The sequence below is a fragment of the Neovison vison genome, chromosome 6 (assembly GCF_020171115.1).
Source record: "Neovison vison isolate M4711 chromosome 6, ASM_NN_V1, whole genome shotgun sequence".
Taxonomy (NCBI): domain Eukaryota; kingdom Metazoa; phylum Chordata; class Mammalia; order Carnivora; family Mustelidae; genus Neogale; species Neogale vison.
In genome coordinates this window covers 183,684,990-183,973,347 of record NC_058096.1, presented here as the reverse complement: position 1 = coordinate 183,973,347, position 288,358 = coordinate 183,684,990, and the positions used below count along the sequence as shown (strand labels likewise).

At 44.4% G+C, this 288,358-nt stretch overlaps 1 protein-coding gene across 5 annotated transcripts; it reads right to left on the bottom strand.

The window, feature by feature from the left end:
- Positions 1–45,642: 45,642 nt before the first annotated feature.
- PDZRN3 (PDZ domain containing ring finger 3) lies at positions 45,643–287,517 on the bottom strand. Of its 5 annotated transcripts, XM_044253146.1 has the most exons (10): positions 286,735–287,517; positions 272,040–272,126; positions 265,986–266,093; positions 66,950–67,197; positions 63,346–63,433; positions 53,070–53,168; positions 51,676–51,738; positions 49,982–50,083; positions 48,678–48,794; positions 45,643–48,099 (listed from the first exon to the last, which is right to left on the bottom strand). In XM_044253146.1, exons 1-10 carry the CDS (start codon positions 287,455–287,457, stop codon positions 46,531–46,533), a joined length of 3,204 nt encoding a protein of 1,067 aa, XP_044109081.1. In that variant the 5' UTR covers positions 287,458–287,517; the 3' UTR covers positions 45,643–46,530. The 5 variants fall into 5 exon arrangements, with proteins under 5 accessions (XP_044109081.1, XP_044109082.1, XP_044109084.1 ...); XM_044253147.1 differs by lacking the exon at positions 272,040–272,126; XM_044253149.1 differs by lacking the exons at positions 265,986–266,093; positions 272,040–272,126; positions 286,735–287,517 and adding an exon at positions 246,608–246,772.
- Positions 287,518–288,358: the final 841 nt, after the last annotated feature.

Genomic DNA, 288,358 nt, shown 5'->3' with positions numbered 1-288,358 from the left:
CAACACTTGTTTCCTGTCTTATTAATTTTGGCCATTTTAACTGGTATAAGATGTTATCTCAATGTGATTTTTATTTGAATCTCCCTGATGGCTGATGACGATGAACATTTTTTCATGTGTCTGTTAGCCATTTGTATGTCTTCTTTGGAGAAGTGTCTGTTCATATCTTCTGCCCATTTTTTGACATGATTATCTGTTTTTTGAGTGTTGAGTTTGAGGAGTTCTTTATAGATCTTGGATATCAGCCCTTTGTCTGTAGTGTCATTTGCGAATATCTTCTCTCATTCCGTGGGTTGCCTCTTTGTTTTATTGACTCTTTTCTTTGCTGTGCAGAAGATTTTTATTTATTTTTTTTTTTAAGATTTATTTATTTGACAGAGCGAGATCACAAGCAGACAGAGAGGCAGGCAGAGAGAGAGGAGGAAGCAGGCTCCCTGCTGAGCAGAGAGCCCGATGCGGGCCTCGATCCCAGGACCCTGAGATCATGACCTGAGTCAAAGGCAGCGGCTTAACCCACTGAGCCACCCAGGCGCCCCAGAAGATTTTTATCTTGATGAAGTCCCAGAAGTTCATTTTCGCTTTTCCTTCTTTTGCCTTTGGAGACGTGTGTTGAAAGAAGTTGCTGTGGCTAATGTTGAAGAGGTTACTGCCTATATTCTCCTCTAGAATTTTGATGGATTCCTATCTCATGTTGAGGTTTTTCATCCATTTTGAGTTTATCTTTGTATGCGTTATAAGAGAATGGTCTAGTTTCATTCTTCTGTACATAGCTGTCCAATTTTCCCAGCCCCACTTATTGAAGAGACTGTCTTTTTTCCACTGTTTATTTTTTCCTACTTTGTCGAAGATTATTTGACCATAGAGTTGAGGGTCCATATCTGGGCTGTCTACTCTGTTCCGTTGGTTTATGTGTCTGTTTTTGTGCCAGTCCCATGCTGTCTTGGTGATCACAGCCTTGTAATAAAGCTTGAAATCAGGCAACATGATGCCCACAGCTTTGTTTTTCTTTTTTGACATTTCCTTAGTGATTTGGGTTTTTTCTGGTTCCATACAAATTTTAGGATTGTTTGTTCTAGCACTTTGAAAAATGCCGGTGGAATTTTGATCAGGATGGTATTGAAAGTATGGATTGCTCTGGGCAGTTTAGACATTTTAACAAGGACTAACCACACTTTTAACTATGCTCCGAGGAGTCCAGTTGGAGTTAGGGGACAGAGCAGGGAGGAAGGAGGGGAGAGCCATGATAATGGCATAACCCAGCGTTTCTCTAACTTGAATGTGCATGCAAATAAATTGTAAGCTAACCCCGGGAATCTGCATTTCCAACCAACCTCCTGGCTATGCCACAGGAGCTAATCCCAAACCACACTGCACTAAGCAAGGGTGTAGAAGACCCTAGCAACCTCAGATCTTATCACAAAGCTTTGGAGATCAGGTTTCTTGGAACAGTAAGTGCCGACAGAGCTTTAAAAGAAAGGACGCTCTCGGGAGCTTTGCATCATTTTGGAAGCAGTTAGCCAGTTAATTTGGTTTAATCATCACAGGAAAATGCAAACAGAAAGGAGAGGGCATGCAGCCCTCATCTGCCACATCGCGTTTCAGGCCCTCAGACCTCTGGACTCCAGGCTTTCGCTGATACTACACAGAGGATTTATATGTGGAATAAATACTCTTAAATCTTTATAAGGTGCCTAAAATATTTATGGTTGTTTTAGTTTGGTTTACATGCCATATTGGGTGCTTACATTAAGCAGTTTTTACACCATCAAGCTTTTCCATTAATCATTTCGGCCTGTTCCCAGCAATCTTAACTGAGGGGAGATCTATTACATTCAGCGACCAGAGCCAAATGATCTAATTTCTCCTTTGGCTGTTTCATCGAATGGTTCATAAACCTATGGCTATTATTGTATTAGGAAGACACATTGTGGTCCCCGAGTGTCATGTTGACATGTGTATGTTTCTTTTTCTTAAGAGAAATCATTATTAAAATGGAATATTCTTTCACAGGAGGACATTTTATAACAATTTCGGCCTGATGAAATTAAAATAGGGGAACATTCAGTCTCTCACAAATGCTGAATTGGTTGAATCAACATTGTCGAAAGATCAAGATCATCTTGCTCCTGTCTTCTTAGGACAAGGAACTATTTCAGTGGAGCTTTAAAGATGAGAGAGATTTGCTGAGTGAGAATATTGTCCTGGGGAGACAAAAAAATGGTGGTGGTATTTTTAGGAGGAGAATTTGGGGTTTGGAATGGGGGCTCCTGGTGGTGTTGCGGCTTTCCTTTTGATGGAGCGTGTCCACAATCTTGAGAAATAATTTTTGGGGTCTCTCAGAGTCCAATTTGACCCTGGAGAAGATGACGGATACCATTTTAAATACAGTTGGCCTTCGAGTGACATGGGTTTGAACTGCATGAGTCCATTCTTACGCAGGAATTTTTCAATAAATACCGTTCCGTCCTGTACATGTCTTTTCTCCTGCTTATGACCTACTTATTGGCTATTTTCTCTTCTCTCATTTACTTGATTGTAAGAATACAGTTTGTTGGGGCACCTGGGTGGCTCAGTCGGTTAAGTGATTGCATTTGGCTCAGGTCATGATTCCGGAGTTTGAATCTGTGTTGGGCTCCCTGCTCACTGGGGAGTCTGTTTCTCCCTCTGACCCTCCCCCCTCTCATGCTCTCTCTCTCACTTACTCTCACTCTCTCTCAAATGAATAAATAAAATATTTTTAAAAAAGAATATAGTCCTAATACACATAATAAACAAAATACATGTTAATTGACTATTGATGTATTAGTAAGGCTTCCGGTCAATAGCATTTGCTATCAGTAGTTAAGTTTTGGGGAAGTCAGAAGTTACACATGGATTTTTGACTGTATGGGGAGTCAGCACCCCCGCCTCTGCGTTGTTCAAGGGGCAATTGTAATGTTAAAGACTAGAAAAAGAGCACAATTGGCCCAAGGGTTGGTTGGTTTCTTTCTTTCTTTCTTTTTTTGGGGGGGATTGTTGGATTGTGTGTATGTGTTTCAACTGGAGGAAAAATGATCACACCCCCCCTCACACCCAAGCCATATTTAGAATTTTCTGTGTACTAACTAATGTTAAGTAGCAACCACCACAAAAACAAACCAGCAGCCTCACTTCTTCAGTCATGGGGTGGTTTGGCTGTTAGGAGAAAGCAAAGCCCTCAGTCTATTTAATTTATAAGATCACCTTAACTTTTGAAAGTTACCTTTGACAATCTACACATCCGAAGTTCATGTACTCCGGAAGGAAATATGTTATTCTTTGCTTCTCCAGCAAGAGAATTTGTAGATAAAATCTCATTAAGTTCAGAAGTCATTTTTGCAAACAATCGCTTCCATTCCCTAAGTCATCGCCAACCGAATGTTGACTAATACACACCCGTGCCATATTATTTTGGAAGCCACACAGCCTTCAGCATTTTTTACAAGAATCCCTCTTTGCTTTTGGCTGTCATTTTGCAGATATGAACTACCTGTTCCACTGTCTGCTGCATAAACCTGGTTAATTCGCCATGGTATCCAAAACTATACATAGCAACTGGGGAGGGCAATTTACATGTAATCAAAACCAGCCCAAATCAAGTCCAGTGGACTGAAACAGAAACCCTGGAGACTCTCCCACATCAATCCATCGCCACAGCTGCTTTTGTGAATGCACGACATAGGATACAACGTTTCTCTTGTTTTGCTCACAACTATAATTCTTAAAATAATTCTTGCTGGAGTACTCAGCAGGTGAGGAGCCCTGACGAAGGGCCAAAATTCAATATTCTTGACCAGGATTCAAAACCGAACCCAAGTTTTGTTTGCAGGTTGACAGCCTGGAATGGTCCATTAAAAATACATGAATGCAGATGGCTGTGTGCAAGAAAGTCACAGCTGTCCAACCTGGTCAGATTTACACGCACATGTGCTCAGCCGAGTTATCTAAAGCTTTAAGCAAAAAAGACACAATAAGGGGTGTCCTTGTTTGGATATAATTATTGCTTACCTCTGCCCTTTCTCGTTCCCCTCCTTGCTCCAGCATTATGAGGCATGAAGCATGGGCCAGGCTCCCTAAGTCCCACAGGGCCATGATTATTTCATGATAACAATGCTCCCTGGAGTGGTCTTATTGGTATTATAAAAAGTGTTTATTGTGGAGAAAGGCTGTATTTTTGGTGCTGGCAGTAAAGCCTGTTGAGAGGCAAGCACAGCTGTGGTTATGGTTTGAATCGACTAATCTTGTGCTTCAGACATCTCATTAGCCAATCAAAGTAATCCTAAATTAAGAAGGAAATTTGTAGAGAGGAGCAGAGCACATTCAGAATGAGGCTGTTACTTGCTTCCTGCTACGAACAGCAGGGAAGCTTCTCCCGGGTTCTGTTTGCTCCCATGGCAGGAGAAAATGATTTTTGCAAACCCTTCCCTCTCACGGTCAAATTTAGGGATCTGATTGGTCCTCTCAGTATTTTCCAAGCCATGAAGTAGCTCAGTTGTATCTGCAGAGACAAGATGAAGAGCTGAACATGGGAGGCAGCCAAAAATTAAGGGAAGATCGCCATAATTAAGGGAAGATTGCCTTGGGGTTATTTGCAACATGATGGCTGGGAGTGAGGGCTAGTGGCAGTTCGCATGCTTTCTGGAGGCACAGAGCATGTCACATGTGTCCGGCCATTTCCCCCAGGATCCCTACCCAGGGTGTGGTCCTCAGTGTTGTTTGCAGTGAGGAACACAACTGCATATCCCTAACACAGACATCAAAACATATCTTTTTTTGTTTTGTTTTAAGATTTTATTTATTAGAGAGGTAATGAATGCCTGTGTGTTGGGGAGGGGCAGAGGTGGTGGGAGAGGGACAAGAAGACTCCACATTGAGCATGGAGCCTGATGTGGGACTTGACCCCATGACCCCAGCATCACTACCCTGGCAAAATCAAGAGTCTGATACTCGACCGACTGAACCACCCAGGTGCCCCTTAATGAGTCTTGTTAATGGAGGAAGAGCAGATACTGCCAGACACACCAAAGTGGGCACAGCGTGGGCACAGATGAGCAATTTGGGATGAGCTTGGGGCCGCAAAGTGGGGAAAGAGGTCACAGAAGTGGTTCATTCTTTCAGGCACAGACATAACTGAAAAAACCCAGTTAGAGCCCTCTGTCTCTAAAATGTAGCCTTTCTCCTGTGACTCAGTAGTGAAAACCTCATTCTATGCCATTAGTGGAGAGATGGTGAGCATTTTATCAGGAACTCTTTTCTTTTTTTTTTTTTTAAGATTTTATTTGTTTATTTGACAGACAGAGATCACAAGTAGGCAGAGAGGCAGGCAGAGAGAGAGGAGGAAGCAGGCTCCCCACTGAGCAAAGAGCCTGATGCGGGGCTTGATCCCAGGACCCTGTGATCCTGACCTGAGCCGAAGGCAGAGGCTTTAACCCACTGAGCCACTCAGGCGCCCCTTCAATGAAAAAAAATTTTTTTTTTTTGTATTCAATTTTTTTTTCCAATTTATTTATTTTCAGAAAAACAGTATTCATTATTTTTTCATCACACCCAGTGCTCCATGCAAGCCGTGCCCTCTATAATACCCACCATCTGGTACCCCAACCTCCCACCCCACCGCCACTTCAAACCCTTCAGATTGTTTTTCAGAGTCCATAGTCTCTCATGGTTCATCTCCCCTTCCAATTTACCCAAAAGCACATACCCTCCCCAATGTCCATAACCCTACCCCCCTTCTCCCAACCCCCCTCCCCCCAGCAACCCACAGTTTGTTTAGTGAGATTAAGAGTCACTTATGGTTTGTCTCCCTCCCTATCCCGTCTTGTTTCATGGATTCTTCTCCTACCCACTTAAGCCCCCATGTTGCATCACCACTTCCTCATATCAGGGAGATCATATAAAGATATCAGGAACTCTTTATTGAGCATCTGTTACGTGCATTGTGCTGAGTGCAAGAGGGTGGGGTTCAAAAGTGGGTGAGGTCTGGGCTTTGCCCTGGAGGCAAGGCCCTTACAGTCTGGAGCATCGATAGATGATTCTTACTGTAGTGAACGCTGTGGACCCCATTAGCCATCTGGTGAAGCTTTAGACTCCCTTCTCAAAGTATATTTTAGAATTATTAAATAGATATCATAGGATCACAAAAGAAACCAGTAGTACTGACAGTTATCAAAAGCTAAAAAAAACAAACCTGTGATATAGTAGTAAATGTAGTTCTTTATAATTATATTAAATAACCATGATTAGTAGTGGGTCTAGCAAATTAGGAATTTATATAAATAATATTTGATATATCTGTAATAAGTATGACATGATATGAAAATATTTTCCATTTCTATGAATGGCAAAATGCCAGGTGATTACTACCTTTATTTATAATTGAAGGATACGTCCAATTTTAATTAGATGTCCATGAAAGTGGGGATGTAGGTTTTTTTTTTTTTTTCATATCTAAGTTCAGGTTGGCATTGGCTATTTGAAATTTTCTTAAGTCTGTGGGACCACGTCTGTGTTTAGAATGCCTTAGAATTCTCACCTTGACTTCTCTCCCTGGAGTACAGGTTAAAATCAAGGTCAAGGGGGAAAGATAGAAAGTTATCCACTGTCGTTTCCAGTCCCTGGGACCTAGGTGACGGAGGCTGAGATGAAGGAATTTTCCTTTCAGACTCAGGAAACTAGGTGGGGATGTGACATTTGGGCTGAAGGACAAAACTCCCCAAGAATTGGGCAGGGAATTGATAAAGAGGTTTGGTAGGTCTGGGCTCCTCCTTATTGGTCAGTCTTTGGCTTCCCCTACTGTGAGCTGGGACATGACACTCCTCTCATCAGGCTGCAGGTACCAAGCCCAGGGGTGCCCCTCCCTGACCCCAAGCCCATGGCAGAAGATGTAGTCCCACCAAACTTCTTAAGAAGAGTTTCAGAGAGCCGATGCCCATCCATGGGTATTCAGAAATCAAATGTATTTGCCATTTCCACCCTAAGTGCAAAAGTGCCCCCACAGTGTTGTGTGGGATAATTTTTTTTTAAAAGAGTTTATTTATTTGACACATAGAGAGAGATCACAAATAGGCAGAGAAGCAGGCAGAGAGAGAGGAGGAAGCAGGCTCCCTGCTGAGCAGAGAGCCTGATGCGGGGCTCTATCCCAGGACCCTGAGATCATGACCTGAACCAAAGGCAGACACTTAACACACTGAGCCACCCAGACACCCCTGTATGGGATAATTTATAAGTTAAACTGAATACCTAGCTCCAGCTCTGCTGAGTTCATGGGCGGTGAAGATTGCTTGGTCTTATTGTGACTTCCTCCATCCATGATCCTGTACAACCAAATGAATTCAGCTTGCACTGGGCAGAGGCACTGGTGCGGGTTGTGAACTGACTGAGTGTATTAGGTCTGAGGACAGGTGGGGCTGAACTTCCCATCTGGTGCTGACCTGAGTTTACCTGCTGAGGTCGTTTCATGCCTTTCCATTTTCTCCAAAGTACCTGGTATTCAGTAGGAATTTTAAGTCTTGATCTAAATTCTTTCTTAATTCTTTGAAAAGAGTGCACGTTTCTAGTTCTATCCTCCACCTCTGCCTGGGCCCAACTAAAAACCTCCTCCTTGGTCCCTGAGGAACTTAGAAGCCTTCAGGCTGGAGGAGGAGGCCACTTAAACCCTCCTTAAAAAATCCTGCTTTTGCCCTCTTTACAGAAGATCCCACACACGCTCCTTCAAACCTGAGTCATTCCTATTTCATTTGTTTTTTTTTCTCATATTCCCTTGCTAGCTATGCTATTATTTCTTTAATATTTTAAAAATAAAAAGCCCCTTTAAAACCTAAATGAGCATACATAGTAAGAAAACTCCAATTTGAAACTATTAATGAAAAATAGGAATTAATTGCCATAAAGAAGCAGTAACTGTGAGAGTAGGTGCCATGCTATGAAAATCAAATATTGGGGTACCTGGGTAGCTCAGTTGTTAAGCATCTGCCTTGGGCTCAGGTCATGATCCCAGGGTCCTGCAATCGAGCCCCCCATCGGGCTCTCTACCCATCGAGAAGCCTGCTTCCCCCCCCCCAATTCCCCTTGCCTGTGTTCCATTTCTTGCTCTCTCTTTCTCTCCTCAAATAAATTAACAAAATCTTTAAAAAATCAAATATTGACTTTCAATTGTACTTAACTACTTTTATCTGAACACTGAGTTCAAGGCCTGCCATCTATTAGAGCAAAGAATTATAAGCATTATTGAAAGGTTAAGGACCCATTTGTGCCAATCTGAGTGTTTTTCTTCAGAAAAACAGAAAGAAAATTGAGGAAACAGCGTTCTCTGTGTGTGTATCTATGTTTTATTCGATAGAGTTGACACACAGTGCTACGTTGGTGTCAGATATAAAGCACAGAGATTCAACATCTCTAAGTTCTACTAAGTTCACTGCAGGTCTAGCTACCCTCTGTCACCTTACAATGCTATTATCATATCATTGATTCTATTCTCTGTGCTTTTACTATTACATATGTATTCGTGTGTGTGTGTGTGTCTGTGTCTGTGTGTGTGTGATTTACTCATTCAATAACCGGAAGCCTGTGTCTCCTACTCCCCTTCACACGTTTTGTCCATCCCCTCCCCACTCTCCTCTCTGGTAGCCATCACTTTGTTCTCTGTATTTATCAGTCTGATTCTGTTTCTTGTTTGTTTCTTCATTCGTTTTGTTTTTTAGATTCCACATGTGAGTGAACTCCTACGGTATTTGTCTTTCTCAGTCCGACTTACTTCACTTAGCAGGTACCCTCTAGGTCAATCTGTGTTGTCACGAACGGCAACACCTCATCTTCTTTTTTTTTTTTTTTTTTTTTAATGTTATTTATTTATTTGACAGACAGAGATCACAAGCAGGGAGAGAGGCAGGCAGAGAGAGAGGGAGAAGCAGGCTCCCTGCCGAGCAGAGAGCCCGATGTGGGGCTCGATCCCAGGACCCTGGGATCAGGACCTGAGCCGAAGGCAGAGACTTTAACCCACTGAGCCACCCAGGCGCCCCAACCTCATCTTCTTTTAATGAACGTGCAGCATCCCATTGTACATGTACCATGTCATCTTGATCCACGCATCTGGGGTTGGACTCTTGGGTCACTTCCATACCTTGGTTATCGTAAATAATACTGCAGTACACAGGGGTACGTATATCTTTTTGAATTAGCATTTTTGTTTCTTTGGGTCAAGTGCCCACTAGTAGAATTATTGCATCATACAGAATTTCTATTTTTAATTTTTTTGAGGAAAGTCTGTACTGTTTCTGCTGTGGCCCTACCAGTTTACATTACCACTAACAGTGCACAGGGGTTCTTTTTTCTCTACATCCTCACCAACACCTCCTTCTTTTTTTATTTTAGTTATTCTGACAAGTGAGGAGTAGTATTTCATTGTGATTTCAATTTGCATTTCCCTGTGTGCCTTCTTTGGAAAAATATCCTCCATTCTTCTGCCCATTATTTTAGGATTTATTTGTTTAATTCTTTAAAAAAGATTTATTTATTTATTACAGAGGTGGGTGGGGAGAGGGCAGGGTAGAGGGAAAGAGAGTATCGGGCAGATTCCAAGCAGAGCACGGAGCAGGATGTGGGGTTCAATCTCACGGTCCTGAGATCACGATCTGAGCCCAAACCAAGAGTTGGACATTAACTATGTCACCGAAGCACCCCAACATTTATTTATTTTAGAGAGGGCAGGGTAGGGGCAGAGGGAGAGGCAGAGAATCTCAAGCAGAATCTGCCAGAGCCCACGGAGGTCTCGATCTCATGACCCTGAGATCATGACCTGAGCCAAAATCAAGGGTCAGACTGAGCTTAACCGACTAAGCGACCCAGGTGGTTCTCTGCTTACAGTTTGTTTCTTCCTTTCTTCCTTCTCTCTCTCTCTCTCATGGTGTCTGTGTCTGGTTTTGGTATCAAGGTAGTGCTGGCTTCATTTAATGTATTTGGAAGGTTTCCTTTTTCTCTCATGTTTTGGAATGGTTTTAGGAGAATAGGTATTAACTCTTCTTTATATGTCAAGTAGAACTTACCTGTGAATCTCTCTGGGCCTAGACTTTTATTTTGTGGTAATATTTTGATTACTGATTCAGTTTTGTTACTAGTAATGGGTCTGCTCAGATTTTCTATTTCTTCCTGACTAGTTTTGGAAGATTGTATGATTCCAGGAATTTATGCATTGGTTCTACAGTTGGTTGTCATATAATTTTACATCATATACTGTTATAATCCTTTGTCATTCTGTGCTGTCAGTTGTTACTTCCATTTTTCTTCTGATTTTATTTATTTGGTTCCTTTCTCTCTGTCTGATGAGTCTGGCTAGAAGTTTATCAATTATCGTTTCCTTTTTCAAAGAACCAGCTCTTGGTTTCATTGTTTATCTATATATGTTTATAAACTGAATCTCTATGCCATTTCTTTCTGTTCTTATTTTTATTATTTCCTGACTTTGATACCCACTTTGATCTTTATTTGTTCTTTCTCTAGTCCCTTTTGGTGTAAGTTTAAATTGTTTGTTATTTTTTGTTTCTTGAGGAAGGCCTGCATTACTACATATTTCCCTCAGAATTGTCTTTGCTTCATCCCAAAGATTTGGGACCATTGTGCTTTTATTTTCATTTGTCTCCATGTATTCTTTGATTTTTTTTTCATTGACCCATTGGTTATTTAATAGCGTGTGGTTTAACCTCCACATATTTGTGTTTTTTCTTTTTTTCCTTGTGATTAATTTCTAGTTTCTTACTGTTACAGTTGAAAAAGTTGCATAGTATGATTTCAGTCTTCTTAAACTTATTGAGACTTGTTTTGTGGCTTAACATGTGATCTCTTCTGAACAACACTGTGTGTGTGTGTGTGTGTGTGAGAAAATATGTATTCTGTTGTTTTGTGATGAAATGTTCTGTATTTATCTGTTACGTCCATCTGGCCTAATGTGTTGTTTAAAGGCACTGTTTGCTTGCTCATTTTCTGCCTGGATGATATATCCATTGATGTAATTGGGGTGTTAAAGTCCCCTACTATTACTGGGTTACCATACATTTTTCCTTTTATGTCTGTTAGTATTTGCTTTATGTATTTAGGTGCTCTGATGCTGGGAGCATAGATATTTATAATTATTATATCCTCTTATTGGATTGATCTCTATCATTATGTAATGACTTTTTTTTTTTTTGTCTTTTGTTAGTCTTTGATTTTTTTTTTTAAGATTTTATGTTTTTATTTGAGAGAGAGAGATTGAGAGAATGACTGGGAGGAAGGACAGAGGGAGAAGCCAACTCCCTGCTGAGCAGGGAACCTGATGGGGGACTCAGTCCCAGGACCCTGGGATCATGACCTGAGACGAAGGAAGCTACTTAACTGACTGAGCCACACAGGTGCCCTCGTTAGTCTTTGCTCTAAAATACATTTTGTCTGATGTAAGTATTGCTAACCTGGCTTTTTTTCCACTTTTGTTTGCATGGTAAATGTTTTTCCAACCCCTTTCTTTTGGTTGTATATGTCTTTAGGTCTTAGGTGAGTCTCTTGTAAACAGCATACAGATGGGTTTTTTAATCTGTCACTCTATGTCTTTGGCTGCAGCAGTTAGACCATTTGCATTTAAAATATTTATTAGGTATGCATTTATTGCCATTTTGTTAATTGTTTTCTGTTGTTGTTGTTGTTGTTTTTCCAATTTATTTATTTTCAGAAAAACAGTATTCATTATTTTTTCACCACACCCAGTGCTCCATGCAAGCTGTGCCCTCTATAATACCCACCACCTGGTACCCCAACCTCCCACCCCCCCGCCACTTCAAACCCCTCAGATTGTTTTTCAGAGTCCATAGTGTCTCATGGTTCATCTCCTCTTCCAATTTACCCAAAAGCACATACCCTCCCCAATGTCCATACCCTACCCCCCTTCTCCCAACCCCCCTCCCCCCAGCAACCCACAGTTTGTTTCGTGAGATTAAGAGTCACTTATGGTTTGTCTCCCTCCCTATCCCGTCTTGTTTCATGGATTCTTCTCCTACCCACTTAAGCCCCCATGTTGCATCACCACTTCCTCATATCAGGGAGATCATATGATATTTGTCTTTCTCCGCCTGACTTATTTCGCTAAGCATGATACGCTCTAGTTCCATCCATGTTGTCGCAAATGGCAAGATTTCGTTTCTTTTGATGGCTGCATAGTATTCCATTGTGTATATATACCACATCTTCTTGATCCATTCATCTGTTGATGGACATCTAGGTTCTTTCCATAGTTTGGCTATTGTGGACATTGCTGCTATAAACATTCGGGTGCACGTGCCCCTTTGGATCACTACGTTTGTATCTTTAGGGTTGTTGTTGTTTTTTTAAATAGTTCTCTGTTCTCCTTGCTTTCTTTCTTTGTGAGCCTTAAGTTTCCTTGGTGTTATTTGGGTTTCTTTTTATTTTTCGTATCTCTTTTATAGGTTTTGGGTTTGTGATTTTCATGAAGTTCATATTTTACTTCCTAAATATATAGCAGTCTATATTCTATATTAAGTTGTTGGTCACTTAAGTTCAAACACATACTAAAATAACTTCTTTTTTACTCCTTTCCCCATACTTTATGTATATACTGGCATACTTTATATTTTTTTGTGTATAATTTTCTTATAACTAATTATGACCATTTCATTTCCACTTAAAGAGGTTCCTTTAACATTTCTTGTAAGGCTGGTTCAGTGGTCATAAATTCCTTTATCTTCTCTTTGTCTGGGAGATTCTTTCTCTCTCCTTCCAGCCTGAATGATGACTTTGCTGGGGAGCGTAGTCTTCCTTTCAGCACTTTGAATATAGCATGCTAGCCCCTTCTGGCCTGCAAAGTCTGCTGAGAAATCAGTTGATACCTTTATAGAGTTTTGCTTGTATATAACATTTTACTTATCTTGTTGCTTTTAGAATTCTCTCTTTATCTTTAATCTCTGACATTTTAATGATCATGTGTTTTGACGTGGACTTCCCTCGGTTCATTTTGTTTGGACCGTTTTATGCTTCTTGAAGCTGGATGTCTATTTACATCTCTTGATTAGGTGAGTTTTCAGCTATTACTTCCTCAATTAATTTTTCTGCTGCCTTAGCAAGCCATCTGAAGCTGAAGTAGTATGACCCTGCAATGTTTGGGGGTGCTTGGCACCTGTGTCACCTTGACATGAAGGCTTGTGGCTGTCATAAGTGCTAACCGTGGGTGTCCTATGGCTGCCTTGGTGGCATGGCTGGGGCTGGTATGGGCTAGTGACCTAGGGCTCACTGAGACAATTGGCCAGTTACGGTGACTGAACCCTGTGCCAGTCTGTGCGTTGGAGAAGGGAGCATGGACCATGTCAGCTAGGCCCTTCCTCCCAGATAGACTTCCAGCAGCATCTGTCAGAGTTCTAGCGGTGGCCTTTTTATATGCTAGTTTCTCTTTAAATTGCAACATTTTTCTATGCCCGGTTGCAGCCAAAGCAATAAGCGGGTGGTGAGGTCTGGACACTGCTTTGGTCCGCGCTTGCAAGGTACAAGTGGGGCTGGGGGAGCATCCGCCATATTGCTGGCCAGTCCCTCTGACCTTGGGGGGGGGGGGTTCCAGCAACTCCTCTGCCATTTGGCTGAGTTCTAGTGTTGTCTCTTTGATATGTTAGTTGCTCTTCTAAACCACAGCTTTTTTTTTTTTTTAATGTGCCCAGGGACAGAAGAATTTGTCCCTCATCCCTCAGCATTATTCTTTTCTACTGCAGTTTGCAACATTGGGACTGAGGGTTCCTTTTGTCTCTCCATCTCTCTTACTGTTCTTTTTTGTCATCCTGTCCTTTGTTAGGCAGAAGCTGTTCTTTTTTTAAGATTTTATTTATTTAGTTGACAGAGAGAAAGAGAACAAGAACAAGCAGGGGGAGCTGCAGAGGGAGAAGCAGGCTCTCCATTGAGCAGGAAGTCCAGTAGGGGCTCCCAGCAGGGAACCATGGGATCCTGACCTGAGCCACAGGCAGGGTTTAACTGACTGAGCCACCCAGGTGCCCTGCAGAAGCTGTTCAATTAGCCCTCAGTTCTTCCTTCAGGAAGACTTGCTCTTTAAATAGGTTTAATTTGGTGTGATCTGTGGAGAAGGTAAATTCAGGGTCTTCCTAGGTTGCCATCTTGGACCAGAACATCTTTGTTGTGTTTTTAAATTTAATACTATTTTATCTCCTAACCAGAAGGACCATGTTCCGCACAACAGGAAATGGTACATTAATGCAACCTACCTTGTCCTATAAAGGAGATCAGAGGGTGGAGGTATCTACTTTCATGGAATTAAAGAATGATCTCATTTTACAAGATATGAAAAAATGGTTTATGCCTGCCAGCTCATTTCCAACTAAACATGGATTAGCACTTTCTAGATTTTGTCACTTCAATCCGCTTCCAAGTCCCCCAAGAAAAGTCGTTTGCTGAGGAAACATCATGACATATAATTCTGGTAGATTATGGGATATGTTTCCATGTTTTTTTCACCACAATCTCCCTGGGAATAAATTTAAACAAGAAGGTTAAAAAAATCTATATACTAAAAACAAAGATATTGATGAAAGAAATTGAAGGAGCTACAAATAAATGGAAAGATAGACTATGTTCATGGATCTGAAGAATTATTATTATTAAAATGGTCATACTACATTTACAGATTTATAGATTTGTGGAGTTATAGATTGAATGCAGTTTTCTACCATAATTTCAATGGCATTTCTCACAAATATAGAAAAAGCAATTTCAAAATTCACATAGAATACAAAGACCCTGAATAGCTAAAGCAGTCTTGAGAAAAAAAAAAAAAAGCTGGAATTTGCACACTTTCTGATTTGAAAGTGTACTACAATGTTGTAGTAATCAAAACAATATGGCACTGGCATAAAAATGGACACATTGACCAAAGAACAGAATCAAGAGCCTAGAAATAAACCAAATTATACTCTTAGGATTACATTTTTGAAAAGGGAGTTTTTAAAGAGTTTTGGAATAAGTGTGAGGTGGATTGGTGTTCCAAGAAATGGCTCTTCTAATAGACCAAGGATAAGAAGGTGGATTCAAGTTATGATATGGTCATCAGTTATTTTGGATCAGGCAATGTGATATATTTTTACATTCTTTCTTCCATTTGATAACCCTGACAGCTTTACTGGGCAGGTGTTGTTCCCACCATCTTCTAGACAAGAACACTGAGGGTTGATAGGGTAAGTAACTTGCGCAAAGTCCTACAGGTCAATTCTCCATCACCAAGGATCTGTGACTTTTAGAAGGCCATGCCACTTTCTATTCCTCATTTTCCTCATTTCTAAAATCCTCATTTCTAGAATCTCATTTCCTCATTTCTAGGACCTTGACCAGAAGTTCTGAGCTTGAAATTCTACCACAAACTGGGTGGTTTAAAACAGAAGAAATATATTCTTTCACAGTTCTGGAGGCTGGAAGTCCAAAATCAAGGTGTCCTCAGGGCCACACCCTCTCTAAAGTGTCTCAGGGAGAAACTTGCCTTGCTTCTCCCTCCTTCTGGTGGCTCCAGACAGTCCTTGTCTTAGGATAGCGTCCCTCCAATGTGTGCCTCCATCTTCTCACAGCCTTTTTGTCTTCTGTGTCTTCGCTCTGTCTCTTATAAGGATGCTTACTAGATTTAGGTCCCACCCAGATAATCTCTGATGATCTCATCCTGAGACCCTTAATTCTAGCTTCAAAGGCTCTCTTCAAACGCAGTCACATTCACACGTTTGAGAGCAAAGACATGGACGTAACATTTGGGGACTACCATTCAACCCACTACACTAGGTCTCTGTTTTCCCATTAGAAAAGGGAAGAAACTCATTAACACTAACACTTCTAACACTTCTAGCCATTCCTAAAAATATTACAACTCTCTACCCTGCATTAGTAGGACAGTGGCATTGAAAAATGTGAGAGAGACATAAATGAAACAATGAAATGAAATAAATGAACCATGATGGAGGAAAGGAGCTGTCTCAGTCATGGCTTTCAGAGTCCCTAGTTTCACTGACTGCCTTATAGTGCCAGTCCCCAGGCTGAGTCCCGGGACTGCCTACCTGCCCTTCTGTGACCACGGCATATAAGTTTCTTAGAAAAGCCACCCAAGAACTTCTTTGATACATAGTTCACCCCAGGTCTTCAGAATTCTCCCCAGTCTTCAGCTGTGTTTCCCAATGCGCTGTTCCCTCTAAAATAAACCAAGTTATCATCCAGAAAGGGCCTGCTGATCTCCTCAAATTTACATATCCAGATGAGCCTGCAAAGCCATTTATCTCTTGAGAGCAGCCTGCTGTGGTCCCTTTTATTTTTTTTTTATGGGATTGTCCTTAAATGGGTGATTAGTTTGGGGTGATTTATAAATGCTTCAAGCTTGGCAATTTCCTCCTTAATGAGTGGACAGATTTGTGCTTGGCTTTAAGCAGCCTTGGTTTTTGTTGTTTTAGCATGTTCTCCCCCCTCCCCGTCCCCACGCAGCTCCTACTCTGAGTTGGCTTCAGTCTCCATCAGCTAGATCTTTCCCCACATTTCCCAACATTTTAAAATTTGCCTGTCTTTGGCCATTTGCTTATTTACTTATTTTGGAAAGATAGAAAAGGAGATACACATGGCTTCTCCTCATTCCTCTCTCATTCAGACACAAGAGGGAATCGCATCGGGCCTTGGATCCCTTATTTATCCTTTCTGGGTCTTGGTTTACTCATTGGAAAGTAGAAAAATGAGAGAACCTTGTTCTGTCTTAGGGTTCTTTGAGAATGGAATTCGCTAATGTTAGAAAACTGCTTAACACCATCGTCTTCTCCCGGGTAGCCCTTGATGGGTGTGACCTGCTGTTTTTCCTGTTTTGATGATATGGCAAGAGACAAGCATGATAAGTGAGGACATGAAGTTTTATTCACTTAAACCCCATTTTATTTACTTACATTTCTTCATTCTTGGCCTCCTCACAGGGAAGCTTGTCTGTGGTGGGTCCAGCTCTCTACCCCACAGTGATGATATGCTTTCCCTTGCTAGGCCTCCTTCATATTTTGGTTTGTTCTTTTTTTTAATTTAATTTTTAATATTATTGAAGTAGTAAGTGTACAGCAGAAGTCACTTTCCTGTTCCTGGGTTTCCTTTTCTGGAGGCAAAGTACTTTGGTCCTTTCTAGCCGTTTTTCATGACGGCTACTTCTCATTTTTAAGAAATAGAGTTACATTGTTTTTTTTTTTTTTTCTTGGCTTATATATTTTAGACTATTTACAGGCTTCCAGAAATGGGAGATGATAGATTTATTTTCTTAAATATTCTCCCACACAGACACAAACCCACACATAAGCTTCCCGTTTCCTTATCCTTCGATCTTTCTTACATCATAATTTTTGATCCAATTACTGTTTTGTACTCTTACTATTCTTATTATGCAGATATCATTGACTGCTGAGTCAGGGAGTGAATGATACAGTCAACGCTTGCTTTCCTGTACACCCTGGAGATAGTAATTACTTTGGTTATTTATTGTTAATTGTTCAGCTTTCTGGGTACTTGTTGATAAGTTTCTCTCAAGCACGCTGATAAAACCCCAAGACCATTTTCAGTATAGATCAGCCCATGAGATAAACCATCAGTTTTATTTCCTGAGAGCCCCTGCTCTGTACCAAGCCGAGCTGGTTGGCCTGGCAGCCCCCTGCCCAATGCTCTTCCATGGATTTCTTTTTCTCTTGTGATTGGTATTCTCCTTCCTGGATCCGTTGGAAGTTATTCTTGGTTTACTCGCTCATCTCAGTGTCGTCCATCCCCTAGTATCCTGCCATATGGAACACAAACAATATGAATACTTTACATTGCCAAAAATATAGGCCCTTTATTGTTACATTTGATTAACACTGGGTTTGGGTGTGTCATGCTGGGTTGGATGTTATTATTTCTCAGAGAATTTGAGGTCTTGTTCTATTGCCTTTTAACTTTCAAGTTTGCTGTTGAGAAGTCTAATGCTGATTTTTGATCTTTTGCAGGTGGTATGCATATGTTTGTATGCATATACGTATACATTTGTGTATGAGAAAGTCCTTAGCTGTGTGCGTGTGCGTGTGCGCTTGTGTGTGTGTGTGTGTGTGTGTGTGTGCAGATGAATCTCAGGAAGTCCTTTGCCCTCTTCATTTGTAGTGCTCAGCTGTTTCTTCCATTTCCTGAACTGACTTTTTTGTATTCTATTTTAAGTTCCTAGATATTCTTTACTATTCTCAAAATGTTTCTTTCTATAGAATTCTGTTTTTGTTTCATGAATATAATATCCTTTCTATCTCTCTAACTCTCTAAGTACTGTGATTATGGCATTTGGAAATTTAATTCTGCTTTCTGCACTTTGTTTCTTCTGAGTTCTTCCTCCCACTCCCGGCTCCCAGCCCCATACCCGCTCTATTTGTTTTGGTACTTGTTTTATTTTTAAAGACTTATTCAAGAAGCTGGTCGTCTTTGATTGCTCATTCATATTTTAAGAAATGGAAATAGCTGCTCTTACGCTAAGTGGGTGTGTTTGGGGCGTTTGTATCGATGTGCTTGAGATACATATGTGTGTTGAGGTAAGTGTTTCGTATTTCTCTCTGTGTTCACATGATACGTGTGTATGTTTGGTGTATGTGTGTTGAGGATGTGTGTGTGTGTATATATGTTTTTGCGATATGTGTGGGGGGGTAGGGATGTATTTGCGTATTTGGGGAGTGTGTGTATCTGGAGTGTGCGACTCATGGGGATGTGCATGTGTGTTTAGAGTGTGTGTTTGGTGGGAAGAGATTGGTGGCTTCACTGCAAGGAAACGAGGTCATAGCAATTTTGTCTCAACAGTCCTAAGATGGCAGTGTCTGGAAGTTTTCGTTCTCTTGGGTCAGTCAGTTTCTCAACTCAGGAACCCTGTGGTCTCCTATCTTGGGAAATGTAAACTCAGTTCCCAGGCTGATTCTAGGAGCCACAGCGGACAGAAAGGACAGGGGTCTCATTATTGGTGTGCAGACTTTTACTGCATTCCTATTTTCTGTTCAGTGCCATACTAAAGTCTTTGTTGTGCCTTGAGATTTCTTGATTAGAAAACATGTCTGTTTGATATCTCTGATATAAAATCCCATTAACTCTTGGGGGTCAGAACAGGTCCTAGCCTAGCAGTGAGATGTTGAGGGTGGTTCCCTAGAAGTCTCACTGTCCTTTTCATGATTTTTTGAGCCTCCTCCCTGGCTCCTTCCTTTGGAGATAACTGGTGCCTCAGTTCCTAAATCTTTCTGGGGCTCAGAGTTACAAACTGGCATCCTTGTTGCCTCTCCCATAAGACATACACTTTTAGGTCCAAGCTTTCTGTGTTGAAAGTAATTGTGTGTTTTCTTTCAACTATTGACATCTTATATTCTGTTGTTTTTGTCCTTGTGAGTTCATAGCTTTTCATACCTGTCTAGTATTTTAATGAGATTTTGGAATAAGTGCATGAGTTTCATCAGTGCTTTCCAGAAGTCTCACTGACTCTTTGTTAATTTATCATAAGGTCCCTAGATCTCCAAGGAATATGACAGAAAAGTGGGAGTGACATGTATTTCTAGAGATAGAGAGATTGATTGACTAGGTAAATATTTTCATTAGGCTCTGTGTATTTTGATGAGGCATTGTATAAATTCATTTTTTCTCTCTCTATATGTTATATATATATATTTATTTTTATACTTATATATTATATATATTTATGTATATTTTATATTTATATATATTTCTCTATATATTTAAGATTATATTTATTTGAGAGAAGGAGGGGGGGAAGGGAGAAAGAATCTGAAGCAGACTCCACGCTGAGCTCAGAGCCCAGTGTGGGGCTCAATCCCAAGACTGCGAGGTCATGACCTGAGCCCGAAACAAACAGAGTCGGATACTTAACCAACTGTTGAAGGTGCCCTTCAACATGTATTTATTAAACACATACCATACGGCCAGGCGTTGTTTTAAAAAGTGGTAGGGAGATGCAGAGACTAACAGATATCTCTGCTTTGGGGGAAATCACAAGACAGTGGAGGGAGACAGAATAGAAACCTTGTAAGGTGGTCTTAAGTGCTCTGTGGAAAATAATATAGATGAGTGCTGGAAAGTTATGAGGGGACAGTTTAGGTTGGGCGGTCGGGGTAAGCCTCTGTGAAAAGAGGACATTTCGTCCAATCTCTGATTGATCACGGGGACCAGCAGTGCCAAGGGATAGGGCAACACAAGGAGCAGAGGCAGTTAGAGCACAGGCCTGGAGGTGGAAACTGATGGGTCGAGAAACTTCAGAAGGATGGGCGGTTGGGCTCAGCAAGCTGTCATCGGTGAATGGAGAGTAGGGGCTGTGGCGTGATTCGGTTATAGCTTCTGTCTGCTCACTCTGGCTGCTCCATCTGGAGCAGGATGGAAGATGGGGGCTAGGATGGACTCCACAAGGCCTGTGAGAAACTGTAACTCGGGGAGGGGTGCTGACGGCCTGAGCGGGTGGCGAGGCCGGGCTAAGTTGTTTTGACCGCAGAGTGCAGGACTTACCGTTGGACTGGATATGGACAGACAATGATCAAGAATAATGTTGGGATTTGGGGTTTCTTTGGGAGAGTATGAGGAACACGTTTACATAAAAAAGCAATTGAGAGAATGGTTCTGGAATGTGAATTAAGAAAAATACCTTTTTTATTATAGTATAAACGATAGACGGAAAAGCACAACCATCATCAGTGATGAATTTTTGTCAAGTGAATACACACACGTAAGCGCTGGGCAGGTCAAGACCTAGAGCCTTAACCAGTCCCCAGGGTGTGCTGATTTTGAGATTCGGGTGTCTTCCATAGTCACATGGGGACATTAAGTGTCGAGAGGTAAAATTTGGGAGCCAGTGGCCTGTTGGTGATGTTTAAAATTGTGTGAACTAGTTGAAACTGACTAGACAGAGATCATGAGGGAACCCCGATTTTCTGCTGCCATCCTGTGGGTGGTGTGGATAGATTGGAAGTCCAGGGGGCAGAACCACATTAGGACCCTGAGCGGCAGCTCTCAGATCAGAGAGACCGGAGACCACGGTGGGCTGCAAGTCAAGAGAGGGTTTTGAGGAGAGCACGACCAGGTACTGTGAAAGGTGCCAAGAGACTGGGAATAATGAGGTCAGGGATGGGTTCTCTGGCCTGGTTAGCATGAGGGTCCCAGGTCATGCTGAGGTGTGGCTTCACTTTAGGGGACAACTGTCCAGTCAAGTCTGTGAAAAAGGGAACCGGTTTTGAGGAAGTGGAAACATTGTGACAGAGAATGAGACCACTGGTGAGAAAAGGAGCAGAGGAATGCTCTGGTGTCTGTTGTGGGTCCTGGGGTTAAGCAGGAGGGTTTTTTTGTTTTGTTTTGTTTTACAGGATGAGAGCTGCTCTCCAAGTGTGTCTGCTTTTGGGAATGATCCAGTAGCAGGGTGCTATTGACATGGGAAGGAACGGGCCTGAGCAGCAAGGAAGGGGAAGCATCCAGAGGACACGTTTATTTTCAGGAATAACAACATTTCCCTGACTAGAACAGAAATCATGAGTAGAGATGGGGGTCTGCACCCAGATCAGCTGATGGGCGTGGTGGTGAAGTTCTCAACTTAACTGTTTCCAGCTTCTTCCTGAAGTACCAGCAAGGACCTTGGTTCAGGGCACACAGGGCGAAAACAAGAGAGGTGTGTGTGTTTGGGGGACGGGTGGGGGTGGAGAAGGAGGAGAAGGTGTGAAAGAGCCAGGGAAATACTGGGGAACGAAACATACCAGAGAGTTGCCGTCGGCTTAGGAGTTCGTTAAAGGTGGTCATCCTTTGTTTGTCTCCCATCGCAAAGCGACCGCTTGCCAAGTACGTCCTAGCATGATTTGTGGGTTATTCAACATGCTGCATTATCTCCCTGTGCTATCTTCTTGATTGATGGGAACAGTGATGAATTCAGTCCATCAGGTTAGCAGGGAACTCTGGTCCCCAAATCACATCCCCTTAACCTGCTTCCGGTTGCAGACAAAGCCATGAGGGCTGTTCCATGGAAGTTCAGGTTCACCTTGAGCCACACACTCCACCCCGAGTGTACCCATCTCTGTATTGTGCCCCAGGGCCTTCCCATGGGGGCCCATTCGGCTGGCATACCCAGCACCCGGCAGCGTCTGTAAGTATGCACGCACATGGCGTGCCCCTGGAGGTTCGTGCCTCCCTTAAACCAAAGGGAGGTGGGAGTGGAATGTCCTAGCCCTCCCACTTTTCCAGATGCTTCTGGGAGGCATGCCATCTGCTCAGGAGGTCTCAGGAGCTCAGAGCCTCCAGTGCTCATAAGAGTACCAGTGGCAGATTCTCCCTTACCCTGGCCTTCTCTTCCCCTGTGCCTCACTCTCCCTGCCCAGTCTCTCCTGTTTTCTGAGATCACTTCCTAAATAAACCCCCTGTCCCCAAGGCCTTTTCTCAGGTTCTTCTTTCCAGGAAACACAAGATAATCATTCACCTGGGCCATGATTCTTTTAAGGTGACTCCCACAAAACTGAGCACATTTCAGGATGCTGTTGGTGACTGTGACAAGGGACAGGCTGAGCAGAAATAAAAATGCAAGCTGCTGTAGAGCCAGGGGTGAAGAACTCGAGCTTTGGGGTCGGACAGAGCTGGGACCCAGGGGACTCCACCCCATCTAGATTTGACATTAGACAGATGACACAACACCTCCAAGCCTCCCTCTTCACATTTTTGAAGTGGGGGTGATGAGAACGGGTTTCCCAGTGGAGACGCACACATGCAGTCTGGGGTTCTTGTTACAGGCCCAGGTCCCCCAGCCTTGCCGTCACAGGAGTCCAAGCGGCTCAGTCCGTCGCCTCATCTTGTGTCACCGGCGATCAGACACCACCGGTGTCTGCTGACCGCACTCAGAGCAATGCTGTCGTGGGAGCCTGTTCGGTCATGTAGTATATGTGGAGCCCTGGGCATGGGGAGAAGGGGGATAGCCTGCTTCCCGCCTGCCAGAGCCTTGATAAATGTTAGCGGTGAGAACGAGAACCATGGTTCATCCTAATGGGCTTACCGCGCCACCTGAATTACCACGCGGAGCTGATCACTGGCATCCTTCCTTCTCCAGAAGAGAAGCAGGAGTTGGAAGAGTAGAGGGTATCTGTGGCAACTGCTCAAGGAAGAAGCAGAGGATGGGGCCACCGGCAAGGGGGAGGGCACATCCAGACCTCAGGGCCTGCTGGGCGAGCAAGAATATCTGTGTTTGCACAAGGGAAAGGAGCCTCTGCTGGGGCGGGGTTGGTGGGGGGTACATTCCTAACCAGCCCAAGTGGGGCAACGGCTCTATCCCCGAGATGGGCTGGGAGTTGCTCTTAGCACAATATTTATCTCATCATGTAAAGCAATCTAGCTGGTTAGAAAAACAAGTTTTATTGCAGTGCACTTAGCTGGCTGGTCTCCTATAAAGCCATCTGTGTCTGATGGTAGAAATAAGTTATCAGTATAAAGCCTGGGTAAATTGGATTAAGAAATCACCGTGTGCTGAGAAAGTGGACAGACTACATTTACAAATGGAAAAGAGGAGACCCCCCCCCCAAAAAAAAGAAAAAGAATCAGGGAGGGAGAAGGGAGTGGTGGCTGAGCTCTGCTGTAAATCCCAGCTCCTCTACTTGACAAGCTGTGTGACTGAGGGCAGGTTACTTCACTTCTCTGGGCCTCCACTGAAACATGCAATGGGGAATTCAATGAGAGAATACACGTATTAATAGAGTCTTTAGAATAGTGGTTGTAAACAGTAAGAGTAATAACAAGTTCTGGGAAAACTGTAGACAGGTTGGGAGGTGAGCTTTGAAGGGCTGGGACCAGGATAAAGTAGTACGAGATACTCACTTGGGGTGAATTTAAGGGGGTGCCAAGAGCTCAGTAATCAAGATAAATAGTACTTTGATATTTTTAAAACATCAAAATCCATGATGAACAAAATACTGAATTCTCCAATAAAGCCAGGATGTGACCCTGTAATTATACCACCCCGCCTTACTTGCTTTATCCTAATCCTGGCCCTGAGCTTCCAATAAAACTTTATTTACAAAAGCAGGTGACCAACACCAGGACTGTAGTTTGGTGCTTCTGTTTTTGTTTGTTTGTTTTTAAGATTTTATTTATTTATTTGACAGAGAGAGACACTGCAAGAGAGGGAATATAGGCAGGGGCAGTGGGAGAGGGAGAAGCAAGCTTCCCGCCGAGCAGGGAGCCTGATGCTGGGCTGGATCTCAGGACCCTGGGGTCATGACCTGAGCCAAAGGCAGATGCTTAATGACTGAGCCACCCAGGCACCCCTGATGCTTCTAATGTTTAAAAAAGATTGCATTAAAATGTTATTTATTCTTGTTACTGGTTTTTCACTACCCCCTTCTATTTTGCACCCCGGGTGTGTGTTTCCTTTGTCTCTTCATCCCAGTGCTGGATATTTTCTCTGAGAATCTCAGGAAAATTCTAAATTATATGCTCACTTCGGAGCTCTCAGGGCCCAACAGGGCTTTCCCCTTTAGCTAAAGGAGCAGACTATTATTGGAGGACATGTGGGTAGCACTTGGGGGGGGTGGGCAGTGTCTGGACTCAGGACTGGCTCCAAGGTCACCTCAGAGCAAAACTCCCAGCCCGGAAAGAGAAAGATCTGCTCTTGCACATTCTCCTTCCACACCCGTGGCGTATTTTTGAAGTTAAACTGAATGTAGGGGGAGAAACGGGCAGGGGCAGGGAGAAAGCTGGGTGCGAAGCTCAGGACCAAGAGCTGTTGCCTTTTTCTTTGTTGTTTTAACCTTCCTGGTGCTCTTCCAAAGGAGGCATTTGTCAGTGCTGCTATCAACTTTAGTGCCTTGTGTTTATAGCTCTGGATTTAATAGGAAGGACATAAACATATACTTTTCATCCATTTTCACTGTTACTTGCTCAGCTCAGACAACAGTTAGGATTATCATAACCCTTCGGAGGGAGCTATTATGGGGCCCGTGGTTTATCCTTGCCCTAGCAGGGCCATAAAGAGTGCGCCTCGGTGTGCAGAGACACACCATCAATGCGTTCCCGTCATTATCCAAAGCCCCCGCCTCACCCCATTTGTTAGGATTAATCCCCTCTCCTCGAGGCTTAAAGTCAACCAGTTTTTACCTCTCCCCTGACAGTTGTTCAGACATCACAAGAGCTGTGTACGAGACGCAGGCTGTGGGCTGACCTTTCTGGAGGGCATGTAAGTTATGGCTTGGAATTGTCACTCATGTGGCCCTTCGGTTAGAGCCAGGGCACTTCTGTGTCATTTGGGCCCCAGAATGCTGCCAACACAGCCTTTCACTGCCGGGGAGCAAACGAGCCTTCTCGCTGACTTCCCCACCGGCAGCCAGTGTGATGGGAGCCAGGCCACTCAGCCAGCCTGCGCCTCCTGTGGGTCCTGTGGTGGGAGATACAGGCCAAGGTCGCCTCCAGCCTGGGAAGACTAGGAGAAAGGTCACGCCTTCGGGAGGCAGCAGGGTGACCCCCAATCCCAAATTGGGGACTGTCACGCAGTGGGGTGACTGCAGATTCTCTAGCCTCCCAGAGTATCCAGCAAGGCGTATTGTCCTGCTCATTAGACTGACGTGAGGCAAGTGCGTAAGAAAGGATGCAAATGAAAAGGAAAACACACACACACATACACACGCGCGTGCACATACACACTCCAAGCAACCATCTGATTTTAAGGAGGAGATTCTGACACAGCAAAACAAGAGTTTCCTATTATTTCTGTGCTGATCTTTGGGCTTAGGGAGTTCGTTTCTTTGCAATAATGTGAGTTTTATGATATCCTGAAGGGCCTAGAAACTATTCGGTATGCTCAATTTATTAAAATTACGCTTTAACTTTTCCTCACACTTTTTAATTCCAAATTCTAAATCTCATTATCCTATTTATAAATCTCACATTTTAGCAAGCTCATTAAAGGAGATTTTGTTTACTATTTGAGCTCCTATATTAAACTTAATTAAACCTTTTTAAACATTTTAAACTTAATTTATTAGCTGACTGTATTCAATTTCCTTTTTAAGAATTTCATTTTATTCAGTTGTATGAGTTTTCTTTTCTTTTTTTTTTTTTGGCTCTTTTCGAGTGTTTGGTTCTTTTTATTTTATTTTATTTAAATTCAATTAATTAACATACAATATCTTATTAGTTTCAGAGGTAGAGTATACTGATTCATCAGTTGTTTATAACACCCAGAGCTCATTGCATCACATACCTTTTTAATGCCCATCACCTAATTACCCCATCGCTGCACTCCCCTTGCCTCTAGCAACCCTAAGTTTGTTTCCTATGGTTAAGAGTCTCTTACATTTTGTCTCCCTTTCTGATTTTATCTTGTCTTATTTTTCCCTCCCTTCCTCTATGATACTGTTTTTTTTTCTTAAATTCTGTGTATGAGTTAAATCACAAGATAATTGTCTTTCTCTAATTGACTTTTATTTTGCTTAGCACAATACCCTCTAGTTCCATCCACGTTGTTGCAAGTGGCAAGATTTCATTTTTTTGATGGCTGAGTAATATTCCATCGTCTGTATATACCACATCTTTACCCATTCATCCATCGATGGACATCTGGGCTCTTTCCATATATTGGCTATTGTGGACATTGTATGAATTTTCAAAACTTTCTAAGTACTCAGGAAATTCTTGTAACTCTCATAAATTAAGCTTATGTCAATATGGTGAGTCTTCAAATCTCTGAACTCTTACAGTCCTATTTTGAAAGTAGTTCACAATTGCAAGCTTGCATTAATCAAGTGTGTATCTTAGACAGGAGTTTCTAAGGGTGTTTGATTAACTCAAACTTATTTCTCTCAAAAAATTCTGTAAGAAAATAAGCACAGATTTTCTAATGTTAAAAAAAACAACAACATATGGGTTTGTTGCTCACAGACATTCCTTTACTTAATTCTAAATCTTTATTTAAAAGATGCTTACCCAGGTAACAGATGCTATTTCAAAAATTGGGGGTCTGTCTTTCTCCAACCAAATGTGAACTCATTTCTCAGGTTCCTGAACTTTCCCAGTAACCAGAATACCAGCTGGAATGGGGGTTAGATTCATATCCATGTACCTGATTAGCACAATCTGTATGTTTGTTAGTCTATACCAAGGTGTCCATAACTCAGGCTACTGATCCTACACATCCACTCAGACTCTGTTGGAGTTTACACTTCTCTGACCTTTAAAATTCTTGAACTTGATTGACCCCTGCACTTACAATTATACATATTCTTATTGATATTAAAATTATATCTGGTTGGCTTCTCTACATCACAAGGTCATATTTGACTCATGAATACTGTTATGAGCTGAATTATGTCCCCCAGGAAACCAATACCTCAAAATAGGACCTTATTTAGAGAGCTGGTCTTTACAGAGGTAATTCAATTAAAGTGGGATTCCCAGGGTGGGCCCTAATCCCGTAGGACGGGTGTCCTTATAAACAGGAAGCTTGGACACAGAGACAGACATGTACATAGGGAAGACAAGGGGAAGTTGGTCCTATGCTGTTGGACTCGAGACTGGTTGGTTTGTCTATGAGCCAAGGAGCTCATGAGCCTCAGCATCTGAGAGAGACCCATGAAGCAGACCCATCCTTAGCACCTGCCGAGGGAGCATGGCCCTGCCAACACCTTGATTGAAAACTTTTGGCTTCCAAAACTATAAGACAAAAATTTACTGTGGGTTTAAGCCACTCTATTTCTTGTATAAGAAACTGTAAAATTTGCTCTCATTCAGCCATGAGAAAAAGAAAGGAACTGTTTGGGGGATGGTGTATGTGGTCTCTTGCTGAGACCCAGGGCTAAGGCAAAGTGACCTCATGAGGTGACTCTCATGCTGTTGGTTTTAGGACTATCCTTAAAGGGGAAGGGCGATCCTAAAAGGCGTTTACTGGTTTATTTCAAGTGGTGCCCTCAAGGTCATGAGGGCTCAGCAGGCCATGTAGATAGAGAGTGACAAAGAATGTTGGTTCTGCAGTGAGCCCTGAGGGTGCACCCCAGCTCTGAGTGGGACTTGAATGTGTCATTGAGCCTTGGTGAAGGTTGATATCCTTGCCAGCGCAAAGGCACATATCTCAGAGGGTAGTGTAAGAGCCAGCTGAGATTCAAATTTTAGCTCAATACCTGGTACATCTTAGGCATTCAGTAAATGTTGAAAAATTGTTATTTCTATTCTCTTGGTATGTACCTGCTACCAGACATCTGACATGTTCTCCTTGAACTTAATTGACTTTTACACCCTTGGGGACCACAATCAAGAAAAGATAGTGGAGAGGTAAAAGCACTGGGGTGTAAGTAAAAGGCCAGGCTCTTTCGAAATCTTGGTTGCCCATGAACCTTCTGTGCGACCTTCAGTACCACTGAGCTCCACTAGGCTGCATTTCTTTAACTTTAGAGACAAGATTAGGCTGAGCCCACTTCCTTCTCTGTAAATCTTAGACTGCGTGACCTAAGTCCCTGATAAAACCCATGTGACTGTCTTGTTGAGACTTCCAGGTAGAGACCCTTATCTCTGTGCCCCAGGCTAGAAGGGATCTTTAGTGAACTAATAAGAAAGAGTTCTGTTTCCATTTGCTTTCTGACCCTGTTGCACCAACTGATACACCTACTTAATGCTGTTATCAACAATTTATGGTCACCTCAATGCCACGCTCTTATCAGCAAAGCTAATCACATTTTAAGCTTTTTTGAGTTTTTCTCCTTCAAATAATTGCTTGGCTTTACTGTCTAACAATTCTTTAAATGATAGTTTGATTCTTGGGTGCAGGAGAGCTGGAAGGTGGTTCTAGTAAATTCCAGCGACTTCTATCCCAAAGAGAGACTGACTTATTAAAAGAAAATGACAGTGACACCTTTTTTCTTTCTTTGCAAGGTGCTATGAGCCTTGGCTCTGGCCAACTCAATATTGGCCGGCTGACCACTTTCTCTTCTGTGGGTATCTCTAAAATTATCCATAAGTCAAAGTTTATTACTAGCAGTTCCCAATTATGTTTCTTAGTGAGTTGTTCTCAGAAATGTGATTGATTGGGTATTGTGAAAGGAGATATAAGAAGAGAAAGAAAAGATTGCAGTGAAATAAAACTGGAGACTTTGTAGATTGTATTTCTTTCTGGTTTTGGAGGCTTATAAAGTTCCCTGTCATATCAAAGTCATTAAAACGTCCTGTAGTCAACAAACTGTTTCCACAGAGTTTAAACCAAACCACCACTTTTGTGAAGAACTTTTTTTTTTTGGCAAATGACTGTGTTATAACACTTCTTAGCATCTGTCCCTGGAAAATATTCTAGATTGTGCTGTTGACCCTTTGAGCAGAATTGAACCCTAATTGTAGCTTCTATTTGTAAGAAAAGCATTTGACATTTACCACCAATTACCTAGCCAAGGGGTGACTGCATGAGTTCTCTTTGTGGAGGTTCACTGGCTCTCCCTCCTTCCTTACCACATTGCATGCACCCTTTGGGGTTCTGTGAGACGTCTTCTCAGCCTAGCTTCTTAGGCCTTTTTGTAGTGAACTTAGGCTTCCAGGATCAGCAGTGAGGGGAGCATAACCTCCTCTTGCTTCAGTCCCCTACCTTTCTAGGAGCTCCAGGGGCAGGCTGGAAGTCAAGTGGCTCTTCTGGCTCCTGAAATCTAGGATCTCCTGTGCCTTCTTGTTCTTCGGTCATTGGGAATCTGTCTTTGCCTCCTCTTCCTCCCACTTGCTGACCCGGGGTAGTGCTGTACTTGCCTCTTTTGAGACTGGGTCTGATTTTATTTTTGTAACAGCTACTCAGAAAAAAGCAGGCAGTGATCCTATTTGAAAGAAACCAAGAGTGTTAGGAAACTCTCTGATGAAGTGAAACCCAGGTAGGCATTTTGCCCCTGTTGTATGCTTGAGTGTCCTAGTTCACTAGGGCTGGTATGACAAAGTGCTATAGCCTCAGTGGTTTAAAGAACGGATATTTATTCTCTCACTGTTTAGGCTAACTCTTCAAAGATCAAGATGTAGGTAGATTTGGCTGCTTCTGAGAGCTGTGGGAGAAAGTCTATCCCATGCCCATTTCCTCGCTTCTGGTGGCTGGCTGGCCATCTTTGGCATTCTTTGACTTGTAAATGTGTTGGTTTTCTCTCTGCCTTCATCTTCACAAGGTGTTCTCCTGTGTTTGTGTATGACTCCAGATTTCTCCTTTTCATGAGGACATCAGTCAGACTGCATTAGAGCCTGCCTCACTATAACTTGATTACCTCTATAAAGACCCTCTCTTTAAATAAACTCACATTCTGAAGTACCAGGGGTTAAGACTTCAACCTATGAATTTGGGGGAGGGGACCCAGTTCAGCCCATAACATTGAGTGTTAGGGAGCACCAGAGTAGTGATATTCCATGGCATCCATCACTCCTGATGGAAAGTGGGAGCAAGGGGGCTGTTGACATTACCTCACCACCACCTGTGGGAGGCTATGGTTTATACAGCAGCAGGAACAGCAAACATTTGTATCTTTCCTTTGTTTAATGCTTATAGAGCATCAGGAGAGTTTATATAAATTGCCTCATTAATTCCTTTTTTTAAAAAAAGATTTTATTTATTTATTTGACAGAGATCTCAAGGAGGCAGAGAGACAGGCAGAGAGAGAGGGGGAAGCAGGCTTCCTGCTGAACAGAGAGCCCAATGTGGGGCTCGATCCCAGGACCCTGAGATCATGACCTGAGCCGAAGGCAGAGGCTTTAACCCACTGAGCCACCCAGGCACCCCGTCTCATTAATTCCTTATAAAAACATTCCACTTCCCTTGGACTCCTGCTTGGACTCCTAGCACCTGCCTTCATCTCTCTGACAGAATCTCCAGTCCCTTCCCTCTTGCTTTCCTGCTCCAGCCCTACATGTGTTCTTGCTGTTCCTTAAACTTTCCATTGCATTTGGTGTCTCCTCTGCCTGGAGTGCCCACCACTCATCCTATACCCACATAGTCCTCCCTCCCCATTCTTAGCTCCATTCAGATGACATGTCGCCCTCGACCGGCAAGGACGACAAGAAGCCCCGGTATGGTGTTAATGCTTCTTCTCTTTATTTCCGCAAGTCTACACACTTATATACATTTACATGACCAATCAGTGAGCAGGGTGACCAATAAGGGGCCAAACAATGGGGAGAGCCAATGAGAGTCCTGTTACTATGCTGATTAAATTTGAAACAGCCAATGACTATGTCCTCCTTTAGGCGGGCTTCACCAGAAAGTTCGTTGTTTACTTGCAGCTTATTTTGCTGGCAGTGAGCCAAGCGCCATCTTGTAATGGCAGGGACTTTCCCGGCCGGAGGCGGTCCCCGACAATGACACACATCAATGAGGCCTTTGTTGATCACCCTGTTTAAAATGACAGTATCTCCCTACCTTACCCCTTCCTTGCTTTATTTTCCTCTGAAGCACCTGTCATCAAAGTCATTTATTTATTTCCTTTGTTGTTGTTGTTTCTTGTCAGTTTCTCCACATTGGAAGGTAAGCTCCAAGAGGGCAAGGATTTGTTTTCTGTTTTGTTCACATGGTAGCCTTAGATCATCAAATAACATTTAACCTACCATAAGGTTCAGCATATATCTCTCTAGCAAATGGATGAGTGATTGGAGTAAGTATTAATATCTTAAATCAAAGATAAGGAAATAAATTCAGAGTGCCGAAGACCAAGAAACTACAGAGATGGGAGCTGGGGCCACAGTTAAAGCCCATACTGGTAAAGACACATAAATCAAAACCATACTGAGGTGTCACCTCACCCCATTGAGATGGCCACCATCAACCGGCCACCATCAACCAGAGAGACAAGTGTTTGGGGAGTTGTGGATGAATTGGAGCCCTCCAGCACTGTTGTGGGATTTTAAGATTGTACAACTTCTGTCGAAAACAGTGTGGTGGTTTTCCTCAAATAATTAACACTATAACTATGATAGGACTGAGCAATTCCACTTCTGGATATACATCTGAGAGAACTGAAAGCAAGACCTCAGAGAGAGATTAGCATACCCATGTTCACAGCAGCGCCGTTCCCAAGGGCCAAGAGGCAGAAGCAACTCCACTGTCTGTTGACAGATAAATGGATTAAGACCATGTGATATATATGTACAATGGAATATTGATCAGCCTTTGAAAAGAAGGAAATTCTGACCTGTCCTATAATCTGGATGAATCTTGAAGACTTATATTAAGTGAAATAACATAGTCACAAAAAGATATGCTGTAGGATTCCATTTTAATGAGGTGCCTCAATTAGAGACAGAAAGTGGAAGAGAGAGTTAACAGGCCCTGCATTGGAGAAGGGGGGTGGCAAGGCACATTCTTGCTTAATGGTTATCGAGTTCCAGTGTTATAGATGATAAAAATTTTGGAGATCCGTGAACATACCTGACACTGATCTTCACACCTAAAAATGGCTAAGAGGGTAAAAAAAATAATGATAGTTATTATTTATATAACATTGAATTAAAAAAATTATTAGCTCAATGGAATAAAATGAGGGAGGTTTGCATTGCAGGAAATGGCAACTAACAAATATAGAAAGAATGTAAAACGACCAAGCCCTAATGACCCATACTTTACAGCCCCCTGAGGGGTTCCCTCTTGGGTGTACCTTCTGGGTGCTGGCCAAGGTCTGTATCAAATGGTCATGACCTCAGCAAGAGCTGCCTTTGGTCAGAACCAGGAGAGACTTGCTCTGGGCCTCAGCGTGAAACCAAATAGTGCCATCCAAGGCTCAGAGAATGCCTTTCCCTTCCCAAAGAGGAGGACTTCCCCTGAGGGGAATCCAACACCAGGGAGGTAGGCAGAGGCCACGTAGAAAAATCAAGGGCAAATGCATTTGCTTCATCCCAGCCAGGCCATCCCATAGAACATGCTGGTGTCTTGTTGAAGGAGTCTCTTACAACACTTACAGCAGGAAGTCTAGAAGAACTTGCACTGGGTAAAAGTAAAAAAAGGGCCTAAAGAAATGTCTGTAACACTACCTACACAGGAAGTTGTTTTTCTACCAGGAACTAAAAGATGGGACGCTTGGGGAGGGGAGAAATGGTCCCTCAGAGAATGTCAAGTCAGGGGCATGCCTGAGAATGGCTGGGCTGCAGGCACTGGGGGCATCTCTAGGGACACCTCAGGTCCACCTCAGAACACCTCAGAACCAGAGCTGCCTCCTCCTCTTCAGCCCTCCTCCTCACCCCTCCTCCTCACCCAGGGGCTGTGCCCGTGCTGGTATATGGAAGGCTGCTCCCACCCTCATGGTCTGAGGAAAGCAGTTTTCCAGGATGCTTGTGGCTTGTTGGCAGCTGGGACTTCAGGGAAGGAGAAGGAGGCATGGCTCTGCAAGAGGAATCTGCAAGTGTGGATGATGATGGTTAATTTTACGTGTCCTCTTGACTGGGTAGGCCATGAGGTCCTCAGATATTTGGTTAAACGTTATTCTGGGCACTTCTGTGAGAGCACTTTTGGATGATATTAGCGTTAGAGTTGGTAGATTGAATAAAGCAGATTGCTTTTACCAGTGTAGGTGGGGCCTTGTCCAATTCGTTGAACTCCTAGGTAGAACAAGAAGGCTCACTGTCCTCCAGTAAGAGAGTTCTTCTTGCCTAATGGCCTTTGTATCAGATCATTAGCTTGTCTCCTGCTTTCAGACTTGAACTGAAACAGTACAAATTTCTGGGTCTCAACTTGTTAGCCTTTGGACATGAACCAAACCCCCTGCCCTCGTGGGTCTCCACTTGCCCACTCACCCTGCAGATCTCGGGATTTGCTTGCCTCCACAACCATGTGAGCCCATTCCTTCTAATCAGTACGCACCCCCAATCATACATTTGTGTACACATATTGGCGCACATATACATACTTATATCCCATTGGATCAGTTTCTCTGGAGAACCCTGACCAGTGCCTGGCCTAAGCTAGGAGTTAGGAACCTATGGCCCATGAGCCAAATCCAGCCTGCACCCCTTGTTGTATGGCCCATGAGTTAAGAATGGTTTTTACTGTAAACATTTGGAATCAATGTGATGACAGGAGCACTAACTTTGAACCCTAAGTAAGCAAAATGTCCCACCGCCCTTGCGTTCTTCTCATTAGCAGGCCTATACTACTAACAGTAACACTTACATACTTGGAAATTCATCAGTAAAAAATAACGGAAATTTGTTTTCTCTCTTCTTCTTCTTCCTCCTCCTCATCATCTTCTACTTCTTCTTCTTCTTCTTCTTCTTCTTTTTTCCCCCAAATATAAGCTCATGCCCAGAGTGGGGCTTGAACTTATGACTCTGAGATCAAGAGTCACGTGCTCTACCAAATGAGCCAGCCAGGTGCCACATTTTTTCTCCTATATAAGTATCCAGTTAACATTCTTAATTTTGTCTCTTGACCCATAGATACTAAAATATTTACTATCTCATCTATAAAAAGCTTGCTGACCCCTCACCTGAAGTCTGAGTTCTAAGCTTCTGCTCTAAGTGACAAAATTGTGGGTACCTTAAAGACATCCAAAACAATTTTTTTTTTACTTCTTAAATTTTAAAAAGTATCTTTTAATATTCCATTAATTTTTAACATTAAAAAATGACATCAAAATAATTTTCCCGGTGGGCATAATTAGAGCCAAACTTACATCTTTTTTTGCTGATGAAGGTAAGCGCTGCAAGGAAGGAGGGGAGCTGCCTCTTCCATGTCTCCCTGGCTGCCAGCTTTGTGTGCTGCCACAGTTGGAACTCGGCTGGGTAGTGATGAGGAAGTATCCACGTTGACTTGTCCCAATGCCTTCCCCTGGCTCCTGGCAGCTTGAGTCACTACAGTCACATTTGTCACTGCTTTCTCTCACTTGCTGCCCTGCTTATGACGCCCCCTGAAATGTATGTTGGCATGTGCTTTCTTGATGGTGGAAATGATGAGGACAGAACGAGCTTCAGAATGCACTGTTGAAAGTCGTAGCTGCTGCACACTACCCAGTTCTTCAGCCTGGCTTTCTGGGGGACACCTGGGAGCCTTTTTGTCCAGGGTCACTGAGAGGTCATTCTGACAGGACAACAGGGCAGGCTCTGTCAACAAAGGCTTTGTCTGCAGCTTGGCACCGTGTGGTGGGCTTTGCATGCACACTCAACTAGAAAGGTGGTCATGCCTGCAGAGGGGTCAGGGTTTTCATCTGCTGGGGAAGCTCAGAAGAGACCTAGTTCCTTGGAGAGGTAAGAGTCTGGATCCCAGAGTCAGAGATGGGACTCTTGACCTACAAAGCATGGCTTGCCAGACAGTCTGGTTTTGAAGGAAGTTTTTTTCCTACCCCAGGACTTTGGCACTTGGTTCTCACAGTTGGCTTAGAACCTTCTTGCCCATACCCTTTACAGGGCTGAGTCTGGCTCGAACTTTAGGTCTCAGGTCAAATACTTAGATCTTCTCTGATAACCCAGCTTCAAGTATTAAGAACTTTCTTAAAGTAAAGAAACCCAGTGGTTCATGTGTTTGCCATATTTTATAGAGTGCCCTTGTATGTCCAGGGACTGCTCTGAGGATTAGAGGTAAATAACCAAAACACCCAAATGGTCAAAACCCATGCTTATTTGCAGTGTTCGCCAAACTTCAGCATGCGCCTGGGGGAGTCATTTGGGGGGCTTGTAACACAGATACCTTGGCTCTTGAGTGTGTGAATCAGCCAGTCTTGGTGGGACCCCAGAATCTGTATTTCTAGCAGTACTCCAGGTGATGCTGGGGCTGCTGATGCAGGGACCCCACTGTGAGAACCACTGGTCTGGTGGGTAATTCTCCTCTCAGACCTGGGCCTATTTGCTTATTAAGATTTGATAGTCTTTATCTTTATTTGTTTCCTTGAGTTTCTTTGAGGGGGGATCATCTCTGTCTTGTCTCCGGCATAGCTGCGGGCCCTAGCAGAGTGGCCAGCACATAGTAGGTGCGCTGTAGATAGTTGAAGGAGGGAAAGCCAGAAGGTAGCAAGAAAAACCCTCTCATTGCTCTTCCTCCCTGTGTATACCCCCTTAATCCAGCCACTTCCACTATGCTTGAGAAATCTCGGCAGGAGGGACAAGGAGAACCTGAGTTAGCATCCCTGTCCCCAGTGAGAACTTCATGTGTTCAGTCCTATTATTTCAGCGAAAGCAGTGATTTATGATACGGGGTGATATTACAGAGTAGGTGAGTGTGTAAGAGATAAGAGTGAGAAACAGACAGGTGGAGATTATGTAATGGTGGGTGTCCCCAAGTATGGAATGGGTGTTAGGAAGAACGATTTTGCAATCGGAGACCCCGTGGCACTTAAGCTTCTGGGCAATCTTTTAAAAAGAGCTCCTAGAATCTGGGCAGTGAGGTCATTCTTGCTGGGAGCTGTCTTCATGCCTAGGTTTTCTAGATTAGAGAGAATTCTGTGTTGTGTAATCTTAGGAGGGCAACAAGAGGCAAGCCAACCAACTTTATTTCATGCCTGGAGATAGACCCTCATCCCCTGCCAGTTACAGTGGAGCCAAAAGTGTCTTTGTAGCTTACAGCTAGGCACCTTAAGAAGTATTCGAAAGAATGTCTTGGTATTTCGGACCACTTTCAATTGTTCATTTCAAAACATCTTAGCCTATTCTGGCTGCTGTTAAAAAAAATACCAAAGCCTGGGTGGCTTAAAAAGAGAAGAGATTTATTTCTCATATGGTGGAGGCTGGGTGTCCTAGATTAGGAGACGAGCATAGCTGAGTTCTAGTGAAGGCCCTCTTCTGTGTTGTATTCGGCTGCCTTCTTACGTTATCCTTGCTCGGCAGAAGTAGGGAGGGAGCTCTCTGGGGTCTCTTTTATAAGAGCACGAATCCCATCCAGAAGAGCTCTGTCCTCATGAGCTACTCAGCAGAGGGCCCACATCCTATTAATTCCAACTTGGGGGGCTAGAATTCAACACATGAAACTTAAGAGGTACAAATATTTGATCTGTAATACCGAAGTAGGCATGAGTCCCTGCCCAGGGGTGAGCAGTCCACAAGCCCAGGAGATATTGGTATAACTTAATTCCTCAGCACCTCAATTAATAAAAGTATCCTTAGCTCACATGAAGGGGCATTGGCCTCATTTTGCCTTGGATCCATGCTACCTCAGATCAGAACTAACCTGGTGTCTAATAGTGCTTTTGCAAAAAGTGTGAACTCGAATAAATAAAAATCGGCATATGTATTTGTTTTCTGATTGAGGAAGTATACATAGATCTCAACAATGCTTACAACAGTCAATGCTCTCAAGAAGCCAAAGGTAATTTGGCTTGACAGAAGACGTGAATTATTTTTTAGTTGTGATTATAATTGTGATTACACAGATACACACGTCATAAAATTTACCATTTCAGTGATTTTAACTACATAATTCAGTGCATTAATTACATTCATAATGCTCTACATCCATCACCATTATCTGTTTACAAAACTTTTCCATCACTCTAAACAGAATACTCTGTACACATTAAGCGATAATTCTGCGCCTCTCTCCTCTGGTCCTTTGTTACCACATTCTGGTATCCTGTCTCTGTGAATTTATCTATTTTATGTATTGCATATAACTGGAGTGACACCGTATTTGTCCCTTTATGTTTGGCTTATTTCACTTAGCATAATGTTTTCAACATTCATCCATGTTGTGACATTTATCAGATCACCATTCATTTTTCATGGTTGAATAATATTCTGCTGCATGAATATACCCCATTTTGTTTTAATGGACACTTGTGTTGTTTCCATCTTTTGGCTGTCATGAATAATATTACTTCTGTGAATGTTAACTTACAAATACCTTTTCAAGTCCTGGCTTTCAGTCTTTTTGGTTTTCTATCCAGAAATGAAATTCCTGGATCATATGGTAATTCAGTATATAGAGTTTTTTGAGGAACAACCAACTGTTTCCCCAGAATGGCTGCACCATTTTACATTCCCGCCAGAAATGTATGTATTCTGATTTCTTCACTCCTCACCGACACCTGTTCTTTTGTTTCTGTTTGGTTTTGGTTTTGATAATAGTCATTTTGGCAGATAGGAGGTTATATCTCCTTGTGGTTTTGATTTGCGTTTCCCTAATGATTAGTGAGGTTGAGCATCTTTTCATGTGCTTTTTGGCCATCTGTACCTGTTCTGTGGAGAACTGTCTACTAAAGTCCTTGCCCATTTTTAAATTGGGTTCTTTTTTTGTCATTGAGTTGGATTAAGGTGGGCCCCCAACCCCATATGGTTGGAGATCTTTCTATACTCTGGATAATAAACCCTGTTCAGACATATGATTTGCAAGTATTTTCTCCAATCCTTTAAGTTATCTTTTCACTCTCTTAATGATGTCCTTTAATGCACAAAGTTTTTAATTTTACGAAGCCCAATGTATCCATTTTGTGCTTTGTTGTTCATGCATTTGGTATCCTATCTAAGAATCCATCATCAAATCCAAGTTCATGAGGATGACATGAGGTTGTCTGGATGAGGAGAGCAAGTCAGTATTTGTCATGACTTTGTTTAAGATAGTACATCATTTTGTGAATCCCCTGAATTATATGCAAAATTTTGTACTTTGGAGTTTTAATGGGGTCTCTGTGTTCAAGATAGATAACAGGGAAGCATCTGTCATGATATAAATTAGTGGCTGCTTGTTTGTCTGCCGACATCTCCCAAAGCGTTGCTCTGAGAGGCAGGTGTCCTGGCTCAACCTGGGGCGAGATCTTGAACATGTCCATTGTGTTTGGTAGTGGACCCATTGTACGTGCAGGTCTTTCCTTTTTATATGAGCTGAGTATTCATGAGCTTTTGTGCATTTTAAGAAACACATTTATATTTGGCCTTGGCTCTAACTGTACAATTCTATGCTTCTTTTGGAATTATGCTTGATGTTAATTGAACAAAGGAATTCCAAGCCTGGTTTATAAATTGTTCTTAAGGAAATCAGGTCATGACACCTTGGGTGGCTGTTAAGGAAGTGACCTTGGTGCAGAAGCGGGAAAAGCAGGAGGGTTAAGGGAGTAGAAAATAGAAGCAGTTGGCATTCCTGAAAAGCCTTCGTCAAAAAGAGAAGATTGAAAAGCTGATTACAAAACACTGGTCAAATATAAGCCTCCTCACCAAAGTACTCCTCAGAATGTTGACTTAGAATGTAGACAGAGGGGCGCCTGGGTGGCTCAGTGGGTTAAGCCGCTGCCTTCGGCTCAGGTCATGATCTCAGGGTCCTGGGATCGAGTCCCGTATCGGGCTCTCTGCTTGGCAGGGAGCCTGCTTCCTCCTCTCTCTCTGCCTGCCTCTCTGCCTACTTGTGATCTCTCTCTGTCAAATAAATAAATAAAATCTTTAAAAAAAAAAAAAAGAATGTAGACAGAGGACATAAGAACGTACCATGTTCTTAAGGTAACCAAGTCCCTCAGTGCTTGTAATGAGGCTCAGGTCGTGGTGAAGGTAACTCTTAGAAACTCATTATTTTTTCATTAGATCCAATACCCTTCTCCCCAAGACGCTGCTCTACAACCACATGGGCGGGTTTTGTTCATTCTGGGTAAATGTGAGGCATTTGCAAACCCCACGTTCCTTGTCTTAAATGCCTACTTCTCAGAAAGGGGACAGGCTTACATTCTATTTAATTAGGATGTATTTAGCTCCCGTGCTTCTAGCTCATCAGTGCTGAGAAACGGCGTGACGGAGGTGGATGTTCAGTGTCTTTGGAAACTTGCGGCTTCAGCTCAGGACACCTTTGGGATCACTTACAGAAGGAAGAGCGGAATGACTGGCAGCAGGGGTTGGGAAACTGCCCTCTGACACGGAGTCACCCTGTTAGTTCACACAGCGGGTCACAACTCAGGAGAGATATTTCCAAAGGCTGGCTCATCAGAGCAGCCGTGTGGCCCGAAAACTACTTAAATTGCCTTCTTCATTATACACTCAGTGGGACCATTTCATCAGGTCAGGTTCTTTATCTCCGGACGGTGGTAAGACCTGGAAGGCCGGGTTTTTAGCCCGGAAGGAAGGAAGGAAGGAAGGAGGAAACTCACTTTTTCTTAGCCCTTGATCCGTATGTTCATGATGGGTGATAGGAAAGGCAGACTTGGAAAGGGAGATGTGTTCTTACCACTGGTCAACTCTGCAGAAGTGAATGGACTAAGCTTGTTAAGCTGATCATCTGGAGGAGCATAGAAATGAGAAGCAGCTGGGTTACGGACAGATTTTTTTTTTTTAATATTTTATTTATTTATTTGTCAGAGCAAGCACAGGCAGACAGAATGGTAGGCAGAGTCAGAGCGAGAAGCAGGCTCCCTGCGGAGCAAGGAGCCCGATGTGGGACTCGATCCCAGGACGCTGGGATCATGACCTGAGCCGAAGGCAGCTGCTTAACCAACTGAGCCACCCAGGCATCCCGGGTTATGGACAGATTTATACCTGCACTGGAGAAGGGCACACAGTGATCAACAGAGGTCACATTGATAGTTACCGACTAAGTGTCATGCGCCTCTCCCCACCCCTGAATTCATGCCTGTTGAAGCCCTAACCCTCAGTGTATGGGTATATGGAGATGAGACCTTTGGGAGGTAATTAAGGTTAGATGAAATCACGAGGGTTTATTATAAGTTTTTATAAGTTTATTATATATATGTTATTATAAATTTAGAGTCCATTTAAGAAGAGAAAGAGACCAGAGCTTGCTGCTCTCCCCATGATGGGGAGAAGCCATCTACAAGCCAGGAAGAGAGTTGTCATCAGAACCTGATTACACACATCTCACACTTTCGCCCTCCAGACCTGTAGGAAATACACTGCTGTTGTGGAAGCTCCAGCTAAGATGCGAACAAGCATCTGGCATATCTGAAATATGAGCATGTCTTGCAGGGAAAATCTATGAGCTCCCCGTCATGGAAATGCTATTTCCAAGCACAGCGATCCACAGGTTTTGCTTCATTGTCGTTGACCACTTTATCTGGTTGTCAGTTTAGGGTATTTGGTGATAAAACTACAGTCCCTTAAGAAAAAAGAAAGAGTGGCTGGAAAGAACTGGTTTTACCTTTCCCCTTCACCCTGTACCAGCTCTTTCACTTCGAGCAGGGGAGAGGACAACACTCCCACTCATCTCATAGGCTGTTTATGCTTAAACAAGTTAGCACACATAACCATTCAGTATAACTTCCAGCACATGTTGGGTGCTCAGGAAGTATTGGCCATGGGGAATGGGTCTTTATGGTCAAGTGGAGAAATGGGTTCTTTGATACCTCTCCAGTCTTAATCACATTTCCTCTTCTCCACTGCATTCTGAGCACAAGCTACATGGCTTTCTTTCTTGTTGTTGTTGTTTTTTTTTTTTTTGGTTGTTTGTTTATTTGAAATAAGCCACGTCTCTCCCACCTCAGGACCTTTGCATATGCTGTTTCCACTGCCTGGAATATGACCACTTCCTTTGCCTAGTTAGCGCACAGTCATCCATTGGCTTTGAGCTCAACCGTTACTTTTTTGGGAGACCCACCTTGAACTCTGCGGTATTAGCTTTCCTATCTACCAATCCTCCCCCCACTCTAATCATGCTGACATTTTGTTTTTAAATATTTGTGTGATGACTGGATTATTATTTTATTTTCCACTAGACTTTGAGCTTTAGGAGAACTCACTGTGGCCATAACCCTGAGGACCCAGAAAAGTGCTGGCTGAACACATCCATGCTGGGTCATGATATAGCTCCTAGGGCACGGGGCTGGTAACAGTTCCTCGGAGGCAGAAGTGTTAAGTCCAGCCCATCACATCTGGGGTGGTGGATGAGAGGAGGACTAAACACATGCTTCAACCTAATCCTAATAGATTTTCATTTAGGGAGGTTTCATTTGGCTTCTGAGGGTTTTGGCAAGACTCACTAAACTGGTGAGCCAGCCTAATTCTGCAGTAGCCCCACAAAAGTAAGAATCCTTAATAGCCCATTTTTCATTTTAAAAAGCAGCTGAGTGCACAGAGGTCAGCTTTCTACCACTGCGAGGCAAAACCCCGTTACTGGCAAATCACATGACCCCGTGGACCCCGCTCTTTCAGGATTAGCGGAAACTGGAAGCTGGGCAAAATGGACCATTTAAGCAGGAAAACCCATCGGAATGAAGCCCAAAGAACCATACTCTGTTTCGTAACTGCTTTAGGGAATTCACATTTAATCAAACTTGAAGACTACAGCATTTGCCATGAGAATTCTTCCATCTTATCTCGGGTTTTAGTGATTTCTTTTTAATTAGTTGCTGCTCTGCAGAAATCTGAACGTGCTTAAAACAATTGGGAAACGAATAAAACTGGGAGCTGCATTTGCTTATGGTGCAACTGTGTTTGCTTCCTTGGTTTTAGGCAATTTCGCTAACAAGTAACCTGTAACCTGCTTCTAAGACTACGAGGAAATAATTATTTGGTAAATTTTCATACTCCCGTTTATAATACTAATTAGTTCTCCAGCTGGTGTTCCCCGGGCGGTGTGTGCCGTCCTCTCATCACATTTGTGATTCTTTTGACTTGGGAATCTCCCGTTTTCATTTGAAAGATGAAAAGCTTAATTTGTGCCCCCAATTCCTATATTTTTATGTGTCGTCTGTCCTATGTTCTTGCCAGGAGAGTTAGAATACCCTGTAATTTAAAACTCAAAGAGAACTGAGCAAAATGCCCGTCATTTTGAAGCGGTTTCTTTTATTGCAATCATGACTATGTTACAAGTAATGGCAGAACTTGAAGAGACTGTAAGTGACTTCTTGAGAAGCGGATGGAGGCACAGTGGTGACAGGTGAAGGGTTTGGCATCACGTGGGTGCAAATTCAAAGCCCCTCTCTACACTCATCTGGGCGGATTGCATCATCGGAGTTTAAAGCGTGGCTGAGGCCATCGCCGTGCTGAAACACCCCACTGATGGGGTGAGATGGCGGGGTAGCTTTGCACACGCGTGGTTGAGTCTCTATCAGTGCTACAGGATAGAAATAGAATATGTGGCACATGCGTAACCAAATGTTTCTAGGAGCCACATTAAAGTGAAAAGAGATAAAACTAAAAGTATTTTCTTTAACCCAACATATGTGAAATATTATCATTTCAACATGCATGAAAATGGAAATATTTTACGTCCTTTTTTGGGGGGCATCTTTTAAATTCATTTTCTCAGAACATTTCAATTGAGGCTAGCCATATTTTAACAGCCTGCTAGGGCTAGTGGAGCTCCTGTATTGGATGGTATGGGAGCACGGAATCATCCATGAATTCTCATTTCTTTCCCTGAGAATTTTGAAAGTATTGTTTAAACTTGAGTTATCCAGCCAGTGGAGTGGCTGCTAGGGAGGAGTGGGGATCTGTCCTTGTAACCCTGAGATTTATTTAGCGAGGAGAGGATAACCATCAGCACGATAACTGGGGAAGTATGGGTGCTAGTGGTTGGTTGGATTTCAATTGCCATCAGCAATACGGTTCTAAGGGGGTAGATGTTTATTCCTCGATATTAAAAATGGGTCCTGATCAAACAGTGCCATCAGAGGCAACTAAAAGCAGCTTGCAAAATAAATCCATATGATTGTCCAGTTCATTTGGTCTCAGGTTGAGGTTTTTGTAACTTCAGGGGAGGAACACGAATGGACTTTGTGGTCACAGAAGGCCTCCAAAATGATACACAACTTACTATGCTTTTTCGTGAGGAGAATCCTTGGCTTCTATCAGATTCTTCTCTGGGCCAAAGAAATCAGAGTATTAGCAGCTGAGGCAGGAGGGCGGCCTGTCAGCTACAGTGGAAGTTCTGTTTACACAGGAGCCAGGGTTTCACACCAAGGAGAGCAAAAGTTGTAAATTGTCTCTTGTCACCATGACCCAGGAAAATCCCTCCATGTACCCACCGGCTCGGAAATGCCTACACCGAGAGGCACTTGGGAGCTCAGACTCACTGAAGAAATGGCAGATTCATGTTTCCTGGCTTATGCTCACTCCAGGGCATCCATTGATGAAATGTGTTTATTTTTTGGTTGAGGGCACATGGTCACGTGCAGCTGAGTGAACTGTGGATATGATAGCTACCTCTCCCCTGCGGTCGTGGCATTAAGAGCTGTGGGAACAGGAGGTGGGCTCTGAATTCAGATCCCCGTTTGTTTATTGAATGAGCTACATTTGTCTCCTTGAGCCTCTTGCTGGTGGATAAAGTGGATAAAATTCTGGGGTGTCTTCCAGAATTTCTTTTCGGAGTTGATTTGCCAAATTAGATTTGGAAACTTCTTCTCACATTGCAAATTATGACCAAATGTATTTATATGACAAAGTGATTTAAAATACAAGTTGTAATTGTAGGATCTAGAATTGGATTTAAATGTATGCTGCTTTCCATTTCCCTGCACTTTTTCATTAAGTGGCACTGGCTGACCCCTCATTTGGAGGTGGGGGAGTGGGGAGCTCTGGTGAGAAGCTCCTCAGCTTCACTCTCATGGCACATGACTGTTGAGGCTAGAGCTCTTTGTTCCTGTGGCTACATATGTACCTCTGACTTCTGTGAGAACACACAAGGGGAGGAAAACTATTTCCCCACAGAAACCCACATATTTCCATGTGTCTTGCAGCCATGTTTGTTCTTTGTGAAACATGAGTGAGAAAGGGTGTGAGGCAAGAACGCTATAGATGAGCTTCTTCTGGGAACCGAGGACCACTTCTGCTGGCGGGTGAACTTGGAGACTATTGGAAAACCATGGCCCTGTTAGTCCACCTTTTGAGAAAACTTGTCTTTGGAGGGAGGAGAGTAATGTAGCAGATTTAATTGTCTTTGTACTGCCTGGTCTGGAAGCGGGAATAAACAGACATCTTATACACTTCAATGTCTTACCTTCACTAAATTATTGTAAGTGTGACTAAGAGTTAGCTTCAGGATTTTAGCCCCCAAGGAGGAATTTTGGTTGGAGGAGCATAGAGGGGAGTTATCTGTGAGATGTCTAACCAGCTGGTCACTTCAATCAAATTTTTAGTCAGATCAGTGTGTAAACTAGATGTGTGGCAACATGGCAAATGAAATGGACTCCCTTCCTAATCCTTTGTGTTTTCAGTAAGTCTTAAAGTTGCAATTGGTATCAACTATAACCAGGTGAACCATTTGTAGCAAATTCATTATTTAAGATCCATCATAGTTTTGTGGCTCAGTGGTTGGGATTCTGGAAGATACCAGTTTTAAAAACCTGCTCCCTTAAGTGACCTAGGTTATTCTGTGAAAATATGAGATAGTTTGCAGAAATGGGAAGCTGGGTCTAGCCACCCAGAGTTGTTTTATCGGCAGGCAGTAATGACTGCAATAAACCAGAGAGATTTCATTGTAAATGTGACCCTGATTGATAAACTTGCTCCTTCTCTTTCTTGCTTACAGGGTAACTGGGCCAGCCTTGAGGCTTTCTGCAAGACAGTAGTCAGAATGCAGGATTCAGTGGTGAGTTTGATTCCCTCTTCTTAATTGACAGACATTTGTTTTAGATCTGTCTTTGGGTTTTGGGGCAGAATGAAGGTACTGGATGATTTGAAAAGAGTCAAATATTCCCAAGGTAATAGATAATATAATGGGAGGAAAAAAAAAAAAGAAACACTGTGAAAGGCTTTTATTTTATAAGCACCACTGCAAAAAATGAGGAATCACTTCAAAACATATCAAATAGAAAATAATAATTTATTTTAACTTCATTTTACTTAGTGTTTGTAACTAATCATGATTTCATGAGCTTGCTTGTAAAACTCTGTCCCTCCAAATCTACAAAGCAAAGGTTTGCTACAATGAGCACTTAAAATTCCACAAACCACCTCCATCCACAACTTTCCTGTACATGCAAATTCTTCCATCGGGCTGCAGTATTTGCAAACATGCTTTAAACTTCCATAAAGCTGCATGATATTTTGCTTTCTGGTAAAACCTTTACGCTCTCGGGAACTTTCACCAGGAGAAAAAAAAAAATGTTTGTTTAAATGTGTATCCCAAACTCTAAACACTGCTGGTTTGGTTATGTGTATTAAATCCTAAACCACACAGTTTGGGAGTTTTGAGTTGAAGCCTTGACCTAAATTATATATTAATGGTCATTCATATGAAACACATTTAACAAAGTAACATTATAAAATAGGGTTCTGTTAAAAATACACACTGGCGGTTGTATTTGTGTTTTCGGCAGGAAAAAGAAAAGCGTGTTTAACTTTTTTATATGAATATAGTTTAAACAAATTATTCTGTGAAAGTATGCTTAATAAAAGATCTTTTTGAAATTTAAACACTTTATGTAAAAGGTAGCAAGTAAAAAAGTACAATTGCTATTTGAAAAAAGCTCTGCTTGTAACCATTGCCTTCCAAGACAGTTAAGGGTGGTTTTTCTCCGCTTAAAATAGAGCTATCGACACCCAGAGTGAGTTGCAGCGTTGGCCTGTCGTGACTATAAACAGGATGACCGTATTTATCTTATATACAAAAACTTGCCGCATTGAACGAGGCAGGAATTTCTACCCCAACGGTAGCGTTCTCTCGTATGTACACCACGCGGGAGGGGACAATTATACAGTCGTCACGGACAAGAAGGAATTGTACACTCTCGTGCCATCCGGGGACTTTGTGCCGTGGGTTAGGAGTTCTTGGATCGTCATCCAATTGTCAAAGATCCTTTTGTTCCTCTTCTTCATCATCTTTTTGTGGCTCAGTTCGAGGATGTTCATCTCCTTCCTGTCGTCGGCCGCCTGCTGCTCCTTCAGGCAGTCGAGCCGGCTCTGCATCATGAACTCGCGCCGGCGCCGCTGCTCCTTGGCCTTCACCACGTGCTGCTTGCGCTCCTCCTTGCTCCAGTAGCGGCCCAGCTTCAGCTCGCTCACCGCGTCGTCGTCGGTGGTCATGCCGCTGCGCTCCTCGCGGATCTTGAGCGCGCGCTCCCGCAGCAGGCGGTCGCGCACCGGCCGTTTGGTGATGTAGCGCGTGCCGTCGCTGCGGACCTTGACCTTCCACTCCATGCGGGCCTCGGCGGCGCCGGCCGAGTGCAGGTCCTTGCACATGCTCACCAGGCTCATCTGGCTCTGCGCGTACTCCACGGCCGACTTCTGCTGGATCAGCTGCATGTAGCTCTGGTAGTGCTGCGCGTGCGCCGGGATGTGCGCGTGTTTGTAGGGCGAGTGCGGGAAAGGTGGCAGGTAGGAGCCGCCCAGCTTGGGGCTCGGGCCGGGGCTGCCGCCGTCGTCGCTGGGCCTCCGCTCCCTGCTCTCCGGGGCCTGGCTGGGCTCCAGCTCTCGGGGCGGCGGCGGGCTGTAGCTGGCGCCGCCCGCCTCCGGATCTTCGGTGATGGAGAGCAGGTTCCTGGGGCACGGCCCGTAGGCCTCCGCGCTCCCGGCGGCCCCCTCGCCGCCCGCGCAGCCGCCGCCCTCCGCCACTCTCCTCAAGGAGTTGTCGGGGGACATTTCCAAGGTGAGCGGGGTGCTGCGGCAGCTCTCGCCCGTGTTGTAGGCGCTCGAGCTGTCCTTGTCGGATTTCTCGGGGAGCTCGGTGATGTCCGACAGCTCGTGGCGGCGCACGTCCACGCTGGTGTTGTAGTTGCGGAAGCCGCTGTGGTGCAGCATCCACGACTCGCGGTACTGATCGCGGAGCTGCTGCATCTTGTGCGCCCGCACGATGCTCAGGCACTCCAGCTCGATGCTGCGCAGCTCTTCGTTCAGCAGCTCCAGCTCCTTGTCCACGCTCTCGGGGTCGCTCTTGCTGGCGTCCAGGGGGCTGCTGGCATAGTACAGGCTGTAGGGGCTGCTGCTCTTGGCCTGGCACTTGAGCTCCAGGAGCTCCCGGAAGCGCTCACACTCGTCCACGGGGATGCCCAGGTAGTCGGCGTCGGCGCAGTCGGCCGACAGGAAGGACTCGTTGCTGAAGGGCAGGTCGCCGCTGCCCAGGGTGTCCTGGCTGCACGTGAGCTTCCTCTGCCCGGCCAGCGGGGTGGACGAGGCGGTGGCGTCGTCGCCGTTGTTCTCCTGCTCCGAGCTCTCGTCGTTGCGCGTGCTCTCGTCCGTGCGTCCCACACCGCTGTCCTTCTCGTGCTGGTTGGACAGGATGGTGGCTGTATCGGTGGTCCCCCCATCTTCTTCGTGCTTCTTCTGGAACAAGAACAAAAGGCCACGGTGAGGGAGGTGCGGACCGCAGTGGCCACGTGCCCTGCAGGCCAAGGGCTGCCGGTGGGGGCAGGCTGTGCGTCTCTAAGGCTGAGAGGCCGCGGATGCTCTCCGTACCTGGCCATCAGGCAGACCCACCCAGGCTAAACACCTGCCCTGTTTCTCCTCCTCAGTTCTCCCCCCTGTAAGAAGAGGGTATTAGTTACCTTAGCTCAGTGAATGATCCTAGCCACACTGGCACCCAATACATGGGGAGCAGGAGGCACAGAGGGCCTTACCACTCAGCAGTGCGTTTTCAGGACCCTGACCACGGAGGTGGCACAGAAGGGGGCTAGAGCTCTAAGAAGCTCAGGCGACACTGACGGAATTGCTCTCGTTTTGAAAACATGACTTCATGCTTCCTAATGTGTGTTAAAGCTGGCCCAGGTGTTTTCGAAGCAGATAGCTTTTCAGCTGGACCTCAGAATGACTACTGTGCTTTCAGAGCCCAGCACCATTCCTTGGGTGGGGGGAGGATATGGGCTTGGGCTGTGCTGGTGCGCAGGGGGAAGGGGGGGTGTCACCTGCTGCAGCACGCCCGCGGTGAACTGCATGGCCTGATGGTGCTGCTCCTCCAGCATGTCCATGTGCAGCTGGTCCAGGAAGTCGTTGCGGTCATCGTCCATCCAGCCCTCGTCCAGCTACACAGAGAGAGCAGTCCACACGGGCCTCAGACAGGATTCCTTTTGCTTTCATTTACTTTTTAAAAGAAAGGACATTAACTTGGGGGAAAAGACTCCTTAGGCTCTCTCTGGGAGGCCTAAAAATGCAGTGTGCTGGTGGTTTGGCCTCCTTCATGGTCAAGAGCCCTTCCGCCCTAGGAAAGTCTCTGCTGGCCATGGCTGTCTTTTCTCCAGGGGACGCTCCTGCATCCACGGGGGCTACTTTCAGGGAAGCAGGCCACCCGGGAGGGGTCCCGGACAGCTAGCCCTGCCCCTGCCCCTGCTGCCTGGCTCACACACGGGTTTAGCAGGCCCTGAAGACAAATGATTTGCAGTGCTGGAAGCGTTTCTTTCAACGTGGTTCTGCTAACTACCTGTCTGGGGCAAGACCCCTCGCTTTGATCATGCCCAAGTCTTCCTAGAGCAGACGGACTACTCAGGGGTCAGATGTGGCCTGCTGCCCGTGGACTGTCTGCAGCCACTTCTGTGCTACTGTAGCAGAGTCTAGCGATAGCACCAGAGGCTATATGGCTCCCAAAGCCACTGAGAAAAGGTTTTCTGAGCAATGGTGCTTTCATTTTTTTAAAATAAAAGTTGCATTTTATGTTTAAGAGGTACATGGTGATGACTGAATATACATCAACATAGGTAATTCCTAGAGTCAAGCTCATTAACACAGCATTTCCTCACAGAGGAAAATTTGTGTGTGTGTGTGATGAGATCACCTGAGATTTACTCTCTCATCAAAGATTTAGCAGCAATGCACTATTATTAGCCACAGCTACTGTGCTGTACCTTCTCTCCACTCTGCAGCTGGAGATGAGGTCCACACTGACCCTGGCTGGAACACCTGTCAGGCTTTGGGAATGCTAACACCTAGATGGTTATGATCTTGGCTCTCCCTTGTTTTCTTCTTCATGACCGTTCCTACGCTAATGAGCCTGCTGGGCCTACAGTGTGATGTCAGGCTGGAGGTCAGCGCCTTCCTTAAATGGTTAAAACACAAAACAGATTTTAGGTCATATCAAGTGAGACGACTTTTTCAGGGCATACAAAGTGCCTTCATATTCAGACCCAATACTTGGGCAGTGATCTACAGTGCCGTGGACTTGGGTTTTTGGTTGTAGCAACACAGACCCAGCTTCTCATGCAGGAAGTGGACCCACCTGGAGTTCATGCCTTGCAATCAGCAAGGAAAAGTTCTTGTTTTCTTCACTGGTTAGGAGAGCCACAGCCTCTTCACGGTTCTGTACCTCTATCCCATTAATCTTAAAAAAAAAAAAAAGGGTGAGAAGGCAACGGAGGGGTGAACAATAGTATAATGAAATCATAACAAAATCATTCTATACTGTTCCAGGCCTCTGTGTGTCACACCGTCACAGCTGGAGCAGAGAACTTCCATGGAGCTTGCAAAGAATGCTCATTTTCCGAAGGAAAGGCCTTGCTCAGACTGGTCTATCAGTCAGCTGTGACAGGTGTACAAGGCAACTAATGTGGAAACTATGTGAACATAAGTGGCTGAGACTCCAGAAGGCAGACTGAGAAAAATCACCATGTTGTGAAGAGGGAACATCTGAGCAATTTAATCAGACATAATACTCAGGCAGGAACATAAAGGGAATATACTAAAGCATTATTATAGGCATTTTCAGATAATAGGGGAGAAAAAGCAGCAGCAGGTCTCATGTGACCATTATGGAAGTTGAGGGCAAACAAGGAAATGGCATTATACGTGGTGGTCTGTGTGCCCAGTTTGACACTTGAACTTTGTGAGGTTGGACAAAAAGTCTAGCAGGAGGGACTCTCACAAATTGCTCCAGGGCACAGAGGAATGGTCTCAAGAGCAGGCAGGGGACCCTTCCATCCAACACAGGCCAGTGAACCAAGAGGCAACAGAGGGGGTGACCCTACTGGTTGGGGTGAATGCACCCAGTGACCCGTGGAGGTAGGCAGGGCCATGTCTGGAACCCAGGACTTCCGTGCCCCGTAGTAAAAGCTAAAGGAAAAGGACAGCATCCCCAAGTGGCAGGACTGCTGAAGAGTCAGAGCATTTAGGAATGAAGGGATGGGTTACTTCACCAGCAAACGGTCGTTAAGCAGCTGAGGTTGGGGTTGAAATCTGGGGAAATGCAGACGAAGCAGTGGAAAAGGGAAGATAAATGAGTCACGGTGCAGTAAGTCATGGCAGATGCAAACACAGTGGAACACAAATGGGAAGACAGGAATGAGGGGAGGTAGAAGCCCTGTTGGACACAGTGGACCAAACGATCTCCATTTCTGGGAGATTAAAGAAGACTGTAGCTGGAACAAGCAGTCTCATTTGGACTCCAAAGAGCAACAGGGCTTCAGGTAAAGAAACTATCCTCAGAAGCCCTTCTAAATGTCAAGTCGTGAAATTTAAAAGGCTTCTCCATCAATTTTACTAAATTTGCCAAAGATGTTCCTATTTTAAGGACAAGACCAAACTTGATACTCATGGTCCAGAATAACTCTTCAGAGAAATAAAAAATGAGAATTATTCTGGTTCACAAGATGCAGACTGTTGGCCTGACTTGGGCCTTGGCGGTGCTGCACTGGGCCCTGCAGAGAGAATGGAAGGCAATGAGGTGCGTCTTCTGTAAGGTGCTGGGGCAGCTCGGTCCAATTGTCCTAGGCCTCACCACTCCCTGGTATGCGTCACTTTGCAGGGTCTTTGCTTCACTCATTAATTTAACTTCTGGCCTCCATGTACGTCTGACTTGGTGATCCTTGTTCTTTAATGTCTTCTGCATTTTCAACCCTAAAGCCATTATCATCAACCATAAAATGTGCTTGTCAAGGACAGGCAGGGGATGAGGCCTCTGGTAGAAGGCTGACCTACCTGGATAATGCGGTCTCCTTCTCGGATGCGCCCATCCTTGGCCGCAATGCTGTTAGGGTCGATCTGAAACACACACGCACAGGTCAGCATGGAGTGGATACTGAAGACACGTATGAGAATAAACAGCAGCACTTCTCAAAGGCTGTCTGACATGCAGTCCTGCTTATCCCTGTTTTTGTTTTGCACAGAAATAAACAAGACTTGGTGTCATGCAAGGAGAGGCAAACATGGATTGATCCAAGCCCTTTCCTGGGCGGGCACTTGGATCCCTGCATGGCCTCCCTGTGACGGGGCGGTGTGCGCAGATCCTGCTGACCTAAGGGATGGAGAGGCACAGCTCACGTTCATCTCAGGAAAACCAAAGTGTGATATAGAACAAGGTAAACCGGACCCCCCGCCTATGCTGAGGAGCGACCATACCTTAATTATTTTCCTAAATGATTCCATTTTGGAAAGTAATGTTAAAAATGAAATATAATTGAGATAAGTGGGATGAAGTATGGGAAAAATCCCCCTGAATTCAGGAATGGTGGACCATCTTAAGCTTGGTGAATAAAATACACCCAAAGGGAGAACTATTAAGCCCAGTAAACACATCCCTTGGCTCATCCCACGGAGAGAGGTTTCATGTCCTGACAAAACTGAGTGTCTGTGCTCATGTGGATGGGAGGCTTGGGTTAAGTATCTATGTTGTAATCAGACCGCAATGTCTTCTCTAAGAAGATCACAATAGGGGTGCGTGGGTGGCTCGGTGGGTTACAGCCTCTGCCTTCGACTCAGGTCATAATCCCAGGGTCCTGGGATCGAGCCCCGCATCGGGCTCTCTGCTCAGTGGGGATCCTGCTTCCTCCTCTCTCTCTGCCTGCCTCTCCACCTACTTGTGATCTCTCTCTGTCAAATACATAAATAAAATCTTAAAAAAAAAAGATCACAATAGCTTTCATCTCTGTCCTTTGCAGTCATATTTAACTTACATGAATGCAGCGATATACACGGTCAACGAAAAGGAAAAAAATAAATACTTTAAAAAGCGTAAATGATTTCATCCACCATCCCATTCAATGGACATGAGAAGGGAAATGTGAATTTGCCGTCCCCTCGGGGTTGAACACACAAAACCGTGTAAAAGGCTCCATTTTATGGCCGATTTGCAGGCTTCTCAAGTGTAATTTCGCCTTATGTGCTGACTGACATTTGAACTTAACCCCCATGTAAAGATGTAACTTCATGGACTGTGTGATCAAGGGGAGAAAGACATTTGGGTCTTTCCAAAGACTTGTCAATGAGCCAGAGTGAAGGCTGGTTAACATGTAACAGGAAAAAACCCAATAAAGCAAAACCTAAATACCTCCTCTGGTCTTGGGATGATACTTATAAATGCTCAGCCTTCATACCTCACTTATGTAAATCCCAAGGTCATCTTCATCATCTGTCCGGTAGCACACGGTGAGGCCCAGCTTGTCTTGGCTGTTCATTCTGTAGAGATCCACTTCCTAGACAAAGAAAAGGCCACTGCAGTGAGCCTCCAGCAGGCAGGGAGAGCTGGAAGGGGTCAAATGCTTTAGAAATACTTTGTTTCAATGATGAACTGGGTTTCTTTGTTTTTGACTGTATAGAGTGGTTAACTTACTAAACAAAAAGTGATTATGGACACAGGATCAATGCCCACGGCATATCTGACCTTTCAATCAATATAAAGTCATTTTGAAAATAGTTATTTTATTGATCCCCCAAAAGAAAAATAACCTATATTTCACTCAGTGTCAAGACTTCTGGGGTTGGGCTTTTAAAAAGCCTTCTTTCAACGTCTGCCACAAACGAGACTATTTCCATACCCCAAACCATCCAGCCATATCAGTACAAATGTTTCCAATGTGTTCAGTTAGATTATTTCACGTTGCGTTCCCTTAATATTCACAGTAATAGAACTTGCAAACAGATTACACATAAATTGATCCAAGAAAGGAGGGTAACGTGATAGTGTGCAATTAATGCTTTCCACAACAGCTGTGATATTTACAGTCGAGAAATTAGTTTCAGCCGCTATTACTGCAAATTAAATAAGATAAAAGCAAAGTGAGCCCAAATGCGAGACACATGAGCACAGGGAACGCCACTGTATTTGCCAATTAGTCTGTGTGGCAGAATGAAGTCAGAACTCTGAAAATTGCTGGAGACGTGAGAGGAAGTTCTGGGTTTTCTGAAAGTATCAACCAGCCAAGTTGTCCTCTCTGCCACACTGCCAACTGCCCCTGCGAGATTCTGCAGCACTAAGCTGAGGCCTGTCTGAAGGGTTGCCTGAGAAGGTCTCCAGCAGGTCTCTTGGTCTGATTTTTACGTTGCCTGCTCACCAACTGGGAGGGGGGAGGTGCTGAGAAAATGGGCCTCCGAAACCACAGTCTCTGGAGACCACTTTCTCTCTCCACAGTATTCTTGATGGGTGGTAAGGATGCAGTTGTCCTTGTGGGCAGCTCCAAGCAGATACTTTCTGAACCCTCCCCTGTGAAAGGCAAAGTCCCAACACCATGGACACTTTCAAGGTGGAGGAACAGCAAGTGCAAATGTCCTGGGCCAAATGCCAAAGCCCTATGTGCAAAGAGGAGAGAGGTGGGCTGAGCATGGCCAGGCATGAGGCCAGACCAGGTCAGGAGGACCCCCTCCACAGGCCAGCATGAGAAGCCCAGATCTTACTTTGCCATTGGGGGGAACCCATGAAAAAGATTTAAAAAGTCTGTCCTGATGGGACAGACTCCTTTTGGCAGTCTTTTTGGCAGATGTATGGAGAGTAATGTGATGGTGAAGGGTTGGGGCTGTGAAGACAGGAAGACCCGGGTTCAGATCCCAAAGCTACCTTTTCTGGTACCTCTATCATGGGCCTGTGGCTGTATCTAAACCTGTCTCCTCACTAGGCAATGCCATTCTGCTGCCTCAGGCTGGGGGAAGACTCAGTGAGGAAAGGCACGTGGACAGCTTCAGCACAGTGCTTGGCCCAGAGTTAACAGGAAACGGTAGTAAAATAATTACTGCAGGTATGTTTACCTGCCTCAAGTCCCAGCACTTGCGTGTAGCAGAGGGGTTATATCTCACGTGCCCCTTCCCCAATAAAGTAACTTTGTTTTCTGAACATTGATATGTTAATTAATTCACTGATTCCCTAATTATAGCTTTAGCAATATGGCAAATTTTCATTAAACGAAATCCCATTAATTCCTGATACTTCAGTTGGATGGAAACATCTTTCCTCCTGTTTTGAGAACAGGACTGACAGCACAGTAAGGGAGGAAGCGGGAGTTTGAAGGTCACGTGTAACTACAAGGGCCGAGTCTTTCCAAAGAGTTTGGAGTAACCCATTTGCATACGTCACATAATATTATGAGTCACACATCCTCCTCTTACATTTCAAACACAAGCCCACATCTCTGTCTCAGGTTACATTTCCTTTGGGTCTGGGTAGAAGGAAAGACTTTCTCCGTTTTGGCCCTTCTCACAGTTAGTGTGAGTCAGTGGAATTTCATGATGGTTTGTTTGGGTCCAACTGCACAACTATAGCCAAATGCTGCCACCGAGCCCTGTGCTATCATGGCAGATGCCAGATGGTTCGGGAATGGGTCCACGGGTAACCAAAGCAGAGAGAGGGAGAGAACAGGAAAGGCTGGAGGAAGGAAAATGAGAAAGACAGTAAATGCTGTGATAGTCCTTTTAACAGAGTACAAATGGTGATATGAGTTACAGCTTTTTTCTGAGCAACTGGCCACCAAGGTGAGTCTCTCCGCATAAAGGATTTCAAAGTTCCCCTGGACTTTACTCTAGAACCCAGAGTGAGCTTCCAAGTGTGGTTTTTAAGGAATAAGTGCAGAAACTGAGGGAAGGGTTTAGAAACTACTAGAGCATTTGGATATTGTCATAATACCCAAGAACAAGATGAGCAAGCTTGGCTTCCTGACCGAAGTGTGTGTTGGTTCAGGTGCTCCTGGCTCAAGTGGCAAAGTTTATATAAGACGAGCTATATAGCGTGCCACATGGTAGAACCACGTATCAGTGACACACTGAAACTGGTGGGTGGTCCTGGTTTTTCAGTAGAGACCATCTGAGAAGCACAGCTCTCCAGCACACATCTAGAAGTGAGGGCTCCATCTGAAAACCTAGGAAAGTGAAAAGTCTGGAAATCGTTGTTTTGGAAAAGAACAGCATAATGTACTAGGATTATTCAAGACAGAAAAAGGAAGGCTCTTAAGGAATGGGATAGCTGAAGGTCTGCTACATAAAAAAGGATTACATTCATTTGGCTTGGTTTCCAAAATGTAGGCAGTCTGCTGTCTCAAGTGTTGGGTAAATGATTTAAAAAAAAAAACCGAGCTTGAACAGCATTTCTACTCTATTTTTTGGTCAGGATTTTGACTGACAGATAGTTGGAGAACTATGAAGCTATAAATGTGGACATCGGTTCTTGCTGCTATTGGTGGGAGACTTTTTTTTTTTTTCCCCCTATACTTTACTCTTCTGAATCTGCCATTCCTTTCAACAAATCTTTTATAACCAGGGAGGAAACTTTCTTAGAACAAGATGTCAGGCTGGAAAGGAATACATCCTAAAGTGTTGCTTTAAAATAGTTTCACCTGAATTTCTGATACTTGAATCATGGATAATCCCTTATGCTGTCCTTGAACACATTTTTATATGCTGCTATTAACCTCGTAAGTGATTAGCAAATCAATAATAGATTTCCAACACACTGCTGGAAATGACACACAATACATGATGGCCAACATTTCCACATTTGTGCATGGGAGACAAGAGGTTTTCCTTACCAGATCTTACCAGTTAGCAATACTCTGAGAGTGCAGGGCTCCCTACCTGCAGCATGGAGATTTAGCCAACACGGCATTTAACCTTTAAATCCCATTGCAAATCCTCCCAGGACAGACTGTCATGGCTACAGTCACATTCTCACTTTGGTCAGATTTGATTTAAATACTGCAAAAGCTGAATTCCATCCTTGACATGGATGAGAAGCTGGCTCTGGCATCAAATGCACGTGCGTGCATGTACACACACACACACACACACACACACACACACACCATGAGAGGGCAGAGCAAAGGAGGAGCCCACTCTTACGCTTGCCCTGAGTATGTTAAAAGCTTTCTTTTCCACCCACAATTCCAGTTGGCTGTGAAGCAAACATTAGGGCGTGACTTTTAGAACAGATTCAAGAATGGGAGTGTAATTCTAGTTTAGGGAGTAGTCCTCTGGAAATAACTTTCTATCTTAGAAGTGGTCTGGTTTTAAAAATGATGAGTGGTACAGAATAGACTTACGCTGGGATTACATTTCTAAGTGGTGGGGAAAGGAAAGGAAAGGAAAGGTTTACTCCAGGTATGTTCTTGACATTGATATTAGAAAGGGTGGCTTGGCCTAGAACATCTCCTTGTGTTTCCTGGATCTTCTGATGAATACTAAACACTGGAAAAGTTTCACTTAGAAGGCATATGGTACAACTCAGCTCTGGTCACTCAATTTCCAAGGGATGGTTCAACACTGGAGAAAGAGCCTACATGCTCATAGTTAGGCAAAGAGTGAACCATTAAAGGTTTTCAGAAGCTCTTGGAAAACAATACTGTAAAAACTGCTACTGTCCTAGCTGTGTGTAAATCTGAGTTTTACCTTGGTTGCTCATCAAGATTATATTAAGGCAATAGTTGAATCATGAGTTTTGAAGTAAAGAAAAGCCTAAAATAGTGTGCACAATAGGTGCCTCAGAATTGAATGAAGGAGCTTGCAATTCCAAGGCAGAAAAAAGAAAAAAAAAATCCACATGAACCACCATCCTGGCTGGGCCATGAGCAAGCCAGGTGACCTTGGAAAAGTCACTTCACTTCTCTGAAACGTCTCAGCTATTCTATAGTTTCCCAACCAGATATGGTATATTTGGGGGCCTGAGCAGACAATTCTCCAAACTCACTGGCTGGCTTGTAAATTCTCAACATTGCATTCTGCCTCGAAGCTAAAGGCAGAGTCTTACCCAACTGAGCAATCACTGAAAGCTTAGAGGTTATCAATACATATCTGTCTGTGATGATGGAGATAAGATTTCAAAGAAGACCATTAATCAAACTGGTATGAATAATGTATTAGCATTATCTGGATTACAGCTCCCCCACCACTGGTGTCCTGTTGCTTACTGGTCTAGATGGACTCTTGGATAAAAGTGAACTGCTAAGCCTGACATTTCAGATGAAATTGAAACGATAGTCCAATTAAGAGAATTAATGGGGCCATTCCACCTGGGTGATTCAAGCTTTCTGTTTCAACGTCAGCCACTTTAATCAGAGGGGATCCCAAAGACTAATTTCAGTGGCTTATCCCACACCAGGAAGACGGGTCACTGCAGCATACCTCTACCTTATCGGTTCAGAACTGCTGTGCCAACATCTTTAAATCATCTTCATTGTCTATGGGTCTATGTGTGGGGTGGGTTACATGCAACACAGAGCTGTCTCTCAAGAGCCTGCACTTCCCTTCGAGAACCTTCACTGGAGATAAGGTAATGAGGCATTTATTCCTCCACAAATGTTTACGGGGTATCTGCCATGTGCCAAGTATCCTAGGCAGGAGGAGTGGAGCCACGAATGAGCTGGACAAGAGCCCAGCTCTCATGGAACTTCTGTTCTAGGCGGGGAGGCCAGTCAGTAAGTAGGAAATGGCACTGTTGGGGTTAGGGATGTCCTAGACAGAGTGGCTGTGCACGGACAAAAGATGGACAAAAGATGGAACCAGGCGGGGCCATGCTAGGATCTGGGCAAGTGCTCTGTGGGCTGAGGGCAGAGCAGGCAGAAGGTCCTGGTGTGCAGACGGTAGCACAAAGAACGGGCAAGTGCCGACTGTACTGGGACTAGGTGAGGAAGCCAACTCCATGAGGGCAGGGCTGACCAGGGAAGGCTTCCTGGAGGAATTCTTGAGCTGTGCCTTAAAGGCTGAAGACAAATGAATAGATTGTCTGGGGTGTCCTGCATCGTCTCCAGCATAACCCCAATTCTCTGGTGATCTACTTCGGTTACTTGATGAAACCAGGTTTGGAGGTCATTTTAGTCTCCCTGTTGAAGCTGTAGCTTTTCTTCTCTTTTCTCACCCCAAAATGACATCATCAGAACACAACATAGGTGAGGGTAGTTTCACAGCTTGGAAGGGAGGGGGCTACCGATAAACCGACTGGGAAATTAACATGCTAGATTAAGGAAAAAGCCTTCTTCAAACATCTATTTTCCTTCTTAATTGCCTCCAGGAAGATCTAGAGCAGGTGTTCAGTACCTGAAAATTTATGGGTAATTATGTGGCTGCTCAACCCTTGGGCATACTTGGGTATAATCCTTTTAGCTTTACACAGTTTCACAATAACAGGGATTTGACACTTACCTAAAGACGATCATTTTGTGTGCTTTAAAAGACAGAACATCTGTTTTTCTCTGTGCATTCGCTTCTATAATATCCCAACACACTCATATATTTTTCTCCTATATAATATCCACAGAACAAGTTATTTTTCAAAAGGTATGGATGTTGATCTCGTCCAACTCGGACGACGAGTGGTGCCTTGAGACTGACCTCCTAACTCCAAACACACTGCTCTTTTTGTAATCTAACCCCAGAGTCGGGGGTGGGGGAGAGAAGAGGATGGAACGTAGCAGAGACAGAGTGTGGACTGCTCTATGAAACCTGGTGAGAAGCATGGATGACAGGTACGTGCCAATCTCCCTAAAAACTCAGCCTGCTTCAGGAAACTCTGTTTTTGGCACTGAGGTTCGTTTGAGCCTCTGGGAGCTGACCAGACTACCGTCCAAGGACGTGCCTCTGCCACGGGGCAAAGTATTGGAGGTACACTGTTCTCTACGGGAGAGTGCCTCCCGGGAAGGGGCCACACTGAGCTTCTGGAAGACTCCACGCCCTCACCACAGGACTCAGGATGGGCCTCTTATCCCAAACCGCCAGGTTCACTTTGTGAGATGTGCTTACTTAACAAAAATAACCTGGTGACATCTCAGCTAAGGACAAAAGTCCAGAAGTGAAAGCAACCTTCCCACCTGGCCTGCACCCATGACCATATTTTGGCTTTCTTAGGAGATGGCGAGCTCCTGTTTAATAATCCTAAAGGCTTAGGAACTGTGAGGGACATGAGCTCCTTAAAGGCAAGTAAGGTGGTGACTTCCTCATTTTGCATTTCCAGCTCCAGTGTATTCTGTGTAACAGATGATCAGTGAAAACGGGCAAGTGGAAATAAAAATAATCATGGACGTAAAGTCTTATGGTCTAATCAAAGGTCTAATGTAAAAGTCATCAAAGGTCTAATGTAAAACACTCAGCAAAAAAGAAAAGAAAAGAAAAGAAAACTGGGACTTCAGGGAAAAAATTGCAGAGAGACCTTTTCGGAACAGGCACTTTTTACTATCAAATTTTACTTTGTTTGCACTGCAAAAAAAAAAAAAAATTAAATAAAACACTCAACTGATTTTCCAAATACTTGGGTTGTTTGTCTCTGCCTTTTACTCATGTAAAGAAAGAAATCTATACAGAATGAAATGCACAACCAAAGCCCCCCCACCCAAGCAAATGGAAACTTGGGACTTTTTTACCTCTAGGTGGGGCCCCTCCAACTTGAGTGTGCACCGAGGCACCTGGGGATCTTGTTAAAAATGCAGATTCTGACTCAGCAGGTCTGAGGGCCAAGACTCTGCATTTCCTGCCATCTCCCCGGGGATGCTGTGATGGTCCTGGCACCACACTTGGAGAAGCAAGATTCTAGGGAACTGTTTTAGAGCGGCTTCTACCAAAAGCAAGGCTGTTCATGCTGAGAAGGCTACCACCTTTAGGAAGACGGACTCCGCCATCTGGGCAAGTCTGAACACTTCTTTAACACTAGCTGATCTCCTGAGTAAGAGAGGTGGGCTGGGGCGAACCGGCCCCAGGCCCCCCAGGCCTCACCGGGCACCATCAATGATGCACACCAGGATTTGGTAACACAATCTGGGGTCCACTGTATATACTGTATAGAACCTTTTATTTATGGCAGTTGATGCTGATTTTCTGTCTGAGGAGTCATCGTGCATTGCCTTTAAAATAAATTCACCTTAGTTACAATGAGTTGAGTTGTGTTAAAGCAGAACAGAAAGCAAACAGTGATCTTGTGGTATTCAGATACAAGAAAAAAAAAATGTAGGGCAGAATGGGTCAAATGGGGCAGATACTGTGGGAATTCTGTGACCTTCCAGAAAGCATCTGCAAGCTCTTTTAGACATAAGCATTTTCCAGGAAGAAGCCCTAGGTAGGTTCCGTCAGGTTCTCTGAAGCGTTAGGCACTAAAATAGATCACTAGTATGGAGTCGAGCTTAACAGTGTCCATGACTTACCAAGTCTACACCATATAGCCAATCTTTGAACAACATGGGTTTCAGCCACGTGGGTCAACTTACATGTGGATTGTTTTTGATAAATACAATATAATACTGAAAATGTAATTTTTCTTATTTTCTTTTCTCTGGTTTACCCGACTATAAGGATACAGTGTGTGTTAACTGACTGTCTATGTCATTGGTAAGGCTTCTGGTCAACGGTAGGCTACTAGTTAAATTTTTGGACAGTCTGAAGTTAGACGTGGATTTCTGACTGCACGGGGGGTCAGCCCTCCTAACCCCTGTGTTCTTCAGAGGTCAGTCAGACTCTGAAAATCTAGCTCCTGAGATATTTTATAGCTTTTTAAAGACTTCGACTTTATCATAGTTACATTGATCATCAAAATGTAGTGTTGTCCTGTAACTATTATTAAATAATCTTCTTCTTGTAAAGCCCTATTCCAGAGAACTCTAGACCCAGGAAATGCTAAGAGATAGTTGGCCAAAGAGAAGTTGTTCGATCAAAAAAAAAAAAAAAATGCTGGGGTAATTTTGTTTCTTGTATCAGTTCCCCTTCATAGGACATTTACCATGCCCTTGAACATATCCATGACTGAGAAGTCCTCTGGAACCCAAATCTGTTCACTGTGGTTCACTCAGACATTTCTCAAACACAGCTGATGTGGAACCCCATTTGCACACACTGTGTGTTAGTGAACATGTTAAGAACTAGTGTCCTGGGGGAGGCACTGGCTGCTCCATGAACTAGCCCTGAAGTCGGGGAGATGAGAAATCGGAAATAGGCAGAATCGCTGGTTTTCGGAAAGGCACAAGGCTACATTTCACACAGTGTCAATTAGTGGGCGGCCAATACCACAGTCTACGGTGGACAGTGTGCAGGATCGGCCGCAGTCTTGAGTCACAATGACCACCGTTCCACAGTGACCATAGGCATTTAGCGGAAAATTCAAATTTTCCAAACAGTGCCTCTGAGTCCATCATGGCTCTAAGCAAAGTACACCGATCCATCTGTGTCAGGCTGTAGGGAGCAGCCAACTGATCCCTGTCCTCTCTTCTGGCACAAAACCCCTCGGTAACTGTAAAGGAGAGCTCCAGGATCACGATCATCTTCCACTTGCCCCCCGGCCTCCGTCACTGCCCCCCAACCTACTCCACTCACAGCAACCCGTCAGCCTCACACGTGTCGGTGGGATGGCCTGGACGGCACAGCGGGCAGCCACGGTTGAGTAAAATGTTACTGGATTTTTTCCTGGCTGGCCTTCCGAGGGAGCCGCAGGGCCTACCCTTGACATCAGGAATCTTTCCAAAAGGTCCCCAATTATCCTAGTCTGTAAAGTCAGTTCTGAAAAAACTCTCATATTTTTCAAAAACACAGTGGAATACAGGAACCAATGTTTGCCCAAAAGTATAAATAAGCACATCTTGAAAGGTGACTTTGCTCTATTTTCCATCTCTCTTATTAAAAGATAAATGAGAGCTGGAACTCTGTAAACGGAGGTCCACTAGAGGAGGTGGGCCGGGGGCTGTGTGAAACAGGCGACGGGGATAAGGAGTGCACTTCTCAGAGGGGCCCTGAGTAAGCTACAGGACTGCTGAGTCACACTGTTGGACACCTGAAACCAATGCAACACCGTATCTCAGTTATACCTGAATAAGAATACATTTAAAAGCCCTTAAAGAGTCCCGTGTGACCTCAGACATCACCTAGAATCATATCCAAGTCAGATATGGCCTCAACTTAAGCAGAGTTTTGGATTACCGAATTTTTTTCAAGCTCAATGTTAGAAACCATCGGGTAAGCCCTTTTGTGTTGGTGTGGGCAAGCACCCACTCTAATTATCCACCTATTCTCGCCTTTGAGTCAAAGTGCCTATGACTTCAAGCGGAGAAAAGGTCGGGAGCCCCCTGCAGTTACAAGAACGGGTGGAATTTAGAGCCCGATGAGAGGAGAGAACCTGAGTTCACAGATCCACAGAAGGACTCGCTACTCTATCTTTGTCAAGAGATTTTAATGTAAAGAAAACCCCTACATTTCTGCTTTGCGGTCAGACTGTTACGTTCTGTTTTACAAGGGGAACAGAAGGGGAAAAAGAGGCAGGGAAGAAAAGCCGAATGATGCCTTTAAAGGGCATGACTCAAAGTGGTTCATCTGAAAGAAATCCACCCATAGTGGCTCTTTCGTTAACATCCATGAACTACGTGTGTGCTCACAGAGACCTTGTTAGTCTCAGCGACGACTCCTAGATCGAGACAAGGACGTCCTTACCTCCAACTCCAGCTCCTCCCTGTCCATTTCCTGATGGATGCCGCCCATGTAGTCACTGGGGTCACAGTACTCGTGGGCCGAGGGATGCCTGAGAACAGAAGAGACACCTTTATGGCCTGCTTGTGGCTGAAAGTTGCTGCCTTCCTTCTCCCCCAACCTCGTGGGCCTGCTGTCACGCCGCCTCTATTCTCAGGGACACGCCACTGTCTTGCCCAAGTCCCCCTGTTCCGACCATGCTTCGCAGCAGCACAGGACCTCCCCTGTTGAACACTTCCCTCCTCCTCAGAGAAGGTGCAGGGGACAGCGGGATGGCCTCTATTGCTCCCAGTGACCATCCTCTTGCCGACTAGTACCATGAGTCAATAGGCCTCCTGTCTCACTCAGTGTCTAGGCAGCGGACACACTCCTCTCTCCTGCTTATTGCTTCACTGTTAGATTTTGTCTCTGGGGAGAAAAGGCTGGACTGCAGGCAACACTCCAAGATATGTGCTGGCCGCTGAGTCCAGTCCAAAGGGCTGGGACCGAAACTATGAGGCTGTCATCTAGGACAGTGTCTTTCCGGACTTCTGTGATTGTCCCATGACAAGGTAGGTTTGACATGAAACCTGAGTACGCACATACGTGTACATAATGAATGAACAGATGTACCTACATGCACATGTGGAATGCACCTGTACTGGAGGTGACATGCATGCACACCACTGCTCAGAGGACGGAAGCTTGAGCCTCTTTTGGACAACATATGTGAAAACCTGTTTCCAGAAGCCACGGCCTCTTTGGGACCTCCAGGAGCCGAGGCAGTGGGGATGGTACAGGCTCGGTGAGCAGCTCTGAGAGGGGCCAGACATGGCGGGAAGGCTTCAGCCTGACGGTTGCCTGGGGGCTCAGAGCATCTTGTCCTCAAAGGTCAACAAAGCCATCAATGGGCTTTGGTCTTCCCTCCTGGGCACTTAGTTTTGAAATACCAGATCAGACACGAATGGCCAAACAAGGGCTGGCTTTCAGTTCTCTGGACCTATCCGGTAAATATCCTGCCAGCACTTAAGGGGCTTGTAGTACTGAGGACGCTGCCACAAGGTCTGGGCTCTCAAGCATCACGTTAACCCTTCCCTTTCCGTCCCGATGTGCGCTCTTGCCCTGCTCTGACCTTTGGGCCAGAACCTGGAAAGGCCTGACCTCTGGACTCCACTGACATTTCTCAAGTTGCCCCTGGGGGGTAAGTCATGTCATGTTAACTAGACTGAAGAGGAAATTAAGGGTTTGGCTTCTAAAGGGCCCATCATGGTGACAGTTCAACATCTGAGAGGCAGGAGTGGCTACAAAGCCCTCATCAATACTGAGAGGCAGTTTTGCTCTATGAAGTCAAAGGACTGGCTGAATGACTGTGTTCAGTGAATCAGGCAATTCTTTCCCAGGAGCAACTGGGAGGCCAAAGAAGAGTCGTGTGGCTAAGTGCTGGGCGTTGAGGTTAAACAGACCTGACTTTCAGGCGCTGCCAACTTCAGCTGAGGAGAAGGGGTGCCTGTGTACTTCCCCACCGCACGGGAGGGGCCGTCGTCTGTGCACACTCCCGTGCACGCTGAGCACGGATGCCAGAGAGGGGAACCCCTCGTCCCCCGTCCTCACTGTCAGCTGCAGCTGAAATTACTCTGTCAGGCCTGGGGAATTAGCCCTGGGCTCCTGTGACAGTCAGCGGGTAACACCATGGGATGAAAGGCAAGCCTCCGTCCAGAATCTGGAGGAACCACAGGGGATGTGGGCTCATTCCAGCTACTGAGTTACTATCTGAAACCCAACATGTAGCACCCAGACGTTCGCCCTGGGAGGGATAAGATGCCCTTGGAATGGATAAGGAAGATGTGGTCCATATACGCTATGGAGTATTATGCCTCCATCAGAAAGGATGAATACCCAACTTTTGTAGCAACACGGACGGGACTGGAAGAGATTATGCTGAGTGAAATAAGTCAAGCAGAGAAAGTCAATTACCATATGGTTTCACTTATTGGTGGAGCACAACAAATAGCATGGAGGACAAGGGGAGATGGAGAGGAGAAGGGATTTGAGGGAAATTGGAAGGGGGAGGTGAACCATGAGAGACTATGGACTCTGAAAAACAATCTGAGGGTTTTGAAGGGGCGGGGGGTGGGAGGTTGGGGTACCAGGTGGTGGGTATTGGAGAGGGCACGGTTTGCATGGAGCACTGGGTGTGGTGCAAAAATAATGAATACTGTTATGCTGAAAAAATAAAAAATAAAAAACAAAGGGTTGGAATTTTCAATCCCCCTCCACCCCAAACTCTGGGTAAGGGAGAGGGGCTCGAGATTGAGTTCAAGCTCCATGGCCAGTGATTTAATCAGTCATGGCTAAGTAATGCCTCCATAAGAAGAACCCAAGAGGAAGGGATTGGGGAACATGGAGATTCAGGGCCAGTAGTGTGTATGGAGAGAGCACAGAAGGTCCACACCCTGTCCCTAAACCCTGCCCTATGAAACCCCTCCATCTGGTTATTCCTGAGTTACATCCTTTTACAATAAACCAGTAAACTAGGCACTAAAAATAGAAAAAAAAATTCCCTTGGAAATAAAGCATCACGTCAATGATCAGAAGCAGGAGCAAGACAGGGAGACCCAGGAGTGACTCTCCCATCACCTAGAGAGACTCAGGTGGGGAAGTGGACATCCTGTCCTCACACAGGTAAAATCACACACTATGAACTCTACGATAAAGCAGACATCTTCTCAGAAGTGGTCTCTCTCAGAAAATTTCTCGCTCTTCATTTTTTTCCCTAGATGTTTCATCTCACTAACTCAATGAACGATTCTGCCCCCTCCTGAGTGCTTACCATATGTCATGCTGAGAACTTCCCACACATTACTTCCTCTAGCCCAACTCCTACACACTGGGTGCTATCACCACTTTTCTTATATTAAAATGGGGATAAAGTAAATTGTCCCAGCTGCCTAGCTAGTTATCAGTTCAAACATCAGTTTCATCTGACTTGAAGGCTCTGAGCTTCTCTCTCTCTCTCTCTCTCTCTGGCAGGAAGTAAGGTAAGAGGAGAGTCATGTGTAAAGTAATTCATTCAGGATGCCGGATCGCAGCTGTTACTTAATCGGTAAATGTGGTATTTATATGAGGCACGTGTGGGCTTATTAACACCGATCCAGGTTTGAAACGAGACCCAAGAAAGCAGAACGCACACCCTTCAGGGCTCTCTTTACACTCCCGACTCACTTTGTTGTCTGTTTAAGAGAACCATCAGCATTCCCTCTAGTTAGAACACAAAACCTTCACATTGCCATTTGCGGTGATTAAATTTTAGTCTGAAATAACTTTTACGACATTTGTAAGTAATTTCGTTTTTAGAATATAATTTGAATAACTCCGCTCCAGGGCTATAATAAAGTAATTAATATGTCAGGGCGGTTTTGAGCAGGATTCAATTGATTGCCTCTATAAACAATAAAGTTAAACATGAGCAACTTGGAGGAAAATTGTAAGACCCGCTCATGTTTTCCACCCCACGGAAGGGAAGAAAACAACTTCACTGCACTTCTTTACCGAGCCTAACGGATTAATGCCACAGGACCATGTGACTTACTCCTCTGGCAGGAGATAGGGATCCAGCACAGGTGGCGTGGGAGAGGACATCTTGGTGAGCGCCATGATGTGCTCAAAGGTGATGTCAGTCTGGGTTCCTGTGTCTACCAGCTGCGACTCTGACGGAGGCGTGAACATTTTGGTCCGAGGCGTTCTCCTCAACACCTGTACCACAATGGGCTCCTTGGCGGTCTTGAAAGCTTCCACAGCCTGGTCATGAGTCGCTCTGGATAAGTCTTTACCGTTGACCTGCGGAAAAACATATTTAGGGTGAGTGAGGATTATAGTCAAGCAGAAGCTGGAAAGACTGTGCCCCCGGGTAAGCAAGCTAAAATGAAGAACCTGACAGTGTCAGAGAATTCCAATTCTCCCTGTTTTAGGTTTCTTTCCTAAGGAATGCCTGGTAGGATGGGAGTGAGTTTCGAGGGATACAGATCTGGCATCAAATGATAAATCTCACAGTGGGGAAGTCTTGGCTTCCTACCGGAATGTCTTTCACACGGTATCATCACCTGCTAATCTTGCCTGTGAGAGAAAAGAGCAGCCTCTGGGCTCAGAGCCTTTATCAGCCAATAATAGCTAACTAGAAATTAATTACATTGTTATGCTTTAATGGGGTCTATTATGTCAGGTGACATTAGCTTTGCTTTTATGGAAGTGATGTGAAGTTTCCTTTTTAAATAAATTGCTTTGCTTTTTTTTCTTTTTTTCAAAGTCAATCTAATATATTAAGTAAATGATAATCCGGGCGATAGATGGACATGGCAGGTGTCAACCTGGTGCACGGACGGCTGGCATGCTGGCCGACATGTGGGGAACCAACGCTAGCTTCATACGGTCTCGTTTCCCACTGTGTACAGCCTGAGCCGCCGCCGTATCCCCCGTGCCTTTACTTACAGCGTGTCCACAGTCCACCGCAGGACTGACCCCAAGCTACCACTTAACACTTCCCTCAACACAGTCCGGGAAGCTGGCAGAGCCAACGTTATGCTCATCTCCCTCCCCTAACAGCTGCCGATTCACCACATGAGCCCACAGAGCTCGTTAGTGGTGGGTCACAACTTTGTACCATTGGCAAGAATCCTGGATGCGGCATCCAATCGGCTAACTCAACGTGGCTATCTTTAGCACAGCTTACACAAGAGGAAACAGAAGCCAGAACCTTACTTCTAGAAAAGGAAGTCATTCCAAGCAACCTCTTAGTCCAACTCGTGAATTTACCTCATCCTCCTCCCGTCCCCCACAGAGAAGGACTAGGATGTTATGTTCCGGGAAGTTTGGTAACGTCTAGCGACTACACTGCAGAAACGGTTCCCGGCTCATAGTTCAGTATTATTCCCCAGGCGGTCGGCTTGCTTGATACAAAGTGATGGTACAGGAACCATACTCTGTGGGCTGTACCTCTGCAAAACTTCCTGAGCTTCTCAAGTCTCCGGAGAGCAACACTCACAAGCTCGTGTCACTTCACATAGGGGTTCCTGAGCATAAATCTCTTAGACTGATGCTCCACTGTTTCAATAGGCATGTTTTTAGTATTTATTCACAAATGTCAAAATGAACACTGAACCTTTCCTGTCCGGCATACGCTTCCTCCCCTTAACCCCGCAGTATCTTGTACTTCAAAGCACAATGACAATTAGGTCCCACCTCTGAGGCAGAGAGCACGTCAGTTTCTCTTTGTCGGAGCAAAACACAAGTATTGATCAGGCGGCCGTTTTTCTATTTTTGCTAAGCCCCTCCACTCCGGCCCTGCAGGGACAAGAACTCTCAGGACCGTGGATCTTGTAAACAACTGCTGGGTTGAAGAATAGATGTGAGACTCCTTCCTTGTAATGAAGCCCAAGTGCATCACGCCGGCGGAGATTATTAATGATCTGGAGTCGATCAACTTAAGTAATTTACTTGCAACACGAGGGACTTGGGTAGAATAAGAACCCTGGCTAGGAAATGACTTGAGTGCACCAGGAAGTAGGAGAACCGCTGAAAACACCGAACTCTTCAATCCTCTGCTCAAGGGCCTGGGGACGCCAGGGTTGAGCCTCACAACTGTTTTCCCCCTTCTCCTTTGAAAAGAGGACAAACAGACAGAAAGGAATTCTTTCCAGTTTCCAAACCAGCAGACTACCTTGGCCCCCTCCTTGCTCAGAGCTCAGAGTGCTTGGGGCCTGGGTTGGGAGGGAAGGGGAAGGGGCGTAGTTGAACAGCGACTTGGAGATCTGTGAGATTCATGCTGTGGCAGAACTCTCTGAGCCCTATTTTCCATTACTGCCTGATGCCAAGGGTCAAATACTACGGAATGTGCAGTGTGAGAGTCAGACCGTCCCTGGGTTAAATTAACGCCACAGATACGCGTAGGAGGTGTGGGCGTGGCCACTGCCAGCTAGCCCAGCTGTCTCCGCCCTCGGCAGTCACCAGGGATGGCTTGTACTGGAAGCAGTATTACTCCCAACCAACTCTCACGGGAAGACTTTTTTCCCCCTAAGTTTTTATGTATTTGAGAAAGAGAAAGAGTGCACATGGGCAGAGGAAGACGCTGAGGGCGAAGCAGACGCCCTGCTGAACAGGGAGCCCCACTCCACTCAGGGCTCCACCCCAGCACCTGGAGATCATGACCTGAGCAGAAGACAGATGATTAACTGACTGGGTCACCCGGGCGCCCTCAAACAGGAAGACTTTTGAATGCGTCCTGCAAGATCTTGTAACCTGTGGTTTCTCTATTCATACATAAATACCAGGGCTTTTGCCAAAAGGGAGTGAACACGAGATTTTCTTTCAGGATCCTTCTAGTTGCATCTAAAGAAGAGCCCACCCTAGGAGTCAACTTTTTACATGTACAATCAGGTCTTCTAGATGCAACACCAGACAGTGTTAGCTACCTGGTCGACAGACAGCCCTCCTTGCCTCACCTTCCTCTCAGCTCAGGAAGACGGGATTTTTTTTTCTTCTATCAGATCAGAGAGCTTTCCCTCCCGGGGAGCCTGCGGTGTGGGTTTGATTAACTTTGGCTTATTACGGTGCTCTTGTTCCCTTAGTGATGGATTTAGGCATAGGCATGCAACACACTTCTGGCTGGTAGGAGACCATGAGGAATCTGCTAGGGAGCTTTTGAAGTTTTGTTTGTTTTTAAAACAGGTAGGGATGGCCCCCTGCTGCCTCTGGGCAAATCATCTGCATGTGCTGCCTGGACCCCTGGGAATATGTTGGGATCATGTTGAGAACCAGTTTCTGGGGCCAAATTAACAACATACTGAGGGATTCGAAACAGAAAAACTGGGTAGCTGGGGTCTCTGATGGTTGCACTCAGCAAACGAACTAACCAAGCTTAGAACCTCTGAACCCCAAATTTCTTCTCATATTTATTACTGAATTCCTCATACATCGACCATTTTAACTTCTATCTTCACTGCTTGCAGCCCAAAACATCCCAGTAGGTATGACTATCACAGAGATGTACTGTAAAATTAGGCAGTACATCTCTGTGATATGTAATCTACCTATTACTTAGGTAGATTTTATAAATCAATGCTACCAGACGGAGCAGATATTTAAATGGTACCTAGAAAAAGAAACGCAACGGACCCACCTGAATCAGTCTAAGCTAAGAGGATTCAGGGGGGCAAAGTGCCGCGCTGTGTCTCTACGCACAGAATTCTAAAACGCAAGAAGGCTTTTCTGAATCCGTCCCGTTGTTGGTATTATTCGAAGGTGTTGATGCAACGACACCCATCGCATCTCTCCTGCCTGGAGTGAAGAAAGAGGGCGGCAGACCCAAGGAGGGCCTGGAATGTTGGGGTGACCATGAAATGACCTCTGTTCCCACTCCAGGATGTCACCGCCATGCTGGGTTCCCCAGAAAGGCATTTCTGACACCTGTGCCCATGAGAACAACTTCAGAAGCCCAGTGTCATGCGTGTATGTGAATCAAACACAGTTCTGTTGAAGCCTGGGTACAATCTAGGTGAGCTCCTCCTTCCTTAATTTACAGCTCAGGGATGGAAAGCACAGGTCTGTAAGGGTGAAAGAAGGGCAGGGCTGGAATCCAGACTGTGGGCTTTGAATAGCTTGACTATTCTGAGTCTCACTTACCCCATCCACAAAATAATGTAATTACAGTGTTGTGCTATTAAGGTTATTATGAAGTTTAACAAGATAATCTACTTAGAGTGACTAACATGCAAATAATAAGAAATTTACTAAGATACCAGGGCTAATGGGGATCCTATACCAGAACAGTCACATTTTCCCAGGAGAAAATAATCTATAAATCAAAGAAGCAAAATGCAGCCTAATTAGGTAGTCTTAAAATTAACATTTGTGTACCCAGGAGCTCCCTGCCCATGTCCTGTTCCTGGACTACCAACATGCACGTTAATATTGTAGAGTCCTCAAGCTGGCATTCTCCAGCGAGGGTTTGGCGGGGGTAAGAGATAAATTTTGCAAGACTTGACCCACACAAGCTTCTTGACAGGGTATTTTAGGGATCATTACATTCTCTTAAAGGACAAGGAGACAGTGTGGGAGTTTACCATCCTAGACGATCCATTTTTGGCAGCCAAATTTGTTTTGAATTACCTTGTGCACATAACACTTATTACGCTGTCATCTTGGAATCACATCCCTGAGAGCCTTCGCGAGGGGTTGACGCTGGTGCGCTGTCAGCCACCCGAGAATGACAGCCTTTATTCCCGGGATTAGCATTACAGCTACATTACACGGCGCGGCCGTGATGATGGCTGCAATTACAGAGGGAGTGCGCCGCAGTGCTCATCCGGGGACGTTTGGCCCGGGCACGTTAAATATCATTAACTCGCCCAATTGAGCAGATTGCTTTTAAAACAGTTTATGCAGCTCTAAAACCAAGTAAATGGAATGTTTTGGAACCAGAAATGCTGATTGCAAACTTTATCTTTATTATAAATTAAAGGCTTAAGTTATTCACCTAAGACTCCCGCCGGCCCCTCGGGACTTAGGTGCAATTATGGTGAAAATCCAATCAGTCTGTCTCATGGCAAACATCGCGGCCACAAACATGACATGACACTAAGGAACCCTCGAGAGGTCCTTTAGCGTCAGGTCTCCTGAGACAAGACAATTACGCCGTGGGCATGGAATGATCCCTGTGTGGCTGGACTAACGTGCTGGCTGCTCTCTGTATGAGGCATCTGTGACGGTCTTTTCCATAGCCCTGAGAGGTGATGCAAGACTGGGGTTTGGGGAGGGGTGGATTTTCTACTTGGGGGCAGATCTCACGGACAGTGGGCTTTGAACCCCTCGGTCCACCTTGCAGTCATTCGATCCCCGAGAAAGTATTTGCTGGGGTTATTTAGACAGGATGCTACTCAGGAGAATTAAAAATGAGGCCGCAGCATGTGTGAGCCACTCAAGAATCGGCCAGAAGGAATGTGTTGTGGACAGCATTTTCCCAAGACACCCAGTGAAGGATGTGACCTGCTGAGGTGGCCGGTTTGCTCCCAAAGACTACACATGCTGGCACACAAACCAGAAGAGAGAAGCCAGACCACGGCTGTGTACCTAGAAATGGCATCAGTGCAAGTCCTGTCCTGCACCTTTAGTGTTGCCTTCCAAAAGACGCTCCCAGAAAGCTTGAAGGGTGCCCTCCAACCCAATGGTGAGCAGTTCAGGATACCTGAATATGTAATATTTGGAAAAGACTTACCATGCTGTCTCTAAGTTAGAAAATATGTATCTATTTTTGGGAAGACATCTGGTTTCTGAGGTTCGAGGTACCGCAGTCACCTCTCTTTCCACCGCGTGTGCCAGCGACCCCAGTGGAAAGCGTTAATGCAATTTTAAATCCAGCCTACTCTCAATTATGCCCCTGGCTAAAACACAACTTTTATAGGGTTCATTTAATTAAATACAGGGGCAGGGATTTCATTCTGTAAAATATCACACCTATGTTGTCGAACTAATTAAAACTTAGATCCCACTGGAACCAACAGACAATAACAAACTACAATACCAAAAAGTAAAAGGTTTCAAGCTCTGATTTGGGTTGAAGCAAAAAACATTTTTTTTTTTCATTGAGGAAACTTCTTGTGTGTTGTCATTTAGTTCAAATGTGTAGTCTGCTCTGGGGCTGGATAAAGGGAAGGTTAACTTATCTAACATGTAGACATTATGTTTAATAAGAAGGAAGAGGTGTCTTCATAAACAAATGGTGTTTAAATTAATGCGTTTCTGTGGAAAGTACTCACTTTCCTCTGTGAGGTCATGTATAAATAGATTACCCTTCTGGAGATCTAGAGATTTCAGTTCCTATGTTGTACAAACTTAAATCTGTAGGAGCACATTTGATTTCTAGCATGGGCCACACTAGAGTTTGTCCACAGTAATTTCTAAATGCATCCTGATGTTGATTCCCTGGGTTTGGTATTTCTGTAACTAGAAGATTCCTCCCCACCTCTGACTTACTACATTCTGAGTCACTTGAACAACTGAACTTACAGTCTAGGTAGTTTTCCTGTTAGAGGACCCTTCCTTATGTCTAACTTAAGTATCCCGCATTTTAAAATCCCTTACTTTTTTTTTTTTTTAAACGGAGAATATTTCTGGTGATAGCCTCTGAATAATAAAATGGATGACAAGTCCTAAAGAAAGAGAGGTAAAAAGTGACGTATGTTCTTAGTTTTTCTAAAGGTAGTATTAGTCCTAAAATTATAAAATGCTTTCTTCTCAGGTTAAAAAAAAAAATCTACCTTAATTGACAATATTTTGTTCATTTCTTTTCGGGAGCCTTGATGTCATCACGCCGAAGTCCCATTTTAAGTGATCACATCCAAATGTCCATTAAATTATGGCATATCTGAACCACTCAGCAACTTATTAACATGGACATTTTTACATCATCTTAAAGGTGATAATTTAAAGAGGCAATTCAACCTGTTATAGGAAAGTCCAGTGTCGAGTACTTGGAAAGAAGCTGTTTCTATTGCTAAATCCCCCTCCTTTCTAGGCCTCCTAATTTCTTTGGAACGTGTCTTCTCTAGTCCTATCTTTCATGCCCCTGTAGCACGGAATGGCTTCAGGTTTAAAGTCAGTTAAATATGGCCAATTATATTCTGCAGCCCATCACTATTCACTCCTGGGAGACATTCTTCCAAATACCTCCAACCATCCTTGCCCTTCTGTTATTCTTTATGCTCATCTGGAAGAACCCCCACCAGCCCTTATGGTCCAACCATCTGCCTGTTGTCCACTTCCACACATGAGTTTAGTGATGTTAATTCACACAACAAGATGTCACCAAGTAGAATTCACAGCATTTTCTTGATGTGCAATCACACAGTTACTTTTCTTGCCTGTATTTTCTCACCAGGCTCTGAACTCCATGAGAACATGAATGGTGCCTTTTGCTCCCTGCACACCCAGACCTCAGCATAGCAGATGGAAGGCAGCAGACTTGCCAGCAGGCCACCAGAGTGACCTCTTCACTTGTTTGTAGACAGTTGCATCCCCCCACTGGGCACATCTGCTACCATTTCATGGTCCTTTCTACTCTTAAACCAAAATTCAACATTTTCTGCTCTGTGGTCTTCTATGCTTAGCTAAGCTAAATACAAATCTGGTTGAGTTTCCTTTAGAATTTCCACATGTCAAATGTAAATACAATATGCCTTTTGTGTTTTTCACATACATACGCACATATTTAGTGAGAAGCATTTTCAGTATAAAATGTACGCGGTACCATTCTCGGCAGGACCGACGTGCTGTCAGGGGTAAAGTATCCTCTGTTTTTTTGGAGAATGTAAAACGTGAGGCCCAGAAAGGTCATGGAGTGTCTGCGAAGAACCAAGGTGGCTCTACCCAAGCTTTCCTGTCCTCTGTGGGTTCTGTATTGTAGGAGACAAGGTGGGACCACTTCAAGTGAAAACACGGAACCTCCCATATAGGGGAAGGAGACAAGAAAGACCAAAGTTACAGACCTCACAGAAAATCAGAACATGTGAAAATGCAAAATTTCTTCTCCCCTCCCTATCCCCCTGCCCTCCTCCCTCATACCCTGTCTCTTTCCTGGATCCCTGCTTAGGGTTGTGCAGACTAAGCTGTGAACAAGGTGCCCAGACAAGGAGGGGAGCGGGTGGGGGGGCTCAGAGGAAAGGGAGCTTTTTTCTAATCCCCACTGAAGTGCCGGAAAGACTGACCATGGTCCCACTTGGAGCTGTCACCGGGTCAGGAGTAGGAGATGTCACAGATGCACATGACAGCCTGGCCTCTGGACACTCAGAGGGGACTGCATGGTGGTTCAGCTACCCCTGCCCTACCCCAAAAGGGTTGGAAAAAGGTATCTTCCCCTAGTACCACCGTGCTGCAGCATCCGGGAGAGCAGGCATTATCTTTCCGGGCTCCGCTGCTCACCTCGCCATCTGATGAGAGCCCAGAAGAGTGGAAGTAACGTGCAGGAGTTTGGGGCACTCTGGCCATGATCATGTCAACAGTGGTCCTGCACTCCCTCCAGGATGGCCACTATTCTAAGCACGGCGCGTCTACATACTCAGCTGATCTCCCGTGAGGGAGATGGTGTAAAATGACCTGTATCTGACGGATGAAATCGGGAGGCCAGCGAGCATTTGTTTATCTGCAGGCCTTGGATTCAAGTGGCCAGTGGCTTCTAACTTGAATCAGCAGATGCAAGTTCAGAGCTAGCCGTGCTTCTTTTTACAGGTCCGTTTATTGCATTTAACGATCCATATTGGCTTTACCTCCTACTATCAAAGCAATACAGCCGCCGCTCAAAGGAGAAAGGCGTGGTTCTGTTTTTGCAAGCATCACACCCAAGGCCTTGTGAAAACCACTTTACTATGCAATTTCCATCTTCCTGGTGTAAACTTCATATCGGTCTCATAAACAGACCTTGTAAATTTGTTAGCTGTTTTCCTCAAAGACGAGGGCAGTGATTAGGATAAAACTCCACCCTCCAGCCTCCCATCATCAGAGAAAAGGACATGTAGGAAGACTCCTCCATGAAAACATTCACTGTCATGCTGAAATTAAAATATGATGTAAAAAGAAGTGTTTAATGATGTTTCATGTAACCACGGGCACCAAAGTTTCAAACAGGATCCTAATGGAGACAGCATGGAGGTGCGTAAGAACAGGAAGGAGTTCTACATAGGGTCTGACCGCCTCAGTTTAAATGTAAGCTGTGTCACTTCCCTGTTATATCGTCTTGAGCAAGTCAACCTCCTGGTGACTCAGGTTTCTTATCTGTAAAATGGGTCAACAGGAGGACCTAACTCATTGGTTTGTTACTCAAATTCATTAGGCCACACATAGAAAGTCATTAGAGTTTGTGCCCCCACAGAGTGCGTGCTCAATAAATATCAGGTACCTTTTATCTTCATTCATTTGAAGATTTATTGGGGGAACCCATAAGTGCCAGGCTCTATGTCCCACTGAGAAAGTGGTGACCCCAAAGCTCAGTAACAGTGGGTGAGAGTGACCACTGTTTGGGCTCTGGGGTGAGACACACACGGGTCTGAATCTCTGTTCTACCATTTACCACATGTGAGACCGGGTAAATTACTCTGTGTGCCTCAGTGTCCTCCACTGAAAATGGAGGGTATTAAAGCAGTTACCTCCTAGGGTTTCTGTAACCACTTAGCCGTGCAAAGTAAAGCTCTCAGCATAGTGCTGAATGCCAGCCATTGTCATAACCCTGCAAACTCGGACCCGTTCTCCCTGTGCCTCATCTGTGAATGGAGTTGTGAAGATTCAATGTGAAGAAAGTCTGGCTCAGGGTCAGCACTTTTCACAGGAGATAATAGCCCCCATGTGGTCCCGGAACATTCTAGCTGCCAAATTTCAGTAAAAAACTTTAGTGCAAATAAACTGTATAAGAACATCAATAAAGGGGTGCCTGGGTGGCTCAGTTGTTAAGCGTCTGCCTTCAGCTCAGGTCATGATCCCGGCGTCCTGGGATCGAGTCCCTCATCGGGATCCCTGCTTGGCGGGAAGCCTGCTTCTCCCTCTCCCATTCCCTCTGCTTATGTTTCCTCTCTCACTGTGTCTCTCTCTGTCAAATAAATAAATAAAATCTTAAAAAAAATCAATAAAAAAGATTTTATCTTACACTCATGTCTATGGGAAAACACAGATAGATTTGTAGAGGGATCCTAGTGTTCATCTCAAGGATCTGGTATTCGGAATGACTTGTAGTGCATGCTGCTCTGGGCCAGGCCCTGTGCTAAATGCTTTCTATGCGTGATCCCATCCCATCCTCTCAATAGGGTCACTGGTGAGGTCAGAGGTGTTTTCCGTGTTTACAGATGAGAAAATAAAAGCCCAAGTTGCTAAAAGCAGCATCTGAAAAATAGTGCAGCTCATAAGCAGTATATATGGGACTTGAACCACATCTGCCCAAGTTCAAGCGTATGTGCTATCCCTCTTACTGCAGAGCTGCGTAGCTGGAGCACTGTTGTTTGACCCCAGCCCAGAGGTAAGATGAGGTGGAAACAGGATGAGAGAGTGGAGTCAAAAAGAGTCATCATCACACGGGGGCAAGTGAGCCTCAGTGGCGAAACTCAAACCTCTCATGAGGAAGTCAAGTTCCTCAAAGTTCCTCACCCAAGAAAGACATTCACTGTTGGTGTCTTCGGCAAATGGGTGAGCTGGGCCACACGGATCCAAGGCGGCTAAGCCAGCTGACCTTTCCCAGAAACTCACCTTGGTCATGGGACATGTTTACCAAGCAGAGTGAGAAAACGTAAGTTCTCACTCACCCACCCCTTCCTACTTATCTGCAGAGAAGACGAAGGCAGAGGAATCTATTTTCTTTTCTCATTTCTTTTCTTACGAAGCTGTCCCTTCAAATTTTAGCATGTTTGTCCTACACATGACCTGAGGCATTTTGTGAAGCCCCAGTGATGGGACACCATTTAAAATGGTCCAGCTAGGCGGAATGCAATGTGAGTCTTGTGTTAAAACAGAAAACTCTTGAGCGGTAATAAGAAAACCAGTAGCACCAGGCATATTGAAGCCCATGAATCTTACAGCCAGGCCAAGAGAACAAATTTTGCAAGAAGCTCTCTGACCTTAATGACCTCTGTCTTACTTATTCCTCTTGACAAGACAATGAAATTTCCTAACTATCTTTATATAACACCAATGTCAGTAAATAATCCGATGCATGCCTGGACAAATAAAAGCTAAAGTCATGCGCTTGACAGAATTTCCTGGCTCTTGTGGATCTGTGTCTCAAGTTTTTATGTCACTTCAACAGTGGTTTGGAACCTTTTTTGTTTATTTTCTGTTTTCTTCCAAGAAATAAAATTATGACATATAGGGCTTAGATAAAAACTAATTTTTTGCTTCTGCCCTGCAAGCCAGTAGTAAAATTTCCATGAAAATGACTGGGATAGAATCCTTAAAGAAAATGCTGTAAGTGATTGCCTTGTGGTCTTAGCAGTTAAAGCGAAGTCCATTGAGAAGGGCCTAGTACAAGCATGAAAATGAAACTGTCACTGGATGTTGAGAGAATGGGCTAGTTTTTCTTTTGTTTTCACAGAAAATAATCATTAGTTGGCTTGTCCACAATTATCTTCCTCAATAAATTATTACGTATCATCTCAAACACTTCTAATTTACTAAATAGAATTTTTAAAAGATCCACACCAGAGAAAAACCAGAAAGTATGGCTGGGATTTGAAATACAACTGAAAGACTAAAAGGCCCCTTGATGTTAGGGACCCTACTTTTTACTTCCTAGAAACATCAGACATCATCATTCATTCAGAATATTTTCTATGTACCATGCACTATGCTCAGTCATTTTATATTCAATCACTCATTCATGTGCTTATTGATCTAATAAATACTGGAGATGACCATGCGCCTGGTATCCTGCTTGGGGTTGCCAGTGCACTAGCAAGCAAAACCAGAAATGAGAGCCACCCATTAAGTTCACAGTCTGGTGAAGGAGACAGAGCTAATGATCCTATAACAGAGAAGGAAAGAGAACCTGGCTGGGTTTGGAAATAAGGCCAGTACTGGGATGAGGGGGGAATCCTCTGAGGAAGAGTTGTCAAGCATAAATCAGCAGAATAGACAGGATTTACATGGGTGAAAAGAGAGAAGAGCATAGTCCAGACAGAAGGAGCAGCATGTGCAAAGGTCCTGTGGCTGGAAGAAACCTGGCACAACTGCATGAGAACAGGTGGAATATAGACTGTTATGTGATAGGACTGGAAGGGTAGGCAGGTACAGACCACATTGACCACTGGAAGCCACAGAAAGGACTCTGACTCTGAGACAACTAAAAAGGGGTAGGTGGAGAACTAACCAAAGAGGATACATGTTCAGGTTTGCCTCTTAGAAACATGACCCTAGCACCTGGCTGCTGTGTGAAGACTGCAGTGGCAGAGACTAGGTAACAGGTGTCTGTGGTGGCCCAAGGACAACAAAGAAAGATTTAGGAAGTGGGACCCTTTCAACCACCCTTTGAGTTATTTCCATTTTCATAGGAAGCTGAGACTCAAAAGGGTAAGTGACTTGCCTAAGGGTTACAGAACTATTAAATGTAGTTTGGGGAGCCTGAACTTGGTTTCTCAACTCCAAAAGAGCCTGCTTTGCTAAAATAAATCACTAGGGGTGTGAATATCATGGCAAAACACATCCAAGTAGCAAATTTCAAAAACATGAAATGAATAAGAATTCAAGCAGGTCCTAGGCTTCTCAAGAATTTTCCTTGTCCTACTACAGACTTCCAGTAATGTCCTGGGTTCTAAATCATGGTTCCTTCTTGGGGCTCCCTCCCAAGTGCATGGTGAGGGCATTGTGTTCCCATCCAGTGGAAGCTACCATTTTGTTGGAGCCTCTGCTTCCCATGACTCTAGAATCCTACATGTCTATTCTTTGGCTAGAAAACCATAATGAGGTTAGATTATAGGCCTAGGAATGGTTTATTATGCCAACGGGTTAGAAAAGCCACTCAATCTTATATTTCAACAACTCTTTTTGCAAAATGGGACACATAGTCCTCAGCTTCAGCAGGGGAAGACCCTTGCTCTGCACATGAGCTTCCCATATGGTTGGTATTCTAAGGCTGTTGTAAACCATATCTAATTATACAATTCCCAGATTTTTAGTTTTAAACTTTATTGGATGTCAACATTTCAAAATCATATTATGATAGGCAATTTTCAGCACTTTTAGTATGAAAAATTTTCCTGATCTTCTTTTCCCTCTTAATTATCCCCAGGAGGAAAATTGGCAGAATTGAAGTCTGCAGTTAGCAGGATGGCCCTTGCTACTCAAGCATCCTCAGAGTGGGTGGACAGGCTCTGAGTTTTATTTTCATTAACTTGTAGCAACAGATTCATTTTGGAGAGGGATTGTGTGTGTGTGTGTGTGTGTGAGTGATATAAAGTCACTGCAACAAAACAAGAACAATTCATTGCTTATCTAATCGATGTGCTTAAAGCACAAAAACTAACCTTTTGTTTTGTCCCGAACTGTGACAAAATTTTCTATTTTTAATTGCAAACTGTTGCTCGACTGGTTCAGGAAAATTTTGGTTAGAGGAAAAAATATGTCTCTCTCCTGCTGGGTTGAGATAGATTTCTAAATTTAAATACAATTTCTAAAAGACAAAACACTTCATCCTACGAGCTCGTACTTCATCTGTCCTATGTATAAGAATATTCCGTTTAGGAGTGTTGAAATGCAGTAAAGAACCTAGATAGATCTCTAGTGAATTGCCAAAAGATTCACAGTTTGCAGATACCTTCCCCTGCAACCAGAGACAACTTTGTATCAAGAGATTATATACATTCTCGTCAAGTTCTCTCCGCTGGAGTATGGAGTTAACCAATTGATCACTGTGAGACATTAATGCAGAACTCTGGAAATACTGGCTTTGAAAGCAGAACCAATGTAAGTGAACAGGAATGATGGCCTCTGGAGGTGTGGAAGGAACAGAAATCGGTAAGATTTAGAACCTTTATGAATCAAAAATAAACTTAAGGTGGTACTTCTTTCTCAAAGATTTATAAATGTGATTTATAAATGGCACCAAAAGAATAATGATGACATCCTGGGATATTTATCACCTCTAAAATAGGGACTAAAATGACTCTTCCTCTCAACTTCACAGACACTGAGGGCTTTAAAATATGACCTCATTATCATAATTGATCTCCACTTTTTTGGTGATTAAATTCTGGGCAATGAGAATGGCAGAGTAATTACAAGAATGGGCTGCACAGGACTCCCAGGATGTAGACGGCCCATGATAAGTCTGTTGATCCTAATGGAAATAACAAATAAGAGATGCTTATGGAAAGTGTGAACTTAGCCTTTCTACACACAATTCCACAATCCGCCTGCTCCCGATAGTCTGCCAAATGGTGAGAGGAAGAACTATGCCCCCACATCTTTCACCTCATAAGAACGCTCAACTGTTAAAACTTCTTGACTTCCTTTTCTTGCCCTCAGTTTTGGTTACAGGGAAGCATCACGTCCGGGGAGTGGGGCCGTCAGACATCCGCTTGATTCTCGGCTCCAGCAGGGGACACAGAGGAGATGGACCCCTTGCCTGTGGCCGCTTGGAGAACTTTGTTTAGATGACAAAATAACCTTGAGTGTGTCTCAGTGAGGTGAGCTGTGGAATACTCCAGTGAGAGGTTTGGCCAAAGCACAACTATGAAGTCTCTCTTCTACTGTCGAGTTGTTAGTGAGTTCTAAGGAAGAAGCTAGCAGGGTTGTTTTGCTGAGAGGAAGGAGAATAAAACCGTTTGCAGGGCACAGGAATTAGCATGTGGACGCCCGTCCCTATGACAGAGAAGAACCTGCAGCATTTTCTAAGATGATTTATTAGACATGGGTAGAATTTGCTAGAAACCTACCAGGAGCAAATCATCTGGGAAGGAATTAATGATCCAAACACAACACTTGATAATGCAATTAGAATATGAGGAAATGTAGGGGTTTTCCAGAGAGAGGGAAAAGTAGGGAGGCAGGGAGGGGGACAGAGAGAGAGAGAGAGACAGACAGACAAAGAGAGGGAGGGAGGTGGGGACTTGGGGGAGGGGAGAGAGAGAGAGAGAGACAGGGAAGGAGGGAGGGAAGGGAGCAGAGAGACAGACGGAGAAGGAGAGAGAGAGAAATACGTATACGTGATTTTGATTATGTCAAAAGTAAAGGCAGAAAAAGAATCTAACAACAAATTTCTGAAAGAGTGATGTTGTCGGAGGGGAGGAGAGGGCTGGGGTGCGCTCTCTGGCTCTTTCCCTCCAGTATAGTTAGCAAGTGTGCCCAGCTGAGTGGAAATGCACTTGCGGCTACGTTTCAGCAAAGTGGTGTGTGGGTCTGAGAGAAAAAAAAAAAAAATCAGACCACCGGCAGCAAAAGCAGGGACCCCCATCATGGAATGGCAGAGCACAGCGATGGGACACAGTGTTTTTCTTTAGACGCTGGAGGCAACGGTAAGATTTCTTCCCCCTACTTCTGTTTGGGTCAGGGATTCTTTTCCTTTAAACCTTTTCTTAGTTGAGTTAGAAACTGAGAGTCTGAAGCTCTGGAAGCTTTTTTTCTGGCCTCATTTCATCTTGCCTCATAGATGCGCCCACCAAAATACGCGTTTTCCAGTGGCAACATCTGCTGTGTGTGTCTCCAGAGGACCCTTCCGGCTGTCTACTCGTTCTAGCTGCCATCCTAGGCTTTGTGCACACACTCTATCCGGGTAGCACAGGCTCCCTTTATTTTTATGAATGTCTAACCCTATATGTTTTTAAAAATCTGTTATTGGACAACATATCTTCCCTGTCTCTTTCATTAGTTTGTTTAGTTTGGAGAGGCTATGATTAACAGTAGTGAAGCCTTTCCAAAGCATTTCTTTATTTAAATATTTGGCGCAGTCCTACCCCCATCGACACAGAACTTGCTTCATACTTTCAAAGCATTTCGTCTGCTTTCGCTCAGCAAGTAAGGGTCCAGCTTGGGACGGCAGCCCGGAAGTTGAATCCTCTTGGGATGCGCGAGAGCACAGGAAACATATGCCCGGGGAGGTATCGTCCATGAAATGCTCTTCCTGGAGCTCCAGGCCTCTTTTTGCTCTCGAGCTTCTGCCTGGCTCACACTGACTGCTGTGGGCTCAGATGGTTAGGAAGCCCAGCCTGGCTACCAGGATTGGATCCTCACCCCCGAACAGGCGGCCCCTGGGGCTTGGCACTGGCCGCCTGCAGGGCTTCTTACTGGTGTGTGTTCACCTGTGTGATAACTTGGCAGTGTCCAACCTCCTCCACCTCCAGGGGCTAAGAACGGGAGGCTCGTGACTTGGTCCATGTTGTAACCCCTGCATCACCGCCAGTGGCTGCCCTCCTTGGCATAGTAGAGGTGTTCAAGAAATAACAAGTGGAAAAAAAAAAAAGAAATAACAAGTGGAACAAATGACAGAATCTGAGCATTTCTTCCAAACATACTGTGTATTCACCTTTGTGTTAAAATTCTTGGGGAGTCTTGGCCTTTCATACTTCTTTCAAAAGCCCTGTTTGCCACTGCTCCTTTCTGAGAAGTGACTTAGCAACAGTGGTGGCCAATGAGGTCCACCCAGGTTGCCCTTTCTGGAGCCACTGCCGTCCCTTGACCTACCTCTCAAAGACCTTCTAGCATAATGATGACCCCTTTTACACCCAACTCTGGAGGCCTGGCTGACGCTGCTTCCCCTAGGAATGCTGGCTTTCTCCCTTACGGTCCCCAGAGCCGTAACTGGCTTGTGGGACAACACGTAACAGTTAACAGCACGGCGTCGGGGGCCAGGATGTGAGTGCTGCGAGCAAGGGCTGCCTTCCGTCTTTCCCTTGGCACATGGCCCAGTGAACCAAGCCAGCACTCAGGAAACGCTGGCCTTCGGACTGCAAGAGGGTGACTCACCACTGGGATAACTTGCGGATGGGACTCCTCTCCTGCTTTAGTAAGACAGTAAGATGAACGTCCCTGCAGGGACGTGTCACACCAGTACATCATGTAACCCCCATAGCTGTGGAACTCTTTTTTTTTTTAAACTTCTCTTTGATAAAGGAGAAAACGGAGCACAGTTTCCTGGTCCACATTTTTGACAATACTTCTGTGGCAAATCCATATTCCTTCAAGCTTACCTTATAACACAGTCATATGCTCATTAACGTAAGATTTAATTTCTGACCTCCTGCCATCCCAGAACGTGAGCCCCCCAGGACAGGGACACTTTGGCTATCATGGTGCCAGATATTTAGTACAATGCTGGGGACACTGTTCAGACATGTCCTGGAGACCAACAGTCCTGCTGTAGGACCCTGGCTCTGCCCTGTGGGAGCTGTGTGATCCCAGGCACATGAATCTGCTTCTGTAACTGACCCTCAGTTGTCCCGTCTGTAAAATGGACATAACAATAGGAGCTGTGCTCCAAGGGGCTGTGTTAGAATCACATGAACTCTGTGTCTAACCTGTGTCTACGGACCATGAGCACTGCAGCTCACGGTGACTTATCATCGCTATTAGCACAGAAATCCAAATCCCTGGAATGTGTCTATCTTGCCTTCCCTGGACAAAGAACACAATGCTAGAATGGCTTCTTCCTTTCTCTGGACGTTTCTTAACTGTGGCTGGGTGTGGTGGACAGCTGCTTCTAAACCTTGATGGCCAACAGAGAAAAAGATGTGCTAGCTCTTCACCGTGTCTTCTCCCTGAGGCTTGACCCCTCCCTGCACTGTAAGGGGGAACAGGTACTTGCTCTCAATTCCACTCCAGGGAAGAACCACACCAGAATCTTCCACTGGTTGGGGGAGCAATTAGACAGACACGTCTGACAACTCAAACATCAATGCCTGGGAAGTTTCTAGATACCTAAGCTTATACTCCAAATTTTAGGCTTAGAAAGTTGCTAGAGCGACAACGGAAAAGGAGAAAACCCTGGGCCCCTGGAAACAGAGGCAATGCAGGCTATGGTACCTTAACGCATGGAAAACACACGGATGCATGCTGGTCAGTGCAACAAGCGGTAGCTGGTACCCAACAGGGAGAGGGTAGGAGATACAAGTCATTCACGCAGGGGCATTTCCTAACTAGATAAAAAGAAGAGAATCCCAGGTGTGAAATACCATAGTGACTCGGTGGGGGAGGGGACACAGCTCTTCCTCTCCTAACCAAAGGAAATACTGTGATGGAAGAGGGCAGTTTTTCCCTAGGTTTTCCAGATCCCCCAAACAGTAAACAGCTGCTTGATAAAGGAACATCAGTTCCTATTACTTAGAGTTTCCTCTTATTAGAATGCATGTCACTTCTAATGCTATCTGCCCCACCACAGACACTTTTGGGCACAGGAGGGGAAAAAAGAATGGTCATGTATGGTAAAGCAGGAACTCATCTGAGCTGTGGGACACTGCTTAACACACTGGGAGGAAACTCATTTTCCCAGATGTCTGACAAATTAACTCTGTTCTCATTGGTTTAATGCTGTGAAGAGTGTCTGTCTCCATTCTATGGCTTCTGCATTTTTTGTTCACAAAAACAGAAAACATTTTTGCTTAAGACTTCTTTATATACAGACATGCAAACATGCCAACTCTTGAGCAATGTGTTTGTAAAGATCCAAGTTGTATCTGTGGTCCTACAGCTGTCTTCTGCTACAACAAATGGTAGAGGGTGAGAGAATTCTTGTGCACATGAAGAATGTTTTTTCTTAAGGAAAAAATAAGGCAGTATTTTAATAGCTTTTAAAGATCTTGAGAGCCAACCAATGCTTTCCTCCCCATCATTACTATTTCTGATGTACTTTCCTTCAGAATTTGGGGGAGGGGAGAAGCTTTTTATAATATATGATATTTCTTCTTGGGGCTCTTCTTAATATTTTTATTTTATTAAGTACTGACTACATTAAAAGTTTTGTAAGAGGCATATAATTATAAAGAATGCTACGCTGCATACTTGTAAGCCCATCCCCCCATTTGAGAAAAGAGCACAACCAACATATCACTTGAAAAGCTGAACATCCATGTCCGTGGATAGACAGAATGCCAAGAAGACCACAAGAAGGCAGCACCAGAGAAGGACCTTCTCCCAGGGGCACAAGAGTTTCTAGATAACTATAGCACAAGAAAACAGACACCCTTAGTGTGATTTTGGGACAGGGAGACTCTTGATGGACCAGAAAAGAAAGGCCAGAAACAGCCCCAAACACAAAGGAAAACTGGCACTGCCCTTTGATGGGGAAGAGATGGACTTTTCTCCATTGGTACAAGGAGATCCATCCTAAAACAAAATGGGCTCCCGCCTTACAGCCTTCTGTGGAAGGCAAAAGTTATATAAAGATTTTGGAAGAAAATACAGGATAGCAGCTTTAGAGCTTCAGAGTAGAAAATGTATTTCCTCACAGAGACTGAAAGCACAATCTGTAAGAAAAGACTGATATATTTGACTATGTTCAATGAAGGGATTTGGTTCACTGGAACACATCATAAAGAGAAGGCAAAGACAAGCCACAAACTGGGAGAAAAGGTCTGGAAGTCGTACCTGATACAGGACTGGTATCCAGACAATGCATTAAAAAATCCTATAAACCAAAGGAAAAAAGATGAAAAATCCAAGAGAGAACCGGGGCGAACATCTGAACAGGCACTATATACACACACACACACACACACACACCCCACACACACGCACACATTCGAATATGGTCAATATATACATCAAAAGTAAAACACTCTATTTCATTAGTAATCAAGAGCACAGCAAATTTAAACCATAGTGAGAAACCTCTTTGTATTCACAGCATTGTAAAAATTAAGGAGCCAGACGATACCAAGTACTGACAGGGAAGTGAAGCATTAAGAACCCTTCTATCATGACAGTCTGGCATTAGTAAAATCAAGAAGCACTCACCTTAAAGCCTGCCTTCCTTCCCTCCCTTTGTCCATCTTTTTGTCCTTTTGTCCATCTTTTTGTCTGTCAGTTTGTCCATCCATCCAACCATCCATCCAACCAACCATCCACCCATCCATCCATCATCCACCCGCCTGTCCCTCCATCCACCCATCTGTCTACCCGTCCATCCGTCCACCCATCCATCTGTCCATCCATCCATATGTAACCACGTATCTCTCACAGCAGTGGTTCCCAGACCAGCAGCATCTAAACTGGGGGAAGGGCAGGGGACTCAGTGCTTTCATACTGCCTCCAGGAGATGCTTCATGTTCCAGTTTGCGAACCAGTGCCCTAGAGGAACTTCGTGCCTTGAAACTGGTGTAGGAATGCAAGTTACAGTTGAGAGTGCAGTCCTCTCCCACTCCCTTTTCCTACCAAATAGGAAAAAAAAAAAGTGAGAATACCTTTAATGCCCAGTGAGTATGGGAAAGGGAGACAAGGTGAGACAGACACTTAGTTGTCGATGGTGTTACACAAGGAGGCTTATCTGGGGGCTGATCAGGTAATACTCACTAAGACTGCTAAAGTATTTCTCCTCTGGCATAAAACATCAGAATGTACACTCAGATAGTTCCTAAGGATTGGTCAGTGGTACTCTTTCCCTGACAGAGACTGCTGGACTGCGTCCTGCAACCTGAACTTGCTCCAGAAGCAGGGTGACCCAGCAGCATGGTGATGGCCACCCAGCTCACCATCAGAAGGAGCTCCCTGCTCCACTGACTCACCCACGATTCTGCAAACGAGGATTCGTTTGGCTAATGAGGTCTTTCTAAACACACATTCTCTTTGGGCAGGAGGATTCTGTGTACCATCATTCGCGTTCTTGAGAATTACTTTAAATGAATTTCCCACTGACTACAGGAAAGGGAGCATTTATACAAGAAGGAGGGTGTATGACTTAAGAAGATGCTGGAAAATTCTGGAATCCGGGGTGATTCTGAAAGTGACACTGGTTGAAGAAAACTGAAGGTTAATTGGCAGAAGATACACACACACGTACACACATGTACGTGTGTGTGTGTCCACATGTGCCTATACGTCTTTACTAGGCAAAGCTTCACTAACCTTCATTTCCCCACTTGTAAACTAGATATCATAGAACAACTTACTTGAAAAAAGCCCTGCTTCGCCAGAATAAAACGACTGCTATTTTGTATTCACCAACAGATGGTTACATTTTGATCTGAATGGAAGTGTCTGAGATAGGAGCGTGTCCTGCTGCCTCTTCCTTCCAAGGAAGAATGGAGAAAATCGGCCCCAAAGCTTAGGTAACTGGAGAGTATTCCCTCTTCTGGTATTTTGGGCTGAACCTGGAACAGAGGTGTTGAAGCTTGAGTGAGCATCAGACCTGGTTCAACACAGATCGCTGGTGCCCAGCACAGGGACTGGGGCTCAGCAGGTCTGCACTGTGGCTCGAGTGTCTGCATTTCTAACGAGGTCCTATGTGACAGTGATGTTGCTGCTCCAAGACCATACTCTGAGAATGAATGACTTCGTAGAAACTTCTGGAGACTCTTCAACTGTCAGGAAAGCACCCCTTGATCCTCACTGCCTCTCAAATTGAGATCCTTATACTCCCACAACTGAACATTGATGCCAATAACTTCCTTCCACTTCTGCATAATTCCAGCATATTCTGTACTGTAGACTGATGGGTATAATAAAATGGTTTTGGGAAAAAAAAAAAAAAGCTATCCTGCCAGGCAGGTGGCAAGTAGACTGGAAAAGGGGCCCTCTCCCCAAAGTTAACCAACAAACACACACCGCTCAATATGCCCTTGATGAAGAAATAGGAAAGCAGGGCATCTGAAGTAGAAAAATTCATGCCTGACTTTCGCCAGCGCAGCACTCGCCGTTAGGTAGCAGAATCCGATGACATTTCACCGATGTTATGACACCTGCCATGCTACGGAGGGTAATGTTGCTAGCAGCCCGGCTTCGTGAGCTTTAGAGAGTGAAGGCTGTGTTCCTTGTTGCATCCCACACTGGGCAGACAAGGCATGGGGTGGGGGTTCTTTTGGCTCTGGCATGCCTCTGGACCTGGAGATGGCATTCTTTTGTGCCTGCTCTCCCCCGCCCCCAGTGTAGCCATGACCTCTCCCTGCATTATTAATGAGTGCAAGAGAAGTCATTTATTAAAGCTACATTTTTTCACTGTTCCATATGTTTCTTTCTGCCTGCCATGGCAGGCACGTCACAGGAGCAGAGAGAGAGGGGCGGTCGTCTCCCCTGTGGCTGCATACCACCTGCCTCATGGCGATATGCAGCTGAATCTATGGAAGCCATTAGAATCCCAGGATGCAGACTCATTCGTCATTGCTAAAAGCCTGCCTGGACCAAAGTGGGACCTACTTAATACATTCCTCATTCAGAAGTTAATTTGGTAAACATGTCCTGAATAGTTTACTGGTTATATGTCAGGACCTGGGGTGTCACAGAGAATAAGACAAAGTCCCCACCTTCATGGGGCTGATGTTTTCCTGGGGACTGAGAGCTGGAAACAGTGGACAAGTTAGTAAGTACATGAATTATGATAAGCGCTATGATAAGAAAGAAACTGTGCGCAGAGAGGTCAACATGGGTGGGGTGCAGGGGAACTTCTCAGATCAGGGAAGACCTCTGGGGAAGAGCGATATTTGAGCCGAGTCCTCAAGGATGAGCTGGTGAGCTTTGTTTCAGGTGGAGAGGAATGGCTAGTCTAAGGTGTCAAGACAGAAGCAGTCATGTGGGTTCTGGGTGCTGCAAGAAACCGGTAAGGACCAGAGTGGATGTATGATGGGCTCGTGGCAGGTGGCTTGCTGGAGGGGGAGAAAGAGGCCAGACCACACAGGTCCCTGCAAGCCCCAATGAAGGAAGTTTTATCTCCAGGGCACTGGGGAGCCAGTGAGTAGGGAGTGGGAAATTCAGTACTCAGCATGGGGTTGGTTGGGTAAACACACTGGCCAAATGAATGGAAACACAATGTCTCGTATCCCCTGTGTTCTCCGTTGGCCCCTTTTTGGATGAATCACAAGCATCTCTTCCAAAAGCTTGTTCTGGGTTCCTAACTAGTACCCTTGTTTCTTTTTTTGCTCCTCGTGCCCTACCGACACATACAAAATTCAGCGTGTTCAAGTGATCCCATGCGGAGGGTACAGATGGTGACGAGGCCGCCTAGGATTTCACAGTGTAACCGAGGAGGCCGAATTAACGGGTTAGTACCGAAACAAGGAAAAGAATGATGAGCACACCTGAGCTGGGGTGGTAACCACCTGACTTCGGTCCTAAGAGGAGAGCAAGAGACCACCAATACGGTCACCAAACATGTTGTACCTAAAGAAGAGATCTGAAGAAAGACAGGGGAGTCTGCCCTGCTCGACCCTAAGCCTTTCCTTTTCACTGCTTCATTGACATCAAAGTGTTTGACGGCCCACCATTGACTGAAGGAAAAAACAAGCCCAAGTGATGGATAAATGCCTCCCATGACAAAAAAGGGACCCTTTCAGCCACAGACGGTGCCATGCCATTAAGGCAGGAAGAGATGGGCTTTCTTTTTCCACACCTGCTTTACCTCAACTGATTCAGATTACAAAGCTGCTTCTAATAATAATGTTTTGGGAACTGATAGGTTGTTTAAGCAGACACACTCTCACTTACAGGAAAACTAAACCACGTGCAACACTTTCATATGGAGGTCAAGTTTATGTTCATCCAATTAATCACCATTAGCTCTGTCCATGCTTTATCATACCACGAGCTGGCCGATGCCCCAAATCAACAACTTGAGGGGGCATAAAAGGCATAGATTCCTCCTACTTGTTGTTACCTTGAGATGCAAAAGAACATGAACCACTCTCCAATGAACCACTCTTAGAAAGGCCTGGGAAGTGGGTGGCAATGCTGCGTTTCTCCTGAACACTTTTCTCTCCGTCCACCATTTTCTCCTGGCATGAGGGACCCGAGACCCTGTCTCAAGTCCTCTCATCTGTAGGAGAACAGACCCAAGTGCTCCCAGGCTGATGAGGAGGCCAAGCAGCACATGGCCCTGTTGGAGAATACAGGGCCCTCCCTGTTCGCTCCATAAACTTGAGAATGATTTTTTTTTTTTTTAATTTATCTAGGTGTCCCATAGAATACAGGCATCTCCTCGCTGGTTTTGATAAAAAATGATTCGTGTAAGAGAAGAATTCAGACTTTGGAATCCCAGCACAGGCATCGCTGCCACCCCCATTCCTAATTCCTTTGTGTCTCGATTTATCTCCAAAATTGGGTAACAGTGTGACCCACCTCTTGGTGCTGCTGTGAGGACCTGACGGAGAAATATGCCGTCAGCACGGGTGCAAAGTAAGTGCCCAATAATGCTGTGGTTCCCACAATGGGCATCGCTGCAATTCCTATGTTCTCCTCCCCATCTTGAGAACGTGTGTACAGGGCAAGCGAACGTACTCATTATTAAAATTTCAGTTTGAAGCCCAAGTCCCAAACAGTATTACTTCCTTATGACCCAATCAAGTGAACCAAGGTCACTATTCTACAAAGAGCATCTGGTCGACCTTAGGAGAGGCGGAGGGAATGAGTGATACCGTCTGGTGTGTTATTCCTTTTCCCTTCCCCCAGCCTCTATCTGAAAACTCTCTTCAAAGCATCCGCACACTGGCCTTCCCCTTGTCCTGAAAGGACACAGCTGGGGGGATGGCTGATGCCTGGCTGGTGACGGGGTCCCGGGCACCAAGCCAGCGGAGCCACAGACTTCTCCAGCCCTACCAACACTGCTCCCAAACCCCATCCCTATAGCCGGGGACCAGCCTCCATTAGGTTCTGGCCATAGCTCCAAAGCTGTCAGGCTCCCCACCCCATCACCCCCTGCTCATGAGATCTTCTGGGCAGTTAATTTGTCCAAACAGAAGACTGCACCCCTTGATAACCTTAGAGCATCTTCCTTTCTTGCTTCTGTCTTTACGCTTCAGCAGTGCTTCTGAGTGGTCTCCCGAGATGGGCTGGTTTTCCAAAGCAGAAAGCAGCTGCTAACTTAAGTGTTAGATGTCCCACAGGCACAGGTCCCGTCTTGATGCTCCCCAGGACACTACAGTTACCAGGAAAGCACGAAGACTGCTATACCTGGGCTGATCTGACACCTCCGGGGTGGGCAGGAGGCTCACCCCATACAGACCCCACCCCCGCCCCTGGGAAATATTCCAGAGATCCCCAGACACCTGGAGATACTGTGTGGTGTGAGTCGCTGCTATGTGTGCACTCCTCACAGCGCCGTCTGACAGCCAGGCAACTTCCTGTGCTGCTGGTGTTTTTCTAATGTGATTAAAGGTACAATAAGGTATGTGTGCAACAAGAGGCAAAGCCATTGTTCTGCATCATTAAGCTCACAGCAGCCCCAAAAAGAAATTGTAGGCAGCTTGCCAAAGGCCCTAATGAAGAGCATCTCTTTGAATTATCTCTGGATGAGGGAAGGATAAAGTCTGAGCCCCAGAATATTTGATCCTCTTTGTGCTGCTGTTACGAGGGCTTACCGAAGCCAGACACACTGGACCTTCTGGAACTGTAATTTACGGAAACCTTAATTTCTCTGCTTTTAATAAGGCTTTGCATAATAAGAAGGGGAATGCAGTTATTAATTCCTGCAAGTGTTTTGTGAATTCCTTTATGCTACGGTTCAGGACTCCCAAAGAATAGGAGAAAGGGGATTTTACTTAGTTGGCACAAGGGTAATGGGTCCGAAAAGTAGTTTGAGTTTCCTGAAAATAAATCTGCATGGCTTCCTAAATTGCTGACAAAGTGTATTCCAGATGGAAGTCATTTATCAGCCATTTATTGCATGATGCTTTGGCCAGAAATATTTCCACATAAATTCACCTAGTAAAAACAAACAAACAGAATCCAGGCTCTTTCTTTTAGGGGTGGGGGGGGGCTAATGGGGAAGAGCCTACCTAATCCAGATGAATGAAGCCGGAGTTAACATAGATCTGCAGGAGACCAGGTAGGGTGACCACATTTTGGAGGGTACCAGTGTAATTAAATACATCTATGACAATGAATACTAAGTGATATTTCTGTGCACTGATAGTTAAAAGAAAAAAGCCCAGCAAGTTATTAAGACTCTATTTTTATGCACTATATTATATACACAGTAGCGCATGTCTGCCACACAACCACCTTGGTGATGGTTCTGTTGGTCTGTTCTGGTTCTGAATGCCTCACTCACGGAGAAGGAGGGGCTCAGTATCATCGCACATGATAACCTGGCACAACATAGATGACAACATCACCACGCGACCACACAAGGGATGGAGGCCAGCCCTCCACCGCCAGTGGCACTAAATTTAGCCCAGGCTTCCAATGTGCAACCCAAGACTGCTTTCAAAGGACAGAAGTCCGGCAAACTGCGAAGCGTGAAGTCATAGGTCAGAAGTGTATGTCAAACACCGATTTAAGATGCTTGTTTTTGTAAGAGATGTGTGCTCTGTACAGGGGCGGCTGCCAGGGGCTGGGGAGGTGGGGAATGACCAAGCCCCAAAAGGTTTGTTCTGACATTCTCTGTGCTTCAGTGGAGAAAAGACACACATGCATGCGCACACATCTTTTCTTTACCCAGGGTCCCTCTATCCTGAGACTGTCCACAGAGGCAGCCAACGCACAGAAGCAGCCTTGCTACACTGTGTCTTTTTAATGCTATGCGCCCTCTGGTGGCTTGTGCAAAAATGGAACCCAAGTGAGGGCTAATCAAATTCTTTTTTTAAGCTGTCTGGCTCTTTAGAGACTCTATTAATATACCCCCATTCACTGTGATAAATTAAGGAACAAATACCTTTGTCTCCTTACCATAAAGACCTTTTTCTGTCATTCTAACTGAAAAAAAAAACCAACCCTTTTAATAGGATTCTAATTTTTTTGATTGCCGAAGAAAAACTGGAAGGAGTTAGAATGATTTAAGGAGAAAACACTTAACTGTCAAGTTAGATTACCAACGACAGTCGAAAAACCTCATAGTTCAGGATAAAACTTGAATACTTAAAAATAAAACACTCAACACAAATGTTAGGTAAGTTCTCTGGGTGATGCCTTAACTGTCCCATCTCATCCCGACTGAATTTTCACATCGCTCATGATGTAGAAGTTTCGAGAAGTCATCTGCCGTGGATGACAGCACCCAAGATCAAGCCACTTGCTCTTGAAGCTCTTAAAATTTTCACAGGGTGAGGTACAGAAATGGCAAGTGTGAAGCATAAATCAGAACCACATGTCCCAGGACAAGACGCTGCTGAAAGAATCGAGTCTGCGGTAGACGCCTGTGCTCTACTGAAAGGCGCGCCTCGGAACTATTTGTAAACAGAGACAAAACCGCACAAGCATCAATCATCATCCCCGTCTTCTCCAACTTGTTCAAAGGGTGACCACGCTCTGACCCTTCCTAAGACAGCCGCTGACACTCCAGAGAGCGGTCAGTTGTGAAGGAGCTTTGTGGCGTGACTGCTGGAAACGTACTTTGTGACTGTCAGCATCTATTTAAGTATTCAAATGCTGGCACCTAAGTGTCACTGGGAGGGAAAGCACGGAGGAGACTGAACGGAGGCTGTTTGGACGAGTCAGAGAAGCCGTCTCGTTCAGAACACAGACACACGCCCCCAGCCCCAATTCCTTTCCGAGAAGTTACACTCTGCCAGGTGAGTGCCGGTCCACGCCCACAGAATAAAAGGCAACGCGTTACCTGACAAACTTCATAGAGCAATTTGTACTGCTCCTCTTGCTTCTGCAGGCTGCACAGACTGCATCCCATGTTTAGAGGAACGTCCGAGGAAAGCTTCAGGACTCGCCAGCACCCGGGAACAGCAGCGTCCTGCGTGCAGGCATGAAGGGATCCTCGGAGAGCCTCAGGTGCATCGGACGGCTGCTACACTTCACATTGGCGTTGCTCTCTAAGGCTGAAAACAACTCTCTCCCTGTCCACGCTTCCCCTCCTTGCCTCGCAGCATGCACACACGCGCACACACACAGACACGCGCACGCACACGCGCGCACACACACACACACACACACACACACCCCGCTCCCTCCTCTGAGGGACTCTGGCAGCTGGATTGTGGTCCAATGCACACGGTATATATACTGCTGCTCATGCATATTAATCAGCTCTCATTGACTATTCATAACAGACAATGATACAGAAGCTATAATTGCCAACTATGACAGTTGAAATTTCTCTAATTAACAAGCAAGTGCTCCAGTGGTAGGGAATAATAAAAGACACTAACAATTTTGTAAGCCATTTTCTGGCAGTTACAAATAAACAGGGCTGCATTTTTAGCAAGGTCTCTTAGGATGATCCCTAATGCATTTAAGCTAAGTAGAAATTCATTTTTAAATATATCATAAAATTTTTGATGATATAAAATGTATTTAATGCTGCAGATAATGATGGTGTATAAACAAGTTTTATGGAAGGCACATGTTTTGAATGATATTCATATAATATTTAGCGCTTTACCAAGTTGCAGGAAAAATGTGCCGCATATGAATAAAATATAAAAATTTAAACTGCAAGAACTATGTGTGTGTGTGCAAAGTCACCGGGGGGTTGTAAGGAGACAGGCTCCCCTAAAGGTGAGGAAGCAGATAATCACCGCTAAAGTGTATTCACAGTTCCCAAAACAGAAAGTTATTTCTTAAAGGGCTGCCCAGCTAACTGGAAAGAAGAGAAGCAACCAGCCTAATACCATTTCTGGAGCTAGGAGATGCTCCAGATACCTCAGAACCCGTGCTGCTCAGCTAACTGTCACCGGCTACTGCGGGTCTGGATCTGATAATTCCATGGCCACCTACACTGTCATAGCTCTGATCTGTGCTGTGTGTCAAGAAAGCGGGGAGCTGCGATGACCCAGAGCATTTAAGAATTTTTTTTCTTGCTGCCTTGCCTCTTGTCTCCCTTTATTCAGCCTCTGACCCACTAAGTCTGACGGATGGCTTTCAAAACAAAAACCTGCTGTTTTCAAATCATCATTCCACCGCCTAAACAAAATGCACAGGTACTATTGTTTCAACGCAAATCACTGACGTATAAAATTCTCACAACTGCTTCCAAACCTGCACACCCCCCTCGATTTTATGAAGGTTGAACTGTCTCTCAGGAGGACTCCCACGTCTTGCCAAGAGGCATAACAGGGCCTGAAGAATAATGCTCCCTTTCTCTGGGAGCCCAGACACACCTGTGATGTGAGTAAACCTGTAAATAAAATCCCACTTGGGCTGGTGGCCAGCAGATACATCTGGTCCCATTTCTCAGACCCAGAAGATGAGGCATGACAACTTGTCACAGATCAACTCATAGCTCTGGCTTGCTGGCGCAGGAGGAAGGGAACCTTCATCTCAGACCCACACCTGGTGTCCCTATCATGGCTACAGCAGGAATGCCACCAGGGAAAAGAAACCACAGATGGGGCTGGGCAGTGGCAGTGACCTCTGGTTTGCCCTGATGCTGGGAAGGGCCCTATGGATCCATGAGCAGGTTACTGGGAGCTCGGTTTCCTGATCCCTAATTAGCTCTACAACTACCTACCTACCTTGCAGATTTTGTTGCAGCCTCGTGAGAAGACACAAGCTGTCAAGCCAAAGCTGTAAGTCATGCTTGTTCGCTGCCCCTGTCCCCAGAGCCTTCCCTGCTCTGTAAGTCTGCTCTCTTTGATTCCAAGTGAGATCTCAGTTCCGTCCACTTCTGTTTATCATCCCTTGTGTGCTGGATGACACTAAGAGACTTCGATGCACTTGGTGCTTCCTCTCCTTCCCACCCATGGGCTCCCCACTCTACAAGGTTTCCAGGTCCATCTTCATAAAGCAGAGGCAGGATCACTTCTTCTGCTTGCCTGAAAACCCCGCAATGACTTCTCATCACACTTGGATTAAAATCATGTTCTTTGCTGGGCCTCCAATGACCTAGGAAATCTGGTCCTTGCCCATCAGTTTCTCTATACCATCATCTCCTGGGGCTCTGGGGCTCACCTTATTCCCACCAAGCTGTGTCCCTCCTCAGGATTCCCTCCTCCGGACTGCACCCCCTTTGGCTTCCTAGCCACCCAGCAGCCCCGTCTCAGCTCAAACCAAGTCCCGTTCGAAAAGCCTTTGCTGGCCACCTTGTGTGAATCTATTTCTCTATCCTCCAAATGACTGTGTGGTATCATTCCATTAATTTCCCCAGTCTTCCTGCTCATTTATGCTTATCTGTTACTCAAGTCTCCTTAAACAGGGATACCAGCTTCCCGAGGGCAGGAACTGTGTCTGCATTGCCCTGCGGGCCAGCCCTGTGAAGGGGCTGGGGAAACACATGTCCTCTGGTTGATGTCTCCCAAACTCCTACCCCAGGGGGTGGACTGGAAGTACCACACACAGAGGACAACGGTGTGCTTGGTTTTCCTCCTCCAAAGTTGTGGGCTTTTAAATGATTTTTTTGATAAGGTTTTGCATTTCACATTAGCTTATATAATGTGTTTTTCCTGCATATCCACAGATAAATGTAGAAATGGGCTCCTGCTAAGGGGATAGGAAACTTAGGCAAATCCCTTTAGTCTTTGTTGGAAAACTTCAAAATCTCATTCGCAAACGAGGAGAGTTTTACCACATACCGCCCTGCACTGCGGAAAAGTTTCTCCAACTTTTGGCTCTTAGGCGTCCTTCACATTCTTAAAAAACTACTGAGAAAGTTGAAGAGCTGGTCTTTATTTGGGCTATACCTACCGATGTTGATCATGTTAGAAACAGAAATATGAAAATATTTATTCCTTCGTTCATTTAAAATAGCAACAACAAACCCACTATGTATTAACATAAATAACATTTTTATGAAACATTACCATATTTTCCAAAACAAAAAGAATTTTTTGGGAAGAATGGCATTGTTTTACATTTTCACAAAGCCCTCTATGTCTAGCTTAATTGAAGACAGCTGGCCTTTTGCTTCTGCATTCAATCATTTCTGTTATGCGATAGGGGGCTTCTAGAAAACTCTATGGCACTGTACGTTCATAAAAGAACAAGAGCAATAGAAAAAAATAAGATCTTGATGTTTTTAGGAACATAGTTTGACCTCATGGACTCCCTGAAACAGTATGGAGGACCTGCCCCAGGTGCCTGCATGATATGTGAGAATCACCACTCTAAGAAGACATGGATGGCAGTGAGCTGGGTGTCTAAGATCCCCATGCTTGGGGGTGGGGAGAAAAGTGGAGAGAATACTAATTCAAATTCAACTTATGGCTGGTCTTCCATTCTTAGGATTAATTACGCATTATTTGGGCTCAAGAATGAGAAAACACTCATACCCATTATGCCCAAGACAAGACTTAACCAAACTGATGATCTGCCTTAAAAATACACTTTCCTTTGCAAAATCATCTAGTACACTAGAAAAGTTTCATCTTCAAAATGTTGCTCCCACAGAGTAAGAAACACAACTCTGTCAAAGGAAGTTCACCTGTCCTGGGCTTCACACCAAGGCCGATCTGAGGGGCACGGACCATAGTGACAGGAAGTTATTTACGACAGAACTGTTTTTGAGAAAACAGCTGTCCCAGGAAAAATGAAAAACTCCAGGCCACACAAAGACACACATTGTTTGAGGAAGATGCTGAATGTCCTTTTTGAGTTTGTAATCACATCATCAGAAAGTGCCTAATGAGCTTGTGAGAGCCCAGAACACGCCTCTTGGGGGTTCTGGGCCATCAGACGCCAGCCTCTTCCTGCCTTCACGGTAATGAAAAATCCAGTGCCAAGAAGGGTCACCGAGGAACACACAGAGACAGATACAAGAGGCACATATAGTAAGGGCCGGAGGTGCCCGGGGAAGAGCCTCTATCATCATTCTTTGAACTTCCTTAAGACATCAAGGATGCTGAAAGAGTAGCACATGGAGATAAGAACTTGTGTTTGCTTAATTGTGGAAGCATCTGTCTGATACAGGCATACTATTCTGGCACCCAGACTGGGGCACCCGTTTTGTCTGATACCGGCCATCTGACCTTCCTGCTGTTCCCCATGTATGAGGGGCACAGGGGTCATCAAACTACAGAAGAACATCCTGGGAAGAGCGATGACAAAAAAAAGAGGTGGGGTGATGGAACCAAGTTCATGTTGAGAACTGGAGTCTCGGCGGGGACCAGCACGAGAGAGTTGTGGAGTCAGTCCTACCTCCCTTCAATCTCTGAGAAACCCGCCCACCGACTTGGTGTTTCCTTAAGCACTTTTCAGCTTTTTTCAGGATCCTGCGGGCTCATGAATGTGTTTCTTCCTGGTTGGACTCCCACTCTCATTTCAAGTCCTTCCTACTCTACCATGCAGCTAGACTCATCCCCCCTACCCCACACACATGGCGGATAAACCACCAACCTCCAGCAGAGTCCAAGTGCCCAAGCTTGTGGACCTGACCCCTCCAGCTCTGCCCGGCCTCTTCTGTCCTCTATCATTCAGCAGCGCTTCCTGCATTAGGGTCCTTCACGCCTCATGTCCATCCACACGGCAGGCCGTCGGCTTGCACTGCCCAAACGCTGCAGTCTTAGGTGTGGCCCTCAAGTCTCCCCACCTCTTCTGCCGCCTTCTTTCTGGCAAGCTTCACACTGCGTGGTCCTTCTGTGTTTCCAACACTTCCTTCCTCCCTGGAGGGGGCCCCAGAGAAGACCAGGACAAATGCAGCTTTGGAGGCCCACCCCTGCCCCCCTACCCCAGGTACTCAATCAGTTTCTCATAAATAAATTCAGTATCTGATATTCTCACTGAGTGTTCACTCACTATAAGGCAGTTTCCTGAGTTCTGAGAACACAACGGTGACCCAAATGGACACGACACAGAGTGCAACGCTCACAAGGAGATTAAGGCTGTAAACCTGCGAAAAGCAGTTTTTGTGCCGGCTCTGGTCTGGATGTTTGTGTCCCCTCCCCAATTACTACACTGACATCACACAATGTCCAGTGTGACGGGTATTAGGAGGTCGGGCCCTTGGGAAGTGCTGAGGTGATGAGAGTGGAGCCCTCTTTTCTTAGAAAAGAGACCCCACAGAGCTTCTAGTCCTTTCTGCAATGTGATAATACAGCCCAGTCTGTGACTTGGAAGCCAGCCCTCCCCCCAGCATGCTGGCACCCTAACCAGGGACCTTCAGCCCTCACGCCTGTGAACAACAGGTTTCGGCAGTTTCCCAGCCACAGAGTTGATGCCACTTTGTTGAACAACCCAAAGAGACCAAGATGCTACCTTGTGCAAGACAAAAGCTGCTCCTACAGGCCTCCCATCCACGGCATGCCAGAGATGCAACTCATAATCTGTTGAGCAAGCGGGTTCGTAACTGCTAGTGAACCGTCTCCTTGGTCAGGGTGACACTCCCAAGGCCTGTCTGAATCGCACGTAGTGAGTTCTCGAACTAATCCCTGAACACGGAGGAAGAACTCCTGGAAAGCCAGGTGTGGATGAGAAAAGCAGCTGCCGGGATGTCAAAACACACGAGCACCACAGCGGGGGGTGGGGGGGGGTTGGAGAAACGTTTCCCAGCACCCTTGGGTGCAGGTTTGGCTCTGAAAAGCTACTAAGTTCAGAATATCTGCTGAGGACTTCCACTCTTATTTCACACGAAAGGATGTTTCTCCTTTTGAGGTGCTGCTGTCCTGCGGGCACATCCTCTGGGCTCCAGGTGCCCAGTGAGCACCCTGGCTGCCAGAGCCCCACAGCCCGCTGCTTCCACTGCAAGCAATCGGGGGCGGAGGCACCACTGAGCCCTGGGATGGGCGGCGGCAGCGGGTCAGCTGCCCTTCAAATGCTACACAGTCAGCTGAGCACCAGGCCCCAAGAGCTACCTCACGAACCACAAAACCACTGGGCAAGGATGCGGCCAGAGCCACGGGGATCTGTCATGGGGCGGCTGGAATACAAGCACTTTGGGTGAAGGCAGCCAGTGGGGAAGAGCTCCAAGGGCCCTCAACTTCCAACAGAAAGTTCAAGTTTTCTGATGGGCTTGCAGCCCTGGGATGCCCCTGTAGATATGCATTTCTTCCTCAAAGGCCCCAAAGCACCTTGTGTTTGGGGTGGTGTCAGTGTGTCTTATTGCTGGGAGTGTGTGCCTCAGTTTCCCCAACTATAATTGAGGTTCCTGCAGGATGGACTCCTGACTAAGTCATCTCTAGGACCCCTGGAATGCCTAGAACAACATCCGAATCTTCTCTACGTGCATGTGAGTTCCTCCCAGAGAAGAGGGAGCACACCCACTGGCCCTGGCTCCGAGAGCCACGTGGGGAAGGGAGACTAATGGTCAACTCAGTCCAATCCAGAAGAACAACTCACGGGCTGTAGGAAGAAAACTCACAGTCTCCCGGGATCTTGGTTTCCCCACCTTCCAGTGTGGCACCCAGCCCCTCAAACCGGGATTCTGGAGAGAGGACTCACTAAAGAGAAGGCCTTTGAAGGTTCTCAGAACACAGCCCACAGGTGTGCAACCAGACGAAAGGCAAGCGACACACCAGGGGCCCCAAAGCCCTTCCAGCATCTTCTAGTGCAGAGAATGGCAAACTTTTACCACAAAGGACCAGACAGTAAATAGTTTACATTTTGTCGGCCAAGAGGCCAAACTGAGAATAGTATAGTATGTAGAAACTTATAGAACCATTTTATGATTTCATTAATTTTTTCAAGATTTATTTATTTTAGTGAGGGGGGCATAGAGGGGGAGACTCTTTCAAGCAGACTCCCTGCGGAGAGTGGAGCCCAACGCGGGGCTCAATCTCATGACCTGTGCGATCACGACCTAAGCTGACACCAGGAGTCAGATGCTTAACCGACTGCACCACCCGGGCGCCTCTAGAACCATTTTAAAATGTAGAAAACATTCTTCCAGTGCAGGCTGTATATAAACGGGTTGTGGGCTGGATTTGGCCTGGGAACCAAAATTTGCCAACCAGACGCCGACCGAGTGAACAAAGAGTTCTTTGATACAGACAGCATGAGGAGGCAGTGCTCGCTATTCTCCCCAAGTTAAGCAGGAGGAAATGGGCAGGTAGGCAGGCAGAGAGCCACTGACCCAAGAGCCCATGGCCAGTTAACAGCAGAGATGGAGATGAGATGCAGATCCAGACTGCATAACCCCAAACCCACGAGCTGCTGTGTGTCCAGTTCCCTTCCACCACCTTACAGGTTCATCAGGAATACTGTATGCAGAGAGGCTCTGAATGCCAGGTCCTTGTTGGGAAGTGGCAGGCACTGCTACGGAAAAATATCTATAAGCCACACAATGTACCTGTGATGATCCTGTTCAACACACAAAATCTGTAACTCACTGGCCTGCCCAAGAGGACAAGGCACGCTTGCTGCAGCTGTGATATGTTCCCATCTCACGCTGGATAGCTTTTTCCTTTTTGATATTTACAACCACCCAGCAGCCCCATCCCAGGTTTCCCGCCTGAGTCCAGGGGATGTGAAATGTGTCCAGTCCTCCCCAAGGCACTGTGCCCGCTTACATATGACAGACCCCCTCAAAGACTATAATCTGAATGGCATGAGGGGAGGACGGATTCTGTAGCTCTGTGACCCTGGCCAGGCTTCCAGAAGTGCCGGGGGTTATCTCAGGCCGGCCGCGAACCACGTGGGACGGTTCCAACCACGGGATGTGGGATTCCTGATAGCAGGAAAGAAGATTCCAGGCCTGGAGTCTAGGCAGGGAGGGACGGAAGAGGAGGAGATGTGACAAAGACAGATGAGTGAACACAGAAGCTGAGGAGAAGGGAAGATAGCTGGAGAGGGCGTCAGGCTAGGATTTGGGGGAATTACTATGGGGGCAAGCACATCATTCAAAGTCCCGATGGCTTAAGCCGGGCTTACCTGTGTGAAGCCTGAACTCGGATGACAGAGAAAGAAAGCACCTGACAGGACCAAACAGCCAAGATGAAGGACATTCGGCAAGAGGAAAGGGGGAGAGATCTGGAGCTCAGGCTACGGGACGCATGAAAAGGGCCCCAACTGTGTGACAGTGGATTCAGAGAAGTGACTAAAATAGCAGGAAAAAAAAAAAACGCACATAAAGGGACAACTGAATGTGACAAAACCTTGGGCAAAGGAAGAGACAGGACTTTATCTCATGACATCAGAGGTCCCAGACTGCGTGCTGGACCCATGCAGACTCTTCAGAATTTTGGATCGGGGCTGAGTAAAAACACCATCAGGAACTCTCACCTAAAATGTGTATTTTGTGGACATCTTTTGATCAATCCCCCAAATCTGACACATGTATGGCAAACAGAAGCAGAGTAAAGACTGTCCCCTTGAGATGGGGCTGGGGGTTGTGGTCCCCACCTCCCTCCCAGGTGTCCTCACGGACCGGTTTACACTGGAGGACACCAGGGTGCCCAGGGCCCTATGGCGCTGGTAATATACGGAGAAAGCAAGAGAGACTCAGTGGGAGACCCCCGCTGGAGCCCACAGGCTGGCCGCTCCGTAGCCTGCCTCCCTCCTCCACCAACACGGGTCCGTGAGCTCACTCAGGAGGGGGCGTGGGAACCAGGCTGCTCCCAGCTCCCCAGCTCCGGTCAGCCGCGGTGGGAGGAAAGCAGCAGCCCAAGTCCGCGCCACGGGTGGAAAGAAAAGCCTCGCTTCAGACCTACCACATGCTGATTCACACCTTCTTATTAATTGCCCGCAAGGAGCCAGACACTTTTGTGTAGTGATAAACAAGGAACATAAAATCCCAGTCCTCACGGAAGAGCTGCTCTGTGTCTCACTTCCGGCTCTCCTGGGACTACGGCGGCTTTTGCCAAATTGACCGATGGCTTCCCACCGGGTCAGGCTCCAACAATCCTGTGGTCCTGGGCCTAGCTAGCTTCTCTGCAGCAACTTTCCACCGGGGGAGGGGGGATCTTTCCATTTTGACATATGGCCCCAACACTACTTACTTTGTATTTTCCTCTAAAGCTACTCACTTGGTTTTATTGGAGAAAAAAAACAAAAAACAAAAAACTTTTATGCCTCCTGGGAAACCATGATCGCCTACAATGTATAAAAATTATTATTAAAAATAATCATGAATGTAAAACGAGAAAAGAGGTCCATTCCCATCCCACACAAACGACTATATGCCACCATGTTTAACGTGTTTTTGGAATGCACGTCCACTTGGCACTGAATTTCAGCCCCAACATGACCTTTCCCCTGCCTGCTTTGTCAGCCTTCCCTGTACTTTCACTGAGCCTGTTGGCTCTAATTAGGTAGGATGCCCTCTGCACACTCGGCTTCTCCCATTTTGAACTCCAAGCCTTTAAATCCCATTTATATGAAAGCCAAGTCCAACGTCACCCCTCCAAATTCAGCTCTAGACCCTAGGTGCTCCTACTGCACCTGCTGCCATCCGGTGTGCGCTGGTTTCTTGGGGGCATGCCTTTCGGTCTTCCAAACCATTTAAACTGGCAAATGTTAAGCTAAGTGTTGGGGACAGAATGGTGACTGTGACCAGCTTCCTCCTCTGGGAAAAGCTACAATTTCCTAAGACAGAAACACCACAGTGTTTTATGACCAATAAATGGCTTTGATACAGTGATTCATCAATAAGCAAGTATTCACCGAGCATCTGAACTGTACATCCTACCCACGGAGCGGGCCCAGAAAAATTGTACAACCTTGTCTTTATACCCAGAGAGCAGATCACTCCCTGTGGAAGATGGGATTGAACTATAAAGGGGGCAACAGGAAGTCTGAGTTGCAGAGAGCAGAGGCTGAAGACAATGGGGGCCACTGGTCCTGATACCCACCCCCCAACAAAAGAGTTATCACAAAGCCCCCTGGGGCCATGCTTCTGGGTCTGTGGTAATTCAGACAGCCTCTGTGGAGGAGGCAGGGTCTGAGCTGGCTGTTGCAAGATAGAAGGAACTTGGACACGGGAATAGCAAGGCAGAGAGAACAATGCGTGCGAAATAGCATGAGGGAGAACTTGCTGGTTGCAGTTGGAGCTGGGTCCCTGGACCATGGCAGGATGTCCAGGAGGATGGTGGTCTCGAAGGCAAAGAAATGGTGGGACAGAAGCCATGTCTGAGGAGGTGATCTGGGACTGTTGTCTTTGTTGGCGTGAAGGTGGGAGAGTATAAAATGGCGAGAGAGTGACACAGGGTACAGGCAGGAAGTAGTAAGAAAGAGCCCAGATCTATATTCAGAACTGGGTGTCCTGATTGGCAAATCTCATGGTCCTTTCTTTTGGCAGATGCCAGGCTGAACTACTGCCAAGAGTGGGTCAGAGAAACGCAGCTTCTGTGTTTCCGTCTCGGGCAGGCTCAAGGATCTAGGTCACAGCCCTGCCATAGATTGTTTTTTCCCAACGATCCGTAATTGAGCCACAGGATCCTGGACTGCTCCTGGGTGAAGGAATCTGGGATACAGGAAAAGCACGAGCTGGATGGATGACTCGGGCACTAACAGGAAGCTAATTCGCTATTTTAAAATCACTCAGAAGATGAAAAAGTAGTGGCCAAGAGACGTATTTGAGGGAGAACAAGAACATAGCAAAGTGGGGCTTTGTAATTCACTTACGCCGCTTAGGGTGTATGCTACCAAGTCTGACATTACTTATCAAGCTTCTATCCTGGATTTACTTTTGATATAAAACAGCACTTCAGAGATTAAGTAAGCAAACAATCTTATGACCAATGACTTGTTTTAAGAGAAAAATGCTCTCACAAAGGGCTATCCTAATTTTTCTTAACACTTCTCTGGGAAAATATAACAACGATATACTTGAGAACTGGGTAAAAACTATCTGACATTGTACTTCGTCTCTGAAACTGATCTATAGGCGTCCAAAAGCTAATGAAGTTGCCTGCAATACAAATGGGGGGGAAGTAAAACACTAGATCACAGGCCACACTCATCCGCTTCGGATTCTGGTCTTATGGGCAGAGCCCAAGGGCAGAGAAAATTGAAGTGATTTAAAATAGTCTCTGATAGGATATATCTGATATTAGTGGGCTTACTGAAGCGAGACAGTAATATCCAGAGATACCAAGGTGTAGAACCTGTTAATGGGCATCCAAATGTTTGGAGGCCTGGGACCTCCACATCTTTTATCGTGGGGTACCTGCCTACCGTGGGGTAGGCAGAGCTACACTGGGTAGATCAACAAGAAGACCAGGAAATGGGTATCCTGAAACCATGATTTATTTTATGGGAGGAACCCAGGAACGCTAATGGCATCTCCTTTCAGTTTCCACCTTCTGCCCCGAAGGGCCCTCCCCCATCAACCCGCTCCGAGTTCTGCCCATCTTCTTCCTGAGTCCCTCTACCAAGACCTACCTTGGGGCAAGTCATTTTGTTACAGGAAGAACAGCAAATACATGGTCATACAGACAGAGCGTGTCCCCTCACAGCTCTGCTTGAGCACACCACGCCACCGACCCCTTCACCGGCCACGCACGCTGACTTATTAACTGTACCGTGGACGCCAAGGACCGCTAGTTCTCTGCCACTTGGCGGCTCACAGACCAGTCAAGTTATCAAGGGGAAAAGTGCCTGATGAACCGCGTGGTCAAATATACACACTGTCTTGTAAAGACCTTTAATCTGTTAGTATCTTTTTTTTTTTTTTTTGTAAAAATATTATTTATTTATTTGACAGACAGAGTTCACAAGTAGGCAGGGAGGCAGGCAGAGAGAGGAGGAAGCAGGCTCCTTCTGAACAGAAAGCCCGATGCGGGGCTGGATCCCAGGACACGGAGATCATGATCTGAGCCGAAGGCAGAGGCTTAACCCACTGAGCCACCCAGGCGCCCTCAATCTGTTAGTATCTTAACTGGGAAAAAATCCCCTTAGAATGACGGGACACAATCTAAGAACTGACAAAACAGAGTGACTTGATACTGACCAAGTACTCGCGGCACGATCCCTTCGGGCTCTCTGCAGCCGCACCCCTCCAGGGACGGCAGGCACGGGCACTAACATACATGCCATCCAGCCTGCGCCTGGTGACAGGGAAGCTCCCTGCCTGGAGGAAGAAACGCTGACCAGAGTGCACGGAACAATGGACAATGAGGCACCATTTCTTCTTTTCAGTACCGAATCGTACAGCAGCAAGTCAGCCTGTCTCATCCGTCTCGCTGTCTTCACTTGCGTCCTCCGTGTCTCCCACGGGCATGATGCCGGTGAAGCAGACCCCCAGTTCCTGCCTCTCCCCTCTCCTTTATTCCCACCTTCACTCCCAGCTTTCTCGTGCCCTTCTGAACCCAGGACAGGAGGACTCCTCATTGGTTCAGACTGACACGGGCTAAGCCATCACTGCTTCTAGGAACCTCATGAAAACATATGTGTCTATGCAATCCATGCATCTGTCTCCCTGTTTATTCCCCGGCCCCAAGTTATCCGTGTCGGTGGAGAAAGAAACTCTGTGCACTTCCTGGCTCTATCCCACTGCCCTTGTTTGGCTCCTCCAGTGTCTACAGGGAACGGGGGCCTCTCTCCCTCTGAACTCAGGTTTTCTAGACTCACAGAGACGGTCTTGCTACAATCCCTCCCACTGTGTTCTCCGGCCCAGCCCTAGCTGTCTGCCCTTCCTCTGGAAACCACCAGGCCTACAGAGGTTTCCTCATCCTGAAGATGCTCAAATCTGTGGGGCCCCAACCTCCCCCTCTGCCCGCTGCTCACTGCCACAATTCTTGACAGAGGTATCTACGAGGAGGTACCCCCTCTTCTTTCTCACCTCGACACTATGCGATTTGGTTGGCCCTTATGATCTGTCCCTCCTACAGACAAACACATCTCACCTACGGTCACAAGGACCCCTCGAATGTCACAACCAAGAGCCTTCTGGAAGTCCTTGATTCAACCTCTCTAAGCGGGAGGACAAGCTTTACCTCTACCAACTTGGGAGAAAAAGGAATTGCAGCCCAGAAACATGGGGGCGGCCTTGTGGCCTTGGCCACCCAGCCGCTTATGGGCAGAGCTGGGATATGAGCCCAGCTTCTGACCACTATGCTGATGCTTCTTCCCCTTCCCGCCCCGAGGAAATTGCCACTACTGGCCCTGCTTTCCCTTTCCTCTCTGACCCTGGTAACCATCTAGTCCTTCTGAACTCCTCCTGATAGCAAACATTCCTGCTGCCCGTGGATCCCTCCAAGGTCTCATGCATGTGTTTCTTCTTCCTCCTGGCTTCTAAATGAATGCGGACGCATCCGGAAGTCCAAGCTCTTCCAGGAGTCAGTAAAGTCTGAGCAGATCTAAATTCCCTGCTCCCCACCTCTCTTCCGTGTGTACTCCTGTCAGTGAGGTCAGGCATCTCAGAAGTGCCCTCTGACATCTAAAAATATCCTTTCTTTTTGTCACCTGTAAATAAGCACCCACTGTGCGAGGTTTTGCAGAGCAGGGAGAAGAGTCAGGGACTGCGGCTCAGACTGCCAAACTTGGAATGCCGCTCAGCCCCCAGGATGTGGCTTGTTTCTGCCCGAGTGTCCGTGTCCTCACCGAAGCACACAGCTGTTGCGAAGACCACTGAGAAAGCTTATCTGAATCACTCGGTACCGGGGCTGGCTCATAGCACTCCCAGGAAATGGAAGATTTCAGTTTGTTCTTATTTAAAGTCTCATCACTAATGTCTGTCAGGGAGGACACTAAGCCTCTCTTGCTTCTCCTGAGTGGCTCAGTGTCCTTAAGGCTCAAAGACACACAGACTGAACGGCACCACTGACTTCAGGTGTGCTCTGATAGCTGCAGGAGGAGTGGTGTGGGGAGAATAGGGGAAAGAGTTAACTCCATGAGGAGCGTCAGAAAACGCTTCACCGTGAAGAACTAGACATGGGTCTGGACCTCGTTCCCCCTCCTGGGAATGAGGCTCCTCTAGGAACCACATGCCAACTTTGCCTTCTGAAAAGAGCAGTATCATGTCAAGAAAAACGCCAAAACATTTAGAACAGAATCACTCAGACGTTAGGGTGCACCAGAAATCCCCCATTACTGGGTAGGTGAGGTGGCGGGTTAATTAAACGCAGATTCCTAAGCCCCGCCCAAAGGAGCGATGGTTCAGCAGACCTGGGCACCGACCTGTTTTCCCCGCAGGAGGTCCCCGAGTGCTAGCAGGAATACAGCGACTGTGATGTGACATCAAAGTCCCAACGGGCATCTTCCTATTCCAAGCTAATCACCTCCACCACCACTACCAGCTTCCAGTACCCATTAAGCAGGTTCAGTTTCTCTCGACGATGCCGTGTGCGGCATGGCTGGGGTCACGAGGCTGATGATGTTCCTGGGCTTTTGAACCTCTGCTTGTGTGTTTGAGTTTTACTGAAGCCTGGTCTTTCAGAGAGAGAGAGAGAGCAGGAAGAAATCACGGATAATTAAAGCTTAAAATATTCTTATTTCACGGTGGGGATAACAAGTGAAACTACAAGTAATGATGTAATCCAACTTGTCAAAAAGGAAAATGAAAAGAGGAGACAGAAGGCAGGACAGAGCCTTGGGACCTGGCGTGCCATGTCATCTTCTAATTAACTAACTGATCCTTTAAACTGTCAAACTCAGAGAGGGGCTCCGTGGCCTGGCGTCTGATTAATATTCATATTTGGGCACTGGATGCTCTGATTTAGGTCCCAGTGGTTGTAGTTAAACATCAGTCTTTAAAAAAGAGAGAGAGAGAAATAAAAACCGGCCTGGCCAGCCAAAATCTCCAGGTTTTACATTCATAGGGAAATGAGGGGAGGCCACCCTGAAGTCCATAATCCACGGCGAGAACAAACCCTCCACGGATGCATATTGATTTCTGAATCATGATGAGGACTTGTATATTGAAAAAATAATTATTTTGCCTCTTCCCACTGGCAGCCACATTGTTAATCACACTCTGTGCCTCATTGTTAAATAAGTGAACGGCGTGTATGAAATTACATAGCATTCGGTAATATAATCAAGCTTTTAATTTCAAACAAAAATAATTGAATATGTAATTTAATCAAAGCAAGCTAGAATCGATCATTTAAACTATAGTAAGTGGCAACCTGGACTTTTGTTCTTATGGCACAGGCTGTGAAAGAATCCATTATTCCCTTCCGCGTATTGGCTTTCCCTGGCTAAAAAAATAACCTCAGTCCGGGGTATAAGAAGCACCCGTTCTAACAAATGCTTTCCGTGGAGAAGGCAGTTGGCTCGAAAACCAAAACTGGCTCCCTCGTGGTGAGTCCGGTTCACACTTCCAACCAGCAACAGCCGGGCAGGACGACCTGCGGGCTGCTCTTCCAGAAGGTGGTAACATGAGGAAGCTTGGCACTGGACCCAGGAGGCCTTTTCCTTCACTCTCCATTCACATTTTAAAAATTTAAAAATCTTCCAAGGAAGGAAACAATGCAACCCAGTTCCGCTGTGAGCTCCAACGGCCATGGCTTTCAGAAACGGCTTCCCAAATTCTACCCTGAGCCTGGCCTCTCACGCTGTGGAGATCCATCCCACAGTCCTCCGAGCTGGATTGAGATGCCCCCTATCCCATAAATGTTCTCCCCTGCAATTCCCCTTTACCCTAGAGAACTCAGAGGACATCCTCAAGCTCTTGTTTAACTTACTACTCAGCTATTTCAAGTTAGCTTTAAAAATGGGGGACACTGCAGGCTCAGACTGGGATCATATTTCACACGCTTTCTGAAAACAAGTGGTGTGGAACAGCTAGACTCAGGCTGATGAATTCAAGCACCAGATACTGAGGCCCTACCATGTAATCAGACACATTAATAAGTCGCAGTTCATTTCCGTTTGGTGGGGAGAGAGGCCATACCACTCGTACGATCAATACATTTTTAATAAAGGAACAGCCCACTTCTAATAAATAAATAGATACATTACGAATGACTTGTAGTGCTCTCTAGATTGAGAAGAAATTCATGGCCATTTTCTTTCAGGGCACAGGTTTACATTCCAGAAGGCATTCACATACTTCTACTAAGGAGACCAAAAGAAGGAGGAAAGGCACCCAGCAGCATTAAGAGTATGTGCCCTGGGTCACAACCATCTGTGAAACATCACAACTAAAATCTCCGGGGGAAAGATGGGCTGATGCCATCCATCAGGAACCTTGGTTCATCGAACCCCCAAATCGATGGTCAACAACGTCCTTACCCCTGATAATTATTTCTAGGATGACTTGAAACCTTTCTCATGCTCTTAAAAATGAAACAAAACAAACACACACACAGAAAAACCAAGAAGCTGACACAATGCCAAATCCACAAACGCCCACCTCCGCTTGGAGTCTTGGCCATCGGGGACATCTACCGTCACTGCCAGGCCTGACTGAGAGCTCCACACAGTAGGAATCCAATACCGAGGCAGGGAACGTCTTGACGTCTCACTTCAGAAGTCAACACACAACTTCCGTGCGCTGCCTGCCACACGACGTCCTGTGCCGTGTTCCCTGGAGCTGCAAATCCTTTTTTGGGTGGGGAGCAGACTCTGGGGACACCGAAACTGGCTTTAGTCCACAGGCAATCAGGTAATTAATGGTGTCTTTCAGGGCAAGCGCAGTAAAAAAATAATTGCTCTCAAATTTTTACTGCTAATGAATGATTGGTACAGTCAATATTTGTGTTGTTGGGAGTGGATGTGTGTGAATGCATGTGTGTGTGTGTGTGTGTGTGTGTGTGTGTGTGTGAATGTGTGTGTGAGAGAGAGAGAGAGAGGAGGAGGAGTAAGAGTCTTTTGGATGCAAATGCCCAAACCCGTCTATCAGCTTGGCTAACAACTTTGAACCTCCAGACCACAAGTGTTGAATATGTTGACTTTAAATGTCTATGGGGAACACATGCCATGGATCAAAGAACACAGTGATTAATCCAACAGAGACTAAAATCTGTCACTTTGGTCATGGTGCAAAGACGTGCCAAACAAGATCACGAAGGATACTAAACAAATTGGGGAGAAATACCAAAGTTAAATTGGTTTCCAAGAGGGGCTGAGCTGCCAACTACCTGTCTAAAGGCGACCGGGTTAGGGGAGCACATTTCCTCCGCCAGCACATCGGCCCACTTGCGTTAAAACAGCACCTCCCCTTGCTGAAGACAACTACTAGCCGGCTGAGGCCAGGTAACTCTCACTCTCGCCGACGTCATGCACTACCACATTAGGTCATCGGCTTTCCCTCTGCTCAATCCCACGACACTCCGGCTTCTCATCACACATGCATGGGCCTGCGGACAGATTTTTCTTTTTTTTTTTTAACGATTTATTTATTTATTTATTTATTTGACAGAGAGAGAGATCACAAGCAGGCAGAGAAGCAGGCAGAGAGAGAGAGAAGGAAGCAGGCTCCCGGCTGAGCAGAGAGCCCGATGTGGGGCTCGATCCTAGCACCCTGAGATCATGACCTGAGCCGAAGGCAGCGGCTCAACCCACTGAGCCACCCAGGCGACCCCTGCGGACAGATTTAAAGAGAATTCTGCTCGTGTGGTTTAGTGGGAAGTTGGTTCTCGTAAGTAACAGAAAGGCCCTGCTCGTATGAATGGTGAACACAGGGAGAAAACCGTGAGAGCCAAGCACAATCAGGAAGACACATGCTGCCACGTTTTTTTGGATTTTTTTTTTTTTTAATGGGCCACTTTGCCCAATGGTTAGAACACAGCTGAGGCCGCAGCAGCAAGCCTGATTCCCATGTGAGGAGGACAAATGGCCTCGCGGTTGCAGAATGAATTCTTCATCACCACATCACCCCACAAATACGCTCGCCTGGGGTCGGGGCGGGATCCATGACGAACACAAAGGCTGAGTCAATACGGTGTGTCGGCGGTGGGGTCTCAGGCAGAGGTGCGGTGGGGGGAGGGAGGGGAGATGTGAGGAGTTAGACTGGGCCACAGACACATTTCTTTTCTCTGCCTCTGACGGGGAGACGGTCATTTGTTTCTCTTCTGCCAAGAAGCCACAAACTATCGGCCACACAGAGTCCCGCACACTGATGGGGGAAGATACACTTGGATGTTCCTGTTACGGGCTCCCGGCCAGAACCCCGTGCTCCTCCAGGGAGCCGAGCAGGAGGCCGAGTGGCTGTGGCTGGGCCGGGCTTCCCGCTGTTGCCCCCCAACTGCTGTGACTCATGCATTACTCCTGGGAGTGCCAAGGCGCACGCGTGTGTGCTCGGCTCTCTTTCTGGCCCCCATATTTCACTTGGTTTCAAGTTCTGAGTGACTTCAGGGCTGCTTCCCCCCACGCCCCCCCCCCCCCCGCTTCCCGGGCAAACCAAGCCAACGCTTCAACTAAGAGGGTACGGTTGAATAATTTTATAAGTTATTCATGAAGTAACAACTGCTGTCGACAACACAAGCTTTCCAAAGGAAATTCTTTTCAACCAGCCACATAGCTGGTGGGTTGTTTTTTCCCCCCAGTCCTCTGCAGTTGTCCTTAACTTGTTCTTCTGTATAATTTATTGGGCAGCTGTCAAACACGCATGTTCTCTTGTCTCCTCTCTGACATATGCACGGTGAGAAATGACACCGGAAATGGGCGACGAACACACGGACACTCTCGAGACTGAATAAATGAAAGCCAAGGAGTACAGTGATGAGAGAAAACAGTTGGGACAAAGTATGCTATGTCCTCTGCCAGCAGGCAGGCCTGTGAATGGACTCACTGTGAATTCTTGAGCGGCCGGCAGAAACGGGACTGTTTCTGTTTCCCAGAAACACTCATTTTAATATACATAAAGTTGTTTCCTTCTTGCCTCAACTATACACACACACATACATACTTACACACATATATGCATGTATATATATATATATACACATATGTAAATTTATGTATCATTTTATATGATCTACAATGATTTTACAAAGTCAACAACGTTGATGCTGTAATCGAATACACAGTTTGAGAAACTCCTGAATTTCCCCGAAGAGAACGCCTAATCCCTGCAACGGGCCAAATAACGCAACTCTGCAAACCTCACAGGCACAGACAATTGATCTCCATGCTAACCCACGGAGCACTGTTGCTAAGCGAACACACTCCTTCCTTTTGATCTCTTTCCATCTCCTGCATTGTGTTCAGTGCCTCTTATCCTTGTCCAACATCAACAGGTCATTTGCAGAGTGGTCAGCGCTGGCCAACAAAAATAACCATTATAAAACCTCTAGCATGTTTAAAATCAACAACCCAAGTGGCCTACACGGTTTAAAGAATAAATTCCAAATATTTTGATGGCAGAGGGTAGCCAGGAACTGTGAAAAGTACAGGTACAAATTATAGTCAAGTAATCAGATCACAGCAAGCTCTTCTAGCACAACACTCTCTATTTTTAAACCAGCATGAAAACAAATAGAGATACAGCGTCCCTTGGGCAGGATGGTAAGCCCAGCTTTGTGCCACAGGCAGGTATGTTTCAGACGAGGTTCACACACATGGCTGAAATTACCCGTATGGACACAGATGCAAGAGTTCTCAGCCAAATCTTCAAGAGCTGGAGAGTTTGAGAGCCCAGACAACCTCTGAGCAGGCAGAGGCAGTGACTCAGTCTCCAGCTGCTTCCCTCTCTCACCCCCAAAGCCCATTAACAATGACCCCCTCCCTACGCTCACCTGAGCAGGGCACTGCATTGTGACATCAACGAGCCTCCAAACAAACTCTCCCTTGAAAGAACAGAAATGGGCTGATGTGAGTAGTCGGAGAGCTGCTGATGACTCCCTTTGAGGATGACATGGATCCTCACTCCGGATTTGCCTCTTCTGCTTGCGCTGCTCAGGTGGTTACTGGAATTAATCTGCATTATCTGAAAACACAGTCATTAAGCTGGGTGGAGTAGTATCTATAAATGCTAAGGACCTAGTGGGCCAAGAATAATATTGACCATGACCACGAGGAAGATCTACCTTTACTGCCATGGAGAGACGGCTAGAACATGGTGCTAATTGAGAAACAGGAGGTTCTAGAACAAGCATGCAAAGTGCTGCATTATTTTACACAGAACTACATAGGTGGATGAAACAATGTGTGAATAAATGAACACATTACGTCCAGAGAATGTTTATTCAAATCTCTTCTCTGGGTTAGCAGCTGATCTGAAGTCTCTGCATTATTATTATCATCATAAAACATTACTTAAATATTGATGTTTTGGTCTGATTGGCTTGTCATCCCTAGGAAATTTGTCTTGAATTTCTACACTCTACACTTGGGGCACCAGCTGATTCCTCCTAGAGGTCCATTCAATGTCACAACTCCTATTTCAAGCTGTTTGTCTAGAAGTGCACACACCTTTCTGGCAAACTGAACCCTCACCATTTCGGAGTTCCCATCCCCAAATTTATTTTCGTAATAAACTGAAGTTCTTACGACTGGGAAAAGCAGCTGTTTTCATGTCGAAGAAACAATCACCACGAGGAATGACCAAAGACCATTCTCAGATCATCACCACTGATATTTTAAGCATTACTCCGCACCAGACATTACTTAGTTTAATCCATATGATAACTCCATGAGGTAAAACACTTGCCTAGGGTTGTCTTTCCAGTTTGTAGACAAGAAAGGTGAGGATGAAAAGGTGAGGGAACCTACTCGGAATCACACAGGAACTGCTGGAACCAGAGTGAGTGAAACCTCAGTTGATCCAAATCTAGAGCCTGAGTTCTTAATGCCCCCAGGTGCCATGTTAACATTATGAAACAGTGACACTACTATCTCCACACCTGTAAAGAAGGACATTGCAGACCCAGGAAACCAAGACACTGGCCTCTCCGTGCCATAGAAATCTACTTTCTTACCCCCAGAACAGCTCTCGCTAGCAAGGCATCTATCATTTCTGAGCTTCTATTTTTCTCACCTGTAAAACATATTATAATAAATCTTGTTCCAATAATGAAGATGCCTTATTTATTTCCAAAGCCCGCTGAGAAGGTGGGATGTAATATCCCACTTTTACCAATGATGGGTCACTTTTCTCCAGCACTGAGCAACCAAAGCATAAAATTGCATTTACATTTTTCAGACACAAATTCACACAAATCAAAATGTATGTTTTCTTTACTTTCTTCATGAGGCCAACTGTCTTCCTCTGGCCCCCTGCTAATTTTCCTGATGATGTTTGAACAGAAACATGCTGATTTGGGTAATTCCATGTCCAGGCACAAAAATAACTGATGACATCAGCACAGTTATGGGAATTAGACTTATTAGTTAATTATAGAACCAGCAGAGGGAGCACAAACCCTGCATAAATAATAACCATTTCTTTTAAGCTTCTTAAAAAAAACAGTAGCAGTAGTCATAGGGAGAAATACATTTAAAACTAAATTACCAGTAGTCAGAAGATGGTCTCTGGTTCCTTGGAATGGTGTTAAGGTAGAAATCCAATATATGGTCCATACAATTTAGATTCAGATATATGTTGCCTTCTTGGGTATCTAAGAGGGAGAAAGAGTGTGTGGTCTGTGTGTGTGTATGTGTGTGTGTGTGTGTGTGTGTGTGTAAACATGTACGCTTGTGTGCCTCTTGGTATCATGGTGATACCCTCTCCACTGGTGAATTAATTAAGGTGAGATGATAAGACTTGCCTAGAGTTGACAAATATTTACTTGTTCAACCCTGATATCAGAGCAGCTTTCATTTTAGCTCTTCTCATCCTGATAAAGTACTGAATGAATAAACCAATTTTATCCTTTTAAGATGCAATTAAGGCTTACATTTAAAGTCCTTCATGGGAGAAGAAAGATAAAAAGTAAGAAAAAGTAAGAAAGATAAAAAGATAAAAAGGCTTACATTTAAAGTAGAAGAAAGGTTTGACACAAAATAGCATAATGTCTACTGGTAAAAAAAAAAAATCATATATTTAAGGAACTATCAGCCTTAAGTACTGCTAAGATTTTTAAATAAATGGCCATACAATTGAGTTTGAAACAGATGTTGTTGACCTTTTTTTCTGCAACAATAAATTACTGACAGACAGTCAAGAGACTAGGTCCCCAACCAAAATAACACTTCCACATAGACATCACCCTTTTATCAGTCCTTTGATAAGTTGGGTCAATTCCTTTAAAGATAGCTATGACCAGGGCGCCTGGGTGGCTCAGTGGGTTAAGCCGCTGCCTTCGGCTCAGGTCATGATCTCAGGGTCCTGGGATCGAGTCCCGCATCGGGCTCTCTGCTCAGCAGGGGGCCTGCTTCCCTTCCTCTCTCTCTCTGCCTGCCTATCTGTCTACTGTGATCTCTCTCTGTCAAATAAATAAATAAAATCTTTAAAAAAAAAAAAAAAGATAGCTATGACCACCCACCCACCCACCCCCACCCAGCAAAATGTAAAATTCAGCCAAAGAGATAATATAATGAAAGACCTGATTTCTCTGTCATGGATTTCTTCTGTTGATTCTGAGAGGATGGTCTCCCCATCGTTGACATGGGCAAATTAAAAAGGGAAATCATGGAACACGTATATTAACACTGAAATTATACACATCCTGATATACTAGAACAAAATGTTTATTTTAGAAAAGTCTTCTGCAGAAGTGGGGAGGGGAATACATTTCAGCTTTAGCTCACAGTCAGAGAGCTGCCGAGACTCAGGAACAGGGAAATGGTGTTGATGAGGAGACACGAGGTGTTCGGTGAAGAAAGGCCCCAGTGCATGACTGTGTGACTCAGGTGAGAACCCATTGGGGGTATGATGTGGGCCTGGGCTTCCACCAACTTCTCCACAAGGCCCCGTCCTGTGGGCAGCAGTTCCCATCATCCTGTTAGCCCATGCCGACCACCCCGGTTAAGTGGACCGGGACAGGTGGCAGCAGACCTGCCATGGAAGCTGGAAAGGCACTGCGGTACAGAGACCTAGAGGCTGGTTATCAATGGGGAAAGACAAGCTCTGCCCTGGCCCCCCCCGACCCCCCCCCCCCCCGCTCCCTGCCACCTTACTTTTTATCTTTTTCTCCCATGAAGGACTCTAAACATAGTGCAGCCTCCAAATGTGGCCCTCATCTATTGGCTGCAGTTTACTTCGGGCGGGTTTGCTTTCCTTATGGACATGATCGGAGGAACAGGAGGGACCTGGGTGGTCCCAGTGGGCGGGCTCTACTAAGGTGCCTGCAGTGATGGTCTTTACTGACCACTCCCAGGTCTGATGTCAACACCTGTCTTTCAGAGACTGATGGCCTCTAAGTGGTGCTTTCTCCCACACTCAAATGTTGCTCTTACAGGGTCGGGTAACTCCCTATGCCTGAATGCTGTGTCTCAGCACAGATATTCATGAATCCTTTTTTCCATTTAATTGTCCGCAACATTCTGCATATTTGAGGTTTTAATGGCAGAGTAGAATTTACAGAATTCCTATCATACACCAACACGGTGTTAGAAACTTTGGCTGCATGATCTCGATTCTTAGAAGAGCTTTAAGACTTACGCACTCTCTCTCTCCTTTTTTAAAAGATTATTTATTTATTTACTTGACATACAGAGATCACAAGTGGGCAGAGAGGCAGGCAGAGGGAGGGAGGGGGAAGCAGACTCCCTGCCAAGCAGAGAGCCCGATGTGGGCCTTGATCCCAGGACCCTGGGATCATGACCCGAGCCAAAGGCAGAGGCTTTAACCCACTGAGCCACCCAGGTGCCGCACGCACTCTCTTTTATTCCTAGTTCATAGAGGGGGAACCTGGAACTCGAGCAATTAAGCAAGCTGCCCAAGGTCACCCTAATTGTATGTGGTAGTCAGGAATCACATCCGTGTGTCTGTCTCTGCGAGTCCAACCATGGTCTTCCCATGAGAGCGCAGTGTGTTACCTGTTTCAAGTGAAGAAGGTAGATGATAATGTGCAGGGAAGATGGTAGGATCCATCTGTTATTAGAACTCTCAAACAGACATCGTGGGGATTTTTTTTTGTTGGTGTTTTAGGCAACCGAAAGTTTGCTGGTTTGGGAAACTAACAGCAAACGAAAATGAGCAAAATAATCCCACTGAAAAAAATACCAATCATTGAGAGAATAATGATTGGGAAAATAATGATCTAACATAATGCTAACATTCTCTCCAGTGATCCTTAGTGCCCGTGTCGTGAGTTGTGTCCTCCACGGGAAGGAGCTTTCTTTTCCATTGTGATGGTTAAAGGTCATTACAGACCCAATCAACAAGCTAACTAGCTCCTTATCTGTCGGAGTCATTAAGACCAAAATAAATGGGACCAACTGTCCGAGACCTCAAATCCTGATTCATCTTAACAATGCACTGAAAACCATAGGTTTTCTATGAATTAAGAAATTTAAAAATTCTCTTCAGGGAACATATTATGTACCCCAATCATTTTCTTTATGATACCATGTTTTCTAAATGAAAAGTTTAACATTGAATGTGATATAAATATACTCTTCCCAAGTTTTCTTAGCTGATCAAGAACAAAGAAAGAAATCAACAATGTTTATTTTCACTCAACAAATGAATTTAACACAGCCTATGTATGGATTACTCATGACTACAGGGATTCATGTTAAATATCCTAGCACTCATTATAACATGTATCAAAGTAGCCTCAGAATGAAGCCGCTGAGAGAGACCAGTACAGCATCTTGTCTAGTCATGTTAGGAAATAACTGAAAATCCTGACCCAATAATTTATTTCAGTAAAAACAGCCAAGCTTGAATAGAGCTACCCATTGGTCAGGCCTCTGCTCTGTGCACCCTTGTATCTGTAGCATGTCGCAGCCGTTCCTGGCCAATTCTACAGGTAACTCAGGAAGCTGTATGAACTCAGGATAGGTAGTGTAAATGTGGAGAACCCAGAAATCTTTAGTGGAATCCTCTGGACACTCGCCCCACTTTGCTGTATAAACACCAGCGAGATGATGTCAGTGAAACTCATCTCATCAACGTACAAAGCACTGATGCCCACAAATGTGTTTATGTCAAAAAAGGAGGTAGTCTGCTTCACGCATCGGTTTAGAGACACTGTCTCTGCCTCTGTACCCCCAAACACAAGTTAAAGTTCTTGTGGTCATCTGGAAAAGAAATGCAAAATTTCCCCCCATGGATTACTGGTTTGCTTTCTCAGAAAAACCTGGAGATAATATTAACTCATTTAGATGGTTCTGTGGACAGCGGATGTCAGAGCACAGACATGTGCAGATGTGTGAGAAAGTACATGTCACGGCAATGGCCACGTCATCTATGGCCTGAGCTTCCCTGAGGACGGGGGTTCAGCCATGGGGCGGCCAGAGAGAGGGCCATGATTCACTCTAGGAGGGCCAGAGCCTGGACAGACTTGTCTTTAATTGCCTGGTTGTCATCTCTGAGATACTCCTGGGTGACATTGTGGCTAGAGTAATGAAGAAAATAAATAACAGAATCCCATAGATTCCAGAATCCTGAAATGCTCTATTTATTTGCTCAATATTCATTAACGAGGAAAAAAATCAAGGTTTCGTCTTTCACGTTACGCATCGATGCTGTATATCATTTTTGCTTGAGTGTAAATGGTGATGTGTATTCGTTTAATGATATGAAAAGCAAGATGTCAAAGGCATTATAAATCTGCAGTGATGCTGTTCTACGTGTTCACAATTTTTTTTTTTTTTTTTTTTGACGGTGGAAGTCTGTAGTTCCAACACAGGGGTAATCAGCTCAAACAGTCTGAATGGTAATTTTGCTCTAGAGGTGTCAAATCATAATTTTGTCACAAAAGTGTCACATAGCTTGTGAACCCTTAAAAAGGAACTTGATTCCATTTAAGGTCTAGAAGTTTTCATCCTATTGTATAATGTCACAAAAAGTCTCAAGCATTTTAGGTTGGGTATAATGGCATGTCGAGAGAAAACCGAGGCTCTACTTGGCCTCCTGATCCCTCTGCCTGTGGTGCTGGAAGTCCTGTCCCATTCTCTCAATTAACAAAAGCAATGGCCATCACCAGATACCACCAGATACCAGGTACAGGCTAAGCATTTGGCCTCCATTATCATGTTTAGCTTTTTCAATTTGCTTTTGCCACAAGATTTACTGGTCACACTTTTGCAAATGAAAATGAGAGGCTTCAAGGGAGGGACTAAGTATTACGCATCCTGCATGCACTGGTCTGTCCTGGTTTGGATCACCAAGGATGGAAAGGAAATGGCAGAGAGAAAGGAAAGGATCAAGTCCTAGCCTGGCGGGACAGATGTGCACACATGCAAAGAAAAAAGGCAAGCTTCAGGAAGAACTCGTTATCTTATTGGGGTAGCAGTGGCAGAATTCCTGTTCTCCTGGGGCTCACTGCATAGTGACCTCAAGCAGGGTCTACCTTACTCTGTCAGACTTGGGAAGGAAAGATCTAGCAACACTGAGAAGCAGACAGCTGAGACTACCATATGGAACAGTATTTGGGAGCTTACTGGTTACTCAGTGTCAAGAGGTTTTGTTCCAAGGACAACCCAACTAGTAGCTCGGGGAACCAATGTACCATTCATGCACAACTACTTACTGTACATATCGTATCTATATGGCATATAAAGACTTTTATCATAAGTGGATGTAAAGCCTACAAAATAGAAAAGGGGGTCTCTCTCTCCTCCCTGTATTTTTTGGTTTCTGCATCTTGAAACCGCTCTTCCTACCCATATCTCTTCCTTCCCCTCAGATCCAGCATCCCTATGGCAAAAAAAAAAAAAAAAAAAAAAAAAAAATCCATTTCCTCAGGCTGGGGGGTGGAGGGTATGGTCTGAACATCTACTAGGACAGGTGATTCTGGGCTACGGAATCTGAGGGGATTTGGAAAACAAAACCCTAATTAAACAAAGTATCCCTTTCTAATTTGCTAAGAAATAAATACCTCTGAAAGGACCAGAGTTGAAGAACAAAACCATGCCACTGGACTTCCCCAGGATGACGCCAGCCAGATCTGAGGGTCAGAGAGCAGCTAGTGGGAAGTCACAATTATTGTTGGGTATTATTTGTGTTTAGTGCCAGAGAAACGATTTTCTTTTTGCAATATCTCCATCCCAATAAAATTAAGAACTTAGTGTAGGATCCAAATTCCCCCCAAAGGAGTCAGCTTAAAAAAATTTACTAGCTCTCCTGCCACCAGGATTTATGGTTTCTTCTTTAATAGTTACAGTCTGATACACTATAAGTTTCTTCGGTCACTACACAGATTCATTTATCTTTCTTTTGAAATACACACTGAACATTTTAAACAAATTCTAGCAGTCCAATTTGGCTGAATTTTACATCGAGGAATGAATTGTAAAGTGGCTTTGGAATGGGTCTCCAAAACAAGACAACCTTAAAATAAAAACAGATACTGAAGACTGTATTTTCCTGATTGTCAGTCAAGCTAATTATGCTTCACTCTAAAGCTTTGTCTATCAGGCAAGAAAGCAAAAGGCAATTGGGGGCTCTCTCCTTGCACAGCCTGATGTCTGGGAATATAGCACCAGTTTTTTCACAGCAGGAGGCTGCTGTAATTGGCAGTTCCAGTTCCCCTACTAGAGGGTAATTCTCAAGCGAAGAAAACACAATGTTAACAAGATTTTACAAATCTGACATATGGTTTTCTATCTAAAATGACCAACAAAAGTTCCTTCTCTCCCCAAGCAAACAGTTTTCACTGGATAGGACTATAAGAGAATGTGATAAAAGGGGGTAAAGGCACCTGGAGTTCTTTTAGGGCAACAGTGTATCTGCGATTGTAAGAAAAAAAGTAACAAGAAATAATAGCAATGAAAGGTAAGCCAGTCAGGGTAGTTGCGTCCCAGAGAGGTGTTGATACAATGACAACAAAAACCTCACCTAGAACACCAGGCTTCATTAATGATATGTGGTCATGCCTAGGACACTCCAGGCGAGGATTCAGACCCAGGAGAGGATCCTTAGTGAATCCATTAAAGTGGGGGTCGGGCTGGTTCACAGTCTGAGTGCACAGGACCTAGAGACGGGTCTTAGCTTATCTTCATCCCTTCCCTAAACACACAGAAACTTTAGAATGAATTTTTAGGGAAGGCCCAATTGCCTTAATGTGAATCCAAAACCTTGTGATCTTAACAGAATTCTTGTTTAAAACCATATACCCCGGGCGCCCAGGTGGCTCAGGCAGTTAAATGTCTGCCTTTGGCTCAGGTGATGATCCCAGGGTCCTGGGAGCTAGCCCTGAGCTGGGAACCCCTGTGAAGCGGGGAGTTTGCTTCTCCCTCTGCCCCTCCCCCTGTTCATGGGTGCCAGTGCATGCACATGCTCTGTCTCCCTAAATAAATAAATCTTAAAAAAAAATTTTAAAAACAAAACCCTATATACCCCCAATGAAGTCTCTGGATTCTTTTAATATTTTTTAAAGATTTTATTTATTTATTTGATAGACAGAGATTACAAGTAGTCAGAGAGGCAGGCAGAGCGAGAGGAGGAAGCAGCTTCCCACTGAGCAGAGAGCCTCATGTGGGGCTCAATCCCAGGACCCTGGGATCATGTCCTGAGCTGAAGGCAGAGGCTTCAACCCACTGAGCCACCCAGGTGCCCCTCTGGATTCTTTCTTAACTAACAAAGGAATGCAAGAAAGAATACTCTAGTATATAAAAAGCAGAACAGAAATGTACAACAGCTTTCCAGGAAAAGAGCAAGGATTTTTCTCCCCCTGTCTCCTGAGCATCATTTCATTCCTTCTTGGTAAGGCATTGGGTAGATTCCAAAGATGGGCAAAATGGATCCCGAGGAATTCACCCTGGATTTGCCGCTAAGTTAGACACTGCTCATTGTCTGTAGCTCTCATCCAGACACTGTTGCCAAACCTCGTCTGAGGTTACATCTGCCCCCAGCTGCAGAGATGGTGCATGGCCTGGAGATTCGTTTTTAGGTTGGCGATCTCAAGGGGATTCCAGGAAGGGGTTTATGAGCATTCACAGCCACCAGGTACTAGCAGGAAAGGCATGAAGTCAGGGCGAATCCTAATTTTCAAGGGGAATTAAACTGCTTTTTGTTACCACCTGGTGACACATAATTGAAAATCAATAAGAACTTGCCCAGGTGAAGGAAAGAAGGACAGCAAGCCACTCTTTTGTTTCAGTGCACTCAATAGCACGGACGCTCCACGTTCTCCAGCAACATTTGCTTCTCTGGGGAAACTATTTGTGCGTTCCTGTCCATTTCTTCTTTCCTTCTGGGATGTGCTACACTGGTGATTCCCAGTAGCACCTGAGCTATTTTCAAGTAGTATAAAGACAGGCTTTGAATTAACACTGAATCACGTAACAAAAGAGAGTTTTACTCTCTCTATTGTCTTGCTAGCCTGAGTCTCCGATATGAAAAAGTGGGAATCTCAGTTTGGTGCTGATACAGCTTTTGTACCTGGCTAGTATGTGCTAATCTAAAAGCAAGGCAGGAAGTCAGAGTGCCCAAAGGACACTAGAACCCAGCTAACATCTAACAATGGCATTTCACTGTACTTCATTTTTACAATTATTTCTTCTTCTATGACAAACATCACAGATTCTCCATTCCCAGAAATTAGAGAAAATTTTCACTTAAAACAGTTACTCATGCTAGATGAAATCAGCAAGTCATAGAAAGACAAATATTCTATGATTCCACTTGTATGAAGTATCTAAAGTAGTCAAATTCATACACAAAAGAAGTAGTACTGGTTGCCAGGGGTGAGGGCAGAAGGGAACAGAGAGTTGTTTCCTGGGTACAGAGTTTCAGTTTTGCAAGATGAAAACTTCTGTAGGTTGGTTGCACTACCATGTAAATATGTTTAGCACTACTGAAGTGTTGCATGCTTAAAAAATGGTAAAAATGGCAAAATTTATGTGTATTTTACTGCAACCAAAAAAAAAAAAAAAAAAAAAAAAGGAAGAGAGAAGCAGAGAATGATGCGACTATGGAGAAATGTAACGTTGTGGGCCTGGAAGACAGAGAAGCCACGAATCCAGGAATGCAGACAGCCTGCAAATGCTGGAAAAGGCCAGGAAATGGATCTTTCTCTTGAGCCTCCAGAAAGGAAGACAGCCCTGCTAACACCTTGATTCTAACCCAGCAGGACACAGTGCAGACATCTGTGAGATAATAAATTTGTATTGTTTTAAGTGCCTCTTATCTCCCTACTCCCTGAAAAACACAACCACTCAAATGTATCTTCCTCTGAGTCACTTCAAGCATATTTGCGAATGAATGATAGAGATGAGGTCCACGTCTATAGGAAAACTCTGGAGTGCCTATGAGAACACCTGATGGTTGGTGAACACAAATCCTATCTGTGGGGCTACAGAAGGCAAAGTTTTCTAGGACTATACCCAAGAAGCATTGTGACCATGGGGAGAGATCAAATTAGATGCCACATACTTTACGTTCAACTCGAACACAGGCAATGGTGTTCAATTATTCAAGGCACCTCCCTCCCAAACTTTCTCACCATGCTCAACGATGGAACTATGAACCAGAGTTAAGCTGGGGGACAGGAGGCAGCCGTGCTAGATTTACCCCTGGCTTTGCCACAAGCAGCTGCATACACCTGGGCTCATCCCCTGCTCTCAGAGCCTCAGCGTCTCAACTCTGAAATGGTTTCCTCAGTATTTCCCTCGAAAGAGCTGCTGTGAGACTCAATCAAGATGCACAGCAACTTTAGGCAGATGCCTGGTTCCTATGATTAATACGATTATTACCAGGCATTCGGATTCTACAAAACAGCTATCTTCTTTCAGGGAAAACAAAACAAAACAAAACACACCCACCAGATTCAGCACTTCAACATATATTAAGTCTGAGCTACTCCAGCTTGGAATGGGCACGTTATTATTTTGGGGGGCATGTTATTTGGAGTGATCTAGGATGCCACCATGTCGGGGCAGCCTTGTTCTTGGGGACAGCTCTACCCTCTGGTCAGCTTTGAGTGAAAGTGCCCAGTGCTGTGTGCCGGTTCACTGTGCCACGGCTGTGACGGTGAGGGCACCTAAGAGTTTGAGCCATTTAATGCTGGAGCCTGGCCTGAGTGCTGGGTCTTTCCACAGCTGTCACTTATCAGCAACACAATACGCTAGAGCTATGTATTCATCAAATGCTTATTGACTTAAGCTGTTGGGCTTTTTTTTTTTTTTTTAACTTTTTCCTTTTTGTAACATTAGAAAATATTGCTTCTGATTTAAATAGTTCTCTTTGCAGGGTGGAATTAAAAAAAACCAAAGATCCATTTTCTGATTGTATTCGATGAATGAAGGTGAGCAGTTGGGACCTTAAGGCAGGGTTCCTCAACCTTGGCACTACTGACCTCTTGGGCCAGATGGTTCTAGGTTTGTAGAGACTGTCCTGTGCTTTGTACAATGTTTAGCAACCCATGGCCTCTACCTGCCAGACGCCACCAGGACCCCCACCCCCAGCTGTGACAACCAGAAATGCTTCCATACACGGCCCAAATAGCCCCCGCTGGCAAAATTGCCTTCAGCTGAGACCGAATGCATTGGAGGACGATATCAACTCTGAGATTACTAACAGTAGCTGTTTCCTTAAAAAAAATATTTAAAAAATATTTAACACAGAAAGAACCACAGTTATGGCCACCCGTTGTGAATAATTAAAAAGAAGCATTTATTATTTCTATAGAGTCCCTCAATCCAATAGACAGAAATTAAATGTAATAATACATAAAACTGCTTTGTAAACTACGAAGTGCGGTGTTCCTGATTATTACAATGATACCAGCATGCTCTCGCACTGCAGAAAGCAGGGGCCACTTTGAAGAACGGACTTTTTATTAAGCCCGTGCTATGGGCTAGGTACTTTGCTCACACCATCTCATTTGAACTTAAAACTCTGATTTGTATGAACAAGGGAACAAAGGCTCAGGAAATAAGAGTAATATGATCAAGGTCATTCAGCCAGTAAAATGTAGTGGCAGGATCTCGAATCTCCAAAGCCCCATTCTCCTCTCCCACTCACTGCCTACCAGATGCTGTGGATGCCAGTCTGGAATGGGAGGGAGATACTCGTATGTTCTCTGACAAGCCCTTCTGGCAACAATGGCACATCTATCTAGAGAAGCCAGCCAGGGCTGGAAGGAATCTATAACCAGGAGCTGAAGCCATCTGAGCTGGTTAAGGCAGGCCTAAATTCAGAACCCAAGACCCTATGAGTCAGTTACCCAACCAACCAGTCAAAATCTGCCATTTTTAGGGTCAACTCTTAGTACATGCTACTCTTTTCCTTTTTCTTTTGTATTCCTTTTGTATTTTTATTCTTTTTCTCCCTCTGAGTATTCAGAAAATTAAGCTTTGATGCAAGCGGGAGAAACACACTGCAAATTGACCTAAGTCACAAGAAGGCATTTAGATGCTGTTTTTCCATTTTTGAACTTAGTATTTGTAATGGGTTGAAACGTCTCCCCCAGAACACGTTATATGTCGAATTCCTAAGCCCCAGTCCCTCAGAAGGTGAGCTTATTTGGAAACAGGGTCTTTACTGAGGTCATCAAGTTATAATGAGGTCAACAGGATGGGCCCCAGATCCAATATGGCTGGTGTCCTTATAAGGAAGAATTTAGACACAGATGGGAAGAAATATCGGGAGAAGACCAGGTGAAGACAGAACATCAAAGACTGATGACCCTCAGAAGCTAGAAAGAGGCAAGAAGGAATTTCCCGCTCACCTTCAGAGGGAGCATGGCATTGCCAACACCTTGTTTTTAGACTTCCATCCTGTAAAACATTGAGATGATAAATTTCTCTTTAAGTCACTGAGTTTGTGACTTCATGGGTGAGGAAAACGAACGTTATGGCGGCCCTAGGAAACTAACACAGTTCCTATTTCATAACCTAATCCATAAGCAGACTTGGGAAAAGGCATATGGCATGTTTTCAGGGGGTTCTAGAATACTGTATCTGCATGAGTGGAAAGCAGGCTGAGTTGTCTGAGGTGGCTTGTCCACTGAGTTGTGCCCGCCATATGCACTTTTTGGCTTACTGCCATGTAATAACAGGGCCCTCACCCATGCCAACTGGCAGCTGGGCCCCCGTCGGCCTGTCTTCTGTCCACCTCCTCAAGGCACGTCTTTTCTAGGTCCCAGGCAAAATAGTCTCCCAGCTTTACCGCGAAGGTTTAGAATGTTTACTCATATGAATTCTAATGGATTTGTAAAACTAACATCTTCAAGTTTCTACTACAGAGTTCCATTAACATTTGTATGATGTAAATACGTTCAGAGAAAAAAGGAGGGATATTTACTACACACAGAAACGCCAGTGGCATTAATATTCATGTCCATCTGAAATGTGGGCAAAGAAAGGGATAAATGAGTGGGCCGTGGGAAACTAAAGCAGCAACAAAAACTTTTCTCAGTCTCTCTTGAACTGAAGTATAGCCCCGATCTGCTGTCTTGAAGATGACCAGGATGGAGGAAAACCTATTTGTGGAAAGTTAAAAAGTTCACATCTGGCATTAGTAAATCAAGGCAGAAAACACCACCGCTCATCTCCTCGGTGAGCCAGGCCTGGGCCGTTATCTAATTACGGCACTTCTGGCTTTGTTCGGGCTGTCCGCGCCGCATTTGTTTATAGGTGTTCTCTTCTGCAAATCCGCCTGTGGAGGCTCCCCCTTGTCATTTGTCAGGGGCTAAAGAGCCCCAGGCCAAGAGCAGACATTTACTTACAGAATCTTCAGATTCTTTTAAATAGGCCTTTGGGATTTTGCCACTGACTGTTCCGTGGCAAGAGGCTCTGGACATCTTGCACTGGGTGTTTCTTTTAATTGACTAAGCTCGATGTTGCTGTTCAGAACCACATAACCCACACATGCCCTCAGTCTGGAGCTTCTAATGACCTTTCTCTGGCCCTCCACACATATGGCTGAGACAATGCAAACATCATTTGGAAGATGAGTAAATTCAATAACACAATTACAGCTACACCAAAGCACCATTTATCAAACTTGGAGCACAGCACTTTGTCTCTCTTAGAACCTCTGTTTTTCCACGGCCAGGCATTTGGGGGAAAGTCACTAATCAATTTAGGAATGATTAAATTGGAATTTGTAACACTTCCCATTATTAAACCTTCAATCTTCATTACGGCAACTTAATGATTACATCATGGCTGAGAAAAACAAATTATGGGTAGCTGGCATCATTCAGAGAGCTCCAGTGGCGAGGAAATCGTCAAAACCACCGGAAGGCTAATATGTGTGGGAGTATGAACGATTGTTGGAGGTATACAAAGGAACACCAAATTGCCATTCCCATTAGGTTAAAATATGCATTAAAACTTGACACAGTGTGTTGGCCTTTACTGTATTCTTGTTCTTTTCCTACAGGTTCAGTTGATTAACCTGGGGTGAATGGATGAGAGCTGGGAAGCCCTCTAAAAATCGATGCAAACCTGGATGTGTGCACATGAGCTTTATTACAAGAGAAAGTTCCGAAGATCATATCTGATTTCTCATGGGGTGTGCAAACAGAGGTGGTCTCTATTTAGTAAGGGAAGCCACGTTCTACAGCTTTCCACTCTTACATCCTTCATAGGCCCGTTTGTCCTCTTTCTACCAAACTCTGGTCAAAACCTCTTTTATAGGAAATGTTTATTTTCTCAACTCTTTTTAATGAGCTTTCAATGGCCACTACTTCATGCTGATTCCTTGCCGTTTCTACCACTCACCATCTCCTCCATGTGCTGGTAGCGGAGAAAACTCCGTAGGGTTGCGCATGTGACTTTAGGTACTGACATTCTGATGGATTCTCATTGGGCAGCCAAGAAAGAGGGTGAAATTCAAGGAAGTGGGGGGATCACTAATGGCATGGAGAAAAAGAAAACAGGAATTGGTGTTATACAGGCCCATTTAAACACTATAGAAAGGTAGAGGGTAGATACTGACAACTATGATCATGATCATAAAATAATACTGGGACTTTATCAGGACTCAGATAAGGTGTGTTGATTCAAATTCAATCTTCACTTGAAGCCACTGAAGTATTATTTCCTTATTTTACAGATGAAGAAATGGAGGCTCAGAGAAGTGAGGTAGCTTGCCTGGTTGTGGTAGACAGTCTCCAAGATGGCTCCCAATTGGCCCAGTCTAGTATTCACAGTCTTGTACTCTCCTACAATATATAGAGGCTGGTCTGGGTGACTAATGGAACACAGAAGAAGTGACTGAATGCCACTTCTAAGATTAGCTATGAAAAGATACGAAGGTTTCCTTCATCTTGGGCATTTGCTCATTTGCTCTTGCTCTCAAGGAAGCCAGATATAGTGTCATGGGCAGACCTTCACCATGGTAGAGTCCCTGAGGCCAATAGCCATGGGAGTAAACTTGAAGGTGGGACCCCAGCCCTGACCTGCCTCACAGGACTGCTGCCCCAGTTCACAACCTGAGTATACCCACAGGAGAAACCCTGAATCAGAGCTACTCAGCCCTTAGCCACTTCAGATTCCTGACATTCAGAAACCATATGGCAGAATTAACATTTGTTGTTTTAAACTACTAGGTTTGGAGGTAATTTGTTAAGTGACAATAACTAACATACTAATCACACACCGAGTAAGCAGGAGAGCCTTGATTCAAACCCAAACCTGCCTGGCTCTAGAGTTTATGTCCTTAACCCTCCCTCAATGTCTCTCCATAGTTCCTTTATGCACCTAGCACCTCTTTTACGGGAAAACGTAAATTTATTTCTGCTCCCACAGCCACCTTAGTAGGCACTTGTCGAAGTAGCTGTAGTCTTCCCCAGCCTGCCAATCACCAAAGGAAAAGGTCAAAGGTAACACAGTTCATCATCCAGACAGATGGGAGAAATCCCAGTGCTTAGCAGGTGGGCCCTCTCCCTGGTTCTATCAGCCTTGGAAGTTAATTTCATACACACAGGGTTTCTAAAGCAGACGGCTGTCAATGACATTCAGTGGGGAAAATATACCCACATCTCATAATTGCCTTATTTATTTAAAAAGGTAGAGCAGATTAAACTCAACAAATACCATCTTCTTCCGCCACAGGGTTTACACATTCACTGTCTTGTGTTCCATCTTCATTTAAAAATGGATGTGATAAGAAAAACACCTACATTAAAAACACTGTAGATCCATAATTTCCTTGCAATCCAAGCTTCATTTATGGCGAGAGTGCAGAGTGAGCACTACTATTACGGTGACAGTGTACACGTCGAAGCTCAGAGAATAGAGAGGCATTAAACAAAAGAGGACCAGTGGGATACCCATCCATTTCAGGCCCTGGGAAAGGTCCCTCTTGCCAAGTGAAGGGGGAAAAATGAGCCGTAAGGCATTAAGAAAGGAGCAAGCTGTGAAATGAACCAAGGGGTAGATGGTGCAGTTCATGACCCTGTAGCCTCATAACACAGTCCTTCAGCCACGGGGTCGCTAATGAAGGGCGATGCCTGGAAATTAATGGAGTGGTATGGGGTGTTCGGGTGAAAATGGGAGCATGGTGATTTTTCTAGCCCTTTCTGCTCAAAGAGTTGGGGCAGAATGGTTATTAAAGCTTGCAGCACTTTGATAAGTTAATATTTCACCATTATATGATTAGAATGAGCGAGCCCAGGCATCAAGCACCCAAGCATCTTCTTTTTGAAAAACAGAAGGGATCGCTAGTCCTAGGAAGAAGAAAGAGAATAAAGACATGCTCGTCCGATTCCAAGCTCTGATGAGGCAAGAGCCTTCATTTTCTTTTGTTTTAATTCAAAAGGCCCCTTTAGCCAAGTGGACCCTGCGAAAATCCTCTAGTGAGAGCTCCCATCCTAATCACGTCCTTCCAAAAGCCTCACAAATAGATATTTATGGCAAATACAAAACACCAAGCGTGCTGACTTATGAAAGGCGATTTGTTCCGTCTGTGAATTGAGACCTGAAACCTTTCTACTTTCATGTGAGCTGTCATTTTTCTCCCACAAATGAAATGAATAATTCCTCCTCATGGCAGTCAATTTCAAATTCACAGGGTTCCCCCACCCCTGAACCCATTATATTTTGTTGCATAAAACCTATCTCATAAAATAAACCTCTCAAAGTTGTAAATTAAAAAATAAACATTCTTGAGAAAATGTCAAATGCAGGCCTGAGAGAAAGGCCAAAAAATCCATTTAAGGGAATATTGCAGTGAATCCGTCCCCAGAAAATTGGGGGAAAACACTCAGACCGGTGATTGAATATAAATTCACTGCCTTCAGCCAGTTTGTAATGAAATGAACCTTTAGCTAGGGGTTGCTATATACTTTGAGAACGGACTATAAGATGAGCCTTGCCTGCGGTGGAGGGAAATCAAAAAATATGTACCAGAATATTAAAATAAAAGCGAGGGTGAACGAATGGCAGAGGGCAAACACAGTATTTGGCACCATCTCGGGGTGTGCAAATAAGAAGTCAAGAAAATACTCCCCCCCCGCCCACACACACGGTAGTTGCATTGACCCTACCAAGTAGACTCATACTAAGTGCTCAGGTTGGTGGGTTTTCAGTGGTACATCCTTAATTCTGGAGAAGTCTTCCTAGGGTCTCTGGTCAGCATCCCCCCTTCACGGCTTGATACATGCTTCACCTTACCCAGAAACAGAGCACGAATACCATTGTGGCACAAATATCAGCCTCCAAGATGGCGCCCTCACGCTGCCTTCCGGTATTCACACCCTGTCTTCTCCCCTTCCACACTGTGCCAGGGTTGGTTTGTGTGACCAGCCAGGTAGGGCAGAAGCGAAGGTATGTCATTTCCAACATCAAGTTATAAAAGACCCTGCCCTTTCTGTCTTTTGCTCAGTCTCTTCCTTTCTCTTGCTGATCATTTGTCCTGGCAGGGGAAGCCCGTGGACATGGCCTGAGCAGCCCTTCGGAAAAGCCCACGTGCTGAGCAACTCGAGGCCTCACACCAACGGCCAGCGGAGACCCGAAGCAGCCTTGGCAACGGCCAGTCGTAGTGGGTGAACCGCTGTCAACACAGATCCTCAGTCGAGCCTTCAGAGCGCCACTGTCCAGGTGGACAGCTGATTCCAAGCTCACCAGAGACAACGAACCCGGACAACTCAGGTAAGTTTTCCCCAGATTCCTGACCTTCAGAAATGCTGAGACAGCAAATTGTAGTTTTTGTAGAAGCAGTACATTGGGGGATTATTTGTCACACAGCCACTGACAGGTACCGCGACCACTGCTGACTCCACATATCTGAGTTCTCGTAACGTACCAGACAGCGCGTGCGATGTTTCTCATGAACTATCTCACTTAATCTATCACACACACTACTGAGCGGGTCCTAGGATTCCCAGCGCTCCTTCGCAGAGTTGTAGGAGGATGAGATGACATATAAAGCACTTAGAAGGCACACAGTCAGGACTTTCTAAATGTTAGCTCTCAAGACTATTCATGCTCCCAGTAGAGGAGAAAATCAAGGTTTTGCAAGAGCAAGTACTCTGCTCTAGATCACACAGCAGGGAAGCAGCAAAGAGTTAGACTCCAAGTGTCTCTGGTTCCAAGGCTTGTGTTCTAAAATCAGGAAGCTTCAAAAAAAAAAAAAAAAAAAGGAAGCTTCTTTGACAGAATTCAGTCAACAAAATGAAACACACACGATAAGCAAAAGTAAATAATTCCTAGATTATCTATGGTCTTGGATTAAAATCCTCTTTGCATGGGATACTAACAGAGCCAACACTATTTCCAAATGCTCAAAACAAAAAACAAAACAAAACAAAAAAAAAACCCAAAAGAGCCTATAAGAAAATCAAGATTTTTATTTGGTGTAAGAATTTGTTGAAAACTGAGGATATCTGAGCCTGAAACTGGCTAAATGCTGCCATGAGTCAGTAAATGTGCGCCCATCTTTAAGATGAAATCGAGTAAGAGAAAGGTGTGTGTGCATTACTCGGGCTGAATCCTGAACCTGCAGGGACACGAACGGAAGTTTCTGTTGGTAGCTTCCATCCTAGCTGTAGGATTAAAAACAGTCAAAAAGAGGTCCAGCCCTCTGACGTGTGTTGCTTTTTGCCTGGAGTATATCCCAGGTGGGGTTATCATCTCTGTAAGATACTCTATAAAATTAATGAGAAATAACAGAAACTACATGCTGATACTCTTTCAAAACACATCTTGACCAAGTCTCATACAGTTGATTAATCAACATACAGCTTTCCTCTTTGGAGTAGAGCCTTGGGTTCTACATAATTCAGGGCTGAATGAACATCTGTTCACTCCTGAGATGGACGTATCACGAGCACTTATGGGGTGGGAAACTAAGAAATGTGGCTTGAATCCTATTCTACCTTGAAGAATTCTCTCCTCCTCTGAGGTTAGGAAGCCTGAAAAAAGGCACTGGCTTTTTGTGAACTCATTTCTTTATGACACTGTCATTATTTATCAAAGTAACCCAGCAACTTCAAAGAAAACTGCCAGTGAGAGCATCCATTCTCTTTCAGCCCATGAGGAGGAAAGTTCAATTCTGTCTGTCTATCGGTGTTTTCAAATTGTGAAAGCAGCAATTAGTAGAACCAAACCCCGAGGGCCTCGACTTTGAGGAGATGCTTTTTGCCCGTATATACTTGCCCACATTTGACTGCCCAATTTCCTTTTCCACTGTCATTTGGCTGGCCACGTCCCTGTAACTCCCCGAGAACACCTACCAGAGTCAGCCACCAGCCAGCGGGAGCCCCGGGCAGGTCCCCCATTGGAACTGCTCCAATCCAACATCCACAGGGGAGCTCCGCCCGAGAAGCGGATGTCCCACAGCGTGGCCGCCGGGAAGGGCTTCAGAGCCGTCTTTGCAATAAGAGCATCTCTGAAAGGCCCCAGACTTTTCCTGTTCCCCCTCCTCAGACCGTCTGATCAGATGGATGAAGCAGGCCCAGCAACACTGCCCCCGCCCCCAGCCCCATGCCCATGCTCCAGACTCCTTCTATCTCCACGAAGGTTGTGGACTCTCTTGTATCTGTTTCAAAACAACCAACTAACAAACCCCCAGCCACAGTCATATAGGGCTCCAGGTCGTGTGATCTGGCAAAGTGAGACAGACGGACTGAGGAGGAGGGGTGGACGGCGGGAGGAAGAGAAGGAAATCAGGTTATGCGCAAGGGACCCGGCAGTGCACTGGAATACAGTTTCCAATACAGATGCTGGCACCAGGTGTTCCAATAAACCCTTGTGTTTGTAATGTGATTTTACTGGGGGCAATCCAATTACAGAGAAGTTCAAACCACCATCCTTAGGGTAAGACCTGCAGCCAGGGTCTAACTATTAATAACTCTATTAATACTCCTGCTCATGAGACAAACGGTGTCTGCCCTTGGCTGCTGTGACTGCCTGTTGGAAAGCATCCTGATCCTGATCCCACTGGGGCATGAAGGCCAGCCAGCCCGAGATCAGCCACCGCTGAAGTCACTGTTGTCAAAACTGTGGCCTGTAGGATATAAAGTCCAGCAGAGTTCACGGCTCTCAGAGTGCAGCATGCAGGGGAGCCCTCGGTGATGCGGTGTGTCCCGCTGCTGAGAACCCCACGGGACCCTCTCCAGTCTGCCCCCGCTGAAATGGTGTCAGCTAAAGATGCAGGTGAGCAGGTCATCGAACCTCTTGTCCTCTGCAACCTGGGTCCCTCTGCTGGGAAAGGCTTCCTGAGGCTAGTCTGTTTAGCTCTCTGGTAAACCACGATGAAGGCAGGCTCTGCTTTTTTCTTTCCTGGACATGGTCTCTAGTCAGCTCTTCAAGTCTGACTTAGAAAGAGCTCCTGGGACCTCCTCCTTAACCTGCTCCCCACACAGTCCACACCTGCTTCTGCAACAGCCCTTGGCTCCCTAACAAGAGGCACAGGTATTTCTACTGCTTACCCCACCACACCAAGGAGGGAGGACCTTCCCTTCCTCGATCCACACCCTCAGCGGCAACCAGATGATGTTTCAGGCTCAGAAAGTGCTGTTGGACCCACACCTCTGCTCCCAATTCAGTATGTTTATAGCGGCTCCTGCTGCTGTCTATGTACGGCTTTCCAAACTACACGTCCTCCCAACAGCTTCTGCCCCAGGACAGTAACAGGATAAGTAGCCTCCACACTTTGCTTTCATAAAGTTACTGACTATTTATATACATGAGTTCATATTCTAACAATGTTGTACATTAGTATTTGCATTATTCTTAATTTACAGCCAGGAATTAGCATTTGGGTAAATGACTTGTCCAAGGCCATGAAAGTCTAATAAATGACAGAGGTGGGATCTGGCCCATTCTGTCCTGACCCTGAAATCTGTGCTCTTCATCTATACGTGCATACCTAACTTATCCTTCCAGGCTTCCAAGCCCTTCGCCACGAGGACTGTGTATGGTGATGAGATGTGTCAGAGGGTAAATGGGTCACAGTACCCATCTAGGAGCGTAGCACTTTGGAGAATAATCTCTCCTCTTAACCTTAAAATAATGAAAAATGGAGATAATACAATTTATTATACTTAATAAAAAGGTCTGATGATAGGCATCTATCTCCTAGAAGACCATGAGCTGGACATATGGAAACCCACTGAGTTCATTGGAAGCAAACCACTCCTTCTTACTTCTACCCCTGAAAAAAAAAAACCAACAAAATATTCAAATTTATGAACAGGTTGTTCACGGAATTTATAGTACAATTTTACAAATATAAGGGACATCAGAGATTCTTTACTCCACCTCCCTCACTTTATAGAGGAAGGACAGAAAGGTCCAAGAAGAGTGAAAAAGATGAGCAAAACGAGAGCTGTGAGTAGAGGCATCTAGATTGAACACAGGTGTCCTCCATCCCAGCCTGACATCCTTCCCATTATCCAAGCATGGCAAATTGTTTCAACGCGAAGGGTGCCTCTGACTGATGGGCAGTGGCTGCCTGGAGTGACACTGTGAAGTCTCTAGAGCCATGGGGGTGGATGTGGTGGGGGAACAGGGTGGGGGAGGGGGGCTCCAAGGATAAGAAGGCAGTGAGTGATTAATCACATCTGATGCAGGGATGGGCCAAAAGATGAAAGAGTCAGCCGCTCCCTTCTGAAGTTCTCTATTCACAGAATTGTGTCTGTTTAATTGTAGTGAACTCATAATTTATCTCAAGAGCAATTACATTAATACCATCACAGGAATCTAGTTCATTAGACTGTTACAAATCTATTTCAAAGGGAAAACACCATTTTGATTTGCAACATGGGATCTCAGAGCCTTGGACTCCTCTTCAGAGGAAAGCCCAAGGAAAGGCAAATGGAGATGAGCTCACTGGAGAGCAACTCAATGGAGAGTCACAAATGCTCATCCTCTTCAACAGTGGCCTTGAGACAGACACACCCTCTTCTATTTGGCCGCCATTCCACTAGGTTGTGTCAGAATGGCTAGAGCAGACATTTTTACCTGGTTCCTAAAAGTGACACTGACAGTCTTTGACTCTATTTTCTGAAACATCGTATACCCTAACATACCCATGGAATGTACTACGAGAAAGCTCTGGTCTATTTTGGGATTGCCCTGAGCAAGTTCAACCTAGTACCTGAAGACAATGCAGGGAATGAGGTGCCCACAGGGCTGGTCTGGGACGCCCCTCAACTGTGAAAGGACCTGGAGTTGTCAGACACTCCTAGACAGTAATACAGCCTTTGATGGATCTTGGACTTAAATAGTTTCTGAGGATAAAACACTTCCAGTCTTTCTGCTGGGTAGATCCAGAAACCATCAAACTTGCCCTGGGGCACTCCTAAGTATCCAACCTCTCTCCGACTTTCCTCACTAGGGCCAGCATGATTGATCCCTGGACACCATAGGGCTTAGGGAACTGCTAGGGCTAGGGAACTGCTGATGCTTTCCTATTTTGTTATAAGTAAAGTCAGCTGTTCTTGTGCACTAGAGAACAACCATGCATACCTTGCCTTTGCTTTATAATCCAGAGTAGAAGATGAAATTTTCCCTCTACTTCAGAGAAGGTGATTAGAGAAGAAATGATTATTATGGTTGTTATAGATATACCAGACACCTGAGCAGCTGACCCAAGCACACAGAAGGGAGAAAGTCACCAAGAAATATCTAAGAGAAGAGCTTTATTCTGAAGCAGTCCGTATGAAGCCACAGAGACGTGCCTTTTTTGAACTCACTCTCCCTGCCTGCAAAGTCAACAGAACGAGGATGTGAGAAACAGCAGTTAACATAAAGCATTTCGGCTGGACACACTTTTGCGCCCAGGGTGCTCTGTCAACGATGTCTTCACAGTGCTGTCAGTTGTCCCAGGGAAGAAATGTGTCCTGGGCTCACCAACACTGACGAGCTTCCAGAAGAGGAAAAATTTATTTTTTTAGCTCACCAGTTCTTATGATGATGGCTATGATAAGGCTCTTTCTGGCTTCCTGTCACTATCTCTTGTCTGGGTACCATGGCTGCACTGTGCTTAGGCAAATATATGCCTATTCTTTAAAGGGCAAATGTGGAGGGGATGTAAGTTTACTGCATATGCTATAAAGTGAGGTCGATTAGCTGGTTGATTGTGTTGCTCACAACACAGAGCACTACAGAAAAACAATGTGGAAGGATTTAGCAAGAAGCTAGGAATATAACTGTCTACCAAGCATTTGGTCCTACTTTCTTAGAACCACAGCCTAATCAAGAATTTAGTGGAGGAAAAGAGTTCACTGATGGTATCAGTAAACTCTGCTTCAGAATTAGCAGTGAAGCACTCTCTGCTTTTGCTTTTTCCCTGATTTGTTTTCAGAGGATGGACAGAAAGTCAATTTTCTTTGTCCCTTTTCTAGGAATGACAAGTACAACCCCATTAAAAGAGGAGATGGGGGGGGCGCCTGGGTGGCTCAGTGGGTTAAAGCCTCTGCCTTCAGCTCAGGTCATGATCTCAGAGTCCTGGGATCGAGCCCCACATCCGGCTCTCTGCTTAGCGGGGAGCCTGCTTCCTCCTCTCTCTCTCTGCCTGCCTCTCTGCCTACTTGTGATCTCTGTCTGTCAAATAAATAAATAAAATCTTAAAAAAAAAAAAAAAGAGGAGATGGGTTTCACTGACAATGCTGGGAAGGGTGTCCCAGATGGAGGGGACAGTAGACACAGGGGCACAGGACCATGGCACTCCTGGATGGATCTGCACACAGGACGGCTGGTGTGGCAAGTTTGGTTGGAGGCGACTAGAGAGGTGAGTGGGCTGGGAGAGGCTGCGAAGGGTCTTGGGGATGAGGCTAAGTAATGGGAACCATAGAGTGACCAGAAGAACTTGCCTCCATAAGGAAAAATGTACCGCAGCACAGTTTTAGAAGAATTTTGACTCCTGGAGATAGCGTAACAAAAAGATTGCAGGAAGGAAAAAACGGACTAAGGTAGGGACTAAGGGAAGAGGTGTAACAATCCTGGCAAAGGTGATGGGAAATCTGGGGTGGAAATGCAGATGGACAGGAGAGATAATAACTGGAAGTTAGAACTGGCAGGCACGGACAGGTGAGTGAAGAGGGAGAGTCCAGAACATTCCCAAAGTTTCTAGCTTGAGTGACTGTAGGGGGATAAGGATGACGTCAAGTAAGACTTGGAAGGTAAGAGGGAAAGCAGGAGTGTGGCTTATAAACCTTAGGCTTGAGGTACACCGACATTTGAGCAGAGATGTCCTAAAGACAGGGTACAGATCTGGGTTCTGGAGAACAATGTTTGACTTGGGAGTCGCCTAAGTCAGGACTGCCCAGAGTGTGCAGGAGAGAGTTGAGGTCAGAGGAGCTTGGGGGATGGTTGGTCAAATGCCCCAAGACCAGGGTAAGAACTGTCAGCGCTTGGTGGGTACGATGGCGGAAATGTCCTACGGCGTCATCTGCTGTAAGAGCTTCAGGACAGAGCTGGGGAAAGAAGCCAGGCTGTGAGGCAGAAAGTCAAAAAAGAAAGCAGGGACAGACTGGTCTTTCAAGAGGACTTTCAGATGTTCTTTTCAAGATGACAGTCAGAGAGAGAGAGAGAGAGAGAGAGAGAGAGATGAGGCAGTGCCATCATGGGGAGGAAAAAGTGGCCTGGGAAAGGAGTGAAACCTGGAGCCTTGCTATGCCCGGTGGGGTCTCCAGACCAGGTGCATTAGCATCACACATGGACTTGTTAAAAATGCAGAATCTGCAAAAAAAAAAAAAAAAAAAAAAAAAAACAAGCAAGCAAGAGAGAAAGAGAAAGAGACAAGTTGGAACTATTGACTTCTCTTGTAATATTGCATCCAGAAGATTATATTATATTTTTAAAACTGTTTTGGCCCACATTTTTGTAAATGATAAATTCTACATTAACAATGAAAAAAAAAATGCAGAATCTCAGGCCTCTCTCTCCAGAGTAAACGAATCAGAATCTGCACTTTAGCGAGTTCCTCCACGATGGGTTTGCATATTCCAGTCTGAGAAGCTGGTTGTGAAGGAGGCTTGGACTTCTGTGGCATAGAATGGGGGGCACCTAGGAAGAGGGAGAGCAAACCTTCTCCTGCAAAAAGTGCAATTAGATTACAACAGGAGGAGTGATTTTAACCTTAAAATGAAGCCAGAAAGGGCATAGAGTGAATTTAACCTTAAAATGAAGCCAGAAAGGGCATACATCCTAATCTTTCTTCCTTTCCTCCAGTTTCCAACAAATATACCTGGGTGATGCAAATAAGCATCACTTTCTCTGGTCTCAGTTCTCTGACTCGTAAAATGAGGATAACGAAGAATTATTGAATTCTGCAATTAATTTAATTTTTAACCTCATCAACATGATGGGATAGGAAATACATTCCTCAAATCCTCTTTATATCTTTGTAGAATGAGGCCATTACAGATTTTGAACCAATGACAGAAGGACATTTCAGGAGTTCGGATCGAGTTCCTACCTCAGACTGTTCACAGTAGAAGGAGTTTTCCTACCACTGTTTGGTTACTACACGTCTGGAAGCTTCGAAGTGAAATACAGTTTGCCTTACAAAGAATTAAGCACTAGCTTCAGGAAAGATGGTTGTATCTCATTCTTCCAACAACTTCCTGAATGAGATCTCTGTCAAGTCCAAACTTACTGGTAGCAGGAAATGCTCATTTTAAATGGTAAGACCATGAGGGGCACCTGGGTGGCTCAGTGGGTTAAACGGTAAGACTATGAAAAATGGTTAGTTTGGTGTTGTTTTCTTTGTTTTGTTTTTTAACACAGGCACTGCAAGAAATGTGGCTAGCATGCAAAGGATGACAATTAAATAAGTCAACTTTGGGAAAATTGGCAGGTAATCTGATGTGTGTTGATCTACCCATCTCCACCCCTAATGTTTAAAAAGAAATTTGGAAAAACTTACAGGTGACGCAAAGCTGATAAAAACCTATAATTACAACCACAAGGCAGCCCATGTAACATCTTTATCAATTAACAACGTGTCTGGCAATGATGGCACATGACTCCTTGTTTCTAATTTCTTTAAGTGAATTTTAAAGCTATTACCAGGGCCCTTGCCAACACACAGCAAGGGATGTGGCTGAGCAGCTTTCGTGCAAAAAAACCCTTCATCTTCATCAGAGGAAGTAAGTGGATCAAGCTGACAGGGAGCTGGGAAACAGCACAGGCCAAGGATGGAGGGGCATGGCCAGGGAACTGGAAAAATCATCAACCCGCTACCAGACACTGGGGTCGGGGAGATGCTGGTGGCTGCAAATGGCTCACTTTTAGGTCAACAGCTTGAATCCGGCTCCAATGGGCAATAACTCCAAATTCTATGGCCTGTGTAAGAGCCCATGGATGGGAGGGGTGGGATTCCAATCCAGTCACAAGTATGCAGCTGGGAATTTCCATGGCTTTAGAGCTGGCAGGGCTGGAGAGGAATCTGGGAGAAAAATGATCATTCAGCCGACCAATATGATTTTTCAAACCCTGAAAACAACCCCATTAAACCAACAGACAAAAAAAGCCACACACTGGCTTAGTGGTTACAGTTTCTGTTTGGGACAGTGAAAACGTTTCGGGTGCCGTCAGTGGGGACAGTTGCACAACCTTGTCAATGTCATTAGTGCCACTAATCGTACGTTTTAAAATAGATGAAATGGTAAATGTGAAGCTATTCAGATTCTGCCACAATAAAAAGAAACAAAGAACAGAAACAAAGATGCAGCCAAACATTTAATTTATCCAGTCCACGAAAATTTCCTCAGTTGGCCAAGCTGGGAGGCAGAGCTGATAGATATTTTGTGTTGTGATTATTCGTGACGCTGCCGGCAGCTGATTGGTAGAGATGACACTTAAACCTTATTATCAGACATTCCAGAGGTCAAACGTTTCTTATCAGAAAAACTGAGTATTTTTAAAGTATCGGAAAGATATTAATAAATTAGCTTTAGAAAAACCCTTAAACCTATAGTCTATTCTAAGGTAAATCTACCCTGTGGAATGAAAATCTCTTTTCCTCCAAAGTTTATGTGCATTGTATTTTATACTACCCCCTACCACCAATAAACTGGTTAAACATATAAATACTCAAAACATCCTATTTACATGGAAATCAAATGGATTTCTATAGTGAATATGATAAAAAAATTGACCGATACCGATTTCTAAACGGAAGCGATCTGAATGTCGAATTGCTGTACCGTTTTTTTAATTAGCTTCTGTATCTGCAAACTTCGATGTTTCCTAAGAAACAGTTTTAGGTTTTGAAATTCAAGGCACTTGATGGCACTTAGTATTTAATTCTGTATCTTATAATCAGATGGCCAAGTTCTTCTTTAAAAATAAGATACAGAGCATCTGGGTGGCTCAGTCGGTTAAACAGTCAACTCTTGATTTCAGCTCAGGTCATGATCTCAGGGTCCGGGGATGGAGCCCCACATTGGGGTCTGCTCTTGGCAGGGAATCAGCTTGAGAATTCTCTCTCTCCCTCACCCTGTGCTCTCTCTCTCAAAAATAAAGAAACCTTTTTAAAAATGAAAAAAATACAAAGGAGACAAAAAAAAGATTTTTTTTTTTACCCCTAGAAAAATAACACCAATAGAGTAAATCCTTACATAATAAAATGGAGGAGAGGGACCAAAACTGTCTGCACAACTCTCAAGAGAAGGGTGTCCTCCTTTTCTGTGTTTTCTGGGAGGTAAACTAATCAGTTCATTATCCTACACAAGATGAAGACGTCACAATTACCTGATCCCACCTAATTATCACTGAGACCGTCTGGGACACATCAGAGCTCTTTCCTCTCCTGATATTCAAGCCTCCTTTGGCTGAAAAGAAACTTTTATTTTTTTTTTTTCCAATTCAGAACACCACCATTAAGCAGTTAAAACATTTGCAATCTTGAATTTCTGTGAAGGTCTAAAAATGGTTCTTGCGTAAGCCAATAATTTCTGTGTTGCTATCTGACCTACGTGTAGAGAACTTTTGGAACCCATGTGACCTTCTCAGTGATTTTTCCCTCACTGCCGCACGTGAGGCCTTTCACTGCTCACTGTTTAAAGTGCTCAACTTTGAGGCTACTTCTCAACAGGACAAAGCCTCCCAGAAACATCACCTCATGAGAAGCCCAGAAACCATTTTCTTATCTCACAGCAGCATGCAGGAAAAAAACACATCATACACCTACTGCAGGCTGATTTCCTCCAATTTTAGATAAGTGCTTTTCAATAAGGTTGTGATCGAGGCATTAGGCTTTTATATTTCATGAGGGCAAATGCAAGGCACCGAGTGTTGTCTGATTTTTAGATTAATTGTCAAGTCATGTGCCAGCACAGGTCCACCAGCTACTACATCAAATCCCCCTTTGAGGGAAATGAACAGAAGTCTAAATTTTCTCCTACAAGTTTCCTTGGGGTGAAAAAGCTGAGCCTCTTGGGCTGAAATGAACCAAAGAGAATGAGGTGTACAAAGACACATGTATGATTTAAGGAAAAGGTGGCTATGAGGAACTAAACTTAGCCTGTCCCCAAATACCTCTATCAATTCTCTATCAATCTTTTCCACTTTCTCCCATGCTGCTCTCCTTGTCATTCTTCAGGCCACAGCCAGTTACTTTCAGTTCCTCCAATAAGCAAGGACCTTTATGGCCTCAGGGCCTTTGCATGTGCTATTTGTCCTGGCTAGAACAACCTTCTTCCCAACTCTTGCCTTAATTGCTACCTTCTCATAGTTTGGTCTTTGTTTAAATGACCCATTATCTAAAAAGCCACCTGCCTACCGTCTCTAGTGGTCTGTCACCTTTTTGGTTTTTCTTTGCCTTGGTCTTATTCTTTTTTACTTTAGTATGAATTATATTCATTGGATGTGGGAGGGTGGATGGATATCATCCTATCTCTTTTTAACCTGTAGGACTAGCTTCATGTACTCATGAGGATGCTTCCCCATACTTGGGGCTTAATGTTCTATCTTGAAAGCCTTAATAATTTTATCTTTGAATTTGTGTTTCAAAAATGAAATTGGGTAAGACAACACAGTATGTGCTAAAGGCTTGGCTCACAATGAGTTGCTCTGAGACCTGCTGGCCCCCTCCTCCCTGCCTCTGCTGCTGACCTCCAGCCTTGATGTGGGCTGGGCCTGGGGAGGGTCTGAGTCAGGTGTATGTGACTGTGACACCTAGGGGTGGGACAAGGTAGTGGCCTGCCTCCCTGGGCCTGCCATTCCTTAGTATGTCTGTTCCCCAGTATGTCTGGTAGGCCTACCACATCTTGGCACACTGGTTGCAATTCCCTTGTGGATCACCTGTCAGTGGGGGCTTAGGACTGCAGACCTACGAGATGGGGAGACACCTTCCCTTGCCCAGTGGGGACACAGGGCTTTGGGGAGGTGAGTGGCAGGAGGAGGACCCAGTGGTGGTTGTGTGTGCGCCAGTGTGCAGGGAGGGCCTCCAGGAGCCTGTGAGGGTCTGCACCTGCACGTGTTCTGTGGGTAGCTCCATGCCTGAAGGAACACATCAAACAGCAAATAAAACACCAAGGCAGGTAGACAGACCATGGGAGAAAAGCAAAAGGCATACAAAAAAAAAAAAAAAATATGATGGCAATGCAATATACATATATATTTTTAATGATTTATTTATTTGAGAGAGAGAAAGAGCGCGAGCACATGCAAGCAGGGGAAGGTATTCATTTTAGAGAGAGCATATACACACACACTCACACGCGTGTGAGCTGGGGTAGGGGCAGAGGGAGAGAGGCTCTCAGGCCAACTCCACACTGAGTGTGAAGCCCAACTCGGGACTGGATCCCAGGACCCTGAGGGTCATGACCTGAGCTGAAATCAAGAATGGCTTCTTAACCCACTGAGCCACCCTGTGGCCCCCAAATGGCATATATTTTTGTGCCTTTAAATGACCCCCTCTTCAGTTTTCTCAAACCGTGGGGCCCTGTGTTTTGGCTCTGCACCGGCCCCTCCAAACCAGGAGGCTGAACCTGTTCACCACTGTAACCCAGCCCCCAGCAGAGGAGATTCTCAACCTCTGCTCAATCAAACCCTCTACCCCCTTCTGTCTGAAATAGTTTCCAGGGGTGGGAGGAGGGCTCTCCGGGGGCGGCATGGCTGGGGAATAACTGTGCCACCCGAGGCTGTCCTGGCTGGGCTGGCTGGCATCTCCCGGGGTTCCTGCAGGCACCCAGGGCGGCGACGGCGCAGAATGTTCCTGGGGTATCTAAACCCCCAGATGTGATTACAAAGCGTGGATGGGATCTCATGAGTAGGTTGTGGAATCAAGCCACTTTACTCCTCATCCCGTCTCCTCATCTGTGAACCTGTGGACTGATGAAAAAACCGCTGATGAACTCATTTTAATTGCCACAACCTGCCCTGCAGAACCCTGAAGACATTATTTTTGTCTCAACAGTGAAGTCCATCTTCAGGCCCCGGCACCCCTGCAGCCCTGCTCGGGGGCATGCCTCTCCCTGCAGAAAGACAGGTCAGTGGCAAGGCCTGCTTTCCCCGCTCCATGGAAAGGGAGAGCCCGGCACAGCCTGGAGGGCTCAGCATGGTTGAAATAGCACCCACCATTCCCTGTCAGGGACCGCCTCTCACCCCTGCACACGGAATCCCAAGTCCCCTCAAGGCCACCAAAGGGAGGGGAAATGCTGGGGCCTCGTCAGGATTCTTGTTCTTCAGGTATAACCAGTACCTCCTAAAGGTTTTCAGATCACATATGGCCCGGCTGAGAAACACCCCGAGCCTCTCCTATCGTCCGTTGCCAAGAGTGATGCTTGCTTCTATGGCACAGGTACTCATAACCCCCAGAGCGGCAAATGCAGGCAAAACCTCATAGCCACGTGTGTACTTGTGGCCCAGCAAAGGTTGGAGTCTTCATCTGTTCTCCAACTATAAATTCAGATGCATGCAGGATAAAACTGGGGGGCATGGGGTTACTTTTCTCTCCTGCTGAATCAGCAGGAAATGCTATCTAAGGAGAAAAGGCTGACATGAGGGTACATTCAGATGAAAATGACGTTTTCTGGGGAAGACCTGCTTCTTGGGCAGGCCTCCTGCCATGGAACCCTTGCCTTAAAGAAAAAGCACAGGCAATGGCTACCAGTCCCCATACCTCTGAACTCCAAAGGAACAGAAGCAAGGACGCCCAACGTGCTGCCAAAGAAAGCAGAGTCCAAGGACTCCCTGGTTGGACGTGAGCACAGGCACAGCCGTCCCCAGATGCATAGGGGCCGCTCTCTCTTTCCTGTCTCAGACTGAAACTAGGAGCCAATAAAACCCTGCCAGGCAAACCCTCCAAGGTCAGGGTCAGTTCAGCAAGCTGCAGGAAGGCTCAGGCAGGCGGCTACAATTCCCAGCAGTCCCATTTCCTAGATGTTCCCATGCCACGACCTCCTGGCCTGCCAGCAGGGCCTCCGCTCCACGCAGGGGGCTCCCGCGGTACAGGGACGCCTATTTTAGGTCACTGAAATTCTCTCCGGGGTGCTTAGGATGAATTCCTGCCACCCGTGTTACTCCTCCTTCAGGGACTGCATGAAGATTAGCCTATAAATGACTCCATGGGGCACCAGCGGCTCCTTTCCCAACCTCCCCCACAGAGAAAAAGGCAACGAGGGGAAGCTTGATGTCTGATGCAGTTCACCCCGCTCCTGGGCTCGGAGCTGGCCGCACCTGCCACAGACTGGCCTCCTGCAGCCCCCGTGTGAGGACGTGGACTGATGCTTCCGCCTGGCTCCACGCCAGTTGCTCAGACACATTTGAAACTGTGAGTGAGGTTTTAAGAGAAGGGGGTTGTTCATTCAGGTGAGGACACTCCCAGTGTCCTCCAGTTCCTGCCAGTATCCTGACAGTTCCTCCAGTCACTGGGAGGAACAGAAGATGCTTGTGTGGAAAGGTCTCTATTAGACCGGAGAGCCAGCGTCCCATCTCTCCGAGTGCTCTGTGGCTCATGGATGGATCTGGGAACCTCTGCTTCCATCATGTGCTTCTCCAGACCTCCTCTCCCCATGAGAAAGACCCACAGACTGCTGTGATGAGCCGTCCTTGAGAGTCTAAGAGCCAGCAGTGAAGAAATCTTTGCATTCTCTAATCCTGGAATCCCCTTCCTGGGTGCTAGCAGGTCTGGACACCAATGAAAGGGGTCTCTGAAACTTGTAAATTGGTTTCCAACCCAACGAATCAAATGATTCACAGAGAATCTTGGCTTGCTGTCTTCTCTTGCAGAAATGGAGAGGCTCCAGCAAGAGCAGGCTTGCGTGTCTTCGTGGCCGTCGCTGGCTGGCTCTGGGTCGTGGCTTCTGTCTGTCCGAAGCCAGGCTGTGTGCCCACGAGCCCCTCACGGTGTTCCACCTCACTCACTCTTGCCCTGCACCTCCCTGGCCCTTGGAGGTGCTTGCGTTTATGACCCTGGTCCTGAACCTGCTGTGGAAACCACAAGATTGACCACCTGTCCAAAGCCCGAGTGGAGGCCGTTCGCTGACTGCCTATGCGTGCTGTGCTGTTCTCAGCAGCGGGGGACTGCAGAGGTACATCTGGAAGGGATCCTACAGCAAGGTGGAAAGGCGAGGCATACTTAGGAACAGAGGTGTGCTGGAGGAAGTGGGCTGGTACTCAGGCTCTAAGCCATCTGTTCTTTCTGGAAATCCACAAAAATGAGCACTTCCCTTTCTTTTTTTACTTAAAACTTGGCAAAGATTTCTCGTCTATGATTTTACGCGAACTGAAATCTGTAGGCAGGGAAAGAAAGAGGGTAGGTCGGGGGCTCCCGTCTCTTTGGCTTTCCCTTCTTATTCTGTAGCTTCTTCCAGCGCCCCAGAGGGACCTCTTCTGGAGCTGAAGGCTCCCAAAGGCCCTAGTGGAGCCTCAGCGACCCGCGTGATGCCCAAGGTCTCTCTGTGTTCTCCTGTTCTAGTGTCTTTCTGAGTGGCCCCATGGGAATGGGAGGGCAGGTGCGATGGCAGAGCTTCCTGCTATGTTACAGAAGAAAACAGCCGGAAGGAGAGACAATGACAATATGCATGACCTCATCCATGGGGCTCCTGTGACTGACTCAGCTGTAAGGCAGGAGATCGTGTACCATCTCAGAAGCGTCTCTAAACCTGACAGAGCAGGACTCATGACCCAACATCCACCCCTCGAAACAGCACCCTAGTCGATGAGTAGATGAGAAGGATGTCTACACAGATGCATGTGCCCATGTTTGCACGTGTGCACACACATAACTGGAGCCCTTGTCAAAATCCACACAGACTGCAGGCTCAAATACCTGGTCATTCTGCAACATATCACTCTTTCTGCCTATCCCCGACCCCTACTTGGCAAAGAGCTCCTCATTTCCCCTTGGGCAACCATCCCTCCCTCCTTCTTTCAACATGGTTCAGCTGAACTTGACCCTGTCACTATTCCAGAGATGAGCACGTGCCTCCAGCCTGGCCAATAAGATGGCTACACACTGCTGGCATAAGCCATTGGCTAAAGGATGGCACACACTTAAACTGGCACAGTGAGAGACTGCTGTTAGATTTTTACTGAAATGGTCAAGAAGAGACCTTGCTTTTACCCTGGGAGTGCTGAGCTGGTGGGATCAATCTTACAGATGCTAGGAGCCATGTTTACCACCTTGTGGGAAGAGTGCAGCCCCAAACGAAACCAGCCAGAGTTAGGCACAGCTAAGAATGCGAAGAGAGCTATGCTGGATGAGAAGAGTTGAAGAGCTGGAGCTAGTTGAGTCTGTGTTTTTCCATTTCAGGAGCCAATGAACTGCCATGTGTCCTTTGTTTTGTTTTGTTTACTGCTGAGGCCAACTTGACTGAGGTTTTGACACATGCATTCTCAAGAATCCTCACCAAGATCATCTTTCTTCACTGGGCACCACTGGACTTTTAGCTAAATACCTGAAATGCATACTAAGGTTTTCTTACTGTAAACCAAAAGATCAAATCAGAGAATTAAAGAGTAAAAGGCTATTTTCTTTATTTGTGTATTCCTAGCTTCTGACATGACTCATTAGACAACTGATTTTGAACACATGTCCAAATCTAACCATTCCCTAAAATAACTCACTTTCCCTTCATTAACTGTGAAGCTCAGATCAGGACAGTCCTGACACATTTGCAGACAGCTACTCCCGGAAGAGGTGTGAACAAAATCTGTGTCTACCTTATGTTAAGTCACTTGCTCTCATCCAAAACAGCAATAAACTAATTCAAATACCTCATATAACACTCATAAAGGGAACTATTTTTAACCTATGAAATAGTATTTGCAAAAGTTTCATGGCAACTGCTTATGAACTGAATTCATTGAAATCAAATATTTAAGAGCTGTTGGTTTTGGACATAATCCTTTAGTTACTTTAAGAACCTTAATTTATAAAGTGATTTTTGCCTACCTATGGCCTTTCTCTTATGCATTATTTTAAAGACACTTATGTGACCCCATGTATTTATTTAGTTCCTTCAAAACCAAAAGACAAAATCTAAAGACTTTAACTTCTTTTTTCTTAATGAAGAATATGATTTTTGGTTCTTCAGCATGCCACAATATAAGCCAAAACTTACTTCTCACAAACCAAAAAGAAAAGAAATCCAACACTGCAAAACTAATTAAATTGAAGAAAAAAGTCACTTTACAAACTGAGTGCTCCTTTCGATAGCAAGATGTATGTAGCAGGTGTCTTACCTTTCTCTTCATTTTTAATTGCCCAAATAATACCAGGAAACATTTTGCTTGTGAAAAATTTAAACATGCCTGACTTAGTCAAAATTCCTCCATTCCTCTCCATTTCCAAGAAGAAACCAGTGTCCCCTGACTGGGGTGTGCCTCCCAGATCTTCTGCCTTCTATGTCTATACTGCTTGGTGTGTACATGTCTTTCCACAAATGCTGCCAAACAACTCTTTGTCTCATTATTTTAAATTCCATACTTTATTCTGCTGTTGTTTGATTGGGATGTTTCTGAGTCTTTTTTTTTTCTTCCTAGAAACAACATTGTGATGAACATCCAGGTACAAACCCTCTTTTATACAAATAGTCAAGGACTTCTCTTGGGCTGATTCACACTCATTTTTTCAGGCCGGTAGTTGTTACACACACACACACACACAAGGTGGATAAAAACAAAAGTATGGCTCCAAAGAAAAACTGTCATAAACCAAAGTTGTCTTTTTCCCTCTATTTTTAAAGAGTTTGATTATTATTATTATTATTATTATTATTTTTGCTTTCCAAAAACTGTTGTATACTTAGGAAGGCTGCCCAGTTAAGACAGAAACCATAGCTAGTACTCAACAGTTATGTTTTACACAACTAGAGACCCTGTTCTCCCCCAACCCAAGAATTCCAGCATCGGGTATTATGCGTCTTCTTTGATAATGTGTAAATTATAAGGACTGTTGATGTCAGCATATAGTCCAAAGACACTAAGTCACAGTCGAGCTCTGTATTTGAAACAATGTAACTGTTCCACAAAGAGGAACTTCATTTTTAAAATGGAATGTATGATATATACAAAGTAATACACCCATATGCAGAGAATGTGCTACAAAGAATAGTGAATGAAATACCTACAGACCCACCACTCTTACCAACAATCTCCAGACTAGGGATGCCTCTTGAGCAATTATCCCATTTCATTTCTCCCCAGGGGTATATATTCCCATTTTTCCATATATCCTTTGATATGTTATTAACAGTTTATTGTGGAAATCTTGACACATACATGAATGCAGAGAGAATAACCTAATGAAGTCCCAGGTACCCAACACACAACTGGAACTATTAGCAACTTCTTTGTCGCTGTGAGTTTATCAACCCACTCTCATTCTTCCTATTTCCTGGAATTTTTAAGAAAGTCACAGGGGGATGGGGTGTGTGGGTAGCTCAGTGGGTTAAAGCCTCTGCCTTTGGCTCAGGTCATGATCCCAGGGTGCTGGGATCGAGCCCCATGTCGGGCTCTCTGCTCTGCAGAGAGCCTGCTTCCTCCTTTCTCTCCCTGCCTGCCTCTCTGCCTACCTGTGATCTCTCTCTGTCAAATAAATAAATAAAATCTTTAAAAAAAATTAAAAAGAAAAAAAAAAGTCATAGGGGTGCCTGGATGGCCGAGTTGGTTAACCATCTGACTCTTGATTTTGGCTCAGGTCATGATCTCTGGGTTGTGAGATCAAGCCCTGTGTTAGGCTCTGTGGCCTGCATCAAGCTGTGCACTTGGCACAGAGTCTGCTGGAGATGCTCTCTCTCCTCTCCCTCTGCCCCTCTACCTGCTCATACACACATGTGCTTTCCCTCTTTCAAAATAAAATCTTAAAAAAAAAAAATCACATAGACCATGTCATGTTCTACTTAATGACTTCATAATGTACCTCAAAGAGGGGTTAAAAAAAAAAAAAGAAAAAACCTACCATGCCATTACCACACACAACACAATAATGATCCCTTAATTTAATCTAACATCCATCCACATTCAGATTTTCTCAACACTCAAAGATGTCTATTCAGCTATTTTAAAAGTTAACTGAAAAGTTAAATTAGGATACAGACTCAAAAACCCTACATGATTTTAAAAACATTTTACTTCAAACTTTAATAAACAGCCTATCTTTCCCCCAAATTAACATGCAACAGGGAGGCTTTATTATATAATCAACAACTTGGTGAGCATTACCAAATATACTTCCCTTCGCCCCATATTTGCCACAGTGCACAACAGAATCATTAAGCAATTGTAAGGTTTTTAGATTCACAAGTGTATGAACTAAATTATATGGTGACTACAGTGTTACGATGTGACTAATATACACCCTGGGCCTTATTTTCCAAGCTTCAAAATAATTGGGTAGATACCACTGAGTATTTGGGTGTAGAGCTTTCTATTCTGCTTTCTTTAAGGAAGCATATGATTAATTTAAATGTGGCCATTAAGGAATATTTACTTCCCTATTCTGGTTTGCTCTTTACACTTAGGAGGGGGAAAAGTATGTTTGGAAAGCAATAGCACACGTGTCTGACAGGGAAACTGTTAGGTAAATGTCGAGACTGCTTCGGTGGGGTTTCGGGCCTACTTTTCTTGGTGTTATTTATCAAGAGTGAGGAAATCTATGAAATCATTCTGAAGATGAATGATCAAATTTTTGGTACAGTCAGCTGCTTTTCTAAAGCAAATGCCTCATTATCACTGCTGATATTATAGGCGCATCCAGCTTTAAGAAAACCCCAAATCCAAAAGGCTCAAGCATTAAAGGATGATCACTCGTGAGGTTTTTTTTTTTTTAATATTTTTAACTTATTTAATATATTTAACTTATTTAATATATTTAACTTATTTGTTAGAAAGGAGAGAGAGCATGAGCATAGGGAATGGCAGAGGGAGATGGAGGCTCCCTGCTGAGCAAGGAGTCCAATGTGGGGCTCGATCCCAGGACCCCGGGATTATTATCGGAGCTGAAGGCAGACACTTAATGGACTGAGCCACTCAGGCATCCCTCACTAATGCTTTTTATTATGGAAAAACTCAACTATCTATACAGGTAGAGAGATAATATAATGAAATCCTATGTATCCCTCACCCAGCTTAAACAGTTGCGAACTCACTTGTTTAAATCTTGTTTCAACTATCTCCTAGGTAGGTTTACAAGGGTGGTGTTGCCTGGGAATGGACTTGATCTTAGGAACAGGACAGAGAAAACACTCACATGCAGCGGGGCCACAGCACCTTGTAAGCCAGCACAGTGCTGGGCCCCCAGCAGGGGCTCACACTCGCAGGAGGCATCGGGAGCCCCCAGGAATCTCCCATCCTTCCCCGAGAGTGTGACAGGTTGATTCCGGAAGACAGACTGGAAAGGGCAGTAGGAGCAGGGAAGATGTGGAGTGAGAACATGGGCAGGAGTCTGCAGGGAGTCTGCATGGTTCCAACACCTTCCTCCCCTCTAGGGTGGGAGCTGTTCTTTCCGAACTTCCTGGGGAGACGCTAAGGTCAGGCACCCGGTTTATACTTGCCTCTGCCCTACATGGATACAAAACCTCACCGTTTCCCCCTCATTTTCCAGATGTGGTAAATATCATCACGGCCTGTCATTCCACTTGAAAATACCTCCTAGACCCTCCCCTTTCCTCCAGCCTCCTGGCACCACTCCTCCCTTGTTTAGGCTCCATGCATGGGTGACCCCATACTGCATCCTAACTAACTCGAAAAGGTCCTGGCCCCAGCAGCTGGGGTAGGTGTAGGGGGTCAGTGGTCAGTCTCGTAAGGGCGGTCTGGACACTGCACTGAAGCTACCGCTGGGATCTGGGTCTCCAAAACGGACAAAGAGTTTCAAAACCACTTTCATTCAAAAGGTTTTACAAAAACCTAGATACCTATGTGGAAAGTGGGAGAGTGAGTGCTTGAGTAATTTTCCCACTTTGGTGTTTTTTTTAAGATTTATTTATTTGACAGAGAGATCACAAGTAGGCAGAGAGGCAGGCAGAGAGAGAGGAAGGGAAGCAGGCTCCCTGCTGAGCAGAGAGCCCGATGCGGAACTCGATCCCAGGACACCGAGACTATGACCTGAGCCGAAGGCAGAGGCTTTAACTCACTGAGCCACCCAGGAGCCCCGCACTTTGTTGTTTTAATGTTCCCCCTGACACAATGAATAATCGCTCTTCGTCATAAGCTATCTTTTCAAAGCAGTGGTACCGAGAGAGGAGGGTACAAGTTTCGGATCTCCAGCACTCCCAGGCAAGCTGCCCTGACCGCGCAGACAGGGTGAGGTCAGCTGCTGGCTGGGAGTCTCCCTGGTCAGACTGGCTGCTGTTTTCAGAGGGAAAAGCCGAGGTGGCCGCATCCTGGCATCCCGGGAGGCCAGCTCGGCTCCCGTGTGGAGAAGATGCACTGAAGCTAGGCGAGTCCCAGCCGCACCACAGGAAAGGAACAAAGGACAACGTGGTGTGTTCTCATGCTCAGTAACAATCTGACTGTCCTAGACCTCTTTCAGTCACTCACCAAAAGCACGCTTCCTGACTTCATCCTTTCAACACAGACCAGGTTCCCGTCGCGCTTCCAGGCACTGCTATAGCGCTGTGGGAAAGATGGAGTCCCCAGTCTCACAAAGTTTGCCTTCAGATTCTCGACAGGGTGATTAGGGATCCCTCGTGAGCATGGCACAAAGCCACAAAGCCTAGGCCGGGGCCGTGCAGGAGGCCCGGCCCAGACCTGACCTGCCATAGTCTCCCTGGTGAGTCCTCACAGCAGCTCAGCACCTGAATCATGACGCCGTCCAGCCCATCTACTACGGTTAGTGCAAGGCTCTCGGGTCCACACTCTGGATACGGATGACTACAAGCCCTTGGATTTTCTGGAACTACCCTAATTGAAGGACCCAGAGGTGGTTAAGAAACCACAGAAATACCACAATGTTGATATTTCTCCAAAATGCCAAAGGTCTGGGCTTGGAGGAGGAGTGGGAGCAGCAAGGGCACAGCAGTCTTCTGTTGAATTTCCAGAGGGAGTAGGGAATCTGAGGGTGCTAGGGGGCTCACACCGAGGTTTGCTACTGACTGCAGCAGCATCTTCTTGGGTGAGTTATAGAATCTCCCCACACTGCAAATTCCTTGCCTGTAAAATGAGGGTAATGATAGCACCTACCTCTACGTTGCTGTGATGATTACACGGCTTAATGCATGTTCAGTCCTAGACAGAGCCCACCATGGAGAAAACCTAGTGGACACTGCCAAGTATCATTGCTCTCAATATTAACTGTCAGATTTCTTTTGTTTGGAAAAAAACCCTGCCTCCATAGGAATGAGGGTTTCAAAGAGTACCAGAGGAAGTCTTTGTTGCTTTTTTAGAAAAAAATCTGTTCTTAAGACTGAACTTGAACTTGGTCTTTTACACTTCTTTTTGATCTCCGTCCTCCACCCTGTTTTCCAAGTGAGGTATGTCACATTTCACTTTGGGCCCTGAGTATCTCCGAGCTGAATTACCAGGCCTGCTGAATGCTAACAGCCATGGCCCCAGTCTATTCCAGGGTCATTGCCCGAGGAATCCTCCTAAAACACGGTCTCAACAAGCTTTGCCCCCACCCAACAATGGTTCTTGTTGTAAACTGGATTAAGGGCAAGTTCTTCATCCTTTTATTTTGGCAACTCAGTAACCCAGCTTCAAGCCCACCTGTCAGCTCCCACTTCCACCCAAGACTGTCCCCCTTAAGCCCCCTCCATGTATATACCAGGCCATATGAGCATTTGTCCACCAGAGCCACACCTATTAAAGAAAGCTCCTCTCTTTCTCTCTCAATCTATCCGTCTTAAAGCTCTGATTTCTCCGTGATGCCTAACCTATACACTGCAGCCAGTGTGAGTCCCTCCATCAAGCCTTCTGCTCATTTGAGCCCTATTTGTTTCTTCTTCTTTCGTACGGCTGCATTTTGCCTCCTTGTGCAAGTCTGGTCTCCCAAGACAGATTCCAATATTCTCCAGAGCAGGCCCGGTGCCATACATTCCTTATGAAATCCGCATACCCTTCTCCCTCCCTACCAAGTCCAGATAAGTGATTCAGAGATCATGTAACCTTCGGAGCTATTTGGACAGGTTATTATAAACTCTTGCTGAAATTCTGGTATGACTTCATGAACTTGATTCCAGTTGCAAAATCCAAACACAAAACCACAGCCGCCACGGTTTGCTCTGGGGTTCTTAACAAGCAAACCAATTTCTCCACTTGATTCCCATCTCTGATTAAATTCATGCCAACTGCCCTCCTGAGCTAAGGGCATCTTTCCAAGTCCTTTCTACTCTCAATTGGGAAGTGGATGTCAGAGATGATGCCCTTTACTAAGGGCCCCAGTCACTGTTAATAAATATGCTCTTGTTGTTTATTCCTAGGTTCTGTGGAATCTGCCTCCCACACAGGGCTTAGTCAACCGATCTCCAACTTTTCTCCACTTTTCTGTATGGGTCACCGTCATTCACCCCAATGACTGCAGAAGACTTTTAACCATTCCGTCAACATTCAGTCTCTCCCACTTCTAACCTAGCAATGATTCACTTAAAACAAATCCATTGTGTGCCTATTACGGAAAAAGCACAAACAACAGTGTTGGGCAGAGAGGAGACTATCTGGTGTCAAAGGGAAGCCATGTTAAATTTGACCCTCTGCCTCCATATTTGATGGAAACAAAGTGGCTGACACGGTCATCTAGACTCTAAAACAAGCTGTCAGAAAAATGAAGCTCCTTGAATTATCTCCAGCTTTTAGAGTAAATGAGACCCTTTTCTAAGAGTCATGTTATTAAGGAAAGAGGAAAGACATAGTAGTAGGCAACAGGAGAGAAAATCACGTGCTACCACACAATCATCTTGGTTGAGTCATGACGCACAGAATCAAGTGTAAAACCTTTTGTCTGAAGGAAATATGTTTTCAGTCAAAATTATAACCTGGTTGCTGCCCAAATGATAGGTTATTATAGAGAAGATTCCACTTCTATAATGGCGTTCTTCAGTGTCTAAATAAACGACTTCCCATAAGACGGGGGATTGTCAGCTACATCTGAGAAGGGAAAGGAAGAGACTTAGTTTTCTTTAAGTTTAGGCTGTCAAGTATAATTATTTTTTTTTCAACATTCATTCAAGGTTATATTTAATATCCACCTTTCTGAATGATCTTTTATGAGAATGGTTCTCTCTCCCCCACCACACACACTTAAGTAAGGCTGCTTGGTAGGAGTTCCTGTGGTATGTTATGTTCCAGAACTGGCATCATGAAGCCAGTCAACTGTAAGAAGTGACAACTTTCAACATACAGCTCGGTCAAGGATGTTAAATGGTCAGATGTAAGGCAAGTCCCTCGGGGGTCCAGGTATTTCTAAAGATGAGCTGTGTGATGTCTTAAGAAAATCTTCCGGTATGGCACGGGGGGCTTGAGCCTCTCATCAGCCAGAAAGAATGACCAAGAGGTATGGTATCAGAGCGCCACCTTCTGGCATAGCTATGCCAATGTTCTACACACCACGGATCTTTGCAGAGGACCATCTCTCAGAGGCTTTTAACATAAATAAGAAAAAGTGAAATTCTTCCTATGGACAAAAGAGATGCAAACACACTTGTGATGTTGCATTATTGGGGTTGGCTATATGGGTATACTGGTCAGAGAACATTAAACTAACAGCTTCAGATAAAGGCATTTTTATTTCAAAGAGTTCCTGATCTCAGTTTTATTATAAATAAAAACTGTCATTTCTAAGAATTTTGGTATTTCAGTCTTTTAGAAAGAAACTAAGCAAGTTTTGGATAGCTGTGTTTTCTTTATAGGCTAATTCTAGATTTTAATGATTCCTTCAGAATTGTTTCTATTAGGAGCTACTTTTAAAAGCAAATGTCTAAGTTGTACATTATTTACCTAGAAGATTCTATTGAGGTCATAAATCTGATGGGAGTTCCATTTACAAGTGACAGGTGGGTTAAACATCTGGGAATGCATAACCAAGTTCTAACATTACACAAGGGTAACTCTTTATTTTTAAACCTCAAGGAAGTATGATTTCATAGTTTAAATACTGGGCTTCAAAAAAAAAAGCAATTTATTCATTTTAAATCAAACTTTTATCCATAATGCTTCATTCCAAAGAGCATTCCCATTGTGGTCTCTTCAGCTTCGCCTAACGAATAATGAAAAGTCCTTCTCTTACTTAGTTTGGTACTTTTTGATTATAGAGGACATCATCTAATGCTTTTCCCTAGGCACCCTGCAAAGTCTTAAATGACAGAATACAAGTACATTTCCAAATATATAACACAGCATTTACAGTGTCTGAACTCAACTGTCTTGGTGCAACCATGGGTCTGGCTCAAGAAACTTGGTAAAAGCTTTGAACTTCTTTGGGGCAGAAAGGCATCACAGATGGAAATAAAAAACCTACAATTAAAGCTTTTACGTAAAATTTATACATAGATCAAGTTCTGCTCTCTGACACGCAGGCAGGAAAGCAAGGGGGGAAGGGAGAGAACTTGGACAGATGTGTTTCTGTTACGTATATGACCGCACGTCTGAAACGTAATTCAGTGAAACAGGAATCCCAGCGTATTACTCGTTTTTTGAACAGAAATGCAAATACGGCATCCCCCAAATCACACTGTATGTGCCAGACGCTCATTTATTCATACTTCTGCCCTTCTTTATTAAGCAGACCTTCATAGTACACTACTGGCTGTGTATGTGTGTCTGTCTTTTGTAGGTACATTCTTGTTTTCCCTGGATGACCAACCAGTGCACCTCATTCGCACCACTAATGAGAACACGTATATGGTTAAACACACAGGAATATGGGGTTAGTTAACCAGTGTTGTGTAACAAATGAATTCACATAAAATTTACATGTGATTTAATTAGCTGATAATGGGTCATTAATTGAGGGGCTGAAGAAAGGAAACATATTCTTTTGGACACATAAAGGCGCCATTCAGGAAGAATAGATTTGTTTTTCCTCAGCCTTGCTGGGCTAGGAAAACCACCTGTGCAAATACGCGGCTCAAGTCAGATGACAAGCGGGGTTTTATGGTACCAGGAAGATTTTCATCTCCATGACAACTTTCCTGGTTCCAAATAGAGAGTGTTATTTTTCTGGAATCAACATCTCAGCCGCACTAGTGGGCTCAGTCCGAGCCTGGCATGCATTTGAACGCTCCTTCCCGGGCAGCCATTATTAATGGAGGCTGCATCTGCCAAATCATTATTAGTTGGTGATTACAGATCCGACGTATTTTATAATGACTCTGTCTTCTGCGCCCTTCATTTTCAAGGAATGAAGTAATGCTCTGACTCAACAACTCACTGGAACTACAAACCACTGCCCCCATCCCCACAGTATGCTGTTTATTCCTAAGCGGGCCCATACCCATGTAAGTTATCAGATTTCATATATAAAGATAACGATTTGGGGGCCACTTATGTGTATGCCCATGGTTATTTAAGAGTAATGACAATTTAATTTTTCAGATATGGATCTACAACGTGACTGATCGGTATATGGAGAAATATACAGAGAGACCTCTGGGAACGTCACTCAAAATAAGCATGGAAAAAAACAAAACAACATTTCTATGCAATGCTTGTGACATGGAAAGAATGGGTTTTGTAGCAACTCCAACAAGTGCTTTTGGCTCTTTGGAAATGACATTTCATCAAGTTTCTGATTACAGCCCAAACCCATTCCTATTCCATGATCTCTCCACACCCTACAGAGGCAAATTTGGAATAGACAACTATGAGAACACAGAACTGAAAGCAAAGATTTTGTTCTTTTGATTTAAGAACGAAGCCATACCTCTGGGGCGCTTTGGTGGCACAGTAGGTTGAGTGTCCAACTCTTGGTTTCACCTCAGGTCCTGATCTCAGGGTTGTGAGATCAAGCCCTGAATCGGGCTATGTGTGGAGTCTGCTGGAGATTCTCTCTTTCTTCCTTTCCCTCCACCCCTTCCTCCCAAGTGAGCTTGCTCTCTCTCAAATAAATAAATAAATCCTTTTTTAAAAGGTCAAAGAACGTCATTCATGGATCTTTCTTCACTGTGTCAGGTTTGTGACTATTGGTTTTAAGAGAACTGAGCCACAATGAACTAGGTAGATACAATATTGCACAAAAAACTCCCAAACAAAAATTGCAGACCACTGATCAACGGTATCAGCCAAAACATATTCTACCAGACAAACCAACAGACATAAGACTTTTCAAACAGTCCATTTTGTGGAAGATATTCTATATAATTGTTCACATCTTTGAAGCTTGAAGCTCACTGCATTTAGTATATTTATTAAACAATCAATGTTTATTAAAGATGGTTTATTTGTACTGCTTGAATCTCAAGAAAAGGCAAAACACATGGGAGTCAATGTTTATAAGAAAAGATGAAAATGTTGGTATCACTAATATAAATGAAGCTCTTCTGTATGTGTAAGATAGAAGATGAACCTATCAACCAAAGCATGAGGAAGGTTACAAGCCTTGCACCAAAGAGGAAATACAACTGGCTAATGAGTAAGTGAAAGAAGGTCCAACTCTATATGTAATCAAGTACTAATTTAAATAACAAGATGCCTTTTTTTTCCCCCCACTTATCATCAGAGTAAAGGTTAAAAATACCCCAGAACTAGTAAGGGGCAGGGAGAAGATCCACAGGCCTGATATTACCTAGGGGAAAGCAGTAGCCCCCACCTTCCGAGGGTCACAATACGGTGACAAATGTTCCAATTCTAGAAACTTAGGAAAAATGCATAAATGGACTGAAGATTTACAGATAAGGACCTTCAACATAGCATTGTTTATAATGCAAAAATGGCAGTAACAATAGCCAGGTAAATTACAACAGCCCCAAGTCAACTACAGAGCCATCAAAAAGCCCTGAGGCCTGAACCATCCAATGACAAAGGGTATGGTTTACGGTACCCTAAGTAGAAACAGGCTACAAGACATCAAGAAAAAGATGATCTCTTTTAAAACTCTGTGTGTGTAGGGGCGCCTGGGTGGTTCAGTCGGTGGAATGTCTGACTCTTAGTTTCAGCTCAGGTCATGATCTTAGGGTCGTGAGATTGAGCCCTGCATGGGGCTTCATGCTGGGCACGAAGCCTGGTTGATATTCTCTCTCCCTTTCCCTCTGCCCCTAGCTGCCCCCACCCCCAGTGCTCTCTCAAGAAAATTTAAACTGTGTCTGTTTTCATTTTCTCTAGTGCACTTAGGTGTACACACACCTACACAGATACCCACCAGAAGGTAGAAATAAGGTATAAAGTAGTAATGGGTTTCTTCCTCCACAATGCTGGGTGACAGGTGACTTCTCTGTCTCAGCTTTGAGAAACGAGACCGTATCAGTCCAGTAACTTGGGGAAGTTATGGAGTTCGGGGATGTCAGCTCTAATGAGAAACAGCAAAATGAGAAATGACTGTTGGCCAAGAAAAGATGGACTGGAACGAGGCAATCACCAATCTCTAGGACTGTACACGGGAAGGGGTGCTCAGGCATTAGTGCTCCTAAGTCGGACTTAAATTTTGTAATTAAGACACAGCTCCTACCACCCTGTTCTTCTCCATTCTTCACAACACCCATGGCTATCGACTAGAAACTTCCTTGAAGACACCTCTCTGCCTCACGGGCGTACAGCCCAGCTGACCTGCACATAGCCCCCTGCACACAACCCTTCTCACCGTGCAGCCTCGAATAAGGAAGGCCTGGGGCAGAGCCGTTGCCCAGGAAGGCTGCCCTCTCTTTGGCGATCAAGGCCTTGTCCCATCTGGAACACTGGGGACAGCAGCGGAGAAGCAGAAGAAAACCATGTGAACCAGAGAAGAAAGACCACCCGAAGTTTCTCCATACAGAGTTCGGCCATCATGGTTCACATCTGAGCCCGAGGTCTGGGGGACAGGTGGATGGTGGCGCCTGCCTCAGCAGGACTAGTTCCGCAGCTCCTCTTCCTGGACCGTCGGTGACCCCTGGGACCACCAGGGGGCGACAGAGGAGCGAACAGTTTTCCATCCTGAAGCCAAGAAGCCTCTAATGTGCGCCCTTTAAGTCAGGGTAGAGAGCTAGCTCCCAGGTAAGACTTGTTTTAAATTTTAATGGCTAAGGTAAGCAGGATCTTTCTAAGGTCTTTGGAAATGTACGGATAAAAGGCTTTCTGCTACACATGTGAGAAAGGGAAGGGAATGGCAGACAAAGCTGAGAAGTTGGAGAAGTATTTTTCTCTCTGCTGTCCACTTCCCTAGCCATAACCAAGGCTTCCTCCTCCAAAAGAAAATAAATAAACGAACCTCCAACAACAGAGCCTGTTGCGTCCCTCTGAGGGTCTATTTATATATCACGACCGCGGTTCAGACAGACAGACCCGAGAACGTTCTGCAGCAGCCAAGACGACTGCACCCACTCCTGCCCTCACCGTCTGTTACCCGTACCCCTTGTGTGCCTGGCGATCGCTCCCTCACTGCCTCGCGAGGGCTCGGCTATGGGGCCTTAATGCTCATAAGATGCCTTAAATCCTTTGTGGAAGGAAGCAAGATATAAATAATAATTTTAAAAACACACAGGCTTACTCTGCTATTTACATTTTTCACATGTTTGACTTTTCCTTTCTTACTTTCCAAGACCCCCATGAGGAAGTGCCTTTGCCTTCACATTCAGGCTGGAAAGCCGCCACCCTGGGATGGGAGGATCCCGGGCTGACACGGTCCCCGAACACCTACCAAGTGACCGTGCTAGGTAGGCTTGGAGGGTGACTCCAGCGGGACACGGAGCCACGCAGGGGTCCCTGCCCTTGGGAGGATGAAAGGGCTGGCTGTCTACCTTCTGCTTTGTCTCCTCTCTCCTCTACCATCTGCAGACTAGGCTGTTCATTTACGTCCTCCTGCCTCAGCTTCCTCGCCTCTAAAAGCCAAGGAGTTGAAGGAGATGGTGACCAGTCATCCTGCTGGATCTCACACTGCTATGGCTCAACGGGGCGTCCTGTCAATATTTATTAACTTACTGACAGACAAGTCTTTGAGCCCTGGAAGGCAGAAGTGTCTGCTGGGAACAGGCACACCAAAATGTCATTTTAAATTAGGGTCTTGGGCTTTCAGGCCTTGGGAGGAAAAACATCCTCTTTCCTAACCTCCTCAGTAATCGAAGGCAGCAACTTCAGCTCCAACTGAGTCATCAATTCTTGCCAGAAGACGCCTGAGTAAATACCAAACAGACAACTTCCTGCCTTCGGTCCTGGCACGGGGAGCTCTTCCCTAGCATGTCTCTGAAAAGGGCTACAAATGTTTCCACCTGGGGACCCCAGGGGCCTCCTGCCACCTTTCCTTGAAAGCAATAGTTGCAAATGTTTTGAAAACAACAGATGATCTTTAAAGAAGAAGCAACAACAAAAAGCCATTTGTCTCTTCTGCCCTGACTGATTCATTTGTTGTACACCAGGGGTTGGGGGCGGAGAGGAAAGGCCCTCAAACAAATGTTTCCTATCTGAGGCAAGAATGGTGACAATCAGGAAAGCACCGACTCAGTGTGCCGCCTGCTCAGAAACCGTCTTCATAGCATGAGGATTCAACAGGATTCCTACTGCATTCTTTCTGCCTCCTGTCTCTTCCGTCTATTTCCCTGTGGATTAATCGGTTTGGCCAGAAATCAAGCACAACCATAGGAAATACAGTTGGGGGCAATGGATGTGAAGTTAGCGCTCTTGCATACAAGGTCGTGCCCAAGAACCAGCAACTACCAGAACCGGGTAGCGCCAAAGCACAAAGGGGAATGTGCAAGGAAACTTAACAGAAGCATCGCTTGGAAAAGCAAAATGTGTGCAAACAACCTAGAAATCCAATAACGGGGTGAGGAAGAAAGTGGATGTTCTATGAAGGAGCCTGAACCAGAGGGACAATTAAAAGGACCGTAAGCAGAAAATACAGACAGACAGAACACATTATCAAGTTCACAGTAAGGGCTGGGCGGAGAGGGGTCTGGCACAGGAGTGAAAAGGGTTATGATCCAAGGAGGGCTTTACTTCTATAAGTAACATTTTACAGTTCTAACGTTAAACTGTGAAGAGAAGGAGAGTCAGCTGTTACCTTTTAATATATAAACAGAGAAAGAAAAAAAGCCACGGAAAGCAAATGTGGCAACATGGTCACAGTGGCTACTTTTAAGAGGGCAGGAATATGGACAACTTCATTTCTCCCTTTCTGTATCTTTTCTCCCATCCCTTACTTACAGAAAGAACATGAATAAGCAAGCCCTTGTCTTTGCATGGTCTCCTGCAGGCTCACCATCAGGGAGAATGAAGCCTACGGGGAGAAGGCTCCAGCCACCGAGAAAAGAAGGGCCAAAGCAGGAAGCAGGTACCAACTATTCCCTCAGGACTTCCTGTCTAAGGTAGAGAAACGGTCCTCCTTTCCAAGCCACCACTCCCCAACCCTAGGTATGCCCGGATCCCCTTCCAATCCTGGTTGCATTCCACACTTGGGCTTGTCCTGGGACATCCTTCGCAGGGCAAGCTTTTCCCTTCTCCTTTTCCCTCTGCTCCTTAAGGAAAGGACATGGCTGTAGGTCTCATGCTGAAATCAGGTCTTCGGGGTGTCTAGCCTGGGGCGGGATCAGGAGATGGAAGGAGAAAAGGGCAGCCTTTCTCACCGTCCCAGCTACCCCCCACAGCACCCGCGGACAAAGCGCGGCATGCTGTCCAGAGCTGTTCTGCTGGCAAAGGGAAAACAAATCCGTGCTTTTGGACTGAGGCTCGGCAGCCGCATCTCAAACAGACATCTTATTGTGCTCAGTTTTAAAAGAAGCCCTTCCAAAGCAGAGGCCTTTCGGGCTGACAGTTAAATCACAATGGCCGGTATTTATACGAACGGCTTCCAACTGTCTGGGCGAATACATAATATTTCTATTTCACAGAAACCAGGGACTGTAGCAACACAGAAGCTGGGGAGGCCAGAAAGCAAACCTCTGATTAGTACGCATGTGTTTAAGAAGCAGAAGCTGAGAAGTTTGCAGGAGTTAACACACTCCTTCTGTAAACAAGTTTGTTTTTTCTTTAATTAAGTGACAAATATAATAGATCGGAATACACCCATACATACGTGTCTCAAGACGGCTTTGTGCTCATTAAATCACGTATGTTGCTGGGAGCGCTTTCCGCCATTCAGGCATTAGTGGGGAAGCTGCGTGATTCTTAGTTTCTTATTAAAGCTGGGGCAGCCCAGAGCAGCCGCTGAACATTCCAAATGCAGACAGGAAACACCTGGAACTCTGGGCTCCACTCGGACCACACTTTACATTTCAAAACAGGGGATTCTGAATTGTTCGTAAATATTTGTCTTGTTTCAATAAAACACTCTTCAACCAGTTTCATCAACCCTTGGTTCAGAAGGCTAAAACATACACGCTACCAGTCATCCACATTCTTTGAACGCTGCATATATTTATGTGGACAATATCCTAGAAACATAAAACCCAAGGAAGGCCTTTAATAGCGTCATAAGGGAATTTCAGTGTTGTGGTTTTTTTTTTTTTTTTTTTTTTTGAGGGGGGACAGCTCTCTGCCCCATAAATAAAGCCCAAATCATGCTTGTTTTCTAAAAAGATTTTTTAAAATGCTGAACTGAAATATAAATTAAACCTAAGTTTCCCTAACTTGCCTATTAGAATAAATAAGACCCAGACAAACCCTTCTGGAGGCTTAGAAAAGCTTTAATAAATTGATTATTCAACCTTCAGCTATAGGGGAAATGCAAACTTCAGGCTTCATAGCCAGACTTTCACCCTTACACATAGCTTGAACATGCTGAGCCCTTTAAAACGTTTTAAAAAGCTGTTTTTAGACACTGAAATGAAAACTGGCTCAGCCTGCATGTTGAAAATCAGATTTTTAAAAGCTATTTTCTTCCTAGTTTCTAACTCTTCCAGATTTTCCACTATGTGGAGGACATGTATTGCTTTCATTTATTGTGTACTTTGATGATGAGAAAAATGAAAATGTCACACACACACACACACACACACACACACACACCCTTACAAGGAGGAAAAGAAGGGCCTTCTTCAGAGCAGTTTATACAGGCAGTGTGTCAACCCAGGAGAGAGTGCAGTGCTGGAAAACGTCTAGGGAAATGACTCAGGGCAGGTTCCGGGTTCCAGGGCAGACTCTGCAGGGAGCAGCGGCCTGGCTGGGAGCAGAGCTAACACAAGGGGCACTGAAATGGAACTCCTAAGAGGCAGTGGAGGCAGCCTCAAACCCAGGCTGTCTGCCAGGGTGCCCTGACTACACCCCACCAACCCTGAGTCCTCCAAAGTCACAAAGAAAACACAGAGACCCAGGGTTACCAAGAGTTAAGTGGGAAAGTAGGTCATACGTATATAAACTTGTGAGCATGGTCCAGAGATGGCAATGAGTGAGCTGCTGGCCCTTCCTATTTTTCTGGAAGCAGCTGTGATTAAAAATTCCTCAGTTGACCATAAACCGCTTACCCTGGTCCCGCTAAGAATCATCCGTGTGCCGGCCCCTGGTTAATGAAGGTTAGGCTGGGCGGTGATAAGAGATTTCATAGAAGCTCTTTGGAACCATAAAAGGCAGTAGTTAGAGGTAATGATAAACTAATTCTGAATACACCAGGCAGCAGACGCTCAGCCTCAGGTTAATGATTAATGTGCTGGACCCTGGCCAGTTAAGAAGTTGTTTAACCAGGGCCCCTGAAAAGCAAACCTGTTCACATTCACATGTCCACAGAGAAACAGCCACTGTTTCCTTCCTCTGCCTGCAGAGAGCTGAAACTCAAGGAAAGGTGTCACCTTGCCCTGCCTCAAACTAGGACATTTCACATCCAGGAACTGAACTCCGTGAACTAAGACACAAGAGTGAAGCTCCTGCAATTTTCTCAGATCCCTGAACCCTTACTGCAAAAATCCATCAAATCAATATTCTTTTCCACTAAACAAAAATATTTTGACCCACAGTTGAATGGTAATTGGTAATAGTGGAGTTTCTTATTCCTGAATGAACTAATTTTTATCACTCTTGAAAATAGACGCCACACAAAACTTAGGCTCACTGACGAGATTATGTGTAAGTAAAGGACGGACTAGAAGAATCTCATTTGTTTCTGTATACAAAACTTTCTGGGACCTTCTGGTTAGCACTTGCACAGACTGGTCTCCCATATTTAAAGGGTCACGCTGCCTTTGGCAAACACAAGGGAATCATTTAGGAGTACTTGATCTAATTTTAGGAACAATACATTGAAGAGGGTGATTAGTGATGCAAATGAATAATCACCTTTGGTTGGGATAAGCAAGACAATCAAAGGGAACTCGTGGGGGGAGGGGATGCTGCTTTGATCATGCTGAAAGGCAGATTATGAAAAAGACTGAAAAGCTGAGTCTCCGGATATGAGGTCTGGGGTCTATTTATCCTACTTAGTTCAAGTTGGAATTAATGCATTGAAAAGTCTGAGATGACCCCAAACTACTCTTTCATTGGGGCAGGCCAGAGGGCAAAAGGCAGATATAGGCAAAAGGATTACACAGAGTACTGTGCATGTGTAACAATGAAGTATCGTCTATCAAGATTTTCTTTGAAAAAAAACATAGCAGAAGGGTAATATGGAAGACCGGTATGGTTGAGGAAACGAGGCAGTTGTCCTTAGTTTTACCTACGACTTTCTATCTGAGCAAATTTCTCTGGTCTGGATTTGAGCCATGAGGATCACGAATACATAACTATAATCACATTCTAACAATTTCTGTCAATATCTGACCTAAGAAACTTCCACCAACACATCCGGATCCTTTGTATTTTGCACTCTAAGTCAGGTAACTAGCCAACAGTCCTGAGTTCTGGTCCTTTTGCCTGCTTTCCTGTTCATCAGCAAAGAGGGGTCTGGTAACCCACCTAACTGTGAGAACCGCAACCAATCAACCACCTGAGCTGCCTCGTTTTTATCCAGAGAGAACTGCACATGCTCTTGGGATAAATGTGTGCATTTATAGTCCAACAGAAATGACAGGTACCAGCAAAGGCTTGACGGGTGCTCGGTGGGAAGATAAGCATTTCACCAGCATTCTCTCATTTAACCTTTAACACCTCTATAAGCAAGAGGTTATTCATAAACCCATTTTACAGATAGCAAACAAACTATGGTCGACTGCAAGTAAGAAAGGGATAAAAGACATATGTAAGGGGTGCCTGGGTGGCTCAGGGGGTTAAAGCCTCTGCCTTTGGCTCAGGTCATGGTCCCAGGGTCCTGGGATCAAGCCCTGCGTGGGGCTGGGGGTGGAGGTGTGGGGGGGTCTCTGTTCAGTGGGGGGCCTGCTTCCTCCTCTCTCTCTGCCTGCCTCTCTGCCTACTTGTGATCTCTGTCAAATAAATAAAATCTTTTAAAAAAAGATTTATATTTAGTTGATCTGACTGTGAAGCAATGCCCCCCCCCACCAAATACTGTATCCCTGCATGAAAAAAACCCAGCCACCCAGAAAAGAGTTTACCTTTTAAATACTCATTAGCTGAGTGACACAGAAGGGCTCTACAGATGACAGACGCCTAGGTGTTCTTTATTGACCGGGAGGATGTACCTTATTCAACAGGGCAGCCCACGGAAGATGTATTGTCACTTCATCAGCAGCTATGTTTCTAATTCAGGAGGAAGGGACATCTTGTGGTGTTTGTTTTCCATTGCATAATGTTCTAAGTAGCATCCTCACCTGCCCACGCGTGTGTGTATGCACGTGCACGTATCTGGCCATCCTCTTGTGATTTTATCCTAGCCTAATAATAGAAATTTATGAGCCAGAATGCACATTTTAATTTTAATAGATATTACCAAAAGCTGCACAAATTTAAACTCCTACCAACAGTTTATAAGGATGTCTATGTCAACACACTGATCAATGCTACCTATGATCAGACTGGTCTAGCGTTGCCAACATCATCGCAATTATAAGCGAAGTCAACCACCTTTTCATGCATTTACTGATGGTATTCTTGGCTAAATTTTCTATTGGGTGGTTTGTCTTTTCCCTGTTGACAGGTAGGAGCATATTAGGAAAGCAGGAAAGCAGCCCCTTGTTTGCTTCTGCTGGTTCAATTTTTATTATAGTTTTGCCTCTATACGTGACTTCTGAATTTTGTAGAGTCCAATTATCAGTCTTTTTCCTTATGACTTCTGGGTATATAGGGTAAAGAAAAAAAAATTCAGATTCAGACCTATCCATAGGCATCAATGAAAAATGGAAAGTCAACCCTGGGCAAACTTATCCTTGAAGTCTGATGTTTGTGTAAAACAAACACTCCAGAAAGAGGTCTACACTTGCTGCTGTACAAAAACTTCTGGACCCCTGCCCAAACCTTGTGGAGCAGAACTCTGCAAATCCATTTATGGTCCTGCTGTGCTGCTTGCTGGGATCATCTGCCTACAGACTAGAGCACTGAGGTTCTTCCAAGTCCAGGAAACACTGCAAACAATGGCATACTGAGTTCAAGTTGCTGAGCTGAGCAGTAATCACAGCCATGCTGGCGTTCAAGCAGAACTCCCATCCACCCTGGTTCCTCAAATTCCACTACCGTGGAGAAAACCAAAATACTTATTTTATTTAATATCTGAGGGGAGTGTTCATTGGCCACCATGAAGTGGGGGTTGAAGCAGTCCAAGTGTCTAAGGGGAGGGGGTGTGTGTGTATGTGTGTCTGTGTCTAAGTATCCGTGTGTGTGTCTGTATACGTGTCTGTGTGTGTGTGTGTTTACCCTATTGCACACAGCTGTGGGTGGAAGAACAGAAAGTGTGATGAGGTGGAAACACCCAGGCTTCCATTATGTGTCCTCTATTTACCCCCTCTGTGACATTGAGTCACTGCATTAACCTCTCGGAGTATCAGTTTCCTTGTCTGGTAAATAAAAGTGATGATGATTCTATTATCTTTCAGTGTTATTAAAGTAATAAGATCAGGCATTGAAATCCAAGAGCTAAGTGCTTGGGCTACAGTGAGTACTTATTAATGTTACCTGTTATTACGTAAAATAATTCACATGTGACTAACTTTGGGGAAAGTTATAATACAATCCCAAGAAAATTATAGCTCTTTAAAATCTTATAACCCTGGTTTACCAAGGATTTTCCACACAGGTCTTCTTTCTAGATGAAAAGAATTCTCATCTTGACCACTGCATAACATGCTTTTACTTTTGTCACCTAACACTTAGTGACAGAAGAATAAGGTGTTAGATAGGCCACCAAACGCCCCCACACTTAATAGCACAGTTAGGGTTAGGCCCAAAAGGATGCTGCAAGCTCTTTAAAAGCCTGGACAGACTGCGCAACTGGGGTATATTCAAGAGAACACTCCCAAAATGACACAGAAGAACCTTAAGAGAGTATAGCATTCGTAGAATGTGTAGCCATGGCAATCAAAATATTCAGTATGCCATATAATTGAATCCATATCTATAATTTACACATCTGCTTTGAAAACTGGCTTCATATTTCACAGGCGGGATGATGCAGAGTTTCTGCAATGCATTTTGTTAATATACTTTGTGGACCAAAACATTTACCAGCTCGAAATTACAAATGGGTATAAACAAAAGCAGGTGACCTCATAGACATGACTAAAATAAGTTTCTTAGATGTGGGATACCATGCAGATATAGCAACTCCAAGAGTTTTAGTCTTTTGGGTCAAAGTAAACAATATAAATAATAAGAGATGAAAACAACATGGTGTATTCTCAAAAAATTAAAAATAGAAATGCTGTATGATCTATTAATTCCACTCCTGGCTGTACACCCAAAAGTATAAAAAGCAGGGTCTTGGAGAAATATTTGGAGACCCATGGTCACAGCAGCAGCATTTATTCACAACAGAGAAAAGTTCAAAGAATCTCAGCATTCATGGGCAGGTGAATCAACAAAAGGAGGCAGAGATGTAAAAGGAGTATTACTCAGTCTTAAAAAAGGACGACATTCCGACATACACCACAACACAGATATCCTTGAGGACATTATGCTAACTGAAATAATCCAGTCAGAAAAGGACAAACATTGTATGATTCCACTTCTAAAAAGTGCCAGAGCAGTTACACTCAGAGAGACACAAAGGAGAACAGCGGCTGCCAGGGGCTGCAGGGAAGGAAGAAAAGGGAACTGCTTAGTGAGCAGAGTTTCAGTTTGGAACAATGAGAAAGTTCTGGAGATGGATAGTGGTGGTGGTGGCATAACAATGTGAATGTACTTAATACCACTGCACTGCACCTTAAAAATCATTAACACCAGGGGAAAGGGCTTGGGATGATGGCATAGGAAGGCCCTAAGGTCCTCACCTCTTCCCAAGGACACACCAACGTTACAGCTCCATATAGAACAATCTTTTTTTTTTTTTCTTTTTAAAGATTTTATGTATTTATTTGACAGACAGAGATCACAAGTAGGCAGAGAGGCAGGCGGAGAGAGAGGAAGGGAAGCAGGCAACCTGTTGAGCAGAGAGCCCGATGTGGGGCTCTATCCCAGGACCCTGGGGTCATAACCTGAGCTAAAGGCAGAGGCTTTAATCCACTGAGCCACCCAGGCACCCCCATATAGAACAATCTAATCCAAGACTACAGAACAGTTCTTCCACAAAACACACACACACACACAGAGGCCAAAAAAAAAAAAAAAAAAAAGCCACATCCAGACCCATAAGAGGAGCAGAAAAGCAGTCTGGCCAGGACCCCACCCCTATCTCTGGTACCCTGCCCCACAAGAGGGAGGGATATCACAAATGCACGGCTCCTTTGAGGAGGAGTCTGTGCCCTGTCTACATCAGGCACTCCAGCCCACGGACACCTGCACCAGAAGAGGGAGCCTCCACAGCTATTGGCTTTGAAAACCGGATGGACTAACATACAGGAAAACCAGAGGGCTGCACGAAACTGAGACTCCATTCCTCTGGCTGTGTGCGAGGGAGATAGGTTGATTAGTCTTAGGAAGTGCACTAAAGGGGCAGGGGTCAGAGGGAGCTTTGTCCCAGGACAGAGGTGCTAGTGATCACCGTTTTTTTTTTTTTTTTTTTTAAACTCCTCTTCTTCCTTGTTACCACAGTGTGGGCAGATGCTATTTTTGATGTTTTCCATCTACCCCCCTAGTGCCACCTGCTTCAACCCCACAGTGCCCTATAATCAACCAGGCCTGGCTCAGGGCTCAGCCCTCTGTCTCCCACTCTGCCACAATGAGCAGTGCTCACCCTGCTGCCTCTGTTTCCCCAGGCTACCATGGCCTCCACCCTGCTAGACCCCATGAGCAGGAATGCCCCAGCCCCTGAGACCCAGGAGGTTCCTGCAGCTCACAGAGGACAACCTTGAGTACCTGGCCTTGCTGGCCACAGGGGCTTGCTTTTCTGGGCCTACAGGACTGAAACCATTGCAGAGACAATGCTTGGAAGGCTACTACTCCCCCTAACGCACTGCAAAGAGAACAGAATGAAACACACCTTCAAGCCTGGGAGAACCAGCTTCTTCTCTTAATACAAAGAAACAAACACATCAAGTCAGGAAAAATGAAGAGACAAAGGAAGACCAAAAAAAATTAATGAATTGAAGATAAGCAATTTATCTGATCAACAGTTCAAAGAAACAGTCATAAAGATGCTCACCAAACTTGGCAGAACAATGGGAAAACACAGTGAGGTCTTCAACAAAGAGACAGAAAAAAAGAAAAAAGCAAAAGAAGTTACAAAGCTGAAGAATACAGTAACTGGATGGAAAAATATGCTAGTAGCGCTCAAGAGCAGCCTGGATGAAGCAGGAGAATATATCAGCAAACTGGGAAACGGAGTGGTGGACATTACCCAAGCAGAGTACCAAGCGAAAAAACATTCTGAAAGGTGAAGTTTCCTTAAGGGACCACTAGGGCAATACCAAATAAAACAATATTCACATAATAGACGTCCCAGAAGGAGAAGAGAAAGAAAAAGAGCCAGAAAACTTATTTAAAATATAAAAGCTGAAAACTTCCCTAACTTAAAAGGTAACAGACACCTGGTGCAGGAAGCAGAGAGTCTCAAATATAATGAACCCAAGATATCTATACCAACACACATCAGAATTAAAATGGCTAAAGTTCAAGATAAGAGACAATCTTAAAAGCAGAAGAAAACCTAAAAACCAAAAAACAAAACAGAAAAAAAAAACCCCACAAAAAACCAAACCTGATTAAGTCTTATGTATAAGGGAAACTCCAAAAGGCCATCAGCATATTGCTTAGCAGAAACCTTACAAACCTGAAGGGGGTGGCAGAACATACTCAGAGAGCTGAGGGACAAAACTTCTAACCCAGAATTCTCTACCTGGCAAGGTTATCATTTGGAATTAAAAGGGGAGATCAAGAGTTTTCCAGATAAGCAAAAGCTTGAGAAGTTCATCTTCACTAAACCAGGCTTAAATAAATGTTAAAGGGACTTCTATGAGCTGAAAAGAAATAACATTAACCACAACAATGAAACCATAAAAAAGTAAAAATATCACCGAAAAAGGTAAATATATAGTAAAGGTAGAATGAGTCAATCATTTATAAAGAAAGTATGAAGGTTAAAAAAGATAGAACTAATAATAAAATTAACTGAAACTACAATAATTAAAGTAGGCATAAAATAAAAATATGTAATATGTGATATTAAAAATACAAAATGTGGGTGCTGGGGGGAAGTAAAAATATAAGATTCTGGAATGTGCTCAAATTTATGTTGCTGTTAGCTGAAAACAGATTGGCAGCTATCTACATGGGAGGCTGTATGTGGATGTAATAGTAACCACAAAGCAAAAACTCATAGCAAGTACCCAAAAGAGAATGAAAAAGGAATCTAAACATAACACTAAAAACAAAAAGCCAATGAAGTACAAGGAAAGAGAGAAAAAGAAGAAAGGAACAGAGAGAAACTCAGAAACAGCCAGAAAACAATTAACAAAATGGAAGTAAATACATACCTATCAATAATCACTTTAAATATAAATGAACTAAACACTACATTCAAAAGACACAATGTGGCTGAGTGGGTAAAAAACAAGATCTATCTAGGGACACCTGGGTGGCTCAGTTGGTTAAGCAGCTGCCTTCGGCTCAGGTCATGATCCCAACGTCCTGGGATCGAGTACCACATCGGGCTCCTTGCTTGGCAGGGAGCCTGCTTCTCCCTCTGTCTCTGCCTGCCATTCTGTCTGTCTGTGCTCGCTCTTGCTCCCTCTCTCTCTCTGACAAATAAATAAAATCTTAAAAAAAAAAAAAAAAAAAAACAAAAAACCAAGATCTATCTACACACGGCCTACAAAATACTTACTTCAGGAGTAAGTAAACAGACTGACAGTGAAGAGATGGACGAAATATTCCATGCAAATGGAAATTCAAAGAAAGCTGGTGTGGCTATATTCATGGCAGTCAAAACAGACTTTAAACAAAGACTGCAATGAAACACAAAGACAATACATAATGACAAAGGGATCAATCCAGCAAGGATATATAACATTGATAAATATATATACTACCCAACACAAGAGCACCAGGATATAGAAAAGAAGTATTAATGGACATAAAGGGAGAAAGTGACAGCAACATAGGAATAGTAAGGGACTTTAACACCCCATTTACAGCAGTAGACAGAACATCAGTAAAAGAACACGGACTTCAAACAACATATTAGACCATATGGACTTAATTGATGCACGCAAAACATTCCATCAAAAAGCAGCAGAATATGCATTTTTCTCAAGTACACATGGAACATTCTCCAGGACAGATCAAAGGTTGGCCACAGAAAAATTCTCATTAAATTCAAGACTGAACTCATAACAAGCATCTTCTCAGACCACAATGGTATGAAATTAGAAATCAATTACAAAAATAAAACTGGAAAAACCATCAAAATGAGGAGATTAAACAACATGTTACTGAACAACCAGTGCGTCACTGAAGAAATCTAGGAAAAAATTTTAAAAATACATTGAGACAAATGGAAACAGAAATACAACATGCCAAACTTAATGGGTTGTAACAAAAGTGGTTCAAAAAGGAAAGTTCATAGCTATAGAGGAATACCTCGAGAAACAAGGAAGATGTCAAACAGTTTAGCTTTGCCCTTAAGGAATTAGAGAAAGAAGAATATAGCCCCAAGTTAGAAGGAAGGAAATGATAAAGATGAGAATGTAAATAAATGACACAGAAACTAAACAAACAAACAAACAAACAAAAAAACCTCCCAAAAGCCCTACAAAAAACAAACAAAAAAATCCATTTCATTGATTTTTTGAAAAGATAATAAAATTGACAAACCTTAGCAGGACTAACCAAGAAGTAAGAGAGCTCAAATAAAATAAAAAAACAAAAAAGGAAAGATTACAATTGATACTACAGTAGTAAAAAGGATCATCGAGACTATTATAAACAATTACATGCCAGTAAATGAGACAACTAGAAGAAATGGATAAACTCCTAAAAATATATAATCTTCAGGACTAAATCATGAAGAAACAGAAAATCTCAACAGACACTTAGTAAGGACACTGAATCAGTAATTGACAATTTCCCAACAAAAAAAAGTCTAGGACTAGATGGCTTCACTAGTGAATTCTACCAAACATTCAATATCCATCCTTCTCAAAAAATGCCGAAGAACTGAAGAAGAAGGGAATGTTTCCAAACTCATTTTATGAGGCAAGCATTATCCTGATACAAAGCAGGCAAGGACACTACAAAACAAGAAAATTACAGGCTAATATGCTTAATGAATAAAGATGCAAAAGTACGCAACAAAATAATAACAAACTTTATTCAACAATATATTAAAAGCATTATATAATGTGGTGCCCAGGTGGCTCAGTCAGTGAAGTGTCTGACTTTGGCTCAGGTCATGATCTCAGGGTCCTGGGGTGGGCTCTGACTCTGGCTTCCTGCTCAGCAGGAGTGTGCTTCTCCCTGTGCCTCTCCCCTAGCCCAACTCATGCAGGCTCTCTCTGTCTCTAATTAATTAATTAATTAATTAAACAATATGCTCAAATAGGATTTATTCTAGGGATGCAAGAATGGTTCAACATCTGCAAATATTGATTTGCAAACATCTGCAAATCAGCCAACATGATACACCACATTAACAAAATGAAGGATCAAAATCATATGATTAGCTTAACAGATGGAGAAGAATCATTTGACAAAACTCAACATCCATTTATGATAAAAACTCTCAACAAAGCAGAGAGAGAGGGAAAATACCTGAAGATAATAAAGGCTGTATATAAACAGTTCACAGCTAACATCATATGCAAGAGTAAAAAGCTGAAAACTTTTTTTCTTAGATCAGGAACAAGTTAAGAATGCCAATTCTTGTTGCTTTTATTCAACATAATGTTGGAAGTCCACAGCAATCAGGCAAGAAAGAGAAATAAAAGGCATACAAAGTGGAAAGGAAGAAGAAAACTGTTGCTATTTGCAGATGACACTTTGTACAGAAAATGCTGACGATTCCACCAAAAACCTGTTAAAATACACAAATTCAGTACAGCTGCAGGACACAAATCAATCTACAGAAATCAGTGGTGTTTCTATAACAACAAACTATCAGAAGAGAAATGAAGAAAACAAGCCCATTTACAACTGGATTAAAAAGAATAGAATGACTTGGAATAAATTTAACCAAATAGGTGTAAGACCTATATATACCAAAAACTATCAGACACTGATGAAGGAAACTAAAGACACAAATCAGTGGAAAGAGACTTGATGTTCATAGATCAGAAGAATCAATAGTGTTAAAATGTTCATACTACACAAAGCAATCTACAGATTCAATGTAATCTGTATCAAAATTCCAATGGCATTCTGACAGAACTGGAATAATTCTAAAATTTGTGTGAAACCACAAAAAGATCCTGAATAATCAAAGTGATCTTAAAGAAAGAAAAAAAGCTGGAGGTATCATGTACCTTGACTTAAAACTATATTACAAAGCTATAGTAGTCAAAACAGTACATACAGTACTGGCATTAAAAACAGACATGCAGATCAATAGGGTAGAATCAAGAGTCCAGAAATAAAGTTGCACATATACAATTAATTTACAACAAAAGAACCAAAAGAAAAAGGATAGCCTCCTCAATGAATGGTGCTGGGAAAACTGGACAACCACATGCAAAAGAAAGAAACCAGACAACTACCTTAGACCATACTTAAAAATTAAGTCAAAATGGATTAAAGACTTGAATATAAGACCTGAAACCATAAAATTCTGAAAAGAAAAACATAAGCAGTAGGCTATCTGATATAAGTCTTAGTGATGTTTTTGTGGATCTGACTCCAAAGGCAAGGGAAACAAAAGAAAATAGGACAAATGGGACTACAGCTAAAAAGCTTTAGCATGGGAAGAAAGTCATCATCAAAATGAAAAGTAACCTACTGAGAGAAGGTATTTGCCTATTATGTACCCGAGAGGGGTAACATCCAAGATGTGTAACAAATTCATACTTAAGGCCCAAGATAACCTAATTCAAAAATGGGCAGAAGATCTATTTTTTTTCCTAAAAAAGACTTAGAGATGGCAAATAGGCACATGAAATGCTATTCAGAATCACTCATTATCAAGGAAATGCAATTCAAAACCACAGTGAAGTATCAGTTCACACTGGCTGGACTGACTATCATCAAAAAGAAATAACAAGCACTGGTGAGGACGTGGAGAAAAGGGAACCTTTGTGCTCTGCTGGTGGGAATGGAAATTGGTACAGCCACTCTAGAAAACATTTCACGGAGATTGCTCAAAATATTAAGAATAAAAAACTACCATATGATCCAGCTACTCCACTCTTGGATATTTACCTGAAAAATACAGAAATACTAATTCAAAAAGATATCTGTTCCCCAATGTTCATAGCAGCTTTGCTTACAGTAGCTAAGACACAGCAACGCCCTGAATGCCATGGACAGAGAAACATGGCCACAAGGAAGAATGAAAGCTTGCCATTTGTGAAAACATGGATAGAACTTGATGATATAATGTTAAATGAAATTAGAAGAGAAAGATATAAACAGTATGATTTTACCTGTAAGTGAACAAAAACAAAAACAAAAAACAAACTCACAGACTCAAAGAACAAATAAGCAGTTACCAGAGAGGAAGGGGGTTGGAAGTTCAGGTGAAATGGGCCAAGGGGGCCAAGTGTATGGTGATGAATGGTAACAAGAATTTTGGAGGTAATCACATTATCATGAATACCGATCTCAAATTATAATTTTGTACACCTAAAACATATATTATGTTATATACTCATACTCACAATCAAAAAGAAAACATGAAAAAAATGGTTAAGATGGTAACTTTCATATTCTATGTATATCTCACTATACACATGTGTGCCAACTTAAAGTGAGGTATATTTCTGTAGTAAGGAAACAGATGATATACTTAACATAAACAGGGCCGACTTACATAACAGGTATGGGAGGAGGACCACAGGACTAAGAGGAGTGGGCTGTTACCATGTCTGGGCCCCCTTCCTCCAGAGTGTGCCTTGAGAAGTGAGCATCCCTCTAGAGCCATAGCCAACCTGAGATAACCTCTCAGAGAGAAGGTGAGACATGATCCCCCAACTTCTATTTTCCCTCCTCTCACCCTGATACCCTGCATAGCATTCCCATGGCCAAACCCACTTAGAAGCTCAAGAGCATTGGACTGTTGTTTGGGTCCCTGGCAGAGAGTGGGGTGGAAAAGAAGGCAATAGAAGTGAGAGGCAATCAAGAGTCAGCAAAATCCCTGTGCACCAGAACGGAGAGAATGTCCAGCACTGCCAAAAGAAAAACAGCAAGTTGCAGGCCAGAAGACCTACAATTATGTGATTCATGGTAGGTGGAGGGGGACCACCCCAGTATGTTATATTGTACTAGTAAATGCAGAATGGAGTCTAATGGAGTCTTACCAACTGGTAAGAGATTTCTGGGGCAGGGATGAGGGGAAATCAAAAGGTTAAAATCAATAGATTTGGACAGATCTGTAATTTTTCAAAGATTTCCAAGAAAAATGTGCTCATGTGCACTTGTACAGTTCGATGTTGATAAGAAATGGGTAAATGTAATCATTTGATCATTTGTTTTTATAAAACACAGATACCTCTAGCTCTTATAAAATTGGATTAGGTAGCTTACATGTAGACGCGTCCTAAAGTCTTTTTTTTTTTTTTTCCCGTCCTAAAGTCTTTGAGTAAAATGTTGTAAGAGAAAAAGTTCTGTGATCTCAAGCTATGTCTATATCAGAGGTTCTCAAAGTGTGGCCCCTGTGTCAGCAGCATCATATCACCTGGGAACTTGACAGAAACATCCAAGTTCAGACCCAACTCTAGACCTACTGAGACAGAAATTCTGGGACTGGCATTTGGGGAGAAATTTGTATCGGCTATCGTGGTGGGTCAAAATTTCAAGCGTAGCTGTTGCTGGACCCTGTGAGCCTGAGCTGCCATGTACAGTAGAACATGCTATGCACTGAACAACTGAAGGAGGCACGCTTCATACAGATTATGATGAGAATGATGCCTCCCAGGGTTGTGCAGTGCAAAACCTGCATTCTATACCTGGCAGTTTTTAAAGCAGAGGGAACCCATGGAAAGTTTTTAGCAAAAGGAATACTTGAGAAGGAATATTTGAGAAGCTTATCACTGGCACCAGGTAGGAGAGAGGCAGTGGGGAGCTACCTGTAGCCACTCTATTGTATGTATATCCTTGGGGCCATTTACAAGCTGCATCATGAGTGAATTAAAGTAAAAGACACCTTGAATGGAATTCAAGTTGTCCTTATAGCCAACCTTCAAATTCAGGCTACCAGATACTTGGGTCTATATTAGCAGAAGAATGCGACAAAGGAAAAGAAAGACTACCAGAGACTTGCAAGTTAAGTACAGAGAGACTGAGAGAGAGAGAGAGAGATTGAGAGAGAGAGAGAAGGAAATGGAGGCAGAGTAGAGGCAAACAGGTCTTGCAGAAGAAGAGATGAGCTTCATGGCAAGATAGCTGGAAGAAGACACACAAAGCCAGGGGACAGGTCTGGCTGGGGATATTGATCTGAAAGCCATCAGCACCCAGATGGTAGTGAAACCACAAGTGAGGATAAGATCAGTCCACAGGAATGCATAAACACTGGAGAAGGGTTTTAGGGACTGGGCCTGCTGAAGCTCTACATTTAAGAAGCACAGAGGCTGGTGGAAAAGTGGGTTGCACCTGGTTTGAAAGTTGGAGACTGGAAAAAACCAGCAGACACACAACCAAAGAACTACTGGCATGGGAGAGTCAAGAGTTTAATTCAAGAAAGACATGTCAGCAAGAAAAAAAAAAAAAGGGGTGGGGGAGACAAGCACAGGGAAGATTTGCCCACGTGCTCTGTCCCTGGGGAGTGTTCTGCTGCTGCTAGGCTCTTTAAACTGGTCAGTGTACCTGCAATGCCACTGGCCCCATCCCTGCTACATAGCCTGATGTAAGACTTCATGCTTCTGGACACCTTTCCGGCGCACAACCCCCACCCCACATTCATTCTCATTTTTGAGGAGCAAGATCAGCTGAGCAAAGCTTCACCAAGTTTCAGAGGGACTAAAAATGTGCATGTGGGAGGAGTGGGCAGCGGGCAGATGGCGCTGGATTAAAAAAATGCTGGTTTGCTCATTGTTCTGCGGTGTCTGAGTCGTCTCCAGCACAGCAGTGTGGGCTCAGGAATTCCATCAGATGACCTAAATAAAAACTTGTGAATCTCTCCAAAAAGACTTTATCCCCTGCAAGACACGGAGGGGGAAGGGAGGCAGTTCTAGAGGGTCTGAGATTACAGAGAACCTGATTCACCAGGAGCTCACCAGGAGCTCACACATACTCTGCTCTGAGTCTATGTTTCACATTGTGTCGCAATTGTTTATGTTTTACCACTTCTACCCTGCTACCCCTCTCTCCAAGGAGGCTGTCAACCCTTGGAAAACAAAGGTTATCTTAATCATCTTTTGTATCCTTACTGCCCAAGCTGGGGCTGCCATGCAGTCGTCAGCCCCCGAAATACCCGTTCAATCAGTGCCACGGGAAGGATGATTTGTGGACGTGCCGGTCAACGGGCACACCTTTCTGTTGGCTAAAGTTCTAAGACTTGAGTGTGCTAATAAGCAGGGTTGACAAACTGTAGCCTCCTGAGTAAATTTTGGCTGTGTGGCTATTGTGGGAAGGCTTATGAGGTTTGAAATGACCAGAAAAAAAATTTTTTTTGGTGACGTGTGAAATTACATGAAATGTTTGTGTCCAGGGGTGCCTGGGTGGCTCAGTGGGTTAAAGCCTCTGACTTTGGCTTGGGTCATGATCTCTGGGTCCTGGGATTGAGCCCCACATCAGGCTCTCTGCTCAGCAGGGAGCCTGCTTCCCCCTCTCTCTCTGCCTGTTTCTCTGCCTACTTGAACTCTGTCTATCAAATGAATAAATAAAACCTTAAAAAAAAACTTCCATCAATAAAGTTTTATAGAACACAACGACACCCATTCAGTTCTGTATTATTGACAGTTACTTTAGGGCTCTGTCAGTACTTTTTTATATATTTATTTGATAGAGAGAGAGCGAACAAGCAGGGGAAGTGGCAGGCAGAGGGAGAAGCAGGGATATGGGTCTTGATCCCAGAATCCTGGGGTCATGACCTAAGCTGAAGGCAGAAGCTTAACTGACTGAACCACCCAGGTGCTCCAGGGCTCTATTAATACTGTTGAGTGGATGTGACAGAAATAGCATGGCCCAAAATGCCTACAATTTTTTTTTTTTTTTAAGCCTTTATAGAAAAGGTCTGCTGACCCCTACTATCTAGGAACACAAAATGAGATAAACATGAGATATTTATCAGAATATAATCTTCCTCACGAGTAGAGTTCTTTAAGACTTTCTAATCACTGACATGAAAACAAAAGACATTTTTGCCCACCATGGGGCACAAGCATCAATACATCCTAGTGGAGTAAAGCAGCAGACTCTGGGCCCATGAGAGCTTGCACTTCTCACCATGCTAGAAGAAGGTCTGACAGGTTACCTACTTCCTAAGCTTCAGTCTCCTTGGCAGTATAATGGGCACCTTAAGACTTTTTTCTTAGAAGGTTGTTCTAAGAATCAAATAGTACAAAGCATTTTTACCTCTTAAGCTTACTTACACCTGACGTTTAGTAAGCATCTGCTTAATGAAACTACTCTAATTTTCTTCATTGTCTTTGGAGGACTATTTCACTTTGATACAAGCTCGTTGATATTCCCCTCTAAAATGAATTACTTATGGGGTGCCGAGGTGGTTCAGTCAGTTAAGTCCGACTCTTGGTTTTGGCTCAGGTCATGATCTTGGGGTCCTGTGATCAAGCCCAGTGTCAGGCTCCCCATTCTTGAGGATTTGCTCCCTATCCCTCTGCTCCTCCCCCTGCTCACTGTCTCCTTCTAAAATAAACAGATAGGTCTTTAAAAAATAAATGAAATGAATTACTTGTATCAGACTACAGCTTTTATTATGTCTAATGATGAAAGTTGAATTATTGCTCTAGGACATAACTGACTATGAATTCACTTGAACCTTAAGGATGAGTGTCTAAATAAAACATTAGAGTCTTATGATAAAGATATTCCAGTCAATGAAATATGACAAGAAAAAAAAATGGTAAGAGATATTTGAAAGAGAAACTCTTCTCATGATCTAGAAATAACATGATAGACTTCCTCAGAAAACCTTATAATGAACTATAAAACTATTTAAATAGTCACCCAGTACAATAGCTATAGACAATATGCATACATACACATATGTACACATACACACATGTAGTGGTACATGTACACACAGACACATATGTAAACATAAAACACCAACCAGCAAAAGAATGTGTAATAATTCTCTGCAGAAAAATACAGTGTGTTACTGAGGGGCATAAAGGAATGTCATGAAAAAATATGGATCGTAACACTTCAAGTAAGTGAAAAACAGGACCACAAAAGCGCAACAGTTGGTTAATGGTTGAAGAGAAATCTGACAGCGTCACTAGAGGGATGGAAGAGCTTCAAACAAACCTCCACCTCAGTATCACACCGCAGAATAACATACAGCCCTCCCATTGCTCAGACGTTGGCCAGTGCTTTCTGGAAGCTGCTTTCATTTAGGCCTGAGCAGATGCAACTGGCAGAAAGGAAGCAGGCGGCTTTGGAAAAGCAGCAGGAAATGAACAGGCAGGGAGCACATTCATGGAGACCCTGGCGGAAGAGCCAACGTGTTCTGTAAAAGGAGCGACAAAGACTAGGAGTCGATTCTTTGGATTTACAAATCAGGAAGGAATAGGTTGAGGACTGTGAAATATTTCTTACACGGTGATAGATACCAGAGGCCACACTTAGCCTTCCCAGGAACCTTTCTGTTCACAGCAAACTTGCATTCTGGTGTTGGGGAAACATTTTAGATTAGAAGGGCTCCCTTTTCATTTAATTTATAATCCTGCAGAAGGGAGAAAAGGCAACTGAAGACTACCAGCCCTTTTACAGTTAAGGTTGCAAACGTATCCAAGGTTTTTGGAGACTAGGAGACAGTCTACCTTGCAGATTTGGGGGTAAAAAAAAACAAGACAGAAATTTAAGTAAAAATAGAAGCCATGTACATATTTTCCCTTCCTGTAACACACAACTCCTTTCTCCCAAAGATATTCAAAATCAGGCTTTAAAAAATCCTTAGCAACTGCACTGATGGATATTAGTGCTAGCAGCCTAAAGGAAATCACAGGGAGATGTGAAGTTCCACCTGATTCACAAATTAGCCGCACAAGACACAGCAGGTCCAGAAAAAGCAGTGACCTTTGCAAGTAGGTTGTGACCTCCATAGGCCACTCATCACAGCTGCCGGGGCTGGCTGCAGTATGGTCAGGTGTGCCCTGGGAGATCTGAAAGCCCCTTTATTAAAAATGAAAGAGAACTTGATCTTCTCATACTGCTTTGATGTGAGATCAGCAATTTCTAATAAAAGGGATTTTTTTTTTTTTCCTGGACAGGACCACAGAGCCCAAATCTATATTTAGAAGGGTATGTTGTCACTGGCAATCTCTAGTTTAATTAATTGCGATTTAAAAGGAATAGCAAGGGTTACTACCATGGTTAACCAGTCATGGAAATTAAAAGTGAACATAATTCTAATTTACATTTGGGGAAACTAGCTGGTGTAGCTCAGGAGGTAAAATGTACCCCAAGAGGGACAAGAGACATGTGATTTTCAATAATTTGTTTAAAAAAGAAATGTTGCCTCTTGCGGCAGAATCAAAAGGCGCGGGTAGGTACTCACAGAAAGATTTTTCAGGAAACATTTTTGGTGGTCTGCCTGATGCTGCTCTGTGAAAAACAGAGCAAATAAATTAGCATTCATTAATTTTATGCCTTGTGTGTTTCGGCATTTACAATTACTATGCTCTTTTGAGGACTTTCTTGCTCAGAATTAGGGCTCCGTTAAATCTTTTTTTTTTTTTTTAAAGAATGTATATAAAGGCAAAAGAACATCATTTTTTATGAATACATGTCAGATTTCTAAGGAAACAAGCCCCATAAAAGACCACTAAGGAAATATGTGGAGGCAGAACTTCAAAACTTGTCCTTCTCCTTCTGTTCTCTCGCATCTGGAAGAGGGGAGGGGACGGTGACATGTGGCCAGTTAAAGGCGTTCATAAAAAGTCGAAATCTCTTTCATGCTTATACCATTTGAACATATGTAATAAAAGAGAGAAAACACGACAACCCCAGGGGCAGCTGCAGAATCTTTCTTCTACTGATTGTGAATAGTTTTGAAGATCTAAGTATTCTTTCTCGGTAACCATGTTCTGTCATTTTGAGCAGCTACTTTACGGGACCCCCTGGTAACAGAGACTCTTCCTGGCTCCGGGCTTATACACCACATCCCATCCCCTCTGCTGAAGCCCTCTGGTCCCGGCTGATCCCCTGGCCAAATGTAATTCTGCCAGATCTCAGCTCGAATGTCACCGACCCTGAGAAGCCTGGCCAGATTCACCAGCCTCACTGAGCTCCCCGTGCGTGGCCTTTTCATCTCTCCGGCTCCTCTGTTCCTAGCACTGAGCGCAGTGTGCCACTCTTGTGTTCTTCGTGTTTGCCTATGTTCTGTCCTTTCCCCACTGGATTCTGAGCTTCCTCCGGAGGTGGGGGGTACAGGGACCCTCCGTGCCGGCAGAGCACAGACACTACAATGTCACAATTAGAATGCAGGTTTTAGAGGTGGACTGCTGGGTTCCTACCTAGCTCCACTATGCACAGGCTGTGTGAGCTCAGCAAGTCACATAACTTCTCTGGGCTGTGGTTTCAACATCTTAGGTGGAGACAGGGTTAATAACACCTACACTCCTGTCTTCTATGGTTAAATTCAAATGTGATGATAGAGGTAAAGCACTTGAAATGACCCCTGGCACACAGGAAGCACTTCGTAAAGGAACACTGTTATGATTCACCACTGTATACCTAGTACCAGGCACAGGTGTCATACTAAAACTTGCTCAAATACTTACCAAAGCAATACATTCTAATATATCTGAGTATTCTTGCAACAACTCATGAAGTGTTTCTACATCCACGTCAGAGACGGAATTAGAGAGATTATCAGTGCCTTCTCTGATATCTCACAACACTCTAGAAACTACCAGTTTTGGAGTCCCAGCCCCACCAGCCTCAACTCAGGGCAGTATTTCCAGTACATCTCCTGAGAGTTTTCACACCAACCTGTTGAGGGTAGGAACAATAAAAAACAAAGCAAACAAGAACAAATCTATAGACATAAAACAATATTTGATTATGAATATGGTATGATATGGATGTTCTCCTGCCCTGTCCCATAAACCCTTTGAACCTTGGTTTTTCCCATCTGTGAAATGGGGATAATAGAGATGAAAGGAGGGAATATATGGAAGAATTGTCTCCCACAGGGACTGGCATTAACTGGGTCCTCAAAAAAGCATAACTTCTGTTACCTATTTCTTCATTCTCTCCAGGGGATATAAACCAGTAAATGATTTTTAAGACCATAAGCTATACTTATCCTGGATCTCATCAACTAAGAGTCCACTAGGAGAAAAAAATAAAATCCATTAGAAACAACTATTTTGCTTTCAAATTATAGGGTAGTTAGAATGCTGAGATCCTTGGATTTACAACAGGTACTATATTAGGCCATTCTCCCTATGCCTTTCTACATTGTCTTATGATACAGTATGAAAAATCAAAAATCAAGAATCTGCCAATCTGGCCACTTCCAATTCTTTTTTTTTTTTTTTTTTAAGATTTTATTTATTTATTTGACAGACAGAGATCACAAGTAGGCAGAGAAGCAGGCAGAGAGAGAGGAGGAAGCAGACTCCCTGCCCAGCAGAGAGCCCGATGTGGGGCTCAATCCCAAAACCCTGGGATTATGACCTGAGCCGAAGGCAGAGACTTTAACCCACTGAGCTACCCAGGCACCCCCAATTCTTAAACCTATAGCATGGAGGGAAAAAAAAAATCATACATTTTGACCTGTTCTTAGAATTCTCAAACTGATGGGGTGGTTCAGTCAGTTAAGCATCTGACTCTTGGTTGCAGCTCAGTCATGATCTCAGGCTTGTGAGATCCAGCCCTGCCTCAGGCCCTATGCTGGGTGTGGAGCCTGCTTGGGATTCTTTTTCTTCCTCTCCCTCTGTCCTCCCCTGCCCCCTTTCTCCCCATCCCCCTCCAAAAAAAAAAAAAAATCTCAAACTCATGAATAAAGTTGTTTCAGGGGAAGTGGCTATTTTTCTTGGAGCTATTTGAAGTAGTCCAACTAATTATTAACAGAATTTGCCCACTCCCAATATTAGAAAGATTCATTTACTAGAATGCTGGTCAATGTGGGCTAGCACTGTTCCAAGAATACAAGGGGAATCCTAAAACCATCACACTTCATGCCTTGTCCTGGACTACCCAGAAAGACCACATGACCTAAAAACCAAATAATGGAAATAAACCCTTATTTACTTGGATTGGGAAAAATGTAAAAAACACTTCCCCATGATAAGCTGATAAGTAAGGCTCCACACATGAGCACAGATTCCCGGCACTGCCCGAAGCCCCCTGGCTTATGTCCAGACACAAGAAACCTGGACAAATCACTCAGTGCTATGAAGGTCAAGGTCAATGGGCAGAGGGGCTGTGAGGTCAAGGTCTGCCCACCACAGGTTGGAAAGGCTGCAGGTAAGATTGCTCCTTATTATTGACATGGTCAGTCACCTTGGATTCCTCCTGGCCTAGACTGCCTGCCCGAGAAACGGGCATGTTCGAGCAGCTGGTTTAAAACTCTGCTGGTTAATCCTTCAAAGGCCCAGTGCGGTTTTATTCAGTGTGCCGAAAGTTAAACCAAATGGCTTCCCTTCCGAAGGGCAGGAAAGCTTGCTAAGGAGTTTGAAGACTACCACTGTAGAGAAAAAAAAAAAAAAAAAAAAAAGTTTCAATGGCCAAGAGGGCAATGGGCAAGGAATGATCGCTAAGGATTGGACAAGTCATGAAATACACAGTACGGCTCTGCCAAAATCGGACTGATGCCACACGAAGAGAATGTGGCCCCATTCCAGCCCAAGGAAGATCAGAAACTCGAGGAAACTGTTGGAAATAAACACAGGACTCCAAAAGCTGAAGATCTTTTATATGCAATCATGAAGTTACATAGATAATTCCAACTTCTGCTGATTTACACACTAAACATCATTCTTCGCTATTTTTGGCTGCATTACTAATGATGTTGGTATTCCAACACTGCCATGTAATGGCGATTAAAACAAAACAGAGTAACAAAATGAAGCATTTTTACAGGCTAGTGAAATGGAATCAGGAATGTTTCCCATCCGACTGGGTTCTTTAACTGGATTTTGTATCTGACACAGACGTCTGTGTATCACTGCCTTTTGCAGTGGGAGAAAGGTAGACGGACACAAGGAAAAGTGGGTATTTTTAGTGTCAAGAACTTTTTTTGAAACAAACAGCTAATAGGGATTGTTTAAAAACCCTGCTAGAAACATCTAACCCAAAGAGGGATAAAACTTGCTGAGCAACAGTATGGTCACCAAATGCACTCTGGCAAGAGCAATATACAAGTAATACACATTTAAGAGGCTTTTGTTTTATGTCCCCATGGCTAGGGCTGGGGAGCAAAGATTTGGGACTGAGGTCCATGAGTGCAAATAAAAATTAAGCACCTCTGCTGGAAAGAAATTGACACACAGTCTTCCCTACATCACTTGGGCTTTTATTCATTATTCCATTAAACCTGAACTTGGCAACCTCAAAAATGTGACCTCGAGGGGTTGCTTGGAGTTCTACTCCTTGTTCAAGACCTATAAGGCAGAGACTGTAGAAGTTATCCGACCTGTACCCCCGCCCGTCGCTGTGTGTACGTCAATCTGCTCTTCCAAAGAATTAAGAGGGAAGCAAGCCCAGGACACCCGGACACCGGGTGCAGATGGCAGGCCTGTGGTCTGTGCTACATGCTCTTCTGGACCCTCAAAAACCCTACCCTGCCTGTTACTTTATACCCCTGGTTATTTGCATTTGCTGCCTCTGGTGCCCTGGTGCTCTTCCTGCCTCACTGCTCCCAGACAGAGCCCAGATCACCCATTTCCAAGTTAAGCCAGCAAATACTGACTCCATCAGCAACACACTCGGTTACGCGAGGGGGCTCCAGGGAACAGCAAAGATACAGGAACAGTAGGACAGTGCTTGTCTTCAAGGGGATGACAAGGAAATTAAGAACTACTTTTTTTGAAATATGGGGAGTAGAACTAGATCGTCTTGATGGACTTATGAGTTCTCCAAAAAGAAGAGAATTTTCGCCAGCTCCTCTTATAAAGGGGACCGCAGGAGTTCAGAACATCAGCCAGACTGGATGGTCTAAATTCTCCGCTGTTTCACTAACTGCCCTAATTGGGGGAAGTCATTTCATCAGCCTGTGCCTCAAGCTCCTCACCTGTCAACAGGGGAGAAGAATCCCTTCCTTGTAAAGTGGTGGTGGGAATTCAACGAATCAATGCCCAGAAAGCCCTCTGAACAGTGCATGTGACACTTGAGCACTCTGTACAAGACTGCCGTTAACATCATCAACATTATTAGCACGACTTTACTCCCTACCAGTTTACTTCATTCCTTCAGCCGATAACCGCTACAAAAGCCCATGGCAAAGCCACAGAACACATAACCCCTTCCCACTCTGGCAGCATATTTTGGCACCACCACGGTGGTTCTGTTCTATTGTGCTCCCCACCAGCCTGAAGTCGACAGTGGTATGCTGGAACAGGGGGGACAAAGATGTCAAGAGAGGTCTGGTTCTTTTACTGAGCACGGTGTAGACACATTTTATGACTTCATACTTATGCAATAAAAATTAAGTGGTTACCTAAGACGACTACCAAAGGACAAAACCATGATTATGTATCGGTTCCCTAGAAAATCTTGCACAGAAATGGATGCTAGTTGAGAACTACTTTTTAATACCCTCAAGGTCCATGCCAATGTATTTACATTTTATGAAAACCAAGGTGATTCTTGGTTCCTTGAGAGTAAAAAAAAAAAAAAAAAAAAAGTCAAAGTAATCAAAATGATCTTGTTAAAAAGTCCCAGCGTATCAGGCTATACTAAATCTAGGTCAAGTAGAAGACCCAAATGGCCTACAGAATTGTAGATGTCATTCGAAGTAGAACATGCCTCCTAAATAACAGAGATCAAATTTTTTTACAAAATTTTTTTACAAAAATTTAAGCCATAAGTCTTGAATTTCTTTCTTAGGGAGAAAATCAGAGGTATCTTCAGTTTATACTTCTGATGTACTTCAAAACATAATCAAAATTCTGAAATTATTTTTTTAAAATATTTTATTTATTTATTTGAGAGAGAGAGAGAGAAAGTGAGAGAGAGTGAGGAAGGACGAGCAGCAGGAGGGGCTGCGAGAGAGGGACGAGCAGAATCCCCCCTGAGCAGGGAGCCCGCTGCGTCAAAGTCAGAAGCTTAAACATCTGAGCCACTCAGGTACCCCAAAAGTTTGGAATTCTAAGGAAGAGACATCACAAATTCACTGAATGGACCAGTAGGCTAATGCACAACTCTCTTGTCACTGAACTGTGATAAGATTAGCAGGTTGTGAGGAAGACCAGAAAAGTATAAAGCTTCGAAGAAAAGAAAGCTGGGGAAATCTAAAAGATTATTATGAGACTGATTTTTTTTTATTAAGGTACAGCTGACACACAATGTTACATTAGTTCCAGGTATACAGCACAGCAATGCCACAAGTCTCTATGTTATGCTGGGCTCACCACAAGCGGAGCTACCCTCTTACCCCATACAACACTATCACAATACCATTGACTGTATTCCCAATGATGTACCTTCTGTCCCTGTGATGTATTCATTCCATAAATGGAAACCTGCACACTGACTTCCCTTCTGCGATTTGTCCATCCCTTCACTTTCCTCCTCTCTGGTTCACCTGCGAATCTATCTGGCCCTATATAATTCTTCTTCTTCTTCTTCTTCTTTTTTTTTTTTAAAGATTTTATTTGTTTATTAGACAGAGAGGCAGGCAGAGAGAGGAGGAAGCAGGCTCCTTGCTGAGCAGAGAACCCAGTGCAGGGCTAGATCCCAGGACCCTGAGATCATGACCTGAGCTGAAAACAGAGGCTTTAACTCACTGAGCCACCCAGGTGCCCCGGCCCTACATAATTCTTAAATACTTGACTCGAATCAAGAAGGATGATCTGTTCCAGACCATGTTTGATAGTGAATTATCCTGTTCATTTTGAATCAACTGAATCCTGCCTTCTCCATCCTAAGCCATATTCCCTATTTAGCTGGTGGCATCACAGTAATTCTCCCCACTCACGACCTCTACCATTACCAAGTTTGCCTGTGTGATAATGCTTGACTGACTTGGGTGTGTACTGTCACCCCACTCAAAGGCTGGTTGTAGGAGGTGATCCTCTTTCCCAACGCCAGCCCCAAACCCTTTCCCAGACACTACTACTGATAGTAGTTGCTGCCCAAACTACATTTTTACTCAAGCGGACAGCCTCCCTGGAAGGAGGCACCTGTTCTTCAGCCACAAGAAAGTGCACAAGGCATTTCCTTCTTTCCTCAGAGCCAAACACATCTCAAAGCCCATCTGTAGCCTCCAAACGTGTCAGTGCCACACAGCACAGACCAATCTGCTCATGGAGTCCAGTCAGTCAAACGTCTGGACTGGGTACTGTTAACCCTTTAGGTGCCTTCAGGGAGCAGGCAGAAACATGACGGAGGAAGGGGTGGTCCGCATATCTCATCTCCTCCTAAGCGAAGCCACCATCTCTCAGCTCCCACTCACTGCTGGTTATGCAGGGAGGAGCACAGCAAGGGTCGTATGGCCAGACCGTCTCAATTTTCTAATAAAGCCAGAAACCTAGACTTCTCTGTAAGAATCTCCTCTCAATCTGATGTTGGTATCAAATTCCAAACATTTTTAGACACAGTGATAAGTGGACCAAACATCTCTCTTAGCCACATGCAGCCTGTAGGAGGCCAGTTGTGGAAATGACCACCCCACCCCACCCCCCGCAAAAAAAAAAAAAAAAAAAAAAAAAAAGTAAGGAAACCTGGGTCACAACTCCCATCTTCCTAGTGTTTGTAAAGAACCAATAATAAATACCATCACGGGCTAGGTACCAGGCTAAGTGCTTTCCATGCACCATCTCCTTTTGATTCTTATTACAAACTGTAATATTAATACTCTAGCTGGAAAGATGAAAAAGAAGAAAGACACTTAGGAGAGGGAAGCCCTTGTCCATAAATTTTCCGAGTCGGGCAGCATCAGGATTTGAACTGGAGTCTCAACTTTAAACTCTACCAGCTTTCCCACAAACCACAGGACCTGCACCTAGAAACAGTAACAGCACAAAGCTGACCAGGCAGGAGGGTCCTCGTAGGTCCTAGGGAAGGTAGTCTTAATGGATCTCTGTGTGACTTGCTAGGGTATGTGCTGCCAAGTCTGTTGTTCTGAGCTCAGTGGTCCAATGAGGTCATTTCGGAAGTGAGAAACGAGAGTGTCTTCGACCACATTTCCAATGTACCGTTCAGCCCTCCAGTGTGATGTGCCACCTGCCGGGAGATGCCACCGATCTGGCCACTAACTGTATTTACAAGCAGAATGGCTCTTAAAAATAATAAAAATAATTTTTAGAGAGTAAGACAAACACTTTCAGGAGCTTTCACTCACTGATTCTTTATTGTATCTATAGGTTTTACCTAGTTGATTTGGGGGCACCTGCTGGCTCAGTGAATAGGGCACGCGACTCTTGATCTCGGGATTGTGAGTTTGAGCCCACGATGGGTGTAGAGATTACTTAAAAAAAAAAAAAGTTGATTTTAATCTTATTATTTCAACATCAAAGCAAGAAAAAAGGTTCAACATCAAATGCAGTATTTTTACAAAAGAAGTCCAATAACTTCATCCAGCACTCTTTCTTAATTAACTTAAGCAACTTTCCATATTTTCCTAATGCTTATTTTTGGCAGAAATTAAAGCAAAAGCAACCGAATCCAAAATTAGTGCATAGGCCAGTTGTGATTTTTATTTGCCTTAATTTCATCTGACAACAGAGCCATTGTGAAGGACACACTTGCTCACAGAACTTCCAGATCTTCCCTCTCACACTAACCCATTCAAGAACAAGCTTCAAATTATTTACAGCGCTGCACAACCACAGGAGTTTTTAACTGCTTATCAACCCCCTATTTCCAACTACAAACACAAAGAAAAAAAAAATTGAGAAAACCTCTATCCAGTGTATTATGATCTCCAAGGACAATTTTTTATTTAAAAAAAGGCCTGGCATCCTGTGGGGCTGCAGTCCAGTGTACTTTAAGGAGCAGAAATAGCCCACCAGCGTCATCTCAGCGGCGTACGCTGCAGACACAATATCCACCAGACATCCATACACCCCCGCCACCGCTGTCCGTGTGAAAGTCACCAGATACCTCTGCATTAGAAGCGGGAGGGTCTTACAAAGGTGTAAGAGACCAGGTGAGCAGCCCAGGACAGAGGTAAGCAAAGACATCAGCGAGGTATGGTACCGGCAGGGCTTCCACTTTGTACTCTCTGTCCCCTCACTCTATTCACGAATAGGACAGCCATTGCCTCTTGGTCTCTGCTCCCTTGCGACCCCTTCAGGGAGACCTCACTTGAACACTCCATACCAAGCAGCACACGCAGTCCCTTGCCCTTACTCCCCACTGACCAAACGCCCTTCCTTCCTTCCCTTTACTTTTTATCCTAGCAGCCAGCATCACTGCACATCTTGCGTACTGACCCATTAATTTATATTCTACCTCTCCACCGCTAGAATGGCAGGTTCATGAGAGCTGGACCGCTGCCCGTTCCCTTAATTGCCAAGTCCTCAGGATCTAATAATTAATCGATGCATTATCTTTTGTATGTAACTAATGAACATACAAGTGAACAGACGCTAGATCATTAATGACTACACCCACCAGAATGTCAGTGCCTGAAAGCAGTGCTCCTGGGTGTCCCAGTGTCCCTGCAGCCTCCAGTGCCATTACCTACCAACAGCATCTGCCATACAGTAGTGAACGGCCGGATCAGTGAGTGAATGAATCACACACTCAGGTTCATTCTGCAGCCAAGCTAATTCCACCGGCGGGGCAACGATATTTTCCTATGTGCAGTCAAGACTCCAGTGGAGAGGGCGCCTGGGTGGCTCAGTGGGTTAAAGCCTCTGCTTTCGGCTCAGGTCGTGATCCCAGGGTCCTGGGATCAAGCCCCGCATCAGTCTCTCTGCTCGGCAGGGAGCCTGCTTCCTCCTTTCTCTCTGTCTGCCTCTCTGCCTACTTGTGATCTCTGTCTGTCAAATAAATAAATAAAATCTTAAAAAAAAAAAAAAAAGACTCCAGTGGAGGTTCAGATTCTACTTCTTCTGTGTTCCGCTCGGACACCTCCACGACTTCGGAGGTGAATGCTGCAGCTACTCAACTGCATCTTCCATGTGTTAACATACTGACTCTTAAAAGAGTGCTGTTGAAAGGAACAGACTCATTCCATTCACCTCATGGGACGGCACGTTCTTGGTAAGGAAGATGTGTAGGGGAAGCAAGAAAGACCAAAGTGATCAGATCTCAGTAGGTTCAGAAAATCGTGGGTCCACACTTACAAGGAGTTTGTGAACCTAATAGCAGAAGGCCCGCGGCCTTGGCCAGGCAGCCCTACCTCCCCTGTGGGCTTGCATTTTGCCACACTTGTCCCACATAGCCTAGTCTTTTCCTTACATCTTGTAGGTAACACCTTCGGACACTGAAGACTCTTGATCATCTTTATGGTAATGAGGATCAGAAAAGAGTGGGGATTCCCTTTCTGTGTTTCTAATGGTGTATCATTCAATCAACCCCAACTACTACAAAACACTTCTCATTCACCAAGGACAGCACTGAGAACATCAATGTCGCCATGCCAAGTACAGTGGGCTAAACTACCGCTCAAAATATTTGCTGCCCTTCCCTGTAGGGGGATTATCCTTCCCTGTGCTGGTCATGTCAGACTTGATCAAATCCCTAAGCAGTGAAACGTGGCTGGGAGGGAGCGTGCTCCTTCTGAGCAGAAGATCCGAGACCATTACCTGGTTCTGCCATGTTGTCTTCTCTTTCTGCCTACAGACAGAAATGTCCCAGCTAGAGGGTCACTCCTTCATCCTAGGTTCGAGAAGGCTGAGCACATGGAACAGGGCTGCTGCTGACTCAGGATGGACACAAAGCAAGAGCAAGAAACAAACCATTGCTGCAAGCAGCTGAGCTTTTCAGAAGATGTTAGAGCTGTAGGACTTCGCCTAAGCAGGATGATACTCTGATGGTCGATTTGCAATGATTGTTCATTTCCTCACACTCTACGCTGTCATTAAACAAGTAAACAAAGAACTGGTAGTGCCCTAACTGTGAGCACTCTCTACACCTGAATGCAGACTAACTGGCCTGCTAATGGCAAGGGCCAAATCATGGACCCCCTCTCCCTACTCCTAACATCTGAAGAGAAAGCAAAGGTGCCAGGCAAGATAAAAGCAGACACACATCCATAGAACTGGCTTTTTGGGGATAGAGAGTATCTTGTGAAAGTTTCACTTGACAATTCACATGGGCAGACGGCAGAGTAAAAACAAATCAAGGTCCACATAGGCCCATAATTAGAGTCACCGCACACTTCATAACGTGCATTTCCTAAACTGTCCTCCGCGTCGTCTGTTGCTATGTGTGGTGTGGACCTGGCACGTACTGTGTACCTTGAAGCCGTCTCCAGAGTGGGGTTTCTGAGGCCCCCACATGTGTGGGACGCTGTACAAACAGGTAACGCCAACTCCAGGTATGCCCTGAAGTCACCTCAGCTGAGGATTTAACTGCAGGTAAGGGAAGAATTTACAAGGATATGAATCTGGGGTTTTCCATAATTATACATACTGTAACATCCGTGTAAGAAGAAAATGTGATACGATCTAGACAGGCTCTCTTAAACGCACCCACACAATTTAAGAAACGTGACCGATACAAAAGCCAGAATCTTTTTGTGGTGCTGAGTTGACTCAAGAACAACCCCAAAGAAATGCTACGATAATTTCTTTGTTTGGGCTACAACTTTTCATCACAGTAATCAATACAAATGTCTGCGTCCCCGTAGGGCACACCAGCCATTTTTGACAGATCGTGGCATCTGTTCTATTTAACAACTCACAGCTACCAAATGTATATCCAAGAGATGGTGAAGGTTTCATTAAGTTGACTGATTAATACGATCTAAAGATTCAGTGTTCCTTATCAAATTCTACTAGAGTCCCTTCAATGGTCAGGGCTGACCAGATGGAAGAACAGGGAAGATTCCTGCCGCTGGCTCTCCAGCAGAAAACTGGAGGTGGTCCAGAGCCCGCCCCAACTGCCCAGCCATCCCTTCTCCCGGGGCTGACACTGAGGATGTGGCTTTGCTGGCATGACAGGTATGTGTGTCATTCTGGAGCATGTGTGGTACCCAGTGAAGAAATACTCAGACACACATCTGAAACCTCTGCCCCTTTGCAAAGATTTCCAGCTGCTTCAAATCCTCAGCACTGAGAACTAATTTTAAGAGACAAAGGTTTCTTTAAGCCAATATCCATAATTTAGAGACTGGAAGGAGGGTCCCGTGTCTAGAATGCCACACGTGGTCTTCAGATGTCCCTGTCCTTAAGTCCCCCACGGTGGCAGGTTCTCCAAAGGGACGTGTTTCCCACACTCAAGAACCACTGCATCAGAGACCAGAGAGGAAATGGACCCGGAGGGAAATATGACCAAGGGGCACTATTTTACCAGGTGTAGAAGTACACAGTGGTCTTGACCACTCTAAGAGACATGCTACACTTGCAGAGAATTTCTTCCACGTTGCAAGGCTTTTTATTGAACCTAGTCATTCTAGGTCCACTGGCAAGGCCCCCTATTATAACCACCTGTGAGAGGGTGAATCCCCTCTCCTCTGGTCCTCCACTGAAAGGTGAGGACCTACATCCCCAAGTGTTCACAGACACGGCACTGTTCCATGCAGCCTTTCCAAACAGGTTGCTGAGGTCATGGCACAAGAGTTCTGGCCAACAGAACAGGAGCAGAAGTGATCTGCATCACTTCCAAGCTCGGCCTAAAGAAACTTCTCCTGCAGATCTTCACTGGCTTTCCAAGTGTAGAGATTCAGAAGACCCAGAGAAGGTGGGCTCCTGGTGAAGGACAGACCACAAGCCCTTACTGAACCATGCCTGGCCCTCAACTGGAGCAAGTGATGAATACTTATTGTGTGGGACCTCTGAATTTGGGGGATTATTTGTTATGGCACTTAGTCTACTCCAATGCAGTGATAAATTTGCCTTAACTGACCAGATGGATTTAATCTACAATGCAGAACTGCCGTATACTTGGGAGTAGGTTGATACTTGGCCATCAACAAGCCCCAGGCAACAGTCCTGACTTTCAGTCTTTTAGGGAGCACTACCGAATCTGGACAATACTTGTTAAAGAATGGCCAGCAGGATCCAACTATTACCTTCTCTAAGAGACATAGGAGGCCTTTCTTTCATGTTCTCCTTGTATAGAACCTGCCACCATGGGGGATTTAAGGACAGGGACATCTGAAGACCACATGTGGCACTCTACACACAGGACCCTCCTTCCAGTCACTGAATTACAGTTAGGTGATGAAGGAAACTGTGTCTCCTAAGTCTTGTTCAATTGCACCATTCACTTCACCACTGGGGCTTCAGGACCAAAGTGACTCTCTAACCCTCTATCAAATCTCGAGTGGGTTGGCCACTTGGAATCCACAAAGCACTGTTTACAACTAGAGGTGCACAAAGTGTGTTCACTTGTCCCAGGACTGGGCTGTCACATTAAGATCTAGGAAATGCAGCGATGTATTCTACAGTAATTTTCCACCTTCATTTTACACTTTAGACTTCCAGCAGTCTTCCATCTGTTTTCCAGCAGCCACAAAGACATCCTTTAATTGCTTCTGAATGAAAGCAGAGACTTCATTTCCTGGCCCAGAACATGTACACATCACACATACTTCAAGCACAAGGAGCGGTCTCCCTTTCTCTCAGTTCTGTGCACTGTCTCACCAGCAGAGGAGCCTTTTTCAAATCAAAATAATACTCCTCAAAAAAGGTAATCTAGTTTTTTGAGGTTCTTTAAAATGAGCTTAGCCAGAACACCAGGGACTCCAATTACACATATTTACCTGATGTACTTTTACGGGAAGCATAATTCAAAAACTGCAGACTGACTTTAACACAGTGTCCTGTGCATTTTAAAAACGCACTTATGACGTTGAGCTCTTTCTTTTGTGGTTTCCTGATGCTACCACTCATTCCAAGTAGTTTCCTGGTCTCTCCTTATGTGAGGCAAAACAGTTAACCCTCAGCAACAGAAAGCACTTAAGGGTTATGCAAGCCTTGTTTCGCATGCACTTTTCTCTTACAAAGAACACCAGATTTTTCATCTGGTTTTAATCTTTCACGATGATGTAGGTAAAGGCGAGCTCTGAGACCTGGTCATTAAGACTGCACGGCCGCCCAGCAGAGGCACAGGAGAGGTTCACTAATCACAGGGATATGGTGGATCTCCTCATCCAGAGGGCTGTGTTTCTTAAGGTGTCTCACAAGTTCCTTACATTAATGGCTTATGCAAAGACATACACTGGACAAAAGCCTTTCTTGATTTAAAAAAAAAAAAAAAGCATATTCCTAAATAAATGTTATTTTTACGACAGCCCCATGGGCTTTGACCAGAGCAGTATACACCTCTGTCCTACTCCCAACCTCTAAGGGAGCATCACCACTTCCCCAAATCTGCCCTTGTCCTTCAAGGCTGGTCAGGAACTTGCATTTCTTCAAGGGCAGGGAAGACTTCACTGACTTAACCATATTTATTAAAATAGAATGTCAGGTAATTATTTCTCAGACGAGGCAGTCCACTCCTGTTTGAGCCTTTAAAAAGGTTTTCACATTACAGGTCACTCTCCTAATGACTTAGTTTTGAACCACAACATATTTATGGAAGTGACATTTAGGGAAGATGGGGTAGCTTGAATACATTTTAACCAAGGGATGTTTGGAATGCTTACAGATCACACTATAGACAATCAGTTAAAAAAAGAGGTTGTGCTGGGCCAAGAAAGAGAAAGGCCAGAGATTCTCTGTTGCTCCTCTCATCAAGAGGTAGAATCGAGTTCCTCAGTGCAAATATGGGTTGGCCTTATGATTAAATTTGGCCAAGAGAATGTCAGAGAAGTGACAGCAGGTGACTTCTGAGTGAGGTCTTAAGACCTTACACATTTTACTCTTCCCTCTTGATGCTCTGAGACTGCCCATCAAAAAGCCTGCATTACCTCCTTGAACAGGAAAGACTACACAGAAAGAGGGATACATCAACACCCAGCACCAGCTGCTAGGCTTGTAAGTGTGGCCATCAGGACAATCCAAGTGAGGTTAGTAGAAGAGCAGCCCACACGATCTACAGAACCATTATATATCACTGTTGTTTTAAGCAACAGACACGGACATGGTTTTGTACATGGCAAGAGGTAACTGAAACCAAAGGGAAAAAAAAAAACAAAACAACAAGAGACTTACTATTTACTCCTGGTGGGTGTCTCTGTATGTAATTCTAAGTCAGATTCACTGGGAATCAGTCTTTCAAAGAATAATTTTGAAAGCAATCAATAAATGGTTAATTGTGGAAAGCACAAATGTACTTTCATAGGGTGAATGGGAAAATATGTTGAAAGGTTGCCCGGATAAGGATTTATGGTTTGCAATGAAAGGTCCTGTGATCAAGATGATTCAAGAAGTACTGTGCCTCCAACCACTTAGACAAAAATGCAGACGGTACGATCTGGAAAACTGCAGGGTGAAAAAAGCAGCTCTCGGGAGAGGACAAAGATACTGGTATTAAACATGCAAGGGAAGTTTTAATGAAGCAGTTTTATAAAATATGATAGTAAAAGTCAGTATTTCTAATTTAAGACGTTACTCTGGGGGTGCTCGGGTGCCCCAGTCGGTCCAGCAGCCAACTCTTGGTTTCAGCTCAGGTCACGATCTCAGAGTCCTGGGATGGAGCCCGAGGTCAGGCTCCCCCTCAGCGGAGAGTCTGCATGTCTCCCTCTCTCTTTGCCCAACCCCCACTCGCCCCCCCTCTTCTTAAATAAATAAATCTTTAAATAAAGAGAGAGACATTACTTCATGTGTGACTTATCTGAGATCCTAAATATGGAGAGTTAAAACATTGTACCTTATGAATTAACACTTGACTGTTTCATCTGTATCTACAAAAGTTTATATAACGAGGTGGGCCCCTCCTAAAACAACACAGAAGAAAAGCTGTTCTTTATTCTTCTCTTTGGGGAGATGCTGGAATTGGTCTACATTCGGGTACATATGGTATCTTACAAAATGATAGAGCTCAAAGGTATATAAATGATTGGATGCTACAATTTGGTGATAGCTACTCTGAGGCGGTTCAAAAACTATTATTTTTTTGGAAACAATTGCAGTTAATTAAATTACCTGCCAAGACACCTATTTACCCAAATCTTGAAAGGCACTTTGCCATTACTAATGTATGGGTCACGGACCAGTCTATCCTGATGCTAACTCATCCTGAGGAGCAAAGAGGTTCTGGGAACTTGTGATAAACTTTATAAATTCCATTTATGGAGGTTAATAAGGCATTTGAGTCGAACGTCATCAAAAATGTTGCTTCACCTCATGAAAATATACTCTAAATGGCTTTTCAGTCACCGAAGTGTGACTCACCTGTGGGGTGTACATTTTTAAAAACCTACTAAAAGATCCTACTTAAAAAAAAAAATACTTTTCCTCTGATTATCAAGGGCCCACATTCACTGTCGAAAATATTAAGAAATTTAAGACTATGAAGAACAAACTGTAATTTCCCATAATTTCACCATTCAACTATGCCAAATTTAGCTAATACTTATTGAGTACTGACTGTAAGCCAGAAGACAGTGGTCTAAATTCTTCACATAGATGAATTCATTTAATCCACCTAAGCCTATGAGTTATGTACCAAAATGATTTTTTTTTTTTAACAAATAAGGAAACCAAGGCAGAAAGAGAGATATTGCAGCTTTTAGTTACACGATCCATGATCCAACAGCCAGTAAAAGGAGGAGCTGGGTGTTCTGGCTCAGGACTCAGGCTCTAGATCAATACAGCATTGCCACTGGGCTGGCATTCTATTACTTTCCTTCCAGTCTTTCTTCTGTTATCTGATGTACACACTCTGCTTAAGGACTTAAACTGAGGGTTTTTGTTTTTTGGGTTTTTTTTTTGTTTTTTTTTTTTGTTTTTTTTTGAGAGCCCTAATAACCATCTGTTCAAGTCCCACCTTTGCCACAAAGTCTTGCCAGGTGTCTCCAAACCCACACTGATTTCCCCTAAGTGGCTAATGTAGCCATTTCAAACACTGAGTATTTACACTGTGGAGTTCAGTTCAATGCATTTCATAGGTCATTAAGCCCAGGGTGTAGCGGCCACATCTGATTTTATTTTCCTCTCCCACCATTCTGAAACCATCTAAAATTCTGTAAATTCTAGAAACATCTGGGTGCTTGACATATTTTCAACAGAGTAGGATATTAAAAGAGTAGTACCCGAGTGACTAATTTTTGAAAACTCTTTGGAAATATTCTAGGGCTCTGATGAAAGAGATGTCATGGGAAACTAAACTTGTGGGGGGAAAACAAACAGAAGATAAGAGTAATCTGCAGTTTCTCTGGAGAGAGAACTATGAACAATGGGGTCAATGTTGAGGCAGGTCTTCAAAGTTCTATAAATGACATGGGAGGAAAGTACACAAGAAAATTCCCACTTTGATGGCATGATTAAATAATTATGGACAGAGAAATGTAGAGCACAAGAGGAATCAGCAGACATATTTTACTGGTTTCTCTGGATGACCAGAAAGCAGCAGGTCAGCAGTGCCTGGGTATGTTTGTGTTGCTAAGAACAAAGGCCCTCCCCAACTACCACATCACCCCAGCCCAATCACTCTGTATCAGTGAATCGTTAGCAATGGATTTTTCTAGAAGATTTGTAAGTTAAACCTAAACAAATCATTCACATGGACCAAGGTGCAATAAAAGATCATTCTAAGACCCACTTGTTGACAATCACTGTACGAAAAATCACACATATTAACTTCACACAGTTACAGGGAATGTCGTCAAAATTGGTACTTCATGAACCCAAAACACGTCACCTTCAAGAGTGGAGTCGGTCATGACAAATGGTGCTCTTCTGCTATGGGCACTACAAGCATCTGGCACTTCAGGTCCTCCAAGTTTTACTCCTGAATTCATATTTTACCTGTTTTATTGCAAATACACAAAGCTTATATCCACGGACAGCTTTAAAATGGTCAACATGACATCTACAGAAGAATGTCAAGGTCTCCAACCTTTCATTGTTTCAAATACAAGGAAGCAGCCACTTGCTGAGACAGTATCCAGAGCCAAGAGGGGTCCCAGGATCCAAGTTCATCAGGCAGGACAACCCAGAGCCCCGCAGCTGAGAAGTCAGCACTGTGAGGTGGGCACCTAGGAGATGGCATCTTCCAACGGCCCTCAACAGAACTGCCTTATCCACCTTGACTGGCCTACCTGCTCCTCAGAACCCCAAGGGCAGCTCCTGCAGTGAGACAGGGCGGTATCTGAGAGATGGGGGAGTTCCCTTTTGTACAAACTAGGCAAAATGGAATCGTGCTGAAAACACCATAGGCAGCTTATTCATTAAATCTACTCTCACATGCTTGCAAATGTGATTTGGCCATATGGGTTTGTTTGTTTCCTTCCTTCCTCCCACCCTCCCTCCCTTCCTTCCTTCCTTTTTTTTTTTTTTTTCCAGTCTTAACTAAAACCTAAAAATAGAGGTATTCCTAATAGATAAAGGATTCAGTCTTCCTTTGGGCTCCTGCCTCTTCCACAGTTACTCCCAGGGCTAGCTCTCCATGCAGCTGGCAATGACACACACCACAGGCATGCTTTCACAAAACCAGCCCAACGATTTCACTTCAAAATGAAGTTCACTGGAGGGAGTGAGCTCAGCACAGTCCGTCCCTGGGGCTGAAACACAGGCTATCTTGTGCTTTAACATCTCGAACAGACTATTAAAACTGTACGTTAACAAGCACACTGGAAAGAAAACATCACTTGCCTCACTCGGATTCAGCACTTTAAGTTGTTACTATCCAAATAAATACATGCTCATTATCCAAAAAGACTGGAAGAATAAAACATGTACCATCAACAAGTTCAAGTTTCCTGCGCTTACCCAGCGCCTTCCTCCACTGCAATTACCTGTGGGTTTCTTCAAATTGTTCTGGGCACAACTTACCCCAGGGGGGTTGTTATTTACACAGATGAGACCACAGGACACCTATGCTTTAAACCTTGCTTTTTATTTAACAATGCATCTTAAACTGTTACATATATTTGTTGCCTTTACTTACTGATTGATGTTAAGCAGGCTCTATGCCTGAAGGTAGGCTTGAACTCAGGACACACAGATCAAGTCACATGCTCTAGTGAATGAAGCTGTCAGCCACCCCTTAAACTGTTACGTTGATCTGAACAGTAAATAATGAAGGTTACAGACGTGCAAAGGTACCACCACGCCATGGTGCCAACACACCCAGTTTCACGGTACTTTTTCCACGGACTACCTGCAATCTCCACTACCTGGATTTTCTCCTGGAAAGAATGAGTCAGTAGGATGGCTTCTGAAAGAGTCTAAGAAAAATCTCATAAAATCAGGTACTTTATTTTATTTTGAGAAGGAAGGAAATATATGCTGGAGTTACTGTTAAACACATTTTCTAGGTTTATTACGTGCCAGCCACCAACCCGTGGCATGCTTTTTTACAGATTGCATAATGGGCATGACATTTGATATGAACAGAGCCCAAGACTGTACATTTTCATCGAAATCTCCACATGTATTCCCCACCTCCGAATACCTACACATATGTATACAAATAACAACAAAAACCATTTTCAAGGGAAAATTTTTTTAATCCGCTGAGATATCCTGTTCATTTCACAGCATGCCTACCTATACTGACATTTGTTTTTTAAATTCTGAGTACAGATGATAGACAGTGTTAGATTAGTTTCGAGTGTACAACACAGTGATTCCACAAGTTTATACATTATGCTCTGCTCACCACCAGTGTAGCTTCCATCAGACACCATACAATGCTACTGTAATCATCACTGACTACACTGACATTTAATAGTAGTAATAAAAATAACAACTTACATCCACTGAGCCCCTCTGGGCTCATTAGCCAAACACCTGGTATCTCAGGACAGGTCCCAGGGAGCAGGTAAGCTGAAGTCCCCCAGGGCTAATAGGGCTGAATATGCACCTGCTTTATCCCCTGTGCCTTCAGGACTCCTCTCATTAACACCTTAACTGGTGATAAGAGGTGATACCAGTAACATCCTTCTTGGTAAGATCATAATCAGAGGATCAGAGAGTTTAAGAAATCCTTTGGAGAAAAGAGGATTGCACTGGGAAAAATCCTATTAGCTACTGCTTTGAAGGTGATGAATAATAAGTTCTAATAAAAATGTTCTACAACTTAGCTACACATAAAAAGTGCAAAATGAACAAAGAGCAAATAGTTTAGACTGCTCAGAAATGCCTCAGTGCCTGGGACATGTAAAGCAATTTTGCTTACGTTTATTAAGTCTTTATTATATATGAGGTACTAAGAGAAAGAAAAATCTATCAGACAAAACCATAAGGAATTGCCAATATTTGGTCATTGGGACCTATAACAAAAAGAGATTCCAAGGGTGCTTGGGTGGCTCAGTGGGTTAAAGCCTCTGCCTTTGGCTCAGGTCAAGGTCCCAGGGTCCTGGGATCGAGCCTGGTATTGGGCTCTCTGCTTCGTGGGAAGCCTGCTTCCTCCTCTCTCTCTGCCTGCCTCTCTGCCTACTTGTGATCTCTGTCAAATAAATGAATAAAATCTTGAAAAAAAAAAGAGAGAGAGAGAGAGAGAGAGCGATTCCATATAGCTCACCCCTGAAGTTCTAGTCCTTGAGATACCCTCAACTAGAAATTACTAGAAATAACATGCTGGAAGACCTTTAAAGATCTTGGATCTTTAAACTTCTTGGCTATACCAAAATTCTGATAAAAATGCTTTTTCCCTCAAAGTCTTCAATTTCAGCATGGGGGTTTTGCTGAGTGCAATGGCATTTTTTTCCACATGGTGGTGGAAGGGCCCTTCTGAGGGAAGTGAGCCAGGGTGTGAGTAGAGAGGAAAATCATCACCTCCTTCTCAACCAAGTCCAAGACCCAAGTTCAGCACCTGGCTCTCTGACGCCCCATGTGAGCACTAGAATGTGAGCTACACGTATCCACAGGAACAGAAGCTGTGTGAAGGGAAAAACTGTCTCTGTCCTAGACACATTTCCCAGCCCCTAGCATAAGACTGGGCACAGGGAAAGCACTCGGTATCTGCTGAAGGAATAAATCAATCATGAATCACACTGACCAGAATTCAATGAATGTAGCTCAACTTCTATTTCTCCACTAGCAATTAAAGTTACTCCAGACTGAGGGGGGAAATAAATAGACAATAGAGTGCTTGATCATCTGTTAACCTGAGGGGGCTTGTATCACCGGACAGGAAGGACCAGCAGGAGGCAGTGCACAATGAAGGAAATCTCACACACCATTCATGGAGCCAATGGTCCTCGCTGTCTATCAGGCAAACTTCAAGCCCTGTGAAATCATTTTTGCAACTGACTCACAACCATTGCATTGGGTCATATAAGAGCTTCTCACTAACCATATGAACCAAGCACCCCGCTGCCATGCCCTCTGGCCAGTGATGGCACAGCTTTGATGCGTGTCTGTCTGGTCACGGATATCTCCCTGCTGTGGGATTCTTGGTTGGTGTGCTCAGACTTCAAGGTTGCCTAAGACCTAATTCAGACTTCTCTAACTTGCCTAAAGCATTTTACAGTTGCTGGGAAGTATTTTAAAATTTCCACTGAGAATGGCCCCCTCTTACACACACACCCACACCCACACCCACACACACAATGTATATACAATAAGTAATGGCATCATCTTCATGTTGAAGTTAACCGAGGACTTCATCAAATTCTAAGTACAGGAAGACCAAGCACGCTTCTCCAGACCCATCCTTAGCATCAACGTCACATCTGAACGAGTGGATGACTTTACATTGTACATGTCTGCATGAGGAAATAAACACACTTGGGAAAGGTTCTGAGCTCAGCAGCTGGAATGCAGAGTGAGAACTTTCAGGTCAGACTTTGCTTCCCACTCCTTACCTTTACATTATGGTACACCCAGCCTGTGGCCCCTAAAAGGCCCAATGCCATCTCGAGTCAGGGAAACAAGACAGAAGTGCAAAGATGACAGTGAAAGTTCCTTCCATCCCACTCACCAGAACCCAGGGAGGAACCTTAAACTCTTGAGTGGCTCTATAAAATTTACCTCCTCTAGGAGCAAAGAGAAAATCCTAACTGCTCACTAACCGAAGCTCTGAAAATAGGTGGACTCGTTTCATTTCTGTGCTTGTACAGAGCAGAAGTTCTAGAGTCTTAATGGCAGTAGTTTATTTCGCAAAGTTTGTAAGCCTTTCTTGATGAAGAAAAGCACTCAAAAAGGTCATTAAATGACAGCCGTGTTGCCCTAAAGCCTGGTTTATAGCCGTGGGTGCCTTGGTCTCCCTTCCAGTGAAACAGAAGTCACGGGTGCAAAGGAGAGCCCTGGCTAGGAATCCACGGCTGGCAAACGCATCAAGATCTAAATCAGTGACCTTCTCGGAGGTGGGAAACAGTGCAAGGAACCACTCCTCTGAGCTTCTGCAGCTGGCATCTGCTCCCCGGTGGGCCAGAGGGAAGAGGCTGAGCTGTGTGGAGTCAGTCGGCTGTCTCCAAGAAAAACTAAGGACCAGACCAAATTCACGGTCATGCAGGGTTTAAGTAGGATTAGTGCCACTTCTGTGCCACCTTAAAAAGGGTAAAGAGAGTCTTTTCTGTTCTTGCTGAAGCTGTGCGTCTGCTCAAGTTTGGTGGGTCAGACTAGAGACAGGGTCAACCCTGAAGCTTGATTTTATTTACTCTTGGCAAGTCCCAACTTCCTGGTTCTAAGGGGAAAGGGAGGGAGGTGTTTAAAAGTCTCATAAAAAGGCTCCAAATGCTTCTTGGACACCAAAGAGCTCTTACAAAACTACATTTTGATGAGCTACATGTAAATGAATCAGAAACATATGGATTTCATTTCCTTTATAATACACAGGGGTTTAGGAATGAAGAGGTGGGGGGAATGCTCCACAAGATGAGTCTGGGCTCTGGCGAAAATGTGAAGGGCAGGGGGAGCTTCAGACATTTGCTAACCCTAAACTGAGATGAGGATAATAACCACCCCACCCCAGCCTCTATGGGCCTTTGGTCGTCACCAGCCAACCCAGGATGCCAGTGAGAGGAAGTATGAGACCTGGGGTCTGGGGCTTTCTTTGATGATGTTTGAGGACCTGGAAATTCTCTGTAACAGGCCAAAAAATACTGGATATTTTGGGGCTGTAGGGAACCATGAAGTAATACATATAAAAACTTTAATGTCCCTAGGATTCCACTAAAGGGAAGGCGGGGTGGTGTTTCCATAAGAGGGGCATACCCAATGTGCCAAAGCAAAGAAGGACTCCTTCTCCGGGGCATGCACTCATTTGAGGTTCTTCGGAGCATCACATTCTGGAGGCTGGACCTTCCCACTGTAAAGCTCAACCCTCCCAAATCCCCGGGGTGGGGGCAGGGGAGGGAGCAGGCTGACATCCACACACCACAGAGCTGCGGTTTCTACCCCTGCCCTTTCACACATGCGTTTTATTAAGCTAATGAATTATGAGGAGGTAATAAAGAAGCTCAGAGTAAACGAGGTTTCTGGAGTGAGCCACTTGATAGGGTCAACCACTCAACACCTGTTTTGGCTAAAAATTAGATCGACTGTTTTAATTTCACATGTCAGAAAGCCAGCGTGTCTAAGTCAAGAAAAAATGATTCTCACCAAAGCAGAAAGACAAAATATAACACAAAAAGCAGGAAAGCAGATGCTGGAAGTCATACAAAGAAATGGCAAACAAGCCAGCGTGAGAAAGACAGCTCCAAGAACGGACGAGCAAGAACCTGGAGTGGCAGAAGAGAGGGAGAAGGGTATGGAGAAAGGCACCTGCCCCCCCCCCATTCAAACACAAACACCATCCCCTCTCAAGCCCCATTTCTTTTGATAAGTCACATGCTTGGTGGCCTATCTCTTCTCGCCCCTGAACACAGGCACAATCACTTTCTGTTGATCATAATGTTGAGCTTAATCAACCAACGGTTCCACTGGAACATTTCCTTCCTTAAGGCTGAAGCGATGTCATTATTTTTCATTTAATTGCAGAATAAGGGGTGCTCTGTTTGTCAAGTGCAGGAGGGGCTAAGACAACAATGGTGAATGCGGCGCCAGTGCATGACTTCAGTGTTCATGATTACTATTAATTAAGGGTCTGTCAGATGGACAGAATGGGCTCTTTTCTTCTCTATCAGCTAGCACTGGGCACTTGACTCAAGAGAAGCCGCGTGGCAAAGGAGGAAGAGTGAGTCAAGCTGCGCCACGGCTTGGGTTCAAAGCCCAATCCTGGAGGGCCACGAGGATGGGACACAGAACGGCTGCTTTTACAAGCTCGCTCTTGCATAAAGGTCAGGGGAAGACAGACGGGCAGCAGGGCAGCGAGAGGACTCCCGGGACAGGGCAGAGGGCAGAGATGGCATCCCAGAACTTTTGACACTTTGTAAGGGGTTTTTCACTAAACGACCAAGGAAAATGTGGAGAATGAAAGGAGACTAGGAGAAGTTCCGAGAGTTGGATAAAAAGAAATCTAGGGTGTCCATTTAAATAAGAAATACATATGCTTAGTCATAGACTACACGTTCTGCGGTTAAACTGTCCTCTTTTGGGGGCTAAATCCCATGTTTGTTTGTTTTTTTAAATTCATCTTGGCATTACTGTGCCAGATTTCATGCTGCCCAGGGCACTGTTAAGTGTTGCCACTCATCTGTTTCCAAGCTAGGTGTCTCAGTAAAGCTCCCGCATCCACAGCTCATTTGCTAGCCTAAAAATTCCGTAGACCCTGGCAACATTTTCTTCTCTTTTTAACTCTAAGCAGCCTTCCATCCAGTTCTTTTGGGTTCTGAGTCTCTAGCTCTCTGCCAGTTAGGATTTAACCAATTTAAAGAAAAAAGCTTATGACCCAACTTGTCTAGGAATGGGAAGGTGTAATATTTTAACACTTGTGCCTAAAGCACTTGTTCTACTAAAAGCAACACTAGGTATTTGTGTTGGCATTCCTTTTTTTTTTTTTTTTTTTCCCTCCTCTCGCGTAGAGTCATGTAAAGCTATTGGAAAGATCCTTCTAGGCCTGTGGTCCTTAAAGTGAGTTCCCAGGACTATTGCATCAGCATTACTTGGGAACTTGCTAGAAATGCAGAACCTCAGGCCCAACTCCCACTGACTGAACCTGAAGTTCTGAGGAGGAGGGCCGGTGCCTGTGTTCCAACAAGCCCTGCGGGAGATTCTCCTGCACATTCACACTTGACATTGACAGCTCAACGGCACTGGTTCTCCGTCCTGACTGCACCTTGTAAACACCTGGGGAGCCTTTCAGCCTCTCAGTACCTGGTCCCACCATGGACCGACTGAACCAGAATTCTCTGAAGGCGAGGCCTGGGCTTCAGCCTTTCCTTACACATTGCTGAGCTGATTGAGTGTGCCGTCACAACTGGAAACCACTGCTGGTGGTGAGGACTGCCGCCCTGCTCCACTTCCAGCTAAATCTCACCGCCGCAGACATCGCCAACACTGCAAGTGGAGACCCCAAAGCAACATCGCGATTTTGGAGGAAGTCCTACATTCTAAGCATAAAGGCCGACCTACAGACTGCAGCTTCCACCCCAACAGGCCTTTCTCTACTATCCAGTCTGCGATCTGTGCAGTAGAAAGAAGTGCCCCAGAAATCCAGTGATCAGGACTAGGAGGGGGATGCCTTAGTTAGTGTTCCAGTAAAAACAGGCAGCCTCTGGGCCAACCTCGGAAACCAGCTCTGGTCAGCACAAGGGTCATGTGGACACGGACGCTCCAAAGTGTCCCTGCCCTGCAGAAGCAGAATGTTGCAAAACCCCCTCTGTTTAATGCTTATTTTGAGAATATCTGAAAGCAAGTTCTAACTGAACTGTCCAGAAGAGCCGTGGCTGCTCTTGAGAATGGCGGTGTGCTCCTCTGCATCCATCAGCATTGCAGTTCGTGTCTGGGGGGGATAATGAGTGTCATGGCATTCACGTCGGTTCTAGGGCAACCGGAGCCCAGGCCCACCCAGGGAAGCCAGCTTGACCTCCCTGCCCCGCCGCTCTATGCGGGGCAGGTCTGGCTCTCAGGGTCTCAGGCAACGGAGTACAGGGGTGGCCGCGCACCCTCACCTTCCTACAGGCCAGGTATGGTGGGACACACTGCTTCCAGCGGCCTGCCTCATGGCCCTCGAAGAAGGCTGGGCACAGCCGAGGCAAGGAGCCCCTTGTTCGGACTCTGCGTCCCCATCTGTGAACTGGGATGTCTACCTCACTTCAAACTCATGTCAGATAAGATCATGCTTGGGAAGCCCTGCTCTCAACAGTCACATTTCTGTCTTCAGGTTCTTTACTCACAGGCTCAGAGGCACACTTCTGCTCTGTCAGTGCCCTAAATTCCACACTGAGCATCCCGTCCCACTAAACCCTCTGTCTGCAGACTGCAGACTGTCACCTCTAGATTGCTATAGCTATATATTCCTATAGCTACAGGCTGTTCGCTCTAGATTCCACTGTAGCTTATGTTCACCTGACCTCCACAGCCCACAAGGAAGAGAAACAGCCACAACACAGCGCTTAGAGCCGACTCTGAAGGCAAACCAGCTGCTTCCTCCCCTGGCTGCTCCCCTTAGGAGTTCTGTAACCTTAGTGAGATCATTCTGACTTTCTGAAGCTTCGGTCTCAGCATCTGCAAAATGGGGGTAGTTATGTTACTTACTTGAGGATTACTGTAGGGAAGGAAGGAATCTGTCTTTCATGTATGAATTTTAATCTAAGAAAACAACTTTAATTATCATAGAATGTATTATTTGTTTCAGGTCTGTGAATCATCAGTCTTAAACAATTCACAGCACCCAACACAGCACATCCCCTCTCCAATGTCCATCAGCCAGATGCCCCATCCCTCTAACCTGCCCCCTAAGAAAACATCTATCTTAATTCTGAAAATAGTCTTTTAAAAAATGCACAGAGATAGCAAAGTCATACACCAAAATCACAACCTTTTTTTTTCCAATTTATTTATTTTCAGAAAAACAGTATTCATTATTTTTTCACCACACCCAGTGCTCCATGCAAGCCGTGCCCTCTATAATACGCACCACCTTGTACCCCAACCTCCCACCCCTCTGCCACTTCAAACCCCTCAGATTGTTTTTCAGAGTCCATAGTCTCTCATGGTTCACCACCCCTTCCAATTTACCCAAAAGCACATACCCTCCCCAATGTCCATAACCCTACCCCCCTTCTCCCAACGCCCCTCCTCCCAGCAACCCACAGTTTGTTTCGTGAGATTAAGAGTCACTTATGGTTTGTCTCCCTCCCTATCCCATCTTGTTTCATAATCACAACCTTCTTTTAATATCTCAGGAGGGAAGGAATGGGATCAACCAGAGCTGGGAAAAGAGTAGGATCTCTCCTCCACAGGATTTACCCCCTTAAAAAAGTTTCAAGCCTTTATGGCAAAACATCAACACTTGTTAGAATAGGCCTACATCTGTGTTTTAGTCACTATTCATGGAACTTGAGTTTATTTAAATCCTGAGTATATTACCTGATGAAAAATAAACTGAAGAAAAGGGAGCACAACAAAACTCACACACAAAATGGACCACTCTTGCAAAAAAAAAAAATATATATATATATATATATATATATATATATATATATATATACAGTCTACAGTCTACAAAAACATAGTCTACAAATATAGTCTACAAAAAATATAGTCTATAGTGTACAAACTACAAAGAAATTGTTTTTAAATTATTTTCCAAAATTATGGTATCACCAAGTTTCAGTTGTTTCACTTTGTCCCTTCCACTGTGCCTCAGTAAGACAATGTTTCTATTTCTCTAGAGATGGTTACTGAAGCAAACTTCAATGCAGCAAGAGGAAAAGGAGAAAGAGGAGGCAAAGAAAAGCCAATGCAGCAAAAATCATGAGCTGTATGTTGAGTGTAAGTAATGGTTCCAATTGGTCCAGGTTTCCTTGGCTAAATTTGAAACTTACGTGATTATTTTCCTCCTTGCAATATTAGAAGCCCACAGAGATGGTCCAGAAAGTGGTAAGGGACATATTTTTGAAAGCTATCCCCTTGAACCAGTCAACTACCAAACTTTTTGTTACAAGTTGTTGTATTTATTTATTTATTTATTTAAAGATTTTATTTATTTATTTGACAGAGAGAGATCACAAGTAGGCAGAGAGGCAGGCAGAGAGAGAGGAGGAAGCAGACTCCCTGCTGAGCAGAGAGCCCGATGTGGGACTCGATCCCAGGACCCTGAGATCATGACCCGAGCCGAAGGCAGTGGCTTAACCCACTGAGCCACCCAGGCGCCCCTGTATTTATTTTTCATAGCAACACAATGGCAATTACCTTTTCCTTAACTTACCAGTGAAGAACCTGAGGCCCAGAGAAGGTTAGTACCTTCCTTACAGCCATTTCTAAGAGAAGGCTGGGCCGAAAGACCCACTCATGTCCAAGCAATTGACGCCTACGGTCTTCCAGTCCCTCTTACTGCCTCTCTCTCCTTCTCTGTGGACAGTCTTCTCTACTTGAGCTCAGGGTCAGTTTTATAAAGGCAAAGACTCTAGTCATCTGGGGCACATTTATTTTCTGACATTTTTCTCTAGCACCTTCTTCTGGCCCCTAAGTTACTCATCTTCTCTGGAGCTCAGCTTCCTCACCTGAACGCTGCTTCGTGGATTTCTTATGAGAATGAAAGAAACGAACAGGTGCATGTCTCACTCCATACCTGAGAACAGTCCCTGAACACAGTAAGCGCTGTACAACTGGAGTAGCTATACAACTCTACATAGCTATATAACTAGAGTAACTCTTCCCTCTATTAGCAATTAGGAAATAGTTACCCTGGTTCCTTTTTACCACTCAAAACTTGCTCCTTCCCCATGAAGTGTCCTAATGACTAGTTTTAATAGGATAATAACTAGATCTAGGCAGTAGGTTCATGAGGAATTCACACAATTATCTCACTTAATTCCTCATGACCCTATAAAATTAAGTTATTTTCTCCCCTGGGAGGAATATGAACTACAAGGAGCAGATATTTACAGGGTATGTACACAGTCTCTCTGTCTGTGTGTATGTGTGTGTGTCTAAAATAGCCTTCAAAAGGGCAGTTTATTTTTTATCAAGTAGATTCTGCCAAAACCAAGCAAGATTATATGAAACATACCACTAAGACACATCACTGTTTGTGTTATTCAGCGAATTCTAATTGGACTGAGCGAGATGTCTGCCTACAGAGTACCTGCCCAGGGAAAATCGGTGCCACTGACTGGAAGAAGTGTGATTAATAAACTGTTTGGAATCTGAAGATACTAAAATATGGTGTTTGGAAAACAGCTCTCCAGAATGTAGGTGAATGTTTTTGTTCGTGGATAAACCGAGCACAGCTGCTCAGCCTCATGATGCTCTCATTCTTGGCAATGCTCTGCTCGGGAATGCAGAGCACCTACGATCTGCTCCCACCCTGGCTGGATTCTCTGGCTGACAGACCGGTACCAGGTGACCCTCGCCGCCATAATTTAAAGAGGCAAAATGAGCACCTGAATTAGAATAAGCAAAGGCTAGGGGATGACCTTAAAGAGGGAGAAGGGTTTTGAGACTGTAAGATAATAATGAAAAAGTAACATTTTTTATAAAATCACCCTGTTTATTCTTCATAGCTATATGATCTAAGAACTATTATTCCCATTTTATAGATGAAAAAGTTAAAGGTCAGCAAAGCTAAACAGCTCAGACCCAGTATTTCACTCCAGACACTGTGACACCACAACTCACATCCTTAAGCATCAGAAATGTCAACATAGGTGGGGATGGTTAACCGGTAAAGGTAACAGGGAGGAGATGATCTTGAGCTCTGGCAAAGGACAGGTAGGATTTGGTCAGTGAAAAGGACACAGGCAAGGTGGGGAGGGATACTTAAATCTGCATGGCAGAATGACAAGAGAGTTCATCCTGACCAGGGCGGTGGGGTGGGAGGGGTGTCCTAGGGGAGACAAGAATGACAGAGAATGGAGGTTGAGGAATAAGAAACCTACAAGTGTTAGCCAGTGTCTCACTGGCAGCTGGAGAAGCAAAGCAGAGGCAAAGGGAGCTGGAAGTCTGGCCATCATCAGCACAGCGCTGCTAGCTGAAGACACAGGCAGCTCTGAGATGGAAGAAGGCAGTGCCCAGGTCTGGGTGTGACTAATGGCTACCACCTGAGCAGGAGGCCGACCCAAAAAAGGGGAACTCATATTTTAACAGTTTTATATACACCTACAAAGTGCTGCCTGAATTCATACAGCAGCTCTGAAGCCTAGTAGCTCTGTTGTGGCTGTCAAGCTCGAACACATCTCTGGACCTCTTTCACTCCAATATAAAATACGAGTAATGAGAATACCTATCTCACAGGATTGTGATGAGGAGTAAAACCAACACACCAACGATGATAACAACAATGCCGGGAGCATAAGGAAGCACTTCGTAAGTGTCTGTTCATCGTTGCTGCTGTTGTTACCGCCATCATGGTGGCTCCCGTGAGCACGGTCGGCAGCATAGTTTGTAACAGGGAAAAATTAGAAATAGTCTCAGTGGACATCCACAGAGATATGGCTATTCCATGGAAAACCAGGCAAACGTTTCAAAAACTGGAGTAGTGTTCTACATATCCCAACCTGAAAGACCTTCAAGACGTAAAGGTTAGGAGAAAGAAGTAAGACAAATTCCAGAATTCCCATCCACAGTCACTAATGGTGATAAGGCAGTGACCATACTGTCATTCACACAAACATCACCAGTTTCTTAGTGATTTCTCCGTAGAAAGAATCTTTGCAGACTCCTACATGGTAGGGAGAGCAGTTTTCTCTACTGATGCATTGAACAGGGCCAAGCATGTTGTGAGGGCCAGCCAAAGCCCTCAGAGGCAGGGAAAGGACCAGATTCCAACAGGCCTGACTGGCTGTCGCCTGCTTTAATCACTAGACAAAGCAGGTAAGTTGCAGAGGGGATAGAAAAATTAAACATGTCTGTTTTTGCTTTTTAGAAGCAATTAGGGATTTATAGCCAGAGTGTTGTTATTTTTTGAATCAGAGCCAGTAATTACTTTTTTTTCTTTTGGGGAGGATAATTATACCATAATCACTGACATTTTAAAGGAACACTTTAGAGCCATTACTTTATTCCCCCAGAACAAGCACTGGTTCCTAAAATTCTAGCCATGTCCCTTGGGACCACAAAGCAATGAGGACTATGAGGCCATGGAGAAGTTTCAGAAGGAGCACCTTTGTTTCCAGAGTAAAACAACAAAACTGAACAGCTGCGGTGGTTATCGAAACTCAGAGCCAAGTCTGAATTCACAAATCCACAGGGAGAACCTTCATTTGCAGAGTTTCCTATAGTCCAGGATGTTCCGAATAGTTCTATTCTCTCAAGTAATTAAAATTTTCCTGCTGACATTTTGTAACAACTATCATTCTCCTTGGCATACCCTTTCCTTATGAGAAACAAGGATCATCTTCAGACTTGATCCAGCAGGATGGCCTACAACTTCCACATTACTGGAGTCTGAGTCAATGCCACATCTCAGAGTCCACAGCTTTGGAAAGATAAAGCCAAGAGAAAACATACACTGCATTTACATGGCAGGCAAAGGGGAAACTATGGAAAGCACAAGCTTCAGGATATGGAAAGATGGCAGGGAGGCACCAAGGGTAACCTTGGTCTTCTACTCCTGAATGTAAAGCCACTATTGTGTAAAACACAAGACTGTTCATAGCTGGATTTAGGTCCTCCTTCCATGTTCTTATTCATGACTAAACACATACATCGATTCAAACCTATGTCCAAAACCTAATACATGGAGGGTCCTGTGCTAATCACGGGAGACGGCAAAGTATTTCAGAAAGGGCAATAATTACAAAATATGCTTAAGAAGTCTCAAGAGAAAATTCTGAAAATGTCCCCTTGTCCCCATTTTTCTTTCCCAAATCTGCCACACTAAGAAATCCTCTCAACTTTCAATATCTTCACCTTTACAATGAGCACAATACAAATGCACGCTTTCCTTTTTGAAATTTTTAGAATCGCTCATAAACACCAAGGAAATGGCAAATAAAATAAGCAATAATCATCCGTAACTATGAATGTTTTTCATTTAAGAAAAAAAAACTTTAAAAGCTAAGACTCTATAAAAAATGGTTTCAGACAACAGAAAACACAAACATGTCATTTTTAATAATGTAAAATATAATATCTAGTGCAAAGAGTACTATAATTTTATCCTTTTCCTGGTGACAAATATAATGCTAGGCCCCCAAAGGAGAGCTATCAATACTGCACAAATATTTTCAAGATATTTCAGGTACCTAAATAAAGCAAAGAGAGGTAAAATTACTTGTCAAAAAAAGCCTCTTTCTTTTTTTCCTTCACTATTTCCCAAGAGCTTCCTGTGGGCCAGACACAGTGCCTGGTGCTGAGGATACAATGATGAGTAAAACAGGAGAAAGAAGACATTTATTAAATCCAATACTACTATTAACTATAAACCCTGTCAGGAAAACTACCCAGTGTTTGGGAGACGAGTTCATGCCAGAAATTGAAGGTAACTCTGAAGAAAGGACACCCAAGCTTCTCTTCTATGGACAGAGGACTCCTGGAAGTTTCTAGAAGCAGTCCAGGAAGGGAGGTAGCTTCCAGCCCCAAGGGTCTTCCCTGTTTGTCCATCTGGAGGATGTTGGGGAAAGTGACTCCAAGCGCCCAGTGCAGAATGCCACTGCTAACCCTGAGTTATGTGTACCTGACCAGGGAACAACCTCCCCCTCCCTCTACTGCCCCCAGAACGCCACCACCTTCTTGCCTTCCCCCCAACAAGGCCTGAGAGATTGCTGTATTAGCCTGCTCCTCACATTACTGAGGCCCTGTGGCCAGGGTTGGGACAGAGAGCCGCACAGCACAGGCCTGCTGTTGAAGGAAATATGGAAAAGGCAGAGGAAGGAGGGGTCTGTCCTTCGTTCCTGTTTCCCCCACACGGCTGTGGTTGGACCTTGCACAGGATGGACAGAACCACCTCTCCCCTCCCTCCTAGCTCCTTTACAAGAAAAAAATCCAGAGCCTGGGCTTTCTCAATTCAAAAACAGCTCAACGATGGGAAGCCAGCTGCTTTCAAAAAGAAACAACACAAGTATTCTTTATTTTATAAGACCTTTTCCATGTCCAGAAAAAAAAAAAAAAAAAAAGAAAGTACTGCATTAAAGGCAACAGCTGCTTCAAGTTAATAAAATCTGAATTATCTCTGCCTGGAAACTGATCACTGGTTTTAAGTCAGAAAGTTGGATTTCTAGGACAATTTCTCATCTTGTGATTTGAATCCTTCCTTTCTGTGGTGGAAATAAAATTCAATGTGTGGTTATTCTTTATTCCTAATTTAGATTAATAATGACACACTTTAAATCCAAGGCCTCATATTTAAAAAACTATGAAATCAAACTAGTGGTTGAAAATAAATTGCCAATTTCAAGTCTGGGATGTATCTCAACATTCTTAATCCAGCTGTCTGGCTATTTTCTTCCATTTAATATTTAAATATTTAAATGTCATATCTTGTGTCTTTTGATTAACATATTTCTGAAAAAATGTTTAAAGATACAGGAGACTGTTGTAATGATTCACAAAGGCAGGCAATGTATTAATATTTTCAGACGTCATCATTTCAAATCATTCTGCTAACTCTAATCAGTGAGTTTTGTTCAACCTAAAGACAAAAAATGGAAATATGAAATTTCACAAACTTAAATGGTTTAATGCAATATGTTTCTCCAATGTATAAAAGTAAGAGTAGAAGAAATACCAAAACATTAACACTGGTTATCTCTAGTTGGTTTCACATAATTTTCTGTATGTTCTATGAAATAAAAATGCATTATTTTCACAAAATCGAAAAAATGCTTTTATCTTTACTATGTTTTTTAATGAATAATCATATATAGAAACTCTGCTTCTAAAAATAAACCTCTGTAATATAACCAGTTAGTTTTATATAATGAAACTAAAACTCTTGTCTAGCACTATACTGGGAGGGAAAACTGTTTTGTTTTGTAAGGGGGAATATGTAGGGGGGAAATGTATGTAGGGGTATGTAGGAGCGAAATATGTAGGAGGGGAAACCTCCAGGAGTGTATCCACAAAGCTAGCAGACAGATAATTTTTTAAAAAGGACTAAATATTAGCATAAATATTCTATTTTTTGCACAGTACTTTATTTTTTTGCACAGTATACTAGAGGTCTTTGTAAGACAGAAGTATCATTATAATGGTTCAAAAATATCATTATTTTAAAATTTGGTAAGTTCTAAAGTATCTACTCAATCAAAACAGAAAAAAAGATAAAAATGATGATTCATTCTTCACCGGCTTTTGTCCCATCCCAGGCACACCTAACACCAAGGGCCAGAAGTGTGAACATGCAAACTGTCCTTCCTATTCATTTTCCTGTCCAGGCTCCCTCCATCGGTCAGGGGCTGGGTCCTCAGGACGGATAATAAGGTCAGAGGAGAAGCAGGTGACTTCAAGTCTATAGTGAATCCAGTCCAAGGCAAACACTGTTAGCTTCTTAGACCCTTCCAAATGCAAATGCAAGTGGGGAGGAGGCTAAAAACCTTACTTAAAATATGCTATGGAAGCTTTACAAGTAGCCTTTTAAATCATGTACTCTCAGAAACCTGTGAATTTCATCACTGACCCCAGAAACCAGGAACTCCTGAGGTCCCCATTATTTGATAGCCTATGCAAGACAACAAAGAATGCTCCCAAGGACATGGAACTGCTTTGCCTGGGAAGACCCCAGATGGCCCAGTAAGTGATGACAGTGTCCACTAGCTGCACATCATTAGGGGGACACTACAAGAAAAATGTTCCAGGAGTGTCTAAGACAGGTCTGCTATCTTCAAGACGCCCATAAGTACACCAAGCAATCAGGACAAACAGGTAGCCACAAGAAGCCAGATGCTGTGAATGGCCATTCTCTGGCTCATTTCTTTCAGTGGGTTTGGATTTAATAGATTCCATGGGAATGCAAGCTGGTACAACCATTCTGGAAAACAGTATGGAGATGCCTTAAGATGTTAAATATAGAGCTACCCTACAACCCAGCAATTGCACTACTAGGTATTTACCCCAAAGATACAGATATAGTGGAAAGAAGGGCCATATGCACCCCAGTGTTCACAACAGCAATGTCCACAAGAGCCAAACCATAGAAGGTTTGAGATGTCCTTCAACAGATGAATGGATAAAGAAGATGTGGTTCATATATAAATGGAATATTACTCAGCCATCAGAAAGGATGAATACCTACCATTTGCATTGACATGGATGGGACTGGAAGGGATTATACTAACTGAAATAAGTCAAGCAGAGAAAGAGAATTATCACATGGTTTCACTCATATGTGGAACATAGGGAATAGCACAGAGGACTGTAGGGGAAGGGAGGGAAAACTGAAAGGGATGAAAGCAGAGAGGAAGACAAACCATGAGAAACTATGGACACTGGGAAATAAACTGAAGGTTACAGAAGGGAGGGTGGTGGGGGGATGGGGTAACAGGGCATTAAGGAGGGCACATGTTGTGATGATCACTCGGTGTTATATGCAACTAATGAATAGCTGAACACTACGTAAAAACGAATGCTGGCTAGCTGAACATAAAAAATAACCCTTCAGAACTTGTCTACGGAGTTTATACTAAGTAGAACCTCTCTGATGGGTGTGAATCCCTCTTAAACATCTTGCTCTTACATGTCATTCTTCTCCCTTCTGCACAAGGGCTGCAGGCTTTAGACTTGGAGCCATCAGCTAATCTGAAGACTATCTCCTCTGCACATTAAAGCCACCTTCCAGTTACTGCATGCAATAATTTCCCACTTAAACAAGGCAAGGGTTATTTTTTATTTGATTTGCTTATTTGTTGATGGAGGATTATTTCTTTTTAAAATTAGTTTACAGGTAGAAAGAATGGATGTAAGTACAGCTTTTATTTTAGATTTTTAAAAGGTTTTATTTATTTACTTTTCAGAGAAAGAGAGAGAGAGAGAAGGCACAAGCGGGCAGAGAGGCAGGCAGAGGCAGGCAGAGGCAGAGAGAGAAGCAGGCTCTCTACTGAGCAAGGAGCCCGATGTGGGACTCAATCCTGGGACCCTGGGATCATGACCTCAGCCGAAGGCAGACGCTGAATGGACTGAGCCACTCAGGCGTCCCAGTAAAGCTGTTTTTTAAAAAATACCAATATGGATAGAAGAGCTGACGCTGGTATCTGAATGAAGTCTGGCCAAGGCTGGGATACAGTTTCCATATGCATGCCATTAAAATAAAACAAAACTCCAACTAGGAGATGTCCCCCACCACAGCATTATCTTAGTTCTTCCTTAGAATCAATATTTACACTCACAGAGCACATGTGAGCAGGCAGTTCACTTATAAATCACCTTGAGTACGTTCTGCCAAGGGTGGAAGCAGCGGCCCCGCACACCATCCCTGACTCGATCTGATCAGCACAGTGAACCTTCAAACTTCCATCTCTGCAGGGGACAGAGTCTGCACCAGACAGTGCCTGCTCTCCAGGTACCCGGTGATCCGTGAGAAGTAACATGCCTCTAATGCAGAAGTCTTGAACACCTGTCCCGCAAAACATTAAGACCTTTTCTCTTACAATCTCAAAGACAAGAAAAACACGTTGTAGAGTCCTTTTTAGGCGTCAACGACTACACTGGGCAATTTACACATATTCTGTGAACTTCTTTTTCGCAGGAGTCCTATTCCTTCCTATTGAGAAATAGGACATGCCGTAAGAAAACCTGCATCATGGTACACATGGCAGGCGAAGTGGGAAATCACTTCAACATACCTGCCTAATGGCATGTCAGATACATTTGGCTCCATACCTGGAAATACCCAACCTACCCATTCGAACGAGTTTTCTATGTAGCTTTGTAAACTCGGCTCCTCCTCCCATCTTCTTGGGGTGGAACATGGTCTGTGGCAGATGGGTCCCTTGGCGTCAGCATCAGATTAAGTGGACAGAGACGAAAGCTTTAGAACAGGGGTGTGTCTGTGTTAGTACAGCCAGGGCTGACCATCACTCATGGTGGGGAACACGGCATTATTAAGATTTAATGATCCTTGGTCCAGAAAGCCCCCTCACTCCAAACGAAGGTAAACCAGAGTCATGGCTCACGTGCATGGAGTGGGTCTGCGCTACTTGAGTCTATCCGCGAGATCTACATGATGTTTGTCAGAGAGCAACAGGGAGAGTCGGAGGAAGAGCACAAACAAGTATGTAAATAGCTCCACTGGGGAGACCATTGGAAAAGTAAGTGCCTTCATCCAGTAGCCTATAAAAGTCCTCTACAGGGATACAGATAAAAGCTTCATATAGTACCTTTCTTCTTCTTCTTTTTTTTTTAAAAGATTTTATTTATTTATTTGACAGAGAGAAATCACAAGCAGACAGAGAGGCAGGCAGAGAGAGTGAGGGAAGCAGGCTCCCTGCTGAGCAGAGAGCCCAATGCAGGACTCGATCCCAGGACCCTGAGATCATGACCTGAGCCGAAGGCAGCGGCTTAACCCACTGAGCCACCCAGGTGCCCACGATACCTTTCTTATCTTACCTGCCCTTAGGAACTCTTTACATTTCGCACGGGTTAACTGGATCCTTGAATAAAATACGCGTTTTGGATAAGATTCAGTTGATCCATGAGCTGGATAATGCTTTGTTTTCACATCCACTAAATTGGTTTTGTGATGTTCTTTTCAAGTGAAGTAGCAAATATTCTGCAAGTTTTCTACCTTTCATGCAACAGGGCTTCCCCTCACTTAGACAAACACCACAGCTTCTTCCTTTTTACCATTGCTGTGACCAGAGCAAGTGCTCTTTTTGTCCAGTGGTTCTGATGGAACGAGCCTTCTTGCTCGGATTACTCAGAATTCCTAGAGGAGGAGAGGCTGCGGCACCCAGCAGTGGCCGCTGGGCTGCAGAGGGCAAGGGCGTCCCGGACAGTGGATGCCGTCTGTCCTCTTCACCAATGGAAACCCCACAAGGATACCCAACATGGAGGCGCCTGAATGGGGGAGCTTCGTTTCTTAGCATCTCGCATTACTAGTCCATTCACCTGTCAGGATACTGGTAATATCTGAGAAAATAGTGAACTACTTCTGAGAAATAACATGTTTTACCTGATGGGAACAGGAAAGGATGCCGTAATCGGTCTTTGAATTGGCACATGTCTAGATTTTGAGAGGCCCATGTTTGCAAAATTTCAACCTAAACACATAAGGTCCTAAGTCTCTATTCCTGGACAAGATTTAAAAAACAAACAAACAAACAAACAAACAAAAAATTCTAGGGGCGCCTGGGTGGCTAAGTTGATAAACATCTGCCTTTGACTCAGGTCATGATCCCAGAGTCCTGGGATCGACCCACACATTGGGAAGGAACCTTGCTTCTCCCTCTCCCCCTGCTTGTGTTCCCTCTCTTGCTGTGTCTCTGTCAAATAAATAAAATCTTTTTAAAAAGTTACTTATTTCCTGGTGCAATTTTATTGTATTTTTAAAAGATTTTATTTGCTTATTTGAGAGAGAGAGACATTGAGAGAGAGCATGAGAGGGGAGAAGGTCAGAGGGAGAAGCAGAGTCCCCATGAAGCTGGGAGTCTGATACGGGACTCGATCCTGGGACTCCGGGATCATGACCTGAGCTGAAGGTGGTTGCTTAACCAACTGAGCCACCCAGGAGCCCTCTCTTAGTGTACTTTTAAACAAATCATTACAACTTGGTACCATTAATAGGACAGAAAAACCCAAATCATCTTTTATGCTGGAAAAGCTGTCTTGTTTTCTCAAGGTAGCCATGTGAGCTTAATCACTTTCAGTAAGACCCACTCTGCACGCCAAACCTCACTGCCAGCATCATAAATAAATCTTCTGATCTGAGTTGGTTTCTAATATCTAAACCAGCACAGGAAAGTGGGAGTCTTCACGGCATTCACATTCAGAGGAGAATGGATCGCAGTAATAGGAACTAATGGATGCTTGGTGAAATAACACCAGACGGATAAATCACGAGAACTTCCTCGTAATAATCAGAGTCAAAACTAATGAAAGAAACCTATGGATGTCTGCTATGCAGAGGGCATATGAACGCCCTGTTACAAGACAGCCATGGGATGCGACTCCTCTAAAATACTGACCCCACCAACCCCTGATGTTAGGAGGTGTTCCATTAGATTGAAATTAGACATGCTTTCCAGAGTCCCTTTGAAAAATTAAACAAAAAAGGCCCCATTCCTTGAAAACTATAAAGTATGTCATTACTCAGACCTCACTTTGCTTTTACAGAACAGGATTACAAAACTGTCGTCCAACCCCAAACCTGTATTCACCGAGGTCGGTGCCCCTTTTAGGCAGGGCATTTACTTTCCTGGCTTTCATTTCATTTAACAGCATCTGAAATTTACAGAATGAGGGGCATGATGGATATATACGGGCATTTCTTATCCCAAATCAGAGCCTGAATGGACAGCATCATAATACGGCTTTTTGCCCTCTCTTTTACTTCTTTTCCTTTTTAATCTGAGGAGAGGGGTAGTGAATTATCAAAAAAGGTTCCAGGACATATTTCTCAGTTGTTTTTCACCTTAAAAATGAAGTGTATCTCCTCTAAGTGTTACTGGCAACATACAACATCTCGAAGTCAGCTTAACCCTTTTCCTTGTAAATGAGAAACACATTTGCAGACTTTCTGGTGGCACTCATTTAACGATGGGCTGCAACTTGCCAAATTATATTTTCTATGCAAAAAAAAAAAAAAGGTAGATGAGCTAGAGAAATCAAAAGCAGTATTTAAGAGGAAGCCTGGCAGATGTGAAGAAAGAACGTGCCTTGTATTATCACATTTACCCAGCCTAAAACCCTGTATTTAAAAAAAAAAAAAAAGTTAGCTATTCTTTGCATTTGACTGTGTTGACAATGGGGAGTCCAAAGTCTAACATAAATGCATGGCTACCATTTTATGCAATTTCATTTATAAAGCCAAGGGCCACTTGCCTAACTGCAGACTTTCCTGCAAATTTTCTATGACAAATAATAGATCTTCAAATGCCTGAATTTTCCACCAACTTACAGCAGCATGGGAGAATCTCAACAAAGACCCCCAAGGCCAAAGATATTCACCATTTGTTCCTTTGTAGAAAAGATTTACTGACTCCTGCTGTAAATCTATGAAGTATTATTATTATCCCAAATTTACCTAAGAGGCAAAGGCGGCCCAGAGAGAGAAAGCAATGTAGTAGAAGGTAACACAGCAAGAAGATGCAGGCTCTGGTACTTGAGGCAGTCCGCCTCCAGGGCGTGGGCTCCCAACTTTGGTATGACCTGTCATTGGTATTGCTGTCATTATGATCACCGACATGCACTCTCAGGAACACGCACATTGTTCCCTGGGCTTTGGGCTGCTCTGAGTGTGGTTACTGATTCAGAGGTCGAGCCTCTGCAGTGTTGGATGTTCTGCCCTCTTCTGGCTCTGGGTCTTGCTTCCTGAGCCACGCCTTCTTGAGGCAAACCTGTGCAACGCTACATCCCAAATTTCCAGTCGTAGGCCTGGCAGTGCCTGCTGAGTGATTTAGAGCTAAATCACTCTAAGAGGCTGTCATTGCACGTCTCTAAAATTCTCTTTTCCCATCTGAGTTGAGTTTTCTGTCATCCTGAGACTTTGCCTGCCTGCCTTGTAGGGCTTTGGCTATTGTCTTTCCCATCTGTCCATGTGGCCTAGCCCCACCTGTTATCTAAGCCGGCATCTGGGTCTCTTCTCAGCAGTAGCCATATGGCCTCAATTTGGGGTGTGTGTCATGGAGAGTGGGGATCACAACCCCAGCGCCATCTGCATTCCATCAGCTCCCTCCAGCACCTGTACCAACTTCTCTTTTCAAAGTCTAATACTCTGAGGCTTCTTTTGTCCCTTGCTCTTCCTCTGTTGGGTTGAAGAGGGAGTTCCAGCCATCACCTGTTCCATGCAGAAGCCCATTCCCTGAATGAACCAGTCCTTCCTAGGTCCTCTTCCAGGTCACTCCTGATGCCAAGTGGGAACCTTCCTTCTCAGGGTCACAACCACCACCGGTCCCCTGCTGGGATCAGTGGCAAGCCTCATCGTTAAGATCCTAGGGTCTGCAGTCAGCCAAACATGGGTTGGAATCCTGGCCCTCCTCCTGACCTGCTGTGTGCAACCGGGCAAGTCTAACAACTCCACTTCCCTTTCGTCGTCTTTAAAATGGGGACTACTATACAGTTATCGTGAAGATAACTGTCGAGAAAGGCATCATGAAGATGCCGCTGAGGTCTAAGCATGCTGCCTGGCACACATTAAGTGCTCAGTAAACATCAGGCAGTGCCATCCTCTGATTTTTATTATTCTCATCATCACTATTAACTGCAACTATCAATTGTGACTTTTACAACATTAAAGTTATCTAAATATAGAATTGTCACAGGAACTATATGCACAGCGCCATACAATTCTGTACGTGCTGTGCATTCTCTGGGGCTAAAGGAAATGAATCCACCAATAATCTCTCTAGGCCCACGTTTCCTCATATGAAAAGAGGAAAATCTGGATGAACTGGGAGTTCGTGTTTCCAAATACTGTCTAAGAATAAAGCTGACACATAGACCAATGGAACAGAATAAAGAACCCAGAAATGGACCCTCAGTACTATGGTCAACTCATCTTCAACAGAGCAGGAAAGAACAGCCAATAGTTACTCTTCAACCGATGTTCTTAAAAAGACAGTCTCTTCAACAAATGGTGTTGGGAAAATTGAACAGCCACATGCAGAAGAATGAAAGTGGACCATTCCTTATACCGTACACAGAAATACTCAAAATGGATGTAAGATCTAAATGTGAGACAAGAACCCATCAAAATCCTAGAGAAGAGGGGCACCTGGGTGGCTCAGTCACTAAGCATCTACCTTTGGCTCAGGTTATGATCTCAGGGTCATCGGATTGAGCCCTACATCAGGCTCTCTGCTCAGCGGGGAGCCTACTTCTCCCTTTCCAGCTCCCCTGTGCTTGTGTTCTGCTCTTGCTATCTCTATTTGTCATAAATAAATAAAATATTTAAAAAAAAATCCTAGAGGATCTCAGCCACAGCAACTTCTTGCTAGACATGTCTCTAAAGACAAGGTAAACAAAGGCAAAATGAACTATTGGGACTTCCTCAAGATAAAAAAGCTTTTGCACAGCAAAGGAAACAGTTGACAAAACCAAAAGACAACCATCAGAATGTGAGAAGATATTTGCAAATGTCTTATCAGATAAAGGGCTAGTATCCAAGGTCTATAAAGAACTTAATCAAGCTCAACATCCAAAGAACAAATAATTCAGTCAAGCAATGGGCAGAAGACACGAACAGACATTGCTCCAAAGAAAACACCCAAATGGTCAACACACAACATGAAAAAATATTTCACATCACTTGGCATCAGGGAAATACAAATCAAGACCACAATGAGATGCCAACTCACGCCAGTCAGAATGGCTAAAATTAACAAGTCAGGAAACGACAGACGTTGGCGAGAACAGGAAACCCTCCTACACTGCTGGTGGGAATGGAAACTGGTGCAGACACTCTGGAAAACAGCATGGAGGTTCCTCAAAAAGTTGAAAATAGGGGCGCCTGGGTGGCTCAGTGGGTTAAAGCCTCTGCCTTCGGCTCAGGTCAAGATCCCAGAGTTCTGGGATCAAGCCCCACATCGGGCTCTCTGCTCAGCAGGGAGCCTGCTTCCCTTCCTCTCTCTGACTGCCTCTCTGCCTACTTGTGATCTCTGTCAAATAAATAAATAAAATCTTAAAAAAAAACACAAAAGTTGAAAATAGAGCTACCCTATGACCCAGCAATTGCACTACTGGGTTCTGACAAAGATACAGATGTAGTGATCCAAAGGGGCACCTGCACACCAATGTTGATAGCAACAATGTCCACAATGGCCAAACTATGGAAAGAGCCCACAGGTCCACTGACAGAAGAATGGATAAAGAATATATGGTAGATATACCCAACGGAATATTACTCAGCCATTAAAAAATGAAATCTTGCCATTTGCAACAACATGGATAGAACCAGAGGGTATTATGCTAAGTGAAAAAAGTCAATCAGGGAAGATGATTATCCTAAGATTCTCACTCATATGTGGAATTTAAGAAACAAGACAGAGGATCACAGGGGAAGAGAGGAAAAAGATAAAACAAGATGAAAACAGAGACGGAGACAAACTTTTACATAAGAGTCTCTTAAGCACAGGAAACAAACTAAGGGGTGCTGGAGGGGAGGGGAATAGGGGATGGGGGATGGGGTAACTGGGTGATGGACATTAAGGAGGGCACAGGATGTAATAATCACTGGGTGTTTTAGAAGACTGATGAATCACTGACCTCTACCTCTGAAACCAGTAATATATTATACATTAATTTTTTTAAAAGAATGTGATTTGTGGTTAATAAAAGGAATAAAAAATGATATATTAAAAAAATAAAGCTGATAAACCTGTATGCTGATTTCAGCTTCTGTAATACCCTAGGAAGACAGGACAAATCCTACAAGTTTCCAAACAACGCTGCTTGTTACAAACTAAACTTTGTTTCCAGTGACAAACATCCCTGTTATAAAAGCCAGGTTTGTCTTCATTCCTCAAACCATTTTCTGTAGCTTATCCTTTAAGGCAAGAATTTTCATGTCAAAGAAATAAATGACATCTGAGCAAAGTAAAAATAAACCCAATACGTGTCTCGCTTTATGAAGGTCAAACAATGGACAGCCAAAATGTTCAAAGTATTAGCCTAATTAGGGAAAAGGGGAAAGTACTCCAAGCTTGAAATTTCCAGATGCCACATGATTATGGCTTGACAATTTTAACTTACATTTCATATTCTGGTCATGAGAGAAAGGAGGAGGGATGGTTTGGTTTTCAACTTTGTAGCTGGACTTTCTCAAATCAATTTTCTTTCCTGATATACACAAAATGACATCTCTTCTTTAACACGAGGAATGCAGAAAATCTCAACTGGTAAGCAGTCATGCTCACTTACCACACTGAGACTAAAATGTGATTTGATAATCTTATCAGAAGATTCCATGACCTGGGGGCATAGCCTTCATTTCATAAAATACTGAACAAATGGCTTTATCACAAAATTCCCAGAAGGAAAATCTGAATCTATGTGGGAATTCCCCACCAAAGAACTGTCCCTTTGTTCCAATTTCATAAAATGCTCCTTATCTGAGGGCAATGAACACATTTATGAAGCGGGAATCCCAGGAGGAGAAGCCTGGAAGGGCAGTGACCACTTACTGCCCACCTGGCTCTTTCTGACCTTTCCTTTAACAGCACAATCCACGTCTGAGCCACCTTCAGGGATGGTGAATGAATCCTAATGGGGCCACACCAATCATAGTAAATTCTGTCTCATAACTGAGTTGGGGTGTGACCCATTCTGTCTAACAAGCCAATAGGAAGGTTCAGTTTGTCCTAGGACTTCTAGGAAAGCATCTCTCACACTCACAGAAAGGGACAAAGAAATAATGTCTTGTTGCTGTCTCTGGAGGCTGTCTTAACTAGATGTGATGCAAGGACCTGTGGCAGCCCTTTTGTGACCATGAGGAAAACTAAGCTGGCATGGTAAGGATGACCAAGAAGAGCCTGGGTCTTTGACAAAGTCACTGACCTGCTCAGCTCGCTAATCTGGGAATCACCCAGTCCTTGTCCCTATGAACATGTTTTCAAAGTTCCATTACATATGGCTAAAAAGACCTAAAATAATAGAACTAGACCCATGGAAAATCATTAGAGAAAAATCTAGCTGTTCATTAGATGTCCCCTCCAAATAGCATACAGAAACGGGCTGATTTGCCTTACCACAAATGGCAAGATGTGAAAGGAACAATTTTTCGCTTGCAGAGCATGGACACTGACTGCTGAGGACACAGCTGCCACAGCTCACCTGTGATGTGTGCAGACACTTGCTTATCAAGTGAACAATGTCTTCAACATCCCCATGTGCTAGACTCTGCAACCTGTGAAATGAGGTTTTAGGAACAAGCCTTCTAAACTGCATATGGATATGAGATAAAAAGATTTTTAAAAAAGTGACTACAACATCCAACAGCAAATGCCAGGTATGACTGTTATTAGAAATCACAGTCTAAAAATTATGGCCTGGGTTTCCAAGTTTTTAAAGAATTCCCCAGGGGTTAAAATTTCCTCAGGGGATTAAAAAAAATTTTTTTTTATCAATTTTACACGAACACTGAAACTGTTTCTTACTCAGAGTCCATTTAATTAAAAACAAAAACAAAAATCCAAGGGGCACCTGAGTCGCTCAGATTGGTTAAGCATCGACTCTTGATTTCAGCTCATGTCATGATCTCAGGGTTCTAAGAGAAAGCCCTGTATCAGGCTTCACACTCAGTGTGGAGGTCACTTGGGATTCTCTACTTCTCCCTCTGCCCTTCCCTCTCCCCAGCTTGTGCACATGCTCTGATAAATTGATAAGATTAATATAAATACATACATACATACATAAACAAACAAACCAAACTAGTCTTATTTATCTGGCAGACAAAATTCAGAGAACTCTACACATATTAAAAGTATAAATCTGGTTCACTGATGAAAATGTTTTTATAACCATGCTTATACCTCCCGTCAATCTTCCACCAGACTGCTTTCTGCCTTTTAAACTTTCAATGAACGGCTTAGACTTTTCAAACTTCAGCTACTACGTTCATTGCTTAAATAGCAACAAAGGGGCCCCAAATGTACTGCGCACCAGAGTAGGGCAGCAGGTACAAAGACAGGGGCCTGTGCTCATGGAGTGTATGCTTTAAGGGTGGAGATAATATTAAATAATAAATGCTGTATAAAAACCCTAAAATTTCCTTTTAGGAGATAAAATTAAAGCTTGAGGCTAATGCTAATCAGGGAATAAGGAAGGGGCTAACGGAAACTGCGGGGGTGGGGGGCGGTGGAGAAGGCAGTTTTACCTCCCATGGGAGAATTAATCAAGGTCTCTTTGACAGGTGACATACCAACTGTGATCTCAGAGAGAAAGAGGAGCCAACCCAGGGAACAGTCATGTGACGCTAGGAGCTGAAAAGAAACAGCCTCTGGCACCCAAGCCACAAACCACCCCAGCGGTCTTACTTGTAAAAGGCGCAGATCATCACTAACCTGCCTTTCTACCTGCAGCTGATTGTGACCACAGAGTCCTCCTCTTTTTACATTCAAGGTTAAAAGTCCTACCAATAGTAAAGTGCTCTAATGATTCACCTTCCCCTGGAAAACACGAGGCTTCAGCTGCTCTAAAAATAAACCCTCGTTGCTGTCTCCTGTTTCATACTGCATCTCTGGAAGCAGGAAATTAAAACGAGTTTTGACTTGAGAAGCTTTGGATCCTGAGATACCTGAAGGTCCACAGAACTCCTTCCATCTCACAGCAGAGAACAGGTTTCTTGCAGCACTTTGGCAGAAGCATGTCAGTGCCATAACGATTGACACAATTACTCTGCAAAACTGCCTTCAAAATAGTGACCCACGTGAGACAGGCCAAGGAAGAGTGCAGGGAGGATTCCTGGGCCACTCGGCTGATGCGGGAGCACGTGGCAGCAAAGGCGGCTTGGAATTTGCTGGCAGAAAACCAAGCCCTTTCCGTGGCATACTCTTTTTATAGCACCAGCTCCTAATACATGATATTTGCCACATGATTACATAAAAATTAAACAATCACCAAGAGGCAACTACAGTCCCGTCACGGAAACAAATGACAAGCGTGTCCCTAAGTACCGAACCCTAAGTAAGCCCTGTATGCTGGAAATGGATTCTCTTGGACAAAGGTAATCCAGACCTGCAGTTTTTAACAGATCTGCAGAGCAGCAAGGGAAAGGCAGTGGAAAGCCGGGAGCATGGATGCATTTACTCCTTAGCTGCTAAACCCTCAGGATGTAGGTTTCGTTATTCCATTTCCAGAGGAAGGAACTGAGCCCCTAAGAAGTCAGTGAATTTGCTCAACGAAGGCATGCGGCTGAAATGAGAATCAGATTCCTGGAGCTCCAACCACAGGCCCTTTGTCATCACGCTGCCTCACCTGGTCAGTTAGGTTTGCATCTCCAGCTCTCCTTGCATCATGGGGAGTAACAAAATTTCTGAAGGTCCTTCATAAAAATCTTAGTCCCTAGAGATGAGTAAGAGGATGCTGACGCATGTTGTGGGAAATGAAGACTGAGTTTCACACGGGACCACCTCAGGTGAACATCAGGACAAGCAGGATAAGGACCTTTTGTGAGGAGGAGCGGAGGGCAGGGCCGCACGTAGGACCCCATGTGACAGCACAGAGCCCTTCCTCTTGGAGGTCACGTTCTTCCAAGACGCTGGTTTCTACTCGGACGGTTCCCACTGCACCAAATGCCTTGCTCGTCGTTCCCCGGTAGCGGTTCAGCACCTCCTCAGCGAGTTCTCTGAGAAGCCCAGCACCACTGCCGCCGCCGACATCATCCCGGCCCTGGGACAGACGCCGCCCCAGCACCACGTCCCAAGGCCCACCGTACTGAGGGCTCCCGGGACATTCCCAGCACAGTGGCACAGTATTCCGAGGTACCCTCTTCACTTCTCGGGGACTTCTCCAAGCAGTATCTGAGTTCAAGTTTCTTTCCTTCTTAGTACTTAGCACCGCACCTTTGAGTCACAAATTCAAAGAGATACCCACTGATGCTTTGCCTGGTCGCATGGGCCAAGGGCTGGGCTGGGTTGGGGACAGCAGCTGTCGAGACGAGGGATCTCAAGGGGTTGGGGGCAGGGACTGTGGGTAATAGGACATCCATCCCCTATGTCATCTTGGTTTTCTCTTAAACATTGTGCCTTGGTCTCCTCATCTATAAATGGGGGGTGAGGCTCTTGCTCGGCCCCTCAGAGAGCTGTTGTCAGGGTAACAGGCAGACAAGGTTGGGAGACGCTGACACCTGAGGGTTGCAGAGAATATAATGAGTGCTCTGTTAGCCTTCCATCACTTCCGGTCCCCCGCTCCTGCTTCATTTCCTTCCAGGCACTCACTGACCCCCTGACACAGTGTATCTTTGGTTTGGCTTACTGCCAGCTCTGCCCTACTAGGATAAGAAGCCCATCGGGAGAGGGCTCCTGTCTCCGCTGCTTCGTACTGGCATTGAAGGCAATAACTGGGATGCACGAGGCCTTACGTATTTCTTGAATGAATGAATGCACACACAAACACATGAATGACTGAACAAGCGAATACTGACTGACCAACGCATACAGCATACAATCTTCAAGACACCTGAGACGTTAACAAGCTGAAGACCATGAAATGGTAGGTATGTCAATAATTTGGGGGATATTTCATTTGTTGTGTTCATCACAAAGGAAAAGCGGCACATGAATAAGATGCTTGGACATGAATTCATGGTTGATCTCACACTGGGTGGCAATGGAGTCCTCTCATCCTACCGTATCTGTCCCCAGATGCCCCATTATATAACTAAAGCTGTGAAGCCACACCTCACCTACTGATGGCCTGTGCTTTAGCAGAGCCCTCTAGAAGAGCATAAATCCTCTGTAAGAAAATCTACCACTCCAGTTGGCCAGCTGTCTAGCTTCAGGTTTCCTCAAAGGCGAGTCTTTGACGAATCAAGGGGCAGAGCCTTCCTCTCCACAAGGAAGCACTGGAGGAGGCCAGGAGGAGCCCCCCAGCCCCCCGCCCAAGTGGCAATGGGACCATTTCCCAGGCACTGAGAATAGAGGAGGAGGATGGGGAGGGGTGAACATACTCAGGGTAGACGACCCCAAGCTCAACTCACCTCTGGGACTCATGTTCCTCCAAAGTCTCTCAAGGTACTTCCTTTGTTCTCACCCTTAACATCCTATAAATGAATCTGTGCCTATTTCTGCTGATCTCCCTGGCTGTGGGCACTGCTAAGGAAATCTGTGCAGGAAGTCAAGAGAAGAGAAAGGTCCTGGGTTCTACTATCTCCACGGCTATGTGTTCAAGGAGCAAGAAAACCCTCCATTAAAAAACCTCATTTGGCTCTGTCCGAAGGATGGACTGAGTTTTTCAAGATTCTGTATCAGAAAAGTTGCATGTTTATAAAAGCTGTCCTCATAATGAAGTGAAAACATTTCATTCAACACCACATACCCCTACAATTTCAGGTCTACTGCAACTGTTCTATCGCATCTGTAAACTACATGCTCTGGCATACTTCTGTTTTTCCTATTTTTAAAAAAGTTCTCTGTATTCCTTTCTTCTCAATAACCAGTGGTGAGAAAAGTGATCTATCACCTGCCACAGGACTGCTACTCAGTATTCCCACCATAAATCTTGCCCTTCTGACAAAACCCTTATCTTAAAAAACAGATAGCATCAACCATTACTGCTTTCTACATGGATGTCCTTTTATTCAGGAACGACTCTGTTTTTGTTATAAACCCTTGAGCATATGAGTGGAAGACGCATTCAAACCACATGCCTTCACTGAGAGGCAATCCAGCTCAAGCGACGTGCTCGCTTCCGAGCAGGGGCCAAATCCCTAAGTAAACACGTTCCATGGGGGCTGTGCTGAAGGACATTTTTCAAAGACCAATGCCATGTGGTTGAAGTCAGCTCCGGAGGGCCGCATACCTTTTTGATCAAAGCCACAGCTGCTGGACGGAGAGCCCTACCCCTGGAGAAGAGCCTGGAAAACTCCATCCATCTCCGTGGAGCAGGTGGGGCCCAGCTTATCCACAGACCCTGCTCCCGGGGTTCACTTCTAAGGTGGCCGCTCAGAACCCCAAGAGCAGAAGCTGTGCCCTGAAAGCTGATATGGTCCCAGATGCTTTCCCAGTTCTGCTTGGTAAAGATGGCAACGTAGCTTCCTCTCTCGCAGGGTTTTGGGCAACCCCTGGACTGACAGGCTAGGACAAGGAGGGGAAGACGGGCTTGGGTTTGGTGAAAGCGTCATGGGCAATGTTGTAAATCAGCACAAGGGACACACCATGACTGTCCTCAGAAAACTAATTCGGGGGTGCCTGGGCAGCTCAATGGGTTAAAGCCTCTGCCTTCGGCTCGGGTCTTGGTTCTAGGGTCCTGGGATCGAGCCCCGCATCGGGCTCTCTGCTCAGTGGGGAGCCTGCTTCCTCCCTCTCTCTCTGCCTGCCTCTCTGCCTACCTGTGACCTCTCTCTCTCTGCGTGTTAAATAAAGTCTAAAAAAAAAAAAAAAGAAAATTAATTTGGTGTCAACAGAATTTTGACGAGACATCTTAAAAATCACTTCATTTAACGTCTTCCTCTCACAGGTAAGCCAGGGGGAGTGAAGAAGCTGGGGTTCAAGTCTCTCCAGTCATGCTCTCTTTTAAGCTTGGTAATAAAAAAATATAAATAAAACATCAAATCTGTTGGCTCCCAACTATGTGTTTCCTAACTGTTGACCTATTTAATGTGTGGTCACGTGGACTGATTCTCTTCCTCTCTTAGGTCTCTTTCAAAAATTTTAGCTCTTCCAACGTATCAAACTGCTAGTTACTAACTCAGTTGTGTGGAAACCCAATGCTGTGTTTTGTTCCATGAGAGAAAAAAGAAAATAAGTCCTGGACTGATTCATCACAATGCTTAAAATATCACGGTTTCCCTCTGCTCCTGTCCAGTGTGTACTTCTCTGCCGCAGGCCTCCAGACCACATGTGATGTCAGGACTCAAGCTATCTGGCGATCTCCATGTGAACCACCCCCATAAATCACACTGTGCATTCCGGCTGTCACAGAGCATCTCGTTCGACCACAGTTGGTTGCTTCCAGGTCCGCACACCTGAGTCCGTCGAGCAGGGAGACGGCAGTGCTGAAAAGGAGCACAGCTGTCCCAAGACAGCAAATAATCAGACCAACCCAAGAGTGGTCAGCCAAAGAAAGCAGCAGCAGCTTGATTTTGTTAGAGTACCCTCCCCCCCAACTTTCTAATAAAAATGCAGATCCTGACGAACCATGAGAGACTATGGACTCCAAGAAATAAACTGAGGGTTTTAGAGTGGATGGGGGTCGTGAGTCTGGTGGTGGGTATTAAGGAGGGCATGGAGTGCATGCAGCACTGGGTGTGGTACATAAACAATGAATCTGGGAACACTGCATCAAAATATAATGATGTATTTTATGGTGACTAAAATAACACAATAAAAAATAAACATTTTTTTGTGCTTTGGTGAGTGCTGTGAAGTGTGTAAACCTGGCGATTCACAGACCTGTACCCCTGGGGACAAAAATATATGTTTATAAAAAATAAAAAAATTTAAAAAAATAAACACTTTTTAAAAATCCAGATTCCTTCCCATATTTAGGAAAACTAAATACACACACACACATACACGTATGTATGTATGTATGCATGCATGCATGTAAAAAACACTTGGAGATAAAGATCAGTAGTTTAACAGGTAACTTGGGAAAACTTCTGGAGTTTTGAGAAGATAGTTTCTAGAGCTTTCAGGCTGGAGATTTCAAATAAACTGAGAAAATGCTACAAGCTCATTAGCAAAAGGGGGGTGTTTGGCTCTTGTTTTGTATCTCACAGTGTACTGCAGAAACCATGGCTTATCTTAAATCCTAGAGCAAGATACAGAGTTTGTTGATAGTTGGCTGGAAACCAGGGTTGGCTTGTATAAGTGCTGATCAGTTTTGCTGTCCCCAAAGCCTTCTCTGAGGTCCTAAGGTGACCAACACTGGTACTAGAAGCCCCCAGAGCTGATAGCTAGGCATGATCTCTAGGGCCTTCTGTTGCCTGGGAACAACAGAGCATCTATGATGCACCCCAGGATGAACTGTTTTTAAGACGAGGTGTAGCAAGTAACAATGGAATGTAGGTGACTGGGACGACCACGGGCGAAAGGGAGGGGCAATGGCCTCGAAGATGAAATCTAGCCACAAAGCCAGACCTATGTATCAGAAGGAGTATTTTCTAGCAGAGATTAGCAAACCAGAGCCAGCAAACTACATTTGGTTCACTCCCATTTTTTTTTTAATTTTTTTATTTTTTATAAACATATATTTTTATCCGCAGGAGTACAGGTCTGTGAATCGCCAGGTTTACACACTTCACAGCACTCACCAAAGCACATACCCTCCCCAATGTCCATAACCCCACCCCCCTTCTCCCAACCCCCCTCCCCCCAGCAACCCTCAGTTACACTCCCATTTTTTTTTTAAACACTCCCATTTTTTTTAAAATAAAGTTTTACGTAATAACAGTTTATCTGTTTACATGTGGTCTATGGCTATTTTTACACTCAGATGTCGATGCTGAATTGTTGCAATAGAGACTATATGGCCCCAAAGCCAAAAGCACTCACTATAGGACCCTTTACAGAGAGTAAACCCCTGTTCAACAGTCAAATGCAAACGTTATGGGCCATGTTCATTCTTCCAAGTCTATACAAGTCCTCCAACAATACCTTATAAAGCCCTGTAAATAGGCAAAATAATGTAAAATCAACCTCCCATACAAATGAGTCATTACCACACTGGGTCCTAAGAGTAACTCAGGCTGTAACACTTTAAAAAAAAGGCAGTAAAGGGGCGCCTGGGTGGCTCAGTGGGTTAAGCCACTGCCTTCGGCTCAGGTCATGATCTCAGGATCCTGGGATTGAGTCCCACGTTGGGCTCTCTGCTCAGCAGGGGGCCTGCTTCCCTTCCTCTCTCTCTGCCTGCCTCTCTGCCTACTTGTGATTTCTGTCTGTCAAATAAATAAATAAAATCTTTAAAAAAAAAAAAAGGCAGTAAATACCGAAGGGCGTTTCCACAGAAGGCCTTGTCCCAAACACAAACTTTTGGCTGCCAGGAACAATATGTAGCTAGATTCTTAGTACACGCTCTAGACATGCGTAGAAGGGGAGAGGCAAGAAGGCTTAAAATTAAATGGGCAAATACTCTGTATTCTAGCATCAGAGAGAAGTAACAGTTGCCAGGATTAACACACTGGTGATAGCCCTGTCCGATATTTGACACTTAGCCTATAAAGAGAACAAAATGTCCAATGGTAATTACCTTCTGGGGCGAAAGGCTGCCCTCCGAGTACATTCTAACTCCCTCTCTTTGAGCCTCTTGACTGCTAATCTCGGCATCAAGAAAACCTGCCCCAGGACAGAAGTGGCTTCTTGGCTAAAGCTCCATAAAGCTTAGGAAACTGAACGGAGTACTTGACCATGCTAATTAGGCAGCGTGAGCCTGGACAGCTAAGAAGGCCTTCTCGGCTCACTCTCCTTCCCCAGCACTTCTTTAAAAACAGAAATGAAATCAATGAGTGCAGTCAGACGAGCACATTCCATGACTGCAAAACAGCCAAAAGGCAGCCGCGAATCCCAACTCTGCCTAAAAGACAAGAAGGCGATTTTTAAAACCAGTTCAAGTTTTTCCCTTTTTCTAGCCCATTTCTCTCTCTGGCTGTTCAGTCCTGTGCTAAACAACTGCTTTATTTACAACACACGTTGTACTAGAGCATGCCGTCAGGAGTAACTGAGTTTTATGCCTCTCTGTTCACTAAAGGGCTGCGGTAAGAGGTCTCTCCTTTGAGGTGTGGTACAAGAGAGCAACGTTGTGGTTTAAAAAAGAAAAGCTAATTGGGGCGCCTGGGTGGCTCAGTGGGTTAAAGCCTCTGCCTTCGGCTCAGGTCCTGGGATCCAGCCCCGCATCGAGCTCTCTGCTCTGCAGGGAGCCTGCTTCCTCCCCTCTCTCTCTGCCTGCCTCTCTGCCTACTTGTGATCTCTCTCTCAAATAAATAAAATCTTTTTAAAAAAAAAAAAAAGCTAAGAAGTTAATATACAAAAAATCTCCCAGCTCTGAAGGATTTCACCTTTCTTGAGAATATGAGTGCTTCTGTAAGTCAACATGATTGCCAATAAAAACAATGAACACAAACGGCATTATACTGTGCTTAAAAGGAAAAAACAGGGGTTTATAATTACACAGCTAAGTCTTAAGAAAGCTCACTAACAACTACAGAACAAGGACAGTATGTGTACTGTTCACAGATTACAAAGGTGCCCACAACATTCTGGAAAAGCAACCCCAGCATGAGCCACTCTAGGGTAACACATTACACCTTCAAGAGTGCTTGGGGATCCCACTTCCTAGGCAAGTTTTCTTTGGACATCTGTGTCCAGTACAGCGAAGCTCTAGAAAAAGTCACTCCTAGAACGTGCATCTCATCTTTTGCTCCCAGAAATCTATCACGGTGATATTCTCAAGAACAAACTTGAGAAAGGGCAGTCAAGCCAAACAGAAAACTCATCATCAAACTCGATAATGTTTACAGCTAGGCCAAGATGAGATGTGTTTAAAAAACAAAGGGCTTACAGAAGCTTAACACTTTTTAAGAAAAAGTTTAGAATGAAGAAACAGAAAAGCATTTGACAAGACAAACGCACTGCACTGTGTGAAGTACACCATGGCAAATAAGCCTCCTCCCTGGCCCAGCTCTGCCACCCGATGATAGGTGGGAACATGTCCTTCAGTGCTATGTGTCTCTGTCTTCTCATTCTACAAGCAGGAGACTGAACGGACTAATCTCCCAGGATCATCAGAATGCTTCCATAGCTCTCCAATTATGTCACTCAAAATCAATTTCTGTATATAACTGAGCGGTAACCCTCTCAACAAAAGTATGTCTGACTGCCAAAAACCCTTAAAGGGTCATGTTATCTCAAAGGCAGGATGAAATATTACAGAAAGAAAGGAAAGGAGCAGTAGGATGAAGAAGGGAGGTAAGAGAAGGGGAGGAAACCCCAATGAAATCACTGTTATGTTGCTGTCATTTTGCAAGGAAGACTATGTCCTTCAGAAGAAATGATACTCACATGCACTCAAGTACACACCCTGGGCTAGAGAACGGCCCCTCTTCTGCCAGAATCTTTCCTTTACCCTTTCTCCCCAAGAACTGGGGAGGTGAGCTCTTCTAGGGTTAAGGACTAGAAAACCGAGCCTAAGTTGACCCTCATTAAAATAATGCGATTGACAAACCTCAGGAGCAGCGAGACCCATCTCCATTCAAAACTAAAGCTGATGTGAAGGACCGTTACCCACCACAGTAAGGGATATTGGCTGAGCCAGACATTCTCAAGCCCTGAGCTATGTGTTGCCCCCACTGCCAGTCCCCCAGTGAAGACAACTGGGGACCTCTCCGGGTGGCATAGTGCCAAACCTCAGTGCCACAGATGTAATGTTTTAGCAGCGACTTTTCATGTACCTGTTTTGGAATGTAAAAACAAGTACGTGATCCAAACTATAAAAATGTAGAGAAAAAAGTTTTTGGGGTGATGCAAGTAAAATTCTAGGACCCCACCAGATGCCATGAAATTTATCTTTTCAAGTCCATTTGCTTGTCAGAATACAAACTACAGCACCAAACACTAAGTCCCCTGAAATGCCTGCTGAAATCACGGACATTCTGCCTTTTAAAATTCTGCTTGATTCAACTCCCTAGCTACGTTTGTCAACAGAAACCAATAACTATCCTGTGTCCTGCAGAAGTGAGACATTACGGACTCACTCTCTTGTTGGTGTGGGTTAGTATGCATTGAGTGATAGCTATGAGAGCTATAAAGAAGTCAAAGTCCTCAAGATAAGCAGAATTTCTAGACAAAGAATCAAGAAACTGAATTATAAAGAATAAAAAACAGTAGGGATAAACAAAGCACAACACGGACTCTAAAGATTTATTTTTAAGACCTCTATTAGTACAGATCGCAAACTTATCAAAGACATTCGCTTTTCCTGACCCTACTTTGATCCACAGTGTGAGGCTATGTTTTGGGACAGGATTAAATTAGTACTTTCCTCAAATGGAGTCATTCTCTTATGCATGGTTGATGACTCATTCTATTAAAGGTCAATATTCATCCATTCATTCGTCCATTCAAGCAAATAGGGCTTCCCCTACTTTCAACCCCCAGCTGATAGCTTAGTATAATGACTTCCAAAAGTAACCTTACAGAAAGAAGAATGTGGAAGAGAGCCTGCCCTGACCCAAGGGATGTCAGTCTATTATATGTCTAACTTCTGCACCAAAGGGATCTCTGTAGAAGGTTCTGTTCCTACTGCCTTGATTCCTTTATTCTTCAGACTGTAAACTGAAAGAATGCACATAAACCCTCCATGTAATCAAACATCTAGATGTTTATGATGACTAGGATTAATAAGCAACAACAGGAAAAACATGTTTACAGAGCCCCCGTTGGAAGTGGGGAAATCCAGGCTCATTAGCGTTTCAGGTCAGGCAGCTTCCTTTTTTCCCACCCTACTCTTTGATCTCTGGGAGGACACTCTACAGAACTGGTCGACGTGTTCCCTCTGCTCTTCTGGCTTAGCCAGAAAGAGAGGACAAATGAGGCCTGGGTATTTGCCCGTCCATGTGGGGTGGTCTCTTGATAGCAGTGTCCTTCCAGGGAAACAGCTCCAATCTGAGAAGCCCTCTCCACAGGGCCCCCGCTTTCCAGGTTCTGGCAACTCCTTCCTGCTCTGCACTGCAGGCCAAACTAGGTCACAGCAGTACTCCTCGAACAGGATACTGCCCCACCTGTATGCTCCCCCTACACCAGGGGTCCAGGAGCCAGATCCTGCACAAAACCTATTCTGTTTGATAAAGTTTTATCCAAAGCCATACTTGTTCATTATGTTGATGTCTATGTCTGCTTTCTGCACTTGAACAGCGAAGTAACTGAAACAGAGGCCCTATGGCCCCCAAACCTGAAAATATTTATAACTTGGCTCTTTACAGAGAAATCTGCCAACTCCTGTCCAACATTCCTCTCATACCCTTGAAAATAATCCTTGAACTTACCTTTTCTGATTTACCCTCTGTTAGGGGTGCCATCTGTTTATTCCTGGGATCTTGCAGGATACAGTCCTCCCTTACTACGATGTAGCGTTAGTTACTGTCAGTATTCCCATTTCATACAGGATAAAGAAATTTAAGACTCATTTTGGAGGAAAATATTTAGGTAATAGGGAGAGAGAACAAGTTACAAAATAATAATAATAATAAAAAGCCACAAAGCAGCTTAGAGAAAGACTGATGTGTGAACTGTTTAAACTCTGTCAGGTCAGTAAGGATCCAGAGGATTTCCCCCCTTATTTGAAAGATAAATTAATAGCAGCCAAGAATCTAAGTTTGCTTTGGCGACTGATGAGGAACCTGCCATCCCCTTGTCACTTCCTGCTTCTTCTGGTTGGATATGAGGCACATTAATACTTCGGTGAATGACCTGGAGATTCTGCGACAGAATCTTTCTTCGTGGGGCGCCTAGGTGGCTCAGTGGGTTAAGCCGCTGCCTTCGGCTCAGGTCATGATCTCAGGGTCCTGGGATCGAGTCCCACATTGGGCTCTCTGCTCAGCGGGGAGCCTGCTTCCCCCCCCCCATCCCTCTGCCTGCCTCTCTGCCTGCTTGTGATCGGTCTCTGTCAAATAAATAAATAAAATCTTTAAAAAAAAAAAAAAAAAGAATCTTTCTTCGTTCAGGAGTGGTGTCCAACGATTTCAGGGGCTCTTTGTTGGTGAACAAAGAAAGCTACATGGTTAAACCCAGTTCTTCTCAGCCAGCCCCTGCCCCTGGATTTTGAAGATTACCTCTGTAACACCTGAAGCCTATCCAAAGACAGAAATCTTCCAAGGCACACTGAATGTGGAAGGCCCACTCCGCAGGGTCAGAGACCAATAAACGGCTGTTGCTGGGTAATAATAAATGGTCAGTTCACACTTCCAGTTACTCAGCACATTGGACACATGTGCTAAGGCCTAGGCAAGCACTTCTTCTCTGTTTACTGACGGTTTGCAAGCTTATTTTTAACTGTACTACCATTATCTTCATTTTTCAGAGGAGAAAATGAAGGTAACTAGGTATGGAGAACTTGCCCAAATCTGTAAATGACAGACTCTCAAGTGCAGAGCCTGCCTTTCTGAAGGATGCATGCTGAAAATTTCCCCTGCATCAGAGTGGCGGACACTCCCAGAGGAGAAGCCTGCCATTGGCGATCTGACTATAATAAGAGAACAACGCAGAGGTTATTTCATAAATCATCACTGCCATTGCTGTTCTTGGACCTCCTGGTAGTTTTAAACTATTCCTGTGATCTCAACAACCCTGAATGTCAGGTAGAGTATTGGCTCCATGGGGTCTACACTATTAGTAGGGAATAAGTTTGCGGTGGGGGGCGGGGGATGGGGGGAGGGATTTGCACTCACACTAAGCTTCCTGAGACCTATACAGAAAAAGTCATGAGTTTCAAATCCCCCCAGAGAAGTAAGGACTTCAGATGAATTTATTCCAAGAAAGGAAGGTCCCACCTGTCTCCCCAAATGAGCGTCTATTGGTTTCCCATGTTATTTGGTACCTTATACCCTCAAAGTCTATAGTCCATAAAGTGTTCCCACGGATGCTCATTTATCCAGTTGGAAAATGGAAAGCCCATGTTAGGACTGAGCTGGTTGTGACAGAGGGGAAAATAATGATTTTCAGAGCTTTGTCTAGGACCCTGCAAACTTAAAAATTCTTAACAGGTTCATGGATGGGTTCCAAGGAGCCTGAGTCCTGTGAAATTTTGTGAGTGCACACATGGGAGAGCGAAAGAAGGAGAGAATAAGAGAATATGCATATTTTTGGCAAGAAGATCCAAAACTCTCATCAGAGCCTTTACTGCAGGATCTGTTTCCTCCAAACCACAAAGAGTCACTGAGATGAGAGCTCACACAGTCCTCTTTCTTGGTGCAATCGGCCTACATAACTCGCTGGCTGAAGTAGACCAACACATCAGCATTTGGCTCCTCCTCCTCCTCCTGAGCTGAGAGCACCTGCCATTCCTTTTGCCCCATGTCCTGCTCACCACTGACTCACAATGAGCCTGTGATGTCACTATTCCCCACAGATGGGAACTCCACACAAAGAGGAGAAGGCCTCCCTGGACTCCAGCCAAAAGGTTTAGTTACTCAAGTAACACCAGGGCCTTTCCTGTGGCCATTTCACCTGTGAGGCAATATGCTGATATCCAGGCTACATCTCAAAATAGGACTTTTACTTCATCCTGACTACAAAAAATGCATACGGACCTCCTCATATACTGTACTAGTGGTTTGGTAATTCCCCCTATGTGACTATGTCCTATAATTGTTATTTTTTCCAGAGAGTGGTTTGAATTAAATCTTTCTGCATAACAGTAAAGTTTACCTCAAACTAATTCTGAAATATAATACAGCCGCCTTTACAGGATCCGGTCAACAGTTTCCACATAACAGCCCAGAAGCAACCAGCAACTGTTTTTATTTCAGTAAAATGCCCTTTTCTGGGGGAAAGGGAGGATAAATTCTGGAGTATGAGGTTTAACTAAGTACAAATTTTCAAGGTGCAAACATACTCCCATGTATAACACAGCCATTGCAAAAGCAGAAGCAATGTAACTTGGGGATTCTTCTTCATACAAAGAATGTGTGTGTGTGTGTGTGTGTGTGTGTAGCTTTCTTAGAGTAGCTGAGTAGCCAAAGAGAACTGATGGTTTGCTCAGTATGTTTGCCAATTTCCCCCAAATTTTAAAACAAAAACACTCTCTGTGCCATGACCATATGTCCTGACGTGTTTTCTTTTACCACAGAAACCCAATGATGAACACCCAACAATGTGACATTAGTCTTGGAATAAATGTGACTCTGCTTTTGGAAGAGAAGTCTTTCACACTGGCTCTGGAGTCAGCGCAGTATGTCTGTGTGGGGGTGTGAATGTGTGAAAATCTAGTTCTATTTATTTTCCTTGGAATTTTATTTCTGATTATAAAAAAGTATCTGCTCAGTGTAGAAAGTAAAATTGCAAAAATTATATGAATGTATACTGTATATAGTTGTTGGGAGTCCAAGTTCTAGGATCAAAGGAAATCTATATAGGGACATTATTACAGGACAGTTGGCAGAGGCAAAAACTGCAAAATAACTGAAGGATATATCAATACATGTGTTGTAAAATCAGCTGGGGTTACATTAGTATTTTGAAATTGCATGCATTTATTAAAACCGATGGCTTAAATCTCTATCTCTTGGTGGTATGTGCATGATGCACTGTTAAAGAAAGGTTTAATAAAATGGAGTACAGTAGGATTCCATTGGTGTAAGGATAATCTAAAAAAGAAAAATCTAACATCCCCTATGTGTGTGTACATTTCTATTTTCACATAATTATGCAGAAGGTTGTGGAAGGATGTGTGCCAGGCAGAAACACTGCTTAGCTCAAGGAAAAGGAAAGGAGGGTAGGTAGGAAACTATCTTTTTCATTTTAAAACTTCATTGTTTCAGTGATTTGGGCACCTGCATATAACTTTACAGTTTGGGTGATGGTGTACTCAGTAAGAAGTTTTTTAAAGATTTTATTTAAAAATTGAGAGAGAGTGAGCGAGAGAAATCACAAGCTGCAAGAACGGCAGAGGGAGGAATAGACTCCTTGCTGAGCAGGGAGGCCAAAGTGGGGCTCAATCCCAGGACCCCAGGATCATGGCCTGAGATGAAAGCAAACGCTTAACTGACTAAGCCATCCAGGTGCCCAATAAGAGGGGCTTTTTTAAGAAAGAAAGAAAGAAAGAAAAAATATTAAATATTAGTTAAATATTAAAATAAATATTAAATTAAAATATTAAAATATTAATATTAAATATTAAATAAAAATTAAATATTAAAATAAAAAAATTTCAGAATCCGCCCCCTTCCACCCTCCATGGTAGGCCACTGTTGACAACTTGTATGCAAATTTCCATTATTCTCCATACCTACACTAAAATATATTTTAAACAAAATACAAATATTTTATATATAATATCCATATAGAATATACATTATATATGTGTGTATATATATACATATATATGTGTGTATATATATATATGCACCATATATATTGTTTTTTAATACGCTTTCCACTTAATGGGGCTTCAACATGTTTCCACTAGCATGGGGTCTGATTAGACGGAAATGTGACAGAGCCAGATGGGGACTTGGATCCTGTCATCCTCAACTGTCAGCTGTGAGACCTCAGGTAAGGCACTTAGCTGAGTCTCAATGGTATCTGCTGTAAAGTGGGAACAAGGCCATCTGCTAACGCAGGGCTGTGTGAATGACACAAAATTCATCAGGATAACCAAGGTCACTCGCAGACACACAACAGGTGCTCAACATATGGAAACTCTCTGTAAGAATGATGTAACAGTGATATCACTGAGTACTCGCCTCACATTCAGAACACTTCTAAGAGCTTCTAAAACCCTGAGATATATTCACTCATTTAACTCACACACAGAACTTTTGAGATAAAGACCATCATCCTCATTTTTCAAACAAGAATATGAAGGTCCAGAGAAGTTAAGGAACTTGCCCAAGGCTACAAAGCTAATAGTATCAGAGCTGGGATCAAACCCACGCAGCTAGTTACTCCTATCCACTATGGACACTATTGCTCAATGCTGTGGTTACAGATGGGTTTCAGGGAAGTAGTTCTTCTGCAGGAACATCTGTGTAGACCATGTAATAACTGATCCACCACACAGCTACAACAGCCTCGAGCCAGTAGTCAATTTTCTCAGCGCCGGTTCCCAGGCCTTTTCATGTGGCCACATATGTGTGCATTCACCTGGACATCGCAAACCAGTCCTCTGGGGACATTCAGCACTCTCCGCCCACCTCTTCCCCTGTAGCCAGCCAGTTATGTTCTGCAAGGACCCCAGTCAGCCAGGAGCCTTTCCTTTCCCATAAGCACTTCCAGCACTGGAAACAAAGTTTCAGCCATGGCAGGGAGATAATGCCACAAGTGAAACAGGACAGGGTGGCCTCAAGGGCTGGACTCACCTGAACCACAGTCCGTCACTGGGTCACCAATGGCACCTGCCTCCCAGGTGGGTGACTCAGACAGTGAGTATCTCATTACCTTATAATGGAATGAATGGTCCCACGTCAGGCTCTGATCATGAGAACCCCATGATCAGCTTATTAAACATACAGCTGACCCTAATGTCATAAAACAAATAACTTCTTTCCAGTCGCCAGAAGCCAGGAACTTTGAACAAGGTGTCTCCCACCACTTTTAGGACTCACTGCAATTAAACCAAAATGGCAGTTCTGTTTCCCTCAAGATCTAAAAGACCTCAAGTGCTGGCCAGGTCTCGTGGGTGCTCAGTAACATTAACCCATCAACCATGAGCTTTATGTTCTCACTTCCAGTGATGAGGCAGCTCTTTCCTCTCGCTAACAAGGCTATGACATTTCCTCTGTCTGGTGCAGTGAAGCGGGGGGAAAGGAAGGAAGAAAAAGAAGGAAAAAAAAAAAATAGAAACCAGGCCATTGACAAACAGAGAGTTTGTTTCATTGCTTGTAAGAAGTGGGATCTGGCCTCCCTGTTAGAGGAGTGTTTTCCGTGATCACCAGTGAACTTTGGGCACTACGGGGTTCAAAGGAATTAAGAGAGAACGAAGAGAAAACAGAGCCACTTCCTCCCGGGAAAGAGGGTACTGTTTTCTCACACCCCCTCTCACTCTGGAGCTGAACTTGAGTGCTACCCATGCTTTGCTCAATTAAGGCAATGACTGCATTCCTAGCAAAAGTCAGCAAGTTTTATTTCTTAATTGGAATGTTCTATTTAACGGTGTGTGTGTATATAAGAAAATAAATTAAAAGGATTTAAAAGAAAAAGAAAAAAATTATTACTAATAAAACCACTTGGTTTTTGTTTTCTTGAAGTACCTGGAAACACTTCTTTCGATCCCGCTACAGTCAAGTTATTCCAGGTTAGATCCTAGTGTGACTTATGGGACGTCCTTAAACCACAACGTTTCACAGCTGTTTCTCCAAAGGAAATGCAAACAGTATACTGCATCTCATCTGGGTAATGAAGCTAAGCAAAATATTACGCGAAATGCATTCAAAATCACCAAATGTTAACAGAAGTGGCTCGTTATGCACAAAACTTACTTACCGCTCTCCTTTCAACTTCTGTAATGGACATCACTTCTTTTAAAAATGTCCATTTGGGTGAATTCTGCCATCCCCCATCCCGAAAGAAAAGAGAAACTGCTTTGTCCCTGTTTGCTCTCCCCTTTTTGAAATCTTTAACACAAAGTTGTTTTTTGTTTTTGTTTTTTTTTTTTTCCAAAGTAAACTCTGAATGTGAGAGAGGTAACATTTCAGGGTGAAGCGGGCTGGCGCAGAAACTACAAGCAACGCTCAGCTCTACACAAATTAGCTTCTTTTCTTGGCTCCAGCTTTTAAAGGAAAACTCAAGGTAGCTGCTCTATCTCCTTAGACTTAGCATTCTGAAACACAGGAATTCACGTTTTTAAGTTTCCCTTAGCAAACGTTATTAGGAAACACAGCAGGAAATGTCTATTAAGAAACTTCTGAGGTCTTCATTTATAGTAGCATTTACATTATTTTTAGCTTGCTATTCATTCTATGAGGACATTCATCTGTTTTCAGCCTGTCACCCATTCCTTGCTACTTCAGTGCAAGAACATAAATCTCCAGTGTTCCAGAAGAAAGGTAATGGTGGAAAGGTTAGAGACATCTGTTTACTTCAACAGGTTTCAAACAACCCTTCCCTCATCAGATCCCTCCTGGGGTGTGGACTGGGGGTGAGGAGCAGTGAAGACCCTTTCCCAAGGCCCTTCCTTAATGCTGCAGTTATATTCCCCTCCAGAGAAGTCCTCAGAAAGTTCTACTGGGGTTTCCTGCTTCACTGACAAGCTGGCTTAATCAAGCACTTGTGGCAAAGGAATAATTTCCTGGAACATGTATGAAAATTCCATGGCAACAATAGTGGCTAAACTTTCATCTAAGAAAACGGCACACTTGAAAGACAAGGCATCTGGAGGCATCTTCTAGAACTCACTGGAAGTTACTATCGATTCTGTATTGCTAAAACAGGATCCTATAGGAAGACAAGATCAAGGTCAAACAGAAGACAGAGGCGACCAGTGTCACGTAATTTCTGAACAGCAAGTCCTGTGGTTTCATAAGCAAAAAGCATGACTGCTTAAAAAAAAATCTTACTGCTAAACATGACTAAGAAAAATGCTTACTTAAAATATAAACATTAGAATTCATAAATACCACAGAGATTTTTCTTAAGATTATAAAACCCAACATGGTTTATCAAAAATTGAACTCTTGATTCTCTTATGGAACCATTATATTTATCTTTTTTTTTTTTTTTAAAGAAAGAGCAAGAATAGGACTTCCTCATGACTTTTCTCCAGCAGGCCAATTTACTCCCTTGCTTCCAAATAAAGGAACTCCCTACTCCTAAATCTGCCCCTGGCACTGGGAATGAGGTCTATTTTAAGCCACTGCTATTCCTGGACGGACAGCTGGCAGATTCCACCTGTCTGCAGGAGGCGGTGTGGAAGTATCGAATGTCCCCAAGACCTCGTGACACACTGTCACCTGCCTCTAATGCTTCTAATGTTAGACCTCCCATTGCAGTTTCACCCTCAGAAAGTGATCACGTGACTTGAAAATCTATTTCCAAGCCCAGCAACAGATAGTTACAGACCAAATCCTCTCCAGCAGCACAGTGCGAGGACCCAGGAGCATGGCAAATACACAGCCCAAGCAATGTGTCCCTGCCCCTCAGGAGCTTGTACTCACACAGGACCCTCCTTGGTCCCTTTCTAATGAACCTCAAGTCTCATAGGGACACCTCACCAGTACAAACAGATGCTGGATTCAGGAGTCCGCCTAGGTGCACCTTACAGACTTCCCCACAGATCCTGGGAGGCAAAGACAACACATGCCACGCAGAACGGCCACATCAAACATGAGACAGTGACAAACGCCCTCAACGAGAGAAGAAATGACCCTGCACACGGAAGCCCCACTTTTAGACACAAGTTAGGCTTCCGAAGGCTTAGGTGAGGTCCCTTTGTGGCAAGTCCGTGATGACCCAAGCAGGCACTAACTAATACCATCCATCTGCTGGTAACATGCGGAGCCTGTGAACTTGGCCTCAGGCAAGAAGTTCCTAAGTGGAAAACTGACAGGGAATGAGACTTATTTTTGCAAAGACAAGTCATATTCTAGTATCATATTTGACCCCATTCTTTCAGCAAGAGGCTGGGGCTTAGGCCCTCAGCAAATCTGACAGTCTCCAGAGTATAGTGACAGAGAAAGACACCTGCTGTCAACACGGAAGGCTCAGCTCTGTCCTCCCATGCAGAATGCTTTGGAACCACTGGCCTCTGCCTTTCAGTGAGTCATGAAATCAACTAAGGGGGCAGCAGCGAGCCTTAGAAAAGAATGAAATAGAAATACCAGACTGCTGCATGCAGTGAGGGTTAAGTCTCTCTCCTCAACATTTGTTCAATTTTTGTACGTAGGAACCAGGACCCAGTCCCATTTGTGAGAGCTTTCCTGACTTGTATGTAAAGCCTATTTCAGACCGTAGGTCTCTGGAAAAGCAGTCTAGCACAAGGAGCTGTTCTGTCAGGTTTGGTTTTTGCTTGTTGGTTTGTTTTTAAACAAAGTGTAGGTGACACACAATGTTACATTAGTTGCAGGTTTACAGGATAGTGATTCTCTGAGGAGCCTGTACATGATGCTGCCACCACACAACCCTGTGTCAAGACCACGGACTGTACTTCCTATGCGCTTTTTTTCCTAAAGATTTTTTTTTTTCCTAAAGATTTATTTTGGAGATTTATTTATTTTAAAGATTTATTTTGGAGAGAGAGAGAGAGAGAGAGAATGAGCAGAAGGGAAGGGCAGAGGGAAAAAGAGAGAGAGAACCCCTGGCAGAGTCCACGTGGAGCGTGGAACCTGACACAGGGCTCGATCTCATGACCCTGAGACCGTGACCTGAGCTGAAACCAAGAGTCAGGTGCTTAGCCGACTGAGCCCCCCAGGCGCCCCTTCTATCCTTTTATCCCCATGACTTATTCATTCCAGAGCTTGAACAGTTCTTCCCCGTCTGGGTTGCTTGCCCCAATCAACAAATGAGCACAGCACACTACAGAGAGCTGGAATTAGAATGCATAATGATAGCATAGTTTTTCAGAAAATGTATAAATCCACATAAAAGTTGATCCAAAGTGGATTCCCTGGGTTGGGCCCTCTGACACTAGTATTTACCTTTTTGCCTCAGAGATTCTTAACCAGTGAAGGCATCATCCTTCTCCGTGGTGGATTCTGGTCTCCAAAAGCTCCTCATTGCTCAACCAAACACACTTTAGTAGCTACACAAAGCAGTCAGCTCAGACTGGCTCCTGCCTACTTAGGCCATCATGAAGTCAGGGGCAGGGGACACAACTGTAGGTGGTTCTTGGGACTATGCTATTCAAAGACCTGCACTGACATCACAAGCAAACCGTTCTGCTGTTCATCTCTAGCCGATGTGCTTCCACCTAGGGGACAGATTCATTTGGGGCCGAAATGTTCATAACATTTTTAGAAATACAACTGTCTAGGTGTAACATACACACAGGGAGTGAAAAAGCCGGAAGTGAATATCCTGATGCATTTTTGCAGCATGTGTACCTTCATTAACCGAGACTCAGATGAAGACTCTAGTGGGACCAGCACCCCAGGTCTCTCCCAGGGTTTGCTCCCGTCATCATCCTGAGGAATCCCATAGAATAATTTCATTGTTTTTTTTTTTTAAAGATTTTATTTATTTATTTGACAGAGAGAGATCACAAGTAGGCATAGAGGCAGGCAGAGAGAGAGAGAGAGAGAGGAGGAAGCAGGCTCCCTGTTGAGCAGAGAGCCCGATGCGGGACTCGATCCCAGGACCCTGAGATCATGACCTGAGCCGAAGGCAGCGGCTTAACTCACTGAGCCACCCAGGTGCCCGAATAATTTCATTCTTAAAGAGAAAGCAAGGCTCACGAACTGTGATCAGCGAGCAAAAGTACAAGCTGAAATTCACCAACTCTACCCTTCTATTGTTTTTATTTTTACTGCTACCTTTACAGCATCTGAAAATGACTTTCCACAATCACAGCTCAGTTTCCTTTCAGAGTAAATTTAAGTTACACAAAAGTTTGTTACTTTCAGAAAAATGTTAAGTATTTAACAAAAACAGGTGGTGCATAGAGGGCAAAAACTGAGCAGGTGGTAGATGACTACAGTTTGAGAAACTCTTGCTTCGGCTGCTGATCAGCATGAAATGCGGAGCAGGCTCAACGGACCTCCACCGCTCTGATTTTCTGCGGACAAGCGGAGACTCTCTCCCCCGCTCCATGGTACATCACAAGGACTAACTTCCTCGCTTGCACATTTGTATAAAATTTTAATGGCTGGTGCTTCAGGGAAGTCAGAGGACGTTGTTTTTATACCCTCTGGCTTGTATCTCTCTCATGCATCACGCTTAATCGCAACTGGAATAAACGGATTTAGAAGGAAAGGAAGCTTACCAGATTTTTCTCTCCTTAAATCTCTGTTTCAAGTTTTATAAGTTCACTTCGAACTGGGATCAGCTCTAACGAAAGGCTACCAACAGCTCCCACTGAATGTCTTTAATGTTCTAATTATGGCAAAAAAAGAACAGACACGTCTATGTACTTAACTGTCAAAAAAACTAAAGAGGAAACGGAAAGATTTCAAAAGAAGTAACCACTTCTTTCTTGACCTCTTCTCTCTGAATTAGTATAATTCCCTGTATGTACTATTAAATCTAAGTTCAGCAGATGAGACTTGTCACATGTCACTTATAAGACGGAGTGTATCAGGAAGAGTAACCTACATTTACCTATGAGTAGAGTTCATAGGTAATTAAGACACTCTGGCAAAACAAAGATTTTTTTGCCTCTACATAATACCATCTGCCCACCAGATTCCCCCTTCATTTCTTACAAAGTATAAACAAAGGTTACTAAATAGGAATTGTATTAAAAAAAAAACAAAATAGCTTAGAACTCCATTCAATTGGTCTTGGGTCTCCAAGGAGTGATTCAAACAAAAGAAAAGCAAAATCTCACAAATGACCCATGTGAAACTAAGGAAGTGCTTACGCATTCAGGTGCTCACACGCCTACACACACCTTCACCCACAGATTCATACTCTCATCCATATAGTCCTATACATACATACAGGTGAAACCTATTATTGTGTAAGTCCTTTAAGCAATCTAAAAAATCGTAGTTGTCAAAATGCAGGAAGTTAAAGGACTTTGGCTAATAATGTAAGTTAAAGCATCGTTTAGGACTTCATTTTTTTTTTTAAAGATTTTATTTATTTATTTGACAGATAGAGATCACAAGCAGGCAGAGAGGCAGGCAGAGAGGAGGAAGCAGGCTCCAAACAGAGCAGAGAGCCCGATGCGGGGCTCGATCCCAGGACTCTGGGATCATGACCTGAGCCAAAGGCAGGGGCATTAACCCACTGAGCCACCCAGGCACCCCCGTTTAGGGCTTCATTAAAACCCCAACACCAAGGTTGAGGCAACAGAGCTCTGAAAATGATTCCACCAAACTCAGCATTTAATGTCCTCCCTCTATGCAATCACTTTCCCTCTGCTGGTTCAGACACCAAAGGGAATTAGCTCTCAGCATACCAAGATGCTGATCAGGGCAGCCAAACAGGGACATTTAACACAGCCCCAGCTTTGTAACCATTATCACTAGTCCTTTAGAAAGAAGGGATAAAGTAGTTCTTTCCAGCTTTCAAACTCACCTTTTAATCACTGAAGAAAATTAAGATGTTGCTCCCTGGATAGCAGTAAGGGCTTTCAGGAAAAATATGATGTAATACTTTTTTCTTGCTTGACTCCTGCTCCTCTACAATTCCTTTATCACCAGTAATTCTGTTCCAAGTCAGTATCACACATGGATACTCACCCCAGGTTCTTACAAGCATGCTCTCTTAGATAGTTCCAAGAATGATACCACGTATTAGAAATCCATTCACAATGCCATAATAAAATCATACTTAATCCTATTTTATTTGAGTTCCTCCCATTTCATTTTAGAGTTTAGAACGAGTCATAAATATGTGCTCTATATGCAATGCGATTAATTTCCATGCCCCATTGGATTCCAGCTCTCAGGCAGTTGTATCTCTTCCTCTGTTTTGCTCAGGATCGTGCTTGCCTTCAGTAAGAGTTTCTAGTTTCATCTCTACCCCTGACTGCATTTTCCGATTTTTTTTTTTTTTACATTGGTGTATTGCAATAGTATCAAGACATAAAAAGCAATTAAACATAACTTGAAATCTTAAAGGAAGATGTAATCAAAGAGACTCTTCACAATTTTAAGAAAATCCCAATATTCTTCATGAGTCAATATAAAAATGGAAATCTTATTCTCTTCTGGCATTTTAAAAATAGCTGATCTTAACCATGCAATTGTTTTGCAGTATTTTTAGAACACTGAAGTCAGCACATATGCAATGAATTACCATGTTGTTCACACTATGATGTAAATTAAGAATTATTTTTGATTGATCAATTATTGCGATTTCTATAGCTTTAGGAAGTGACAGCTCTTTCTCAGTCCAGATTCAAAGGGTCACTAATTTAAAAAAGAACTCTAAAACAAATTAAAATGATCTACGCACAACTGTAATTTCAGGGTCACAAAACTATGCCACAGAACCATCATCATCAAAGCACGCGCTCACTGATAGGTCCCTCTAGGCCAGCCTCTACAGAGCTACGGGAAAGAACCCGGCAAAGCAAACCACCTGGCGAGTGTTTATTCTCGGGCCAAATTTACAGTATTCAGACACATACATTATTTTCTTTATTACAGCAACCTTATAATATCTGTAACTGTGTCCACATCAAACAGAAAAAAGCAGTGCCAGGAATGAGCTTGCCCAAGGTCACGAGGGTAGTGTGAAAATTAATATAGGGAAACCTCACCAGAGTGGACTTGAGATGCTAGAAGGAGAGGCTGGGGGAGGTAGGGAGAGCTGTACTACCCAATATCTGTTACTAAAAGCACTGTCAGTTACAGAACTCTGTAAGAAGAATCCCAACAGGGAAATATGTATATCTCCTATAAGAAATCAACTGCCCCTGCGACACAGCCAATAAGACACCATCACCACCAAGAATTCCTACTTTCCTCTAAGAGAGACTTAAGTTCAAAAACAACACATACCAAGTTCCTCCTTCTATTCCGTAAAATGAATTCCTCTCTTTTGTTTTTTGGTCTTGTCTATGGTTTTTCCAGAGCTTGCCTGCCCCAGATTAGAATTCTCTACTATTCCCAGATAAACCCATCTTTGGCTGGAAAAATGGCAGTTTTACTTTCAAGGCTAGCAGTAGGTAATGGTGGAACTGATTCCAGAGTCTATGACTCTTAGTCATTCTAGACACTCCCCAGCTATCTTAAAACCCTAGTGTCAGACATCTTGCTCCAAACACTGTCCTCATGAGTAAACACCCGAGAGCCAGCGACCACATTTTAGCTTCTAAAGGAGAGGATCCTGACCTCTCACAGGCTAGGAAGAACTCAGTGCACATCCACAAAGCAAACATGCTGGCTAGTGGTTTCTCTTCCATTGTTATCCCCAAAACTCATAGGACATGAAGATTTTTAGTAAGTCACAACCCATAGATCACTCTATATAATCACTTTCCTCCCAAATGTTTAAATAAACACTTAGTAACTTTTTAGATAGAAGTTTTAAGAGTCTAGATAATGATTTCTCAAATCAGTGTGTCCAGAGACACAGTATTTCTCAGCAACAATCATTCCATGAAAAGAGTAAGAACTGCCTTCTTTGATTATAAACTGCCAAAATTGATTCTGTTCCCAGAGTTTTTCCAAATGTTGAAAAACTATACATATATATATATATATATATATATATATATATATATATATGGCATATTTTAAAATGGACTGGAATGTCTTTTGGGAAGTGGAAGAGCAGATGTAAAACCAACATTCTGAGGTTTTCAGTTCTCCTGACCCCAGAGAGCTGTCAAATGACTCACTAGGACCAGGAGGAAAGAGGAAGTGATGAAAGATGGAAATTAAGAGAATCAGAAGAGCCAAAAAGGCGGCAGGGAGTGCCACCCTCAGGAGAAAGGGGGTGGGACACACTCTCTGGAGTTCAAATGGGTATCCAAATAGACAAAGACAGGGTAAGAGGCAAAGGTCTCCTTGGAGACCCGTGGCAGTCTGTGTGGCAAGGGCAGACAGATGAGCTCCATACCAGCTGGTCTCCCCTGTGACCCTCCTGGGGACCATTAATCATCATTAGGGGAAGCTGGGCTGTTGCTGCTTCCCACCCTGGGGCATTCAGAATCCCTAGTGAAAGTGGCAGATCAGTGCTCACAGCCACCAAACTGCCCCAAGTCTTCTCATTTGCGATTTGCACTGACAATTTCTAACTCAACACTCCCTCATCCTGTTCACAGCACCCTAATCTATAGGCACTGTGCTTACTTTTTGTCTCCAAAATCATATCAGACTGTTGCTTTGAAGAGTCCCCCAGTGCCTCTCAGGAAGCAAATGCCCCACATTTCAGCTTACCACTTCTGTCCAACCATCCCAATATACCTTTCAAATTCACTAACAGTACAACCAGCTCATTCTGCCTTTCTTATGAAAACAGAAAAACAAAAATTTTTAATAAAATTGTCCTCAAAACCCCCATACTTAAAGGTAAGCGTCTAGATACCATGTGTAAAGAAGATGAGTGACTATAAAATGCATCTTTTAAAAAAAGATTTGAGAGAGAGAGAGAGAGCACGTGTGGTGGGGAGGGGCAGAGAGAGAGGGAAAGGAGAATCTCAAGCAGCCTCCCCACTAAGCACAGAGACTGACGTAGGGGGCTCCACTCCAGGACTCTGAGACCATGACCTGAGCTGAAATCAAGAGTAAGACACTCAACTGACTGAGCCACCTGAGCATCCCAAAAATGCATCTTATCTGTAATGTTTTTTAAGATTTTATTTGACAGAGAGAAAGAGATCACACGTAGGAAGAGAGGCAGGTAGAGAGAGAAGTGGGGGGGTAGCAGGCTCCCCGCTGAGAGGCTGGATCCCAGGACCCTGAGATCATGACCTGAGCCAAAGGCAGAGGCTTAACCCACTGAGCCACCCAGGCGCCCCTTATCCATACTGTTTGTCAAGGGTTTGTGGTTTTGCTTTGTCATCCTCGGGAAATGATCAAAAATTTACCTTTTTAACCTAATCTGTATTCAAAAAATTTAATGAGGACACTAGTCCCTTCTAATTTATTCTTGATTTTAAAATACTTTGTAAATGACCCAATTAAGTCTTTTTATTAAGAAATGGCCTTGAGGGATAGACTGAAACCTTCTGTGGAGCCAAACACGGTGTCAAAGGAAGTGAACTTTGATTAATCTGAGCTGGGACAGGGTGGGGGTAGGGGGTGTTCGCCTGTTGGGGGGGTGGCAGCCAATGCCCTGTTCCCAGAGTTTCAGCCTAAAGCTAGCTGCTCACCCATCTCCAGGCCTGAGGCAGATGCTATGAGCTTTCAGAAATGAGAATGTCACATCATGTTTTGTTTTTATTTATTTGAAGATTTACTCAGAGCGAGTGAGCGAGAGCACTGGAACGGGGTGGGGGGCAGGGAGAGAGAGAATCTCAAGCAGACTCCCCACGGAGTGAGGAGCCCAAGGTGAGGCTCCATCTCAGGACCCTGAGATCACAACCTGAGTCAAGAGTTAGACACTCAACCCACTGAGACACCCGGGCGCCCTGAGAATGTCAACTAACATTTTAAAGGAAACGTACAAGCAGCAGTTAGCCTTGTGACACTTAAAACCCAGAAGAAACTTCTAACTCATCACACTTTTCACCTTCGCTTTTTTCTGGATTATAAAAATAATAGTCACTTTGGAGAATTCCAACATTACAGAAATGTGACTTCAGAAATTCAAACTTACTGCCCATAACCCCACCCCACAAAATTACTGTAATAACTATAAAATGTTTATTAGCTCAGAGTATTTTTCCTATGAAAAGACTAATATATATAAATGCCTTTAAAATACATGATTGCGTCATGCCATATGTCCCATTCTTGATCTGTATGTTTATCTGGCTGGTGTACAGCGATGTCTGTTACAAAGATGTTCACTGAAACCTGTTTTTTTTTTTTTTTTTGAAAAGCTAGTTTTAATAGCAAAATAATGAGACAATAACAACAACACTAATAAACGTAACAAAGTCAATACATCAGTATAGTCTCTAGAAACAATGAATACAGAATTTTTTTAAAGGCAGGGATTTAAGGTGGTATATGTGGCTTTAATTGGTCATAGTGTTAATTCTGGAGAGGATGACTTCCTGAAATAGATCAGAGTCTTCTAAATAATCCTACAGCAGCAACACTACATTCTTATTAAAACACAGAACAAGAGGAAAACGGATCTCGAAAATTATTATTATTATTTTTAAGATTATTTATTTATTTGATAGACAGAGATCACAAGTAGGCAGAGAGGCAGGCAGAGAGAGAAAAGGAAGAAGGCTCCCCACTGAGCAGAGTCCAATGCGGGGCTCGATCCCAAGACCCTGGGACAATGACCTGAGCCGAAGGCAGAGGCTTTCACCCACTGAGCCACCCAGGCGTCCCCAAAATTATTATTTTTTAAAGATTTTATTTATTTATTGACAGAAAGAGACACAGTGAGAGAGGGAACACAAGCAGGGGGAGTGGAGAGGGGGAAAGAAGACTCCCTGCTGAGCAGAGAGCCCAATGAGGGGCTCGATCCCAGGACCCTGGGATCATGACCTGAGCCGAAGGCAGAGGCTTTAACCCACTGAGCCACCCAGGTGCCCCTCAAAATTATTTTTGCTGACATCTATACTTAGATTTGGTATTAAGTTCTTGTGTCAGATGCTAAAATTTTAATTTTAAGAAAAGCCAATTCTTCACATTTATACTTAACAGCAAAATCCCTGATTTTTATTATCTCTTTGAGCCACCTGCAGAGTGTGACAGGTAAGGGAGACAGTAATGCTCTTCCACTTTAGAAATGAAGAAGTCAAGGCTCAACACTGAGGATACGGAGACCACAGAGTCGGTACCTGGGTGGGGACTTGAACCTGGGTGTCTTTATCTAAATCTTGGGGCTTTTTCCACCTCAATATGGACCTTCTAGTACTAAAAGAACCAGCTGCATTTTAGAGGAACATTAAATCATCTTGCCAGGATCTTCCATTGCTGTAATACAGGCCATTAAGTAAGAAGAAAATTAAACACAGAGGCAGGAGGAGAAAATTAAACACAAAGACGGGAGGAGAAAAAAAAATACACACACACACACACACACCTACACATATATAAAGGTGTTTGCTTTATTTTACATGTGAAGACCAAAAAGACCGACTGATACATGATAATTGACTACATTCAATGCCAATGAAATCAGAGTCATGACTTGCAAATGATAATACAGTCACTAAAAACGTCCCTTAAGGAGGTCCATTCTAGCAAATACCCAGCCAGGATGCCATCCCTCTCCTCTATGTGCCGATGCAACTATCATTAAATGACCACCACACTCAGGGTTCCTATCTGGCTCAGTTGTTAGCATGTGCGACTCTTGGTTTTGGGGTTGTAAGTTTGAGCCTCACATTGGGTGTAGAGATTACTTAAAAATAAAATCTTTAAAAAAAAATGACCACCACACTCATCCCCATCCCATCCAGACATGACATCAAAACCTTTCCACATGACAATCCAGGGTTTAACATTGTGTATCCATCAAAATTGGTATGTAAAATAAAATTCTCATCTCTGTCTCTGAAAATGGAGTGTTGGAATCCATACTATTAAGTTGTCTCTAAAACCAGGTTATTTTTGCAGGTAACAAAGAGTCTTTGCAATATGGGTTGGATGATACAAGTCTCCTTCATCAAAACATTATTTAGGTAAATGGGGCAATAGTTAGAAATTTCAAATTGACATGAATAAGTTTTAGTTCTAAGAAAATAACTGCCCCAGGATTCCCTCCTCTCCTCTGTTGAACATGGTCAGTGGGTATCAGTCACTGCAGAAGACACCAGGAAAAGCTCATGTGTTTATTTCTAACACTGCCCAGAAAGGGCTTGTGTCTATCTGTGCCTGTTTAGTAGTAGTAATTTCCTGTACACAATTACACAAGAAATACTCAGCATTTTTTACACTTAAAAAAATACATTACCCAATCATCTAGTTTATAGCACATTTTTTTCTCCAAAATCACACCAAAATAATAAAGATTTTAAACAATTTTCATCAATAATTTTTAATTCACTGACAACATCGAAGCAAAGGTCAGAGATTTGATTCAAAAGAAAAGAGTGCATTCATCACTACTTCCAAAGGGACTCTCTTAAGAGTTACAAATATTTAAAGAGGAAAAATAGAATTAGCCATGCTGACTTGGAATGGAACTAGAGATACTGATAAAGGCATAGTTTTCAAATATATAAAGAAGAATGAATAAAGAAATAAACGCAGAGGAATTAATGTTGATGATGATACTATGTATGTGTGTTGATATGTGCATATTTACATTTTCTAGCTCTGTCTTCTGAGAGTGCATAGAAGTAATGAAACCCAGGGGGCCGGGGTAGCTCAGCTGGTTAAGTGTCTGACTCTTGGCTTCAGCTCTGGTCATGCTCTCTAGGTCATGAGACTGGCCTTGCACTGGACTCCCCACTCTGCAGGGGGTCTCCTTGAGATTCTCTCTCTCCTTCTCCCTGCCCCACCACCTCAGTTTACACGCTCGTGCATGTGCACTCTCTCAAAAAATTAATTAATTAAAAAAGCAATGAAACCACAATCATAATGATCAGCCTAGCACCCCTATTGTGGTTTCAAACACTATACCTCACCAAATGCAGCCTGAGCTGCTTGGAAAAGTAGCTGATGCCACAACTGGGGCAAGACAGTACAGAATGAACCAGAAACATCCTGTAGTAACAGAAAGTACGTACTCAAAAAATGATGGGAACACATCAAAAGGATATAGGTACCATCTTTTAAAGGACTCCGTCTGGCCAAAACTGGCCCACGGGACAACCAAATTATAAGAATCTATGCGTCCATACTGAGATGGACGGATGAAATGAATGGATCAATGCAGATAAATAGGTAGATAAAAATAGGGGGGAAAGAATACCCTTTCTTATAGTGGAAAGCCAACTAATAAACACAGAGGAATGCAGTTAGAAAATCACCATTTGTCCACCATCTTAATAATAATCAATTCAAGTAAAAACCATAAATGGGTGCTAAAACCAGTCTTTTCAAGTTTGAGGAACAGCAGGATATTCACATGGCCTCAAAATATCCCCCATAAGATACAAGGTAAAGGAGAAAAAATTAATTTGAGAGTGAGTGGAGAAGTCTGGCAGATAGGACTTGGACCAAGCAGTCCAAATTAATGTCATCAATGAAGGGAAAAATTGACATCCCATGACTCCCAACAGGGCATGCTAAGAAGGCCACATGATCACTTCCATGGTACCCTTGCTCAAAATGTGCCACCTAAATCCACACTCCTGAGCAACAGACAAATCCAAATTGAGAGATACACTACAAGAGTCCTGGTTTGTACTCTTCCAAATACGAGTAGCATGCAAGACAAAAACTACGTGCTATCAAGTAAGAGATACTAAAGTAAGAGATACTAAAGTAAGTAAGTAAAAGATACTAAAGTAAGAGATATTAAAGAAACAAGACAAGTAAATAAAATCTGTGATCTGGGATTTCCTCTCACTTGTAATGGACATCATAGGCATTATTAGTGAAATCTGAATAATTTTGGTAGATAACAGGACTCCACAAATGGTCATTTCCTGGTTTAGATAAATGTGCTGCGGTTATGTAAGAGAATGTCTTATTGCTCAAAAACACACACACTGATATATTTAGGAATTAAGAGTGAAGGGGATTTAAGTCAATGTAATAGATGTAAGTATCTGGGGAATCTGGATACAGATGATATAGGAATTCATTTATACAAGTCTGAAATTATGTCAAAAAATTTAATAGGATAAAAAAGAGAATCTTAATAAATGTAAGTTTTCCTTTTTTAAATAAATGCTTCATCAGATGAATTCAAAGCCCATTTTGCAGTTTTCGTCAATCTCAGAACAGTACCTTCTAACAGTGACAAATGGTGAAACCTCATTTTGTTCTATCAGAGTCTGGCTCTGGAAGGGAAGGTACTGTTAAAGCTTTCTTGCCAATCCCATAACCCAGCCTTATCAGCAATGACAGGCTAACTAAACCCACAGCAAACACAACAGAGTAACTGGTTTACACCAAAGCCACTGAGGTTTCACAGCTCCGTGACCACAACATTGGGCCTTCAAATCCCGACGCTTCCACCAAGAACACTTCTCACAGAAGACCGTACAAAATAATGGTTCTCGGCAGCCCCTCACCCCTTCACTGCACCCCATCACATCTGCTCTCTCAGAGAACAACAGGACATTCCATTTAACCCAGCAACTGTTACAGAAGCACACTTACTACCAAATGGGAGCCTCGTAGAATGCAGCCATGAGCCCAGTTCTCCAACTTCAGAAACCTGAAAACTGGCAAAAAAAAAAAAAAAAAAAGGCACATCCTGCGGATGGCCTCTACAGAGGTTTAAGAGTTTCAGTGAGTTACATCATAAGGTCACATACCTGCTAGGTGTGGCTAAAAAAAAACTGAGTGAGGAAAGAAATGAACATATCGATCACACATGCCTCCAAGTGAACTCGCTAGTTTCTTAGTAGGCTTTGGTTTTTCTCTGCTTTTCTTGGCATGAGCATTTCACCCAAATGCGGTATTTGCATAAGAAGTCAAATGCCTCACAGGGTAGTCAGCCGAGGAGACAGACGGCGGGATGCTCCACTGCTGGGGAAACCAGCTGGATGGACTTAGGGAGAGATGTATGCTGCCCACATGGGACATCCCGAAGAGATTTTTGAAAATAATGTCAACTATATGTGATTTTTTCACCTTTTGGTTTCTCGAAATCACTTACAGTAGAATTGGGGAAAATGTGATTGGTCCAGAGTAGACTCTAAAGGTTATAGAAACAAGCATTATATTTGTGATGAAACCTGTTTACGTTGGTTACTGCACACTCAGGGGGCACACGGAAGATTTTTTCCAAAGGTTTGAAGCAATTACAAAGAAGAAAAGCACAGTTCCTCTGAGAAATCTGGTGGTACTGAGGTATACGACCATTGCCTTGCCTTCAAAAGGGAATTCAGAAAGCTGGTGAGGCTCTGAGACAGAGAAACCAGAACCATTGGGGCATTTAACGAGTACAAAAAGTACAATGGAGAAATTAAATTAAGTTTTCTAAATAAGGTTTGAGTATATGTAACTAAAGGTGAGGTCAGAAGTACATACAGGAAGAAGACACATATGCAAAAATAAATAAATAAATAAAATCAGAAACAAATGCTAAGTTAGAAGTTTTCTAAATAAGGTTTGAGTTTTCTAAATAAGGTTTGAGTATATGTAACTAAAGGTGAGGTCAGAAGCACATACAGGGAGAAGACACATATGCAAAAATAAATAAATAAAAAAAATCAGAAACAAATGCTAAGTTAGAAGTTGCTATATCTCAGTGTCAGATGTGAGGAAGGGTGGGCACAACCGTTTGTCTGTCCCTATCCAGGGCAGATGGGGATAGGAGGTGTCAACAGAAACCATCAGCCATACTCCAAAGTTGCAACCATGTGGGCTGACACTTGATCCGAGGGGCCCAAGATTTCTAGCCCAGGCCAGCTCAGCCTTTCCTATCAGGACTTTAGAGCCCCCAGAGATGGAATCCAAGCAGTCAGGCCGGAACAGGGGAATGTTGACAACTCTGCTCTGAGTAGCCCACCTTACACCCTAAGTGTTGGACTAAGATCTAATCCAGTGATTCTCCCTCGTACCCCCTTCATATCCTGAGAGCATGCTGCAAATCTGTACTCATGGGCATAATAATCCGGGTGGGGACCAGAGATGCTGGAAGTCCCACAATGTGCAGAGTCCCAGGCACTGCACAATTCTTATGTTTCTACTGCGACTTCCACATATCCTGCCAGATAGTCGGGAAGGTAAAATAACAAATGCTTTAGAATTATCTGAGTGGAGAACCCAACTTTCCATTACATTATACTCTAAGGGTTCTTCTTTTTTTTTTCTCCAGTTTAAATATATACAGAATGTACACCCTGTTCATAGCAGTACTATTCACAACAGTCAAAAAGTAAACCAAGCGTGTCTGTCAATGGACAGAGAGAGAAACAAAATGCAATACATGTATCTATACACAGAGTGGCACAGTACTGAGTCTGAAAGAAGAGGCAATTCTGATGCACCTTCCAATATGGACGAACCTAGAGGGGGAATCCTGCTGGATGAAATGAGTCAGACGCAAAAAGACGAAGACGGTGTGGTTCCTCTTACATGGGGTATCTACCGCGGTCAAGTGCATAGAAACAGAAAGCAAAATGGTGGTCTCCAAGAGGTGGGGCTAGAGAGAGTGGCGGGTTGTTTAAGGGGCACAACTCCACTGGAGGAAGAGGAGAAAGTTCTGGAGATGGATGGTGGTGACAGTTGCATGACAATATGAACATACTTAGTGCCACAGAAAAGTAAGACTAAAAATGGTTAAATTTTATGTTATGTATATTTTAGCACAAATTTTTTTTTAATTTTAACACAATTTTAAAAATACACACACACACACACACACACACACACACACACAGTGGTCGGCAAATCACAAGAAGACTACTTCGCGGTGCCAAAACTTAACCACAGCCTGCTCACCAGTGCAGGAAAGCAAATCACATGACCCCAGGGCTCCGAGCGCCGGAGTCCCCAGCACCACCTGCCCGCGCTGGCAGCCCTGACAGCCGGGACCACGTGTTGAGTCTACGAGGAGGCACAAGCACCTGCAGCATCATGGGGTCTTCCAATGTCGCTGTGCCCATGCATTTACATCCTGATGACGTATTTTATTATCAATTACCTTCCTTTTATTTTTCTATTATGGCCAATAGAGAGCTTACAATTAGGTGTGTGTGTAGGTACATATTACTTATAAATTTCCTTTCACTGCAGGATGGGTGGCCCTGAGAAAATAACTCACTAAAAAGCATGAAGGGAGTGGGCCTGACTCCGAGATGGGGGTTGGGGGGACCACCACTCCCGTCTCAGGGCAGAGAGAGGAGGAGCAGAGGAACTGCTAAAGATGCTGCACTAAGGGCCAGACTCAGTGAGTCTCTGTCGGTTTAAGATAAAAGCATCCTCCTGCAAAAATAAAGGTTCTTACGGTGGAGATCTGGCGGTCGTCTGCCCACTGCCCTGAAAAGGAAGAAATATGGTGGAAAACTAGAAAGTGCCTGACTCTCCTCTGTGATGAAACACAGGCACACTTAAAATAATCAAAGTCATGCCTGGTAATGAGCTCCAAGACAGACGAGGTGAACCAGGGTATATATTTTTCAGTCATGGGAATCACTGTATCCTGTCAAAAGAGATCAGGATTTAACCAAGAAGGGCACGGTGTGTCAATTGCAGTGACACATATATTGTTGCTCTATTGTGCTCACCCTTCTTTTCCATCTCAACACGGGGCTGTGATTAATATTTTACATACTATCCAAAAGAGGAATGTGACTTACCAGAAACCGTCCTCCACATTTCAAATACAGATTCCCCCCCTTTGCCAAGAGAAAATCCTGCCCAGCTGTAGATTTCTCATTTGCAAAACATAAGAGCAATGAAATTCCATTACTTAGAGAAACTGGCTGTTCCCCCAAACCCTTGGCAACGGAAGCTGTACTTATCTTTCTGAACAATAGCCTCAGAAAATGTATTCTCTCTTTAAAAAAAAAAAAGAAAGAAAGAAAAAAGTATGCCTTTGAGCTCTTAAGAAAGTGCTCTTGCACAAGCAAATTCCTGTTATGGAAAATCCACTCCCCTGACCTGGGAAGTACAAAGAGGGACCCTAAAACAGGCAGTAGAAAGAGCTCCAAACTTCAGAATGCTTTGAAAAGTCAATGGGGATGTAACAATATTAATAATGTCCTGAAAACAAAATCAAGTATCCTTTTCATATGTCCGTTACCACAACATACCTGCTCCTTCAGAAGAATGAGTCTTAGACCCTAACATGTTCAGTTTGCATTCCCTGTGAGGCTGAACTGTATGCTTTCCTGAGGATATAAATGCTCCTCAAGTGTACTGCTTTGCACATCGTGGAATTCATCCAAACAAGACTGGGAAGGAGAGACTTTGTTCTCTGTCTTCCAGGCTCCCTTCCCCGGGAGAAGCATGTGGCCAACCTCCAGTGGCTTATGTGAAATTCGCATACAGCTTATCTCACAGTCCGAGTTCCCACTTGGTCCAAGGTTTGTAAACAGACCACGAAAACACTCAAGAAATACAGACGCCCCGCTGATGTGTTTCAACCAGCGTCAGCAGCGTTGGGGCGGTTTTTCCGGTTCCCCGTCTAATGTGCCATGTTGTGGCTATGGCCCGGGGGGCCTTTCTTGTGGGATTCGACATACCATCCTGCGCTCTCCTATCTTATTTCTTCCTCACATGAGACCTGACAACTTATCCATGTACTGACCCCATCAAAAAAGCTGTCAAAATGGTCGGCAAAAAGTAGCCCATTGTGTCCAACTTTGCACCAAGAGCCCATACCAGGAGACAACGAATAATTCTTGCCCTTTGGGCAACCTGGGGCATCTGAGGACGCTGTGTGACCCTATCCCAGTGTGCTGGGTGGTGAGGCGAGAGGTCTTCCTCCCCCAGAGCAAATCCATGAACCTGCTCTATAAAGGCTTAAAATGCTCCACGAAGACCTGAAAAGGAAGAATTCGGGGTGATGGGAGTGACGATCCTGACCGTCGACCTCCACCTCCACATCCCCGGACAGTCACCTTGTCCACCACATGACAGACAAACCCAGCAGAGAGAACAGTGCATCCATCTGTAGCAACAACTGCGTGCCATGAGCCCGGAGGACGCGAGCAGACCTCCAGAGCGGCCCCGGATTTCGCCTGGCGAACGACGCAAACGCCGACACAATGTGCCCGACAGAGGTTTGCTCATCTGGTTCTAACTAACACGCAACCCTCCGACGGCTCTCGCACAGAGCTCTAAGTGAAGCATACAAAGCAGATGCGAGGCCGCGGGAAGACAGCCAAATTGTGAACATGCCACTCATAATCTGGCTGCTCTATATTTAACATAAACAAAAACTTAACACCGAGGCAATCAGCGCTCTCCATCGTCCCACACAACGGGACAGTTCTCCTGACCAGCCATCCACCAGCGCAGGCCTCCCTCCCCGACCAAACATCTTGCACCCAATGAGACGAAGACGCGACGGCACTCGGCCTATTAAAAGACACTAGCCGGCGTTCGCATACCTCAATAATCCTGTCATGAATTTGCAGGCCTCCGTCCTTGGCTGCCGGCCCGCTGTCAACTATTTTGGATACAAAGATGCCTTCAGTGGATGATCCATCTTGGTTGTCCTGTGGGTTAAAAAAACACACATGAATGCTAGGCATTAACTTGGTCATGGAAATAAAGCTTACACTCCTACACTGCAATGGACTCCTGGTCATGTCAAAAGTGGCAGGGGGGTGAAGGCCCATCTGTTACCCCTAATTTCTGTTTCAATCTAAAATGAACATATACACATGGTAAAATACCTCAAACCATACCAAAAGGTATTTAAAAGAAGAAACTGCCATCCCCTACCCAGGGTTCTTTTCCCCATGTAGCTCCTATCTGCAGTTTACTTATCCTTCGCGAAACATTCTTCATAGATCACTTTCCTAAACATGTCTCTATTCCTTTCTCACGCACACAGATGATATGTGTGTGCACAGAGTACGCCCTCCCCACCCTGTGCATCTTATCTTGCCTCTTTCACTGAAGTCTACAAATCCAGAGACAGTGCGGTCTCCAATACCTCCTACCTGTACTATGAAATATCCTTTGCCGGATGTATCTGGAGCAAACCCCTAGTAATGGAAACATCAGGTTCAAGGATACGTAGATTGGATGTATGTTGCCAAATTATGCACTGATAGCTCATTAGAGTGTCTTCCCATATCCTCCCCAGCTCAGAGTACTATTAAAAGAGCCAATAATCTGACTGTGAAAATAGGTGTTTTATATGTGTTCAGATTTACACCAGAAAAGCTCATGACCGCCGCCCCCAGCCCAATAAATTCTCATCTCCAAACTCAAATTGCTTTAGATCTTTCAAAGTCTGTACCGAAACTTTCTGGGAAAGGCAATGGCTCACTGCTCAAACTCCTTCCTTTATTTAAAATCAAAAGGTCCAACAAACCCATAAAAAAAACCCTCACAGCTTGTTCATGAACTTCTTTCCAAACAGCACTGGGATGAATTCTCTCCAAGTGTGTGGATTAAGTTTCTAGTGATGAACAGATGGATTTGTAAGTTAAATGGCACAAGCATGTATTGTTGCCAAACAAAAGCATTTGAAAAGTAATTTCAGGATCTTCCACAAAAACTCCAAATCCTACGATCATAATAAATTCTTTGCCATTAATGCCATTAGAAGATCTATTTTAACAGTAATTTCCATACATAGAAATACATCTAAATTCCATTTGCTAAGAAATAACTATGAAAATATAAAATTTCTCTCTTTGTTTTATTTTATTTTTTTGACAGAGATCACAAGTAGGCAGAGAGGCAGAGAGAGAAAGAGAGAGAGAGAGAGAGAGGAGGAAGCAGGCTCCCTGCTGAGCAGAGAGCCTGATGTGGGGCTCGATCCCAGGAACCTGGGATCATGACCTGAGCTGAAGGCAGAGGCTTTAACCTACTGAGCCCAACTTTTCTCTTTAAACAGAAAAAAAACCCCTATATTCTAAAGAGAAAAGGGATGACTTTAAATGTGGTTTGATCGACCCCTTCCAATGCAAGAGAGACGGCTAAGGGTGAGAAAATGCACATTCCGTACCTCTTCTCTCTCTCCCTCCCTCGCCCCTCACCCCTTTCCCTCAAAGACACACACACACTCTAAAATGTTATAAATAGGATTCAAAAGAAACCAAAATCACAACCTAAAATGAGCATTAACTATTCTTCCCAACATTAATCCCCCCATGACAAAGATAGGTCTCTAAACTGCCATCTGGATTCTATCAACACTCTCCCCAGAGAGAAGGGTCAGGGAGGATGTGGGTGCTGTACTAGATCAACTATCCTCAAAAGGAAGCCCTGCCCAGCATCACAGCACCCTGAACCGGCCCACCGCACACTAACCCTTCACTGTCTGAATTGCTCCCTGCCTCCTTTGTCTCTCACAGCAGCCTTCCTAATGCACTCATTCCAGGGCATTCGAGGATCGCCCTACATGCATTGCTCAAACAGAAGTACAGAGCTGTGCAACAGCTTCTATTTACTGAGTGTATACTAGGTAGGTAGTGGGCACTCTGTGTCCTGTTTCATCCTCACAATATCCACAAACCTTAATACTTTGTTTTTACTTATTTTGTAGATGAAAAACCCAAGACAGAGAGGTTAAGTAACTTGTTTGAGGGCACATAGCTAAAAAGTAGCATAGGTCAGTTTCAAACGGAGGACAGTTCAACTCCCTTACATAAGCTCTAAGTGCCATCTAAAAAATACACATGAATTCAAAAGTTCCACATTCCAGGCTATGGAATATTCCTCCAGACAAACCCAAAGAGCCTCAATAGACCACAGAGGATTTACGGACAATCTTGAGTTCCCTAAGAGGGGATGTCAATATACCCAAAGAAAAGAGATCCGTGCACTTACTCTGAATTAATTGCTTTGCATTTCTTGGCTGGAGAGGAAGTTGGAGATGGGGGAGGGGATTTTTGGCTTGGTTTGTTTTTGCAGAATACTACATCATGCACAAGTAATTCTTCTTAGGAGAGCAAGTAAGTTCAAGCAAAAAAAGAAAAACAGAGGAACAGGCAAAAACAAAGAGCAAAATTCAGGTTAAATGAAGACAGTGGCAGGAGGTAGAAACAGAATGCAAACAAAATAAAGAGAGCACAAAATCAAAGATAGCCAAATCAGTTCCATCCTGGATAACTAGACGTGTCTCTTAAAAGACGTCTCCCTGTTCCTTAGTTTGTTTGGCTCCCCTCCTAATACATTTTAAGTCAGAGCTATTTATCAAGGTGAACTAACAAGGCTTGGGATTTGTTTTGTTTTGCTGGCTTGAGAAAAGGAAAAATAAAAGGGATTGTTTTCATCCCAGGGGTACCTGACAATGAAATGTATGTGCCAAAGGCTGAAGTGTAAGGTCTGATATGCCAGACTCGATGCCGTCTCTTTAGAAACTTAAGAATGAATGAATGAATGATGTGGTTTTACTAAGAGCAGTGTATCAAGCAATGAAAAGCCTTATGTCAGCGCCCCCCAGGGCTGGGCCTATGTCACAACCCAACCAAGCTCCTAACACAAAAACTCGTTGGGAAACACACACGTCATGTGTACCGCATTCTACTTCCAGTACTAACAATGAGTGTGCATTGTTGCTCATCTTGGCTTTTTAGCATGTTCTCAATGACCTGCCAGATTTCCAGGCAACAGTTCAGAATACATTTAGGGTTCATTATGCGACTTCTGCTAATCAGGACAAGTTTAAAAAAACAAAAAAAAACAACACTATTGCAACCACATGCATATGGAATTAGACTTTCCTCCAGGGGACATGCATGTAGTTCTTGCAAAAAGACCACATGAACTGAGAACACTTACGAAAGCTACAAAATTCACTCTGGCTTGCACTTCAATCAGCCTTTTAAAGGAGAAAAAAAACAACCTAAAACACGTACTTTGATAAGCACAAGAAAGCACCATATTCCAATGAGACTGGGAGTGTCTTTTCATTCCCCGTGAAGGACAGAAAACAAACACGTAGTAAGTTCTCCAACCATCACCAAAGACACAAGGCATGCCTCTCCATTTCAAGCATTTTTTAAAAAATTTTTATTTGTTACAGAGAGAGAGAGAGAGAAAACAAGAACACACAAGCAAGAGGAGTAGGCAGAGGGAGAAGCAGGCTCCCCGCTGGGCAGGAAGCCTGACATGGGACTTGATCCCAGGAGCCTGGGATCCTGACCTGAGCCACTCAGGAGTCCCATTTAAAGCATTTTTCAAACATTGGGCTCCTTTTTCCTATACACACTCTGGTGAGGCAGAGAAGGGACCTTCCTGGTTTGGCCCTTTCAGCCTCGGAAGTTTCTGCGACAACTAACAGTAAAGTGCATCTGGGTTTGCTGAAGTCACTTCCCAAAATGGGTAACGGTGGGGAGAGGAGGTTAAATAATTATGAAGCCAAATGAAGGAAAGCCTCTGTTACTCATGCTCAGTGGTAAAGCGAAGCACGTGCTACAACACGTTCTGGAGGGTAAGCTGGGGAACACGGACCGGTGCCACTCCTATGGTTTCCTGGGACCATCTACTCAGACATCCGAGTCCCAGTCTGCTCCCTTATCCCTTCTCTTTGCTGGAGCACATGCCCCTACCCACCCCTGCACCCGCCCCACCCCATCCCAGCCAGGATACTAGCAGACCAGCACCATCACATGCTGCCTGGTTGCTCAGCCAACTGGTAAACGAGGAAAAAGAAAAGGAACCAACAGGACATAAATTCTACAGTGTCTTAAGAATTTCAGTGAGACAATGCAACAAACCACCATGTGTGCCCATCCCTGGGGCTCAGCAAACTGGGGTACCCCCGCCCCACCCCTTCCTGCTCACAGTTTAATCTCACTGCCTGAAAGGTTCCCTCCTGTAGCTAAGTTTTATAGGGCAGATAATACATCAGTCCATCACTTACTGATGACTGGGCATTGCCTATCCCTAAGCTGTCATTTCTTACAATAAAATGTGTGTTTTCAAAACTCTGCCTCTGGCTACTCCTCCTCGTGCTCACTCCCTCATTTCTCCAGGTCTCCTGACCTCCTCCTGCCCACCCCGCGACTCCCGTGGTGCTGTACTCTTTGCAGCATCCCCAGCTGCCAACTCCAGGGCTATTCCAGGCTTCGCGCGGGCTGCCCTGGGCCTGTTCACTTTCTTCTAGCTCAGCGCTCTCCCCAAGTGGGCCTGTGCAATGCAGGGCACTGGCACCATGAAAGGACAGAAGAAAAACTGTATTCACACTCATGTTTTAATTTCATCATTTAAAAGGCTCCGTTTTGCATGAAACTTTTTAAGTCACATAGAATTAGTTCAGCAGCAAATATATAATCTAGAACTAACTAACTAAGCTCTTTTTTTTTTTTTTTTTTTTTTACAGTTAAGAGTGCTTAAAGAAACATCGTATATGGGCCTCTGCTCTAGCAAACTCCTTCTCATCCTTCAGAATACAGCTCAAATGGCCCTGCCCCAGGATACCTCCTACCCAAGAGTGAACCAGACCCAGACACAGAGTTTAACCACATCTGGATGCCTGGCATCTTCTTATCCTTTAAGACTCAGCTTAGTATCTCCTCCTCACTTTCCTGATCCCCCTAGCCAGTGATGCCCCTTGCTCCTTGGCACCTACTATCTGCCATCCTACCGATTTTCTGCTGCATCACGTTTCCCAGTCTGTAACTGTGACATTTACTTGTTTCTTGCCTAATGTCTCCACCAAGACATAAACTCAGTGACCACAAAGACCCAGTGTCCGTGGGCTCCAAAGTGTCTTCCAGCTCCTACCAAACAGCCCCTACTCAATACTTATTTGTTGCATGAAGGAATCCTATTTTCCTTGGACTATTATTGTCCTTTGAAGGTAACAAAGAAGGAAATGATCTGCCAGAGACAGAGGCAAGAGATGATGCCCATTCAGATAAGCTGGCGTGAAAGGTGTGATCCTGCAACATGCCCCTTGCCGCGTCCCATCCCTAGGGTTCTTTCCACAGACATGTTCCTCCCCATTCAACTGACTGGTCTGAATCTGGCCTCTCCTTCCCGGGGGAGGAGCTAATGATGAATGGGGTGGACAAAAGAGCTGCAGTGGGAGAAAAAGCAAAGGGATGCGACAGCCCAGATGAGGGAGTCGTCTGTGACTAACGAAGAGCTGACAGAGCGGAGCTCCGGCTCAGACTTCCGGTCCCAGGGCCCACGCTCCAGCTCTGCTGCTCAGTTCTAAGTGCACGTATCTCCCACAGCTTCCTGCAGCTCCACTGCTCCACCACCAGACATGCCCCCCCAAAAACCTAAACGGTTCAGATAAGCTGTTGTATTTCTAGGACAATGCTATTTTAGGAGACCAAAGCTAAATAAAAATCCCTGAGGGTGAAGATGTTAGATAAACAATGAACTCTCTAATTACAGAAAGCAGAATGAGGTAAGCAAGGTTTCCTACCCCTCACTACCCCTCACTACTCCGCCTCCCCACCCCGCCCAACCTTGACCCCTCTTCCCGCTGCAACAGGGCAAGGAAAAGCACATTTTAGTAATTAACATACCACACACGGCCGGCCACCGATAATATTGAATCCCAGGGAGCCAGAGTCCCGATGTAGGACAAGAGTCAGACTTTTGGTTTCTTCACCCTGCAGGGAACAAATGAGTTCAAAATTTTATTTACCAACAGGGAACCGATGGTGGCAACTTTCTTTCTACCTAAGTGGACTCAAGGACTCTTGGGCCATCCTTCAAACACCTCTGTCTCTTGGGCAGTTTAAGCAAGGAAACTTCTAGGGCCCCAGCTGCAACAGTGTCCTGTGAGGAGGAGGTTACGGACATTCGTAGACCCCGCCTCTCCTTGCAGTGCCCACGTGAGAATGTCTGGCGGCGTCCACACGTGTCTGATGAACATCGCCTATCAGTGACTCCGTGGTCTGCACACACATCCCTCCTCCGACCGGCCCATCGCACACCGGCTGTCTAGACAGCGACTTTCTGTTTGCTTCTCAACCGTTCTCAACAGCAGCATTCATGTTCTGTCACGGAAGGTTCAAGGAGCAGCGCTCTTGGAAGTCTGGGCGCATGAAGCCTTGTCAATAGTCATCTGTGTCTGGGAGGCTTGGGGGGAGAGCAGGCCATGGAAAGGCCGACGCAAATGTGGAGGGGAAACGGAGCCTGCATCTTTCTGAGGGGGGAAAGGGGCCCTTTCACAAAGTCATTACTGTCCAGGCCATTGGAGATGCCGGGCTGTTTAACAGAAAACACTCTGTTCAAAGGGGGCTGGTCAGCGTGAGCCCCTTGAAGTCACGCAAGCAGGGGTCACCCAGGCAGCTCGTACAGGCCACGCTCAACAGCCGCGAGGGACACAGATGCCTCGGCACCTCAGCTAACACTCAAGGAACAGACACATAAGTAAAAGTAGATTTCCCTTTCTGTGTACGCGGTCCCTAACCAAGCTCTGACAGGCACCGTCAGCTCCCGGAGCACCTCAGAAGGGTTTCCGAAGACTGGAAGGATGCAGGTGCGGACTGCAGACACTCGCAAAAGCTTTGCTCACGGTTTTGTGTAAACACAGTATTACTTAAATGCTGCCTTTTTAGAAAATGTGAAATACTCCATTAAGCAACCCTAACAGCTTATCCGAGAATAGATTTCATTCTGATGTTTACTGCCTCCTGATCAAACCTTTGCCTCCTACTTTTCCTGTGGAAAGAAACTATGCCCTATGAAGGGCACGGATTCGAGGATCTGCCCCAGCCACACTGACAAGGGAAACCAGGCTTTCTGACAGAAAGCGCCAGCAACTTTCCTGCAGCATCGCGCCATGGACTGCGGGAGGGCTCACTGCCAAACGCTGGCAGCCGACCGATGCCCAGCAGAACCAAAAGAAAAAAAAATAATAATACATACAGATGACCAACAGGCCTCAATATGTAAAATTACCTCCACGCTTAAAGTTCTCAGTAACCACAACTGTGTCTCATAACTAGTGCACAGCAGAAATAAAAATATTAGAAATTGTTAAAATTTCAAAAATGTTACATAACCCTAAGCATCCATTGTTAAAGGCTTATAAAAACAACAATGACAATTTTTCATTAGAAAAAGACAGTCTTGGGATGCCTGGGTGGCCCAGTTGGTTAAGCGTCTGTTTTCAGCTCAGGTCGTGATCTTGGGGTCCTGGAAACGAGTCCCACATGGGGCTCCCTGCTCAGCGGAGAGGCTGCTTCTGCCCCTCCCCCTGCTTGTGTGCTCTCATTCTGTCAAATAAATAAAATCTTAAAAAAAAAAAAAAGAAAGAAAGAAAAAAAAAAAGAAAAAAGTTTTTAATGAAAGAACTAGAGGTCTTCTAAGAACGATGGAACAGAACATTCATTTCCACAAGCTCACTTATTTGATACATAGAGTATTTTAATATAAAGAGAATATGTCTCATTCAAGCTACTATACCTCATCAAAAGCAGCAAGGCCTCTATAATAACATACTGATTTTTCAAAAAATATTTCCAATCCACAGCATCACCATCCAGAGCATCTGTGCGTCAATGGTATCGATCTGATTAATTTGACCTGCACCAGTTAACAACAAGCTGCTCGAATAGAATAAACACTCAGGATCAACCTGATAGCTTTGAAATGTAAACATTAGCATTCACAAACTGAAAGAGTTCATATCTCTTTGCCTTGGAAAAGGATAATCTTGGTAAGTCCCTTTCTTGGCCTGCTATGGTAGAGGGGTGAAAAAGTTAGAAATACACTGGAATTTGAGTGAGTTATCACACATGGCTACATTTCTGGCTTTCATAATTAATGATAGAAATTGCACAGTTACTCCGTAATCCAAGGCAGATGCCTCCAGTCTGACAATCTGCAATGATGCATGGACTAGAACACGCGGACACATTTTCTAGGGCTAGTTTTAAATCTGCTGTGTGATAACCACTTATTCTTTCAAAAAAACGAAAGAGAAACAAAGAAATTGTATACTGCATTAACAGTGGTAAGAGCTAACATTTATTGGCAGCTTATTATGTACCAGAAATGATATTAAACGTGTAACTGCTTTATTTTCTTTAATAAATCCCACCATTTTCATCAGCTGGCACGAATAGCACCCTCACGATACAGGCAGGAAGAGCTAGTAAGAGGTCACACAAGAATACAGACCCATGCCCTCTGATTCTAGACCCCACCACACCCTTTTCCACCACTTCCTTTTCATGTGGAATATAGAAAAGAACCCCACAGAGCCTAGCAGTATCATAGGTCCTTCTCAAGATGGTTCAACTGCTGGAGTTCCAAAAAGTTCCTTACAGGAACTCATGATAGGAAGTCTTACCTAGGAAACCAATGTCAGAACAAACTACTCACTGAACAACTCCTCACTGAACTATTTCTCTCCTGAAGACCCAACCTGAGATGCCCAGACACCTACGTCTGTACCCAGTCTCAGAGATCTCTCTCCAGGGAGAAGTGAGACAATGCCCGAGACACACCATTCCTTAGGCCAACAGCTATTTGCAAATAACGTTCAGGAACAATCAGGTTGACCGTCTACACCTCCTTGCCAGACACAATCACTGGAAAGAAAGAAGGAGTGCTCTCATTTCTGCAAGCATCTTGATAAAGTCTGCTGTCCAGGAGGGTTACAACAGGCTTTAGGTGCGCTTGCCTATCTGAGGACTGATTTGCCGTAGTGAACTACCACATCGAAGATTCAACACACGATGCCGGGAGCAGTAACAGGAGAAAAGAAAAGCTCTGCCGAGGCTGAATTTCTTTCATTTCTCCATCTAACTTTTCCTCGGACACCATGAACTTGATTCTGGCTTTCCCTTTCCATTCTCCTCCCCTGAAAGCAATCTTAACCATTCTAATTTCTAATTCTTCAGAAAAAATACATGAATAGAGAATTTAAACACTGGACCTTTGCACAGCATATATAACATATGAACATTAATTCCTGTTTAATCATGTAACCTATTCCTGAGCCGAAAATGCATCAGGATAAAGGGCATTTAAATAATTCTCATTAAATTATACTCCACCAATTAAAAAGACATAAATATGGCACAAGGGCAAAGGCTCGCATCGATGCTCCTTTGCTCACTTTTGACAGAGAAGATGTTAATGAGCGGCTCTTTCATCTAAAGGAGATTTAACCAATATTGATCTGTTTTGGTAGTTTATCATAACCCATGCTTTGAAATTTTCCCAATGCCCTGATGAAGTAAAACAAAGAAGGGAAAGAGCTCAAACTCACATCAATAAAGGATTATCTCAAACATCAGCTTTTTTGACACAGGTATTGTATCCAGGCTCTACACCTGAGAAACTGAGGTTCCAAGACATTTGCTTAAGATCACACAGCTGCAAGGAGGGAGAGCCAGGAATGAAGGTCCACGGGACTCCAGCGTCCACGCTCTTTGTACTCTGTGGGTACATTCTGGCCCCATATCCTAAAATCCCTTTGCCTCACAAGACTGAGCCTTCACATTAAAATGTCATGAAGGATTAGACATCTAATTAGTTTTGTAATTAGAGTTTTAAGCAAGGTTTCTCTGGACTGTGTAATAATAGTGGCAGGGATTATGAGTGTCTATTATGCCGTGAAGGGTATCATAAGAGTATTACGCCCCCCCTACACAGGAACGAGGTGATAGTTAAGATCTTGGGACTCCAGGGTCAGAACCCTAGTTGAGTTTCCTCATCCACAGAATGGGGATAATAATGGTTTCTCCTCACATCACGGGGTTATGAAGAAGCCTGAATGAGGTACAGAGTCACTAACAAGGGCCTCAGCACAGTGCCCGACCAACAGAAGTGCTCAAAATACAAACAGAGCACCATGTGTGATGGACCTTCCTGCAGCTCAGCTGAGGCCATGACACTCTTTCAGCACAAAAATTACCCTGCCACAAAATCCAAGCCATAAAAAATATCTAATCCCAAATTAACTTAGTCTATCTCAAGCAAGTCTGGGAGAGCAGGGGCCTGAAGTTAAGCAAAATAGGATTATTATGTATCCATTGCACCATCTGGCCATCTGATGGGAGCTCCTTCCATGTAGGTGTCTTTTTTTTTTTTTTCCCTCCCTCAAAGTCTGGAGAAAGAGTGGTACATTCTAAGACGGATGATTAAGTGCCAAGAGACAGTTCTTGTGCTAGAGATGGCAGCAGGAGAAGAGACCACCGTGGGAGCAGCTCAGCCCAGACCTTCAGCGGAGCAGAGCTAAGACAGGTAAAGGATACTGTCCTGCTGAGAAATGGGGATGAGGAGGGGAAGTCAGACCCAGGCCTGAGGTAGGGGGCCATGGGAACAAAGAGGATGGGGGAGCAGGTGTTGGCTCCCAACAGCATAGGAGCAACAGTAAGCCCAAGGATCTGTCGACTTGGATTGGGAGAGCAAAGCTAGAAGCAGCTGGGAGATGGGGAGCTAAGGGTGCTTGGGGACTGCCAAGGCACCGGACTGCTCCGCATCCCACCACATCAGTGCTCTGATGGGCTGGGAAGAAAAGGTGGAGAGTAGAGGACAGTCGACAACAACCGAAACGGAGAGGAGACGGCACCTCCTTGGCGGCTCTCCTTTGTGCTCTCCCTATTCTCCTGCTCTTCCCTGATGGCACGTGTCTCTTCCCTTCAGGAGACAGAGACCTCTCACCAAAAGCTGGGTGGCAGATGGAAAAGGAAAATTCTGGAGTCCAGTGACAGCCCAGTCTCCTTGGGATGAGGCTGGAAGCTCCCCAGCCTCCACCCCAGAAGCAAGTTCGTAGCTGGGCCCTTGCTGCAGTGCAGGGTCTCCTTGGGAAGTGTTTAGGTCTTTGGAATTGAGAAAAAAACAGAGATGTCTCGGCCTTGGAGAAGGAGACTTGGGCCACCACGCCCTAAATAACAGCATGAACAGTGTGCAGTACTATCCCAGTAAGTCACCAGCAGAAACGGAAGCTCAACACACGGGAACACAATAGTTGACGGCTCTGTAAATAAGCTTTGCTATCATATTCAAACAAAGTACATATGAGATCAAAACTTATTTTCAACTCCAGGGCTAAGTGGACAAGAATTTGGGGGGAAAATGAAAGTCATGGTGGAAAAGGCAAAAATCAAATGTACTTTGTCAAAGTCATCTTACACAGTGGCTGGGTTTTGTTGTTGTTTCTGTTGTATTTGTTTTGTAAATGTCCAAGAACACGAACTGTCCTCTACAGGCAAGGTCTTTTTCCTCTTAGTATGGCTCTGTCACCGTCCTCCTCCCAACTCTCTGGCCTCGGAAGCCTGGATGCGTGCCATCTCTTAATCTGTGCAGTGGCCCCCAGAGCCTATCCAATGCACTGTCAATGTGAATTCTTTCTAAACACTCCTTTCTGCCCCATGTTGGGTGTTCCCCAATTACTGCTGTTGTGGGACTCACAGCCGAGAACTGGGTGGACTGGAAAGCTGCCCAGTGGGTTCTGAGAACTATAATTGACTGGCCGCTAGTCTATGTATCTGGGGTGACAGGACACCTCTCAGCCTCAGATTATGCAAAGCTCTCCGAGAGTCACGCAGCTGGGAGACAGCTCTGTCTGTGGGCTAGCGACAAGACAGTACAAAAATGTGCAGCAGTGGAGGGGGCTGGGAGACCAGGAGGCAGAGCCGGCTGCGGGAACTTCGGGAACCTCCATACAGAAGAGAGGAGGGTGTCTTCACTCCCTACACGAAAATATTTTTTTTCCTTTTTGTTATTCAATTCATGTTTCTAGTGGTGAGGTGGCTTGGATCAACCTCCTCCCCTCCAGAGAATTCAAACTCCACTTCTAAAGAAGGGATATTCTTGGAGGAAGAACAGCAGAAGAAACTCCTCAAGCCTCAAACCGAAGGCAGTCACGGGGTTGACAGAAATGAGCTGAAAATGGTTGGGATAGCCAGGGGAAGTGTTAGTGGGATGTATCAGTCCCAAGATAGGTGGTGCAAGAGGAAGAGGCAGGGCATGAAGAAACAGAAAGGAACAAAGGAACAGCTTTTCCAGAGCCATTCTACCTCCAGAATAGAATATTCAGTATATAAATAAACTCATCCATAAGCCAAACAAGTTATTTTTGAAAACCAGTGGGACAGAAGTATTCCCTAGACCAAAAAAATATGTATGCATTTTTCAGTCTGTGGCTGTTTAAATAATTGGAGAAATCCCGAAATACCTATTTCTCTATTCCCAGGAGTTTGATTTCAAGTTTATTTCTCTAATTTTTATCATCAACTCATCTCTTTCCTGATGACCTTCCACAAGCAAGGCTTCACCAAAAAACAAGCAAGAACAATCTTACTTAAAGTACTACCACATTTGCACATTTCCATTTGATGAAGTATGGGGTAGTTCAGGCTTTGAAATGCCAACATTCAATCCATGACCCACCCGGAAGCATTTTCCTTCCCAAATGTGAATGCACCCAAGGCTTCCCAGGTATAACACTAAGTTCTTGCTTACAGGAAGGCAGGTGATCTGCCTGGCCCCCCTCTCTTGAGCCTTGTCATTGTTAGCGGGAGACCGATACAAACACACCCAACAATCCCTTAGTCTTCATGTTGTTCACGAGCTTTGACCTGCTCCTTCCCATCGCAGTCCAGGGCTGCTACCCAGACAGTGCCACTGACCTGCACCTTCCTCATTCACCCAGTCCCTACCACTAGAACTGGTCATTCAGGGCAGCATGAGGCTCACAACGAAACTGTGACCCTGTGAGCAAGAGTCCCCTTCCATCTTGTCCGTTACACCAACTTCAGATTTCTAATGTTTCCTTGGCACCTTAATTAAAGAAAATCTATAAAACCTCAGGTGCCAGGCGCTTAATAGATGTTCAATAAATGCTTGTTGAATCTTACTGTGCACTTGACATACATCATCTGGTTTAACCCAAAACCAGCTCTATCAGCCTACATATTATCCCGTTTAAGAGATAAGAGAAGACAATTACGGCTTACAGGAGGTCGCAAGAGGCCCTCAACAAGGAGACAGAGGAAACACATGAACCCTATTATCACCGACTCGAGGGTCTGGATAGTAACCACATACCAAACACCAACTCGATTCAGGGTACTTGGAAGCCTGCCTGTTTACACAAGGCCTACAACCAACCGTGACCCACATCCGGAAAGGACTGTATCTGATCTGTGTACAGCAGAGACACAGGACACCCGACAATAGCTTCTAGAAAAAGTCTAAGGGTGACCTCTCTGCCTAAGACTCATTTCTGCATACCCACTGCTTACAAAACAGTTCATCCCTCCCCATTCCTGGGGAAGAAGCTAATGCTTGGCTCAGTCACACACAGCCTGCTTGGTGTCTCTGTCCCCCAGTTCCCTGCAAATATATATTTGGAATGGGTGAGAAAGATGGATGCCTGTGTCCATCTGTTAGTTATTTTCTTTGCAAAACTAATCATTATGTTATACCACTTCCCTTCTTTACTGGAACAGGCTTATTAGGACCCCATTAGTTCAGGGGGGACAGAAGCTAATCCACATCTAGAAAGCTTCCGTGAACAAAGAACAGTAAGACTTGTGTTGTGTTTTCAAAGACTCAAGTGCATGTCTGATTGATCCCATGGTTTAAAGCTGTTCAAGTTGACCTTTGTATCCACAAGTGCCTATCATGGTGTCAGGCACGTTGTGCATTAGAATGTGAGGGGCTAAATTGCAAGAATACATATAGAAGGACTGCACTTTCTTCCTGCCATCAACCACTCTCTAAATCATGAGCATGAAAATTAGAGAAATGAGTCACTATTCCACCCAGGATACTACGTCTTTAATTCTCTGTTTTTATTGAAGTCTCTTTCATAGGATCTGTATTATATTTTGTATCTTCTACACCAGAATTATAAGAACGGGAGTTAGGGCATGAGAAGAACATACTTCATCAGCACGGACCAGAAGCCATCAGACCAACTAAATGGAGCCAAAGGAAGGTGCTGGGGGATTACTTTTCCAAACCTCTGCTTCTCCATCTGTAATATGGAAGGTAATGCTTTGTGGGTACCTACCCCCACAGGGTCTTTCTGAGGATGAAATAAAATGATGTGCCTTGACCTTCAATTAACACAGGGTTTGCATATATAATAACAGTCTCTAGAAACACGTATGAGACATCACAGGAAACACGGCCTCAGAAGAAAATGCTTTTCTTATAATGGTAATGGTGTATAACCCTGGAGTCAGTCGCTGGGTTCAAATCCCAGGCTTATATTCGAATCTGTGGAACTTTTGGCTTTAAACTAGCTTTTTTTTTTTTTTTAAAGATTTTATTTGTTTATTTGACAGACAGAGATCACAAGTAGACAGAGAGGCAGGCAGAGAGAGAGAGGGAAGCAGGCTCCCTGCTGAGCAGAGAGCCCGATGTGGGACTCGATCCCAGGACCCTGAGATCATGACCTGAGCCGAAGGCAGCAGCTTAACCCACTGAGCCACCCAGGCACCCCTAAAGTAGCTTTTATCTAAGCTGTCTTATCATCTGCGCCTTTTACAAAAAAAAAAAAAAAAAAAGGAGCTCTACCTGAAGAAAACGATGGAGAAGCTCATATATGTGCATACACAAAGCATCCTAAGTAATTAATATTTCTTGGTCTACAGTCTAACACATAACTGCCTTACAGATTCTTATGCATCTAACATTTTTAGAGAAGCAAGCAACACTTCCAAGTACAGAAAGAACCACTTAAAAATACCTATCACCAGAATTCTCAACTCAAAAGGTTGTTATAATCATTTAATCCAGTGTAATCCAAATCCATTTAATCCAGCAAACACACTGTAAACCAAATCTTAATTTTCTTCATAACACTTAAATGAAATGGATTGACAGCCCACAATTCCCTTTAGCTGAACTTGGCTGTTTTGTTAGAGGCACTATGAAATGGTTATTTGCTGAAGCTTTCCAGAAACAGAAAATATACCGAAAGGTTAACACTCTGATAGATACATTTCAAAGTGTTTGGACATCTGGAACGCCTTTTGATACAATTGTCTATTAGATTCACTTACCTCCAGGAGTCCTGAAATGGACAAAATCGTTTCTGGGATTTGGTGCTTGATACAATTTGATCTGGGTAGATCTAGCCGAACAAAAAGAATGCCTCCCAAAAACCTGGGAACAATTTTGTTAACTGGGGGGGTCACCGAAAAACACATTCTTTTTCAATACAAGCTCACTGTTGGTTAGCAATCTGAAAAGTTGTGATGGCTGACAAGATAGTCATTCCAATTTTGAGTTCACCCACTGAACAAACACATACTGAGAGTTTACAGTGTACATCAATCTGATGCCAGAACACAGCCCTGAAGAAGATGGACATGCTCCCTCCTGGGGAGACACAATAAAGAGCCCTTCCAATTACTCAGTTACAGCTGTGATGAATGTCACGCAGGAGGAGTACCAAAGCGAACATCTCAGGACACCAGACCTGGTCTGGGAGATCACAGAGGGCTTCGTGGAGGTGGTGATGCTTGAGCTCGGATGGGAAGGACGGAAAGGTTATCTAGTGATGAACCAACTCTAAGTGCTGACATATAAGCAGGGGTTAGGAGGGAAGAGTTGGAAAACTTGCACATTACCTAGTGATTAGCTGGGAAGACTGCAGAGAAAAGAGTGAGTGCAAAGGTGGGTGCAGAAGTGGGTAGCAGGCAAAAGGAGCTTTGGGGCATATTCATGGAACTGCCAGAACGCACTGAAGCTGGGAAGAGACAAGGAATACAAGCAGACAGGGGGAGGCTAGCAGATCCAGAGCACACTGGACCTTATAGCCATGCAACAGAAACTGAAAGGCAAATGCAGGGTTTAAGAAGTTAAAGTGCTATCAAGGGGCACCTTGGTGGCTCAGTCATTAAGTGTCTGCCTTTGGCTCAGGTCATGATCCAGGGTCTGGGGATCCAGCCCTGCATCAGGCTCCCTGCTCAGCAGGAAGCCTGCTTCTCCCTCTCTTACTGCCCTTGCTTCTGTTCCCCCTCTTACTGTCTCTCTGTCAAATAAATAAGTAAAATCTTTTACAAAAATAAAGTACAATCAGATTGACATTTTGAAGAGATGATTCCTGTTGCTAGGTCATTTTAGGGGATCGAAAAGGTGCGTCGTGGAAGCAGTTATGATCCAGGCAAAAGATGCTGGTGGCTAAGACCAAGGCCGATTTTGTTCCCCAGGTGACAGCCGGCAGTGTCTGGAGACCTCCGTGACTGTCACGACTTGGGAAGTACTACTGGCATCTAGCAGGCAGGGGCCAGGGATGCTGCTAAACATCCCATGAAACCAGGACGACCATCCCCCCAACACAACACACACACAAGAACTATCTAGCCCAAAACGTTAATAGGCGGAGTTGGGAAACCTTGGTTTGCACCATGGTGACCATTTGATGGGGGTGGAGAGGAGGGCATAGGTACAAGAAGTGTTTTGGGGGTAAAATCACCAAGACTTCTTGATGGGCTGGATGTAGAAGTAAAACAGCAGAAGGGATCGAGGACAAGGCTCCTCTGGTTTTTCAACATCTCCAAGAAATATTCACAAGTGTCCCTTCTTCAGAAAGCCAGAGAAGCCGCTGTGAAATGCTTTTGCTCTCAGAATCAGGGGGGCAGGTCAGGGTGGGAAAACAGGCAAGCAACAAAGCTCTTCAACTTGCTCAAGCATCCCATCACCAAGCCTGCCAGAGCCGCCTGTCAGGCTGTGGTTACCTACTGTATAACTGCGAGGCAGTCTGGCTTCTAGGACTTTACCCTGGTCTTCCCTAAAAGGAGGAAACCAATACCTGTTTGTCTCCGTCCATACCTGAATCCAACTAAGTAACTGCTCCGGGTGATAGGCTAGGCAGACCAGCATCACCTGGGAGCTTTGGAAATGCCAACTCCAGACCAGCTGTGATGGATCGACAGCTGTAGGAGCAAGCCTCAGGAATCCTGGGTTTTCACAAGTTCTCTGGGTGATTCCGATCACAGGGAGGTAGGTTTGAGAAGCACAGCCCTGGAGACACAAGGTGTATGGAGGTACAGTACAGACAAACCCTTCGTACTCAACTAGTGTCAAAAACCTGAAAGTTAAGATAATTTAAATAATGCCAGATCAAAATAAATAAATAAATGAAGCATGCCAGATGATTTTCTGAAACAAGGTCTAGGCCTTTAAGGGATGGTACTGAAAAATCTTCTGAGTATTTCTTATCTTACTTCAGCTTCTAACAGAGAGATAAACATTAGGACTTATTACCAAAAAAAAAAAAAAAAAGAAAAAGAAAAAAGCGTTGTGCATGAGAGTTTCCAAGCAATATAAATCCTTCTGCCTTTTGGAAGAGAATAAATAGTACCCAGCAGGAGCAGAAAGTCAGCCCAATGAAATAAACAAGTTCTTAAACAGCTCGCAGTGGGAGAGGGTTTTCTGGCTGATACAGGAACAGCAAAAGCCTTCAGCAAGGGCCACGGAGGGTTAACTTCAGGGCGAGAGCCACAAGCTTCCCTAAGGCCTCAGTTGAGGCCAGCCAGGGTCTGAAGGCAGAGAAAGGAACTTTCACAGACTGCAGGCCAGACCATTCTTGGTTGTCCTTGAGGCTAGCGCTGAGGTGCACAGAATTCCAAGGAGGGCTCCAACTCCAGAAGGGAACTCTCTCTCTGTAAGCTCAAAAAGCAACATCTTGTCCCTACACTTAATACCCTTGATTATCCCACCGCTCACCCAACACAGCTTCAAAAACATCCACAGTTCAGATTCAAGTATCATATTTTGGGTTCTGAGAGAGGGTTTACCCAAACACTCCAGAAAGAAAACAGAGGGGCAAGAAGAAATAATAAACCAGCTTAACAATGAATGATGTATAAACTCTGGGGTAGTGAATGGCTTATTTATAAATAAGCATCACTTAAAACTACGCAGGAAGCCCGCGTGACAGCATAAACAAGAGTAACTCAGAACTCTTTTGCCCCAAACCCGGCGCCTGCTAGAAAACCAAGCTTTGCCCTCTGTTTTGGTGACTCGCAGGCTCACACCAGTCTTTTGTATGCCTGTGCGGTCCTGGGTGAGCCTCCAAGTTGTAAATATTTGCCCTTCGCCCAGAGCTGGCCAGCTGCTGAGACTGCAGCTGACAGGCCAGGGGGCCAGAATGAGGGGGGTGGGGAGTGGGGAGATGGGAAACTCACAGGCCTGGTGTGCACGTATGGAAGGGGGGTTGGGAGAGCACAGCAGAGAGGCAAAGCAGATACAGGCCCCTGGGGGCCCCTGGGGCAAATATGCTCTACTCCAAGGCAGCCACAGGGGATAGTCAACCACAGAGAAGCACTGTGCTCCTCCGCATTTGTCTCAAGTGTGGACTTTGCAAGCAGGGATTCCCCCTGGTTTGCAACAGGCAGTTTTACACATAGACACCCCAGCCTCAGAGAACACTTGGTAACGTTTGAAGACATTTTTAGTTGTCACATCTTGGAGGTGGGATGGGAGTCCTACTGGTATCTACTGGATAGAGGCTAGAGATGCTGCTAAACATGGTACAATCCAGAAGAGAGCCTCCTACAACAAAGACTAATGGGGCAGTGTCCATACATCCCAAGATGGATAACTCTTGATGTGAACCTGAATCTCCGCTCTGTCTCCTGAGTCACAGTACGACTCTGGACCAGTTCTATGACCGCGCTAAGCCTGCCTCCTCCTCCTCAAAGGATTAAATAGATAATGCCTGTAAAGTGGTTCCCACATTTGCTGGCACATAATAAACCCTAAAAAAAAAAAAAAAAAAAAAAAAAAAAATGGGACTTGCGGTTACACCAAGACACAACACAATAGTGCTTAAGACCTGGGGCTGGTGAGGCGCCTGGGTGGCTCAGTCGGTTAAGCATCGGTTAAGCATCAGCCTCCAGCTCAAAGGACCATCTGGGGGTCCTGGAATGGAGCCCCATGTCAGCTCCCCACTCAGCAGAGCTACCGCTTCTCCCTCTCTGCCCCTCCTACTTGTGTTCTCTCTTCTCTCACTTGCTCACTCTCTCTCAAATAAATAAATACAATCTTAAAAAAAAAAAAAAAAAAAAAAAGTTGGGGCTGGAGAGACCACGGCAGGAGGGTTCAGAATACAATTCTGGCACCGAAAAGCTAGGACCCAGGCACCACTGAAAGTCAACTGGAGCTTGTTTTCTTCATCTACAAAATGAAAAGCATCACACCTGCCCCACTTGATTAAGAAGGAAACAACTGAAAGTACTTAGCATAAGGCCTAGGGCAAAATAAGCCTTCCAGAGTAGTGGCCATTATAATTACACCAAGGACCAGCACCAGATGGCCCAGGGGGAGATGTTAAAGATGACTGCAGGCGACATTTGTGGAGCATTCACTCTCTTCACAGTGCCAGGTCTTTTTAACATACTCTCTCCCTTAAGGCTGACAACTACCTAATCTACATTTAGGGAAACTGAGGCACATGGAGCATAAGCCACACAGTCACTCACTCACCCGCTGGCTAACAAAAAAAAGCCTAAATTCTAAAACAGTTTCGATTCCAGAGGACTTACTCTCAGTTCTTAGTTTATGTTTGGCGGAGCTTCCTTTTTTTTCTGGAATCCCCGGATGAATGCCACAGGCAGTGCATGGCTGTGTTCCCCACACCCGCCTCCCCCCAGCCTCATGTCACATCTCTAGGGACCAGTTTCTAACTTTAGAGAGGCTAAGCTGCTTGTTCAAGGTCAGCCAGCTAGCTGGCAGCAAAGCCCGCCTCTAAAGCCAGCTTTGACTCCAGGGGCCTGCCTTCTGGCAGCCTTCTGAACTTATTCAGAACTGTGTGTTTCATTTACTCTTTCTGGAATTCCTAGGGATGCATGGATATAGTTCACCCTGTGTGTCAGTATCTCATCCTGTCTGCCACGTGTATAAAGGAACTTTTCAACCTTAACAGAGGTCAAGCAACTACCCCAAGATCACCTAGTTTATCTGAGCATTAAAGCCTTTGGACACCATTCTGACTTCGGAGTGGCGCTCACTCGTACTCTACGCTGACTGTGGGTTCTTTTTAGTCCTTCTAGAACCCTGGAAGCTCTGCTGTAGCTACGTTACATCCTGTGTACCTAAACCTTAGGGACCATAGTTTCCAAGCTTAAACTGCTTCAAGGATCTGCTCATGGTGATACCGCTGGTAAGCAGTGGAAAAAGGAGGTAGGGATGCTCCTGGGAAGTTCCAGGCATCCCGGGGCCCCAAGGGAGCGGGAGGCGCCCGGGGTACCCAGGGGCCCCCGCGGGAGGTCGGGGCTGGCGGCGGGCGCCTACCTTGCCGCCGGGCGGCGCGGCCACGCAGCGGCTGAGCGAGTCAAGACGCGCGCTGTATTCGGTGAACTTCTTCTGGTAGCGCAGGGCGGTCATCTGCAGCTCCAGCTGCGCCGCGGCCAGCTGTGCCACCAGCGACTTCTCGCGCTTACCCGCGCGCAGCGCCTCCTTCTTGAGCGCCTTGTGCAGCGCGCCCAGGCGGGCCTGCAGCGCCGCGTTGTGCGCCCGCAGGGCCCGCGCGCAGCAGTGGCCGCCCGCGCGCTGCTCGCCGTGCGTCAGGGGCAGCCCGCAGCCCTCTTGGCAGCGGCCCACCGGCCGCGCGTCGCACGCGTCGCGCATGTGCGCCTCCACGTCGCGCCGCAGGAGCACCTGGCCGCAGCCCGCGTGGCGGCAGCGCGCGGGCGCGAAGTCGCAGCGCTCGAGGTGCTCGGGCAGCTGCTGCAGCTTGACCACCCGGTTGCAGCCGCGCGCCGCGTGCGCGCACTTGATGTCCAGCTTGAGGATGAGGCGCTTGAGCGGCAGGACGTGGTTGAGCTCCTTGGCCGACAGGCGACCGCGGCAGCGCGCCGGGCAGCTGCCCTCCTGCACCACCCAGGGCAACACGCAGCCGGCGCAGAAGACGTGGCCGCACGGCGTGGTCAGCGGGTCCTCCAAGACCTTGTGGCACAGCGCACACTTCAGGTCCGGGTCCACGTCGCCGTCGAAGCGGTCCAGCTCGAAGCCCATGGTGGCGGCCGGGGCCCGGGGTCGCCGCCGGGCGGCCGGCCGCCCCCTCCCTCCCTGCGAGGCAGCCCAGACACGCCGGCTGCGCCGCCCGCACGCTCGCTCGCTCTCCCCGGACTGAGCCTAATTGCTCCAGACTTCCTCGGAAAATGCCCGAGGAACAGGACTCCTCCAGCCGTATATGCGCGAGCGCGTGCGCACGCACATCCTGACTCGGCTGCCTCCAGCCCGCCCCCTGCAACAAGGAGGAGGCCGGGAGGCAGAGGAGGATGGGGAGACCCAGAGGCTCGCCGAGCGGACTGGCCCGCCCAGGACGCCAGCCTGAGCCCTTCTACCCGGCGACTGCTCTCTTGAAGTTTTTGCTATAAGATACCCACACAAGCCGAGAAAAGCTCACTAAGTCTGGAACCGAGGCTGCTGCAGTGGCCCAGAAGAGTTGTCCCGGAGCCCTTTCCCGGACAGATCGCGACATTTTATTCTCCTCCTCCGCCCCCTCTTTTCTTGAATGATTGCAAAGAACGAAAAATATTTTGAGGCCCGCTATCTCGGGCACTTACGGTCTTTATTTATTTCATTCCAGGGAAAGTTACAGAGCCTGTGGAACGCTCCAGCAACTACAGTTCCGATCAGAGGTTCGGCAGACACCAGAGTCTGGTCAACCCAAGGTTGCCGGGACCGGAGGGCAAATCTACAGGGGGCGATTTGCGGGGACTAGGGCTACTCTTATGCTGCCGGGTTGGGAGAGGCTGGAGTGCTGGCTCGTCCACTTCACTAACACTTGTGAAGTGCTCGCGCTTCTAAATCGGTCCCTTTAAAAATCATCAGCACAATGCTGTGAGAGTATTAGCGCCATTTAAAAATTATTTTTACTGCATTACAAAAGAATATACGCTGGCCCTACAAC

Coding starts and splice junctions, on each gene's coding strand:
- PDZRN3 (XM_044253146.1), bottom strand. CDS start 287,457: ATGGGCTTCGAGCTGGACCGCTTCGACGGCGACGTGGACCCGGACCTG. Junction 266,094..272,039: donor TCGGTGGCCGGCCGTGTGTG/GTATGTTAATTA, acceptor TTTAACCCACAG/GACAACCAAGATGGATCATC. Junction 63,434..66,949: donor CCCTATCTCCTGCCAGAGGA/GTAAGTCACATG, acceptor TTCTGTTCTCAG/GCATCCCTCGGCCCACGAGT.